The sequence below is a fragment of the Lampetra planeri genome, chromosome 15, assembly GCF_965212315.1.
Source record: "Lampetra planeri chromosome 15, kcLamPlan1.2.h2, whole genome shotgun sequence".
NCBI lineage: Eukaryota > Metazoa > Chordata > Hyperoartia > Petromyzontiformes > Petromyzontidae > Lampetra > Lampetra planeri.
This window is the reverse complement of record NC_136121.1, coordinates 13846-252330: the sequence shown is the minus strand read 5'-3', so window position 1 is coordinate 252330 and position 238485 is coordinate 13846. Positions and strand designations below refer to the sequence as shown.

Below are 238485 nucleotides of genomic sequence, written 5' to 3'. Positions count from 1 at the left end.
CATTTGCATATGGAAGTTGTTGTGAAACTCTTCAAAGTTAATTTCCCAGCAATTGCAATGTGGCCGCACAAACAAGCAAAATGCTTGCAGCCAATAAGTAGCTGGGGCAGGGCCAAGGGGAATTTGAACTGTGACTTTCAAACAGCAGTGGATGCTGATGGCCACCTCATCGCCGTCATGATAGATATCTCCACCGCCGGATGAAGCCCTCACCGCATCCATCATTTTGGCCTATGTGTGCCGAGGCTGCTCTGTGGCCACAGGATTCCCCCTGATTCAGGAATAGCCGTGTGTACGATTCCATAGCTTCCGCTGCATGCTTTGCTTTGTGCTTAACTGCCACCACAGGCCAATCGCATTGAACCTTTTGCCAATGGCGGGAACATTATTCACCATGTAACACGATTTTTGTCCCTGGGTAGTAAGTGTTATTTTCTAATTGCTTATGCCTCAAAAGTATAGAAAATGGATATTAGTCCCCGAAAACTTTGCTTTTGTGACCAGGACCATACGTGAAGGAATGACACAAATGCACACGTTTTCTCATTGAAAATAGATACATTTCAAAATATCACTGTCCTGGTCACAAAAGCAAAGTTTGTGGGAAATAATAGCCACTTTCTGTACTTTTGAGGCAAAAGCAATTGGAAAATAACACTTACTACCCAGGAACAACTTTTGTTTGTTACATATATAATCCTTGCTGATTACTGGCCTTAAGCCGCAAGCCCGGTTGGTCCCGTGAGGCTGAAGTAGGCGAAAATTTGGCCCATTTTCGGCACTTAGCAGCAGGCTGAAGGTGTCGGTAAACGTTCATGTCTCCCGACTGCCAGAATCGGACCGTTTCCACCTCTGTTTCCACGAGTGGCGAGTACGACCGTGGAGCTAAACGATCTGGAATCGCGGTCCGGGAGTCCAACAACAAGGCCACTAAAAATTCCAAACAAAGCAAAACATTTGATGAATAAAAATAATATTTGGCCACACTAAAGACAAAACAAAGCTGCAGGAACAACGCAAATTTCATCTAGAAAAGACACACAACCAACCTATTCACAGGACACACCCAAACACCATTCGACTGCGACGGTGTGTCTGAAGATACACAACTCAGAAAATAACTCCAATTATTAAGACACGCACGGAGAGCAAAGCACTCACTTGTCTTTCCTAGAAACATTGGGTGAAAATAAATGGATGACCTCTCTGCCCGAAGCAAATGTCATATTGCTCACAACATTGCAGACTAGACTGGGCATGCCATTCCAGAACATCTTGTCCATTAGGGGAGCAGGGTGACGACTTGAGCTCGGATTATTTGAGCCAGACTTTTGCGCTTGTTCCAGTGTTTACTTCTTCTCTGCTATGGCCTGATTTACACATGAGATAGTGGGAACAGCTTGTTTCTCTGACCTTCAGAACAAAAATATTACACCATTGTTGTTATGATTTGTGACTGAAGTATTACATGTGTAATTATGAAAGTAATTTTCGTAATTATACTGTTAGATTTGTCTCCAGTTCAGGCATGCTCAAATATCAAATCGAGGGATACGAAATGCATTTACATGGGCGGGATCGATCCGTGTCGTTAATTCCACCTTCAAACCCAGCCTCAAAATGGCAAGCGCAATACACATGGTGTATGTAGTGCACGGCTGTGACAATCCAAAACATTGCACCTAAGTGGATTCTGTGGTGATTTCAAATTTGCGTTTATCCTCGGAGGCATTTCATGTGTACAAATGCGCATTACCTGGTATGACATGTGGATTAGAATTACAGAGACTATGGAGGAATATGAAACAAAGAACTGAAAATTGTGCAAACAAGCGTGAAGATTTACACACGTGGAATGACAGTGAGGGACATAAAGAGGAACACGTTGATTAGATAACATACACAGATTCACATCATGTTGAAACTCATAAAAAGTCGGCGAGTTTGGGCAGAGAATGGTCCTTTAAGGCAGTGGCTCTTAACCTGGGGTACACGCACCCCCTGGGAGTGCGAGATGCCCTTTCTGGGGGTGCGAGACATGACCAGATTAAGATCTAGAATGACCAAATTATTTGAGAAGGTAAATAATCGAAACACGAATTAAGCACGGGCACATAAGTACAACCACTTTGTTTAATCAAACCCTCCGTATTTATTAACATGAACCACTGCAAAAAAAAAAATGACAGGTGGTCGAGAGAAATCGTGGCAGACAAAGCAGTGAACACACCGGAGCGTGTGCACGCCACTTCGAAGCGATGCATCAGGACCGAGAGGGTTGGTGATGGCACCGAGGCCTCATCGAGCAGTGGACAGATTATGGCTAATGCTTTTTATGTCCTCTATTATCCTCCAATTCAATGGTTATTCCATTGTTCATATTTGTGATATCCGTTTAATTTCACTTCTCATGATGATTAACTCCCCTGCTTATAGTAAGATATCGCACAGCATTGCTTCAAGTTGTCGTTCCTTCATTAGTCACTTGTACATCTGTAGGGGTGTTGCGGGAGGACAAAAAACACAGAAGGGGTGGTTACGCCCGCACGCGTAAGGATGCCTACATCCACGTCCGCATTGGTTAGCCCTGGGGGGCTGTAACGGCGCTGTGATCCCCCACGGCCCCACCCCTCGGGGGGGAGTTGCTATATAAGGCGGAGAGCCGGTGGGCTCGGGGTTCAGTATTCAGCTTAACCAGTGAAGAGTGAATACCGGCTAGATAGGCCCTGGGACTCCCCTGGCTTGCTGTCCTTTTAAGGACCGACCAGGGCAAGCCAGTGGCGTGGTCCCGAGAGCCCAGAGCCGATGCTCTTGTAAAAGCCGGTCTGGTTGGCTAAGGGTGCCGAGATCCTAGCTTGGCCAGAGCTGGATCAGCTAGCCTCCCCTAGCTCTCGAGTGGAGGACCTGGGAGCAGGCTAGCCGGGCTAGTGTTAGTGGGGTTCTCCCTGTTAGATGGGTGAAGGGGCCGTTACCCCTTCAAGTGTTGTATATATTGGCCTGTGTTGAGTGTAAAGTTATAATAAATAAGTGTGCCTCCGACTACGTCGTCTACGTCTCCTTGAACTCACTACACATCCAACAGGAAATCAAATGTGTCGGTGTCCACTGAATCTCTCAACTCCTGGCACCTGAACTTCAGCTCATGTCTCTACACCGAGTGCCCTGGACTGCCACCGCCGGGCGTCGTTCCTCCTGGTGCAGCCCCAGCCGTGTCGAGAGCCGCCGTGCCGCTGCTGCACATTGACACCAGCAGCAGCGGCAGCAACAGCATCGTTCATCCTTCGCAGACTTTGAAGAGGCAAATAAAAGGACCCACACCTCTTTCTCCCGGCTTTATAGCGACACTGAGCTTGGCTCTGCGCCTCAAGTGTTTGGGCATCTATGTCCGTGAAATGTTGCGCACGTTATGAATTGCTTTATTTCGATTTAAAGCTTTCGTGACTGCTTGGATTCATATTCTTGGTTCTTTCGGTAAAGTCACGTAGAAGGGAAATAATAAAAATTAAACATAATAATATAATTGGTTTATTATTAATTAGTTGCTCAACTTTATACCTGCCACGGGAATTTGCATCAAGCCGGATGGATCGCTTTTCTCTCGTAGCCCCGGGTCAGATGAACTCCTTGACTCACGCTCAATTCCCGAATCATTCGCTGTGGCTCACTTTGTATTTAATCCAGCAGAATAATTTGCATTGGTCTTGGTTATTACCCTTAGATACACAAGATACTCTATATAATAAAACACTTGTACTTTTTGTGTTATATGTTTCGATTTATATCAGTGCTTTCATATGCATTTTTCTCCAGTAGAGGATACCTTTGTAAGCATGTTTTTGGTGGTTGTGAATTGAGATCTGTGTTGCGAGTTGCACAATATAATGATGACGACAGAGGTGGTGGTAGGATTGGTGACAAGACATGCATGTATGCATGCACACGAGTAACCTACAATACCAAGAGGGAGGATACAGCAGAGTTAATAAACTAATCTTTGTTGACGGTGGGTATATTTGTTGAAAAGGCACGGCACAGAGGCAGCATCATTTGCCTTGATCTATCTACTGTCGGATGAAGGCCTCCCCAAGCCATCACAATTTATCAAGAGCCCCGTACGGGTCCTGCACAAGGAATCAATTCCTTATTCCCTCTCCGCGGCGGATGTCCTCTTGGGTGCCGTTTCCCTCCTTTGGCGGCCACTCCGTCAGTAGTCTCGACCACAGGCCACCACCCCGCACAACGATGTGTTTAGTGAGGTTCCACTTTCTTTTCCTGAATTACAGATACACCTATTTTGTATATGTTCTCTTTGCCATGTGTTTCTCTTCCAGTCCCTCAGTGGTATTCCCAATCAGCATCTCGTCACACCTCTTTGCACACTTTCCTTCTTCTATTTCATTTGCTTTGTCAACGCAATTAATAAAAATATCACATGGCAATCAAACACTACCAGTCAAATCCTATCCTGAAAATACATTTATATTAATGATCCCTAACAATATGCATGTCTATTTCATATTCAAATTGTTATGGTGCTGCATTTACTGATCCGGTGATACAATGTAATCACGTTGCAGTTTTATATTACTGCAAGTGTATAAACTATCAAATACACGCCATCTGCTTCACTCGCACATGGTTGAAATTTGCCAAATCGTAAAGATGACCTGTGAATGACTCAATTTAGATCAGACATGGCAATGGCGCCCTTACTGTGAAACTACTGCAGCCTGAAACATAGCACCTCCGTTTTAGCCCTGTGCTATAAACTTGGCGCAAATACCAATATAAATTACTTTAAAATGAGAATAGTTTGATAAGTTACAGAAATATACTATAGTGATACGTAAAAATGCCATACTTTATATCTCAAGCATGCAGTTTAAAATAAAGGTGATGTTATATCCCTAGTTATTAAAATAGGTCGCCAAACAGATGTCTCATTTTGTCTAAAGGGAATGTACTGTAAGTTTGGCACAAGATCACAAACTTACACGGGTGTGGCTTTTCTGGAGATATGAGGCGGGCTTGCTCAGTGTTTGTTAAAGTATGGGAATTTTCCATAAAAACCTCACGTCTCGTATTCCTTGAAAAACGAGTTACAAGTAAGCGAATACAATAGTTGACCGATTTCAACATGGCTTCATTCATCCAAACATCTTATGAGTATATTTCATTTCTGTACATTTAATTGCTCAACCAGTTGCTGTTGTGATTTGATTGTTTGACTCCAAATCAGATGGTTGCAAGTTCAAATTCGTCAGGGGTCGAACAATCATGTTACTCCTCTTGATCGTGGAGGAATAAGCTGTCCTTGCTCGGAAGTCAATAATGAGATCACCTGCCACAGGCTTGTCTGAGGCAGGGACACTTGTTTGACCGGCTCTTGGCAGAGATGTATTGTACGAATGACTTATTTACCCAGGATGGGCTGCAGTGGACAAGAGGATGCATTTTGAGAGAGCTTAGACCAGGAGTTTCAGAGCTTACCGGTAGATGAAGCAGTGGTGATGGGCGCAGACTTAAATGGAAGAGTGGGAAGAGGTAAGGACGGACATGAAAGGAACCATGGAGGATGTGGATATGGCAGTAGGAATACGGGAGAGGATATTCTTCGAATGGCCCAGGCAAATGATCTTGCAGTGGTGAATCCCTACTTCCAGAAGCAGGAGGGACATCTGAAAACCTACCAGAGTGGAGAGGTGAACAGCCAGATAGATTTTTTATTTTGGTGAGGAGGAAGCACCTGAAAGGAGTGAAGAACTGCAAAGTAATCCCTGGAGAGTACGTGGCAGATTGCGTCGTGAAAGGAGTTAGGAAGAGAACGGTGAGACAAAATAACTGTAGTAGGGTAAAGTGGTGGCGACTAAACAATGAGAAAGAAAACTTCTGCAGGCAAGCTATGAAGAACTTAAAAAAGTCTAAGGCCAAGGAGCAGCGTGAATGAAATGTGGGAACAACTGGCGAGTTTTCATACTGAGAGCAGCAGGTAATCCAGTGGGAGGGAGTAAAGGAAGACAGATGCAACAGAAGGAAACATGGTGGTGGAGTGATGAAGTACAAAAGGCAACAGGAGAGAAAAAGGTCAAGTTTAAGAACAGGTAGAACACGAGAGAAAGACCATCTGGATGAATACCTGGCAGCGAAAAGAGAGGCAAAGTGATTGGTAGCAATGGCAAAAACAACCGCTTTTGCACAACTCTACTAGTAGCTTGACAACAAAAAAGACGAGAAGATGGTATACTGTTTGGCAAGAGCCAGAGAGAGAAAGACCATGGACATCGACCACGTGAATCTCGTTAAGAACAGTGAAGGACGAACAATCTTGAATGAGATAGAGGTTAAAGATAGATGGAAAGAGTACTTTGCAAAGTTGCTGAATTTGCAAAACCCACACAAAAGAATTGAAGTAGTTGCAGATACTATAGCCAAAGAAAAGGTGGTGGAGGCTCTGGTAAGCATGGGACATCATAAGGCAGTGGAGCCAGACGAGATTCCAATGTGTTTAAATGAATGGGAGAACGGTGTTGAAATACTGATGGGGCTGTTTTGTATAATCTGGATGGAGAAGGCAATGCCAGATGCATGGAGAGATAGTACATTGGTTCCCATTTTACTGGTAGGAACCACCTGGTTCCACCAGCCCACAGGGGATTATTGTGTCCGTCCGTCCATCCGTCGTGCATCTAAAAATGGGAGGGGTGGGGCTGGGTGGATAGGGCAGAGTGAGGAGGGGCTGGGTGGAGAGGGGCGGGTGGGGAGGGGCTAGGAGGGGAGGGTGGGGCTGGGTGGGGGGTGGGAGGGGTGGGGAGGGGCTGGTCACCCCGTGGTGCCCTTATAAAACTCAACGTTTAACCTACTCACGCCGGCTTGTGCCCGCCCTCACAGTCGGCCATATTTGCGGAATACACCACGCCGCCGTTGACCCTGGCCATTGACCGAGCAACCCAACGTTCCTACCAGCTCCCTCCGCAGGAATGTGAGGTACAAGAGTGTGGGAACGACAGATGAATATCATTGATGAGTCACACCATGAAACTTTGGGAAAGGATCATACAAAGGAGACTGAGGAAGCTGGTGGATATTGGCAAGAGCCAGTTTGGATTCAGACAGGGAAGGCCAACAATGGATACAATCTTTGCACGGGACGTGAATATATAATTAATTAATTTTGTACCTACCTGACTTTACCGAAAGAACCAGAGTATTTGATAAATTCTGTATTAAATTTGTTAAAGTATTATGTATGTGGGAATTTGATCATGGCCCATGCTACAGCGTTACCTAGTGCCGGGGATTGGGTGCCATTCCACAGACCTTAATTACAGCGAGTGATCCCATCTGGACTGTATAAAGGGTTAAATTGTATAGAATTAAATTGCATGCAATGTACAATTGCCTACCACCATGAATTTGTCACACGCCGCAAATTCCAGGCCTATGCAGTGTCTATGGCCAAGAAGCTTCCCAATTAATGAAAACTCCCTCTAACGCCCTTATTTCTGGTACTCCTTGTCGGTGACGAGGGTTCTGCTCAGCGTACTCAGCAAGGTCCTGGGTTCATTTCCCGACTTGGGCACCTATCTGCAGAGGTGTGGACTCGAGTCATGTGACTTGGACTCGAGTCAGACTCGAGTCATGAATTTGATGACTTGCGACTCGACTTGGACTTGCATAACAATGACTTTGTCCCACCTATGAGATGTGGACTCGAGTCATGTGACTTGGACTCGAGTCAGACTCGAGTCATGAATTTGATGACTTGCGACTCGACTTGGACTTGCATAACAATGACTTTGTCCCACCTCTGCCTATCTGTGTGGAGTTTGTATGCCACCCCGTTCCATATTGGTGACCTTCAGGTTTTCCTCCCATAGTGACTCATGCCAGACACACCGCCTGTGCCACACGCCTGTCACTGCACCGGATTCAACGTAAACACCTGAGTCACGCAGGCACCAGTCCGTGCAACTGCGAGGTGCAAGAACGGGGCTGCTTCACCGCACCTTACTTGTGGAGAGAGATCAAAGCTCACTGCTCTTATCTCAATAACAATAATTAAGCTTGCTGATGTCATCTACTCTTACATTTGTTTTTCTATGCGAGAATCACCCTGCGTCTATCGTCCATGCTGCCGTGCGTGACTCAAGGTCCCCGAAGTGCACTAGAGCAGACGTCCCTGCTGGGATGTCTCGCCCAGCACCACGGCCCCCAGCATGTGGACCCAGCCAGGGGCTCGAAGCCCCAACGACACCGCATCGCGTTCTGCATCTTCCTATCCTTTGTGATTTTTAAGATTAAGACGAGTAACATGACACATTCGTCCACATAACATTTGTGGATAGCATGATTACAACTTATCATCTACATGATTTTCTTATCCACCAAGTACTCCCATCTCATCATGGACTGGTTTCACTGGGCACATGCACACTGCAATTGTAAAACCTCTCTTTTAAATAAAATAGGCGAAGACTTAGCCTCTAAACGACCACTGCTGTCACTTTAAAACCAGCATGTGCGAACATAATGATGCAAACATTATTTCAGAAGATGATGCATCTAAACAGGCCTGAACAGGGCTGTTCCATTACCACACTCGCGTTAAAACCACATCTCCCCCAGTGTCTGCGTTCAAAGGTGTGGCAGGAAATCTTTGATTATTTATTTGTGTTCATACATTTTATTTTCACTCATACTGCACTGCAGCATTTCAATAAAAAAGACTGCGACAGGCATCTTTCAAACGTATTGACGTGTTTACATCTGATGATGTATGTTTGCCCTGTGTATTGAATGAAATCGAGCTTGACTATCTGATTTGAAGCACGTCTTGGTAGAGCCTTTAGAACTTCACGCGATGCAGCCTGTCAATCCACTGCTGAACAAAACCCTCCTACGACATCACTTTCATGATATGATATAAAATGTCACAATTTGGAGATTGCGAAACTGGTTATAGTATCATTTTGCCTTACTGTGTCACATGTTTATCGAGTTATGTTTGTGCTTCGAATTCTGCAGGAAAAGCTCCGTTATAAAATATCAGCTCCCTCAACAGGAGCCACGAACGCTGTACCATTAGCACCGCCATCTCCCAAACTTGTAATTCACATGCTGTCGTTTTACGTGAGGTGATTCCATAACCAAATCAGTTTGAACGATGATAATTGACTATTATCATAATTGACTATTAATTACTCAGATTTGTTTTACCAAAATACTAATTTAACGCGTACCAGCATTTTCTTTACATATACACATTTTTAACTTGAATTAGTATTTCATACACATTGTGTCAGGTAATAACACATTTTGTAAAGTTAAATGAGCAATGATAGTTGTAATATGACGATGTTTTAACAATCTACGTTGCTCGCAAATCTTGTACCGCAAGGTATATACCGTAGCATCGCCATCTTGCGGGAATCCTACGTGTCTAGTCATGGGGTTGTTGACCATACATCCCTACATTGGTCGCTGCAGTTTAGTGAAAGGGGCATCACAGTCTTTTCTGATATCACTCACCACTCATGTGGGAGGTGACGTAGGGAAAGAGGTCGAGGGAAATGAGAGAGGAAGGAGATGAGGGAGATAAGAGGGAGGAAGAAACGGAGAGGAGAGGGGCAGGGAGAGAATGAAAGGACATGAAATGGAGCGGAGGGAGAACAAAATGGAAAGAGGATGACGAGGGATCATGACAGGCAGTGAGAGAGAGCGGATTAGGGAGTGGCAAGAGAGATTAAGCTGGGAAAGGGCGATGTGGAAATAAGGAGAATGAGGATGGGGGGGGCGGGGGTAATGGGGTGGAGGGAAGTGAGTGAAGAGGATAAGGTGAACATTGTTTCTATCCTTGGTTCTTTTGGTAAAATCACGTAGAAGGGAAAAAACAATAAAATAAAATAAATGTTTTTTCCCTTCTACGTGACTTTACCGAAACAACCAAGAATATGAATCCCTGCCGTCATGAAAGTTTTAAATAGAAATGTTTCTATCCTCAGTGTTTTTTCATGACTAGGAAGCGCCGCATGGAATATTAACCCTCAGCCACGTCTGGGTTTGTGGGTAGTCATTTTGGGGATAACGAGATGGTGCGACTTTGCTTATCCAAGTGCATTCACTTTAGCGTGGGTGAGGAACTTCCCTGAACTACTCTCACACTTGGCAGTGTCATGATATGAACGCATTTCTCATTGTATAAAATTGTACATTATATTTCTTGTTTAAAAAATCTGGAGAATTGTACACAAAACCATCATTGTCAATGTTGTTTGAAAACCAATGTATGTTGGCAGAGGAACGATGCAAATACTATTTCAAAACATTCTGGTTCTACGTGCCTGAACAAGCAGGTACCACTTACTCTGAATTAAACTACCTTCTTTAGGCACGTCTGCAAAGGCGTGGCAGCAAATATATGGTTATTTATTTATTTATATTAATTTCCATTTGTTGTTTATACTGCACTGTAGCATTTCAAAAAGAGACGGGGACATAGATAATTTAAACGTCGTATTTTCACACCTAAAGATTGAGTTCACCTGCATATTTATTGAAATAAAACTTGCCCTGATTTACTATTGATTTAGTGTCTGGCTGACACCAAATGTAGATAATGACTTATAAAATAGCTTGTTTTATCCTGAAGTTGATCAAAATGCTCCGATTAGCACGATTGGCTACGTACGGTGTGAAAAAAGTTCAACATACATATTTCTCAAACTAAGCTACCTTTACAAATACACAGAAAACATTAATATGGAAGTGATACTAGATTCAGATAAAGTGAACTGGTATCATTAGAAACTGTTTAAATAAAAAAAATGTCCGTAACATTCAGTTCTTAAGATGCAGATGCATCATTTACAATTTTACATGCTATTTAAACCCAAATTATAATTGTAACAATTGTCATCTTCCAGAACCGTTGCCGATAGGTGATTAATGCACTGCGCGGTGCAAGTTCCACACGAAAATGTCTTCGGACATGACCTTGATACCACAATTTATGAGAATTTAGAAAAAGAACCTTAAAAAATCAGACAATGCATTGTTTTAATCTTAATTTCACGTACAGAATGTCGTAGAATTAAACATTAAGATAATAGACACGCCTCATTCACAATATTACTTCATAAAACGGGAAAACTAAAAATAACACATTGTATGAAGTATAAATAATGTTTTAAAATTACTGTAATTAAGCAACTAAAACTCAAAGGCAAAGAGCCACCGTGTACATTATCTGTATGTTTTCAATTATGATTGCAGCACATGTCCACGTAGTGCTAAACAGATTATGTCATGGTATTCTAGTACATTGGAATACTGTAAAATAATGTACAACTCTGAAATACACATTATATAGAGGTAAAATTTATGAAAAGGCTACCAATGATTCTTGGAAATGGCGCGACATGCATAGCAAAGCTGACTTTTTTACATTAACACCACACACAACAAACTGCTCTCATCTACGGGTTTAAGCGGTGACCTGTTTTCCTCTGTATTCACGGTGCACAACAGCTACCTATTACATAAAAAGGAATTCACAAATATCAACAATAACAATTAGATTTTTTTTAACCAAATCTACCTATATTCACTTATTTTTTTATTACTCTGAGCATCTATTCAACAAAAATACCATGTATATAGCTAAAGGAGGTCCTTGGAACAAATACTTACCTAATATAACCTAAAAGTGATTCATCAAAAACATTTCTAAAATGTTTTTTAAAAAATCATACACATCTTAGCACTAAAATATAAAATGTTACCATTATTTTGTTTGTCCACGAGAAGCCTTTGTCTAAAATTGTTTTCTGTTCTACATTTGAATTATTGTTGCGATTAGGCAAGTTAATGAGTCCCCATAATGTAAAGGTAACAGCCCTCTCAATATAACCTATTAATTATACAGATGGGTTATGTCTAATGGGCCCTGACGTGTGTAAGTAGGGATTCCACATATATGGTTTCCAGAGGCAGACTTTGCATCAGTAAACATTGATGACAGTGCTGTATTGATGAGCCCTCCTGAGGATGAAACCGGTTTGCATGTGTCTTTATTTCACTGCTGTCTGGTGGGGTGGCCATATTTTTTCAACTCTTTCAGTTGGTGGTCTAAATGACAAAATGGTCATGCTTTCACAGTTATTTTTGAGCTGGTGATCTGGACAAGGCTTTTGTATGCGCAATTCACATGTGTGCTGTGAGACCGAATTACTAATGTGTTTGCGACCTGTTTTTTTTCCTGCAGTGCAGGGCTCACTCCACTCCGTGTGGGCATCTAATCGTCGCCGAGTACTTGAGAGGAACTTTGTCTGCAGTTAACACTGCATCGACCATGGTGAAGATGGTTATTTCCTGAAAAAGAGAAAACAGTTATTGTAACATTTTACATGATCCTTACATGTTCATCTTATTTTAGGTTTTGGACATCAGATCATGAATAGGTTTCATTACCCAAATAGAATTAAACCTGTTAATAATTACATTTATCCCGATGTCGCACAATGTAACGCCTGCGTAATTTTTTTTTTTTAGTGGGAACCTTGAGGTGACAAGATCTGAAATCGCTGCAACCCTCAAAAGCGCGAAGATACCAGTCAGCAACATCAGTAAGGAGGAGCGCTTTGAGTTATCTCAATAAAAAAGAGGGAAGATATCATCATCCTCTCAGCCTACAAGACCAATGCCACGGCCATCATGGACAAAAACGCGTACAATAACAAAATTCAGAACCCATTTAATGATGGGAGCTACATAAAAATTAAAAGAGATCCCACCAACTGCCTCGTTACAAAAACGAACAGTATCATCACTGATTCAGCTTCACTAATTGAACAGACCAAACGGTTTTCCTTAAAATCTTCTGCTACTAGACCACCCAGACAATATGGCTTACCAAAAATCCATAAAGAAGGTACACCCCTTCATCCCATCGTCTCCACCATTGGCTCACCCACACACAAACTGGCCCGATATCTGTCTGAGACCTTGCAGGCATTCACTGGTAAGACCACCTCTTCTGTACTCAGCTCACCTGGTATCATCAATTAAAGACATCTCACTGTCCCCAGGTGATTTGCTTGTTAGTTTTGATGTAGTCTCATTGTTCACCAAAGTTCCTGTGTCCGATATCATTGCAATAATTGAAGATTTGGAACAACAAGGACTGAATGCTGATGTACCAGCCCTGGTGAAACACTGCCTCACCAATACATACTTCACCTGGAATGGAACATTCTACAAACAAATTCAAGGCACCCCAATGGATTCTCCCTTATCTCCGGTTGTGGTCAACATTTGCATGGCAAAATTTGAGACGGACGCCATCCAGGCATCCACTCTATGCCCGTCCTTGTGTAAGAGGTACATGGATGACACGTTCGTCATCTGCCCATATGGCCGACCGGCTCTGAAACAATTCCTCAACCACATCAATTCCATACACCCAGCAATCAAATTCACGATGGAGATAGAAAAGAATGGCATGCTACCTTTCTTGGATGTCTTCATCAAAAAGAGACCAGATGGCTCAATGAGCCACTGTCTACAGGAAAGTAACCCATACTGACGCCTACCTAAAATCTGATTCCCACCACCATTCATCTCAGAAGAATTGCCTCATCAAAACTCTACACCATAGAGTTCAATGTATCTCTGACCATGAACACCTGATCAGTGAACTCAAACACGTACACCAGGATCTCAAGGCGAATGGATATTCTGACCACACAATCCGCAAAGCCATCACCACAACCGTGAGGAAGGAGCCATCTGAAGATCCAATCAAAACCACCACCTTGCCTTACATAGCAGGGATAACCAAAAATATTTCCAAAATCTTGAACAAACACAAGATCCAGGTCCGATTTAACACAGTGCATAAAAAGTTACATATAGATTTTACACCTCCGATTAGCAGTTGACTACGAATGGTGCGAAAATCAGAGGTGTGGAACTAATAAGAGGTGCTATATAGCTCAGTGTGCTTTACCTGGTAAAATAAAAAGTTCCGTTTAATTGTTGCCATTCTATGGTCTATAGCACTGGTGAGATAAAGCCAAAAAATAGACTCATACTGGTATAGGCGAATCAGTTTCAAGGATAATACATAAATTACCAAAGCATATTAGTTTGCATGTTTTACCACAAGTATGTGTGGTTAATGCAGAGTTGATGTCTTGTAATAGGTGTCTCTTCGGTGTTTGAACATCTTAGTTTTTGTATTAATGCCAGAAAGGCTAAATTAAGCCATTCGTTTTTTACCAGCATTTGCAACTTAGAAACAAGGTTAGTGTATTTATATATTAACTAGCTTTACTACCTGGCTTCGCCCGGGACTTGGATTCACCATGCCCGGCCGCCTTTGTCCCCCCAGTGGCGATGTTCACACACCAAATCAATTACTCGTTAGAGGCTGAGTCGACCTAGGAGAGGCCCAGGACCGGTTCAAATAATCGCCACCGGTGGTGGCCGTGAGCGTGAGTGGTGGTGGCCATGAGCGGGAATCTAACTCGGGAAGCCGGGTTCGTAGCGCAGTGCGCGAATCGCTACGCAGTTGCTGCCCCCCCCACACACAAGATAAAGACAAAGATCCCCCGTGTAACCTGTGAGACTGTAGGGGGCAAGTGCTGTTAGCGAGCACCTATGAAGGCCGGCAAGGCACACGAGGCGGTGGGTGGCCAGCATCACGCCCGGCCGCCTTTGTCCCCCCAGTGGCGATGTTCACATAGCACACCAGCTACTCGTTTGAGGCTGAGTCGACCTAGGGGAGGCCCAGGACCGGTTCAAATAATTGTCACTGGTGGTGGCCGTGAGCAGGAATCGAACTTGGGTCGCTGGGTTCGTAGCACAGCGCGCTAACCACTACACTACAATGCGTTACGCTTCCGCACGCACGGGTCACGTGATAGATGTGACGTCACAGCTCACTTGCCGTGCAAAAAAAAGTCATTATTGAGCACCCCCGCCGCCCAAAAAAAAAAGTATATTTTTAGAATTTTTGCATGGTGTACAGTCCGGAAGTACGCTAAACATTTTGAACAGACACACATAATGACAAATTTCCCTTTTATATATATAGAGATATATGTGTAATGACAGTACGGGGTGATGTAGGGACAGTACGGCTCCCCGTAATGTGGGACCTAAGTGGTTGCTAATGATGATTGATGGGACAAGCGTTAACAGGATCAAGTGAGGGGAAGCACGGACCTAACGGTCGTAAATTGTAACAAGGGCAGAGTCAGACAGGGCCAGGTGCGGTGAGAGAGGGTTCGGGGAATAGGGGCGTGGCCGGGTCGTGAGGGGGATAAGAGCCGGCATTGCCGTCGCCGTCGTCACCTTAGAGCGGGTCGTCTTCATCATCCTGGAGTGTGCACCTTGTAGTCTTGGAAGGCTAGAGTTATGTTGTCTCAGAATACAGCTATCTCAGTTACCCAAGTGTATATAGTCACTCGCGGTTACTCGTTAAGTTATCAGTGAGTCGGCGGACTTCATTCATAATAAATTTACATATAACTGAACAAGACGGTGTCTCTGAGAGCTACATTACATATGCACGTGAAAGATGTTGCAAAATACTCTTTGGTTCTTTCGGGAAAGTCACGTAGATAGAAATGTTTTTCTATCATTTCTAACTACGTGACTTTACCGAAAGAACCAAAGAGTATGAATTCCTGCAGTCACAAAAGCTTTAAATCAGGATTGAACCGCCTCTACGGGTAGGATTTCCACACAACTCAGACATGACTTCAACCGAGATGGATGCAAATTTAGCAATCTTTGAAAGGATGTGTTCAACCAGGTAAAGTGTTAACTGGTGTGTTTGCTGACTCTCTGAGTTGCATTACATTTCTAAGTTTGCTAAGTCTGATCTTCTTTTCTCTCTCTCACCTCGTTCCCTCTTTGAATTTCACCCCCACTCTCTCGCCCCTTACGGCAGCCCCCCCCTCCCTTTCGGATCTATATAATGCCCCGTCACAACGGCTTGTTTCTCTTTCTCACCTGAAGACGATTGCTTGTTGCTGCGATCGAAATGTCGTGATCTATTATTTATTTTTCTATCTACGTGATTTTACCAAAAGAACCAAAGAGTATGAATTACTGCGGTCATGAAAGCTTTAAATCAAGATGTTGCTATATTTTAAGTACCGTGTATGCTTTCCAAAAAACTGAGGCAAATCGTCTACAACAATATCCAACTTGTCAGCAATACGCATGAAGAGAATCCTCACCTGTTGGATTGGCTGCTGCTCTGGTGACTTTGGTTCCCAAACAAGTGTCAATTTTGGCTGCCTTCCTTGTTTGGTGAAATGAAACGTTCGTAAGGGCAGAGCCTGTAAAAAAAAACGGCAAGTGTGTCAAATTCCAGGCTAAAATTAATTGCATCAAACCAGGTGGTTCTTCAAGACCTGAAGTTTTTCATGAAGAAACACACAACCAAATTGTTTTTAAGTTCAAAATTTAAATGGTCTTAGTTTGGAAAACAAAACTAAATAAAATATATACATTGAATCTATGACTAATTGCAGCCAAGTAGTGTCATGGCTACAATAAATGTGTGGAATTCCAAATTTGTATATATACTTGTGGTCTATACAACCAGCCACTCCATGCCCAAGCTGATTATGCTTGTTTGGATATTGGGTGCTAAATAGGTAACAAGCATGAACTACCAACGATAAGGGCTTCATATGGTACAGATGGACTGCAGATGAGTGGACTTGCGAATGATTGGTATCAGTGGAGTGAAGATCAGCCTCTGTAATGGGGCATGACTTGAGTGGTAAAGTATGGTCAAGGAACCCTCATGACCAACATGGCATGTGGATGACTTCATCCAGCAGTATATTTCCATGTCAGGGATTTGACTCTTCTAAGGATTACAATCAGGCCGATACAAATCAATTGTGAACAACCTCTATGGAGATGTTAACTACCTCGCCTAGTATACAGGAGGTGGTGGATTCGGTCTCGACCCTGATTCCTGTTTATTTGCAATTTGCATGTTCTCCCCGTGGTCGTGAAGATTTTCCTCTGGGTCCTCTGGGTTTTCCCTCCACATTTATAAACATGTGTTTAGAGTATTTGACTGCGATAGATTTCCACATAAGTCACTTTGTTGAGCTATCATTTATGGCCAAGTGGCTTCTGAAAAAGAGATATATAACCCAGTGGACCTTAACTGGTAAAATAAAAAGTTTAGTTTAATAAAAAAAATGCCCAAGATAAACAATATGGAACCCAAGGGTGGTCAATGGAAAACACGACACTGTATTTGCAAGGTCTATAACATAATTTCCTCTGGGTTCTCCAGGTTTTTCTCACCGCTAAAAACATATAATGTAACAGGTAATATTCAAAAATCCAAATGCTGAAACCTGCAAATTACACAATTGGGATGACACGTAGCAACATCGCCCCCCTACTGTGAAAGCTTGGCAGGAGCCTAGTGAAAAAAGGCTTTCCCGAGTAAACACGTGGAACAAAAAATATAATAATCTTTATATAACTGATACATTTCACACCACAAAGCATTCTATGTAAAATGTACACTTTGTCCTATGTGGTTTGGTTTGAGATGACCGCTTAACAAAATAAATATCGGTTGCAGTACACTATGGGCTGGGCTTGGTGGCATATTGGCTGTGACGAATGCACGTGCCACTGAGCCCGAGTGAGAATAAAATGAATCCTCACACCGTGACAGTGTGCTCCAAGCGACATTTTCACAAACAAGTAAAAGATCCCCGATCGTTCTGTACAAACCTGATTTGTTGCATGCGAGTGTCGGCCTAGCGGGGCAATTAGAAATGCTAGAAATAAAGACAACATTGGATCCAAAAAGGGTCCTTGAAAAACAAAAGTAAACTTTGCGAGGATGCCCCGATCCACAAGGAAAACTTTAATCCATAAACTATCGACTTACATTGCTCGTCATGCACTCTTTCTGGCAGTGTCATTTTATTTTGAGTGCATTCCTAAATTACCGCAAAACCCCATCTGTGTATGATTGTAGAGTTAATTGCTCTCAGATAGCAGGAAGAAATGCATACAAGCCAAACTAACACAAGCCGACATGGGCAGTTAATTTATTAGTCAAGAGATTACTTACATTGCAATAAACTCGCTTTTGAACACCAAATGTCAGTGATAAAACATCAAATGCCTGGTCCAGAACTCCCATAACCATGGCTTCTGTTTCCAAAGGACCGCTCTCCTGTAGAAGATACATTCCTTTAATTAAGATTTGCATCAAAAATTCAAACACGTATTACACAAACATAAGGCAAAGCAATTTCCTGCTCAAATGAGCCGAGCCAGTGGTGTACAGGATTAACTGCACGTATGGTAAATGTTATGTTGGGCAAACAGGACGAATGATCAGCACGAGACTAAAATAACATCAGAGAAATATTAAATTCTCCCAAATACAACTATCAGCAGTACCAGAACACGCATGCCAACAAGGACACTCAATTGATTTTGATAATATTGAAGTTTTGTACGAAACTAGCTACTACTGGTCAAGACTAATTAAATAATCTATCGAAATTGAAAGAAATCAAAATAACTTTTACCGTTTGGATAGCTACCGCCTTTGGTGCTGCGTAGAAGCGAATAATCAATTAATACATTATTTAAATGCATGCCTACAAAGGGTAGTGTACTTCAATGTTGGTAGGGCTATTTAAATAAACACAATAGACAGGAAGGACAAGTTCAAAGGGCTCGCATAATGTGCATCCATAATGTACTTTGCCTCAGTAATCCCCCCCCCCCCCCCCAAGAGCACAGAAGCGTGGTCACTACATCTACGCCTCTATTTCAGGAACGAAACAGGAAGACTTCTCCACAAATCTGGCTGTCGCCTGATGAAGCTAGTTGTAATTACTGGCGAAACGCCGTACTCCGATTGTAAATGTTGTGGCTTGGCTCTCCAAGACACCGGTGTGCTGTACTAGTGACGAATTGGCGTGTTCTGTTCACGTGACAACCCTTACTAGTTGGATGTCGGGTAGTGGCAGGTTTTAATGACACATTTATATATTTATGCGATCTAACCCAAAAACCTCTATTGTGGATGATATTGGTCACGAAAGCCTACGTGTTAAGAAGAAATGCGCACTGCCTCGATGCTCATTTGAGGAGGAAATCACTTTGAATTTTGATTTATAACATTTGGAAGTTGACTGCTATACACTGCATACGACCCAAACCATAAAATGTATGCGCTTGTAAGAATTAAATAATGCTTCAAAAACTGTACTGTAATCTTTAAAAATATAATTTCCAATTGTAAATGTATACCTCTGAAAAATGCAATACTTACACGGACAAAAACAGAAAAGAACATCTCTGAACTGAGCTCCTGGACTTTTTTTGAAGCCAGTTTCTTGTCATTACAGTGGCTCGCTTGTTTCTGCACCTCCTCCGCAGGCTGATGATTCACGACATCTCCACAACCTATAATCGTACGACATGCGCAATTCTGTTTGGTCATGTTGATATATAACACCCAAGTCACTAAAATGTTTTAAAAAATTGTAATTAGTACTGAAATTGTCTGCACATTATAGAAAATGTATTTCTACAATATAATGCCATTGGCCTAAAATGTAACATCATATATCACTGGTGACGACCTAATGACTGATGTAAATTCTCATGATGCTCTGGGATTGAAAGCTTAAATTTGGCATAAATATTGTCAAGTTATGTTATAACTATAAACATGTAAAGGCTTTATTTTAATTGTAGGCCCCACTATAACAAACTCCAAAAACATTTTTTTTTTTATTTTGAGTCCCCAATGACTGGGTGGGTGAGGGGGGGCACATTTTAAAACATTTCTCTTTTTAAGCCTTGGCCTCAAAGTTTTCACCTCCAAGCTGCTAGAAAATGGTTGCAGTGGCACATTTCAAGACGATGACACCAATTTCCCATTCACGCTTATATTTCGACTTAAAATATTAATAAAAATATTAATACAAACCTATTTTAAAGTGCTTCAAAGGCAGCAAAGCGTTATACAGTAACTCTTTAATATTCACGGGTTTTATAATAAAATTTTGCTCAAAAGCTTTAAGTATTAATATTTGAGGATTTAAAAATGTAATATTCGCACCATTCTCCAGGAATGTATCCCCCACACATATAAAGGGTTTACTTTAATGCAACATACACCGAGTGTGGAACATGTTTTATCCTGGAAAATTCGGTTATGTATGAAATTACTGATAACAAATATGCAACATTAACAGGCGGTGTATGGATAATTGCAAAGACCAGATGCACGTACCAATGGCTTGCGCCAACAGGCGATGTACAATCAGGTCAGCGTAGCGGCGGATCGGAGATGTGAAGTGCGTGTAGAGTGGCACGTTGAGGGCATAATGTCGGAAGAGAGCCTCATCCACCAGCACACCTGTGCAGAAATATACTGCCAGCTGCACAGACCACAGGGAGACAGAGAGCCAACCGTAAAATGCTTCCAAAGAAAATGCCAAATTATATTCACAAAATAAAATAGGTTAAGTATACATTTAACAAAATAGATGTCCAATTCTGAGGTTATTTGGGACTTGAATAACAAAAGTACAGGAAAACCTCGCCGGACGAGGGGGTTACATTCCCGGAAAATCCTGTGTTGGGCAAAAACGCGTTTGACAAATCTGAATCTTTCTGAGAATGATTATTATTTATCCTGGAGGAATCTTAAGAACCATGAAGCTTTTTTCACAGATGACCAGTAGGGGCACATCAGCAAGTTACAACAATAATTATAGATCATGGGAAATATAGGGTTGCCTTCCTCGGGTCCGAAATGACCACCCCCCCTTCCCCCTTTGTTTAGAAAATTCTACAACATTTCCGCCCTTGGTATTGTAATAAAGGAAACCGAGTCACTCTCCGTTTGTTGTGTGTGTGTGTACACTCTTTCCATGTCACCTCAACACAAAACACCATCACCATTGGTTTTGCCGCACCACGACACTCATGCCCAAATCTCGCTCCCAACACTGTTACTTGAATGTTAATGATTTGTCTTCTAGGCGTCTATATGACTAACGTCCTCAACGAGCGGACGGCTACATGCATGCGGCAATGTATGTGAGCATGGGCGTTATGCATGAGCTTGTTGAGGATGTGTTACATCATCACACAAAGAACATTCAGAAAAAAACATGGTCAATAAATCGTTCTCATAGTCAATTCATTCACATCAGTGTAGCTTTCAACGGACGTAGCGCTCACCTTTCACGAGCCTATCTGCACTATTTGTACTAAAGTCGTAACTTTTCTCAATTTTTTTTACTACAATCACCACCAATCATCTTGCGCTAAGGGGCCATGATTAAAGAGTGAGATGGCATGAGAGTGTCGGGGAGGGAAGATGGCGTCGATATTTTCATCCGCAGTCTCTACTGCACCGTACATTACGAGCGGAACACGCACTAGTTTTCAACGTGGAGATGAGAATCTTGGCAGCATCAAACCGCATATAGCCTCAACATACCCCCCAAGTGCCGGAGAACAGACCTCATTCAGTAAAATGTGTATGGCCGAAACATGCGTTTGATAAAACCGAGTCCAGCCAGGTTTTCCTGTATGCAAATATAAAAGTAGTTCTCGGGTTACGGAAGACCCGACTTACAGAAATTCGACTCTACGGAAATGCTTCCGTTAAGCAAGTAAAAAAATCTATATGCGGAAATGTTTGCATTAGTTACCCAAGCACAAATAGTGCAGCGTGGTGAGGTTGCCGGTGAATACTGTGCCGCTGTCACTGAGCCCAGGCTTCATCAGGATGAAGGTAAATGGAATTTTTTGTAGTGTTACACAATTATTTTCGTTTTGTTGCATTACGTAATTGTTCGTTTTCTATGCTTAGAACTATCTCTTAACCCCCATGTTTCTATTGTTCGTTTTCTTCATTTTAAGTTTATTTTATGACTTATTTACTGTGTGTATGTGTTTGTATGTGTGTGTATGTGTGCGTGTGTGTGTCTGAAGACGAGCCTACTCCACTTTTGTCTTTGTGTGCATGCGTGTGGCTGTGCATGCGGGCTATATTACCCAGCCAACGCAACCTTGCCTGCCAGAAGAGTTCACTGATCGGAATGTGTCCAAATCTTTCCTGCCTGGTTAAACCCAGGATGAATCGTAGGCATGCCAGCCTGAATGTTTCTAACCAGCGCAGATGTTCCATTAGAAGGGTCAATGTTTCACAAGCATAGAGAAGGGAGGGCATGACTGTGGCTGAGAAGACCCGAAAGCTTCGTGTGGAGTGACAGACCAGGTAGCTTCTACATAACATTGCGCAGCCGATGAAAAGATAATGCCGCCCGACTGATTCGGAGTGAGACCTCTGCTGTTAAACCGGAGCTGGTCATAAGCACACTGCCCAGGTATGGGACACTCTCTCCACAACTGCTCCATCACCAATGGGGAGCTGAGGGGGTGGAGAGTTTGGTTTGCACAAAATACCCAGGTAGGTGCTTAGTTTTGGTGGGGCTGATGATAAGACCCCACTTCTTCGTGGAACACTCCAGGTTCAGCAGCAGCGCCTCCAACTCCTCTGAGTGAGCAGCAATCACCAGATCATCAGCATGCATAACATGGTTGACCAATAGGGAGCAATCCCTCGACCACACCCAGGCATCGATCAGGCTCCCGTTGTATCTGTACCAGATGGAAATTCCTCTGGTACAACCATGGAAAGCTTCTTGAACTATGTGGTCAAAGATGATGATAAATAATGTGGGATCCAGAGGACATCCCTGTCACACCCCAAGGTGAACAGGAAATGGCTCTGACTCCTGGCCATGCAGCTTTACCCGGGACTTCCCACCATTATGAAAGTTCTTAATGATTGTGAGCAGAGAATCAGGGACTCCAAAAGCATGAAAAACTGCCCACAGCCATTGCCTGTTCATGGTATCATAGTCCTTGACCAGGTCAATAAAGCAGAGATGTAGGTCTTGTTGGAATCCCCTACACCTCTGCTGTAGCAGACGTACAAAGAACATGGCATCCATGAAGGACTGCCCTGGTTTTAAACCACATTGGGGTTCTCCTCAGCGTGCCTGGCAAGACAATGTTGAATAATCCTGACCAGGACATTTCCCAACACACTGAGAAGAGAGATGTTCCTCTTAAAGAGGGGGGACCACAAGGTCATCCTTCCAATCATACTGAACCCATCCTGTGGTCCAGACAGTAGTGATGCTGTCATGTAGGGCAGTTTGCACACAGATGCCATCCTCCCTCAGCATTTCGCATCGGAAATCGTCTCTGCCTGCCGCTTTTCCTGGTCTCCGACTTCGGATCACCCCTCGCACTTCCTCCACAGATGGCACCTCAGCCGACCATTTAGAAGGGGTGGCTACTTCTTCTAATATTTGAGGCAGGGTCGTCCCCGCCTTCCCCCATGATGTTGTCTGGGCTGAGGGAATGTCCCCCCCCCAAGATCTCACAAAAATGCTGTGCAACCCTGCAGACCTGTTCCTGGGGATGGGAGATCAGATTACCATTCTTTTCCTTAAGAATGGTGATAGGTGAGGCGCTGCAATTAACTTTGTGGATGGAATTAAATAGTGATTTGTGATTGTGGGCTACTGAGGCAGATTCCACCTCCTCAACAACCAGCACCCACCACTCATCCTTGTACGGCTCTCCGAATCTCCGAGCCAAGGCTGCGGTAAGCCTCCTCATTTGATGTTGTAGATGACGGGAGTGGGCCTGTCGTTTTCCCTCAACCAGCGGGAACACCTCCTCCTTCAGCCAGGGTCTCTGGGGAGGTCTGGACCATATACCCAATGCAGCCGTTGCAGCTGCATGAGCCACAGTCCTGAACCTCACCCATTTCCCCTCAGCATCAGGAGGGGGCACGATGCTAACCCCATCTGCAAGCGATGTTGAAATGCCTGCTTGCAACTATCCTCAACTAGCTGAGACCAGGCCACTGTGGGTTTGAATGGGGTCCTAGATGGACACCCACCAACGGAGTGGAAGAATGGCAGGCACATCTTACAGTGTATGTACAGCGATACGATACAAGTAGCAATAAAAAACGTACACAGCTCGATACAGTACTGAGAGAAAAAAAACGAGTAATCGGGTAAGAGAGGCACAACTATTTCTGGCTATGGGATTTTGTCTTGATTTTGGGGGGAAATTGTTCAGTTTCCGACATACCAAAAATTCAGGTTACGGAACATTCTCGGGAAACTAACCCTTTCGTAACCCGGGAACTGCCTGTACATAAAGTATGGCAGCTTGCTTAAATTCAGATTTTTTTTATCGTTTAAGGAGTAAAGACAAGATATGTTACGTTCATCTGGATGAATCTTTCTTAAAGATGTCTATGTCATATATGTGAATCAGTGTTGTGCTCTCTGAGGCCGGGTGAGATGTTATGGTCTTAGTTATTGCAAGCACATCGTGCTTTTAACTCTGAGTCAAATCATCAAAGAATAGCAGAGGATATCTTCAAAGAAAAAAACCCCTGCATTTTTACATCAATATCTATACATCAATATTGCCTACTCTGACTTCCAGGATGCCTAGATTTAGTTCTTGGCATACCTCAGTTATTATTATGATGCTTGTTTACCCGAAAAAGCTTAGCTGAGTCTGAACTCTTATTCAGGAGGGTTCTGTTATGTTTTTGTAGTAGGGGGTGGTGTTTACTACATGTTTCACAATTAAGTAATATGCAAATATTTGTTTAAATTTCGCAAACATTTCTTCGAATGCGATCATGGGATCTTTAACGTCCTATTTGAAGTATACAGCGCTTAAATTATAGTTAATATACTCAAATGAACAAGGTTGGCTTGCCGAAGTTAAACCCTGAACATCTGTATCAAGTGGAGAACGCGTTACCGCTGGGCCGTGCCACCCACTGCCTTAGTTGTTCTCTGCACACCGACTTCTTTCCCTTAAGAAACAGCAACATTGTGAGTCCGGTTTCTACATTTTATGTTTATGGTTCTACATTTCTATCTATTGTGTGGTTTGCGAGAGCTATATGACTGCTTCCCAGATGAATTACACTGTGGGTATCCTAACCTTAATGTGCCAAATTATCCTCGTACATTGCTCACTTATTTCTCTCAGATTCACTTCTTCATCTGAAGTTATTTAATTCTGTTCTATACTATATTTAAGGAGCTAAAATACATTAATTTCGACATATGAAACAGCATTGTTCCTTTGCAAGGGTAAACTGGGTTATGGTCTAAACATTTCTACATCCTGGCATCGCCAAATTCAAGCGAAAAAAAAAACTACCACCGTGTTATGGAATCTACGGGACACACGCAGTGGCAGCTGATCATTCAGGTGAGGCTGGGCCCCACTCGTGGAAAAGGAGAACTCTTAAAAAATATTAGCACACCAAGACGCTGCCATCGCACCACCACCTGCTGCGACTACACGGTTCAGGCAGGGGCTCGTGTGTCTACGCGCCTTGGGGTTTTCTGGGCAATGAAGTGGCACAGGCCTGGGCCATCTGCCTGCAGTGCCCTGCCACACATGCGTTTGTCAGTCACTAAACTTGTATACGGGACACTGAGAGGTGAACCCTGTCCATTAAATCTATAAACGGTTAATACTCACCGAGTCTTAAAGACTTGTGAGTTGAAATAAGGTGCTCAATTCCTATTGGCAGTCTGTCACGTGGAGAACTGATGCGTTGAGCGCACAATCTGATAGGAGGGTGGAGAAACACTCAAATCTGATTGGCGGAGAGATTAGTTTGTAAAAGCCCAGGAAAAGTTAAATGTAAATGAGGGGTTGGTTGGAGGACCATCAATAACACTGTGGTATTAAAATGACGAAATAAAATGCAGAAAGAAATAACAAAAATTATTCTATGGTCTCCAAAGAAGGGTCATTGCCCAAAACATCACCTCTGCTACACTAATAAGATAAGCACTGCCACCCACTCTGCCACCCTATCAATGTATTGTGCCACATCAATGTCAGAATCTGAATATTTATTTAATACTCGTGGGAAGCATCCGGCGTTGCCAGGGCGAAAAAGACACACACACATCAAACTGACATACACACATACATCGACCCACACACAAACACATCGACTTACACACACGTCAACTTACAAACGCACATAGACTCACGCAGACACACATTTTGATGTACACACACACAGACACACATGGACCCACACACACACATCGACTAACATACACATGGAACTACGCACGCACATATGGACTTGCACACACATCGACTAACACACAACATCGACTGACACACACATCGACTTAAACACACACCGCACACACACACATGAACGTACACAAACAAACACAGCGACTATCACACACACACATTGACTCGCACACACATTGACGCACACACATACGGACACACACAAAGACTCACACAGACACAACGCACACACATATGGACTCACACGCACACATGGACATAGACACACACACACTATAACTTTTTATATCGACTAAATAAAATTGTAAATAAACGTTTTCTCTTTACGCGACTTTAGCGAAAGAAGCAAGGGGGAGGGGAAATGCACGCGTGTATAATAAGTAATTAGGAGCGACTGCGAGGGTGTTCCACCATTTTGGTGGAAACATTTGCCGCGAGCAAGAGCGGCAAATTAATGAAAGTCAACAAATACAAAATGAACCAAACCTACCTGTAACTATGAGCAGATGCGCACTAATCAAGCGGAATTGACATAACGTCACTGCTCAACCCCCGTACTTAGGGGGCAAGTGTAAATATGATAGAATGAAGATGTAATTGAGTATATTTATTGATTTTCCCCTGTGAAGTAAGCTACTTATGCCTCAAAAGTACAGAAATAAACTATTTTCATAAACACTGGTTCATCTCTGTCATTAAATCTAACCTACAAAAGGCAATTTGTAATGAGTAAACCGTCATGGTAATAAATGTTTGAAGGGAGCTGTAAATCTGTGTTACCTTGCACAATTCCCCCCTCAACCACACCGAACGCGTGTGACTTTGTAGGGGCCCTCCCCCCCCACCGAACGCGTGTCAGTTGGTAGAGTCGAGCATGTGCTATGTAATAAATAAATGAAAACAGCACTAAATCGCTAATTAAACTATTTTAAAGGTGAAGCACTCGAGCTCGGAATAGCGCTGGCTCAGCACGGGGCTTATGGCGTGGTACCTGGCCACTTTTTTAAAACAAAAACCCCATGGTTTGCGAGCAAGTTTCGGCCACACACAAACAATGACATTTATAGGTAAGATAAGACTAGCAGGAAGTACCCGGTGTTGCCCGGGAAAAAAAGACACACACACATCAACTTACACATACATCGACCCACACACATGGAAACACATCGACTTACACACAACACATATGGACTCACGCACACACAATCGACTCACACACACACATGGACCTACACACACACACAAAGAAATGGACTTACACACTCACATTGAGCCACGCAGACACATTGACTAACACACACACATCGACTGACATACACATATTGACTCACAAACATCGACTCTCACACACACACACATCGACGCAGACACGCACATCGACTCGCACGCACACATGGACTTAAGAAACACACATTATTATTCATGAATTTACCAACTTAATTTATAAAAATTAGTTGTCTACACACACACACACATTGACTGACATACACATATAGACTAACGCACACACATATCGACTTGCACACACACACACGGACGTACACACACACTAACATCGTCGCAGACACGGAAATGGACTCGCACGCACACAAGGACTTAGACACAATCATTATTATATTATTATTAACCAAGGTAATTTTAAATATTAGTTGTCTACACACAAACATTATTTTAATATATCCAAGGTGAAAATTTAAATAATTATTGAAATAATAGTTTTAATAATAGGTTTCTATCTACATGAGTTTAGCGAAAGCAAGAAAATTGCACTTAAATAATATTGCCATGGTGAGGCCTAGTCTCAGGCAGAGCCCCCAGCCTCGCCGAGATTGCCCAACCGGCCAAGGTGGCACCTTGGCAGGCTGGGGGCTGCGCCGCTACCCGCCCCCACCACCCACAATCTCACCGCCAGCTCTGCAGTATTATCTATGGCCTATACCAGTAGCATCTACCGACTCTATAGTAGTAACTGCAAACATCGGGGTGGGGGGGGGGAGAAGAGGATATCACACTATGAAGAATTTACCTCAGCGTTTTGGGTATTTTTATTGCATGTTTAACGCGAAAGAAAATTTCCCCCTCACCACCACCGAATGCATGTGACTTGGTAGGGGCCCTCCCCCCCACCAAACGCGTGTGAGATGGTATGGGCGAGCGTGCGCTATTTAATAAATAAACGAAAACAGCACTAAATCGCTAAATAGAGTACTTTAAAGTTGACGAATGGGAAAACGGAATAGCGCTGGCTCACCACGGGGCTTACGGCGTGGTACCAGGCTACTTTTTTCAACGTATACCCCACGGTTTTCGAGCCAAATCATTCGCAAGTGTGCGTCCATACACACACAGACAGACAGACAAAAAATAACATTCATATATAAGAATAATACTGTCCAGTAGGAGCAGGTCAGAACGTATTGATACGCACCAGCTGCCGAGTACACCAATATTGAACAGTACTAAACATCCGTATGTACAATGTGTGAATGTGAGTGTGACCTGCATAGGCTTGGAGCACATCTGGGTAAGAACTTCTCTCCTCGGAGCAGCAAGCCTGTCCCCTGCCAGACTTTCGTTCAAACTGACCTGAGGAGGGGGGGGGGGGTTTGTTCCAAAAATCACACCACCGTAAATATGACTAAACTATGTGTTAAAAGTATTGCAATGTTCAAATACACCAAACATTGGTGTCCATTTGAAAATACTGTACTAGAAGAATGCAGCCACAACATTTATCCCAAGCTAAACTCAGTATATTTAATTTGATCGTCTAATTGCATTGGGTCATCTGCTTGGGTTTTCTTCCTGTATTTTCATTATGACGTTTGCTTACCAAGGAAAGCTTTGCTGCTCTCACTCTGTTTTAGAAGGGTCCTGTGAGGTTTGCGCAGTAGGGGGAGATGTTGCTATATGTAATTCCAATTGAGCAATTTGCAGGATATTTTTCAGCATTGGGATATTTGGCCAACAGTTGCATTGTATTTTTGTTTGTATTGAGCATTAATGTTTTACTTCCTTTGTTTGTGACCATCAGTCCATTCCTCCCAGCCTGCCAGCAAAAATATTATTATATTGAGCGCTGTCTCTCTCCACATGTCTCTTGCATTTTCTGAACCATATCGCAATATATCTTATTTTATTGCTTTGTCTCCGTTACTATCGGTGTTGGCATTCCTCTGTCCCTTCTCCTCCATTCACTGTATCTCACCCATTTCCCTCCGCCTATCTCTCTCTGTTTCTCTCTCACCCTCACTCTCCTTATTCCCACCTCTCCCTTTCCCAGCTCAATTTCTCTTGCCGCTCCCTAATCCTCTCTCCCACTGCTTGTCACGTTCCCTCGCTGTCCCCTTTCTCATTTACTTTTCTTTCCTCTCCTTTTCATGACCTTTCACTCTCTCCCTGCCCCTCTCCTTTCTGTCCTTTCCTCCCTCCTATATCTCCCTCCACCAGATTTCATGTGCTTCATAGAAAGGCACTTTTGTCAATGTAATTTATAATGACATGCAATTTAAAGTTAATCCAAGAGATTTGTAAGTATTCTGTGTAATATGAGGAAATCCACTTTGCATTGAATAATAGTGCTCGAGTTGTATACATTGAGACTCCCTGCTGAGCTGAAGTCAAGCTGGAGGCCCAGCTCTGTGCAGAATTCGCGCAGGGCCTGGATGAGGTTACTTTGTGGAGGAGGGTGGCGCCGTAGCAGCGCTTGTTTTGGGAACGCTCCGTAAATCTTGTGAGCTACTGCCATGTTGGCGAGCAGCATGAATTCCTCCACAAGCCTAGAGTGAAAAGTGAACACGTATTATGTCGTTCCCATGTATTGCATTTCCCCACATCTAAAATACGATTCTGGCCCTCAAACATAGGTGACATGCAGAGGAATAAATAAAAGTATGGAAGGTAAGGGAAAGTAAGTTGGAAGCAAAAGACAGAACATGCAAAAACGCATTGCCAATTTAATTTCGAACCAAATTTTTTTTTTATTTCTGAAACATGTTAGAGGTATCACAGTGGAATGGGTAACCAAGAATCGTCAACTGAGGGGAAACTTAAAAGCCAGAAATGTCTCATTGTGACCTCGCATGGGAAATGGGATGTGCAGAGCTTGACTGAGCCACAGCTGAGGAATTTTGCGAGAGGAAGTGATGGTAACGGTGTGGCATATATAAACCGTCCTTGGCCTTTAAGGAAAATTGGTCTTGAACATTAAAATCAACCCAAAATCTTGATTACAGTTTAATGAACTATATATACTTGGAAATACAAATTTCCCAAAAATGGTAATTTGTGAAAAAAAGATTGTTTAGTCTTAAAATTATATGTGCAGGAAATTAATTAAAATCCTAATGATATGCTATTATAACAACTTATCCAGCCTCTCTCAGTCCAATTAATGTGTACAAGTTGTGATAACAGTTGATAGATATAATATCCAAATCCATGTTTAAATGCATTTTAAAGCAATCGTTTGTTACAAAAAAGACTAAATATATGTCTGTTATCTGCATAATCTTTCTAAATAATGGTGACATTCAGCAAACACTTACTTGTTGCTGTCTCTGTAACTATACACATAACATCCTTGAGGCATTCCCGTGTTGCGATCCAAGGTGAAGGATAATTTAACCTAAAAAATAAAATGTATTGTCAGTCATTTTTTTACCTGAAAAAAACACAAATCCTCGCAAGTAGTTTGGCAAACTTAAGAGAAGGGAAAGACGAGTGGTGGCACACCAAGGGTTTCAAAATATGCTCTGCTAATTTGTATATCTAATTACTTGGGTGTCATATACAGACATCTTTCCATAATACAGGTTTTCTGATTTAGATAACGTAAATAAATGTGTCATTAAACCCGCCACCACCCGACAGCCAATTTAGTAAGGTTTGTCATGTAAACAGAACAACCCAATTTGTTACTAGTACAGCACACCGGTGTGTTGGAGAGCAAAGCCACAACATTTACAATCTGAGTACGACGTTTCGCCATTAATTACAACCAGCTTAATCAGGTTACAGCCAGATTTGTGGATAAATCCTCCTATTTCGTTCCTTAAATAGAGGGGTAGATGTGATGGTATCACTTGTGAGCCGTTCAAGACCAAAGCCTACGTGTTAAACTGACGGACATCTTAACAGACTAGAATATTCAAGACATAAGTCAAGACGATGGCAAGTGATGTGTTACATAGAAAATATATTTCTGATTTGATAAACCAAATATTTCAGGTTGTAATATTGTTCAAAAGTAGTCTTAAGATGTCACATATTCAATGGCATATTATATATAACCTTTAATGGCCCGGCTCCTGGGCCTCACCAGCACAGGGCTCCAATGGCTCCGTCTGACCCTAGGCCTCATCAGCCAGCCATCTGTACCCAACCTCTTTGGCCCCAGTTTTCCACAAACCAATTTCTAACGTCCGACTGCTGCCCTGGAGCTCACTGGTCTCAGGTCACCTCTCTCATCTTCTCCCTTGTGGCTTGGCTCTCATTCCCCCCCCTTCTTCCGCACTCCTCTTTCTAACCCTCCTTCGTCAGTGTTGTCTTCACTCGAATACTTCACATTGAGATGCTGCTGCTTTTAAAAACATAATAAAAATAAACGACAATGTTTACATAGACACTGGATTTGGAAATTTCAAGTAATTGTCACCTGATTCAAGCACAGGGCTCCATCCTGAAAGCGCTGTTTTCGCAGCTCCTGTGCAATGGAATGCAAATCTTGTACAGCGCGCTTAACGTCACTCAGCTGGTGTCGCCCTGAGATAGGCGGGCACTCTCCATCACTTGGCACCCACCCTGGGTCATCGATCATGTTTTGAGCATGGTCGTAGCTCAGCTTTACACACGAACGTATCACGGTCCGGCCAAACCACTCATCGATAATCTGAAAAGAGAAATCCACAGAAATTATACTGATGACTCGGTTGCTTTAAACACGCAATTGATCACACAAAGTGCAATGTTCCTGCTTCATTCTACTTACACAAGAACTGGTAAGAGATAACAATGGGGTTTCCATCAAGGATGAGTTTAATGTACTAGAGAGCACAGGCAAGGTTGGGTGGTGGGTGCCATTAGGTTGGGTAGAGAATGGAATTCCCCATGGCTAGATCTTTGTAGAATGCTTGCATGTGACATCAACAGTGTGGGGCGTTTAGAAGCAAGCTCTTTTGGCAGTTGAGAGAGACTGTTGTAGTTGTTCTTACTGTTGCTGAAAGGCTGTGTTTATTATTTGCTCCTGATGTTGTTGAATAAAGACGTATTTATTTTTACGAGACCATCCCAAGGGTGATCGCCATAGATTACATGATTAGTAAGGTGCTGAGGAAGAAAAAAGAGACAACAATATGAAGAATGGCATTTGAGGGGTGATGCGGATAGGCCTTGCGAAGACAGGCATCAAAACGGTTGCACAGCAGGTGTATTCTGCATTCATTCGGTGCTGCCAGTCTCATTAATTTTCTCATTATTTTAAATTTACTATTCACATCCCTAGAGAAACTAAATTATGACAGAAGATGCCATTGGTTTGTCCGGCTCTCATCTGACAGCTGGACACCTCTGTCTAACGATACTTCTCAGAGGGTGGATGGCACCATCTAGTGAGCACGGTGCTGTGATGGCACAGTGCACCCAAGATAAAAGTTACACCGTCGTGTGCTCTTGACAAAATTGATTACACACACACAGAGGACTTGAAAACATAAAACAAACAAGTCAGCAGCACCTTCCCTTGTGGCGACAGGGTCCAAATCACAGAGAAGGCCAAGCGGTCCTGGTCAGGGTTCAGGCTGCACAGCTCCTCACACAGCAAGCGGGGCAGCATTGGGATAACCTGTGACAATACAAAAATATTATTTATCACCGACCAACTTCTCATTCAATTTGCAATGTAAGTATAAACGTGCATCATGTCTATTCTCCTATAATGCGGTAGCTGTGTTTCTGAAAAACACCGCGTTATGGAAAAATGCGTTATAATAAATAATATATAATATAGGGTAAAACACAGTCCACAATAACACATGAGATGCGTACGTAGGCTGAACAAAGACTGAGGCTCGTGGGTAGCATGTAGAAGCATTCAGCAGCATCCCACCTTGCGCGATGCCACCCTGAGGTCGCTGTACAACCGCTTCTTTCTACTGGTGTGGCGTATTTCTCTTCACTCAATCGCGTTATATCCAATTTACATCCACGTTATAAAAAATGTGTTCCCTAATACATTAATCGCGTTATATACAATTCACGTTATAAAACGACACGTTTTAGCAGAACAGACTGTACACAAATTCTCCCCTTACCACCCCAAAACTTTTCCCACTAACTTTTGTTCCTCTTCACTCACCTTCCCTTCCCCTTACACAAAGTCCGTACTCCCATTCGAAGTCCCTACGCTAGTGGCGTGGCGAGCCCATTCCTCTCCCTCAGCCCGTGTGAGCGCTTCATTTCAGGCTTCTGCCCAACCTAATTTCTGTGCCCTCTTTTCTTTTTATTGCTCGTGCTTCATACAGGGGTCTTGTAAAAAACAAAACCGACAATGTTGCTCATAGTATAGTTGTAATATTCAGTCGTGTCAATATGTAAGGATTAAATTAAATGTTACGCCAATGATATATGCAACAGACTGCTTGTCTCAAAATTGGATAGAGTGAAACCGCGTTCTATCTAATGTCTCACTTGACAAACATCATTAAAATTTTCACTGAATAGGAGCTCCCTCCCAATGTTTTCTTCCAAACAGCTCTGACCACTCACTATACCTACAACCCACCTCTCATTTGGGAGATGAGTGGGGTGAGATGTGCAAGACAAGTGGAGAGAGGGCTGGGGATGCATGGAGAGGTGGAGAAGGGCGCAGCGAGGGAGATGTGGAGTGGGAAAAATAGAGACGGTGCCAAGGGGTCCACTCGTCGGGTCGGAGGGATGGCACGCGGTGTTCACACGAGGTGGAGTGATCACACGTGGTGTTCACACGAGGTGGAGTGATCACACGTGGTGTTCACACGAGGTGGAGTGATCACACACGGTGTTCACACGAGGTGGAGTGTTCACACACGGTGTTCACACGAGGTGGAGTGATCACACGCAGTGTTCACACGAGGTGGAGTGTTCACACACGGTGTTCACACGAGGTGGAGTGATCACACACGGTGTTCACACGAGGTGGAGTGATCACACACGGTGTTCACACGAGGTGGAGTGTTCACACACGGTGTTCACACGAGGTGGAGTGATCACACACGGTGTTCACACGAGGTGGAGTGTTCACACACGGTGTTCACACGAGGTGGAGTGATCACACACGGTGTTCACACGAGGTGGAGTGATCACACGGTGTTCACACGAGGTGGAGTGATCACACACGGTGTTCACACGGGGTGGAGTGATCACACGTGGTGTTCACACGAGGTGGAGTGATCACACACGGTGTTCACACGAGGTGGAGTGTTCACACACGGTGTTCACACGAGGTGGAGTGATCACACACGGTGTTCACACGAGGTGGAGTGATCACACACAGTGTTCACACGAGGTGGAGTGATCACACACAGTGTTCACACGAGGTGGAGTGATCACACGTGGTGTTCACACGGGGTGGAGTGTTCACACGGGGTGGAGTGGTCACACACAGTGTTCACACGAGGTGGAGTGATCACACGTGGTGTTCACACGGGGTGGAGTGTTCACACGGGGTGGAGTGGTCACACACAGTGTTCACACGAGGTGGAGTGATCACACGCGGTGTTCACATGGGGTGGAGTGATCACACACAGTGTTCACACGAGGTGGAGTGATCACACGTGGTGTTCACACGGGGTGGAGTGTTCACACGGGGTGGAGTGATCACACGCAGTGTTCACACGGGGTGGAGTGATCACACGCGGTGTTCACACGGGGTGGAGTGTTCACACGGGGTGGAGTGATCACACACAGTGTTCACACGAGGTGGAGTGATCACACGCGGTGTTCACACGGGGTGGAGTGTTCACACGGGGTGGAGTGGTCATACGCGGTGTTCACACGGGGTGGAGTGGTCACATGCAGTGTTCACACGGGGTGGAGTGATCACACGCGGTGGAGTGTTCACACGGGGTGGAGTGGTCATACGCGGTGTTCAAACGGGGTGGAGTGGTCATACGCGGTGTTCACACGGGGTGGAGTGGTCACACGTGGTGTTCACACAGGGTGGAGTGATCACACAGGGTGGAGTGGTCACACGGGGTGGAGTGGTCACACACGGTGTTCACACGGGGTGGAGTGATCACACAGGGTCGAGTGGTCACACAGGGTGGAGTGGTCACACACAGTGTTCACACGGGGTGGAGTGATCACACGCAAGACAAGTGGAGAGAGAGCTGGGGATGCATGGAGAGGTGGAGAAGGACGCAGCGAGGGAGATGTGGAGTGGGAAAAGTAGAGACGGTGTCAAGGGGTCCACTCGTCGGGTCGGAGGGATGGCACATGGTGTTCACACGAGGTGGAGTGATCATACGGGGTGGAGTGATCACACGCAGTGTTCACACGAGGTGATCACACGCGGTGTTCACACGCGGTGGAGTGATCACACGCGGTGTTCACATGAGGTGTTCACATGAGGTGGAGTGGTCACACGAGGTGGAGTGATCACACGCAGTGTTCACACGGGGTGGAGTGATCACACGCAGTGTTCACACGGGGTGGAGTGATCACACGCAGTGTTCACATGAGGTGGAGTGATCACACGCGGTGTTCACATGAGGTGGAGTGATCACACGCAGTGTTCACATGAGGTGGAGTGATCACACGCAGTGTTCACATGAGGTGGAGTGATCACACGCAGTGTTCACATGAGGTGGAGTGATCACACGCAGTGTTCACATGAGGTGGAGTGATCACACGCAGTGTTCACATGAGGTGGAGTGATCACACGCGGTGTTCACATGAGGTGGAGTGATCACACGCAGTGTTCACATGAGGTGGAGTGATCACACGCAGTGTTCACATGAGGTGGAGTGATCACACGCAGTGTTCACATGAGGTGGAGTGATCACACGCAGTGTTCACATGAGGTGGAGTGATCACACGCAGTGTTCACACGGGGTGGAGTGATCACACGCAGTGTTCACATGAGGTGGAGTGATCACACGCGGTGTTCACATGAGGTGGAGTGATCACACGCAGTGTTCACATGAGGTGGAGTGATCACACGCAGTGTTCACATGAGGTGGAGTGATCACACGCGGTGTTCACATGAGGTGGAGTGATCACACACGGTGTTCACATGAGGTGGAGTGATCACACGCAGTGTTCACACGGGGTGGAGTCGTCACACGCGGTGTTCACACGGGGTGGAGTGGTCACACGCAGTGTTCACATGAGGTGGAGTGATCACACGCAGTGTTCACATGAGGTGGAGTGATCACACGCAGTGTTCACACGGGGTGGAGTGATCACACGGTGTTCACATGAGGTGGAGTGATCACACGCAGTGTTCACACGGGGTGGAGTGGTCACACGCAGTGTTCACACGGGGTGGAGTGGTCACACGCAGTGTTCACATGAGGTGGAGTGATCACACGCAGTGTTCACATGAGGTGGAGTGATCACACGCGGTGTTCACACGGGGTGGAGTGATCACACGCAGTGTTCACACGAGGTGGAGTGTTCACACGCAGTGTTCACACGGGGTGGAGTGTTCACACGCAGTGTTCACACGGGGTGGAGTGATCACACGCAGTGTTCACACGGGGTGGAGTGGTCACACGCAGTGTTCACACGAGGTGGAGTGTTCACACGCAGTGTTCACACGGGGTGGAGTGATCACACGCAGTGTTCACACGGGGTGGAGTGGTCACACACAGTGTTCACACGAGGTGGAGTGGTCACACACAGTGTTCACACGGGGTGGAGTGATGACACACGGTGTTCACACGGGGTGGAGTGGTCACACACAGTGTTCACACGAGGTGGAGTGGTCACACACGGTGTTCACACGGGGTGGAGTGGTCACACACAGTGTTCACACGGGGTGGAGTGGTCACACACAGTGTTCACACGGGGTGGAGTGGTCACACGAGGTGGAGTGATGACACACGGTGTTCACACGGGGTGGAGTGGTCACACACAGTGTTCACACGGGGTGGAGTGGTCACACGAGGTGGAGTGATGACACACGGTGTTCACACGGGGTGGAGTGATGACACACGTGGTGTTCACACGAGGTGGAGTGATCACACGTGGTGTTCACACGAGGTGGAGTGATCACACGTGGTGTTCACACGAGGTGGAGTGATCACACGCGGTGTTCACACGGGGTGGAGTGGTCACACGCGGTGTTCACACGGGGTGGAGTGGTCACACGCGGTGTTCACACGAGGTGGAGTGGTCACACGCGGTGTTCACACGAGGTGGAGTGGTCACACACAGTGTTCACACGAGGTGGAGTGGTCACACACAGTGTTCACACGAGGTGGAGTGTTCACACGAGGTGGAGTGTTCACACGAGGTGGAGTGGTCACACACAGTGTTCACACGAGGTGGAGTGGTCACACGCGGTGTTCACACGAGGTGGAGTGGTCACACACAGTGTTCACACGAGGTGGAGTGTTCACACGAGGTGGAGTGTTCACACGGGGTGGAGTGATCACATGAGGTGGAGTGTTCACACGGGGTGGAGTGTTCACACGGGGTGGAGTGATCACATGAGGTGGAGTGTTCACACGAGGTGGAGTGTTCACACGGGGTGGAGTGGTCACACGCAGTGTTCACACGAGGTGGAGTGTTCACACGGGGTGGAGTGTTCACACGCGGTGTTCACACGGGGTGGAGTGGTCACACACGGTGTTCACACGAGGTGGAGTGGTCACACACAGTGTTCACACGGGGTGGAGTGATCACACGAGGTGTTCACACGGGGTGGAGTGTTCACACGCAGTGTTCACACGGGGTGGAGTGATCACACGAGGTGTTCACACGGGGTGGAGTGTTCACACGGGGTGGAGTGTTCACATGAGGTGGAGTGATCACACGCAGTGTTCACACGGGGTGGAGTGATCACACGAGGTGTTCACACGGGGTGGAGTGATCACACGAGGTGGAGTGATCACACGCGGTGTTCACACGAGGTGTTCACACAGGGTGGAGTGTTCACACGGGATGGAGTGTTCACACGGGGTGGAGTGATCACACGGGGTGGAGTGATCACACACGGTGTTCACACCGGGTATTCACACACGGCGCAGACAGTATTCACACATGGCGGACTGTTCACATGCGCTGTTCTAGAACCTTCTGGACGAGGTAGACGGAGGTGGCTCGATCGGCTGCCATCAAGTCCAAGGCCGTGCCTTCTTTCACAAAGAAGCTCACGTCCGCAATGTGGACTCCCACCCTTAGGTGACCTGCATGAAACACAAGGATTCACATCCCACTACGGCCGGGTGGCAGTGCTGTGGTAAGATTTGTGCTTTACAGTATGAGGGCTCTGGGTTATATTACCGACTCAGGCACTTTACTGTGTGCAGTTTATATGTTTTCCCCGTTTCCTCCGGATTCTGTGGTTTCCTCCCATAGCTAAAAAAATGTAAATTGTAACTGGTCTTGGCCAAACAACCCAATGCGAAAACATTACCTGCAATTGACTCAAATGGGATTACACACAGAAACATCATACGCTTACTAAAATAACGACAAACCCCCCTCTCTTTGGTGTGGTAGATAAGAAAAGTTAACAATGGGAGTCATCTGCAGTAGCTGCTAAAGGGGTCTCTGTACAGAGTGGGGTTGCGGTACCACCATGATGAAAAGGCAGAGGAGCCTCCTGTAAGCCAATGGTAACCACAAGATGACAGTGGAACCCTTAGTAATTACAGCGACAGCAGAGTAGAGATTGAGCCTCCAGGACATCAGGGACATCAACAATATGAGAAGAGCTCGTACTGGCCGGTAATCCACCAGTTAAACACCACGAAACGCATGGTTCCCAACCATTCTGGACCTATGCACCACTGATAAGCCTGACAAAATTTTCATGGACCATTGTGCACCAATAACATATAAAAATAAATTACATGAAAGATTTAAAATGCAATTTCAGAACTCTAAAAAGTAACTTTCTGTTGATTTATCGAAATCATTGGGCAATGGGTAGTAAGAAAATGGTGTTTTGTAATAAAAGCAAATGGTGGAATAAACAGTTTTCACATGATATTGTATATTCCCAAGGAATGAGCAAAATAAATCAACTGTGAATTAATTTAGTCATAAAATCTATTGAAAATGAAATTGCACGTTAATTTCAATCTTCATAAATTTGCCCTTCATGAAGTTGTTTTAATGGATGTGTCTTGAATGAATGAATTAATGATGAAGCCCTAAAGAAAATCTGTGGAGACACATGGAATTAACAGCCATTCCATAAACTTCAACGGAATGTTAAGCTGTCATTTATGAAATATCAGCCTGCAGAATGTTCGAGGATGTTCTAAAAATAACAATGGGAATACAGCTTAAGAAACATGACAATCACATGGAAATAACAGAATATATATGATTACTTAAAAGGAATTTTTTAAAATTAATGATGAAATGAGAAAACCAATATTTCAGATGTGTGACCCGCCCTGACAGCTGATCGTGCAGAGATGAAAAAGCGAGAGGATGGTGCCCGAGACCCCCGGTGAGGTAATGTGCATTTCCACCCACACCAGCAGTGTGCACAAAACTCTACCCCCCTGCAGATGGCCGTGGGGGAGCATACACGGAGCCATAGGAGCAGCCAGCCAGCTGGCTCAGCGGCAGAGCGAGCGGCTCGATATCGGAAGGATGCGAGCTCAAATCCTGGATAGGAGGTTGACTCAGCCCATCATCTCTCCACGATCAATAAAGTAGATACCACTTTTTGGGGAAGTCAACAGTGGTCATCCTATGGAAAGGCTTGTCCCTGACATAATTACGTGGAGTTTGCGCTACTACCTCAGGGCTGCAAACAGGAGATGAGCACTACCTTAAAGCTCATTTGAAAAGGAAATCGGTTTTCAGAAGAGGTGTCAACACAATAGATAGAAAGTATTATTTTTCACAAAGTGGTTGTTGCCTAAAACATTAAACGTATTGGAACTGTTGCAGATGCTAAGATTGTTTGATTTCATTAAAAAAATTGTATTGGTGCATGGTGGTCCATGAAGGATGTTTGAGGGTTGACAGTGACAGGTTGGGGGACACCTGCCAAATATTGTTACTAAATTAAAAACAAAAGCCAAATTGTACTTCAAACAAAAAGATTATAAGAGTTTCCCACATTTACAAGCGTTTACCATTTGGAAGACGTTCGCAAGAGAGGGCATCATCCAGATCACGGGCAGTCGCTGGGTCAATGGAGAATATACACAGTTCTCTAACCAGGGTGAGACAACTCAGTACAGTTAGGATGTGCATACACATCCATGTTTATACGTCTATACCAAAGAATATATTCAAAAGTAAAAGTAATGTAAAAAAAACTAAAATATGATTGTTAATAAATTATTGGGTTAGATCACATAATGATCTGACCAAGTCGTCAATGTTATTGTCTCCTTTTTCAGCAAATCTGTGTTAGTAATTTCTGTAAAAATTTGTATGCTTCTGTAGTGACTGGGAATGTCACCGTGTGGTGCCGGAGGTATACTGTTGTGTGTACACCCCGGACACGGGGTGTAATACCAGCCCTAGTGGGGGCTTGGGTGAGCGCTGGTTAAGCGCGGTGGCACCACGCACACACAGCATGCGGTGCGGGCTCCTGTTGAGATAGCGAGAGAGTGTCAGCCAGCTAGGGTTACGTTGGGGGCATAATACTCTTGCTGACCTGGGGACACGTGACCGGATGACACTGGAGGGGGGCCACCGATGGAGGGGGCCAATGGGTGGTCACATGGTCCGAGAATAACTCTCGAGAGCCTTCGGGCAAGGGCGAGAGAGATCGAGGTGGGTGGGGCGAGAGGCGGAGCCCGCCCCAGCCCGGCCCGATATAAGGGGGGCTCTGGGAGGGGCTCGGAGTACGGACTGTTGGAGAGGCAGGAGATCCACGTCAAGCTTGAAGAAGCCTCCAGCCACGCGGTCCAGGACCCAGCTTGTGGTCCGGACCCGGGATAGTGGAAACTTGTCTAGTTCCGCCGTAGCGTGGTTAGTTGGGTGGTCACCACCCAAGAGTATGTTGTGTTAATAGCCCTGGAGTATGTTGTGTTAATGGTTAATGAAAGTGTTGCTCCCTAAGACGTCTGCGACTCAGTTGGACTCACTACACTTCCATATCTCCAATCCAATTTGTTAAGGACATCTTCCAATGTTTCTGTTAATAGCCTGAGTGGGAACGTACCTTCTAGCCTGACCTCTTATTATTTATTTTGTCTTCCTAGCTCGGTGTAACCTCGGTGTAAGCTGTGCCATCTATAAATGGTTTAGATCATTTGTATAATTTTATTATGGCCTTGGATTTTGAGCTTGAATGACTGCTTCAGTGTCAATTGAATACCATTCCTTTTCATCGTCTACAACGTTCAGGCATAATGGTTTGCTATTAACTTGTTTTTATTTTTCTAGATCCTGATCTTATGTTAGATCGTATAAAAGACCTGTCTGCAAATATAACTGAAACACATGGTCAGTTGGCCACTGAATTGTCCATAATTTGGTTTCCCATGACCTTCAAGAGCAATTTACATGTGCGATAAAAGGGTAATGTATCCTGGAGTAGGAATTGGTTTGCTGTAGATATCTGCATAACACTCCTTGGGTGTTTTGTGCCTGTCTATTCACTCTTAACCACATGGAGACACTGGTATTCATAAACAAATGGTTGAAGTGGACATACAGTTCTACCTGAAAACTGTGATCATAAGTTTTGTGAAAGGTATTACCTATCCCTACATTTATTGCCGTTTGCTGTGCATGCTTGCATGCAGAATGTGCATATCTCTAATCAATGCCAGGAAGCGAGTCAAGCAATTTGAAAACTTTCAAATACATTTTACTGATGAGCCTTCGAGCAGAAGAGCAAGAAGGCAAGTGACCTCCACCATTTTGGATAGGAAATGTTTCAGAACAGCACGAGGTGGTGGCAGGACAGATGTCGGCAGAGAACTCCATGGCAACCTGGACTAACTGCAATAGTAAGTTCAGCAATAATGACATGAAGAAGTGATGTCCTCATGCCAAATCATCAGGTAGGGTGTCTAATGTCACCGTATTGAGGATAACATAGCAGTGTATTTGGTACATTCATCAGAGTAAACATCTCTGCATTGGGAACGAACCCCCATTTGTACAATGTAATTTTTTTACGTTTCGTTTTTCCTTTTGTCACGTTTTCACTTAATAACAATGCCTAAAAGTAAGTCGGTGTTGTAACACAACACAGCCTTACCAGTTGAACAGAGCACATGATAATCCTGTAACATTTCCGTGTGTGGGGGTGTCGGGAACTGTGAACAGGCTGTTGGAACACCTGAGGTCCTTTCTCCTGGCCAGCTCCTCTGCTGAGATGGTCCAGGGCAGATTTTGTGGAAGATTTTGAAGAGTTTCATCAGGGAACTCGGAGAAATCAATGCCATATTCGATGAGCATCCCCTCCGTCTCGGGTTCTATATCACCAGCCTCGCCCAGACTCTTTGCCAGAGATCTGTCACACAAACAATAGGGAACGTGCATGCTTGGCTCGTCGGGTAAGTGACTGGACAATATTTGGCATGAGTAGTAAAACAGTGACATTATACAATGCAACACAAGCAATAAGTAACGACACCAAGTCAATAATGGGCCTGATAAATTAATTGGTATTTTATATGTGGCATATTATGCTCTGATAATAAATACATTGCCTTTGAAACTGGTCTATACCAGTGACAGCCTTCTTTAGGGCATAGTCTCACCAGTGTTAGCCCAGAGAATGCCAAAAGGCAAACAGTACAACAACAATGCACTTTCAGGGCATTTATAGCTTGGGGTGAGCAGCTACAAAATGGAACCTTTTTTGCCAGTATCAAAAGGTTTTACCCTTTCTGCAATATAACACGTCTTAAGATTTTCAAACACCAAATAGAAACCTTTTGCAAGAAACAAAAGCATTTTTTGTTTGTATGTTCACCACAAGTACATGCAGACATGATTCATTGCAAAAGGTTTCTATTTGGTGTTTGAACATCTTAACACCTGTTTTATTACCAAAAAGAATAAAACCTATTCGTATTTTTTTATATTCTTCATAGAGCAATAAAATAGATATATATTCAAGTAAACATTCTGATAACCCATAATAGAGATATTTTGGGTTAGATCGCATAAATATAAATGTGCCGTTTGTCAAGTAGACAAAATGTGCCAATTAGTTACGAGTTCGTCACACCAGTGTGTTGGAGAGTAAACCCACATTTACAACTCGAGTATGACTTTTGCCGGTAATTACAACCAGCCTCATCAGACAACAGCCACAACTGTGATAAAATCCTCCTGTTTCGGTAATTCACTTTTTAGTAATTTTTGTAATTTGTGCATCTATTCATATCTTAAATTGTACACACACTTTTGATTTAAAGCTTTCGTGACTGCAGGGATTCATATTCTTGGTTCTTTTGGTAAAGTCCCGTAGAAGAAATCCACAGCAAAAAAAATTGCTGTGGATTTCACACCTGATAATGATTGCTTGTGTTGCAGTCGAAACGTCGTGAGAATTTTTTTAAAATATGTTTTTAATTTTATTATTTCCCTTCTACGTGACTTTACTGAAAGATGGAGTCATGTTTACTGAAAGAACCAAGAATATGTACACATACTGTGATTACCCGCATCGCATGCAATGCTACCGTTTTTGGCTTTGTTGCTCTAGTGCAGAATATCACCCCAAAACATTTTAGCATGCAGCAGATAAGTGTTTGTATGTTTTGAGCATACCCTCGTGGAATCTTGGTATCCTCGGGCCATTCTGTTATGCGGGCCACAAACAAGGTGTTCACAAAGTCACCAGGTCGGGCCAGGAATTCGGGCGGGCACTCAGACTGGGGAATGTGAATCCTGGGCACGCGGTGGTCAAGGGGGGAAAAGAGGATGAAGGGGCCGGGGCCTTTAGGTGATGCCACTGTGCCTTGGCCGCAGCTCGGGGCCCGGAGATGGCCTGTGGCTGCCCTTGAGTGTTTCTTCTCCAGAATGTAAACCACCTGCAAAGAAGGAAAGACGCATTCACGGTGCAGTCTCGTCATAATCGCATCTGCGGTATTATCTGACATGGATAAATTCATTGCCTTGTATTGTCATCGTGGAAAGTTGAGGATTTGGAATTCTAGTCAAATCAAAGTGTTCATCTCTACTGGTGGCCCAGATCCACCAGTGCACATGTAAATTATACCAGCCAATCATAAATATGTAATCCCTGTTCATTGTTGTACTAATATATAAAATAAAAACATACGTTACATGTTGAAATGGAGAAGTTGTAACATCGGAAGTGAATTCTTACACCAGGATATTGACTCCACCACCAAGGAAGAAATTAATATTTTTTAAAGGTCCTCTATTTATATAGCTTGATATTACTCAGGTTTCCACAAAGAAAGTGGCATCGAAAACTCATTTCTTGAGAACTGCTTTTGTATTTAGTTTGTTGTCCTTCCCCGACACCTCCGATTAATGCGGTTGGCTACGTACGGTGTGAAAGAAGTTAAAAATACATACATTGTCAGACATTTGTACAACATAAAACTAAATGATAATTTACAGCCCTTTGTCAATTCACTGCTGTATAAAGGCCTCCCAATGCCATGTTGATCATGGGGATTGTTGGACCTTACTTCACAATGCTGGTCAAGAATCAAACTCATGTTGTCAGGTTCACAGCTACCAATCCACAACAACCACTATTCGCCACTAAGTGGCGGTGACGTGACCACGACACTTGTGCTAGGCTAGGTGCACCTTGAGGCCACGTGAAGTGTCGAATGCCCACTGGCAGGACGTCACGGGGCAGACCCAGGTGCCACGGGTCAACTGACTGAGATGACTGACTGATGCACCACCTGTGTCCCCGACTGTGCCAACTTGCTGTGCTTTAGCCACTCGGCGCTCCGCTCGTTGTTGTGAGCGTCGCTCCTCTGACCTCCGTTGTTGTTGGAGGGCGACTGCCTCCAACTGCCCAGCAGCATCTTTCACGAGCCTCCTCCACAGAGGCCGATCTTGACACCGCTGGTACAAGTCATGTACCACATGACTCCATCTCTTCTCTAGACCGTGCCGTGCCCGTTTAGCCCCCTCTATCCGGCCAAACAAAAGCTATTTAGGCATACGGTGACTGGGCATGCGGGCTACCTGACCCAGCTAATGCAGCCTTGCCTGCCGGAGGAGCTCACCGATGGGACTTTGCCCAAATCTTTCAAAGATTTGTGAGCTCCTCACACAATTCAGCCTGGTTAAACCCAGGATGGATCGTAGGCAGGCCAGCCTATATGTTTCTAATCGGCGAAGATGCTCCATTTGGGGGGTCCACGTTTCGCAAGCATAGAGAAGGGAGGGAATTACTGTGGCCGAGAAGACTTGAAGCTTCGTGCGGAGCGACAGACCAGGTAGCTTCCACACAGCGTTATGCAACCGATGAAAAGATAATGTCGCTCGACTGATTCTGAGTGAGACCTCTGCTGTCAAACTGGAGCCGGTCATGAGCACACTGCCCAGGTATGGGAAACTCTCCACTCTCTCCACAACCGATTGGGAGTTGTGGGGGTGGAGTGCCCGATGGTACAAAATACCCAGGCAGGTGCTTAGTTTTGGTGGGGCTGATGGAAAGGCCCCACCCTCTTAGTGTCACGCTCCAGTTTCAGCAGCAGCGCCTCCAACTCCTCCTCTGAGTGAGCGTCAATTACCAGATTATCGGCATACATCACATGGTTGACCAATAGGGAGCCATCCCTTGACTGCACCCGGGCATCGATCAGCCTCCCATTGTATCTGTACCAGATGGAAATTCCTCTGGTACAGCCATCAAAGGCTTCACGAACTACGTGGTCAAAAAGATGCTAAATGTTGGAACCAGAGGACATCCCTGTCGCACCCCAAGGTGAACAGGGAATGGCTCCGACTCCCAGCCACGTAGTTTTACCCGGGCCTGCTCACCATCATGAAGGTCCTTAATGATCGTGGGCAGAGGGTCAGGGACTCCGAAAGCACAAAGAACAACCCAGAGCCCAGGCCTACTGATGGTATCATAGGCCTTGACCAGGTCAATACAGCAGAGATGTAGGTCTGGTTGGAATTCCCTACACCTCTGCTGTAGCAAACGGACAGAGAATATGGCATCTGTGCAGGACCGCCCTTTCCTGAAACCACATTTAGGCTCTGCAAGCCTCTCCTCAGCGTGCCTGGCAAGGAAATGTGGAATAATCCTTGCCAGGACCTTTCCCGGCACACTGAGGAGTGAGATGCCCCTGTAGTTGTTACAGTCTGTGCGGTCCCCCTTCAAAGAGGGGGACCACAAGGGATCCTTCCAACCCTGCGGAACCCGTCCAGTGGTCCAGACTATTGTTATGATGTCATGAAGGGCAGTCTGTGCACAAACGCCACCCTCCCTCAGCATTTCGCTTGAGAGATCATCTCTGCCTGGTGCCTTTCCTGGTCTCAGACTCTGGATCACCTTCAGTACTTCCTCAACAGATGGCACTCAGTCAGCCACTAACAGGGGATGACTTCTTCCTCCAATATTTGAGGCACCGCAGCCTCAGCAGGGTCATCCCCACTTTGTCCCACGATGTTTTCCATGTCAAGGAATTTCCCCTCCCCTAGGACCTCAGAAATGCTCAGCAAATCTGCAAACCTGTTCCTGAGGGTCGAAGATTGGATCACCGTTTTTCCCCCTTATAATGGTAATAGGTGTGGCGCTGCTGGTTACTGTTTTGATGGAGTTAAATAGGGATTTGTGATCGCGGGCCATTGAGGAAGACTCCATCTCCTCAGCAACCCGAGACCACCACATATCTTTGCAGTGCCTCACGGCTCTCCGAACCTTCGAGCGAAGGCTGTGGTAAGCCTCCTCATTCTCTGACATGGGATGCTGCAGACGATTAGAGTGGGCCAATCGCTTTTTCTCAGCCAACTTGAACACCACCTCTGTCAGCCAGGGTCTCTGGGGAGGTCTGGACCACGTACCCAAAGCAGTCATTGCAGCTTCCTGAGTCACAGTCCTAAACCTTACCCATTTACCCTCGACATCTGGAGGAGTGGGGGACGATGCCAACCCCAGCCACATGCGATGATGAAATTCTAGCTTGCAACTTTCATCAGCTAGCTGAGACCAGGCCACCTTAGATTTGAATGGGGTCCTGGGTGTACACCCACTACCGGAGTGGAAGAATGGGAGGCACATCTTACAGATGACAAGTCGATGGTCAGAGGGCAGATCAGCTCCACGGTAGGTCCTGGTGTCAAGGACATGGGCCCGCATCTGCTGTTCCGTCACTATGTAGTCCAGCAGATATTCTTGCTTGGACCCGGCATGCATCCATGATGTTGTGTGGATGCGCTGATGCTGGAACAGCGTATTGGTAATTAAAAGCCCATGGGCTGCACAAAAATCTAGCAGCCTCCTACCATTGTTATTGAGCTGATCTGGCCCATGCCTTCCAATCACTCCAGACCAAGTGCCAGCATCATGACCAACTCGGGCATTGAAGTCACCCAACAAGATGACTCTATTCCGAGGGGCCACTTTAGATAGCACCTGTGACAGGAGGTCATAGAAGGCATCTGACTCATCGGCCTTGCCTGCATCCCTCCACGGATGTTCGTCTTCGGTGGGGGCATAAGTAACCACGACCACCACTCCTCGCCTCCGGTTGATTAGAAGGCGAGCCCAAAGTAGCCTGGGGCTAACAGCTTCCAATACTTCACTGCCACACTCCCACACCCCCTTCATTATTTTGTTCAGAAGAAGAACCCCTCCCTGTTGTTTGGTAGTCTCCTGCCCCGAGTCGAAGACTGTCCACCCCTCACTGTGGCAGGAGCCAGAGCCGGTCCATGGTAGGACCAATACCTACCATGTTTAAACACGGTAGGACCAATACCTCGGCCGTGGCTGATCATTGTTTTAATGCTGTGGGCACACACGAAATTGATTTTTCAAAGACGAAGGTACACTGCAAACCCACTGGCTATCAGCAAAGATTCGTTCATGAAGCCATCCAGATCTATAAACACGGACACAATTTCAACCGAGAAGATGGGTACAAACTGAGCAATCATTGGAAGGATGTTATGAACCAGTTTAATTCATAACTGGCTGTGATGTTTCCATCCTACCTACCGATGTTAGTAGTTATTTTCACCTCTCTAGTGTTACATTAACAGGTTAAATGTCTTTACATTAACAGGTTAAACGTCTTACTAACACAGCCACCGTTTCGTTTTCCTCTGTGGCGGTGGCTCTATGATCTTAAATTAACATGCAAACCTCTCACAATACAATAGCCACCTCCACAGCTTCGTCGTCGTGGAGGTAGCTCTCCGATTTACCCGATCTTACATTTACATGCAAATGTCATCACTAGCCCCACCCACTTCGCTTATGGCCCTTGGGCTACACCCATCTCAAACCTTTATAACATCCTGCCTCAGCAGCTCTCCCGCTATTTTTTCACCTGGTGATGATTGCTTGTCTTGCGATCGAAACGTTGTGATATTTTTTATGATTTTTTTTTTCTATCTATGTGGCTTTACCAAAAGACCCAATGAATATTAATTCCTGCAGTCGCGAAAGCTTTAAGTCAAGAAATAATGAATCTCAGTAAATGTGAATGGATGGATTCTCAAATAAAAAGGTGAAGAGATGAAGAGGATGTTTTATGCATAACAGCTACAAACACCCTAGTGCTGTAGATCCGACATAGGACACAAAGTGAATGTGCAATGCAGGGAAGCACCTTTGCAGTCTTCTGCAGGCAGTTATCAGGCAGTGGGGTATGGCTCCTCGTAACGCTCATCACTGCAGCTCCGCAATGTGGACAAAAGCAACAGGAGTCAATTAAAATTGCTTTAAGAAGGCCGTTACAAACAATAAGACTTCATCTCTGATATTTTGACGAAAACATGTAAAGCATAAAGCCTTTAATAGAATCCATTTTACATTGCTAGATAATTACTTCTCCAAGAATGTGTAGGCCTTTTAGGCAGTGCTGCCCCTGTTAGGGAGTCAACACCTATCACCATAATCATCATCAGCCATGGCCAGTCCACTCCTGGATGGAGGCCTCCCAAAGCCGCTATCACCTCTCACAATCCTGTGACGTAACAAACCACCTTGCGCCTGAACACAAACTGATTTATTGCTCCATCTTTTAATTTAACACCCTGGCTGTCATCCACACAATGTGTCTAAAGCACCCAAAGAGCCAAATAACTACAACAGCTTCAATGTTGTGACACGACTATCCAGTTCAGATAGAGCCCACTTCATGAGTGTTCATTGATTCCACTTATCCACAATCCAAATACACATCTGGGACTCTGTACACTGTTACCCCTGTAACACTTTGATCAGATAACATCACCCACATTCTATACCATTGAGAAGGGTTCCAGAGTTGTGCTGACATGGCGCCTCACCCCCCCAACCCACCCTCAAACCAAGCTGGTGCGTATCCCGTGTAAATGCAAGAGAGGAGGGTGATACAAGAGTGAGGGAGACAGAGGACGGGAGTGAGATAGAGGAGAGAGGTGAGGGAGGAATGGAGAGGGGCTGGGAGGGTGAAAAAGGGCATGAAACATAAAGGAAAGAGTAAAATGGTAAGAAGACAGTGAGGGAATGTGAGAAGCAGTGGGAGAGAGAATTAGCGACAGGCAAGGGAGAGGTGGGAATTAGGAGAGCGAGGGTGAGAGAGAAACAAGGAGTGAGATCGGGGGAGGGAAGTGGGTGAGAGGGTGGATGAAGGATACAAAAGGCGGGAGAAGCAAAATAGTGCACAGAGGAATAGAGAAAATAGATAAAAAGAGCCAGAGACAGAAATCTAGAAATATTGCAATGTAGAGTTTAAAGAAGTTGAGAGCAGGATAGAGAGACAGGGCTCTATGCCAGCATAAATGTTTTGCAAGTGGCTGGGAGGGACGGATAAGCGGTCGGCATCCAAAGGACGTGCGCGTTGATAGTTTAAAAAAACCTTATATTTGCAGAGACAGATATGTGAAGGAGGCATATTATCAGCTTAATTATTTAGAAGACAACTGCTCTTTAACAAAAAATGTTGCTGGAATGTATAATGGGTTGTTTTCACACTTTTTGCTGCCAATCACCCTTTGCTGCAGCATGGGCTTTTGTATTCAATTCAATTGCGACTGTGGGATATATTAGACTGAAGGCTATGATCCCCTTCCTGTAGTTGAAACATCTTTTTTTTATTATAATTGCGTAAACGAGTATTAATGGAGTTGAACAAACATCCCAGTATAGGATCATTGAGCTTGGGAAATTGTTGGCACTGGATCTGGCTGCCTTGCAAATCGATTCTCTGACCTACAATTTGCATGAATGACACTAAACATAAACATTACTATTATTAGTATTTAAATATAGGCTGTTGTTCCTTAATGTGTTGTCACAACATGCACTGCATATGCAGAATTCATTGTGTACATGTGTTTATGAAATGTATACAAATTTACCCTGTTTATCAGAAACAGCGAGCTTTTCCACTGAAGCTAAAACCTTGCAACGTTGCTCATCGTGACTTTCAGCACCATCGATTCCTCTGAGTTCCGCACAGCTCCCGGTAGCTGCCATATCTAAGGCAGGCCCAAGCAACGATGGATTTGAAATATTCTCCATATCCGGGACATCAAATGCCCTTGTGACCTTCTGAAAAAAAGACATCATAATAATGAACACAATTTCTAATGTGCACATATTTCAGAATTTGATGCATTATTTTGAATCAGAACTTGAAGGCACAGCCATCAGATTTTTTAGAATTATCCAACGTAGGTCATAATAATAATTTAGATTTGACAGGCGCATTACATCCTTAGATCCATCCCAATGCGCCGTGTACGTAAAGCAGGAAATAAACAAAACCAGGGAAAGTGGCCAGATCTAGGGGTAATGTCAATTTAAAGAGGTGAGTTTTCCAGACAGACTTAAATAGCGCAAACAACTTTGAATGTCTTATTACCAAAGGCAAAGCATTTCATAGTCTAGGAGCTGCACTGGCAAAAGCATGATCATCCCAGGAACAAAGCCGTGACTTCGGAGTACTTGAAAAAGATGACACGAAGATCTCAGGGACCTCGTTGGAGAGTAATAACGGATCAGTTCTTGAAATATTGTGGGGATAATCAATTGAGAGCCCTGTAGGTCAGCAGCTGGATCTTATAGTCCATTCAATACTTGACTGGTAGCCAATGTAGAGACAAGAGAGCAGGTGTGATGTGCTCTCGAAACGGTGTGAACATAAGTTCTCTAGCAGCTGCATTATGAACAAGCTGGAGTTTACCCAGCACCTTACTCGGAAGGAGCTGGAGTCAAGCTGAAGCCAGAGAGTAAAACCTCTCCAAGCCAGACTGAGGACAACCATTCCAGTTACGGGGAATGTCTGGCAGAATTAAATCAATTCATTCATGCAATGTTATATTTAAACGATAATTACAGGTATTAAACACCGAACATATTTAAACAACACTCAGTACCTGCTTAACAATTAACTAAATATTTGTAGTTTTGAAGCTTTCGTGACTGCAGGAATCCATACTCTTTGGTTCTTTCGGTAAAGTCACGAAGATAGAAAAAATTATAGATCACGACGTTTCGATCGCCACACAAGCAATCGTCTTCAGGTGGGAGAGAGAAACAGGCTGCTGAAACAAGTCCTTATATATAGAGCCGAGAGGGTGAGAGGGAGGTGCTTGCCGCATCGGGCAAGAGGGTGGGGGCTAGAGATTGTGCCTAAGCGATTCGGAAATCCAAAAATGGGAACCGAGATGGGGGGAAAGGGGGGGGGTTGTGGTTGATGCACCTCCACAACGACGAAGAGCTGAGGAGGTGGCCATTGTATTGTGAGAGATTAGCATGTCAATGTAAACGAACCAACGCAACGGTGGCTGTGCTAGTGAGATGTCCAGCTCGTTAGAAAACGAGGGAAACAAAACGAGGGACAACACCACATCGAGGGAAGGAGAGAGAGACACACACCGAGAGGCACACCCACACACAGAGACACACACAACAACAACCGCCATTCGCCACTAAGTGGCGGTGACGTCACCACAACGCTTGTGCCAGGCCACAAAGATCAAAGATCCCCCGTATAGCCTTAACAGACTGTAGGGGCAAGTGCTGTTAGCGAGCACCTATGAAGGCCGGAACGATACACGAGGGGGTGGGTGGCCAGCACCACGCCCGATCGCCTTTGTCTCCCTAGCGGCGATGTTTACACACCGCACCAGGTACTCATTTGAGGCCGAGTCGACCTAGGGGAGGCCCAGGACCGGTTCAGATAATCGTCACTGGTGTTTGCCGTGAGCGGGAATCGAACCCGGGTCGCCAGGTTCGTAGTGCAGCGCGCTAACCGCTACACTACCGCTCCCCACCAGGCCACACACACAGACACACACACACAGAGAGAGGCACACACAGAGACACACACAAAGACACAGAGAGAGACACACCTAGAGAGACACACACAGAGACACGCAGAAAGACACACCCACACACACAAATTCCTCGAGGACCCTGAGGCGAGCAAGGAATATTGTGGCCGACTCCTCCCACCCTGGACACTCTCTGTTCCAGCTACTCCCCTCCGGCAGAAGGCTGCGGCCCATCAGGACCAAAACCTCACGCCACAAAAACAGTTTCTTCCCATCCGCTGCTGGCCTCTTCAACAAGGCCAAGGGCTCACACTGACTTTAACACTTTATTTGCACAATGACATCTTGCCATATTTGCACTATGTTACCCTATTTGTATTTTTATATTGTATATTATAGCTATTTTATATTTTGTTTTATTAAATTTTCTTACATACTTTAGCCCCTTTGTATTAGTTAGACTTTACCTTTAGTATACCTTTAGTATAGTTAGACTTGTACACCACTTATTTAAGATTCAAGATTCCTATATGTTGAATGTATGCACCTTCCTGCCAAAGTAAATTCCTTGTCCGTGCAAACTTTCATGGCGAATAAAACCCTTTCTGATTCTGATAGAGAGACACGCACACACAAAGTGGCACAGAGAGAGACACACACATACACACAAAGAGACATAAGAGAGAGGGACATACAGGGAGACTCTCAATTTCGATAGATTCTCTAATTAGTCTTGACCAGTAGTAACTAGTTTTGCACAGAACTTCAACATTAGTAAAATCAATTGAGTGTCCTTGTTGGCACGCGTGTTCTGCCACTACCGACAGTAGCATTTGGGAGTACTTAATATTTATTTGGTGTTCTTTTACTCTCCTGCTGATCATTCATCCTGTTTGCCCAACATAGCATTGGTCTCAAAAACATACTGTATGTTTTAATAAGAGTACTCCAGAAGCAGTATTGAAGAGATTAAGCGAGTACCTTCCATTGTTCTCTTGGGTAAATGTGAACCACCACCACGTCACCATTCAGAGCTCGGTTCCTGTTCTCCATCCCATCCACAAAGATGTCACCGGTTCCATCCTAAAAACAATGTCGGTAAAATTTCACTTTGCAACTCGGTCTCCTGATGCAGTATACAAATAACTTCCACAAACAACATTTTGGGGGCTAATGCAGGAACTTTCTCGCCGTGTCCCCCGCGAGTACCCAGCCACATCCAGTGAAACAAAGCTGCAGTCAGCAGGCAAATCTTTGTGATGCCAGCTGACACGTGACTACAGTTACACTTCTCGCCCAGGCACAGGTTCCTGGGCTGTGCGGATAGCACTCCGTATACTTCAGCTCACTGTCCCAGGACTATTGGCAAATAAATATTTCTTGATTTTTTTAATCAGCCATTGTACACAATACTAAAATAAATTGTCTGCAGGAAGACCCATATTTCAGATGATGAGGCAGGGCGTTCCCAGCTACAGGTTTCCTTCGCTTTATGCGGCAGTAGATGAGTTGCCAAAAAAAAATTACGCGCAGAGCGAAACCGCACGACAACGCAGCCTGCCGAGTAGCGCATAGAGCACACACAGTATTGTCCCATGTCCGACTGCATATCCGAATTATTTCCCCAAATTCTGGAGAAGGGCCAAGCGCCATTGCACTCTTGAAGTCAGGGAGGGGACATGAATGTCCTCGATAGTTATGGGCCCATCTTCTTTTTGAGTGTGTTTCTTAAGCTTCTGGAGTGATCGGTGCTGAAAGGTATCTCACCTACTGTCAATAACATCTTGAGCACTTGGCACTAACATTTATTGACCATGGTTTCCTCTGACATTCCAAAACAGGTGCAGTGTTTCTGGACCACACAGAAGCATGTAATACAGTTTGGCACCACAAACTGCTGTAAAAGCTGTCACAAGTCCTGCCATGCTCAGAAGGGTACATCACCGAGCTTCTCAAATGTTGCTGCTTCCAAGTGCACATGAAGAACATGTTGAGCTACTTGGAGATGCAAAAGAATGGACGATCTCAGGAGTCCGTTCTTGCCCCAACACAATTCAATATTTATGTAATGCGAGCGTAAACGGCCTCGCGGATATGACGTAACAGGTGGGAGGAGTTGGGTCACGTGGGGAGAGGGAGTGCTTTTAAGGGCAGGAACCGGAAGAGCGAGAGGAGAGTGTGGGAATAAAGACAGGAGGCCATGCAGGGCAGGAGGTGGGAAGTGGCGTGATCGCCACAGGTCGGGACTCGGCATGGTTGGCCAGCGGTGTCCGGGCACGGAGGAGACCAGGGGAGCCAGCAGCGGGGCTGCATAGAGAGCAGCCGTGGGGCTGCAGGTCGGAGGCGGAGAGGCTGAGTGGAAAGCCAGCAGCGGGGCTGTATTGGGAGCCCGCAGCAAGTCTGCGGGAGCGGCGGCAGCAGTGGGGCTGCCGAGCGGGAGACGGAGGAGACTCTGAGCGAGACGCCGTGCGGGCAAAGTTGTAAGAACCACAATAAAGGACAACGGAGACAGACCCAGTGCAAGAGTCCTTTATTACATTTACATCAACGACCTACCAATTACAATGTCATGACGAATTGTGTATGCAGATAACATCGTCGCAACACCAAGCTTTAGACTTTGGCAGCCTTGAAGTTACATTGAACAGTGACCTGGCCATGGTAGCTGACTGAAAAAAATTGTAGTGTGTTATTACATAGGCGCACACACTATTGTTAAGGCAACGCGGTTAATATACAACCTCACTAATCACCGAGTTCTACAATAAAGTGTGGCTAGACTGTTCCTAGACTGTTCGCTATCTGTGTGCGAGTTAGCTGAACGAACGGGCCAGCTAGCACATACGCTGCCTGACCCACGATCCCCAGCGAAGACTCTACAGCGAACGAGGAGCGAAGACCGAAGACCGACGGCCCCTTGAGTTTATTCCCATAAACGAGCCCCGAATTCCCCGAACACGCTCCCCATTTATCCCTTGGCCTCGGCCCCACCCCTTGCTGTATCAAGGATGGCGCCCTGACTTCCGGCTACGTGTCCTTAACTCCTCCAATCGAGACACCGCTTCAGGTCACTTGCCCTTGACTCCTCCAATCGAGGCCCACTTCCGGTCACGTGCCCTTAGCTAGTCCAATCGAGGCCCGCTTCCGGTCACGTGCCCTTAGCTCGTCCAATCGAGGCACCCGGCGCTCCTCCAGCACTGTGGCTGTATTCACGACACTACAAAATGATGACTTCAGGTCAAGTAGAAGATGGTTTGCAGTATATGTGACCTCTATAACACCAGCCACCTTTGAGCTCAAAGTATAGTCTGAATGGTCAGCTGCTCAAGCACAACCCAGAGCCCATCCTTCCTTGGAGTGATGCCCAACAGGGGTCTGACATAGTGTCAACACCTTGAGAAGACAACCAGTAGGTTGCACTGATGGAATTGTCTACTGGCTCAGCTGGCTGGCTCGTGGGGCGCTGGCATTGCGACACTATGTATGGTGGGCCTTCCCTTGTGCCACACTGTGGCAAAATATTGTGCACCTGTATGAACTTGATCAGCTGAACGTCACAGTGAGAACCACCTCTGGAGCAATGTAGGCCGCTGTCGGTAGCCTAAAAGAGGCCTAGAAATAGGGTTTCGTTCCACCAAGTGGGGCACTACCTACTTTTTTTATATTTAACATCAGAAATATATAGAGATTCCTTAGGAAAAAGTTCTCCGCACACAACCTTGCAGTTTTTGAGAAAAATGATGCTAAAGGTGCCCATTTTGAAAAAAAGGGAAACCATAGGGAATTTTGCACTTTCAAACCTGTTTATCATATAAACCCAAAAATGCAGAATTACCACTTGAAGTACAAAACAAACCAGTTTAAAATGTGTGATATACCTGAAGTTGCTATCTATGCACAGTAAACATGATAAGATTATCAAGAAAACTTCTACTGTAGCATTAACATCCCAATTACTTCTCATTATGTTGTTCCAATTCAAAGGTAATATTTGAGGTAAAATCTGAATAACAAATAAAATTAAGCCAAAATATAATATATATTAAAAAAACACTTTTCAAAATAACACATTTAATGGTGAATTGTCAATTCGCATACACGAGCAGTAACTGCACTACATGTACATATTCACAGGAATTATTATTGTAAACAAGATTTAATTTTAATTGATTTATATTAAATATATATGTCCTATATTAATTTTATTATCATATACACATCACTAAATATCAAGATCACTGTCCTCACTATCAGATTCACATGAAACAATATCCTCAGTTAATCTCACATTGTCACAATGAACACATTTACATAGGTCAGTGCAGGCCAGGCCAGCCTTGTGGCATGAGCACCTTCCACCTGTACAAGTACCAGACTTACACCCACAGTAGAGTGACCCCAAAATCTGTTGAGGAGCTGGATCTTTAGTCATCCATGATATGATGAGATCACCATCCTTAAATTTTGATTTAAAGCTTTCGTGACTGCAGGGATTCATCTTCTTGGTTCTTTCGGTAAAGTCACGTAGAAGTGACTTTACCGAAAGAACCAAGAAGATGAATCACCATCCTTGACAATCCATCCAAAGCCGTCTGGACTGGGAGCATTTATAAAAGGATCCAATGCTCTCCTGTGGATTGCAGCTTGGTAGTTAGCACGCTTGAAGTGCTCTGTAAGTGCATCCTTTTGTAGTAACGCTTACGACTCGTTGACACCGGAGTTGGAGGCACACTTGTTTATTTGAATACCAACTTTGTGACATACACAATTGAGGGGGTATCGGCCCCCTCACCCGTCTATCTGAGGACACACCTCTAGGCTAACCTTAGCCTGCCTCTGAGTCCTCCACTAATGGGCTAGGGGAGGCTATCTTGGCCCGACACTGGTCAGTCGGGCCCGGTACCCAGAGTCCAGACCAGCACTGGCTCTGGCTCTGGTACCACGCCACTGGCTCGAGCCTGCGTGGTCCTGATAAGGACGGCGTACCAGGGGGAGTCCAGGGCTCTATCTCAGACGTCTTCCTCCTCCTCTTCTTTAGCTAAACATCACTCCCGAGCCTCCCGATACATTCCCCTTTTATACACCCCCCCTCCCTGAGGGGTGGGGCCCCGGGGGATCGTAACGTCCGAAGCGCGGACGTCGTAGAGGGCACCTGCCCGTGCACTGACGTAGCCCCGCCCACTGTGCTTGTTTACCATAGGCTGCCATGCATAACGGGCTCTCTGTAACAGCCCTACATCACTCCCCCCCACATAGCATGCAGCCGTCCCGGCTGCCAACATACAAAAATTTGACAATAAAGGTGCCTTCACCCCCTCACGTGTGCCTCACTATTTTTTGAACCATAACAGGAACCAGAACAAGACACAACAACAAGATGAGAACCAACCCGTCGCACCCCCCCGAATAAATACGAATTCCGTAAAAAAAACAGCTTATATACAACCAGCAGGGAACCCACCCCGCACACACAACAAACGGTGAACCCAACATATGTACATCCGAGGAGCGGGAAACACACCATCCACACAACACCCAATAAACACAACAGCTATGTACACATTTTCCGGCCTCACAACAGTTTGCGCATTTTAGCGCGCGTCCTTGCAGCGGGCCCCTCACACGGGGTAACCCCGCGTGGCGGACCATCAGGTGGCGACTGTCCGTCTTGAGGTGAGCATTCCTCTGACTCCGCGTGACCCTCGGCATCCGCAGGAGGGGTGATCGGGCGTGAGCCCGTCACTCCTGATGCTCCTGAAGGTGGCACAGCCGGCAAGGCATTAGGTGAGAGCGACGGAGACGGACCCAGCAAGTCGGCCGACCCCCCACATGTTTGGCCACGCGCGTGTGAAGTGGGGTTGTGTACCGCAGCGAAGGGTTTTAATCTGGAGGGGTGCACGAACCATCGCCGCTTCCCCCACTTGATGCGCACGCACTGCGGACGTAACACCTCCACCACTTCCACAGGGCCCCGCCACGGCCGCACCAGTTTAGAGGAGGTTGCCAGTGGCACCTGGGGGCAGTGCAACCATGCCTTGTCCCCCGGCTTCCACTGCAGCATGTGCGCTCGACTCAATCTGAGGCGCTCATTTGCCTTCTGACGGAGGTCAGAGTTTTGCATTGCAGCATCCCGTGCCTCGGTCAATTTGTCCAGATTAAATTTAACGTGGTCAGCCAGATTAGTTTTTCCCTGCGGCACAGGGATCCGCAACTGGGCACGAACAGGCGGGTCTGGTTCTCGGCCGTACATGAGGTAAAAGGGAGAAAACCCCGTAGCCGCATGGGGTGCCATCCGGTACGCCGCCAAGACCCCCTGAATTTGTAGGTCCCAATCCGTTTGCGAGTCCGAAACTTGTTGTGATAACATGGACGAGATGGTGCGATGCAAACGTTCGACCATCCCGTCAGTTTGTGGGTGATATGGGGAGGTCCGAATTTTCTTTGTGCCCAGGAGATCGCAGACTTGTCTGAGTAGTTTACCGGAAAAATTTCTGCCCTGGTCGGTCAGCAGCCTCTCCGGAGCACCTTTGTCCAGGACATAACCCTGAACAAAGGCCTCCACGATGGCTGCTGCCGACTGGTTGGCCAGAGGCCAGGCCATAGGCCAGCATGTAAAATACTCGACACCCGTCAACAAATATCTATTCCCTCTGGGGGTGGCGGGGAATGGTCCCAAAATGTCCAGAGCGACCAGCTCGTTTATCCTGGACACTTTGATCGATTGCAAGGGCGGGTTAGACTCCCGTGCCGGCGGTTTGCGTTATGCACATTGAGGGCACGATCCCAACAAATCCCCAACATCCCTCGTCATGCCAGGCCAGTAAAAATCAAGTTGCAGCAAGGCGAGAGTCTTTTGGGTCCCCAGGTGTAGGAGGCGCTCATGAGCGGCCCATACCACCCTACCCCGCAACCCAGTAGGGACAACCAGCCGATGTCGACGTGACTTCCCGTCCCAATGCATTAGCAGACCTTGGCACATTTCCCATGCGTCGGAAGCACCTCTTTTTCCCCCCGCCGCACCGCCAACGCGACGTCGCCACCCGAGGAGGGAGACATCCTCCATCTGGAGGCGCCCCCATTCAATGACGGGCAACCCCAACAGGGAATCTTTGCCCTGTTGTTCGATCGAATTAGGAACCATTGCATCGTCGTCGTTGGCGGCCGCCAAGACAGGTACCGATGTGTCCCCTGGAGGCCTGCAACGTCCAGACCCCAGGAGGCATGCACACTCGGAGGTGGTTGGCAAGCGTGATAGAGCGTCCGCGTTGGTGTGGCGAACACCCTTACGGTATGTGGTTTGGAAATCGTAATCCTGGAGGACCTCCAACCATCGGGACAATTGTCCCGATGGCTGTTGAACCCTCAGGGCGTACTGCAGTGCCGCATGATCTGTGCGGACGGTGAAATGCCGACCGTACAGATATGGGCGATACTGTTGGACGAAATGGACAATTGCCAACAGTTCCCTACGGGTGACACAATACCGTTGCTCCGCTGGAGACAACACCCGACTGCCGTACGTAACCACACGTTCCACGCCGTCAACCACCTGGGAGAGCACGCCCCCAATACCCGTGTTGCTCGCATCGGTGTCGAGCAAGAACGGTTTTGAAAAATCAGGGTAAATCAGGGGAGGAGCGTTTACCAAAGCGTCCCGAAGGGAGCAAAAAGCAGCTTCCTCCTCCTGACCCCAGCAGAACCGAACCCCTTTAGATGTCAAAGCATGTAGGGGTTTGGCGATAGTCGCAAAATTAGCGACGAAGCGTCTATAATACGACGCAAACCCAATAAAACTCCTAACCTCTCCCACTGAGGTGGGAGTCGGCCAGGAGCTAACACACTGCGTTTTGGCGGGATCGGTAGAAATACCTGAGCGCCCCACGATGTGCCCCAAATAACGCACCGACTCGCGTAACAAATGGCATTTTTGGGGCTTAAATTTCAAATTAGCAGCCCGCATCTTTAGGAAAACTGCCCGCAACCTCTGGAGATGTTCCTCAAAAGTTTTGCCAAAGACAATGACGTCATCCAAATAAATCAGGCACGATTCCCATTGCAATCCAGCCAAAACCAATTCCATCAACCGCTGGAAAGTTGCCGGCGCTGAGTGTAAGCCCATCGGCAACCGGTTGAATTGAAACAGGCCGTGCGGAGTACGGAAAGCAGTTTTAGGCTTTGAATCATCGTCCAGAGGAAGCTGCCAGAATCCCGAAAGTAAGTCCAATGTGGAGAAGAATCGCGCTCCCGCCAAGGCGTCAAGCGATTCGTCCATCCGTGGGAGCGGGTATGCGTCGGCAACCGTAATTTTATTAAGGCGCCGAAAGTCAACGCAAAACCGCAACGAACCGTCCTGCTTCTTAACCAGGACGATCGGCGCTCCCCAAGGGCTGTTGGAGGGAGAAATGATGTCGGCGGCTAGCATGTCATCAACAGCCGATTTGACATGGTCCTTTTCGGCGGGACTCAACCGAAAAGGATTCTGGCGTATTGGCGCGCTGTCACCCGTATCAATATGGTGACGCAGCAGATGAGTGCAGCCCAAATCGTATTTATCCCGACTGAAAACGTCGGAAAATTCCCTCAGTAGTGTCTTAAGACGTTGGCGCTCTAAATTTGACAGGTCCGTCGATCCCGCGCAAAGCGCCTCGAGCCACCCTTCATCGCTGTCCGAATGTGGTCGCGGTGCAGGGACAGCGCCGACATGACTCGCGACGGGTTCCTCACAGGGCACCGGCGTTGCGTGAGCAAGCACGGTCCCCTGTGGGACCACCACCGTCTGCGAGCCCACATTGAGGACCGCGATGAAGGGTTCTCCTTCCCCTCTCACTATGGTCTGGGCCGGGAGTAAATTAGGTCCACTGACCCCGGCCCTAGACGGTCCCAGCAGAACCCCTTAAGCCCCAATGCCCTTAGCGAAGGGCCGCCGAAGTTTCAAAGGAATTAACATTTGCGCCCCCGGAGGAACGCGCACCGTTCTATCTACGAACGCCGGCACCGTCGCGAACGCCGTCCGGCTCGTAGCGGGGGATGGCAGAAACGCCATGCGTCGGCCCGATGGGAGCTCAATGCATCCCTGGTCGATTAATATCCTAATCGGCATTTTGGCCAGGAAATCCGTCCCCAGCAGGCACGGAACCGCCAGCGAGGAGGAAACAAAAATCGGCCCAGATAATTTAATATCCCCGACACAAATCTGGGCTCGAATTTGTCCGATGATGCCAAGTGAACCCCCGTTAGCAGCAAAGAATGGTACATTAACAGGCATCAAAGGACGGCTCTGGGCAGGGAGAATGTTATAAATCAACTCCGAAATAATGGTCGCCGATGCCCCTGTATCGACCAGGATGCGCACCTCGACCCCATCGATGTGACCCACAACGGCCGACGACCCCGATGACGCGGCTACAACCCGATGGGCCAACACGGACCACTGGCTGGGTTCAATGTGAGTACCCAGAGCAGTGCGTGTTGGTGCCATGGTACGCGATATTTGCCCCCCCTTCGCTGCGGTGTTCGAGTGTGTGACGGGCGTGTGCGTGGGCCAAACATGAGGGGTGCCGCGACTCGCCGGATTATGATGGTGGAGCTTGTGACGAGGGCCGGCGTCCCGTTGAGGTGTCGTCCCGCGCTGCCGAGGAGAGCGGCACCCCGAGGCGACGTGGCCCCGGATGCCGCAGTTATAACAGCGTGGAAGCGCTGGTGGCGACGATGGACGTTGTAGACGGCTTGAACCGGCCCGGTCCTCCCGCGCTCCCGCTCCGTGCTGCCGTCGATGGTTGATGGCGCAAACCTCTTCCGCCGGGAGGGTGGCCGCAGCGACGGCGCGCCCGCTCGCCGCCTTGCTGGCCTTCCGTCGTTGAGAGGACAGGTTTGCGTGGAGGAGACGGGCCGCTTGGAGGGAGCACATTTCTGCATCGTCCTGTGCGACAATGACGATGTCTAAGTCGTCCGCCAGCAAAAGTATCTTTTCTGTCACCATGGCGTCGATCCCCTCGTCGTCCATTCGTGGAAAGGCTTCCTTTGCCAGCGCCAGGAGGCTTGTACGGTACGCCAGGGGCGACTCCTTCGTCCCCCGCTGGCGATCGTAAAAGAGTTGACGACAGTCCGATGGTGGCCCATACACAGCGGACAGCACTTGCATCGCCTTCCGCAGCGTGGAACGCCTCTCCTTCGTTGCCGATGTTAGTGTGGCGAGGGCGTCGCTGTCGAGGAGTGCTGGCAGTGCTCGGAGAGCCTCGGCGTCTGTCCACTGTGCCATCTCCTGGTGAGCGAGGAAGCGCCGCTGGAAGCCGCCCCAGTCGCCCTCCTCGCCCACAAATTCTTTGAGCGGCGGCAGTCGCTGATGTAAGGCAGCGGCTGCAGAGGACGATCGCGCTCCCTCGTCTCCCTCACTCGACTCAGCGTCGGCCCGAAGCAGCGATGGCATCGCCGGTCGCACCCGTGGTGACGCGGCAGGCACTGTACTCCCGCCGTTGGACGCGATGCTTAGAGCGGCCACGCCCTCAACAGCAGCTGCGGCGATGGCGGGAGTTTCAAAATGTTGCTCCGTTGAAATGGCGGGAAGGCGCTGTGGTCGTTGGCTGCTGTCGCCTCGTGGCGGTCCCGCAGCCCCCAGCCACGTGATGTTGTCGAGCATGGCGGCTGCGGCGTACAGCAGCTCGGCCAGCTTCGCGTGCGCCTGCCTCAGCCCCTCCGTCGACGGCTCCCCTTCCTCCAGCTGCTGTGGCGTGGATGCACCCAGCCCCGGCTGCTCGATGGCATCTTCAGCCATCTCGGGCCCTCCAACTGCAGCGGTGTCCTCCGCCCCTGGTACTCCGACTCGAGTCGTCCGGCGTGTATCCATGTTCGTACTTTGTTTCACTTCTGACGCCAGATGTAGTAACGCTTACGACTCGTTGACACCGGAGTTGGAGGCACACTTGTTTATTTGAATACCAACTTTGTGACATACACAATTGAGGGGGTATCGGCCCCCTCACCCGTCTATCTGAGGACACACCTCTAGGCTAACCTTAGCCTGCCTCTGAGTCCTCCACTAATGGGCTAGGGGAGGCTATCTTGGCCCGACACTGGTCAGTCGGGCCCGGTACCCAGAGTCCAGACCAGCACTGGCTCTGGTACCACGCCACTGGCTCGAGCCTGCGCGGTCCTGATAAGGACGGCGTACCAGGGGGAGTCCAGGGCTCTATCTCAGACGTCTTCCTCCTCCTCTTCTTTAGCTAAACATCACTCCCGAGCCTCCCGATACATTCCCCTTTTATACACCCCCCTCCCTGAGGGGTGGGGCCCCGGGGGATCGTAACGTCCGAAGCGCGGACGTCGTAGAGGGCACCTGCCCGTGCACTGACGTAGCCCCGCCCACTGTGCTTGTTTACCATAGGCTGCCATGCATAACGGGCTCTCTGTAACAGCCCTACACTTTGTTGGAGGTAATGCCTGTTCGGAAGAGGCCTGTACACAGAACCTATTGTATCTGGCCAAATTAACATCTGATACCTTTTCTCCATACAGCTCACACACAAAACGTTCTATGGTCACAAATGTGGTGCTGTCCATTTCAAATTGCCTCCCAAGAGCAACAAACGCGCTGATGTACTCTGCATTTCCAGACACTATATTTAGTGGTTTCTTTTTCCTTTCCCATAAAAGGAACTAGTTGAGTCACAGCCAGTGAATGTGTGTAGTCCTATCAGTGCCTCTGTTAGTGAAGGACCCAAAGCAGAACCAATAGCCTGGAGATCTAACATTCTTTGCCTGTCTTTTGTTCCTGTCAGAAAGTACATCTTTGCTGAGGGAAGCTTAGCCATTATTGAAAGTGAAATGATAGCAACATCAGTGTCAGGACTCTGGATGATTATCTTATTATAAAGTTAACTCCAGGCATGTTTTGCATGAAGTAGGAGCCTCGTGTCAGCTTCTTCATGGTCACAAGTCAAAGATTCTACATCTTTGACAGACATAATGCCATCTTTAAGAGTGAGTTGATGACATACATTTCTGTGTGCCACAAAGATAGCTATGTCTTTTCCAGCTGCTTGTAAAGGCACAGTTCTCCATGTCTCAAAGAGAAAGTCTGTCAAGGCTTCTTTATTTTCACCACTGGCTAGAAACTTGGTCCACTGACTTGGAGTCTTCTGCTTGATGCTGTATATTTGCAGTAATTGTTGTCCAGCAACAGCACGTCTTGATCGTTCAGCATTTTGATGCTCACTGCCGGGTAGCGATAAATGACAAAATCGACCCTTGGAGAACTGAACTTTCTACCCATCTTAATCATAAGTTGAAGAAGATCGTCAGCAAGCTCACTGAATGTGTCTGGTATATTCTTGAGACTCCTGATCAATGCCATGCCATCTATCAGTAGAGCACCATTATCACCAACAGTCTTGTTCACATGACAGTCCTTGTTCTTTGATTATAAACAAGCTAGAAGAGCAGCCTTATTTGTTTTGGCTAATGAACCATCAGTGCTTGCTAGCGGGGATGAGATATTGCCAAGTGAATGTCAGAATCTCTTTCAAGTTTACAGACAGGGATTGACTTATCACTAACAGTCGTGCAAAGAGTCTCCTGTCATTTTTTAGAATGACTTGATTTCCATCTTTTGTCTTGGATGATTTCTTCATTTGATCCCCAAACGTAGTGAGCTTCAAGGACTTTATTGGAGAGAAGAAGTCTGTTTTTGATGACTGGACTCGATCTTAGATGAAAAATTTCAGAGCTGTTTCACCTTTATCACAAGCACTTTGTATGTCATCTCTGACAGTTTTTGTAGCAACAACACCAGAGCTAATACATACAAGATCTTCATGAGGCAGCAAGGGATTGATCATAGACTCAACCACTGAAACCAAAGATATAACAGCAGCATTGTCTTTTGCAATTCTTGTTGCATCCAACTCTTTATGACCCCTCTCTTCATGTTGCATTCCAGCCATCATTTCACACTGCCTTGTGATTGCAGAACGTTCAGGATGAGACAGTATCCATCGCTGGACGGCACCTCTGTTCAATGTTATCCCAGTTATGCCGCCTTTGGTCTTTGAATCACGGTTGCAGGTTTGTTCTATTGCTTGGTCACAAGCTATGGATGAGAACCTGTTAGCATCCTTACGCTGTACTGTCCAGTTTCCTTTTGCAGTAACTTCTTCATAGCAGTGTGGATGAGTCTTTGGAAGATTGATCATCTCGACCCAATATGCTGATAGGTACCTTGCATAATTTTGGCGGTCATATGCAAAATACCATGCCAGCATACGTCTCACTGTTGCTAAGTGAAGGCTCCAGTCAGAGCATTAGATAGGACATGTATATTTAAAGCCCTACCTTCTATAGAGAAATAATTTGATTATGGAATTACATTGCATTCACACGCAATATGTAAATGTAATTGGAGTGACCCCACAGATTTGTGAACAAACATTTTTTTGTACCTACCTATATGTTTTTCAGTTTTGCTGAGAAATCTTGTGTAATCTCGATAGCAGGATTTGTGGTATCAGACCTCAATTGCAATGCAGTCTTTCCCACGAATGTGTGTCAGAATGCTCTCATCTGATTTTATTTGAGCTGCCTCACGAAGAAGTCCTATATTAAAGATATGAAGAATAAATTATAAACCCAGTTGGCAATATATTAACTTGCATAACATTCAATTCAAGTGAGTAAACATACCTGTGTTAATCGAGCTTGATCGCCGCTATCAGATGAAGCTGCGCTGCTTAAGTCCTCCTCCATGTTTACATGTGCGTAGTGATATTGGCTTGATTTTGGCTCTGACCTACTTACATTTTCGATGCTGATTGGTTGAAAATCGAGCTCAACAGTTTTATATGTCTCAATACGCAGTCAATATAGTGCGCCAATAAATTACACTTTTCTCATTAACTGCAGGATAATGCGTGGAGAACTTTTTGCTTGGATACCTTTTATTAACGTTGAACATATTGAGCAAAAGAAAAAGTAGTGCCCCGTTTGTCGGAACGAAACTGAACGATACAGCTCACGTACAGCGGCCTAATGGGGATAACCCCACTAACGTGGCTGCCAGTTTTAAACCATATCCCACCCACCGAACATCTGCCGCCAAGCCAAGTAAGATGCTAGATGAGCTCCACGCTGACATCTTCAAACATCGGCCTGTGCATGTGAAGTCCCAATGCTCTGTGTGGGTGTTACCACAGCCCCTAGACTAGAGGATGTGGGAAGTCGGCGCTTCCTGGGTGAGGAATAGAGACACGTGGATGCGCCTAACAAAGATCGGGTCTATTTAAGTTCCTGGCTTCAACCTCCCAAGGCATAAGTGGGTTTAGTTTAACTGATTCCGCTTTGATCAAAGCTAAGAAAGTATTACGAGTTAGAATATATATCAATGTAAACAATTTTCACAAAATATCTTTGGATATCCTTTGCATGTTTACACAAAGTAATATGATCTATATTGATACTTCAGCTACATAAGAAGGTAATGTATTAATTTGCATAATACAAAAATTATTATCTGTAATATTTCAACTTACTAAAATTATTATAAATCTAATCAAACATGGTTAGATTAACCATGATAAATTTTAAACAAAAGGAACAATATTAACCCAGATGCCTTTTACAGGCATTATAACAATGCAATACCATTTCAGCAGACTTTAAATAAACTCAACCTTACCAGTGAAGGAACAAATGCCTCTTGATATTTTCTGGGATTTATTCGCAAAGGTCCCTACAAAACAGACACACAACAAGGTCGCAAGTATAAACAACTACACAGAGAGCACCTGGAAACGTAGGCTGCCCATGCCCTGCTAGTCATGAAGTACAGGTAGCAAATAAATAATTTTATATATATAAAATTCCCTTACATTTGTAACCAAAACCCAAGACAAAGCTACTGTAATGGACTTCACAATAAAGTAAAGGTTCACTATGAGCACGGTTGTAGAAATTTATGATACAACAATTAAAAGGTACCTGAATCAACTCCTTGCGCTTCAGCCCAGCTGAGACCTCACTATCTGACAGATAATGCTCGAACACACCATGGTTTTTCTTGCCAGGCGTGTGCTGGTGATTGTGTACTCTTGGCTCCTTTCCTGAATAACAAATGAAGCCAATATAAATAACAGTGCACATTTCCTGCACATAATCGAGTTGCATTCTTCAATCCTGCAAAACACTCTATGATGTTAAACCATAATACTACCTTAAATGGAAAATATATCAGACAACGTTCCTGGCAATGGCCCTTCGTCACAGCACATAGAGGCCAGAGATTCAGTGACCCCTCAATGTGCTGTGATTTGGGACCATTGCCCAAAATGTTACCATTAATGCATCCTTTTCTGGCAACGTTGTCATTGACAAATGTGCTGAGCCTTTTTGTTAATTGTGCACCACTGCCAATTCAGCATACCTGTCAACCCACAGTTTACCCGTATTCTTGTACAGGGAAATTGAGTAAAAATAAACAATTTTTCAGAAATGTTTTTGTGTTTCTCCCTTGTGATGGGACTTTATAGGATGAATGTTGAAATGTATAAGGGGACGGGGGTGACCAATAAGGTCTGAATTGGTCTGGAATAAGGTAGGCACTAATAAGGGGTTGACAGGTATGACTTCAGCATCACAAAACAACATAACTTTGTTGTCTCTGCTTTGAAATGCAATTTCATATAAGTGAGCCGTGAAATGAATCCAGTTATCCTACGAAATATGTATAAGCAGTCATATGCATTAAAAACGATCAAGCACAGTTTAATGTAGCAGTCAGCGGCCACGTGACCCTACACAGCTAAAGCATGTTGCATGTGCAACAAATCTCGAACATTTATAGAGTTGTGCATTGCAAAGCCATATCAAACGTCATTCTCAGTGCTGTAGTCCATGTTAACCCCCTCACCGCCATTTATTTTTCAACTGCATCACCCTGCAGCCAGCTGCTGTTTTGGCATTCATGGTATGGGTGAAAGTGGGGGTGGCCCAGTTTGATTTATGATATACATTTGTGGAATAAATGAGGCATGACCTTGGTCCTAAGTGCTATATTTTTATTTTCCAATTACAGTATACAGTATTTGGGACCCAGCGACGCCTTCCTGTGGCCAGTCCAGATTTTCACTTGACGTAGATGTTCTTTGTTTACGGATCACACACATTTCTGCTGCCACCTAGTGATTAAACATGGAAATTAAAAAATAATGGGCATAAAAACAGCAATTTTTGCATGCTCCGAAATTTCGTTGTGTAAAAGGCGGAGTATCTGTGCGAGTATCTGTACCTATTATTACATGGGAATAAAAAATATTCGTAATTTGAATTTCCATGTCACAACCAGAGCAACAGTGACCCAGGTTACCTGCAAATATTACTATCCTGGTCTCTTGAGTTTCCCCCGGGGAAAACTATTAAAAATGAAATTTGAAAGTCAGGATTTTCCATTTTTCTAAACCTTATGTACTAGTGTCTATGATGTGTTCATACAATTTATATTGAATGAAAAAGATAACAAATTTAAGATTGTGTTGAATTGATTTAATCAATTACATTTCTGCATTGATGTGAATACAAAAAATGCACTGTTTATAACCTGGAAGGACAGGTCGTGTTCACTCACTTTCACAAATTTGCACTGTGAGAGCAAAAGTCATCAAAGTGAAACTGCACCGAATTCAAATTAAAAGTGATTCTGCTTCTTTATTTCAATTTCTGTTCGATATCCAAAAAATATTAAATATTGTCACACAAATTAACTGAATAGATAATTTATTACTCTGCAATGGTGTGAAAAACTAATAGATAAAATGATAGAAATACAAAAAAGCGGCGCACTTGGCTTTTTTCAAAAGCAGCGCTGGTATATTCTTGGAGAAAATGTATTATTCTTGTGACAAACTAATAATTAGTTACAATTTTAATAAACCTTTAATGAAAAACTATTTTATTGCATGAAAATCCACGTAACCTAGCCAGCGTTACACACAGTAGTGTCAGGTATTAGGGACAGATCAGCAAAACTCTACGTATAATATTCTTTGGGTATTTCGGTAGTCACATAGATAGGTTGAAATAGATACAAATTAAATAAAAAATGCGACGTTTCGATCACAACACAAGCGATTGTCATCAGGAAGAAGAAAGAGGGGGAAGCTGCTGAGGCAGACTGTTTTAAAGGTTTAAAATGGGTGTAGACCAAAGGTCATAAAGACGTGGGCAGGGCTAGTGATGTTAATGTGAGAAATTAGCATGTTAATGTAAGATCGCAGAGCCTCCGCCACGTCGAGGTCGGCGCGCGGAGGTGGCTGTGTTGGTGTGAGAATTTATTTTTTAACCTGTTAATGTAAAATCGGAGAGTCGAAGCCACGGGGAAAATAAAAACTAACATCGGAAGGTGACAGGATGAGAACATCACAGCCAGTTATGACTTAAACTGGTTGACGACGTCCTTTCAATGATTGCTGAGTTTGTACCCATCCTCTCGGTTGAAATTGTCTGTGTCTGTATATGTGGATGACTTCATGAATTAATCGTTGTTGATAGCCAGTGGGCTTGCAAAGTACCTTCGTCTTAGAGAAATCAATTTAGTGTGAGCCAACCGCATTAAAACAATGATCAGCCACAGACGACGTGTTGGTCCTACCGTGTTTCAAATCTGCCTTATGTTCACGAACACGGTCCAAGACATGTCGCTTAGTTTCCCCAATGTAACTACTGCCACAGACACAGCTTATAGTAGTAGGTTTTTACCCTTTTAAATTGGTACATAACTGACACCTTTATTCAAGGCATCATGTTTGCAATAACCACAACACAAGTAGTCAAAAAAGCAAACAAAAAGAAGCAACTCTGATAATGATAATATGCACTGTCCTTGAAGTTGATTGGTCCACACCCGAGACGGCTTTCTTTAGAGCCTAGTCCCCATTGGTGTTGGACCAGATGACACCAGAAGGCGTACAACTCAAACACAGTGCAATATCAGAGCATTGAGAGCTCGGGGTAAGCATTTACACTATGAGATCTCTTTTACCAGTGGCAAAATATAGTAGTAGGTTTTTACCCTTTTAAACTGGTACAAAACTGACACCTTTATTCAAGGCATCATGTTTGCAATAACCACAACACAAGTAGTCAAAAAAGCAAACAAAAAGAAGCAACTCTGATAATGATAATAATATGCACTGTCCTTGAAGTTGATTGGTCCACACCCGAGACGGCTTTCTTTAGAGCCTAGTCCCCATTGGTGTTGGACCAGATGACACCAGAAGGCGTACAACTCAAACACAGTGCAATATCAGAGTATTGAGAGCTCGGGGTAAGCATTCACACTATGAGATCTCTTTTCCCAGTGGCAAAATATAGTAGTAGGTTTTTACCCTTTTAAACTGGTACAAAACTGACACCTTTATTCAAGGCATCATGTTTGCAATAACCACAAGTAGTCAAAAAAGCAAACAACAAGTATAACCCGTAAAAACAAAGTTTTTCACTATAAATCCTTTATATGCGTGGCGGCTAGAGTCCTCTCGTCCTCTGGCTTGAGATGGCTGCCACCTATGGGTCAGATGATTGCATGGCAGCATTAAGTAATTGGTAATTAAATATAATATTTTTGTCCTAAAAAGTGTAAAATTTAGGAAAAAAAATTTCACGAACATTAATTGTCATGCACAACGAGTCTGTGTGGAAAATGTCAGCTCGATTGGATCACGGGAAGTGGGTTAAAAAACGACCGAAAAATTTGCACGGTCCTAAGCAAGCAAGCAAGTGAACTTAATATAAAGGATTTAAAAAGAAGCAACTCTGATAATGATAATAATATGCACTGTCCTTGAAGTTGATTGGTCCACACCTGAGACGGCTTTCTTTAGAGCCTAGTCCCCATTGGTGTTGGACCAGATGACACCAGAAGGCGTATAACTCAAACACAGTGCAATATCAGAGTATTGAGAGCTCGGGGTAAACATTTACACTATGAGATCTCTTTTACCAGTGGCAAAATATAGTAGTAGGTTTTTACCCTTTTAAACTGGTACAAAACTGACATCTTTATTTCAAGGACAGTGCATATTATTATCATTATCATAGTTGCTTCTTTTTGTTTGCTTTTTTGACTACTTGTGTTGTGGTTATTGCAAACATGATGCCTTGAATAAAGGTGTCAGTTTTGTACCAGTTTAAAAGGGTGAAAACCTACTGCTATATTTTGCCACTGGTAAAAGAGATCTCATAGTGTAAATGCTTACCCCGAGCTCTCAATACTCTGATATTGCACTGTGTTTGAGTTGTACGCCTTCTGGTGTCATCTGGTCCAACACCAATGGGGACTAGGCTCTAAAGAAAGCCGTCTCGGGTGTGGACCAATCAACTTCAAGGACAGTGCATATTATTATCATTATCAGAGTTGCTTCTTTTTGTTTGCTTTTTTGACTACTTGTGTTGTGGTTATTGCAAACATGATGCCTTGAATAAAGGTGTCAGTTTTGTACCAGTTTAAAAGGGTAAAAACCTACTACTATATTTTGCCACTGGTAAAAGAGATCTCATATTGTAGACACAGCTTAGTTTATAGACGCCAGAGTATTCAGGGATCCTATCCTTCACAGATGGGATCTACCAGTTTAAGTCATAACTGGCTGTGATGTTCTCATCCTGTCATCTTCCAATGTTCGTTTTATTTTCCCCGTGGCTTTCGCTCTCCGATTTTACTTTAACAGGTAAAAAAAATGTCACACCAACACAGCCACCTCCGCGCGCCGACCTCGACGTGGCGGTGGCTCTGCGATCTTACATTAACATGCTAATCTCTCACATAACACAGCCATCTCCGTGCCCTTGTCGTGGAGGCCGCTCACCGATCTTACATTAACATGCTAATTTCTCAGATTAACATCACTAGCCCTGCCCACGTCGTTTATGACCCTTGGGCTACACCCATTTTAAACCCTTAAAACAGTCTGCCTCAGCAGCTTTCCCCCTCTTTCTTCCTCCGGATTATTATCGCTTGTGTTGTGATCGAAACGTCGTAGTTTTTTGTTTATTTAAATTTTATTTAAATTTTAACCTATCAATGTGACTTTACCGAAAGACTCAAAGAATATGAATTCCTGCAGTCACGAAAGCTTTAAGTCCAGATCTATGTACAATGTGGATAATGTGAAGATGAAGATGTTAGGAATACATGATCCCTGACCAAATAAATCTCTCCTATTGGAAACTACAAAAACGTGTTAAATCATATGCAGGCTGACATGGATGTAATCAGATTGGATCATGTAAGGAGCTCAGATATCCTGCAACAATCTGGACAGTTGCATCGGTGAGCTCCTTCGCAGCGGGTCTCTTTAAGGACTGCTACTTTAAAAAAAAAAATTATTAGGGACCACCATCTCATATTCACATGCATTGCGGCTTTTTAAATATTGAGTTCTTTTTCGATTTAAAGCTTTCGTGACTGCAAGGATTCATCTTCTTGGTTCTTTCGGTAAAGTCACATAGAATGGAATAAAATAAAAATAAAACATTATAAAATAATTCTCACGACGTTTCGGCCACAACGCAAGCAGCCGTCCTCAGGTGAAGAACAGGTCTGTCAGGTGAAGAACAGGTCTGTCGAGACGAGACAGAGTCGTCTCGACAGACCTGTTCTTCACCTGAGGACGGCTGCTTGCGTTGTGGCCGAAACGTCGTGAGAATTATTTAATGTTTTATTTTTATTATTTTATTATTTCCATTCTATGTGACTTTACCGAAAGAACCAAGAAGATTGAGTTCTTTATTGAATTCGAATAAAATGGCTCGTTATTTTGGTTGCAGACCCCTGAGCTAGGTCATGTAGCCCACGTGCCCAGACACCACGTGCCCAGACACCACGTGCCCAGACACCACGTGCCCAGACACCACGTGCCCAGACACCACGTGCCCAGACACCACGTGCCCAGACACCACGTGCCCAGACACCACGTGCCCAGACACCACGTGCCCAGACACCACGTGCATCTTCTGTTGGAATGAGGGGCAAAACAGATGCAGCATGCGCTAGAGAAGAGATGGGATGATGTGGTACTGGAAGATTTGGAGCTGGTTGGACGTGTGATGACTGGTACCAGTGCGGTGTCAAGATTAACCTCTGTGGAGGAGGTTCATGAAGGACAAAACTAAGGCGTTGGAGGCAGTCGCCCTATAACGACAATGGAGGGCAGAGGACTGATGCTCACAACAGAAAGCTGAATGCTGTGCAACTAAAATGGCATTACATATTTTAAATAATTAAAGTATGGTTAAAAACAATGCTATTCAAGCAGCGATGATGTCACATGAAAATGCACATGGATTCAGGGAAGCCAGAACAGAGAAGTTGCAAGACAGGGCGGTTATGATAATCATGTTGACCGCAACGTATGCCTGGATTACCTTGCAGTGAGGATCTCTTTTTGCGTGTTTGCTGGTAGTTGGCAGCCATAGCTTGTTAGATGTGTAGAAACCCTCTTGGCCGTTTCTGTTTATCTTCCTTCTGCTCTAATAGAAAAGATAAAACATCAAAGTCAAAATGTACATTATCTTTATAAATAAATGACACTGTAGAAAACATAAAACACATTCAATGATATGAAAATAGTAAGTTAAGCATCAAAGAGCATTCAATGAAATGCTATTAAAGACCATTTAATAAAAAGTTACTGATACAGTAAAGCTGTCAGGATATGACGATCCCAAGCTTTTCTGGTACGCTATGAAGACTCTTGATGACAAAACTGTTGACTATGGAGTACTGCCTAAGCTATCAATTGCTGGTAAATGCCTCTTACCTGATATGTCATAAATGGTCCAATTACTATTTTATCTCAGTAGGCCGTAACTTTAACTCGAACAAACCTTGCCCTACTCCTGATATGCAGCCTCCTGGCCTTCTGCATTTACCAACCTTGCATCAGGAATACAAATTCCTCCCCGATTCGGATGTGTTTAAACTCTTCTGCTGTCGGTGCAGATTAACTTCCAGCTATTGGCCTCCGTCTTGTGGCAAACAAAAGTTTTAAACCCATAGCCCTCAGAGAAAGCCAGTTCCCCAAGAATAGAAAACTGCTTTTGTTTGCCGTCTGCACAAATGGGATGCCAAGGTGCTGGCTGCGGGGTCCACTTTCTGTCCCCCCTCCTTCCCCCCCCCACTTCTTTCTCCCCCCCTACTGCCGAGTCCTATATAACATCGTGCCACGGCAGATCTCTCGCCTACTTCAGCAGTTTTTTCTTGCTGTGGTTGTCCCACCTGATGACGATAGCTTGTGTTGCGATCGAAACGTCGTGATCTATTATTTTTCTAATCTGCTCTATCCCAAACAATCTGGCTTTCGCAAGAATTACAGCACTACTTCGGTGGTGCTTCATACTCCTTGTCTTCAGCGGTGTTCTTCCTGCACCTCAGGTTTTTGGCACTGTCGATAATGACATCCTACACAGTTGATTAGAATGCCTAAACTTTTCCAACTTGACAATAAGTTGGGTCCATAGTAACCTAACCGTTTTCAGCTTGTTCCTCTAAACAATTAATCTGATAAAACCTCAATCTGAAAGGGTTTTCCTCAAGGCTCTATCCTGGGCCCCATTTTGTTCTCACTCAAAGTTAACTACCTAGCTCAATCGTTAATCCACTTGGGTTATAAATCAATTTGCTGATAACAAGCCTCATCGTCTCTCACAAATATCTGGATGATCTTTACTACAAATTTCAACAGGATTTTCAGTCCCTACAATAACAATTGGCTGCCCTTAGACCTGCCATAAATGCAAATACAATTTAATAGTTTTTTGAGTAAATAGTGTCTCTGGGCTTTCAGCAAATTGAACTCTTTGAAAATGTGCAATATCTGAGTGTTATCCTAGATTCCAAAATCTCTTTCCATGATCATATAGAACATGCTTCTAAGAAAAATTGGTTTCCTCTGCAAGATCTGAGATCTTTACACGATCCACATGGTTACATCCATACCAACCTGCCTATGATTATTGCCACATTTTTTGTATTTCCAAATGGAAGATATTTATATGATCATTGGTTTTTTACCCTTCTATCTGGCAACAAAACTGACACCTTTTTTACAAGGAGTCATGTTTACATAGACCACAATACCTGCAGTCATAATGCAAACAAAAAACATAACTCTGATAATGTGCACTGTCCTTGAAGTTGAGTGGACCAATCAAGTTCAAGGACAGTGCACATTATCAGAGTTATGTTTTTTGTTTGCATTATGACTGCAGGTATTGTGGTCTATGTAAACATGACTCCTTGTAAAAAAGGTGTCAGTTTTGTTGCCAGATAGAAGGGTAAAAAAACAATTATCATGTGTTTTACTGGCAATTGAGGTTCCAATGGTGTAAATGCTTACCCCGAGCTCGCATACTCTGATGGTGCATTGTCTTTGAGTTGTGTGCCTTTTGGCGTCATCTGGTCCAACCCATGTGAGACTAGGCTCTAAAGAAAGCTGTCTCGGGTGTGGACCAATCAAGTTCAAGGACAGTGCACATTATCAGAGTTATGTTTTTTGTTTGCATGATGACTGCAGGTATTGTGGTCTATGTAAACATGACTCCTTGTAAAAAAGGTGTCAGTTTTGTTGCCAGATAGAAGGGTAAAAAAACAATTATCATATTTTTTACTGGCAAATGAGGTTCCAATGGTGATATTTATTTGGTCAGGGATCATATGTATTCCGAACATCATCATGTACACATTATCTACATATATAAATATAAACTCCAGACGTTCAAGTTTAAATTTTATTTCTTCTTCATAAACAGACATTGTATTACCCTCAGTTTTAGAATGGACATCGTCAAAGCTACAATTCTCCCTATTTTGACGGCTGTCTTGACATCTCCAGACTGGCCTCAGAGATTTCTGAAATGCGTGGTCCCCCTGTAACATTCAGCCGTTCTTCGTTTTGCACTGATGCCCCTTACAGAAAACACCACGGAACTCTAAACGCAAATCTAACGCCCCTTAATTGAGACAGTCATTGGGTATCATTCATCCTCAAAATACTCCAAAACAAATCAGTTAATTACCTCTGTAACCACCTTTCACTCCAGTCCCCATCACCTTGCCTTAGAATCCCCTCTCTACTTCACCTTCATGTACCTAGATTGAAAACCAGCAATGGTGGGAAATCACCTCGCGGTGTCACCCCTCCAATTTGGAATGAACTCCCTTTGTGGTGTCGGATTAAATCCCTCTTTCCCTCCCTGGCATTTAATGTATCCCATGATTTCTTGCACGTGGTTAGCAAACCCCACGCGATTTGACGTTATATTTCCGTGTCACCTGCCAGTGTTATTTGGGTGGTACATGGCTTGAATGTTGTTTTCCACAAATGTGTTTGCTACTCAGCGTCTGCAATGTTCTGATTTCTATACTGCTATAGCTTCCTTTTTTCACCAAGGTCCTCTGTTTGTCATTCTTTGTACAACAGTTTAAGGCTGAAGGTGTCTTACCCGTGTAAACTAATAAAATCTATCGATTAATGTTATTATGAAAAAGCGGTCTGTCTGACGTCACAGCATGTGGGCTATTGAATCTTTCTCTCGCAGTCAGGCCGAGACTCGTGACCTGACCTCCTGTCACCTCCGCAGCTGCTGAGGTGCACATCCCAGGATATGCATGCGTGCACACAAACATGCTGCGGGTGCTACATGTGGAGCATGGTTTGATCACTTATGTATGCATCCGCAATTGACATAACTCCACGAATTAAAAACGAAATTAAGGATTGAAATGTAGGATTAACGATTGTTTTTAAGACATTTTTACATATCCTGACTCTTCATCAATCAGACGCATTGAGCTGGCTCTGAATCCACCAAAATCACGTCACGTATACAATCTCTCATCGAATGCGTTCAGAAATCTCATATTTTGAAGACTCAAGGCACGCCAGCAATCGAATATGTCACTGACCCTCGTGGTCACACAAAGACGCCTTGGGCTGGCGGCGCTGTAACATGGCGCTTGACCCAATTTGGAAGGTGGCCGAGGTTAAATGACTCGGAGTTCACTCAGCCCATCATCCTTTCAGGCGTTAGTAAAGAGAGTAACCACTTTCTGCAAAGTATTTCTCTCACAGCACATAAAGGTAATATATACATGTTTATATGGCGTATATCAATGTAAACATATGCAATATACTCATGCCGTGCACTTGTTCTGTGTACGCTGTAGGCCTCACGTCTCGAGGACAATGACATCAAACGGTGTAGTAATTTTACGCGGGTATAGTGATGTTTTGGTGAGACGCGTGTCTAGAATATTGGGGTGGTATTTAATTTTATGGCCCTGGCAAGAGCGCCCAGTTGTGTAACGCGACTTGCACCAATGGCGTCATCCCTTTGCCCAAGGCGACCACAAGCAGTTATCATTGCCGCGTGGAGCAGATTTAATGTTGAATACGTCTCCATGTGTGTGTTAGTGATTGAGGGGTGAGTCTCGTCGTGAATGAGTGGTGAATCTCGTAGTGAATGAGTGGCGAGTGGTGATTCTCGTAGTGAATGAGTGGTGAGTGAATGAGTAGTGAATCTCGTAGTGAATGAGTGGTGAGTGAATGAGCCAGAGGTGTGGACTCGAGTCATGTGACTTGGACTCGAGTCAGACTCGAGTCATGAATTTGATGACTTGCGACTCGACTTGGACTTGCATAACAATGACTTTGTCCCACCTATGAGATGTGGACTCGAGTCATGTGACTTGGACTCGAGTCAGACTCGAGTCATGAATTTGATGACTTGCGACTCGACTTGGACTTGCATAACAATGACTTTGTCCCACCTCTGGAATGAGCGGTGAGTGAATGAGTGGAGAGTGAATACGTGGCGAGTGAATGAGTGGTGAGTATCGTAGTGAATGAGTGGTGAATCTCGTAGTGAATGAGTGGCGAGTGGTGAGTGAATGAGTGGTGAGTGAATGAGTGGTGAATCTCGTAGTGAATGAGTGGCGAGTGGTGAGTCTCGTAGTGAATGAGTGAATGAGTGGTGAGTCTCGTAGTGAATGAGTGAATGAGTGGTGAATCTCGTAGTGAATGAGTGGTGAGTCTCGTAGTGAATGAGTGGCGATCCTCGCCGATTAGCGAGGGATGAGACTCGCTATGCGCGGTGGTCAGTCTCGACGTGAGTGGTTGTGAGTATCGCTGAGCAGTGTGAGGGGTGAGCGTCGCTCTGAGCGAATGAGTGGTGAGCATCGCTGGGTGGCTGGTGAGTGTCGCGGTGAGTCGTGAGTGGTGCGGGGAGCCTCTCCTCGCCTCTCTCGCTTCTCCTCACCGCGCCGCGCAGTTCGCCTCAGCAGCCCGGGCCCTGTTCGAGGCGTCCGCACGCAGCGCCGCCGAATTCTTGCGAGAGTGGGGGCGCGTTACGTGACGTGCGGAGGGGGAGGGCGGGCGCTTGCAGACGTCATCAGGGCGGATGAAGAGAGGCCGCCATCTTACCTCGGGAGGGAGGAGCGAAGTCCTCTCAATAACCGGCAGTCCCCGGGTTACGGAAGGGTTAGGTTCCACAGAAAATATTTGCATATTAATGAATTGTGAAACACGTAGTAAACACCACCCCCTACTACAAAAACTTAACAGGACCCTCCTGAATAAGAGTTCAGCCTCAGCGAAGCTTTTTCGGGTAAACAAGCATCATAATAATAATAACTAAGGTATGCCAAGAACTAGGCATCCTGGAAGTTAGAGTATTGATGTATAGATATTGATGTAAAAATTCAGGGGTTTTCTTTTTTCCTTTGAAGATATCCTGTGCTATTCTTTGATGATTTTACTCAGAGATAAATGCACGATGTGCTTGCAATAACTAAGACCATAACATCTCACCTGGCCTCAGAGCACAACACTGATTCACATATATGACATAAACATCTTTAAGAAAGATTCATCCAGATAAACGTAACATATCTTTACTCCTTAAACGATAAAAAAATCGTAATTTAAGCAAGCTGCCATACTTTATGTACAGGCAGTTCACCGGGTTACGGAAGGGTTAGTTACCCGAGAATGATCCGTAACCGGTATTTTCAGTATGTTGGAAACTTAACAATGTCCCCCCAAAATCAAGGTAAAATCCCATAACCGAAAATAGTTGTGCCTCCCCTACCATTTTTCTCAGTACTCCATCGCGCTCTTATCCGTTTTCTATGGCTACCTGTATCGTATCACTGTTCATATGCTCTGGACTTCATATGATTAGGGGCCGTCCATAAATGACGTCACGCGATTTTTGACGATTTTTGACCCCCCCCCCCCACCTTCGTCACTTCGTCACACGGCGTCACAAAAAGTCAGACCCCCCATCAAATATGACGTCACACAGCTCTGCCCCCCCCCCCCCCCCCAAATTTAAACATGCTTCAAATCGCTTTAAACTATTGTCATTGTAGTGCGTATTTAATCTGGCGCTGCACTCTGATGTTGTAGGAGAAACCATTTATTAAGTAGAACGTGTTGTCTATATTTATTTAAAGCTGGGCATTTTGATGTGACGTCACATTTATCACCCCCCCCCCCCTCGTCACACATCGTCACAAATGTCTGACCTCCCCCCCCCAGGTGCGTGACGTCATTTATGGACGGCCCATTATTTCATTTGATCGAATATCTACCCTAACACTACCCATTATTAAACTAATGGAACTGTATCCAATAGATGATTTTAATATTGATTGTGAACAGAAAGTAGTCAATTCCGAATGTGAACACGCACACAAAGATAAAGGTGGAGTAGGCTCGTCTACACACACATAAGCACACATACAAACAACAACAACCGCCATTCGCCACTAAGTGGCGGTGACGTCACCACGACGCTTGTGCCAGGCCATGTGCACCTTGAGGCCACGTGAAGTGTCGAACGCCCGCTGGCAGGAGGTCACGGGGCAGACCCAGGTGCCACGGGTCGACTGACCGAGATGACCGAGATGACTGGCTGATGCACCACCTGTGCCCCCTACTGTGCCAACTTGCTGTGCTTTAGCCACCCGGCGCTCCGCTCGTTGTTGTGAGCGTCGCTCCTCCGCCCTCCGTTGTTGTTGGAGGGCGACTGCCTCCAACTGCCCAGTAGCGTCCTTCACGAGCCTCCTCCACTGAGGCCGATCTTGACACCGCTGGTACCAGTCATCGGCAAGTCCACTCAGCTCCACGTCCTCCTGTACCACATCACTCCATCTCTTCTCTAGCCCGTGCCGCGCCCGTTTAGCCCCCTCGATCCGGCCGAACAAAAGCTGTTTAGGCATGCGGTGGCTGGGCATGCGGGCTACATGACCCAGCCAACGCAGCCTTGCCTGCCGGAGGAGCTCACTGATGGGACTTTGCCCAGATCTTTCAAGGACTTGTGAGCTCCTCACACAATCCAGCCTGGTTAAACCCAGGATGGATCGTAGGCAGGCCAGCCTAAATGTTTCCAACCGGCGAAGATGCTCCACTAGGGGGGTCCACGTTTCGCAAGCATAGAGAAGGGAGGGAATGACCGTGGCCGAGAAGACCTGAAGCTTCGTGCGGAGCGACAGACATACAAACACACACATACACACACACACATACACACACATACAAAGTTTTCCCCCGTGTAGCCTTGACCAGACTGTTGGGGCAAGTGCTGTTAGCGAGCACCTACGAAGGCCTAAATAGTACACGAGGGGGTGGGTGGCAAGCGCTGCTCCGACCGCCTTTGTCGCCCGAGTGGCCACATTTACACACTGCACCAGGTACTCATTTGAGGCTGAGTCGACCTAGAGGAAGCCCAGGACCGGTTCAGATAATCGTCGCTGGTGTTGGCCGTGAGCGGGAATCGAACCTGTGTCACTGGGTTCGTAGCGCAGTGCGCTAACTATCGCTCCCCAAACAGGAAGAATCATCCACCTGGATTCCTCGCCATCACCACAACCTGCCTCGCCAAATAATTATCAATGGTAATACAAAAAAACTACTTTGTTCTTTATAATGTTTTATTGTATTTGTTATTAAACATTTACCTCCCCACCCTCCCATGTTCACTCGCCTTTTGAAATATTGAGTTTTTTTATTGAATTCAAAACAAATGGCTCTTCTTATTTTGGTTACCGACCTCCGGGCTAGGTCATGTAGCCCACATGCCCAGACACCACATGCCCAGCATCTTCTGCTGGAATGCGCTAGAGAAGAGATGGGATGATGTGGTACTCGAGGATTTGGAGCTGGTTGGACGTGTCGATGACTGGTACCAGTGCAGTGTCAAGATTGGCCTCTGTGGAGAAGGTTCGTGAAGGACAAAACTAAGCAGTTGGAGACAGTCGCCCTCCAACAACAATGGAGGGCAGATGACTAACGCTCGAAACAGAAATCTGAGTGCTGTGCAACTAACATGGCATTACATATTTTAGATAATTTAAAAGGGTTCAAAATGATGCTATTCAAGCAGCGCTACTGTCGCACAAAAATGCACATGGATTCACGGAAAGCAGAACAGAGGAGTTGCTATAGATTCATATGAATCCCCATGAGACAGGGAGGTTATGATAATCATGTTGACCGCAACGCATGCCTGTGTAGGGTACTGTACATAGCAATCGTCATAGTGGGGTCAGTGGAGATGGGTGGAAACAGGTGCAGGATACTGTACGAGGGAAGGTTCGAGAAGGGAAGTAGAAGACAGTCTGCTGGAAGAATCTACTTGGGGAAAGTGCTTGAAGTTACCAGGGCGTGGCCGAGCGGGTATATAAGGGGAAGCGAGGACCGTGATCAGGACACTGGCTCGGGAACTGAAAGACGACTGCAGGTGGACGACATCAGGCGGAGACCCCACTGCAACAGCCCCGAAACGCCCGCGCATCTCCCTTATATCTCAACACGAGGCCATGCCCCCCTTCTCGATCATTCTCGCAGACTCTGGATGCTCCCTCTACCGGCAGACTCTCCCGTCCTCTTCTGTCAGCTGACCACGCTCCCTTCTCGAACATTCCCGTAGCCACTAGTCCCTTCATAAATCACAACTGTCATTACCTCCCGTGGCCACTAGTGCACTCGTACCGTAGGCTGACTTCCCTGTCATTACCTCCAGTGGCCACTAGTCCTCTCTCACACCACATGCAGGCTCTATTATCATTACATCACCCCCCCCCCCCCCCTTCTTAAAAATATAGCTGTCCCGACTAATACCAAGACTTAAAAAAATGCAACAATTAGGGCAGAATGGCAACCCACATTCACGTGGAAAAGAACCCATCACTCGACCATAGAAGCCAAAAAAAACACAACATGACGAGTGAGTGGTGGAAGCCACTTCACGAGAACAACAGCAACCGAACTGGAGTACACACAAAAAAAATGCTTGACCTTAGGAGTTGACAGTCCACCTCGTGGCTTGAAGAGCCGCAATCGCAGCCGCAAAGCTCTCGGCCGCACGTGGCGGAGACCTGTGGGCCTCTGAAAATCAGAGGGTCACATTCTGTGGGCGGTACAACACATCTCCTGGGTTGCACAACCATCCCGGATGACTACCCTGGCACGTTGGACACACCAGACCCCGGCCACATAGGACATGGAGATCAGATGTCTGGGCGGGGATGGACGTATGGTTTGAGACGTGATGGTGGACAAACCAATTGCGACGCCCCACCTGTACTCACACGCACTAAAACCAATTAACTTCCACAATCTTGACCGGTCCCGACCATGGCGGTGCTACTTAGGCGATGTCTGCAGCGGCACCTGCGGACAATGCAGCCATGCTCTGTCACCGATACTCGTCTGGACGTAACCTCCCACAGTACGATTACATCCTGCATTTGTTTCCTCGAAGCCGCACCCGGTTAAATGGTATGGGGGGCCTGTGCTCCCACTCACACATCAAAGAGGAAAAAAATGAACTAGCACTCGACAACGCGTTCAACAAATCATCCACACTCGTACTCAGCATGCACCAGCCACCGCCTGTTTACATGTTCCTTCTCCACCCGGACATATCCGATATGAGTTCTGGCGAACAGGGCTGTGTCTCCCATATCAATATGGTGCAGCAATAGAGAAGTACGACCGATGTCGCACTTGCTGTTACCGAACACATCTGAATTTGCAGCAACAACGACTTCAATTCGCCCCAAACTTGATTTGAAGCTTTCATGACTGCAGGAATTCAAATCACCCCATTGTACCTTAGGCACGTTACATCTGACCAGGCTCTCTCCTCCATCGCTTCCGCGATATCCGTCGCCACCTCCACGCAACACGCGGGATCCCACCTCCATCGCTTCCGCGATATCCATTGCCACCGCCTCGCAACACGCGGGTTCTCACCTGGGCCAACACAATACCCGCTGAGACCACAGCCATCCCTCCACCCACACTCAACACCTGCAGGAACGGCTCCCGGCCCCCTCCTAGGGTCGTCTGTGCACCTGCCAGTGCAAGCTCACGGGCCACACTGTTGGACGACATCAGAAGAACCGCCGCATCTGGGTCGGCCGAATGCAACCACTCACAGTAAAGCAAGGGAACCAACATTTGTATGCCCGGCGGGATCTCTACGGACTCCCTCACCAAGGCCTGAATCGTGACGTTGCATCCGCCTCCCTTCCAACAGGATCCAAGAAAAATAACCGCTGCCCCGACAGCATCTCTTCACACTTCTGATCCGTCAATTTCTGAGGGCATTCTATTCGAAAAGTCGATCTCCCACAAGCATGGAATAGCCCGTGTTTTTTAAATGACAAGCCCTGTCACCGCAATCCCCCCAATCCTTCGAAACCCGTCGCTCACCTGCGACCGACACAACCGACGCAACTGACACAACCGACACAACCGATACAACTAACGCAACCAACACAACCCAAGCAACCAACACAACTGACGCAACCGACAAAGGATGCAAGGTGATAATGGAGCCTAGGGGACATGACCACCTAGATGTGTGAGGTGACGCTTCAGGCCAGGTGTCTATAGTGTCCTGACGTGCCTGCTGTCATTATGGAGTGGCCGCCGGTGGGAATACAGACGCTGACGACGCCACCGCTGTCCGGGTGTCGCTCCGACATCCCCGCGCGATGTGTCCCGGCCGACCGCACCTGAAGCAGGCGATGGTGGGCCCCTGCTGCGGAGCGGTCACCTCCCACCTTGGTCCCTAACCTTGAGGCCATCGCAAAGTCTCCCCCCAGCGTCAAACACACCGTGTATCGCCGCCGTCACCTCCTTCCCCAATCTCTGGATGCTCCTCCATTGGCGTCACCGCACTCCCCATTGACCGGACTGTCGAGACCTCACCCGACATGAGATCACCCAACCATGCCACCACACAAGGCCGTCGGTGCATCCCCTCATGCGCCTGCAGGCATCAGGGCACCCACAGGGAAGTCTGCGCCTCCTCCTTCACAATTGGCAACACGACTCCCATCTCCTGCGCCAGAATCCAGCGCCGTCTCGTTCAGCCGTGGGTATGCTACCTGGCCCAGTGCCATCAATGCGCTGTGATAAGCGAAGGGTGTCTCGGCCTCCCCCCGCTTTCATTGCAGGAACTTTAGAAGTGGCCCTTCAAGACAAGACAATTACCAAGGGTGAAGTATGTCTAAAAACCTCAGGAAGAAGAACCCACCTGTAGCGTCTTGCGACGACGATGAGGCGGAGACCCAGGACCTACCGACCCCGGGATATGTGGTCTCGGTCACAGACGCCACGGCAGGGGAAATTGCTGCTCCAGAGGTGGGCGGTGCGGTGGCAGTACCTCCGCCCTTAAGGGTCGACGACGGCTGGAAAAGGGTGGAGGAGCAGCTTGACTCGCTGCGGGGCGTACTTTTCCAACTGGTCTCACTCGTCACGGCGTCCACGGTGGTGTGGCGTCCGCTTGAATCGTCCCCAGGAAGCGGCGATCGGGGGTTCAAGGCAGCGAATCCGATGGATTCCCTGGCTGAGGTGATGTCCGCCATTGCTCACGCGGAGGGGACGTCCGCCATTGCGCGCGCGGAGTCGCTCACGCAGCGGGACGCCGCCATCTTGGACAGTGCGGCGAAGGTGGGTTCGGAGCCTGCAATTTCCGACGAGCTGCATGCTGGGAAGGGTGCGGCGGCTGCTGCTGTCGTGTGGAGCAGTGCTGATTGCGGCCGTCGACTTCCACCATTAAGGAATTAATTGCGGCCGGCGGCGACTGGAACGCCTTCACCTGGATACTCGAAGCGGTGTTCCGATCGGTCCACTGGACGGAGGAGGAAGTGCTGGTCGCTCTACCGACCGTGTTAGATGACGACGCTCTGGCAGTCTTCAGGTCTATTCCTCCGGAAAAGAGATCAACATTACAAAATGCGTATGCTGAGATGGCGAAAGTTTATGAGCCACCTTCCGACACATGGAGGAAGTTTATGCAGCATAAGCGGGGTAGTTCAGAATTCTCCCCTTGCCTACCACAGTACTTTGATGGCGTTGGCTGTGCCCGCCTACCCCGATGTGAAACAAGAGGCCCTCGACTTGCTTGTCATGGACCGTATGCTGGCACTGGCAAGGAATATGGGAGTAGTTCTACCTGCGTGCGACCACGAGATGCAATAGCCCCGATGGGCTGCTGGATGTCTTCATGCACACGGGAATCTGCAGCGGCGGTCGCAGATGGCGGCATGGACGGGTGACCCTAGTCGTGACGGGGAACCACAGGGTTGGTCACCAGCTAAAGTTATCAGCATTCCTCCTGGGGACGAGTGATCTAGCAACTACAGCTTACCGATGAGATCGACAACGGGGCGATGCTGCTCATCACCAGGGGTCCGAAGGACCACGTCCCCATGAAGACCAGGGAGCACAAAGGCTGGCTGTCACCTGCTTCCGATGCAGCCGGCTGGGTCACTTCGCGAGGGAATTCCGGAGTCGTCCTCGTTATCCATCTTCGGCTGCTGCTCCAACTCCTGCTGCCCCTCCGACGGCTCATCCTCCAAACCCACTGGCGAGTCGGTACACATCGGACACATGGCCCATTTTTATACCTCATGCATCTCAGGTCACGGTACCCCTTCGTTCGCACCTGGATTCGGTTGTTAACTCCGGCCATTCGGCTTCGGTTACACGGAATGGGCCCAATTCGCTCACACAATGGAAGAAATTGGCGCATCATGTGTCGCTGCGGGATCCTCGACGGTACCCATTTCAATACAGGAAGTGAGCGTTCGCATCTTGATGGACACGGGGGCTTCCTGTTACTTAAATACGGCTGGTCGTTGATGCTTGTGTTTTGATCTCTAGGCCGTTAGCGGTGCCCTGTTTGTTGGGTACTGATCTTATTCGACGTATGCCCGTTAAGATCCTGGTCGATCAGGGTTGTTTGGAGATGCCTTCTGGTCGCAAATTGTGGTTTTTGCCCGCCCCAATTGCAGCGTTCGGCACCGCGCGCTGCAGTTCAGGCCCTCGTTGATATCAAGGTGGAGATTACGCCAGGATCCCAGATGCTTGTGCCGTTACGCTATTGTAAGGGGAGCAGATGCGTTGATTTGAAGGCCGGGGTCCTTCTGACCCCGTCTAATACCGCGACCCGAGGTCTGGCACTTGCTGGCGCAAAGACAATCATTCACTCCGAGCAAGCCCCGTTCTTACAGGTAATCAACGGGGGACGCTGTGATAGTTCCCGCTGGTATGGTGTTGGCTCATGCCACCACCGTGTTTTCGGACCATGACGAGGTTGAGCCACGGCGGTTGGTGGGAGCAGCTCATCCTTGCCATGTGATGGATGAGCAATGGGTTGCTGCGTTGTGTGGGGAGAATGCGTCCTTGTCCTCCGACTAATAGATTGCGTTCCCTTCTAATTTGATCTGGGTCGTACAACCCTGTTATCCCACCATATTGATACGGGTGATACCAGCCCTATTCGGCAAAACTCACACCGGTTGAGCCCGGTGGAGAAAGAACGCGTGCAACGGGCAGTCAATGACATGCTGGCTGCCGATATTATCTCCCTGTCTAATAGCTCTTGGGCCGCGTCTGTTGTGCATGTCAAAAAGAAGGATGGTAAGCTCAAATTCTGCGTCGATTTCCGCAAGTTGAATAAAGTTTGGGTGGCGACGCAAATCCACTTCTGTGCATGGATGACTCTCTAGATGCCTTGTCCAGTGCGCAATATGGGCTGAATTAGACCAGGCCTGGCTCCATTGCCCCCAGGTTCCCTTTGCAACATCCCTAAAACTGCTCAGACCCTGGAGGGGGCCGGTCGAGGTCGTCCGGGTGGTTCGCCCCCAATGTCTCAAAGTCCAATGGGGAAGGCGGTCTTGGCACGTCCACCTGTCGCGTCTGAAACCCTACATCGTGCCGTGCACTTTCACCTCATCTTCACGTCGCGGGGGCCGTAGGTGTGATGTGTCCCACGAGCTGGGGTGTACACCTGCGGAACCTAACCCTGAGATGAGCCTTCTTGTCCCACCCTGAGATGCTGCGGGGTTGAGGCCTTCACGGCCATCGACATTGGCTGCCCCCGACGTCGAGCACCCACCCGCTGTGGACATGCGTTGCCCTTGCGGGCTGTTCCCTACGCAGAACCAGTTTCTGCCGAGCCGCCACGGAGACCTTGTGGCTCGTACGATGGTCCTGTTGCGTTAAAGGCACACATACTTATTGTTGCGTTCGATGTTCTTAAAAAAAATAAGAGGGGAGGCTGGCAGCCAAGATGGTTGAGTGCTACGAAGGGGGGGGGGGGGTAATGTAGTGGGTATTGTGAGCATTACACGCGGTTACCACTACTTACCTGGTGTAGCATCAGCCATGGGTCAACAGGGGGCAACGGCGAGTACGGCCTGTATCAAGTAACGCCGTTAGGCCAGGGAACCCAGATGACGGTTGGGAACTGGAGGTATACACCCCAGACCCCCAGTGGGGGCTGGAGGATTACGCAATAGTTCAGGTCCCTCCAGAAGGTTGCAAAGAGTAGGCATGGCCAGGAATGGAATGACCCTGGGAGCTGTATATAAGTTTTGGCAGTCGTTGTCAAGCTGAAGACTGAAGAGCCGGCTTAGACTAGAACCCTAGGAAACCCCAGACCCGACGTCCTTCTAAGAGCCGGGACCGAGTAGGCCAGTGGCCGGGGCCCGAGGACTTTGGCTGGGTCGGGTCAACTAGCCTCCCCTAGGTCGCACTAGCTATGAGGGTTGATTTATATAGGAGAAGTGGTCCCAGTGATTAGGACATGCTCGCCCAGAGGCTATACCTCCCCAGGGTATCGGGTGGAAGGGGTCGATACCCCTTTGTGTCAACGACCTTGTGTTACCATTATAGTTGTTACAAATAAACGTGTTGCCTCCAGAGAAGACTGAGTCTCCATCATTACCACTACAATAAGATTTATCCCGCATGCTTCCACGGGATTTTCACGGTTTTTCCTTATGTATGGGCGGGAAAACGTACCCCCTATTGATGCCCAATTGGGTGCACCAATTGCTAACGCTAAGTCTAAACTGCCGGAACACGTCCGCGATTCCTTACGATGTATTTCTGACGCACGGGAGGCGGCTAAAATCAACACCACCAAGACACAAACGCGCAGATCTGGCCATGAGGTGTCGTGGTCTGTCGGCAACAGGGCTTGGTTACATTGCCCTGAAGTACCCGTTGGCACCTCCCCTAAGCTGCATAAGCCCTGGCATGGACCTGTGGAGGTGGTCATAATCAAACGTCCACAATGTGTGCGTATCCGGGTGGGTCGCCGTCGTTGGTTCGTCCACCCCTCGCGGTTGAAGCTGTTTGTTCCTCCTCGGCTTGCCCTTCATCTCCACAAATTGGACTGCCGAAGTCTGACGTGTCTGACAAACCTGGGGCGGTGCAGTTACGTGATGATCGCCCGACGGACTCTGTTTCACCGCCCACAATATCTGAGCCCCTCACTGCCAACATGAATTGCGACCCCGCCTGGGCCGACCCTGCTGCGAATGAGCCCTCTGCTCAGCCATCGCTTATCCTGCCACCCGGCGTGCCGACCAAAGAAGAGTAGGAGGTAGTTTCTGTCGCCGGTCCGGCGTCGTGGACTCGCTCCAAGACGCTTAGATTTTGTTGAAATCACCACACGTTGTTCTTACATCCTTGTGTTACTGCATTCGTTCGTTTTAATCTATTGTTAATGGTTATATGTTGTTATGGGCCCTCAGCCTTTTGGATGCAACCCCTCTGCACGCACACCACACGCTCCCCGTGCTTGCGTCTTCTTATTACTTATATTGGTTTCACCTCTAGCCGGGTCGGCTAATCTTTTCATTACGGGGGGGGGGGGGGGGGGGATGTAATGAGAGAGCGCCATCCAGGGGGTGCCAGAGGGTAATGGGTACAGGCACCATTACGTAATCAGCATCCAATCCTAAGGGAGGATAATATCTGGGCCAGAGAGGACAGGCAGAGTCGCAAAGAAAGGTTCGGGAACCATCGGAAAGGTTCCACGGGGGGGCGTGGCTAGAGGTGGAGCTCAGCTCCGCCGGAAAGGATATAAGGCAGATCGGGGGAGGACTCGGGGTCGATGTGGGAAGCTTGGAGTCCGGACCGCGTCGCTGCTCATCCCCTCCTCACCACGGGCCACGTGGCGGATCCTCCAAAGGAGCTCACCTCTTTTTCCGGCACCCTGTCAGTCAGCGGCGAGGCCGGGAGAGCGGAGTGAGCCTCGTGGGTGCTCGGAGAGGGATGCCTCGTCTACGGTGATGTGAAGAGGGAAATTACCCGGAGAGGGAAAGAGCGGGGCTGTACTGTACTACCGTTAACTAAAGAAGCACTCTGACAGCATCGTTGTGGAAGTCATTTATTACACATATATACAACTTAACCCCCCATTTATAGCATTGCATCTGTAGTGACTGGCAGCATCACTACTGCATGTATATGTAATAATCCTTCTTGAGACGGCTTCGGAATCAGTCCTTTTTATTTCCACTTCCACAATTACACTTTACTCACACACTCTCCGTTGCTGGCAGACAACGGAGAGAGGGCAGACTTCACACCAAGTCCCCACCGCGCACGTGGCACCCAGAGCCCCCGTAAGCACGTGACCCTGCTCTTGTCGTTCCCAAGTCTGCTCTTGATCGTTCTCTCTCTCTTAATCCCTTCGTCACGTGGTACCCCCCAACCAATCCTCCATAGACAGCATTGACCGTTACCGATGGTTCCCTGTCAATCCCGGGACCACGCCTCTGATCCGGCTCCCCATTAGCTGGGGCCCCGAATGGCCAGGCCAATCACCCCTGCTGACATGCCGAGATCACGCCGAGGCCATGCTCCCTGGCTCATCCCTTATTGGCTACAAAGCAGGACCGGCAAGCCAATCCCCACGTGAACCCTCTATGGCTGTTATTACATCACCCCCCCCCCCCCCCCCCCCCCGGTGAAAAAATTTAGCCGTCTCGGCCGCATGGTTCCGCACACATCCCGTGGACGTGTGCGGAACCATGCGGTATGCCGCTAAGACGCCTGGTATGTGCAGGTCCCAATCGGTTTGCTTTTCACTGACCGTGTGACAAAGCATAGCCGAGAGGGTACGGTTGAATCGTTCCACCATACCATCTGTTTGTGGATGGTTTGGGGAGGTGCAAACGTTCTTTGTACCCAGCGCGTCACAAACTTCCCTAAGCAATTTAGAGGAGAAATTCCGCCCTTGATCTGTGAGCAGCCTCTCAGGTGCCCCCTTGTCCATGACATACCCGTTCAAGAAAGTGTCGGTGATGGACGCTGCCGTTTGGTCGGGTAGAGGCCAGGCCATCGAGAAAAATATTCCACCCCGACCAGAAGGTATTTATTCCCCTAGCCGACGGGGGAAACGGGCCCAGAATGTCGAGAGCAACTAATTCGTTGATACGGGACACTTCAACGGTGGTACATAGTGGTTCCGAGGCGGCTTCCTCTTTGCACAATCATGGCATGAGCGGACAAAGTCATTGACGTCTGCCGTCATACCGGCCCAGAAAAAATCCTTTTGCATCGCGGCCAAAGTCTTTTGGACGCCGAGGTGCATCAACTTATCAGTGTGCAGAGCACGGAGCAGGTCGTAACGAAGCGAAGTAGGCACTACCAAGCGTGGTCGGTCAGACAACCCGTCGGTACACATTAACAATCCCGACTTGCCTCGGAACATCTGCCACTTCCATCCCGCCAATTGAGATTTTTGTTTCCCTACCAATTTCCGTAGCGGAGACAGCGAGGCATCGGCCTCCTGCTCACGCAACCAGACCGCGTGCGGCAGCCGCAAGGTATCATCGGTGTCCACCGACACCTGCTGGTCGTCCTCCTTCGCTTTCGCCCCTGCGTCGTCCTCATTCACTATCGCCCCCATAACCGGGCAGGGCGAGGTGGGCGGTGCCGCACAGCGGTGCGTGCCCGTCAGGCAAGTGCACGGAGGAACGGGCGGCAGCCTTGAGAGCGCATCAGCGTTCGCGTGACGGGCCCCCTTTCGGTATGTAATATCGAAGGAAAATTCCTGTAACGACTCCAACCACCGAGCCAGTTGGCCTGACGGCTGATCCAATTTCAAGGAGTATTGCAAAGCCGCATGATCAGTGCGAACCAGGAATTTCCGTCCATACAGATACGGCCGGTACAATCGAACAAAATGGACAATTGCCAAAAGTTCCCGCCTTGTCACGCAATATCGCGTTTCTGCAGGGGATAGAACCCTGCTGCCGTACGCCACCACTTGCTCAACCCCGTCCTTACGTTGCGACAAAACGGCCCCAATGCCGATATCACTAGCATCCGTATCAAGGATGAACGGCTGTGAGAAGTCTGGGTAATCTAGCGTAGGCGCCGTGGCGAGGTGGTCCCGAAGTGCCCTAAAATAACTTTCTTCCTCCGCTCCCCATTTAAATCTTTGATTTTTGCCAGTTAGAACGTGTAATGGTTTTGCCAACGTCGCAAAGTTCTTAACGAAGCGGCGATAATAGTAAGCGAATCCAATAAATCACCGAACATCACCCACTGAAGTGGGTGTGGGCCACTCTCGTACACATTTGGTTTTCAAAGGGTCAGTGGACACGCCGTCTGAACTGACAATATGACCCAAGTAACGGACGGAGTGTTGCAGAAGGTGGCATTTCTTAGGTTTAAACTTAAGGTCAGCCGCGCACATTCTTTGAAAAACTGTCTCTAGGCGTTGGAGGTGTTCCTCGAACGTGCGGCTGAAGACAATTATATCGTCTAGATATATGAGGCACGTTTCCCACTGTAGTCCAGCCAACACCAATTCCATGAGCCGCTGAAACGTCACCGGAGCCGCATTCAAGCCCATAGGCAACCGATTAAATTCAAAAAGACCTTGCGGCGTGCGGAATGCCGTTTTGGCTTTCGACTCGTCATCGAGGGGAAGCTGCCAGAAGCCCGAGGACAGGTCAAGGGTGGAAAAGAATTTAGCACCCGATAAAGCATCCAACGAGTCATCCATCCTCGGTAAGGGGTACGCGTCCGCCACCGAAATTTTGTTCAACCGGTGGAAACAACGCAAAACCGCGTACCACCATCTTTTTTCTTAACCAGAATGACGGGCGCGCCCCAAGGGCTGTTGGACGGCGAAATAATATCCGCCGCCAGCAATTCATCTACTGCTCCGCGCACGTGTTCCCTTTCCGCCGGGCTCATGCGATGAGGGTGCATACAGATGGGAGGTGCCGCACCGGTGTCAATATGGTGCGACAAAAGCGACGTGCGGCCGAGGTCCAAATCATTTCTGCTGAAAACATCAGCGTACCGTAGCAATAGTGAACGCAAGGCATTCCTTTGTTCATTCGACAAGGAAGAATTCTCTCCGCATAAATCTGCGATCCAGCATTCTTGTGAACGATCGTGCGGAGGCCCACCCGCGGGCATCCGGGCGCGCGGCGTTTTGTCACAAGAGGCGAAATCGGTAGTGGCGTGAGCCAGCACCGATCCCTCTGGAACAACAACGCGGTCAGGTCCCCCATTCAACACCTGTATGAAAGGTGCCTGACTTGGTCGCACGATCGTTTGTGCCGCTGCTAAAGAAAAAGATTTAGATACCGAATTTGATGGGGATAATAGCACGCCCTTCGCATCCCTTCCCATTTGAAGGGGTTTTCGGTAACGCAGCGGAATGAGCATTTGCGCTCCCGACGGAACCTCCACCGTAGCAGCAACTACGGCAGTAACTGCGTTACCTGTAGGCGCATTGACCAGCATGGAAGGCAGAAACGCCATCCTACGACACCCCGGCATTTCCAAACAGTCCTTGTCGACCCGTATTCTCAGCGGCATCCGGCGCAGGAAATCAGTACCAAGCAAGCATGGAACAGCTAGCGAGCGAGAGATTAACACAGGTCCTGCGGCGGTAATATTTCCGATAGCGATGCTGACCACAGATACCCATGCTTCCCCCATTTGCGGCAACACACGCATCATTAACCCTGCGTATCCGCGACGTAGGAATGGACAACAAATGAAAAATAACATCTGAAATGATGGTAGCAGACGCGCCCGTGTCTACCAAGATACGGACGTCAACGCCGTCGATGGTACCCCGTACCGTCGACGAGCCCGACGCCGCAGCCACAACCCTGCGAGCCAATTTCTTCCACTGTGTAGCAGAGCGTGTAAATGGAGCAGGAGAAGTAAAATTATCCTTAGGAGTGTAAGAATGAGTGCGAGTGGATGAGTGATGTGACAAGACCTGCCGGGTGTCCGATTTGTGCCGACTCGCCCGAGGTTGTTGCAGCTCCGCAGCAGGTGGAGGAGATGGAGGTCCCCTTGGCGGAAGAGGCGACAGCAGAGGCCAGCAGCGGCAGTCACGGGCGAAATGGCCCCGTCTGCCGCACTTGAAACACGCGGCCGTCGTCGGCCGGCGGTCGGACGACCCGGCCCTTGCACGTGGACGGGCCGTGTAGTCGCCACGCTGGTCGCGCAGCCGCCGTTCCGGAATCCTATGCGGAACAGCAGCAGCCAGCATGTCGTCGTCGCCCGAGTCGTCGGAGCAGTGGACAACCAGCCGCGGAGACCACCCCAAAGGCGGCCCGTCAATTTCGGGTTTCCCCGTCCACGCCGCCATTTGGTCCCAACGCTTGATATTAAACTTAGCGTCCAGGCAGCGCGCCACCCATCGCGATGTAAGCGGTTCGTGGCCGCACACTGGTAGAGAAATGTTGAGCTCCTGAGACAACTCCAGCATACGGGAAAGGATGAGAGGATCCAAATGATTGGCCGTCGCGTCGGGGTAGGCAGCCATGGCCAGCGCCATCAACGCCCCCCGATAAGCCAATGGCGACTCCTCCGATGCTCGGCGACGCGACATAAATTTTCTGGTGGCTGACGTCGGTGGGTCATAAAATTCCGCCATCTCTGCGAACGCATCCCGCAGTGTCTTCTTCTTGGACGCCGGGATGGAGCGGAAGATCCCCAGAGAAACATCATCAAGCAGTGTAGGTAGCGCTCCCAGCGCTTCATCCTCCGTCCAGTTCACGGATCTAAAAGCTGACTCGAAGCGCCACGTAAAAGCACTCCAATCGCCCCCGGCGATAAATTCTTTAATTTGTGGAAGGCGATGTCCGCGGTGGCAAACGCGCGCCGCGGGCGTCTCCGACTGCCGTTCCCGCTCTCCACCCGTTGCAGGCAAAATGGCGTCCGGCGGCCGCGTGGCGGTAGGCGAGCCCAAAATGGCGGCCGACGGCTCCGGCGCAGCCGCCCCACCCAAAACGACGGCGTCCTCCCGCGTGGCAGGAGCAATGGCGGACTCAGATTCCTTTGCAGGACCCCTTCCTGTGGCGTCCAGCTGATCGGCGATCTGGCGACCCACGGCTGGTGAGGACGCCACCGCGGTCACCAGGCTTAGCAGAATGGCGCGTAATGACTCGATCTGCTCCGCCATCAGCCGCCATTCGTCTTTTGTTCCTGCGGTGGTCGCATCTTCCCCCGGTCGACGCTGAGAGGCGTCGAGGAGAGTATTATCAGCAGGCGGCAGAGGGGCTGTAGCTCCCAACAGCTCATCTTCATCCGTCTCGACCTCTTCCTCCGATGGCGGCACGGGCAGGTTCTTTTTTCTGGGGTGTTTGGACATCTTGACGATCGTCCAAACAGTCGCAGAAGCACTTCTGACACCAATGTAATAATCCTTCTTGAGACGGCTTCGGAATCAGTCCTTTTTATTTCCACTTCCACAATTACACTTTACTCACACACTCTCCGTTTCTGGCAGACAACGGAGAGAGGGCAGACTTCACACCAAGTCCCCACCGCGCACGTGGCACCCAGAGCCCCCGTACGCGCGTGACCCTGCTCTTGTCGTTCCCAAGTCTGCTCTCGATCGTTCTCTCTTTCTCTCTCTTAATCCCTTCGTCACGTGGTACCCCCCAGCCAATCCTCCATAGACAGCATTGACCATTCCCGATGGTACCCTGTCAATCCCGGGACCACGCCTCTGATCCGGCTCCCCATTAGCTGGGGCCCCGAATGGCCAGGCCAATCACCCCTGCTGACATGCCGAGATCACGCCGAGGCCATGCTCCCTGGCTCATCCCTTATTGGCTATAAAGCAGGACCGGCAAGCCAATCCCCACGTGAACCCTCTATGGCTGTTATTCAGAGGTGTGGACTCGAGTCATGTGACTTGGACTCGAGTCAGACTCGAGTCATGAATTTGATGACTTGCGACTCGACTTGGACTTGCATAACAATGACTTTGTCCCACCTCTGCTGTTATTACATATACACACATGCATACGTGTGACCTCATTATACGGGGGAGCATCACTACCCCACGGGTCTACACACACATGCATGACACCATCCCGTCTGAAGGCGGGAATTACGTCAGGGCTGGTTGAGCCGGGGCCCCGGGGGGCACGTGGGCAGCCAGGGGGCTTCAAGAGGGTTCTCGAAGGAGGGCGTGACCGGGGTGGAGCCCGGGCACTCCGAGGCCTATATAAGCAGCCTCATCTCTATGTTCGGGGCTGTTCGTGTCAAGTATGGAAGAGGCATCGTGAGGGCATCCCAAGAGTCAAGCCACCAGTCAGCGGACCAGCCAGGAGCCCTCCTGGCTGAGTCGCCCTAGAGTATCCCAGAGTCTGTATGTATAGAGTGCTGGTGTGTGTGAGACAGAATAGGTCGGTGGTTACCACCCTATGTTAAGTGTAACGTGTTGGTGTTGATAAATAGTGTTGCCTCCCAAGAAGTAGTGTGCGCCTAATTGAGCCCATTTCACATCTATGGCAACATAGGGTCTGAAAAATCACGATCTGATTTACGATGGGGTTTCCAGGAATGCATTGTGTCGTAAATGCAGAGACCGCCTGCAGCACTCTTTCAGTTTGATGAACATACAATTCTCGAAAAACTGAGATTTTGTAGTTTTACGGCAGTCTTCAAATATATTGTTCCCTGACTTCCAAGACTTTACGTGCTTGGACAACTTAAGAGGGTTAGTTTCTATGCTTCAAAGCCCGTGGCATTTACAGTGGTTGTGATTTCAAATTCTACTTTCAGCTAAACAATCTCAATATTCCGTTCAGTTTTCTGCTCTAAACGGTGTTGGATACAATTGTAATCCGTGAAGCTAAATGGTGGTTTTCATTTATAGCTACTGTTAGCTATTGTTTTTTTTTACAAATCCTTCCAGATTCAAATACCGAAACACAAAAATTAAAGCTCAGAAGCACAAAGAAAAACTTTGGCACGGGCGAATGAAATTGAAGAAGAACCTAAAGCAATGCTGCATATAGGTTGGCAATTTGGCAACGGAGAAGTAATGAGCCAATATGAACGTTAAATCCGGTTGGAAGAAATACATCGATATAAAAACGATGGGCAGACAAAAGCAGATCATGTGAGCAAATAATCTGCTAAACGTCGATCAATCCAATTGCAACAAATGCGTTGTTCCATGCAACATCATCCAATGAATCAAACAGAACTGCAGAGTCAAGCTCCATTCCAAAAAGATTATCAAGCCTAAGCAAACTCGAGATTTTAATGAAACGGAAGAGCATAGTCATGGTCAGTTGGAGCAAGTGTGCCAATCCATGGCACAACGTTGAATAAAATGAACAAAAGAGCGGTATCAAGCCCAGTTGCAAGACATCGACAAACAATGACAAGTGGCACAAACAAGAAAAGACCCAGAGAGCTCAAGCTACTTTGAATGCTGCAAAAGCCAATGGTAACTATTGGATATAATTATCTTCGCCTTCAGAGGGTACAATCGAAGCCCGAAGGCCCCCACGCCCTCCACAAGATCTAGCACTTTCCCCCCACGTGCAGGATTATCTTCTATATACAGTACAGTCAAGCCTTGTCATTCACTATTTTTTTTGCGAAATTATATTCTTCGTTATTTTATACCGTAGCTGTATAGGATGCCAGTTTAACTTTCGCGCCTTTTCCCTTGGACTATTCGTGACCCCGCACCATTGGGGAGGGGTATTTTTTATAGCAGTGGATTGTGGCCCATGTGCCACCGTACACTATTTACTTGTGCACACAAATACATTATTGGTGTTACAAGCGAACTGGAAAACGGCCTTGTAACTCTGTCGATAGCTGTGTCCTTGTCTCCTCCTTTCTGTACCCTTGTCTGTCCCTTTATACATCCCATTCTGTCGCTATCTGTGTATATATGTGTCTATCTCCCTCTCTATCTGCTTCTCGTCTCTGTTTCTCTATCTCTACCTGGGCCCTTGTTTTCTTGTCTCTACCACATGCTATTTTCTCTCTCCCCCGGTCATATGCCTCATATCTCTTTGATTCCGCCGAGCCCTGCCATTCTCTCGTCCTTTCGCTCTCTCTTGCTGTATTTCGTACCCCCAAAACTGCATCTCCCATTGGTCACAATCACGCGTAAATCCTGACATTCGCAGCGCTTCCGTGGTTTGCTAAACCCCCATAAATCGCCTTTAATCCGCAAATGTGCACTACGTTGGCGAGATGTTAAATACCTCACATGGTTTTTCGCAGGTCGTGGGTTTGATCCCGACCCTGACACCTGTATATTTAGAGTTTGCATGTTCTCCCCTTGGTCACGTGGGTTTTTCTCCAGTTCCTACGATTTTTAAATCCTTTATATTAAGTTCGCTTGCTTGCTTAGGACCGTGCAAATCTTTCGGTCGTTTTTAACCCACTTCCCGTGATCCAATCGAGCTGACATTTTGCACACAGACTCGTTGTGCGTGACAACGCATTTTCGTGAAAAAAACATTTTCCAAAATGTTACACTGTTTAGAAAAAAATTAATAAAGATTTAATTACCAATTGTTTAATGCTGCCAGACAATCATCTGACCCATAGGTGGCAGCCATCTCAAGCCAGAGGACGAGAAGACTCGAGCCGCCCCGATGCCACGCATATAAAGGATTTATAGTGAAAAACTTTGTTTTTACGGGTTAATTTTTTCCCTCCACATTTAGAAACATGTGTTTAGAGTATTTCGCTCCCGCTATAAATTTCCACGTGATAAGCCACTTAATTGAGCTATTGTTTGTGATGGCCAGGTCGCTTCTGAAAAAGAGCTATATAGCTCAATGGGCCTCACCTGGTAAAACATAAAAAAATATTTACAGAGTGCTCCCAGAAGCGTTGAATAATGCCTAAAATCCATGACAAAAGATCCTTTAATATCGTGGTTTGACCTATCATGGGCAACCTCTTTGAAAACCAATTTAACTATCGCAGGATTAGTTTTTGCCTTTCGTGGGTACAATAAGTACCGTATCATTGGCCCGGCTGCCTTTATCTGCATAGTGGTGACATTTACACATCGCACCAGTTATTATTTTAAGGCTGAGTCGACCTAGGGGAAGACTATGACCGGTTCAGATAATCGTCATTGGTGTTGGCCGTGAGCAGGAGTCGAACTCAGGCCGCTAAGTTCATAGCGCGGTGCGCTAACCGCTATACCACCATTCCCTTCAAGCATCAGACAAAGACCTCCCGTATAGCCTTAACATACTTTATGGGGCAAGTACTAAGAGGGGGTGGGTCGGCAGCACCACATCTGGCCGCCTTTGTCTCCCCAGTGGCGGTGCTTAAACATCGCACCAGCATTTGAAGCTGAGTCGATCTAGGGGAGGCCCAGGACAGATTCAGAAAATCGTCACTGGTGTTGGGCATGAGCGGGAATCGAATTCGAGTGGCCGGATTCGCAGCGTCCTTACCGTAGCGGTACCGTTCCCCGCTCGTGGACAAACACACACCCGCTTTGAATTATCATCATCATCGGTAACTACTTATATTACTCTTCATTGTCGAGGAGTGTTTTTTTTATAGAGTTGTTACATGTTTATTTTAATTACTTTGTTTTTGGTTTATTTGGGATACAGCGCATATCTTATTTCAATTATTTTTGGTTGCCGTGTACCTAACCCGATTATTTAGGTAAGCATTAAGTATTGAATATCGCGGTTTTGGTTTTCGTGGCACTTTCCAAGAACATAACCCACGAGATATTCAATCGTCTCCTGTAATTGGATATGAGTTGTCACTTAACTCGTTATATTTCCACACACAGCGTTAATCTCTTTAAGATTTGTTTCAAAACGACTATAAATGTCAGTACTGTCACGTACTTATTAACGTTAAAATCATCCTCACAATGCCCTGGCAGGGTTCTCAAGGGCAGGAGGCGTTGCACTGACCGGGTTTGTTTGCTCATTGGATGAGTCAATATTGGAGCAGCACAACCAGTCCAGCATTGCTTCACAAACACCATGGGAGAACGCAGGGCCGCACTCAAACATGTTTTTTGTACAAATGTCATTTTTTTGTTGAATCTGCATCTTGGTGTCGCTGGTAAGCAATGCATTTTAAGATTCATAATCAATGTTATCATGTAAGCGATTAATGTATTCTTGCACAGTGTGTCATTGGTATATATATATTTTATGTAATAGTCATTGGTATGCGCTGTGTCTTAAAGCGATGTGACTGTCGCGATTCACCGCGATGAATGTAACAAAATATATATTTAAACATGAAATTAGACAGTACCTCATGTTTTTAAATTGGCGTAAATGCATGACGAAAAATGTGAGCAGTTGTCAATTTTAATTACCACAGACTAATACTATTCGTAGATTATATCGGGAGTGTTGAATGTATGTATGTTGAAGGACAACAAACTAAACATAATAACATGCACAGCAACTTCTTTCACATTTAGTGGCAAATGTATCTTAAACTCAAAGCATGCAAGCATATAGGGTCACGACCATAATTGTACCACAACAATGTTTTAGAGACATTGGAATCTTTTATTTTAGTTATCTTTGTCGACTTACACCTATTTTTGAAGATTGAGAATCAAATTCTGTCTACATTAATAGACTCCGATCTCGATTATCTTGGCGATATTCAAATAAAAGGAGAAATGTATACATAGTGGGCACACACTGCAGAAAATGTATCCTCAATCTTCAAGTTTCACAAACTAAATATTCAGACAATGTGCCTCCCTCCTTTCCTTATCTGTCCATCCACGTAAAACCTACGTTTTTACACATCCCTTTAATCACACGGTCTTCTGGGAGTAAATTTTCAGCAACAATATTTTAATCCAAGCAAAGTCTGGACCAGTTCAACATTCAGTGTTTTATCAGCCAAGTGCTGATGGAATGTGTTTAAATATTTGATTTATTTTATGTGGTGAGACATATGGGAAGGAGACAAATGGACCGCTTATTTTGTTACATTCGTTATAACCACGCCAATTATGCTTTTCTGTTCAGTATTTACACAAACAAGGTTGGCTGATTTCAATTATACAACTATCACAACTTTTATCAGAGCCTGCCAATCATAACGTGAACATGTCAAGATTCGTCCATGAAGCCATCCAGATATATAAACACAGACACAATTTCAACCGAGAAAATGGGTACAAACTGAGCAATCATTGGAAGGACGTTATTAACCAGTTTAGGTCATAACTGGCTGTGTTGTTCCCTTCCTACCTACCTATGTTAGCAGTTATTTTCGACTCTCTGAGTTGCATTCACTAACACAGCCACCATTATCTGTGTTAGTAAATGGCGGCTTGCCATCCATTTCCACCTCCATGTGGCAATGTTCCTTTCCGAGCTCTCTCTCGCTTACATTTACAAGCAAATTTCTTACATTGACATGCTAATCTCTCACAATACAATGGCCACCCCCACAACTTCGTTGATCAAGATGTATCCTGTCTTACATTTACATGCAAATTTAATCTCTAGCCCCGCCCACTGACCCTTGGGCTACACCCATCTCAAACCTTTATAACTCCCTGCCTTAGCAGCGCTTCCGCCATATATTTTTTCCTGCTTCAGCAGCTCTCACCTGATGACGATTGCTTGTGTTGCGATCGAAACGTCGTGATATTGCGATTATATTTATTATTTTTCTATGTGGCTTTACCGAAAGACCCAAAGAATATGTTATAGTCATGTTATGGCAAATGCCTTAATTATCTTGATATTTTACATGCTTACCTCACTTATGTCCACATTTATTGTAACTGGTGCTTACCCAGTAAACATGCCAATGTTTGAACGAACGTTTGGTTGTAGTTTGATCCTTTGGACTGACGTTGGCCCAGTGTTCCATTATACATGTTTAGTGAGTACTTGTGCATTGAAGTCTCCTATAAGTGGAACATCATGCTTGGCTAATGTATTTGAGACACGCTGCTTTCTCTCATAAATTGTCTCTTTAACATCATCTTATTCAACCTTACTGCTATGTTTTGAGATACAGTGTGTAGCCTCTGTTGTTTTATTGATCAAAAGGCACAATCTCTTATAATCGTGGCCCTCACTCTTTCGCATATGATGAGGTTTGTTTGCACTCGTGATGTATAAGCAGTTATTAATGTGTTGTGTTTCAGCACAGTTATGCAACTTGGATGTAAAAATCAAAGGGGGAGATGTCATTCTTCCGGGTAACCCGATTCCAGGAAGCATACTGCATTATGTCTGCCCTGATGGGGCATATCCGTATCCTGTTGCATGGAGAGTGTGTCAGAGGGATGGCAGCTGGACACCACTACTCAGTGACTCTCGAGAACATTCAAGATTAGCTAGTTGTAACCGTAAGTATTGACTCACACAGGATATAGTGAAAATAGCATGTCGCCAACAAACATATAGGCCACAAATAATTCATGCGAGCCATGTTCACACCTGAATGGCCATATCATGTTTGTGAGAGTCAATCATGATGCGCCGTGTGGTCATTTCACCTGCATTGTGAATAGCCACTGAGCTACAGCCCTGTGGTCATACCGAAATTGTCTTTCTGCTTCTTCCCTCATACTGTGTTCCACCATGAAATTACCTCCCTTTGTTAATTTTCTCGCAGCTCTCATAAACGTTCTAAATTAAAGAATGTACGTATGTTGAACTTCTTTCGCATCGTACATAGTCAACCGTGCTAATCGGAGGTGCGAAGCGTTTTAAGTCATATCTGTTCCAACACTGACAGTGATGTTTGTGTCAATGCATTTTCCATTGTAAACGATTACCGGTTTCTGACTTTCGGAATTGTTGATCGATTCTGAAATGGGTTACTGGTTTGCGGTTACATAATCATTCCTCTACAAGCTGAATTATAACATACGTGTTTTATTGCAACGCAGCAAGAATATACAATTGAATAAAAAATGTATTACGTTTATTTCTTAGTAAATTTTCACAATTTTAGGAGACATAGCCACTTTGTAAACTACTTATCTGCATAGCCTCCTCTCAACTAACAGCTCCATCCTTGGTCATCAATGCATGATGACCATGCACTTTAACCTTCAACAATGCGATTCAACCACGACGATGCTTGTAGAGCTGAAGGGAGTTTACAATAAATCACAAACACCTTGTGAAAGACTCAACGCACAAGATCCCTGGGTTTGATCGTCCACGAAGCTCATTGTCCACCCTACATCGCATCAACACAAACCATGGCAGATGTAGAAACCTAAATCACAAATGGAAAATTAAAACTCTGCAGTGTGTGACTGTGGTCGTCCAGAACAGATCATACAACATACAATGACACAATGTCAAATCCACAAATACGATGGAGACATCACAGCGATACACTCTGCTGCTCCTGACACGGTTATCTGGCTTGACCACCTGCATGTGAAGTTGTAGTTGTTTCTCTGCATCTACATCAGCCATACAACCCGGTTGGCGGCATGAACCTCGTGGCAATCCATTATTGAGGAAATGGGGTGAGCTAGCTTTGTCGCTCATATGGACACACATTCGCCTATTGCTTAGCATCATCAATATCAGGCGTATTGCTTCGAGGCAAAGAATCGTTCTTGCAAGCTTCAACGTCAATCTCTTAATCCAGACTATGTTGTAGGCTGATGACAATTCTATTAATGGCCTAAATGTGCATCGCAAGGATCAAAACTTTGTCACAGCACCTGCATCCAGGCCAGACTCGCGTTTGTTCTTCAGGGATCACTGACTCGACAAGAGGCTGATTCTTCGGAGGATGATGCATTCCAGACATTTATAGGTCATGCACATGAGTGATATTAGCCTATAGCTTCCTGGATAATTGATTGGCTTGCGTGGTTTTGGAATTGCAAAGGCCATCGCCTCCCACCATGCTTTTTGGATGCATCCGGTTTTCATTGTTTTCGTCTACTACATGTTTGTCAGCCATTGGAACCCCCCAGGGCCTAATTGATGGAGGAATTTTAGGGGGATACCATCTCTGCCAGCAGCCTTGCCTTTCTTCATTTCAGCCAGACCCTTCCTCACTTTATGTACTGATGAAACAGGTGAAGCTCATCCTATAGAAGAGTTGAGGACAAACGAATCACAAAGTATATTATGCTAGTTATATTTCTATTGAAATGAGATTAACCCATAAATTAACCCAGGAATGCATCACTGTTAATCAGGATATATTCAAAAGAGCACATTTATTGGTATATGTATTTATGTATTCATTTTTTATTAGCTCCAATTGTATATAAAGTGCTGTCGCCAACTTTTATCCACTTTACCTTTCAATGGGCTATGAGGAAGGGCCATTGCAGGAAACCTCACCTATTATTTACTTTTTTTGTTAAATCATTGAGTTTGTATTTTATCTACATGTAGTCTGCCAAGTACATTTTTAAAACAATATGACTCAACCACACAAATCAATACCATACAGCACGAGTGGCATCCATTTCAGTGAAGTCCTTTAAAAAGTTTATTTCCTTGAATTTTAAAACAATTAACAAATTACAAAGTAATTGTAATGAATTTCGATTTAAAGCTTTCGTGACTGCAGGGATTCATCTTCTTGGTTCTTTCGGTAAAGTCACGTAGAAGGGAAGTAATAAAATAATAAAAATAAAACATACTAAAATAAAATAATTCTGCCATGGCTGAGGTGTTTGTCCTACCGTGTTTCAGGTCTGCTTTATGTTCACGGATGCGGTCCGAGACATGTCGTTTGGTTTCCCCAATGTAACTGCTACCACAGAGGCAACTTAGTTTGTAGACGCCAGGGTACTGTATGTCTGGAACCACATCTTTTACAGACGGGACCAGATCACGGATTTTATGTACTGTGTTGAATCGGACCTGGATCTTGTGTTTAATCAGGATTTTGGAGATCTTTTTTGTGACCCCAGCAATGTAGGGTAAGGTGATGGTCTTGAAAGGCTCCTCAACAGGATCCTTCTTGATGGTTGGAGTGATGGCTTTGCGGATTGTGTAGTCGGAGTAACCATTAGCCTTAAGAGCTTGGCGTACGTGTTTGAGTTCACTGGCAATGTGTTCCTGGTCGGAGATGCATTGGGCTCTATGGTATAGAGTCTTGATGAGGGAATTCTTCTGGGATGGATGGTGGTGGGAATCCGGTTTTAGGTAAGCATCCGTATGGGTGGCTTTCCTGTAGACAGAGTGGCTCATTGAACCATCAGGTCTCCTTTTAATTAGGACATCCAAAAAGGGTAGCTTGCCATCTTTTTCGACTTCCATGGTGAATCTGATGGCTGGGTGTGGCTAATTGAACCATCAGGTCTCCTTTTAATTAGGACATCTTCAGGCTCAGCTAATCGAGTCTCTCACCTTTCTGAAGAGATGCCGCGACTCTAAGGTAATACCAAACGCATTTACACTAACATCTGCTGCATCTTAGCGTTTTTGAGGGTTGCAGAGATTTCAGATCTTGCTACGTCTGCAGCGATGTGACTCAGGCCCTTGAGAGCTACATCTACTCGACCAATTATATCATTAACTGGTATGTGTCTAGGTGTGACTGCAAAGTTTAGTCCTTTAGCTAAAACGGATTTCAGACCTTCAGAAATAGAACTGTTACTGCTATTAATTACGACTTTGTTAACATCTAGCTTTTCAATGTGTGGGTCCGGTCTCTTGTTTGAGAGGCGGTTGAATTTGGAAATCAAGTTGTCCTTACATTTAGTCGACATAGCGGCAGCTGAAGAGGCAGTCATTTTATCTACATGTTCCCAATCCGATGTGGACATTGTTGCACTCAAAGATAAGTGTGATTTGTAGAGTGTCTTGTCTAACTGATCTAGTTCGGTGCGCGTAAGTCTGATTTTCTCTGAGATAAGAGCTAAGCTAGTTCTAGACAGAATTCGTTTCGCATTAGAAGAAGTTACAGCAGCAGATGTTAGTGTAAATGCGTTTGGTATTACCTTAGAGTCGCGGCATCTCTTCAGAAAGGTGAGAGACTCGATTAGCTGAGCCTGAAGATGTCCTAATTAAAAGGAGACCTGATGGTTCAATTAGCCACACCCAGCCATCAGATTCACCATGGAAGTCGAAAAAGATGGCAAGCTACCCTTTTTGGATGTCCTAATTAAAAGGAGACCTGATGGTTCAATGAGCCACTCTGTCTACAGGAAAGCCACCCATACGGATGCTTACCTAAAACCGGATTCCCACCACCATCCATCCTAGAAGAATTCCCTCCTCAAGACTCTATACCATAGAGCCCAATGCATCTCCGACCAGGAACACATTGCCAGTGAACTCAAACACGTACGCCAAGCTCTTAAGGCTAATGGTTACTCCGACTACACAATCCGCAAAGCCATCACTCCAACCATCAAGAAGGATCCTGTTGAGGAGCCTTTCAAGACCATCACCTTACCCTACATTGCTGGGGTCACAAAAAAGATCTCCAAAATCTTGATTAAACACAAGATCCAGGTCCGATTCAACACAGTACATAAAATCCGTGATCTGGTCCCGTCTGTAAAAGATGTGGTTCCAGACATACAGTACCCTGGCGTCTACAAACTAAGTTGCCTCTGTGGTAGCAGTTACATTGGGGAAACCAAACGACATGTCTCGGACCGCATCCGTGAACATAAAGCAGACCTGAAACACGGTAGGACAAACACCTCAGCCGTGGCAGATCACTGTTACAACTCAGTGGGCTCACATGACATTAACTTCTCCAAGACAGAGGTTCTCTGCAAGCCATCTGGCTATCATGAGAGATTCGTTCATGAGGCGATCCACATATACAAACACAGAGACAATTTCAACCGAGAAGATGGATTCTGGCTTAGCAATCATTGGAAGGACGTAATAAACCATTTCGGATCTTAACTGATTGTGTTCACGTTTACGGTGACTTTCAGACCGCGTTCCACTCATTGGCATTGTATTCTCTGCAGGGAATGGATTCTTTGCTCCGCTGCAAGTTTTCCCCCCACGACTCACCCATTGACACGACGGTCAATGATACAGTGTATAATAACAAATAGTATAACATTTATATGCTTAATACAATGTACAAAGTAATATATAGTATCGTAATTGTATAGTAAACATATAGCAGTGTGATACACATTAAGGTGGGTAGAATAATACATAGTGTTATATTAAAATGTATATAGCAATACAGTATATAATTTAATGTTGGGTTTGTCTATGGCAGTATATAGTACGGTGTATGCTCGTGTGATGTAAGAGAATAAAGTTTAGATGGAAGCATATTATATAATTTTTACGACGTAGAATTGGAATGTATTACTTGCTGTTAGTAACTCAGCTTATTGTAGAGTATAGTAAGTATACTGATGATGCTATGCAGTTTATACTTTAGTTTTTAATGTAGTTTATACTTTAGTTTTCTACGTGGTTGCTTAGTAACTGCAGCTACATACTATTAACATTCCTTTCCTTTGTTAATGCTACTCCCTGCACCCCCCCTTGGTGCTGCTGATCCTGCATAATGTATGGGCATAATATGACTTTGAAACCCCCCCACCCACCTCCTACGCATTTGCCATGAATATGCTAAATTCCTTTTGATATGCACATTCTTTTGTTAAGGCGCTCTTCTTTCACCTCCAACCCAGCTCATATATAAGCTCCTAGCTTGGCAGTGTCTCATTCTTCACCTGAAGACGGCTGCTTGCGTTGTAGCCGAAACGTCGTGAGAATTATTTTATTTTATTATGTTTTATTTTTATTATTTTATTACTTCCCTTCTACGTGACTTTACCGAAAGAACCAAGAAGATAATTGTAATGACTCATGCTGCAGCAGTTTGGTGATGTCATGGTGGATACTCACGCGCAAAGTCCGCTCAACCAGTCCCCTCAACCAGTCCACTCCATTTTCAAGTTCACCACCTGATGAAGCTCACAGCAGTTTGAGCGAAATGTTGTTTGTTTATGTTAAATTTAGTGATGAAAAGTCTGAAGTCACCGTTGAGCTGTATTTGTCAGAATTACTTTGCACTGCTATGTATTAATTTACGTTGAACTTCTTTCGCATTGTACGTAGCCAACCATGCTAATCGGCGGTGTATTTGTAACTCTGACAATCTTGTCAGGTGGTGCAGGGTTTGTTATACAAATGTTGGCATAAAACTGCAACCCAAAAAACAAATATTAATCAAGTTTAGTCTATTTGTTTAGCCAGGCGATAACTCAAGAGGCAAGGGGAGTCTCACTGGCAAAAATGATCTGGACACTTAGGCAGATACTTGAACACTTTACACTTTCACATAAAGACTTCTCGAAGTAAAACTTCTAATACTATCACCACTAACGCTTGGGAATATATTAGAGAAAAAACTCAACACCTTCATCAATAACACTGTGGCCTCAAAAATAACAATATTTAATAGGCAATTTTCCATATAATGGCCCTTCATATCATATAAAAGCAATGTGATGTCAATATGGGCCATTGCCCAAAAGGTCACATAATTGTTTCCTTACTGCCAACGCAGTATCTCCAAATAATTGTAATTTTAATGAGACATAGTGATATTTCGATTTAAAGCTTTCGTGACTGCAGGGATTCATCTTCTTGGTTCTTTCGGTAAAGTCACGTAGAATGAAAATAATAAAATAATAAAAATAAAACATAATAAAATAATTCTCATGACGTTTCGGCCACAACGGAAGCAGCCGTCTTCAGGTGGAGAACAGGTCTGTCAAGTAGACAAAGTCTGAATGGCACGCCCTAGGCTTGGAGCGACTATTTATGCTGGGATGGAGGGGCGAAGAGCGTCTTGACAAAATAATTTGCATATAAAGAGGAATTTAGCATATTTATGGGAAATGCAGATATGCGATTAATACTACTTGTGAAATGCGTAGGAGGTTTGGCGAGGGGTTTAAAGTCAATATGCCCATGCATTATGTAGGATTAGCAGTATCAAAGGGAGGGAGTAAGGTTAGAATTAATAAAGGGAAGGAATGTTAATAATATGGCGCCGCAGCAACTAATATGCTTATAGACTATACATTGTAATATTACACTATGTTTTATTCTACCCACCCAACTGTATACCACACTGCTATATATTCACTATAAAATTACGATACTATATATTACCTCATACATTGTATTAAACATTACACTTTAATACTATTTATTATTATACAATATGCTATACACTATAACATTAACCGTCGCGTGAAAGGTACTAAGAGGAAGCAATGGACCTGGTTTTCACCTGAAGACGGCTGCTTGCGTTGTGGCCGAAACGTCATGAGAATTATTTTATTATGTTTTATTTTTATTATTTTATTATTTTCCTTCTACGTGACTTTACCGAAAGAACCAAGAAGAAGACATAGTGATAGTTTGGCTTCAAGAGTCCTTGAACTCTGTTGACTAGTTTTCTCACTTCTTGAGCAAAACTTTTTTTGTACCATACGTAGCCAACCTGTGCTAATGTGAGGTGCGGAAACTGAGATGAAGATAGTGCCTCATACAATATCCTGACAAGCCAAGTCGTAACGAGCTAGGGAAACTCAAGACCATATACAGGATCTCCATACCATGTTGAGATACACACCACACCACACCGATGACAAATGACACTTGTAAATTATATTTCTACATATAGACGTGGATTAACTTTTAAAAATGTCAAATGGATACAAGACAGCATGCATTTTCTGAATTTGTCTTTAAAAAACTAAGAATTTCGTTTGTAATTTACTATGAAACGATCTCTTATCTCACACAGCTATGACGTGTGTGCAACCTCTGGAGTTTGAAAACGGTGAATTCTACCCCAGAAAGTCAGTCTACAAGGTTGGAGATAAAATACAGTTCTCCTGCTACAGCGGGTTCAGAGTGTATGGCTCCTCGTTTTTATCCTGCCAGCCGAACGGGAAATGGAATGGTTCACTGCCAATATGTGACGATGATGGTACGTACACTAGCACAATAATCATGTGGCTGCAAAGTCAAAAGGTACATTGCAAGTTATGGTAAATAATTTCAGTTTGAATTACAAAACGTTACATTATGTATTGAAAGTCTTTCACATGATGTTTGGAATTCGTGTTATTGGATGTATTTATCTTATCCAAGACATTGTAAATATATTCACCTGTGTTGGAAAAAATGGTGTGCCATGTAAATGGCGTGCATATAATACTAACGGTCACCATTAAGTAGACTGAAACTGTTGATTTATGTTATTTTATGCTTTGTATGTTTGAGCCAATTTTAGAGAAAAAATTTGATTTCTAGATCATTATTTCAAACGTTTTAATAAATAATTTTGTATAAATAATGTCAAAAATGTGTTGGCTTTTAAAAAATGTAATTGGGATGAATCACTCCACTCCTGATGTAGTTCTTAACATGTGAGACAGTGTGTGACAGTGGCGAATAGGAAATTGAGGTTGTACTAGCGTGAGATGCCAGCTGTTGGGGAGGGGTCACTTCAGTGCCACGGACTCGGTACGTGTGTTGGCAGTGCTGGTGTAATGTTCTTGAAGGGAGACGGAGTCTTCGTAGAGGCAACACGTTTTATTATACCAAACAGTTTACACTTAAACCCTAACACAAAGGGGTAACGGCCCCTTTCACCCACAACCTGGGGAGGTACAGCCTCCGGGCTATCGTACCTACAACTCTGTCTACTCTAGCCCTCCGGCTAGCTAGACCTAGGGAAGGCTGACCCACCGCTGGCCCGGTGGGTCCTTGACCACTGGCCCGTCCGGACCTGGCCCTTAGAAGGACATCAGGCTGAGGGAACCTCAGGGTCCTAGCCTCTCGACCACTGGCACCGCACTGAGCCCCGGCCCTTAGAAGGACGTCGGCGGCTTGGGGTCCAGGGTCTTCTTCTCCAGGCGGCTTCTGGCTTCGGCTTGAGACGGAATGCCTCGCGCTCTCAGGGACCTGCCTTATATAAACTTTCTCCCTGAGGGGCAGGGTTCTGGGGGATCGTAACTTCTGCCAGCCCCCTCCCCTCAGAGGGGTTCCAACCGCCGTTGGCCCGACCGGTCCGGACCGGTTTCTACCCCTCCCGCTGGCAGTGGCGCGTGTGTGTTAATCATGACCACCACACTGGTATGGGGTTACTGGTGTGGAGGCCGACGCCCGCTTCCCGGCTCCTTGTGAGCGGGCGGGGCACGCCGTCCACCCCCTCCACTCCCCCCTCCTCTTCGTCGGCCGCCTTTCGCCGGGCCCCCGCCAATCGGGTGATTGCCCCCCCCCCGCGCCAGCGCCCTCTCCGAGGGACATAGCTAATTAGCTGGCTCACCACCGCCGGGGGTTATCTTGCACACGCCCACGTACACCACCACAAAAGCGAACGTGGTGGCGTGCATACGCGCACCCCTGCACGCGCATATTTCCCACACACGCGCGCGTAAACACGCACGAGCATTGCTGAGCGGGTTTAAGTCTACCTAAGTCTACCCCTCCTCCGCGTGCACGTGCGCGCCCCTGCAGGTGCTTGTTTTACACAAAGGCTAGCACTAAAGAAAACGGCGGTATTAATATGCGTGCACACCTCTGGGTGGCTAAGCCCTAATCTGCTGCACACCAAGGCTAGCGCTAAAGGGCTGCGCATAATTTGCATGCACACCACGCCGTTAATGCTATTTTTGCTGCGTAACACGTGCGAGCGTCGGCGAGCGGGTTTAACGCACCCCGCTCCCACGCTAATACTCACGCGGCACGACTGCTCGGATGCGGGCATGTCGGTGCGTGCCTCGCACACACGCTCAAATTACTGACACCACGCCGAGGTTCTACCCACACACACAGAAATCACACTGCACCGATACTCTGAACTAAAGTTTATTAGCGGAGGGGGAATATTTTGCAAGAAGGGCTTAGACTCACTGCCTACGAACCCAGTCACTTAGGCGTCCTTCCACGTACCTCGAAGCTGGACTCACAGCGTCGCATGGACATTGTGAGAGTCAGAGGACAGGTGAAAACTTTACCTCTCAATGCCTCGTGGCAGCACTCACTGGCATCACACGGAGGCTGCGAGTGGCTCGAGAAGGCAGGATGGCAGGGAGTGGGTCTTGACGGCCTCGAGGTTGTAGACAACTGACTGAAATCGTCCTGGGCCGGTCTTTTTATTCTCTTAACTTCAAAGGCCCAGGGTCCCATTGTACGACGCGGCCAATCGTGCGCTTACCTGCGGTTACCGCCTCCCCCCGCCCCCCATATGCCGCCCTCCGTCCCTCCCCGAGTACTGCACGTTGGCTGCTGTAGCACGGCGGGCGGCGGCGACCCCTCGTTGCCCCTTTGTCTGGAAGGGCTCCCGCGCTTTTGCCTACTTAATATGCCATCCTCGGTCCCATTTCGAGTGCTGCGCTGCGGCGGCTGTGGCCGGCAGGTGGCGGCGACCACCCATTGGCCCTTTGTCTCTTGTGTCTTCTTGCTAAAAGTTCCATCCTCCTTTCTCCCCTCCGAGTTGTACCTCATTGCAGTTGGCCCAGGGAACCTTCGCTTTCGGCGCCCATACTATTTTAAGCCAATTTAGGGGCACCGCAATGTAACCTGTTCTGTGAGGGTCGGCCAATCTCCTGGCATCGGGAAACCGTGGGACTTTCCCTCTAGGGGTCCTTCGTATTAAAACCCGATGTGCCAGGCAATCCCCTGCCAGGACATTACATGGGTGCGCTGCGTGCGGGTGTGTGATTAGTGCGGGGGCAAGGAGGGAATCGCGGAACTTGCAGAGTTGCTCCACGGTCGTGGCACCACACTGGCATAGCACTGAAAACATGCGGAATTTGAATATTTTGAAGGTACTTTCAAGCAATGTTATAATCCTGTAAATGTGTGACATTAATCTGCTTCAGCATAAGGCTTTGAGAAATTTTCCAAATGTGTGAGTCTCGTTCCAATTTGTGACAATGTATAGCTCTGATGTAATGGAACATAAATTTACGATGACAGTGTATTTTTTTTATTCATATTTTTCAGCGGCATTTTGTCATAACCCAGGTATTCCTTTTGGATCACGCAAGTCTGGTAAAGATTACAACTTAGAGGGTGTGGTGACCTACACATGTCCGGCAAATCTCATTCCTTCAGGAACTTTTAAAAGGGTATGTCTGTCAAACCACCAGTGGTCTGGGAAAGAACCGTCATGTGAAAGTAAGTGCACAGAACTATACAATCCTGCGTATCATTGATAAGCATTTGATCTTTTGGAAGTACTCGAATATTTTGGGTCTCACAGGCCCTCCTGGGCTTGGGGGCCTTCGGGCTTAAATTGCAATGTATGAAGGCTAAGCAATAATATCATTGGCTCCTGCAGCATTCACAATAGCTTGAGCTCTCTGGGTTTTTTTATGTTTGTGCCCATTTGTCATTGCTTGTCGATGTCTTTAAACTCGACTTGATGCTGCTCTTCTGCTGTATTTCTTCATCGTTCCATGGATTGTCGCACTTCCTCCAACTGACCATGACTCTGCTCTTCCGTTTCATTACAATGTTGACTCTTTGTGGCTTGACTCTGCAGTTCTGTTTCATTCCTTGGAAAGTGTTGCATGTGTAGTGACTCAGATCGGAGGCAGTAATAACTGGAGGCACTTTTTTTTTTATTAAACAAGCACCATCGGGATAATACACACCCTTTGTGGATGCACACTATTATTATTTAGTCAGTCTATTGTCGGCGGCACTACTTAGTTAGAACAGTTAGTAGGCTTCTTCTTCTTGGTTTTTTCGGTAAAGTCACGTAGAAGGGAAGTAATAAAATAATAAAAATAAAACATAATAAAATTATTCTCACGACGTTTCGGCCACAACGCAAGCAGCCGTCCACAGGTGAAAACCAGGTCCGTCGAGTCACCTGAGGACGGCTGCTTGCGTTGTGGCCGAAACGTCGTGAGAATAATTTTATTATGTTTTGTTTTTATTATTTTATTACTTCCCTTCTACGTGACTTTACCGAAAGAACCAAGAAGATGAATCCCTGCAGTCACGAAAGCTTTAAATCAAAATTTACTTAGTAGGCTGTCTGACTAACAGCGCCCTGGGATGGTGAAGATGGAGACGACGACGAGAAGATGGTGACGACGAGGAGATGGTGATGACAATGATCTTGAACAGCACGATGGGGATCCCACTTCCAGCAACAGCCCCGAGGTCCCGCTCAGGGCCCCCTCTTATACTCCTAGCGTGGCCTTGCTCCGCCCCGGCCACGCCCCCTTTCTAGAATCTACTAGTGGGTTCCCGTGGTTTCCCGATGGACCCCTTCTGTGACCTTTCCCCTAGATGTCCCCCTCTCGTATATATTGTGGCCTGCTGACGTGAGTACTGCCATACCCCGCAGTTCCCCTTTTCCGCCAGGAACCAGCGCTATGCCACTACACATGGAACAACGCATTTGTTGCAATCAGATTGATCGACGTTCAGCAGATTAATTGCTCACATGATCTGCTTTTGTCTGCCCATCTTTTTTCCATTGACGTATTTGTTCCAACCAGATTTGACGTTTAGATTGGCTCTCATTACTTATCTGTTACCACATTGCCAAGCTATATGCAGCCTTGCTTCATGTTCTCCTTCAGGTTCATTCGCCCGTGCCAAGGCTTTTGTTTGTTCTTCTGAGCTTTTATTCTTGTGTTTGGGCATTTGAAGGAGTGGCTAAGAGTATCTGTAAATGACAACCACCGATTCGATGTAACTGATTACAATTGTATCCAATACAGTTTCGAGTATAAAACTGAACTGAATATTGAAATTGTTAAGCTGAAATTTTCATTTGAAATCACAACCACTGTAAATGCCACTGGTTTGAAGTGTAGAAGCTGCCTGTTTTTATTTGTCCAAGCACGTAAAGTTTGAAGATCACCGTAAAACTCTAAAATATCCGTAAAATGCCAAGATTGCTGGAAAATACCTAAATTGCTGGAATTGTATGTTAATTAAACTGAAAGAGTACTACAGGCAGTCTCCGCGTTTACGACACAAAAACGTTCATGAAGACGGGATAGACACCCAATTTTACATAAAAAAGGCAAATTTATTTATTTATTATTAACTATCCTTAATGCTATATGTTATAAAACTGTTTCATAGTGCTATAAATGGATAGGCCAAAAGTGCTGTGTTACAGTGCAGTACTGTACATTAATTGTTTACTGAAATTTACACAAATCAATTTTATAAATGTGTAGTGTCAGCGGAGTGGGAGACAAGGTTTTCAGGAGTACCTTCTTTAAAAACACCTTCACAGGTTTACAGGTTAGCCCTCACTCTCTAGTCGTCTTGCCTAGCCTTAACACAACCCTGACCGTGTAACATCGATGGTGCCAGCCGAGACAGCCAACAACTATCCGGCCGTGCAATATCACGTTCCCAATCTTACTCCTTAGAACAAGTTTAATTAAACATTTGGCTAGCTATTAGTCTCCCTGAAAATGTTCCACACAATACAGAAGCTCAACACTTCAGTGAGACACTATAAGTATGAACACCTAGTATACAACAAAATATCTTAAATAATCAATGACTTATTGCACCTCACGGAGCCCTTAATTCGACATCCCCACCACCCAAACACACCTGCTCCCTCCACAAGAGTTAAGACTATTTAAGACTTCCTGTAAACCTCAACGTTTCCAGAAGGCCAAGTTCCAGAGAATATTATCTCACTGCTTTCTTCTCAAGATGACAGGGCGAGAATGGGCATCTTTTGCCAGCACACCCTTATCTCCACTTTTCTGCCTGAACGACCCTGGCTTTGTCCCCTTGGCTAGCGATAGTAGGATAGGCAAATCTTGGGCAACTTTCTCCAATGTGTCAATTGTCTGGCAAGGTTGGGCCATGTGTCTGCAAAGAAAATCAGAAAAGGCAACTGCTAGGAGAATATTTTGGAAAAAATTCAGATAAATATGAGATGTGAATTATGTCCTTACGATTTACAGAACATAGCCCTTGTAGCCATTGCTATCTAATTACTCTCATGGTGGTCTTGTCCATCTTTAGTGATGGTGAAGTGGGATTAATTTACGTCTGTTTGTAGGCAGATACAGCTTTGATACTGCAGAGGATATTGAGGAAGCTCTGAACAATACCATGCTTTCACTACTTCATCGCCAAGGTACTGTTCCTGAGTATAAACATGTATAGAGTTTTGTGAATCCACTGGTGAATGAGGACCTCTCTAAATTATGGTGGACATGGAGGTTGTGTAATGTATGCTGGTCTGGATGAACACTAGTCAAAGTTGAATAGAGATTTATTCGCATTTATCACATGCCTCCTCACCTTCTGAATTAAAAGATTTTGAGAGCTGCTTTCAGAATCGAGTTACGTAATACACAGATGCCAATATCTCGGGAAATGAGATTATATATTTCATCCAAATAGTTGTTTTTTATGTAGGAAATCGTAATATCAGTCGGTACTGTAGATCAGTACTCTACAGTTAAGGCTCATGATTACGATATTGAAGAGGGGTTGTGATTACGTTTTATAACCAGGGAGTTGAATTTAACAAAAACTAGAACCATAAAATGGAATTAACCCAAGATTTAGCAAACCATAACTGAAAACTGAACCGATATAAATAATATATTTATCTTTTCAATCTAAAGTTTATAAAACATTATGTTACTGTGAATAGCTCCTGGTACTTATCTTGTTATACTCTTCATGCCATCTCAGAGCTTCATGTGCAAATTATTGATTATTTTTCAGGTAACACTGAAGAAAAACTCAATGTTTATCTCCTGATTGATGCATCTCAAAGTGTGGGAAAAGACAATTTTCAACTTGGCGTGGGTTTCCTGATGAATCTAATTCTAAAGGTATCGAACTTTGTTTTTACCTAAAATTTTCGTGACTGCAGGAATTCATATTTTTGGTTCTTTCGGTAAAGTCACTCACTCTGGAGTCCTTATAAGCAGCTGCATTTGGAAGCTTGCCCCCTCTTTTCTCTCCCCATGAAGAAGACCGCTTGTTTTGAGGTCGAAACGTCGTGGGTTTTTTGCTTTTAATTTAGATTTTTGTTTTCTATCTACGTGACTTTACCGAAAGAACCAAGAATCTATTTTCGTTTACTTTCAGAACTGGCGTGATTATTGTGGGGGATCTGTAATTTGTCTGATTTTGTATGCACGTGTTTGTGACGGCTGTCATTCATGTTCATGTGGTGTATGCTCATGACCTGAGTTCATGCTGATGCTCATTTTGAGGACAGAAGAGAGCATGCTGCTGAACTTGGAGCTTCGTAATGAAGACATGGGGCCCAACTATCAGCCACACTAAAACAAAATAAATGCCTGAGCACTTTTCCTCATTAAACACTCCCCTCGGCTCTCCCTGAATTTCGGGGTGGTTGTCGACAGAGTGCAGGAGTTTCTATACAGAGTTTAACGTGTGGTTGGACAGTTGGCGTCCACATATATTCTCACACTTTGGATATTGGGTAGAAAAATATATAATGTTCACAAGCACTGCATCTACACCGACTTCACTTAGTCCTCCTCACCATTCTCTTTATTGTCTTTGTAATGAGTGGTCTCCGACACGGTAAGTAACTTCGGTTGTTTATTCAATCAAATCTCGGTACAGCCACGTGTCTCCGTCTCTTCCTTTTTGCGAACATCCACTCTTCGTGTGGTTACGCTGCCCCGCGCCACGTGGCGCTCACCCGCTTTCCAACGCACCGCTAGCTGACGGTGCGCTAAGGAGCGGCTGGGCGGCTGGAGTACGAGCCGCCATGTGGTTGATGGAGATGGCGGGGCAGCAGCGGCGGGCTCCTCTTCAGTCTTCAGCACCGACCTCTTGCGTTGCTCTGTGTCCTGCTTTTATCCCCCTACCCCGGGACTAAGCCCCGCCTCTGGCCACACCCCTCCTGGAACCTTCCAGAGGCTTCCCTGGTGGAACCCCACTATGGATAAGCATGGACTGTATAATTAATATGTATATGCCCCCCTGATAATCCAGGCGATGGTGCTCTCATTACATCTTGATACAGTCTGTCTCTGGATTAACTTGAACTCTATTCAGGGCTTATCCTCGACCTGGAACTTTCGTTATCTCCCATCATTTGAGAACTCTTCAGGACCTCTTTCCTATCTTCAGTGCAACATTTTTCTAATCTACAACATCAACTTAAATCATATTTCCCATCAAATGAAAACTCTATACTCTCTAATCAATGGAATGTGGTTCCGAATGCTGCAGCAATATTCCTGAGCAACCGACGAAATTCACTTTTATTAAAACGTTGATATTAATTTGAACCACTATATGGCAGTCTAGCACAAGGCAAGTTTAACTTAAAACATAGGTTCACATAGTCAACACAATGAGATTCCTATTTGTGTTTGGGTTCGGCCACATGGTGGTATTTGCATGCCAGAATTCTTGTCGTCAACCCTCCACCACCCAATGAGATCGTCGCGCTGACACAAATATATTGTCCACACGTTGCCAACGCGTTGATCACATTCTGATCGACAAAGCTGCTCCTCACCGGTGGCTTGAGACGTTCCATGACTGAATTCAACATTGACACACGGCGACCTTTCACTTCAAGCGCTCTGAGCTTAACGTCTGCTTTGATCAAACGTCAGATGTTTATGAATTATTCAATGAGACATTCAAGCATTCATCACGTTGAACACTAATGACTGCAACTCTTCTCTAAATCTTATTCTCATATGAACGTTCAAAAATGGTGCTGGCTAACCCCTCAACCAGGACCGAAAATGAGATCATATCACCTCGATTCTCAGATTCCTCCAAGGCAGGCATGTCCAAAGTCCGGCCCGCCGGCCAATCACGGCCCGCGGGCAGATTTCATACGGCCTGCAGCTTCGGTCTTATAATGTGTTATTTATGGCTCGCCAGCTCTGTCAGAATAAATACATCATAAAACTCATGGAAATTTAAGGTATTCTATACAGTTTGTTTAATGTTATCTGACTGAATGAAAGGCAGAATTGTGTTTTTAGAGTTGTTCCCGTCTGCCTGAGTGGCTTATATTTGGTTACATTGTCATTTGAAAAATAAAGGTTATTGTGACAATGAAAATTGTTTTATAACAGTGTGTATTTCCACGTAACTTTTGTGGTTAAAACAATGTCAAAAGGAACTATTGGCCCCCTTGCATCTTCACTTTATCAAATGTGGCCCTCTTTGCAAAAAGGTTGGACACCCCTGCTCCAAGGGCTCTTAATCCAGCCCCAGATAAACTGCAGTGTTACTGCCCTCACATTTTCCAGATTCTCCATGGATTCAATCCTAACTACCTCACTCATCTTATTTACTTTACTCTTGTTTATGTGCTCTCAGCAACCTTGGCCTTCTGTAAAATCTCTCCAAAAACTGGCACTTCCTGGGAGATTACTCCTCCTCCGTAGCTGTCCCCGAGTCTTGAACTTATTTTCTCTGGCCGTCTATACAGTTCATTGTAGCCACATACTACTTTCTATTTCCTTTATATTATTAACCATTCCATCTTTACAAATTAGAATTTCATATATGTGAAGTGATGCACTCAAGAGACACTAGGAGTAGGAGGCACTCTATTTATTATAGCCTTTACAGGGTACAAAGGGTAATTACACTTTCAGTCAGGACAGCTAACAGACTGCCTGACTGACAACGCCGAGAAGATGAAGACGGTGACGAAGACTCCAGCAGCACAATGGGATTCCACTACTAGCCACAGCCCCGAGCCTTCGCTCGGGGTCCCCTTTTATCCTCCTAGCGTGGCCTCGCTCCGCCCCGGCCATGCCCTCCTTCTAGAACCTACTCGTGGGTTCCCGGGCTTACCTCACGTGCCCCCTCTATCACCTTTCCCCTGCATCCCTCTTTCTGGCTTATCACGTGACCTGCTGACAGACAGGGCTGCTGTAACTGCAGACCCCCTTCTCTGCCAGCAACCCGTGCTATGCTACGTAGTGACCCTTTCCATGTCACTACATATGTAACCACTCTACCTCCACACACTCCTCAGTTGTGAAGTTAATGCGTTTTTATGTTACGTTTTTGACATACAGTTGAAGGGAGAGTATTTATGAATTGGAATTAAGTTTCGTTTGGTTTTTGTAAATTTCTGGGCACCTTAATGGGACATATGATGACCGCATACAGCAGTGCAGCAAGTGGGTTGTTGACTTGTCTGTGTTAGAATATTCGTGCTATCCCCTTGCAGTGGTAAGTTTTCTTGAGGTGTTCTGGTTTCCTCTCAATCACTTAACAAGTAATCAGCCAACTCAGTGTGCACAGACTGCTATGAAAAAAATATTGCTGATACTTCTCTGATAATCATGTTATATTTACAGATGTATTTTGAGCATTTATTGGCATTTTACTTGACACATTTCCCATACTAACTGATTTTTGGGTAAACAGTGTATTATTCAGCATTAGGGCCCAAAATCTAAAAGCAGCAATAATATACCTCTAAATGAAAGTTAAATACACTGATATTTAAAATTGCTAAATATTGTTTTTCATTGTGACTTAAAGGCACGTGTTTGTGTTATAGATGTCAAATTATGCGATACAAGCAAAATATGCCATTGTGGTATTTGCGTCTCAAGCAAAGACAAAACTTGCATTGACTGAAAAAACAAATCAAGATCCAAAGGCTGTCATTAACATTCTGAAAGAGCTGAGCTACAGTGGTGAGTATCCATGCCCATGTAGGGGTGTCAGGGGAAGGATTCCCACCAATAGGGGGGTTAGTGGGAGGGGTGATCGAGGAGATATAAGGAGAGAACGGGCGGGAAGAGGGGGCCTTTGGCGGGAACGATATTGGGACGGCTGGGGACAGGTGTGGATGAAAGAAAAGGATTAAAGGACGAGACCCCTGCAATCTTGTGTCGGCTCTCCTTTACACCCATATTGAAACATGTTGTGCAAGCCTTTATTAATTCAGCCAGCCAGAGTTTTGGCCAGTGCTTTACTCACAGTCAGAAGATCGCAAGTTGAAATCCAGTTCGAGTTGAAGGTAGACACTCGGAGTTATCCGAGTGGTTCCCTTCAACTCGAACTGAATTTCAATTGAAAATTAGCACCATTCTGTGGCCCAGTCAATGTGACTATGCAATTATACATGTTGAGGGATTCCAATTTGCATTAGCATGACAACACTTGGAGCAATTCATGTTGCAGCAAAATAGAAGCTGAGCTTGTGAGAAATAGTTGCAGAAACACAATTATCTGACATTCCTGCATTATTCTCACCAATATTATTTAGCTCCCGATGTCCCTCTAGTGCTGGTGTTTACACACTTAACAAAGGTACTAATTTAAGGCTGAGTTAACCTAGGGAAGGCCCGGGACCAGTTCAGATGCTCGCCACTGATGTTAGCCATGAACAGGATTCGAACTTGGTTACTCGGATCGCTGGGTTTGTAGGGAAATGCGCTTACCACGACACCACCTCTCCCCACACAAAGACCCCCGTGTAGCCTGAACAGACCGTTGGGGCAAGTGCTGTTAGCGAGCACCTGTGAAGGCTGGCACGGCACACGAGGGGGTGCGTGGCCAGCACCATGCCCGGCCGCTTTTGTCTCCCGAGCGGTGATGTTTACATTGTACTAGGTATTTATTTGAGGCTGAGTCGACCTAAGGGAGGCCCAGGACCGGTTCAGATCATCGTTACTCGTGTTGGCTTTAAGCGGGAATTGAACCCGGGTCGCCAGATGCGTAGCGCAGCTTGCTAACCGCTACACACACACATCAAGTAATTCCTTGTTTAATGCAGTAGATGGGTTTCTTAAAAGTGCCGCGTTAAGCAAGGAATTACTGTTACTAAATTATATTTGCACAAAAAAACCCATCGTATACCAGGACAAAGAAGTGAGATGAGGGTACGCTGCCACATACTGTATCACTCCACGTAATGCACCAATTGCTCAGCTGCGCTGTAATACGATAAAAGCTGACTGAAATAAAAATAGGCATTGATTTCATGTTATGGATTCTGTTCAATGTTTATTGGACTGTACAGATAAAGTGCTAGAAGCCATGCGTTGAGATAATTGTAAACATGTGGCCGGAAGGCACAGTAATCATTATTCAATAAAAGACACGTGTTATCGTAAAGTGGGAGGAGGACTGTCCGATAGGGGCGGGGCCGAGCGAGCATATAAGGGGGAGCAAGGCCCGCGGTCGGCGCACTTGCTCGGGGACTAATCGATGGCCAGAGGTGGACGACATCGGAGCTGTCTGTTCAAGAAACAACTTGGTGGAAACTATCGGGGCTGAAGATAGTAATCACGAGTGTGGCGGTTGTTACACTCGGAACTGTAAATAAATTCAGTTAGAAATACATCTCTACTTCTACAAAAATGGATGCATCCATGCCTCCAAGGATCTTCTTGACAAATTGACATGTGTCCGAATTGACGGGGCAGAATCGATGTTATGGATCATAATTCGCGATCCATAACATGCCCACTTTTACTTCATGTCAGCTTTTATCATATTACAGCGCAGCTCAAAATATTTCGCTATCGACCACTCAGAAACCGCATTAGAATGATCATGTTCTGCATTGTAACATGCGTGTTCTGCGTTGTACAAACAGCGTTCTCGAATGGAAGAATTGCAAGGACTTACTGTACACACATACACCACGTAATACAAAACCAATAACCGCCGTTTGCCAATTAAATGGCAGCGTGTGTATGTGTTAACAGTCCACGATGACATTTCGCATAAAAAGTTGATACAAATGCATGTTTTATTCAGCAATACATCAGCAGCATAGCTCATGCCTTGGTAAGTGTTATTCTGCTTTAGAATATAATCAGGTTACAGAATTAATTTATGTTGTGAAAAAATGTTTTTTTACGTCTTTGAAAACTTATAAAAGTCAGTATAATAACGAATAAAGTAGATTTACACAAAATATACAAATCAAAACAGTTCAAAGAGATAATGAAGTGGTATTTAGTAAATTTGATAGAGTAAACGTATATTTCTATATTCTTCAGAATTTGAAGAAAGCCCTGGTACCAATACTGGAGAAGCACTTCTGCAAGTGGTGGCATTAATCAATTCATACAAACAACAACAACAACGCCTTCCAATACCGTGGAATCAAAATAAACATATCTCATTTATTGTCACAGACGGTATGTTAAACATGCGATGGTGAGTTACATGATGAATCATTCCCATTTCCTGAATGTTTCTACTTTTATCATTTACATGTTTTGGTTGAAAATTCATCCTTGATACAATATACATTTCTCCACGATGGATTATTAAATAATTGTTCTTGCATTTTCCCGATATACAGGCAGTCCTCGACTTACCAACACCCGCACTTGCGAACCAGCTTCCATGAAATACTTTTTTTATTTAACGTCGAATTAAAACGTTAACTCGTGTTTGCATACTGAACCGCGGAACTATTTGTTCAGCGGAGCGATCCACTGTGAAATGTTAGGGGCCGTCCATAAATGACATCACGCACCTGGGGGGGGGGGTTAGACATTTGTGACGATGTGTGACGGGGGGGGGAGAAATGTGACGTCACATCAAAATGGGCAACTTTAAATAAATATAGACAACACGTTCTACTTAATTAAATATACTTTTTAATAAATGTTTTTCCTACAACATCAGAGTGCAGCGCCACATTAAATATGCACTACAATGACAATAGTTTAAAGCGATTTGAAGCATGTTTTCTTTTTTGGGGGGGGGAGGCAAAGCTTTGTGACGTCATATTTGAGGGGGGGTCTGACTTTTTGTGACGCCGTGTGACGAGGGGGGGGGTTAAAAATCGTCCAAAATCGCGTGACGCCATTTATGGACGGACCCTTATGAGTTAGTCTTTCGCTGGGAGTGAGAGTGTATGTGTCTGCGCACGCGCACGTGTGTGTGAAAGTGAGTGGGTGAAAGGGAGTGTGCGTACGTGTGCGTATGTGCCTCCGTGTATGTTTGTGAGGAGCGGTAGTGAAATGATGGCGCCCTATCAACCCGGTGACCCGAGTTCGATTCCCGCTCATTACTGACACCAGTAACTATTATCTAAATTGGTCCTGGGCCTCCCCGAGGTCGACTTAGCTCAAATGAGTACCTGGTGCGGTGAGTAAACATCGCTACTGGGGAGTCAAAGATGGCCCGGTGTGGTCCGAGCCACCCACCCCCTCGTGTGCCGGCTTTTATAGGCGCTGCTTGCTAACACTACTTGCCCCAACAGTCTGTTAAGGGTACACGGGGGATCGTCGGTGTGTGCGTCTTTGTCTTTGTGTGCGTCTTTGTCTTTGTGTGCTTGCGCACGCGTGTCGTCGTGGGTGTGTGCACAATTGTGGGGACTCATTACACCCCTTCCAACAAGCAATCCAGCATCGGACGTAAAGGTAAGTAAAACTTATACAGGTTTTTATTTCTATTTATGTCACTTTATTTTACTATAATATATATTACACTATTAAATGCACATTTTCAATATCTATTATTTATGAGTTTAACAATGTTTCCCTTTGTTGAACTGTAACACATACCGCATTTAAATACAGTACATTATTGTATACCGACTTACGAACCATTCGGCTTATGAATGGGTCTCAGGAACTGAACTCGTTCGTAAGTTGAGGACTGCCCGTATTCCACCTTGTTAGGTTTGGACATTTTATCAAACCTTAATACATGCTCTTTGTTTTTTTCGGTAAAATCACGTAGGTAAAAAATAAAATAAATTAAACTAGATTAAATCATGACGTTTCGGGCGCAACACAAACGTCCTTCTTCAGGTGGGGACAACGTAGAGAAAGCACAACCGCATGCCCCAACATGGAGGCATAAGCTGCCACCATAGCGACATGCGACTTTTTGCTGCACATATTGTGGCCATGCTGTGTCCCTGCTTTTTTCACTCCAACACTCACACATTTCCACACATTGTTTCCACTTCTCTCTCTTTAACACATACGCTTTTGCGACCAATATCATCCATAATATAGATTTTTTTGGGTTAGATCGCGTAAATATAAATGTGTCGTTAAACCCGCCACCACCCGACACAGTCAATTAATAAGGTTTGTCACATGAACAGAACATGCCAATTCACTACTAGTATAGCATACTGGTGTGTTGGAGAGCAAATTCACAACATTTACAATCTAGGTACGATGTTTCGCCAGTAATTACAACTAGCTTCATCAGGCGATAGCCAGATTTGTGGAGAAATCCTGTTTCGTTCCTTAAATAGAGGGATAGATGTGATTACGTCACTTGTGAGCCCTTCACGTGCGAAGGGGGGGGGGGTTAATGATTGCATATAAATTACAATGGATAACCATTGCCAGTTGGGTTATTCATATGGTAAGGTAGATTATGCCTGCAAATTATGCATACCTATTCTTGTACCTCATGTCGTTTGTGTGCAATAAAATAGTACATGTTATTGTCTGAGTACAGGTATAGTGATATTAAATGGATCACTACGGCGTGTAGCGCCAAGTGGCGTGAAACAGGTGCAGAAGCTAACACACCATGCAGTACCATGCAGTGGGTCACTAGGGGCATGGTATTGGGTGCTAGCAGGAGTAGGGGATTGCAGCCTCCACCAGCGCCGCAGGGAATCATCACAGAGTACGCCACTGTAAGAGTGTGGTGGGGGGCGGTTGACTGGTAGGGGTTATCTGTGGACAAGTAATATGGGCCAAAGGTGAATGAGGTTTGCACGGGGGGGGGGGAGTAGCTGAGCACGTCTGGAGAGTTCTCGATAGAGGTGTGGTTGAAGGTGGAGCCAGAGAGGGAACAGGTGCGGTATAGCCTGGAACCGTTGGGAAGTTTCTATACGTAGGGCGTGGCCGAGGGTGGAGCCAGGCCACGCCGAGAGGGATAAAAGAGACACCCTGATCACATATCTGGGATGTTTAGTGTTAAGAGTAACCCAAGAGCTACGTCTACATCTTCGTCCCCGTCTTCGACATCGTGGGCAGGCAGCACGTGGCTGCGCTGTCCCTATTATAGATTGTCCCGTAACAAGAGTGAGAAAAGGTGTGTTGTAGTCCTATGCATAACAAGAGTGAGAATATGTGTATTTAGACCCGTGTGTAATGGTATTGCCTCCTAAATAGTGTCTCAGAATGACTCACTAAATAAGTAATTGCTATTTATGCATAGTGACCTGTATAGGCATACATTTAAACAATGTACTATTTGATAATTGTTTTTTTACCCTTTTATCTGGCAACAAAACTGACACCTTTTTTTACAAGGAGTCATGGTTGCATAGACCGCAATACCTGCAGTAGGAATGCAAACCAAAAACATAACTCTGATATTGTTCGATTTAAAGCTTTCGTGACTGCAGGGATTTATCTTCTTGCTTCTTTCGGTAAAGTCACGTAGAAGGGAAATAATAAAATAATAAAAATAAAACATAATAAAATAATTCTCACACATAGTAAAAAAAGGTGTCAGTTTTGTTGCCAGATAAAAGGGTAAAATCCAATTATCAAATAATACGTTGTTTAAATGTATGCCTATACAGGTCACTATAATAAAAATAAAACATAATAAAATAATTCTCACAGATAGTGAGAATTATTGTATTTATTTTTATTATTTTATTATTTCCCTTCTACATGACTTTACCGAAAGAACCAAGAAGATAACTCTGATAATGTATGCACTGTCCTTGAAATTGATTGGTCCACACCCGAGACAGCTTTCTTTAGAGCTTAGTCTCACATGGTGTTGGACCAGTCTATGCAAACATGACTCCTTGTAAAAAAAAGGTGTCAGTTTTGTTGGCAGATAAAAGGGTAAAAAAACAATTATCATATTGCTACTGGCAAATGAGGTTCCAATGGTGAATGTATTATTTGATTAGAAGCTTTCGTGAATGCAGGAATTACTCTTTGGTTCTTTCGGTAAAGTCACGTAGAAAGAAAATAAATTAAATATTAGAATACGATGTTTCGATTTTAACACAAGCAGTCATCAGGTAGAACTCAATTTGAGAGAGAGACAAAACACAGACACGGAGACACGCAGAGACCCAATGACTCTGTATCGTGGCCTTAAATAGAGAGAGTGGGGTGGGGGGCAGGGAGAGAGATGGGTCTGCTGGAGCAGAGAAATTAGCATGCCAATGAGAGAGCTGTGTGGAACTCCACCCTGTGGCGGCCGGGGGAGAGAAAGAGCGAATGGACCTATGAGAGCCTGGTCATTTTTTAGAGAGAGAAATAGGCAGTTTGAGAAAACAAACTTAACATACAGTTAATGCATAGCCTGGTTGATTACATTCTCCAAAGATTTCTAAATTAGAGCTGTGTGGAAAACCACTCTGAAGCGGTCGGGGGAGAGAAATTAGCATGTCAATGAGAGAGCTGTGTGGACATCCACCCCGCGGCGGCAGGGGGAGAGAAAGATCCAGCAAAACTGGTAAATTTTTAGAGAGAGTTGTGTGGAAATCCACCCTGAAGCGGCCGGGGGAGAGAAAGAGCGAATGGACCTATGAGAGCCTGGTATTTTTTTAGAGAGAGAAATAGGCAGGTTGAGAAAACAAACTAAGAAAATTTGGGAAATGTAATGCAATGCAACGTAATCAACAAGGCTATGCGTTAACTGTGTTAGCCAACTCTGCGTTGCATTGCATTCCATATGCATTACATATTTCTCACTCCCTACATCTCCAGACCTCTCCACATGATGATGCGCTCATTATACATTATACAGTTTTGCTGATCTGTGCCTAACACCTGACACTCTGTACGCTGTGTGTAGCGTTGGGTAGGCTTACGTGGATTTTCATGCAATTTATTTAAAAAAAATTAGTTTTCATGAAAGGCTTATTAAAATTGTCACTAATTATTTGTTTGTCACAAGAAAAATAATTTTCTCCAAAATTATACCAGCGCCAAGTGTGCCCCTGTTTTTGGATTGTATCTTTTCGTCTTACACATCGTTACAGACCCACTGAAGGATTGTAACCTTATCATGTTGGTGGGTTTTTGTGTTCAAAGCTATGTCGCCTGCAGTCTTGTACTCCTGGTAAGGTCTCCCTTGGCGAACAAGTCTGGGAGGAGGTTCCATACAAATAACGGTCCAAGAAAAGCCCCTCGTGAATGGTTAAATGCAAAAATCAAAGAACATTGTCCAAACCAGGCCTGGGGGTAATGTTCTTTGGCAAGTGACCCACGTAACCCGGTTGGGCCCAGCCCGAAATGGATACGTGGTGCCGTGCTGTGGGCCCACCATCTGTAAGATGAAGGGTGAGGGGTGGGTGTGATGCCAGTATGGCAGGGAGAGGGATGGTCTCAGACAAACTGGACCTTGGTGATGAACACTAGCTATTGGGACGTGGAATTTCATGTCACTGGCAGGGGGGGGACCCAGAGCTGGTGGAGGAGGTGGAAAGGTACCGATTATATATCGTCAGTCTCACCTCCACACACAGCATTGGCACTGGAATGAAACTTCTCGATCGGGGGTGGTCTCCTATTCCCCAGTAAACCCTGGTGAGAGGCCCGGGCGGTTGTGGGGATACTCACAAGCCCCCGGCTGAGTGCTGTTCAGTTGGAGTTTGTCCCAGTGGATGAGAGGGTCACCTCAATGAGACTTCGGGTCTCAGAAAGGAAAACTCTGACTATTGTCTGTACTGCAGGGATTCATCTTCTTGCTTCTTTCGGTAAAGTCACGTAGAAGGGAAATAATAAAATAATAAAAATAAAACATAATAAAATAATTCTCACAGATAGTAAAAAAAGGTGTCAGTTTTGTTGCCAGATAAAAGGGTAAAATCCAATTATCAAATAATACGTTGTTTAAATGTATGCACAAAACAGCAGTTCAGTATTCAGCCTTCTTGTTGACGGTGGGTGCAGGACTCGAAAGAGTGCCGCCTACCGACTCCATAGTCTTACTCGTTCACGTGGGGAATTATGGAGATACCTGGAGAGGTGTGATGGGGAGGAATGCCCCCCCTGATCTGAACCTGAATGGTGAGATGTTATTTAATTTCTGCGCTAGTCACAGAATATCAATAACAAACACTATGTTCGAACATAAGGATGCTCGTAAGTGTACTTTGGTACCAGAGCACCGAGGGCCAAGGGTCAATGATTGACTTTATAGTTGTATCATCGGACCTAAGGCCGTATGTTCTGGACACTTGGGTGAAGAGAGGGCCAGAGCGGTCATCTGATCACCACCTGGTGATAAGTTGAGGCACTGACCAGATAAACGTGAAAACATCTGGCGGAAGACCTAGTGCAGAAAAAATTCAACTTCCACCTCCGGGAAAACTTCTCCTGCACTTTAGGGAAGATTATGGACATTGAGTCCGAGTGGATGATATTTAGGACCTCGATTGTGCATGCAGCTGCGTAAATATGTGGCCTGAAGGCAGTTGGTGCCTCTCATGGCAGCAAACCTAGGACCCACTGGTGGACACCGGTGGTGAGGGAAGCTGTCAAGGGGAAGAAGGAGGCTTTCCAAGTTATGCTGGGAAAAAAGTCTCCCGACTCAATTGAAAAGTACTGGCTTGTCAAGAGGGCAGCAGCTGCAGCAGTTGCGGAAGCGACAGCCCGGGCATAGGAGGAGTTTGGAGAGGCCATAAAGGGGGATTACGGGCAGCCTCAAATATGTTCTGGCAAACTATCCAATGCCTGAGGAGGGATTGACGGGACGTGGCCTAGGCTGTTTTCAGTAAGGGTAGCATAGCATTGGTGGAAATGCCTTCCTTTCAGGAGGCAGCCCTGGTAACAGCTGGGGGAGTCAGATCCATCACGATTGCTGAAGTTGCTGCGGTGGTCGAGGCCCTTCATAGCGGCAACGCTGCTTGGGTGGACGAGATTTGCCCAGAGTTCAAAGCGCTGGACAGTGTAGGAGTGTCGTAGTTAACACACCTCTTCAATTGTCAATGGAAGGTGGGTACAGTACATCTGGACTGGCAAATTGAGGTCGTGGTTCCCATTTTAAAAAAGGGGACCAGAGGGTGTGCTCCAACTACAGACAAATCACACACCTCATCGTCCCAGGTAAAGCCTATTCCAGTGCTGGAGAAGAGACTTTGCCTGGTGGTTGAGCCTCAGATTCAGGAGGAACAATGCGGTTTTCGTCATGGTCGTGGAACAATGGACCAGCTCTTTTCCCTCTCACAGATATGTGAGGGGTCATGGGAGTGTGCTTCTCCAGTCTACCTCTGCATTGTAGATTTCGAGAAAGCATATGATCATGTTCCCAGCATTGTCTTGTGGGAGGTACTGCAGCAGTATGATGTACCGGTGACGCTTTTGTGAGCTATCCGGTCCCTCTAAAGCTGTGTCCGTATTCTTGCTCTCCACTTTTGTTTGTGATTTTCATGGACAGGATATCAAGGCGCAGCCGAGGAATAGAGAGTATCCAGTACAGGGGCATGAAGGTGGCGTCGCTGCTTTTGCAGATGACGTCCTCTTTGCCTTGTCAGTCTGTGATGTCCAGCGTGCACTTGAATGGTTTGATGCCGAGTGTGAAGCGGCTGGGATGAGGATCAGCACCTCCAAATGTAAGGTCTTGGTTCATTCCCGTGAGATGGTAGATTGTTTTGTCCAGGTGAGGAGGGAAGAGCTGCCTTTAGTGGAGGAGTTTAAGTACCTCGGGGTCTCTTTTGCGAGTGATGGTAAGTGGGAACGGGAGATCGACTGGCGGATCAGTGCAGTGTCATCAATGTTGCGGGAACTGTTCTGTTCCATGGTAGTGAAGCAGGAGCTGAGTTCTCGAACAAAACTCTCGGTTTACAGGTCGGTCTACATTTCCACCCTCATCTATAGTCATGAGCTTTGGGAACTGACCGAAAGGATGAGATGACGGGTACAAGGGGCCGAAATTAGGTTTTTCCACAGAGCTGCTGGGCTCACCATCCGTGATCGGGTGAGGAGCTCGGTAAACTGGAAAGCCTCAAAGTCAAGCTGCTGCTGCTCTAGATTGAGAGAAGCCAGTTGACGTGGTTTGGGCACCTGGTAAGGATGCCCCCTGTTGTATCTGTCGGATTATGACATTTTTATAAAAAAAAAATTAATAACATTTGGAAAAATGCGTAATTCGCAGAAATTATGCTAATGTTTGTAATTATATGCATAAATTACGATAATCACGGGGATACTCGTATTAATTTATGCGAATGATTGCGATTATGTTAATGTCCGCAGTTATGATAATTAGGCTTAGCCTATCAATCAGGATAAAACGATTATCTTTGATTAAACATTTATTGATTATCTTAGTGTGTTTATGTTATGTTAGGTCTCCAAATTCATATCTCAACGCAGGATACAGTTCTTATAAATAAGAGTTTTGCATGGACTTGGAAAGAAACACTCAACCACTTTGTGTTAAGAAATTTAAATTCTAAACAAACATATGACACTCTAATATGCAAATGCGAAAGCATACGTCAATAGAATCATCGGCAAGATTATGCAATTAACGAAAATAAATGACTAAAACACTTCTTGTTCATGTAACTCGATGGGCAGCAACTGCTTTTCACGATCAGTTGATATTGAACGCACCACCTTGAAATGGCAACCCTTTTCGAAACACAAAGATAATTTTTTGAAATAGTTTTATTCGTGTGCGTGTTGTGTGTGCGTTGTATTGTTCCCTTGATAATTATTGTTTTAAGCAGAGGCAGGGCGCTGTGTCGGAGCTTGTGGGGTGGGGGAGGGGTATACAACCAGCTCTTCAGAGGTTCCCTCTCGCTTGGGCGTGGCCGCAGCGAACCCGTCGCCGGCTTTCTCTCTCCGCAGCTAGATTGAGCGGCGTTGGCACGATGTCCTCGAAGAGGCTCGGTTGCTTGGCGCTTGATGGCGCCCGGGTGGTGCTTGGCGGCGCTTGGTGGCACTTCGGCGCTGGCACTCGTACTCTGTAGCTCTGACGGCACGGCGGTACTCGTTCACTTGTGCGCTGGCAGGCTGGCACCTGTGCTCGGGCACTCTCTCTCTCCACTGCTAGATGAGTGGTGTCGGCACGACACTCGCCGTCGTGGTGCGCGATGATTCCGTCGTTGGATAGCACGCAGCTCCTCCACTGCGGGATGACGAGTCGGTTCTCAGCGGGTGCTCGCTTGATCGATACTTGGCGATTTCCGCCCTTTTCTCCAGGTTGATTGCTTGTTGTCGCTCTGACGATGAACGATGCTCTCGTTCGTTGCTGGGTTGACGTTGGGTGTCTTTGTTGGCTCGAGAATGATAACTGGAATCTCCGTCAGTTTCACTCGCACCTCGGCGGCTCGGTGTAGCGATTATTCTTAGGTGGTACAGACCTCGGCTTGGCTTAGCACGTCGCTACTCAGCGAGCATCGCCATTCTGGGTGATGAGAGAGCTCCTCCGTTGGAGGTGATGAGCTGAGCTTCGATGAGCTCCGACGATCTCCGATGGTCTCCGATCGTCTCCGATGGTCGTGTCTGATATATATCTGGAAAAACCACTCAGCTTCTGCGATGTCTTCAAAGGACCGGACATCCTTTGTGGTTTCGGCTGCGTCCGTGTGTGTGCGATTTATTAGAGGAATAAAGTTCTTCAAGCGAAGCAGCTGTCCGTAATAATTAACCTGGAAAGAGGGGGGGGGGGGATCTTTCTCACGAAACGGCGTCACAGATGAGTCATCAGACTAAAACCAGACTGACGATTCGTGTTCGCACCGAGAATTACATAATCATAATCAACGTTTTTGGGTTTAGATTATGAATAATATTGGTCGCGAAAGCCTACGCGTTAAACAAGTTATATAATCCCTTCCCTCGCTCTGGGTGTTATCCTGTCTCACACAGCTTTAAGTTGTTCGTTTTTTGTTTGTAAGTTAACATGAGACTCACTTTACTGCTTATAGTATTATTGTAATTTGATTGTAAGTGATTCAAGGTATGTTGTAGCCGTGTTCACAATATTTCCATCGTGGTGTGATTTCTTTATGGGGAGATGTTATTTGCTTGTGTGTGCAAATTTTGCTATCCGTGCTGCGGGAAGACAAAGGCGGTCGGGGCTCCCTCCACAGAGCACACTGTAATCCTGCACCCCGGCTTGTGCGTATGTCTTTAATTAGAGTGAGGATGAGGATAGATAATGTTTGCTTAATCTTCGTGGCTAAGTTGGTAACTTTGTTTAACTAATATGGCTCAAAACCCGTCTGTTTGCTTTCCATGTTGCCAATTTTTGAACTTTTAACCGTTACAAAAAAAATAATTATATATGTCTCGTGGCGCCTACTGCCTGTATTGTGGGGGCCTTTTGAAGTAGAGGTGACTGTTTTAACCCCATTTGCGATTTCCACCCCTCTCTCTCTGTGTATACGGGGAGGGTTTATGACCATTAATGGTTCATCTTCTGCCCTCTGGCCTTTTGTTGCTAGCGTGTCTGAGCAGCTGCTCGCAGAGGTGGGGAAATGGGTGTTTGCGCTTCCGAGTGACTATGTGAACCAAAAACAAATATTGGCCGAATTATTCTTAATATTAATTTTTGGAAAAAGGGGCATATACACAACACTCCCAATAGACTCCACTTGGAAATTACCAGGCACGTACCACTGGGTGAAGACCCCGGGGCTGGCCCAGGACACGCTGGCGGAACTATCTCGCTCGGCTGGCCTGGGAACACCTGGAAATTCCCCAGGGAGAGCTCGAGTCTGTCGCCAGGGAAAGGGAGGTCTGAACCGCCCTGCTCAACTTGCTGCCACTGTGACCCTCACCAGGACAAGCAGATTAAGAAACGAACACCATTACAGTATAATAAGTAATGAGTATTCTATTCAGTTAATTTGTGTGTGACAGTTTTTTTGTTGGACATCGAACATAAATTTAAATAAAGAAGCAGAATCACTTTTAATTTCAACTCAACAGATCTCGTTCCACACAGGAGATGTGTGGCCTGAGATCTGATTTATTTTCCTCGCACTGATAGTGAAATTTGTGAAAATGAGTGAACACGACCTCTCCCCGTCCGATCAATAATAAATAGTGTAACTTTTTTTAAATTTACATAAATTCAGAATCCAGTAAGTTATTGTACCTGAGCGCAAATCCATTTTGGTAAAAGGAACTTTTGATTGAAACATTTCGTTTACTTTCTTTCTGATAGAAAGGTAACTCAAACAGCTCTTATAATGCTACGATAAAGGTGATTTACAATTGTAATTCTTTTCCAGGTTTGCAATAAATTACTCTCAGAAAGAGTACATTACATTCGGCACATCACATACGTAATTTAGATTCCATTCAGATGAATGCAGAATAGTCTGCAGATGAAATAAGACGTCGATTAAACACAGAGATGGCACAATCGACATAGTCAAGAAACACTGGATTGCTTACGACGTGAATATACCCGTCATATGATGGCCAATTACACGAGTTAATGCTGTTCACGTGGAGCAGATGTGTGGACTGAGATCTGTGAGATGTATGACTGAGGGAAGCAGAGAGAGGCTCAGCAGAGATGTATTGAGAGAGGAGCAAACATGGCACGATAGGGGTATGGAGTGAAAAATAAGCTTTGAAGAGATAAGTATAGAGCATTGGATAGGTGGTGAGAGGGAAATAGAAGAGAAGGAACACATTCCTGCGGAGGGAGCTGGTAGGAACGTTGGGTTGCTCGGTCAATGGCCAGGATCAATGGCGGCGTGGTGTATTCCGCAAATATGGCCGACTGTGAGGGCGGGCACAAGCCGGCGTGAGTAGGTTAAACGTTGAGTTTTATAAGGGCACTACGAGATGACCAGCCCCTCCCCACCCAACCCCTCCCACCCCCACCCAGCCCCTCCCCACCCAGCCCCTCCCCACCCAGCTCCTCCCCACCCTCCCCTCTCCACCCAGCCCCACCCTACCATTTTTGGATGCACGACGGACAGACGGACACAATAATCCCCTATGGGCTGGTGTAACCAGGAGGTTCCTACCAGTATAAACTGGCAGCATGAATGACATGCTGCCTATGGCAGGCTCATGCTACAACATTTTGGAAAGTTTCGACAACTGACATCTCCGATGTTTATTATCCATTCTATCTCTTAGGCATCTATATTTACATACAAAGGATAAGTGCCAATTACCCAAAACGTCGTCTATTATATAAGGCCACAGTGTTATTGACTGTGTGAAGATTTTTGTTTGTTAATTATGAGGTTGTGTGACATTGGGGGCTGATGCCAAGCGAGAGAAGCGAGCTGGTAATATTGAAGTCACAGTTTCGAATCTGGCTATACCAACATTTCCAATTGTGCCATTGTCCGTTGTGTTGTTTGTTTTTGTTTTCCATGGAATTTACAGAAGTTTACTTCAAATGCGTTTTACTCCCTGCTATCCAGAAAGCAAAAAAATATTTAGCCTATAACATGAAGATGTATATACATATAAAATGCTCAATACATTAGTGTGTAATAATTGTCAGTTATGCAATAATAGTCACCCAATGTATGTAGTTTTGATGCTTTAAAAAATGTCACGTTGTACTTTTAAGGCCGCTCCAATATGGGACCACCTCCCAAGATTGTTATGAATGAGAAGTTTGCGGACATTCCCATGGGTAAGAGATTGTAGATGACATGAACCACATCTCTGGCAAGCAGGTAGAGTATCGGTAACAATAATGAGTCTTGATCATTGTGCGCTGGCATAATGACCCAACAATGGGGAAACAAATGCCATCTCATAATCAACGTTTTTGGGTTTAGATCGCGTTATTTATAAATGTGTCGTAACCCTCCACCACCCGACACGGCCAATCAGTAAAAATGTGTCACGTTGACAAAAGACAAATAGTTCACTGCTTTAGCCCACCGGTGTTTTGAAGCCACAACATTTACAATTTGAGTACGACGTTTCGCTGGTAATTGCATCCAGCATCATCGGGCAATTCGCCAGAATGGTGAGGCTCTCCTGTGTCTCCCGTTCTTATATAGAGCAGCATCAGGGTGACGTCATCATTAACTCATTAACTCATCAGGTGCAAAGATTCAAGGTGGGAGTGATTGTAATTATATACTAGATTAGTAATCAGGCTATTGTTACGATGCGAGTTGTAGATTAGTAATCATTTGGAATGTGTTTTATTGTGATTATGCTACATTAGTAATCCGTTAGTGGTTGTTTCCCTTATAATTCCTTATATATAATTCCTTATATATAATATAATATATAATTCCTTATAAGGGAAACAACCACTAACGGATTACTAATGTAGCATAATCACAATAAAACACATTCCAAATGATTACTAATCTACAACTCGCATCGTAACAATAGCCTGATTACTAATCTAGTATATAATTACAATCACTCCCACCTTGAATCTTTGCACCTGATGAGTTAATGAGTTAATGATGACGTCACCCTGATGCTGCTCTATATAAGAACGGGAGACACAGGAGAGCCTCACCATTCTGGCGAATTGCCCGATGATGCTGGATGCAATTACCAGCGAAACGTCGTACTCAAATTGTAAATGTTGTGGCTTCAACACACCGGTGGGCTAAAGCAGTGAACTATTTGTCTTTTGTCAACGTGACACATTTTTACTGATTGGCCGTGTCGGGTGGTGGGGGGTTACGACACATTTATAAATAACGCGATCTAAACCCAAAAACGTTGATTATGAATAACATTGGTCGCGAAAGCCTACGTGTCAAATGCCATCTATACATTTTATTTTAATGCTTTCACTAATTTAATATGATTGAAACTATAAAATAACAAATGTAACAAAATAATGTTATATTAACCAAATTAAATATCGAGCGCCAAAAGGCGTCCTCTGGTCGAGCACCAATTGGGTCGAGGCTCAAAAGAAAGCAGTCCCTTGGTGTGGACCAATCAGTTTCAAGGACAATGCATATATTATCATAGTGTGTTTTTGTTTGCATTTGACTGCAAGTATTGTGGTTAATGCAGACGTGAATCCTTGTAATAAGGTTTCAGTTTTGCTGCCAGAAAAAAGGGGAAAACCCCTATTATTATATTTTGGTACTGGTGTAGAGGTGTTACGGAGGGCAAACAAACACACTGGGCGTGGTTATGCCCGTACGCCGAGAGGTGCTTACATCCAGGTCCGCACCGTTTAGCCTGGGGGGCTAACACGGCGCTGGGATCCCCCACCCCTCAGTGGGGGAGTTGCTATATAAGGCGGGGAGCCGGAGGGCTCGGGGTTCAGTGTTCAGCCTTAACCAGAGAAGCAAGAAGACCTGCTAGATAGGCCCTGGGACTCCCCTGGATCGCTGTCCTTCTCAGGACCGACCAGGGCAAGCCAGTGGCGTGGCCCCAAGAGCCCAGAGCCGATGCTCTTGTAAGAGCCGGTCTGGGGACTCAGGGTGCCGTAATCCCAGCTTAACCAGAGCTGGGTTAGCTAGCCTCCCCTAGCCCTGTAGTGGAGGACCTAGGAGTAAGGCTAGCTGTGACATAGAGTGTTGATCTCCCTGTTAGACGGGTGAAGGGGCCGATACCCCTTCGAGTGTTGTACATCTCGGCCTGTTATGTACTTGTGCTTAATAAATAAGTGTGCCTCCAACTACGTCGTCCAAGTCTCCTGGAACCTACTACACTGGCAAAGGTCTACTGATGTGGAGAAGTGTTGAATATGCCATTTATATGTGTTCATATAATCCAAACTGTTATACACATTCCTTTTAAAACAGTATTTTTACGACTTGTATCACAAACAAAATCTATTTCACAAATCTTCTCTATGCACTAAATTCAATTTGAGAAATTGTATCAATTAAATGTTATTGTGCGACCTCTGTGTGCCGCTTTAATTCCCGGTACCATAAATGGCTAACATTAGCATGGTTGGTTACGTATGGTGCAGAAGAATCTCAACATACATCCATACTAAGTTTATTATAACTATCTATGGTAGCCATCTTCTCGTAGTAGCTCACATCACTCTAATATCTTCTCTAATTTATATATCACAAGGGCAACTATGTATTTTCTTTCTAACTATTTGCACTTATATCAGCTATTATCTCACTACCAGCCTTTTGCTCATCCAAGGAAAGGTGTATTTCAGTAAATCTGAAACTTGCAAGCGAAAAGCAGACCGCGACGTGATATTCATTGCATCAATTCGTGTGCAATTTGTAAGGCCACGGTGACACAGACCTATTTCATTTAAAGGTTATAATCCCTTGTTCATCATGTCCTTTTTACTTCTGTCTCAATAGCGTTACGGAGATTGCGTGACGTGAGGGTTCTGCCTTTGTAGTGAGGGTTGCACGTTGATGCTGAGGGGGGAGGAGGCGCCTCGCCCCCCCCATGTGGAGTGATGTCACCCGATAATTAATATTAATGGCGGGGGATGTCCATTTGGAAGACGTCACCTCTTTATGATTATTAATGTGGGGGGGCTGTTCGACATGGGAGTGACGTTACCTGCTCATTATTTTTAATGAGGGGGGGGTGCTACATGTGGAGTGACGTCACCCGCTCATGATTATTAATGAGGGGAGGGGGGTCCATGTGGAGGACATCACCTATTCATGAGTATTAATGAGGGGGGCTGGCCGACTTGGAGTGACGTCATGCGCGGGGACACACAGACATTCTTGGCTCATTATAGTCGTAAATATTTCTGTCACGAACATAATTATACAAAATTAAAACTATCGAAATGTAAAGCAGTTTGTATTCTTGTTATGGTACATGTAATGTACACATGCTACGAATTACAGATGTCTGGTGTCATTCTTTACTAACATTGTCATCTTCTAGATATTTACACGTTTGGAATTGGAAATGTCTACAAGGAAGAGCTCGTGTCAATTGCTTCCCAGAAGAAGGGTGAACGGCATTCATTTATGTTGCTGAATTACAGAGAGCTTCAGAAAATTGGGATTGTTAATACAGGTTTGTTACTATTGACACCATCAGAATTCATCATTTGGCATGTTTACTTTTATAAAGTGCTCATACATTAATACATACTGCACATATACATGTGTAGTGAGCGACTTCCGAGACACGTCGTGTAGATGGCTTCTTATTTATTCTCACACTTTAAGCACAACACTGGGCGATACATCTACGTAACGTTCTACGTAGCTACACATAGCCGACCCTTCTACAGAACCCGATCGTCGGCGTCCAACTACACAGCTGTCTGACTAGCGCAGTGACGGCAACGATGAGGGCCTTGCAGAAGATCGGCCACGTGGCCGGACGATGAAGAGAGATGATGGCGAGCGGCGACGGTCCCCCTTATATACGCCCCAGCGTGGCCAAGCCCCACCTCCGGCCATGCCCCCTTCCAGAACCTTCAAGCAGGCTCCCGGAGCTTCCCAACTAACCCCGCCTCTCACCTTTACCCCAGATATGCCCACCTCATAACTAGGCATTACGTAATATACCCATAACCGCGATTACCTCTTCAGGCCGACAGGTGGCACCCTGTCATTACATCACCCCCCCCATGTTTAAAAGATAGCCGTCCCAGCTAATAATAATAACAAAACACACGCAAGGCAGAAAAAAAATTCCACCATGAACTGGAATAACAAACCCAACAAAATACTTTTTTAATAAGACAGAACGATTCGCAATGAAAAGGTAGGGACTCAATCAGCAGCATAGGAAGGTAAGAGAGACAAAAAGAGGACCGCGTGGCTAGAGGCTTCTTCTCCCCGACGTGGATCTTCGAACACCAACACTTGAAGAACCCCGAGCTCCTCACGGAGCTCTCGTTATATGCTCCCGTGCTGAGGCTGGATCCGCCCTTAGCCCCGCCCACCTTCCAGGCTCCTCGAGCCCCTTCTCGGATGTTCCCGAGAGCTCTCCGGGACCACGTGACCGCCCCTCGGCCCCCGTCCACAAGTGGCCCCCCTCCAGAATCGTCCGGTCAAGTGACAACAGGTCAGCCAGAGTATCATGCCCCAGAGTAACCCTGGCTGGCTGACGCTCGCTCTCGCTCCCTCACTGGGAGCCGGCACCGCACACTGCTCACGGTGCCTTCGCGCTAACCCGTGCTCACCAAACTACCGCTAGTGTTAGTACTGCAGCCCGCAACCCGGGCTGCTCGCAATAACATTACCGGCCGTGACTTCACAAATCCCGGCACCACACAGTGACAAGTATAGTCACTACACCTGTATATAGCTAGTTCAATTTTAATGTGCAATTTTATTGAGGGACTGTGTGTTGTCTTGCTGTGGTCTGGGACTGTTTTGTTGTTTTACTGCCTTGCTCAAGCTTGCATTTATTGATGGGAAATCGGCAGGAATTGATGTACTTTTGTAATTTGTACTATATATTTTTTTAAATTAGCGACTTGCTTAACTTTCCTATACTTTGCATTCCTCTAGGTTTTGTATTGTAACTTTCTAACCCACCCCTACTGGATATCTGTGAAAACAATCTTCATAGCTCATCTTATTATTCCAGTATAAATAAAGATTCCGATTACTGGGTGCCATTCTATTAGGGCTGGTGTGGCTGCCTGATCAAGGACAATGGCCTTCCAGCAAGATGGGAATCGCTCTTTGGTTCTTTCGGTTAAGTCACGTCTAAAAATAAAATAATAAATTAAAATAATAGCGACGTTTCGATTGCAACACAAGCAATCATCATCAGGCATAAAAGAAATAGCAATAAAAATCTAACTAGAAAACTATAGACAGACATACAAGCAGACAGACATCACAAGGACACACAGAGAGAGGACACATATCGGCACAGAGAGAGGGGTCGTTTCTGTGACGGTCCCTTAAATATAGAGAGGGGGGGCGGGGACGGAGAGAGGGAGGGGGCAGAGAAAATTAGCATATCAATGAGTGGACGGCAACGTGTTGCTGCTGCGCAAGTAAGATGACGACCTGGCACGGCACACAAGCTTGAAAATTAGGAGAAAGGCACACTAAAATTAAATAACCTCGCAAAATATCGAAATGTGATGTAATGCAACACAGAGAGTCGGTCAACACACAATTAACGCATAGCCTGGTTGATTACGTATTTCAAAGATTGCTAAGTTAGAATTTAAGTGTGAAAATTCCAAAAGAGAGGACACAGGCAGAGAGAACAAATAGCCAGAGAGAGAAAAAAGATAAGCTTAAAACTTCCCCGTAGAAGTGGTTCAATCTTAATTTTGGAGCTTTCGTGCCTGATGATGATTGCTTGTGTTGCAATCGAAACGTCGCTATTATTTTAATTTATTATTTTATTTTTAGACGTGACTTAACCGAAAGAACCAAAGAATAATTCCTGCAGTCACGAAAGCTCCAAAATTAAGATGGGAATCGCTGTCTGGGGGCCCTGACCACAGGACAGTGTCATTTCCTGTGGTAGTTTCACCAGCACCGAGTCACTGTGCCTCCTAGGGTCCCAAGATGATAATTTCTGCCCTCTAAAGTTTTTTCAGAGGAGGAATATTGCACCAATTTGGAAAAACGTTCTCATGTTCTATGTACCAACCCGCAATGGTTTGCACAGCCTCAGGCTTCTTGTCTTGTTCACCATAATACGATCCACAGCTGGCTGGAAAATATCCAGTGGCGAAATGTGAAGGCACACGTCGTGGTGAGACTCGTGACTCCTAAATACTCTGCACTGATGAAATGCAGAGCTATGCCTTGAAATTTGTTACAATGGTGTAACAAATCAGTGTGTACATTACATTGGCATGAACTCAAATAAGTGCTCATTCCATTTAGACTCAAATGTAACCATGCAGTGTCTTTAAAGTGCAACGTGTTAATATACTTCTTTTTTTACAGATAAAACATTATACTACAAATGTGGTATTGCAACATATCATGAACTCTTCAGGTTATCTCGGATCTTTAATGGAAAAGCCACAAATATTACAGAATGGCCCTGGCATGTCCGAATACAAATAGGAGAGGTAAGTTGACAGTGCAAAGACCTTCATTGAAACGAAGTAAAATAATGGTGAAATATAACAGAATTATTATATGGATATCACCACTTCATATAATGCATTAACTAGATTGGTGATAGATAGTACATTCAAACTGGAGGAAATGTCAGAAAGCAAACAGAACAAGTTGTCTGAAACCACAAAAGATTTATGGAGGAAAAAGAGAGCTAGAAAAAGAGACTGGCTAAATAAATTTGTAGATTGATTAGGAGAGGAATAAAAATACATCTGAAAGTACAACAAAACAAATATTATTGACTGATAAAAAGGCGTTACCCTTTCTCACGAAAAGTGTTAGGAAGTTAAAACACCAACAGACGCCAATAATGTCCGCATTAACCACATACTTGTGGGAAAAAGCAGAAGATACCTCTGGTTGAGCAGTTATAGCTATTAATTAAATGGTATTTGCATTGTCTTTGTACTGCTCACCTTTTGGCGGTCTTTGATGTAGGACTTGTGATACATTGCAATAGAAGAGACTATTTCTGGTGCAAGCCAATCAGTTTCAAGGACAGTGCATATATGATCAAGGCAGATTGTTTTTTTAACCACAAGCATATGGTAAAGTATGCAAACAATGCCTTGTATTATTGTCTATTTGGTGTTTGAACATCCTAACACCTGTATGTATTTATTCTAGAAAAGGTCAACCTTTTTTTCATGCAATATCTTGATACTGGCAAAATGGTCCCACACCTACAACAACGATTGATGATGTCATAGCAAGCAATGAGAGCAGCAACAAAGAGGTTTATTATTAGCAATTGCAAATGGCTGCCATTCGAAAGAAAAATGGAATAACTCAGAGATATAATATTAAACTTAGGGCAGGGATTTGATGCATATCTCTAGCAGAATAATGCACATAGCCCAGGAAATAGACCCTATCTGCCAGGTGGAGCTTCCAGGTATAACGCTTGAAGCCAACTCTGCCCTTCGCCACACAGAAGATGGGCAAGCTTTTAGACCAGATGGTATAAATGTGGATGTCATCAAAGAAGCGAGACTAACTGATGGGACTAATACTTATAATCTGTTACATTCTATGTAAGCATTCAACTCGTCTGAACTAATTCGGTTTCAAAGAGAATGGTGCTATGGGTGTGTGTGTGTTTTTTTTTAAATATCATTTCCACAATTATTCTACAAGTCCAAAAGCTTTCCCTTTTCCATACCACAAATGGTGATGTGTCTCACTTGAGGTGATATCTTGAACATAATTTACTGAAAAAAAATAATACCGAACAAGATGATTAACTTATTTTAATACTATGGTGCTTCTAAACTTGTCACCACTCTCATTTATATTCTTAATATATGTATACTTTTTTAGCATCATTCCTGTGGAGGAACCATCATTTCACCTCATTGGATAATGACAGCAGCACACTGTTTTTCAATGATTCCTCCTGATGGGGATATCTCTCGACGAGTGAGCGTCTTCATAGGTAATGTGAATATTTCATTTTGAATGCACTTATATCTTGACAGTTCATTTTTATAAGCTGCTCAGAGATTCTGTATTATTTAATGTGAGGTGAAGGTGTTGTTTAACATGTAGACTTTCGAGACCAATATTCATAATAAAGGTTTTTGTGTTGGATTGCGTAAATATAAATGTGTCGTTTCCCAACCACAACCGACAGCCAATTAGTAAGGTTTGTCATGTCAAAAAACGTGCCAATTAGCGATTACTTCAACGCATAGTTATTATGGCGAGTAAATCCACAAAATGTACAATTGAGACCGACGTTTCACTGGTGATTACAACCAGCTTTATTAGGCAATTTACCAGAATTGTGAAGATGTCTTCCTGCTTCCAGTCTTAAAAGAGCAAGATGATGCCATCACTGTGATCCTATCAGGTGTGAAGATCGGAGTGGGGTTGACTGTAATCATATAAATTATAATGGATATGTTAATGTGAAATATGCAGTACATATTGCCAGATGGGTTAATCACAGTTGTTGAATATATTATGCATTGAATAGGCATGTAATTGAAAGGTGTATTACTTAATAATACACTTCCAAGCAGCATTAAGCCTATAGCTGTCAAAACGGATAAAAATATTTACTTAAAGCTTTCGTGACTGCAGGAATTCATATTCTTTGGGTCTTTCGGTAAAGTCACGTAGATATGTTATAAGAAAATAACAAAAAACTACGACGTTTCGATCGCAACACAAGCGGTCTTCATCAGGAAAAGATGACTGCTTGTGTTGCGATCGAAACGTAGTTTTTTTTGTTATTTTCTTTGAACCTATCTACGTGAGTTTACCGAAAGACCCAAAGAATACGGATGAAAAATAATGTTTTATTTCTCTCAATTTCAATAGATTATTGGCCAGTAATAATTAGTTTTGCACAACATATCAACGTTATCAAAATACATTGATGATGATTGCTTGTGTTGCAATCGAAAAGTCGTGAGGATTTTATTGATTTATTTTTATTATTTTATTATTTCCCTTCTACGTGACTTTACCGAAAGAACCAAGAATATGAATACATTGAATGTCTTTGTTGGCAAGCATGTTCTGCAACTGCCAAAAGTTGTGTTATGAGTATTTAATATTTAGTTGGTGTTCTTTTAGCCTTATGCTAAAAATTTGTCGCGTCTGACCAACATCATGGGTCACAGGATAAACTAATCCGGTACACACCTTCTGTTGATAGATTCCATCATATTTTTTTAGTACCAGATACCAGTTTTTGTATTTTATGTATCATGCCGAATCTCGGATTTCGATTTTCCAAAACTCTAGCGAGTTAATTAGTTACTCTTCCAATCTACAGTATTTTTTATCGTTTTAATTACATGCTACATTTCAACATTTGTGCTATGTCGACTAAATGTAAGGACAACTTGGTTTCCAAATTCAACCGCCTCTCAAACAAGAAACCGGACCCACACATTGAAAAGCTAGATGTTAACAAAGTCGTAATTAATCGCAGTAACAGTCCTATTTCTGAAGGTTTGAAATCCGTTTAAGCTAAAGGACTAAACTTTGCAGTCACACCTAGACACATACCAGTTAATGATATAATTGCTCGAGTAGATGTAGCTCTCAAGGGCTTGAGTCACATCGCTGCAGACGTAGCAAGATCGGAAATCTCTGTAACCCTCAAAAACGCTAAGATGCCAGCTAGCAACATCAGCAAAGATGAGCGTTTTGAATTAGCTCAATTAAAAAAGAGGGATGACATTGTCATCCTCTCAGCCGACAAAGGCAATGCCACTGTCATCATGGACAAAATAGAATACAACAACAAAATTCAAGAACTACTCAACGATGGCAGCTATACAAAAATAAAAAGAGACCCCACCAACAGCCTCGTCTCCAAAACCAACAACATCATTTCTGCTTCAACCGCATTAATTGATCAGACCAAACAGTTCTCGTTGAAACCTTCTGCAGCCAGGCCACCAAGATTGTACGGCTTGCCAAAGATACATAAAGAAGATACACCTCTTCGTCCCATTGTCTCTACTATCAACTCCCCCACTTACAAACTGGCTCGTTTTTTGTCCGAAATCCTACGGCCTTTCACTGGAAAAACCACCTCTGCAGTACTAAACTCTACTGACCTGGTATCAACAATCAAGGGGATTGCCCTGTCCCCAGACGACCTGCTTGTCAGTTTTGATGTGGTTTCCTTGTTCACCAAGGTGCCTGTGCCTGACACCATCGCAATCATTGAAGACTTGGTTCATCAAGGACTGAATGCTGGGGTACCCCCCCTGGTGAGACACTGCTTAACCAATACATACTTCACCTGGAATGGAACCTTCTACAAGCAAATTGAGGGCACCCCAATGGGCTCCCCCTTATCTCCGGTTGTAGCCAACATCTTCATGGAGAAATTTGAGACGGACGCCATCCAGACTGCCACTCTACGCCCGACCTTATGGAAGAGGTACGTAGACGACACTTTTGTCATCTGGCCACATGGCCGGCCTGCTCTAGACCAATTTCTCGACCACATCAATTCCATACACCCAGCCATCAGATTCACCATGGAAGTCGAAAATGATGGCAAGCTATCCCTTTTTGGATGTCCTAATCAAAAGGAGACCTGATGGTTCAATGAGCCACTCTGTCTACAGGAAAGCCACCCACACGGATGCTTATCTAAAACCGGATTCCCACCACCATCCATCCCAGAATTCCCTCATCAAGACTCTATATCATAGAGCCCAATGCATCTCCGACCATGAACACATTTCCAGTGAACTCAAACACGTACGCCAAGCTCTTAAGGCTAATGGTTACTCCGACTACACAATCCGCAAAGCCATCACTCCAACCATCAAGAAGGATCCTGTTGAGGAGCCTTTCAAGACCATCACCTTACCCTACATTGCTGGGGTCACAAAAAAGATCTCCAAAATCCTGATTAAACACAAGATCCAGGTCCGATTCAACACAGTACATAAAATCCGTGATCTGGTACCGTCTGTAAAAGATGTGGTTCCAGACATACAGTACCCTGGTGTCTACAAACTAAGTTGCCTCTGTGGTAGCAGTTACATTGGGGAAACCAAACGACATGTCTCGGACCGCATCCGTGAACATAAAGCTGACCTGAAACACGGTAGGACAAACACCTCAGCCGTGGAAGATCACTGTTACAACTCAGTGGGCTCACATGACATTGACTTCTCCAAGACAGAGGTTCTCTGCAAGCCATCTGGCTATCATGAGAGATTCGTTCATGAGGCGATCCACATTTACAAACACAGAGACAATTTTAACCGAGAAGATGGATTCTGGCTTAGCAATCACTGGAAGGACGTAATAAACCATTTTGATACACATTAGGGTGGGTAGAATAATACATAGTGTTATATTAAAAATGTATAAGGTATAGGGTGGTTTATAGCAATACAGTATGTAATTTAATGTTGGTTTTGCCTATGGAAGTATATAGTACGGTATAGACGCGTGTGATGTAAGAGAATAAAGTTTAGATGGAAGCATATTATATAATTTTTTACAACGTAGAATTTTTTTTATGTATTACTTACTGTTAGTAACTCAGCTTATTGTAGAGTATAGTAAGTTTACTGATGATGCTATGTAGTTTATACTTTAGTTTGTTATGCAGTTTATACTGTAGTTTTTTACGTGGTTGTTTAGTAACTACAGCTACATACTATTAACATTCCTTTCCTTTGTTAATGCTCCCCCCCTCCCCCCCCCTTTGATGCTGCTAATCCTGCATAATGCACGGGCATAGTATTGATTTGGAACCCCCCCCCCTTCCACCTCCTACGCATTTTCCATATGCTGAATTCCTCTTGATATGCAAATTATTTTGTTTAGGCGCTCTTCTTCCCACCTCCCCCCCTCTAACCCAGCTTAAATATACGCTCCAAGCTTGGGGTGTTTCATTCTTCGCCTGAGGACGGCTGCTTGCGTTGTGGCCGAAACGTCGTGAGAATTGTTTTATTATGTTTTATTTTTATTATTTTATTACTTCCCTTCTACGTGACTTTACCGAAAGAACCAAGAAGATGAATCCCTGCAGTCACGAAAGCTTTAAATCGAAATTTAACCGCCTCTACGGGGAGGGTTTCCACATAACTTTGAGATCCTTCAACAAGCTCCGGGACAAGAAGGCTCAGCTAATCGAGTCTCTCACCTTTCTGAAGAGATGCCGCGACTCTAAGGTAATACCGAACGCATTTACACTAACATCTGCTGCTGTAACTTCTTCTAATGCGAAACGAATTCTGTCTAGAACTAGCTTAGCTCTTATCTCAGAGAAAATCAGACTTACGCGCACCGAACTAGATCAGTTAGACAAGACACTCTACAAATCACACTTATCTTTGAGTGCAACAATGTCCACATCGGATTGGGAACATGTGGAAAAAATGACTGCCTCTTCAGCTGCCGCTATGTCGACTAAATGTAAGGACAACTTGGTTTCCAAATTCAACCGCCTCTCAAACAAGAAACCGGACCCACACATTGAAAAGCTAGATGTTAACAAAGTCGTAATTAATCGCAGTAACAGTCCTATTTCTGAAGGTTTGAAATCCGTTTTAGCTAAAGGACTAAACTTTGCAGTCACACCTAGACACATACCAGTTAATGATATAATTGCTCGAGTAGATGTAGCTCTCAAGGGCTTGAGTCACATCGCTGCAGACGTAGCAAGATCGGAAATCTCTGTAACCCTCAAAAACGCTAAGATGCCAGCTAGCAACATCAGCAAAGATGAGCGTTTTGAATTAGCTCAATTAAAAAAAGAGGGATGACATTGTCATCCTCTCAGCCGACAAAGGCAATGCCACTGTCATCATGGACAAAATAGAATACAACAACAAAATTCAAGAACTACTCAACGATGGCAGCTATACAAAAATAAAAAGAGACCCCACCAACAGCCTCGTCTCCAAAACCAACAACATCATTTCTGCTTCAACCGCATTAATTGATCAGACCAAACAGTTCTCGTTGAAACCTTCTGCAGCCAGGCCACCAAGATTGTACGGCTTGCCAAAGATACATAAAGAAGATACACCTCTTCGTCCCATTGTCTCTACTATCAACTCCCCCACTTACAAACTGGCTCGTTTTTTGTCCGAAATCCTACGGCCTTTCACTGGAAAAACCACCTCTGCAGTACTAAACTCTACTGACCTGGTATCAACAATCAAGGGGATTGCCCTGTCCCCAGACGACCTGCTTGTCAGTTTTGATGTGGTTTCCTTGTTCACCAAGGTGCCTGTGCCTGACACCATCGCAATCATTGAAGACTTGGTTCATCAAGGACTGAATGCTGGGGTACCCCCCCTGGTGAGACACTGCTTAACCAATACATACTTCACCTGGAATGGAACCTTCTACAAGCAAATTGAGGGCACCCCAATGGGCTCCCCCTTATCTCCGGTTGTAGCCAACATCTTCATGGAGAAATTTGAGACGGACGCCATCCAGACTGCCATTCTACGCCCGACCTTATGGAAGAGGTACGTAGACGACACTTTTGTCATCTGGCCACATGGCCGGCCTGCTCTAGACCAATTTCTCGACCACATCAATTCCATACACCCAGCCATCAGATTCACCATGGAAGTCGAAAATGATGGCAAGCTACCCTTTTTGGATGTCCTAATCAAAAGGAGACCTGATGGTTCAATGAGCCACTCTGTCTACAGGAAAGCCACCCACACGGATGCTTATCTAAAACCGGATTCCCACCACCATCCATCCCAGAAGAATTCCCTCATCAAGACTCTATATCATAGAGCCCAATGCATCTCCGACCATGAACACATTTCCAGTGAACTCAAACACGTACGCCAAGCTCTTAAGGCTAATGGTTACTCCGACTACACAATCCGCAAAGCCATCACTCCAACCATCAAGAAGGATCCTGTTGAGGAGCCTTTCAAGACCATCACCTTACCCTACATTGCTGGGGTCACAAAAAAGATCTCCAAAATCCTGATTAAACACAAGATCCAGGTCCGATTCAACACAGTACATAAAATCCGTTATCTGGTACCGTCTGTAAAAGATGTGCTTCCAGACATACAGTACCCTGGTGTCTACAAACTAAGTTGCCTCTGTGGTAGCAGTTACATTGGGGAAACCAAACGACATGTCTCGGACCGCATCCGTGAACATAAAGCTGACCTGAAACACGGTAGGACAAACACCTCAGCCGTGGCAGATCACTGTTACAACTCAGTGGGCTCAAATGACATTGACTTCTCCAAGACAGAGGTTCTCTGCAAGCCATCTGGCTATCATGAGAGATTCGTTCATGAGGCGATCCACATTTACAAACACAGAGACAATTTTAACCGAGAAGATGGATTCTGGCTTAGCAATCACTGGAAGGACGTAATAAACCATTTTGATACACATTAGGGTGGGTAGAATAATACATAGTGTTATATTAAAAATGTATAAGGTATAGGGTGGTTTATAGCAATACAGTATGTAATTTAATGTTGGTTTTGCCTATGGAAGTATATAGTACGGTATAGACGCGTGTGATGTAAGAGAATAAAGTTTAGATGGAAGCATATTATATAATTTTTTACAACGTAGAATTTTTTTTATGTATTACTTACTGTTAGTAACTCAGCTTATTGTAGAGTATAGTAAGTTTACTGATGATGCTATGTAGTTTATACTTTAGTTTGTTATGCAGTTTATACTGTAGTTTTTTACGTGGTTGTTTAGTAACTACAGCTACATACTATTAACATTCCTTTCCTTTGTTAATGCTCCCCCCCCTCCCCCCCCCCCCTTTGATGCTGCTAATCCTGCATAATGCACGGGCATAGTATTGATTTGGAACCCCCCCCCCGCCCACCTCCTACGCATTTTCCATATGCTGAATTCCTCTTGATATGTAAATTATTTTGTTTAGGCGCTCTTCTTCCCACCTCCCCCCCTCTAACCCAGCTTAAATATACGCTCCAAGCTTGGGGTGTTTCATTCTTCGCCTGAGGACGGCTGCTTGCGTTGTGGCCGAAACGTCGTGAGAATTGTTTTATTATGTTTTATTTTTATTATTTTATTACTTCCCTTCTACGTGACTTTACCGAAAGAACCAAGAAGATGAATCCCTGCAGTCACGAAAGCTTTAAATCGAAATCATGCTCTGATCTTTACCCATCTGGACTACCGTAATTTTCTTCTCCTTGGTCTTCCTGCGTACGCTATCACTCCCCTCCAAAAATGCTTACACACAGGTTATTTTCAATCTCCCATTTTATTTTCACACTTTGCCTCTCATCCTTCCATTCCACTGGCTTCCTGTTTACTACACCGCTGTCATTTCAAATAACTGATGCTTGTCTTTAAATATGTCCATTGCCTTGACCTACCTCATTTTGCCTCTCATTTCCTTCCATGTCCCCTCTCATCCTCTTCATTCCCAATCTTCTCTATCTCTCTCTCTGTCCCTCCTCCCCGTGCCCGATCTCGTTTTTTATCCTCGCTCCTTGCACCGCTACACTGGAATAAACTTTCTCTGTATATTAAGCAGTCCCCTCCTTAACCTCCTTTCATTCCTATCTGAAAGCTCACCTCTTCTCCATTGCCCATTTCCTTCCTCTTCCCTCCTCTCACCCTCCCACTCCATCCCGTCTCTCACCTGCTCTTTCTTGACCCTATGTGCCCTCTGTTATGGCCAATCATTCCCCGATCATTGCACGTGCCTGCCATCTAAATCACTCTATTTTTGTTACCACTTTTAATCTAAGTAAACCACCATGAAATAAGGTGCTCTATAAAATAAGATAATATGAACTAAGGTTGAATCATCCAACATTGAATATATTGGTTACCAAGGACCACCTATTCCCATGCTATTACTCTGTAGCTTCTGTTCCCTTGTCCACAGCCCTCACATGCAGAGAAAGGGCCTGCATTCTTGGAGTCTCAGAGTCACTTCATCTGCTGGTACACTCCATGAAGGAATTCGAAGTTGAGTCATCATATCACCTCTGTAGCCATGAGTCTTCCTGTGGACCCACATGCCTCAGAGCCCTCTGTCCAAGGCCACATGATTGAATCGGAGGTTGCCCATGTCAGCCCCGTGTGTTTGGCTGTCACTGGAAACCAAATCACCACTCCACCACTAATGCAATGATTTCACGTTCACAACACTCATTACCACCAGCACCCCCATCATCATCACCACGGCCACTTTCATCACACCTACGATCATATCTACTTAACCATCACTGATTACAACCACCACCGTCACCTTAGAAACCACTGCTACAAGAACACCTATCATTAGCAGCACCATCAAACACCTCCACGAGCAGCACCGCTTATAATAGGTGTTGAAGGAGTTTGTGGCCTGATGTCGAATTCTGATATAACAGAGATTATGCTTTTGGGACCTCAAAATAAATTAAATAACACGGAAGGGTGGCGTAGTGGTAACACACCTCATAGCAAAAAATGCTTGGGAAACGATTCCTGACTCGGGCGCCTTTCTGCGTAGAGTTTTTATGTTCTCCCCCTGTTCTGTATGGGTTTGTTCCAACAGCAAAAAAAACCAATGCAACTAAATATCCCAATGCCTGTAAATTGCACTACTCAAATAGCATGACAGCAACATTGACCCCGAGTGTAAAAACTTGGTGGGACCTTCTTGAAAAGGAGTATGGAGCCTCAGTGAGGCTTTCCTGGGTAAATAAACACTAAAAATATCCCTGTGATTTCTCCTGTAACTGGAAGGCTGAGATGAGAAGTACAGGTGCTATTATCAAGTAACATTTTCCTTTAAGCAACATATCAGGAATGTCACTCAGATATCTGAGGACATTTGCCCTGAGACTGTGGCATGATAGCATTAGTCATTACACTTTAACACGAGATCATGTCCCTGTTCTGTCGCATGAACGTGTAGTGACATCGGGGATATCACTGTATGGTGCCGGCCTGGAAGGGACTTGCCGTTTGATGTTCCTACATCGTGGACAGCACCGTGTGTAATACCAGCCCTAGCGGGGCTTGGCGAGCACTGGGATAGTGTGGGCACCACGCACAGTGTATGGTGGGGGCTGCCCCGAGGGGGAGGGGGTGAGTGTCAGCCCAGGGGCAGGGTTGCCCCGTAGACACGTGATCCGGAATGTCCATACAGGGGGCCCCAGGTGGGGGGACTGGTGGGTGATCACGTGTCCGGAGAGAGCTCTTGAGAAGGATCGAGAGGGAATGAGAATGTTCAGGAATACGGCCAGGGCCGAGGGCGGAGCGGCCCTGACTGGAGAGTTCAAGTTCAAGTTAATTTATTAGGTATACCCCTGTGAGCCATTCGGCTCTTGAATCGGGTGCAACTGCAACAAACAAAAAACATGAACAAAAAAACATCTTAAAGTGAATATGTGACTGAGTGCAAACAGAAAATCCAAGAAAAGACAGCAAAACATTGCAGAAAAAACACCGTACACCAACGCTGTTTGCAAAAATCTCAGTGAGATGCAAGTCAAACAACCAACAACAACCACAAGACAACTTAGATTAAGGCCATCAGTCTAACTCTGTACTACAACAAACAAACATGGCTAAACCAATACACTTTTCGAAATCACCAAAATAAAGCCATGAAAGTAATGAAACAGTGATCATAGGAACTGTGACGGAATTTTCACAATAAATGGCATAAACAACCAAAACCCTGCAGCCATAGCTGGCTGCATGAGTCACTCCACAACAGCAGGAGCATTAATCGGAGTATTATAATTTTTCAATGCACCTTTAAGATCAGCACACTAAATCAAAACACAGGTCATACTTTGTAGCAATCATCCAGAGCGAAACATTTTATTTTAGGCCACAGAGGGATAGAAGGGGGTCCCCTGAGAGGGACCTGGGTCGCTGCATTCTACAGGGTGGAAGCCCAACATCTACAAGCAGGAAGCTCTACATCTCAAGCTGAAGCTCTCTGTCCCAGGCAACCATGTGGTCGGAATACCCGAGTGAGGGATCTACCCTTCGTAGCAGTAATTCACTGTTGTCTGGTAAAGGGGCAGTTACCCCTTTGTGTTACGGTGTTACAAATAAAAGTGTTTCCTCTAAAAGGAACAACGTCCGCGACTCAGTTGGACACATTACAACTGATGTCGGAAGTGGCCAACACGCTAGTTACTCAACTAAGCTGTAGACTATGTGTACATGTCGCGGACCAAGTACCTGGACGTCAGTCGATGAGGACGAGGACTTCGTGCAGCTTGCAGGAGGATGCGGGCAAGACGCTATCAGCAGAGCCGGGTGCCGTCTGGGCGCTCGATGCTTCGCCGTCGGCGGTGGTGACCCTCCAGGAGGCGCACGAGTGTCTCGCGGAACTCCTCAACACGGCGACTTCGCTCTTGGCGGAGTTGAGCCTTGCAGTCTCGCCGGGGACGGAAGGAGCATCAAGACCGCTCGTGAATGGCGACTCTGCCGCTATTTCACGACAGGCGGGTAATTCGGTGGCGCAACCCGCGCGATCGGCCGCCATTTTACCCTTGTAGCATTTCTTGCCATCCCGCCGCTGGAAAGATCCACCCTTACGCAGGCCTTCGATCAACTGGCATCCATCTACGGGCCTCCGGCAGACGCGCGCCACAAAGTCGCCAAGTGCGTCCGAGCCTAGCAATTTTTGCATTGGGACGGGGCGCTGGCGACTTGTGCTGTGTCCCGCACGAAGCCGGGGCCACCGCATACTGTGAGGCCCCTTATGGAAGGCACGTCGACTCGGAAAGGTGGCGAGCAGGGTGATGGTGGGACGTGGCGGACGGACAAGCGGGGGCGGTCGAGGTCGTCTTCTCGTTCCAGAGGCGGCCGTGTTACCTGCTACCAGTGCGGCCTGTTGGGCGATGTGGTTTTGGGCTGCCGCGTCCCACGTCGGCGCCTTCCGGCATCACCACCATCCTGCTCTCCTCCACGATCTGAGGTGAGTCGTGACGCACTCCACACTCGACCCCGGGCCTCACTTCACTCATCTAGGCAATTTGGTTCGCGGCCCGATCGTGCGTCAGTAGGGGAAAGTCCTACGTGTAATCGCGAGGTGCGTCAGCTCCGACCGGGTCAGTGGTCGGAGCTGGCCCATCGAGTTGTGGCTGCCACCGAGGGTTCGTCTACGGTGCTTGGGTTGGGTCTATCGAGGATGTAGAGATAAGGATGCTGATCGACACGGGTGCATCGGCAACTATCATTACAGTCCAGATTTTTTACATTCTGCCCCCTAAGTGTCGGATTCTCGATCTTGTCGATGCACTGTGTGTCGCTGCTGACGGCGGCTCGTTGGGTATCATCGTTCTGATCATGGACGGGGTACGCATTGCCGATGTTAGCTTGTCGGGACACATTTTTGTTTCCACATCCCTGACTGTTCAATGTTTACTTGGAACTGATTTCCTTGGCAGGATGCCATTGGAAATCTTCATTGACCGCGGCTGTTTGGAATTGCCATCCGGATGCCGTGTGGCATTTTTGCCTTCCCCTACCCAGTTGTGTGCGGCTAACGCTACGTTGCGTATGTCTGCGCGCCGAACGGGGGAGATCCCGCCCGGCACACGAACGTCTGTTACCCTCCGTTTGAGGGAGCCGTTCGGTTTGGGCACTGCGAGGTACCGAGGTATAGCTCGGACATTGGTGTCCGACGACCAGGAACCCAGGTTAAAAATGCTGGGTTGGACACCACGGTCATTCAGGAAAGTACGGGGTTGGCTCATGCGGCTCCGGCACTTCCGGTAGGGGGCGTTGTCGGGAATGCGAGTGCGGAGCCTTGCACGCGACAATCCCGGGATGTGGTTAGTTGCTATGCTGTCCGCCCCTCTCGCCTTGAACTGGTCATCTTGCCGCGCAAATTCATCTCATCTCCATATCGCTGGGGCTGAGTGTCGAGTGTGTCCGCGACCCGCGGCGAGTGGCCACTGTGGTTGCTCTCGGGCGGAGCGATTCTGTCCCGTCCCCAGCCGCGGTACACCTGGCGTCCCCTGAAAGGTTGCGCATGCCAGTTTCGCGGGCTTCGAGGGGGGTGGACCCTCCGGCCTGGCCGGCTGCTCTTCGTGACGAGCCGGGTCTAGCGAAACATTGACACATTCCCTGCGAGTCCCCCAGTGGTGCGTGCCTGCCTCCCCTGTGGGGGGGGGGGGGGGCCGTGGCACTCTGGTTGACCTTGTAGACACGTGATCCGGAATGTGTCCGGAGATAACTCTTGAGAAGGATCGAGAGGGAACAAGAATATTCAGGAAGGCGGGCAGGGCCGAGGACGGAGCGGCCCCGACCGGAGAGGGATATAAGGTGGGTACCTGAGAGGGACTGGGGTCGCTGCATTCTACAGGCTGGAAGCTCAACATCTACAAGTGGGAAGCCCTACATCTCAAGCTGAAACTCTCCATCCCACGAGGCAGCCACGTGGTCGGAAGACCCGAGTGAGGGATCGACCCTTCATAGCAGTAACTTGCTGTCGTCTGGTAAAGGGGCAGTTACCCCTTTGTGTTACGGTGTTACGGTGTTACAAATAAAAGTGTTGCCTCTAAAAGGAACAACGTCTGCGACTCAGTTGGACCCACTACAAAAGCATTAACATCTACAGTGTGGTATAAGGGCATTCATACCCACATCGTGTTATAGCAAAATTGGCCCCTCCACTGGAATGAGAGCATTAGTCCCTACACTTTAGCATTAGCTGCCACGATCTGTAAGGAAGCCTCCCTTTCGGGTTATTTTAAAAGTAATATTGAAAACATTTTTAAATATCGTACAGTGTTCACTTTTATTACAAGTATATTTTCTGATGTATTTCCCATTCTCAATATTTTTATGCTGACTGATTGCTATTATTCTTTCTCATGTAATTCTTTAGAATCGTTTTTGTTAATACATTTTTATGCTCAGCGCTTTGACTTGATCCTTTTGTCAAAGGCACTGTACACAATAGAAACTCATAAATGTCATGACATTAAATAAAGTCAACCGAATAAAAAAAAAGATATTGATAGATTTTTACAAAATTAGTTGCTTCTTTTCAATTATCCCTCTATCGATGTGAAAAACTCTTAATATGTATTATCTCTTTGGATTAATCTTCTTTAAACTAGACAAGAGCATCTTTAGATTTATGTCATGGAATGTATGTATTTTAACCCTTTGCCATTGCGATGATGTACATGTACACTGATGATGTACATGTACATCATCAATTTTCTTCCGATTCGGTTCCATACGTGTACGTCATTGGAACGTGTACATCATCACTCCGGAAACTGGAAGAAAAACTGTTAAAATTACTTTATAAATACCGAGGCTCCCACAAGGCCATGTGGGAGGGCGTGTGGCACAGTTTGGCGCCAGCTATTATAGAGTACCGTTGTGTTGCTACAGTTCTCTGGGTTCAGCACAGCGTCTTTAAAAACGGCGCTATACCTTTAAATAAAATGAACGGTAACCACTTGCACGTTCTGAGATTCAGTGGTGAACGCGACCCACCCAGACGTTTGGAACAGAATAGGGTTAATGAGGTAATATAGCGCATTAAATATCGCTCCATCTTGTGTCTGACATGCTTTATTTAACCATTTGAGAGAAACTTGAGATTCAATATATATTCAAATGTCCTCTAATTAGTCAGATTCCATTGAAAGTAATATTTTTATACAGGCGCCCTTTGTGTAATGAAGAAAGCTAATTGACATTCACATTCTATGTTCTATGGCTTTTATGCAACACTGCAAATTTTACTCAGTCGCATGATCTATTTATATTGAAAACCTTTATGCCTCATGAGTTTATCAGACCTACTGTTTAATGTTGATGTACATTTTCAGTTTCTTATTATTTATCCTATAAATGTGTTTGGCAAAGTTTTATAAGGATGTTACAGGTTGTGTCCATGTTTAGAAAATACAATTGGTGTTTGAATGGTATTGAGTAATGCATATATTATTATTGTGAATACATCTTACTCATTTGTTTTAGGTTCACATTTACCATCTGGTGGAGAACACAGAAGTGTGAAGCGAGTGTTGATACATGACAAATATAATGAACGGGCTATGCAACGAGAATTGCCAGGATCTGAGTTTTATGATTATGATATAGCCATCTTGGAACTTCATCATCATTTGACATTTGGAGATACAAAACAGTGAGTAAAACAATAACATGTCATTGGCGTAAAGACACATTAAATAAATAAATAAGGCCACAATAAAGACTCACTGAGACAAAGCGGACGCTACATCTGACCCCATTCTGAGAAAAACAAAGATGCTCTGAGGTTTTGATGGACTTCCCACCATAATTTACCAGAATTCACGTTAAAACTCACAAAATGAATGTGTTGGACTGGGTCAGCATATCCACTCTATACTCTCTTAATGTCATGCCCTCAATAGTGATGCTTTTCTGCTATTGGCGGGATGGATGTTGTTTAAATAATTAGTTTCTACCCTAATGCCACCAAATCTCCACCAAGTGGTGCACGATCTGGGCATTTTTATATCATGTGAGGGAATGCAAGGGTGTGCGGGACTCTGTGTCACAGTCAACAACCAGAAGCAAAGACAACAGAAAAGTAAAGAAGCAAACGAAACTCAAAAGGCAAATGATCTGACTCAAACTCGACACCTCACTCTATCTCTGTGCGTGTATGTGCATATGTTTGGGTGTGTGTATGTGTGCAGTAGTGTAGCCGTGAGGGCACTGCGCTACGAACCCGGTAACCCGAGTTCAACTAACAGCTAAACACCAGCCTTCGTAGGTGCTCGCCAACAGCACTTGCCCCAACAATCTGTTAAGGCTATATGGGGGATTTTTTTGTCTTTGTTTGCATGTGTGCATGCTACTAAGAGTTGGGGCCTTACCATCAGTCCTACAAAAAACAAAGTACCTGCATGAGTATTTTATGTCATCGAATGCTCCCCTCCCTCCCCTCCCCATGAGCAATGGGGCAGTTGTGGAGAGAGTGGAGAAGTGTGCTTATGACCAGCCCCGGTTTGGCAGCCGAAGTCTTACTCCGAATCAGCCGAGTGGCATATTTTCATCAGCTGCGTAATGTTGCGTGTGAGCTACCTGGTCTATCACTCTAGACGAAGCTGCAGGTCTTCTCGGCCACTGTTATGCCCTCCCTTCTCTGTGCCTATAGAACGTGCATCCCTCTGAAGGGAAATCTGCACCAGTTTGAAACATTCAGGCGAGACTGCCCACAATCCATCCTGGATTTAGCCAGACTGGATTGTGTAAGGAGCTCACAGATTCTGTAGACGGATTTTCATCAGCGTGTTCTTCTGGAAAACGAGCCAGCGTTGGATGGATCATGTAGCATGCCCAACCTTCGCATGCCGAATCAGCATCTGTTTGGCCAGATGGATGGGGCTGAATGGATGCTGCATGGGCTAGAGAAGAAATGCACTGATGTGCTACGGAAGGATATGGAGGTAATTTAATTGCTGATGACTGGTACCAATGGTGTCGAGATTGGACTCTGTGGAGAGAGTTGTGAAGGACGCTACTGGGCAGTTTGAAGGCAGTCACCCTCCAGCAACAAGGGGGAGCGGAGGAGCAATGCTCAGAACAACGAGCAGAGCACTGGGCGATTAAAACAAAGCAAGTTTGCACAGTGGGGAGCACAGTAAGTGCACATGCCAGTCATCTCGGTCAGTCAACCAATGGCACCTAGGTCTGTTCCGTGACCTGCCGGCTAGCCTTTAACACTCATAAGTGCACCTAGCACTGCACATATGCCATGGTGACGTTAGCACCACTTAATGGCAAATGTATATGCCTATGTGTGTGGGGAATGGTAGCATATGTTTAGCTCACTGCACTATTTACCCTGTAACCAATTTCATTCCTCGTCATGGCCAACATCAGTGACACATATCTGAAACGGTCCTGTGCTTCCTTTATGTCGACCCAGGCCTAAATGAGTACCGGTTCAATGTTTAAAGATCACCATCCCCCAGTCCAAGTTATGGAACCAGGGCAATGAGTTTGCGTTTAGTGGACAGCTAACAAGGTGAAGTATGGTGGTGTCTCACCTCTGGGCCGCTATGGTCGCTGTGCAGGCCTGTTAGGAACCCTGATGACACCTAGCTGACAGGGCTCTGGCACAAGTCCGACAACGGCAGAATATGTGGAAGTGGATACCTGTATCCTCAATGGCTGTGGACATTGGGCAATAGTGGTGTCTCTAGCATCTCAGGCGGAATAAACTTCTCTTTGGGTCAACAAATGGTTATCTTTTACTGCGCTCTGAATGGTGCAGAGTATTTTTGGTAACCCAAACATGCAAAATTACGAGCAGGCAATTCTAGGATGACTTGCATAGCTGAAAGCCCCCGCTGCAGAAGGTTATGCCATGATGGAGTTGCCAACAAGGACACCAAAGAATGTCAAGCCAGACCTGCTCACCATGTATGTTGAACTTTGCACTGTACGTAGCCAGCCATGGTAATTGGAGGTGCGGAGAAAGGACAACAAACTAAACACAAAAAGCAGTTCTAAAGAGAAGAGTTTTCAATCATGATTTAAAAGTGCATAGCTCCAGTGGATGCCTAATATTGGAAGCAGCAGCATTCCTGATGGCAGCAGAACTGCATCTGAAAAAACACAATTCAGTGGCTATCTTTGTTCAGTGGCCAGCCAAAAGCCCCTGCGAGGATAACCAGTGTACATGATGGTTTATGCTCCTGAGATCAGCAAGGTATTGTGTTTTTTTTGTGGCAAGCACTTTGTATGGAATAAGTACGACCTCAATGTAATTGTTTGGCAACCGAAAGCCAATGCAGTTCGGCGAGCACTGGACGGACATGGTCGGATCTTGCAGTACCTGTCAGGACACATGCCAGGACACATGCCAGATAATGTTATACATGCTGCAGCTTGGTAATATTATTTTCCAAGACGTCCATAGAGTAGTGAGTTGCAATAATTGAGCATTGTCGATACTACACTACATGCAACCGTATTGGCTATGGCACGACTTAATAGTGGTCGAATGTGCTGTCGAGGACTGATATGAAAATTGCAGGATCTGACTATATTTTGCACTTGGTGATCAAACAACATATTCTGGTCAGGTATGGTGTCAAGGTTATTTATATGAGTAGAAAACTGAATCCTGGAGTCTGTTACTGCCAAACCTGATCCTCCCACAAGTGTTTTTGCCTGAGCCTGAGGGTCAGGCAGGATTTCATTTCGTGAAAACCACATGTGCACCGCTCGTGTGCAATCTTTAAGGTTACCAAGGATCTCTATATATAACTTTGATTTCACTGCGGTGTACAATTATGTATCATCAGCATATTGATGGAACTTGATGTCATATGATGAGATGACTTCGGCGATCGGAGAGATATATGTTGAAAGTAGGAAGGACCCAAGGATGGACCCCAATGCCTTGCCAACTAGGCACAGGAAAGGCGATGACTTCGTCACCCAGCTTGATGAACTTTGATCGACCATGTAGGTATGACTCAATCTACCCTAGTGCCATGCCCAATACACCGAACCATGGCCTTAGCCACCCGATGAGTATCTCATGGTTGACGGTGTAGAAAACAGCTGAGAGATGGAGACCAACCAACACTGGGGTGCACCAGTCATCCATGATCTTGTAGATGTCATCAGTGAGTTTTAGTACAGCGGCCTCAGTGCTGTGGAACTCCCGGTACACCAACTACAAAGGGTTGAATCTGCCTTACGCAGTTATGTGGGGAATTAACCGCTTATGCCACAGGTGCTCTATGACCTTTGAAATTGTACTCAGGTTTAAGATTGGACAATAGTGTTTAGGGTCACGATGGCTCAAGCCAACTTTTTTCAGGAGTTGTGTTACCTGCACCATTTTAAACCAGTCTGAGAAACAGCCCTCGTCGATCAAAAGATTTGCCATGTGGAGAATCACCAGTGTAAACACGCCCGAGTATGATTTGAAAATCTACATGTGGATGTAGTCAAATGGCAATCTCTTATTTTGCAGCCATGCGATGAAGATCTACATCTCTGCCACCGATGTTGGTGCCAGGGTCTTTAGTTTTGCATTGGTTCCAGGTTGATCAAACTCAGATGCAGACCGGGATAATAAGTTGCCTTCAAGTTAGAAACTGCCTTCAAGTTAGAAACTGCCATGCTGATCATCACTATTTTATTGGTGAAGAACGTTGCAAGTGCTGTGCAACGACCTTGTGAACTAGGTGATGGCTGGTTGGAGTGCAGCAGACCCTTCACAACGTACCAGAGAGCATGGAGGTGCAGAGCATAGAACAATGTATAATGAGTCCAACTGAGTCGCAGACGTTATCTTGGGAGCAACACTATTTATTACGTAACTTTAACACAACATCACAGAATCTACACTCGGGCCTCAAATGCCCATCTAACCACGCTACAGCAGAACTAGACACGGTTCACTATCCCGGCCTGGACCACAAGCTGGTTCCCGGACCGTGTGGCTAGAGGCTTCTGCCCGACGTGGATCTTCTTCACACCAACACACGAAGAACCCCGAGCTCCTCACAGGCCCCCATTATATCCCCCTGGGCTGGGGCTGGCTCCACCCTTCGCCCTGCCCACCTTCCAGATCTCTCGAGCTCTTTCTCGAAGACTCCTGAGAGCTCTTTTAGATCACGTGACCGCCCAGCGGCCCCGTCCACCAGTGGCCCCCCTCCAATATCATCCAGTCACGTGTCAGCAGGTCAACTAGCGTATCATGCCCCAACGTAACCCTGGCTGGCTGACGCTCCCTCTCGCTCCCTCACCGGGAGCCCGCAACGCACACCGTACGTGGTGCCTCCGCGCTGACCAGCGCTCACCCAAGCCCCGCTAGGGCTGGTATGACGCCCAGTAAGCGGGCTATACATAATGTCATCACATTATCCACCATGGCTTCGTAAGCCCGGCACCACACAGTGACAATCACAGTCACTACATCACCCCCCCCCCCTCCGTAGTTTCCAGCCGTCCCGGCTGCCAACTCCCCCCCCAAGTAAGCAACCGACATATAATCATACAGAACATAACCACAAGTGCGCTCAAACAAACATAACAACGTAATAAATTACACGCGGGAAAAAAAAACGAACCAATAATCGTGCCATACGAGATCCCCACAATCAACATCTCCCACCCACAACGTGTAACAATGCCCGTGAGCTCGGTGGCGAGCAGAATCAGCCAAATACCCGCCACGACGCACGCGTGCGCAACAGCCCATGACGGTGTGGGAGTGTGCAATGCGCGGGGATCACGCGAATCGAGTCTTTGAACGAGTCCGTGACGCCGGTCCTCCAGACAGGTTGGGGGCGAGTGTCCTGGGAGGGCCGGGAGGAACAAGAAATCGACCCGACGAAGCCTGATACTCACGAAGAGCAGTAGGCCAGGTCATCGGGTCCTCGGCGCTCCGAGCACGTGAGGCTGACACGAGCGGCCGCGTGCGAGGCATCAGTCGCGAGGTGCCTAGGGGCAGAACTGAAACACTCTCCTGAGGACCTACGACGGCAGACGCACGCCCCAGGTCGTCGGGCACACCCGACACTCGGCCCCTTCGATATGGAGATGAGACAAACTCACACGATGTGATAAACGGCTTAGGGCAAGAGGGGTGCATATACCAGCTCCGCTTACCAAACCGAACCTGGACACACTGCGGCCGCACAACCTGAACCACATCAACCAGCCCTCTCCAAGGTCGCAGCAATTTAGGAGATGTGCCCACTGGCACCTGTCCTCCGGCGAACAATCGCACAGGGAGACACGGGCACCTTTGAGCCGCTCGTTGGCCAGCTGCCTGGCCCGAGAGTTAATACTGGCAGCTTCCCGCGCTTCGTAAAGTTTTCCGATTGTCAACCGAATCGAGTCAAAAATTTTGGACACATTCGAGGCAGGTGTGGCCTGTAATTGGGGCGGGCGCGGCCTGTAATTGGGCATCGATGGGAGGATCATACTCTCTCCCATACATCAAAAAAAAGGAAGAGTAGCCGGTGGACGTGTGAGGGGTCATCCTATAAGCAGCAAGAACCGCAAAAATATGCAAATCCCAATTGACCTGTGACTCGCTGACCAAGTGACTCAACATGGAGGTCAGAGTCCGGTGTAGGCGTTTGACCATGCCATCCGTTTGCGGGTGGTACAGCGACGTGCGTACCTTTTTTGTCCCCAGCAGATCGCAAACCTCACGCAGCAGCTTGGAGGAAATTTTTTTGCCCTGATCGTCAAGAGGCGCTCAGGGGCACCCTTATCCAGAACATAGACATTAAGGAACGCCTCGGTGATGGCCACAGCCGATTGATTAGGGAGCGGCCAAGCCATAGGCCAGCGTGAGAAATACTCAAAGCCCACAAGTAAGTATTTGTTTCCAAGCGCGGAAGCGGGAAATGGCCCGAGAATATCGAGGGCAACAATTTAATTTACCCGTGACACCTGGATGGATTGCATTGGAGGACAACAGGATCTCGCCAGCGGCTTCCGCCGGGCACATTGCATGCAGCCTTTAAGTAGATCCTCAACATCGGAGGCCATGGCCGGCCAATAAAAATCCAATTTAAGAGCGGCCAGCGTCTTCTGCACTCCGAGGTGCAACAGCCGTTTATGCACAGCCCATACAACCTTGCCACGCAGGGCGGTAGGGACAACAATAGCATACCAGCGCAATCCTCCGTCCCAGTACGAGCAATCCTCCCCGCAGCACAAACCAGTTAACACCCCGTGGAGCCGTACCATCGGCGGTCTCCCTGACACGCTGGCGCAACTTAAGGAGGGACGTGTCCTCCGCTTGCCGGCATCCCCATGCCTCATAGTCCAGCCTCAAAGTTGCATCCCGTGCAACAAGGACGTCGCCCGTGCAACAAGGACGTCGCCCGTCCCCCCCATCACGTCCGTGGCTGACCCACCGAGAGGGGAGTGGGAGGTCGAGCCGGTCGGTCGACAACGACCCGAATCAGAAAAACAAGCGCACTCTCCGGGCGCTGGCAATCGCGATAGGGCAGCGGCGTTCATATGGCGAGAACCCTTACGATATGTGACATTGAATGAAAAATCCTGCAGGATTTCAAGCCAGCGTGACAATTGACCGGAGGGCTGGTCCACATGCAGCACGTATTGGAGCGCCACGTGATCGGAGCGCACTTTGAAGTGTCGCCCGTACAAGTATGGCCAATATTGTTGTACAAAAACCTCAATGGCCAACAGTTCCCGGCGCGTTACGCAGTACCGCTGCTCAGCCAGCGACAACACCCTGCTGCCATACGCAACTTGGGATAACACCGCACCAATACCGGTATTACTGGCATCTGTATCCAAAATGAATGGCAACGACAAGTCGGGATAACGCAGGGGAGGGGCGTTAACCAGCCCATCGCGAATAGAGCGGAACGCAGCCTTCTCCTCCCCCCAATTACATTTTTCGGCCTTTGCTGTCAGGGTGTGGAGAGGTTTAGCTATAGACACGAACCCAGCGACAAATTGGCGATAATAAGAGGCAAATCCGATAAAACTGCGCACCTCGCTGGCTGAGGTGGGGGTCGGTCACGTCCAAACGCAAGCAGTTTTCTCAGGGTCCGTTGCAATACCCGATTTGCTGACTATGTGGCCCAAATATCAAACAGATTTTTGAAGCAGATGACATTTTTGGGGCTTGAATTTTAAGTCGGCCGCACGCATCTTAATAAAAACAACCCGCAGGCGATCCAAATGCTCATCGAACGTGCGGCCGAAAACGATGACGTCATCCAAGTAGATTAGGCACGAATCCCACTGAAGGCCCACCAAAACCAATTCCATCAACCTCTAAAAAGTGGCCGGCACGGAATGGAGCCCCATCAGGAGCCATTTAAACTCGAACAACCCTTGCAGTGTTCGAAAAGCCATCTTGGGCCTTGAGGCCTCGTCAAGCGGCAACTGCCAAAAACCCAACAAAAGGTCAAGGGTGGTAAAGAACCACGTGCCCGCCAGAGCATCCAACGAATCGTCCATATGAGGCAGGGGGTATGCATCCGCGACAGAAACTTTGTTAAGTTTTCGGAAATCGACACAAAAAGGCAGACTGTAGTTTTGCTTCTTAATAAGGACGATCGGAGCACCCCACGGACTGGTGGACGGCGAAATGATATCCGCGGCCAACATTTCATCTACCGCCGCACAGACATGTTCCTTTTCGGCTGGACTCAGGCGGTAAAGGATTCTGCCGAATGGGGGCGGCATTCCCCGTGTCAATGATGGCTCAACAGAGACGTGCGACCTATATAAAATTTACTTTTACTAAAAATGTCCGAAAACTCCCGCAGGAGCGCTCTCAGCTTCCCCATTTGCCCCCCGGATAAATCGCCGCATTCCAAGCACAGCTTGTCCATCCATGCCTCATCCACAAGCGGAGGTCCGCGAGACCGAACGCTGACCCCGACATTCCCCACGACATCCGTCTCCGAACACGACGGAGACGTGTGAGCAATCACAGAACCTTCCCAGGAAACCTGTGTCTGAGCCACTACGAGCGACATCCCCTGACTAAGCTTATTCGAGGGACCCAACACAATACCGTCCCCCACAGTGCGCACATCGAGTGGTTTAGGCAATCGAAGGGCACCAACATTTGTGCGCCTGGTGGAATCCGCACCATTCGGCACGCAAGTACTTGCACTATATCATTAGCAGAATACATACGGGTTGGAAATAGAAGAAATGCCATACGCCGTCCCGACGACAATTCCAAACAGCCCTGGTCGATACAAATCATCAGCGGCATTTTGCCGAGAAAATCAGTCCCCAGCAAGCACGGGACAGCCAGGGCCGTAGATACCAAAACATGGCCCGACAATGAGACATTGACAATGCGCAACACAATGGAAATCCGACCGATTATTCCCAACGATCCGCCGTTGGCGGCGAAACATGGAGCATCCACTGGCTCCAAAACCCGACACCGGGGGGGCAAAATGTTGTAAATTAGTTTGGAAATAATGGTTGAAGAGGCGCCGGTGTCAACAAGCATGCGAACTTCAACCCCCTCAACGAACCCAAGCACGGCCGATGACCCCGCGGTCGCTGCGACCAAGCGATGAGCCAGCTCCGACCACTGATCTGGTCGGAGCGGCCGCGCGTCGCGAACATGCACTGACTCCCCCCAAAACCGCGCGCGACCCCGACGCAAATCGGACCGCCCCGATGGGTGAAGTGAACCCCGGGGCCGAGTGTGAGGCGCGCCATGATTCGCCTTAGAGAGCAGGGAGTCGTAGGACGGCGGACGTCCCGGGGCCCGCCGTCGAGGAACCCTGCAGCCCGATTGGACGTGCCCTGGCAGGTCGCAGTTGTAGCAGGTGACCCATCTCCCACTGGACTGGGATGAAGCAGACCTCACCCGCCGCCAGTCGTCCCGCTGCCGATCTCCATCACCCCAATGATCATCGCTCCGCTGATGCATCGAGCATGCGAAACCAGGCTCCTCGTCCGCGTGGGCCTCGGGCTCCACGTTTTCCGTGCCACCAACACCCTGTCACATTGAAGGATTTGCTGCGCCTGAATGAACCTGGCGATCTTGAGCGAAGACACCTACCTGTCCTCGGCGGGAAGCACAGTATGGAGATCCTTGGCGAGTCCCAACATCTTCTCGAGGACCAAGGCGTCAAGGCCATCGTGACCCATTTTCGGGAACGCGGCCTTCGCTAGCACCAAAAGCACACTTCTGAAGGCGAGAGCTGACTCACCATCCCTTTTCTGCCTCACGGCGAACCTCTGACGGGTGTTCAGCGGAGGCTCGAACAGCGGGATGGCGAGGAAAGCCGCCAAAGCATCATCGTTGAGGGCAGCGGGCAGTGCCTTCAGTGCGTCCACCTACGACCATCCCATCAAGTCAGCATTCGTGAGAAATCGCCGCTAAAATGCCACCCAATCACCGCTGGCAGCAACAAGGGTAGCCGACGGCGGAGCGACTGGACGTCGATCGACGGAGACGTCCCCACTTCAAACTTGGCGGGCTCAGCGCTCCCCGCCGGCGGCAAAATGGCGGCCGAGTCGCCGCGTCCGGACAGCTCCACCGCCCCCTCCTTCGCCGTCGAGGGTAGGGACCGCATCTCGACGAGGAAGAAGAACGCAGCTTGGAGGTCAGCAAGACGGCCGTGCGCGTCCCTGACGAGCTCCTCCAATGAAGGAGAGGCGCTCCGCGCCCCGACTGCACCCTGCTCTGCGAGCAGCGTCTCCGCTCCTTCCTCGGCGGCCGTGGGCAGAATCAACTCCTCTTCGTCGTCCGACGCAAGTGCACGAACTCTGCGATGCGTAGACATGACTCGTCTACCGCTAGCTACAGTCTAGCAAGTTGGCCACTTCCGACACCAGTTGTACTGAGTACAACTGATTCGCAGACATTATCTTGGGAGCAACACTATTTATTACGTAACTTTAACACATCACACAATCTATACTCGGGTCTTGAATGCCCATCTAACCATGCTACGGCAGAACTAGACACGGTTCGCTATCCCGGCCCGGACCACAAGCTGGGTCCCGGACCGCGTGGCTTTTTCTCCCTGACGTGGATCTTCTTCACACCAACACACGAAGAACCCCGAACTCCTCACGGGCCCCCATTATATCCCCCTGGGCTGGGGCTGGCTCCGCCCTTCGCCCCGCCCACCTTCCAGATTTCTCGAGCTCTTTCTCGAAGACTCCTGAGAGCTCTTTTAGAGCACGTGACCGCCCAGCGGCCCCGTCCACCAGTTGCCCCCCTCCAATATCATCCAGTCACATGTCAGCAGGTCAACTAGCGTATCATGCCCCAACGTAACCCTGGCTGTTTGACGCTCCCTCTCGCTCCCTCACCGGGAGCCCGCACCGCACACCGTACGTGGTGCCTCCGCGCTGACCAGCGCTCACCCAAGCCCCGCTAGGGCTGGTATGACACCCCGTAAGCGGGCTATACATCATGTCATCACATTATCCACCATGGCTTCGTAAGCCCGGCAACACACACTGACAATCACAGTCACTACAAATGTACGAGACTCAATAATGATTCAGTTGAAAACCGAGTACCCCCCTTGCTTCACCTAACATGGTTCTGATAAATAAATATCTGAGGAAAAAACATGAATAATGTAAGCATATTAAGCACAATGAATGATACAGTCTAAGGCCAGTAGGGGGTTTTCACACAAAAAGGACTTACAATTCAATGGAAAACTTGGCCTTGTCTTTCACTGATGAGCTGTGTCATCCGGGGGGTGGGGGGGGGCAGTGAGGCTACTGCAGTGATTACGTTTTTTTCAAGCTCAATTTGTTTCTCTGCTTTGTCTTGATCTGGGTCATTGCAGCAAAAGATGCTTCGTACAGGTAGGTTGATCCAAGAGGGAGCAGCTGATTCAAAGCATTCTTCTCTAAATCAGAGTATTCCTGAACTAAAACTGTGAAAGTGTTGAGCCATCAAACCTCATCTGCAGGCCACGGGTCTGAGGACACTTCCAAAAGTGTTTCCTGAGACTTGCAGAAATGTAACTTTTGTTGTTTTCTGGCAAAATAAATGGATTTCGCACCCAGTACAACCCAGGAGATCTCTACTTAATGTAAGCGCAGTATGACTTGAAATCCCAAGTCAAGTTGGCCAAATGTCCCTATATTATTGGCTTAATTTGAGCTCTCTCAAACTGCTCATTGGAAGGGAAGCAAGTAAAATCCCCAGCTGCACATATCCTCTTCCAGAATTCTGTTTTCTTGATGAAAGTACCAACGTCATACAAATGTGGAATATGAGTAGCGTTCCTTTGCCGGGGCAGATTCAGCTTATTGAATACATCTGCAAGATAGGTTAGTTCTGCTAGCCATTCAGTGTTTTCGTGCATGGTGGCGAATGGAGATTTATGCTCTGACAGAAAGGTATTCTCCCTCTCGACAGCCATCGAATCTTTTTGTGAAGCAATAGTTGCTTGTGTTCAGATCCCATGTTTTCGCACGGTTTGAAAAACATTCAAACATTTAGTGGTCTTGACTTAATGAAGTTTATTACTTTAACAGCATCATTTAATACTGCATGCAACTCAGAACTAATTCTTTCGAGGCCAATGCTTCCCTACGTATGATGCAGTGGGTCCACTGCACATCAGGATTTTCTTTCCTAATCCGTGTTATGAGTCCTTTCATCTACACAGTCATTGACACAGCTGCGTTGGTACAACCATAGGTGCAGAAATTTTAGTTCAAACCATGTTCAGAGAAAAAGTGGTCAACACCGTTAAAAATGTCCTCCAGTTGTATTCCTCTTTAAGCTCTTGCAAAAGAGTATATGCTCACAAATATCGTCAATGTCCCTGAATCGTACAAATGCAACCAGCTGTGCCTCCCCACTGATATCTGTAAACTCGTCGAGTGGGAGTTTACATGAGGCAAATTGTGGCACCAACAGAACACTTATTCCAAATGTAGTGATACACTCAGAGACACTTGGAGTAGGAGGCACTCTTTATTATAGCCTTCACAGGATACAAAGGGTAACTACATTTTCAGTCAGGACAGCTAACAGACTGCCTGACTGCCAACGCCGAGAAGGTGAAGACGGTGGCGAAGACTCCAGCAGCCTGACGGGATTCCACTCCAAGCAACAGCCCCGAGCCTTCGCTCGGGGTCCCCTTTTATCCTCTTAGCTTGGTCTTGCTCCGCCCCAGGCCACGCCCCCCTTCTAGAACCTACTCGCGGGTTCCCAGATTACCTCACGTGCCTCCTCTATCACCTTTGCCATACATCTCTCTCTCTGGCTTAACACATGCCCTGCTGACACAGGGCTGAAGCAACTACAGATCCGCTTTTCTGCCAGCAACTGGCGCCATGCTCCGTAGTGACCCATTCCATATCACTACATAAGTATTTAAACAATATATGCACCGATCATGCAAGGAGTACATGTGTAAAGCTTTGTACCTTGGTTATATTCAACTATTGGTACTAACAGTGATTTAATACACAAAACAATTGTTTGGTCCTCTAGGCACTATACTTGTGTATACGTTAACATGTGTAGTGAGTTCATCGGAGTCGCAGACGTATTCTTGGAGGCAGCACATTTATTTAACACCAACACATGGGGTAACTGCCCCTTCACAGAATAACAACCTATGGTGGTGACCACCAGGCTAACTACACTAATTACAACGTAAATATCTTCTTGGTTCTTTCGGTAAAGTCACGTAGAAGGAAAATAATAAAATAATAAAAATAAAGCATAATAAAATAATTATCACGACTCTGCCTTCTCGACAGACCTGTTCTCCACCTGAAAACGTCGTGAGAATTATTTTATTATGTTTTATTTTTATTATTTTCCTTCTACGTGACTTTACCGAAAGAACCAAGAAGATTAATCCTTGTAGTCACGAAAGCTTTAAATACAACGTAACTAGTTACAACAGACCAGGACCAACAGCTCAGGTCCAGGTCCACATGTCGGAGACTTGTAGGACGTAGACGAAGGTTTCTTCAGGATGAACAACAGCACCGGTCCCTCTGGGGGACCCGGCTTATATCCTCTGTGACGTGGCTGGCTCCACCCTTGGCCACGACCACCTTCCAGAATCCTCGAGAAAGATCTCGACCCTGACGCGTGACCACCCCTAGCCCCCACTTGGGGCCCTTGTGTGGACTTAACCGGTCACGTGTCCTCTGGGGTCAACCAGAGTGCCACAGCCCGTAGTAACCCCATTTTCATGGCCGGCACTCCCGCACCCTATCCTGTAGGGGCCAGCACTGCACGCCAAGCGTGGTGCCATCCAGCGCTTTCGATCAGCGCTCACCGAGCCCCTCTAGAGCCGGTACTGTACCCACATCCTAGTGGTGTCCGCGATGTCAATACACGTGTAATAACATGTGTGACTTGTGAACTCAATGCACATTTTCTTTACATGTTTGTCTTACATAGGCCTGTTTGCTTACCATGCACAAAAGATTCAGCTGAAATATTAAAATTAGAAGGAACCGTTTGGAAAGACTGGGAAGAGTTTTGCCACAAACACAGTAAGTATTACTATGCGTCTTTCACATTTGATCACCGTAACCTGCAATATCCCTGATCGCAGCTGTTGCTGGAGCATAGACTGAACGTGCAGTTTTTGAGAGCCTTATTTTAAGCTGGGCAACACTTTCCAATGAATCCTCGAACCCTACAACTCCATGTCTGATTCCCAGAGAGATTAAAAATCCTAATGTTCTAAAATTACCGGATTTTCCCGCATATAGCCCGCATACGCATATAACCCGCAGACGCATATAACCCGCAGACGCATATACCCCGAAAAAATTGCGTTTTGTGTAAAACAAATTTCAGATAGCCCACACCTCCATATACCCCGCATGCATTCATATCTTTAACGTCGTTACCGCAGTTTAATTCCATCATATTAATACAAAGTTTACATTTGTAATACATTCCACTATCAATTGTTAACATTAAAATCATAACGTGCTCAAAGAAAACAAACTAACCGGAAACGAGTGAACTTAAAACAGTAAATAAGTAACAAAAGTAAATATCCAATAAATAATACATAACTGGTAGATAAGTAAATAAGCATACTGTTAGGCTTACCAGCATTCGACCTCATCATATTACAGCTACTGAACCGGTAGTTGCCCCTGTACAGTTTTAGCACTGGTAGATTGCGCACGGCGCAGACAATAGCAGCGCAACGGTAACGCCATTGCCTCCTGGCAACTAAGCATTGGAAGTTTGAAACAAAGCTCATGGTCGATACTGTACAGAGCTCAGCCAATAGCAGCGGCCTAAGGGACTCAGAAATTATGATTCCGCGTCTGGTAAACGCTTGTTAAGGCCCTTCCCATTGTGCAATCCATAGCATTAGCTTAAACTTTCGCACCCCCCTACAGTCATTACGTTAAACAAAGTTTGCCCACTTCAAATATTGTCGTTTCATTGTACAAACAATTTGAATCATTTAAAACGTGATAACATGTGCAATCTTTGTGTGAGTGGTTTATTCTGCCACCATCATGGGTGATGAAATCAAACTTGTAAGTATCTTAGGAATGAGCTGCATGCTGCACTGCCATTGGGCGAAAGATACGTGGGTATACTTCACCATGCCGGTCGGTGTGGGTTTGTGAAAATAATCGCCCAATATGGAAACTCTGGCCACTTGGAACTAAGACAGGGGGATATAGCACCTCAAATATTACATCATTATTGAACTGTGATTATGACTAACAGTTATAACTTACTATATAATAATTGCTGCTATTGACAACACTGCGGGATTTGTCATGACTGTTGACTGCTAGTGATTGTAACCACTAGGTTCGCCATTGATATGTACACTGCATTGTGCATGTAGAATTCTACCGTTGAATTGATATTCAGTGTTTGCTTCAAGTATGTGCATTAAACGCGTATTTGTAGATGCACTGTGAAATGTGGTTGTGCTGTGCAGTATTGCATTGCGGTAAACATGCTAAAATCGAAATGTGGTGTCATGTAATGTTACGGATCATATTAATGTTTTTTAGCTGCTCAACAAATATTGACTGAAAACGGAGAAGGAATCATTACAGGGTTTGGCATGGTTAATGCAACTGCAATACCTACACAACTTCAACAGGCCACCATTCAACTTAAAGTAAGGAATACACATCCTCTAAATCATAATAACCGCAAACTGAGAATGCATCCATGTGCTTTTATTTTTTTCATTATTGGAATAAAAATAAAAATGTATTGTCATAAATGAGTAAAAATGTGTGAAATATATTTTCACTTAAACATTATCATACATTATTTCCCAGTATTTTTTCGTGTTAAATATAAATGCCGCAGGTACATGTAACAGAGTGTGTATTGAAAGAGGTCGCCTTGTATCAAACATGCCAAATCTAGTGTTTTGTGGTTTTACTTTTAATAATCATACTTCAGCATAAACTCTCTTTGCTCAGGACAACTCTGCTTGTTTAGAAGAATTTGTGAAATTCCATAGACCTTTCAGCGCAGATACACTCAAAACATTTATAACAAAGAATATGCTGTGTGCTGGTGGTACTGGAGCTGATGCCTGTAAAGGTATGGATTCATGTGCAGTGTCATTTTTCATACATTTAGTGAATAAACAAATCCGAGAGAGAGAGGGTCACAGCAAACCCAGCTACTGTATTCCCCAATTCATTAACTTCAATTCTGTCTCCAGATGTCTAAGTTTTGATTATTCATATAGAATTATTAAGATTTTATGTAGAAATTGGTTCACCGATTTAAGGTTTACATAAAAAAATTAAAAAAATAACGTGAATGTTCAATTAGCGGAGTTTAACTAAATGAGACGTAGGGGGCGCAGAGAGCAGACTCACCTGCACAGAGACTGTCATGAGATAATATAAAATTTCATGTGTAGCCCTTGCTATGAATTCACTGCTGAAGCCACACCTTTTGCCCATCTAGAGTTTTACCATACTTCATGATGGTCAATGCAGGTTGGTTAAGGGATGCTCACGACTGGTTAAGATATCACCTCATCACTACTGTTAGTCGTGGCATAGTGCATGAACCACGGTGCCACCACATTGCATATGCATGTTTGTCTTCTTTGATACGCAAACAATGTACGTTTGGAAAATCGGGAGCATTTAGCCCATGTTAAAAGCCATGGTGATACATTTGATGAGACGTTTAAAAAAATTGTCACGTTGTTAAAAAGGCATATCTTTTTGGAATGTTGTGTATTTAATGAGCCATTTTGTTCATTGTCAAACTTCACCAAACGCTTAGCATAAGGTCAGGATGGAAGAAAAGCGAAATAATGCTGGGCTGGAGATTTACAGCTCGTGAGCTGCAGATTCTGAGATTGCCCGTATGGCTTCACGGTGAGGTATCCAAGCTGATGGCAGCATTTAGGAATGAGGGTACTCTTTGCCGAATGTGTCAATGTGAAATGAGGTGGTTGTAATAGAAGTTATAGATGAGTATAACAGCTCTGGCAATATTTGGTTTTACTCCACTCTAGCGTGCTATATTCAATCACACAAGGGTAGGAATTTGCTTTGCAACATAAATCGAGTTTTGCAATTCAGTATCCTTCATATTCATCTGCAAGGTGTTAAACACCAAGTATACTCGCTTATTTTTCCATCATTATCTTTGCACACGTCATGCTCTAGTATTGGTGATGTTTTTAGCAAGCAAATTCATATTTTATTTTACCTGCTAGGCGATTCTGGAGGACCATTTATCGTGAAAAGATCGGAGCGTTGGATTCAGGTTCGACTGCTGTTTATTGTCTTTGAGACTTTCAAATCGAGAGCAATACGCATAAAACCAATTTGTCATTCATTTGTCATGTTTTAGGATACGTTATTCATATTGAGACAGAATATCTATGTTGTAGTCCATTAAAACTACGAGTGATCTTCACATTCATTTCTATGTATCATTTTTATAAAGTTACTGTAACTGTTTGACGTTTTGTGCCTTTAGGCATCTGCTCTGCAACTGTAATTTTTTTTTATTTCATCCAAGTCTTTTCTTACAGATTGGTGTTGTAAGCTGGGGAGTTACTCCAATCTGTGGTGGTGGACAAAGGAATGGCTTATACACAAATGTTGTACAGATGATGCAGTGGATTAAATCACATGTCTATGATATCGATTTTAGAGCAAATGGGCAAGTTTTATAACACCAAATAGTAACTTATCTGGTGTGGACCAATCAGTTTCAAAGACGATGCATATATTATCAGACTACGTTTTTTGTTTGCATTTTGACCACAATTATTGTGGTTAATGCAGACATGATTCCTTATAAAAGGTTTCAGTTTGGTGTTTTAACATCTTAACACCTGTTTTGTTGCCAGAAAAAAAGGGGAAACCCTATTCTCAGTAACTGATCATTATCTTAAACCAACAGAGTAACCTCAACTCATAAAAAATTAACCCGTAAAAACTAAGTTTTTCACTATAAATCCTTTATATGCGTGGCGGCTAGAGTCCTCTCGTCCTCTGGCTTGAGATGGCTGCCACCTATGGGTCAGATGATTGCCTTCCACCATTAAGCAATTGGTAATTAAATATAATTTTTAAAATCCTAAAAAGTGTAAAATTTAGGAAAAAAAAATTTCACGAAAATAAATTGTCACACACAACGAGTCTGTGTGCAAAATGTCAGCTCGATTGGATCACGGGAAGTGGGTTAAAAAACGACCGAAAGATTTGCACGGTCGTAAGCGCGCAAGCAAGTGAACTTAATATAAAGGATTTAAAAATAGACTGTAATACAAGGACTACTGTATATTCATTTCAATGTTTACTCTGAAATGAAAGCCTTACCATGTGTTAAAGTGTTGTCCTTATATATGTATTGCTGTTTTTTTCCACTTTTCCCTCTGAATGAGAGAAGTTATTAAGTTAGCTGCTCAACAGTGATGGTTGTTATGTGTCATTAAAACTGCTGATTTACGCACTAACCTTGCATCACTGGCAAATATTTCAATCACAGTCATCAAATGTGAAATTAAGATTGTGTAGGAAGAGTGTATAAATGCATGTTGAAACTGTTATGATGAAGGGAAATTTAATTGCGATTTAATCACGGATGATACAATTTACATATTGCAATGTTGGCAGGAAATAATGGCCAAAAGCTGTGTTTTTCAGAATTATAGCCCCCAACTATCGAGTGTGGATTGGGAAATCTGGGAGTTTGAGTTTTACATCCTGAACAGATTACTATCAGCAGGTTTGGCTTTGTTGGTTTTTTAGTGCTCTGCCTCCCCATGTGAAGGGCTGTGGTCATTTTTGGAAGCGCACTGGCATTACCAGCCACTCTGCGTCTCAGATGAGATTATGTTGTGGTCTTTGAGAGATATTTAAGCACTGACTGCAAACCCTTATTTTTGCTGGGAGGTCATGCCAGAATAAATTTCAGCCATTCTCAATCTACCAGTGGATCTAGGCCACCCCGCACCATGTTATTCAAGGTCAGTGCTGGTTAGTGAAAAGGGGGAGGGCAGGACCAGTTCTCGTATATTTCCACTGATAGCCATGGCCAGGAATCAAACTTGAGTCACCGGATTATTAGCATAGCGCACTAACCAATGGACAACCGCTCTATGCTTTTCACTCATATATGATTATATAAAGCGTATGATTATGGCTGTGGCTCATTATGTATATATATCTGTGCGGACAGCGGCTCTGTCATTTCTGATCAAGCCCTGTGAGGCGTTGCCAGGGTTGTGCATCTGTGATGTCGTGGATGTAATGCTCTGGATGCAAATTTGTGGGTGTGTAGCTGTGGGTGTTCTGATATTGGTGATGCTGTGGATGGCAAGTTTGTGTGTGAGGTTGGTGTGATGATGTGTGTGTAATGGTGTGCTTGTGTAAAGGAGGTCCACACTTTTGTTCCTTGAGGGGTACTTGTCCAACAGTCTTTAACACCGCACTGCACTATTTTCTTTCTACTCCATTCCACCATACGTTGCTTTTCTTTGTTATTGACATCCTCACTTCACACCCCTTACATATATACTCTCCCTCTCTCTCGAACCTTCTAGAAGCTCCTCGAACCTCTGTCCAAGTTTCCCCATCTTTTCTTTCCTGCTCTTTTCCATTTGAATTCCCAGGCTAATCCCCTGACCCCTACATGTTCTCACGCTTCCCAGAGTGGCTGTCGGAGCAGCTAATCAGGGTTCCTGACCTTGCATGTTGCCGGCCCAGTCCTCTGATCCGTCATGCATCGCCAGCGCCGGTAACACTTCCTTTGACCCTTCCCCCGGTTTATTTACAGTTAATTTTGAGGACCTCTCAGCCTCCCTTACATCGCCTCCCCTCCCTTTCTGAGGAGAAGCCATCAGCTTAATCTATGTTATTCAAGTGCACCCTTACAGAACAGTAGTTGTGATGAGTGAATATTTTGAGCGTTACAAATTAGCATTATTATTAATGGCAAAAAAAAACAAAAGAATATACATAAATAACAATAAAAGAACACAAGTGATTATGGCATGAGTACATTTAACGGGACACCGAGAGTACGCAGTCATGTAGATGTGGTATGTGGAATGGCTGAAGGCCACCCCACAGGCTGTTGAACCAATGGCCTCCGCGCGCAGGACAATGACTTTTGGTTGCCTTTGGCATAGGTGTTCGTGGACGCATCCGCCATGGAAGCTGTCACTAGGTATCCGTCAGGTAGATGAACATGCTTGGGAGCATGGCGGTGAGGTGTGGAAAGCTGTAAGCCCCAGAATACTGTGGAATCGCCTCCCCATCAATTGGAAGTAAGGAATTATGGTAGTGGTGGTTGCGTATACCCCCACTGAAAATAAACATCAGTGGAGGGATGCAGGCAAGGCCGATGAGTTGGATGCCTTCTATGACGCCCTGTCACAGGTGCTAGCTAAAGTAGCCCCTCGGAATAGTCATCCTCTTGAGTGATGTCTCGGCCTTGCTATGCGCTGCGTTGTACCACTATCCGAGTAGTTAACCTCGAATTCAATAAACCTCCAGAGCTAGGGTGAACGTCCGACTCCAACGTATTTAATGAATAGAACGAGGTAAAACTAATGCAAAAACACAGCCCAAAATACAGCATCTGTTAATACAAGTGTAGTGACTGTGAATGTCACTGTGTGGTGCCGGGCTTGCGAAGCCAAGGCGGATAATATGTTGTCATTATGTGCAGCCCGGTTACTGGGCGAAGTACCAGCCCTAGCGGGGCTTGGGTGAGCGCTGGTCAGCGCGGAGGGACCACGTACAGTGTGCGGTGTGGGCTCCAGTGAGGGAGCGAGAGGGAATGTCAGCCAGCCAGGGTTATTTTGGGGCATGATACGCTGGTCGACCTGCTGACACGTGACTGGATGATATTGGAGGGTGGCCACCGGTGGGTGGGGTCCATTGGGTGGTCACGTGGTAAAAAGGAGCTATCGGGAGCCTTCGGGAAAGAGCTCGAGAGATCTAGAAGGTGGGCGGGGCGAGCGGCGGAGCCAGCCCCAGCCCAGGCCGATATAATGGGGGCCCCGTGAGGGGCTCAGGGTTCTTCAGGTTGTAGGTTAAAAAGATCCACGTCGGGTTGAAGAAGCCTCTAGCCACGCGGTTCGGAACACAGCTCGTGGTCGGGACCGGGATAGCGAACCATGTCTAGTTCTGCCATAGTGTGGTTAGATGGGCATTCAACACCCAAGTGGAGGTGACATTATGTTGTGTTGAGTTGGTGAAATAAAGTGTTGCTCCGAAGACAACGTCTGTGACTCAGTTGGACTCACTAAAACTGGTATCGAAAGTGGCCAACTTGCTAAGCTGTAGCTAGCGGTAGGCAAGTCATGTCTACACGTCGCAGAGTTCGCGCAGTCGGGGCGCGTGGCGCCTCACCTGGGGATGGCGAGTCGGCTCTCGCCTACCGAAGTGCGCTCTTGGCGCCGGCGAAGGCCGCGTTCCCAAAAATGGACCACGACGGCCTTAATGCCTTGGTCCTCGAGAAGATGCTGGGACTCGCCAAAGACCTCCATACTGTGCTCCCCGCTGAGGACGGTGAGGTGTTTTCACTCAAGATCGCCAGGTGCATACAGGCACAGCAGACCCTGCAATGTGACAGGGTGTTGGTGGCGTGCTCTGCGTCTTTTGCGGAGCCCGGGGCCCATGCGGACGAGCAGCCGGCTCCTTCGTGCTTGCTGCGGCGGGCGAGGTCTACATCATCCCAGTCCAGCAGTGGACAGGTCGCCTGTTACATCTGCGGCCTACCGGGGCACGTCCAATCGAGCTGCCGGGTTCCTCGACAGCGGCCCCTGGGATGTCCGCCTTCCTAAGACTCCCTGCTTCCTAAGGCGAATCGTGGCGCACCCCACATTCCGCCCCAGGGTTCACTTCACCCATCGGAGGGGTCCGATTTGCGTCGGGGTCACGTGCGGTTTCGGGGGGAGTCAGTGCATGTTCGCAATGCGCGGCCGCTCTGACCGGATCAGTGGTTGGAGCTGGCACATCGAGTAGTTGCGGCGGCCGCGGGGTCGTCGGCTGTGCATGGGTTTATTGAGCGGGTTAAAATTTGCATGCTAGTTGACACCGGCGCATCTTCAACCATTATTTCCGACCTCATTTACAATATTTTGTCCCCCGTTGGATCCTGTGTTTCGCCGCCAACGGCGGATCGTTGGGGATAATCGGTTGGATAACTGTTGAGTTGCGCATTGCCGATGTCACATTGTCGGGCCATGTTTTAGTTTCTACGGCCCTGGCTGTTCCGTGCTTACTGGCGACTGATTTTCTCGGCAAAATGCCCTTGAAGATTTTTATCGACCAGGTCTGTTTGAAATTGCCGTCGGGACGGTGTATGGCATTTCTCCCATCTCCGACCCGCATGTGTTCTGCTAATGCCACGGTGCAAGCACTTGTGTGCCAAACTGTGCGGATTCCGCCCGGCGCACAAATATCGGTGCCCCTTCAATTGCGTAAACCGCTCAATGCGCGCGCTGTGGGGGACGGTATTGTGTTGGGTCCCTCAAATAAGCTTAGTCAGGGGATGTCACTCGTAGCGGCTCAGACGCTGGTCTCCCGGGACCAGGCACCATTTATACAAGTCCTTATTGCTGGGTCGGACACGACGGTCATTCCGGAGGGTTCCGTGATTGCACATGCATCTCTGGCGTGTCTGGAAGCGGATGTCATGGACAATGTCGGGGTCGGCGTTTGGGCTCACGGACCTCGGGATGTGGATGAGGGCTGGATCGATAGACTGTGCTCTGAATGTGGCGATTTATCCGCGGGACAAATGGGGTAGCTGAGATTGCTCCTGCGGGAGTTTTCGGACATTTTTAGTAAAAGTAAATTTGATATCGGTCGCATGTCCCTTTTGAGCCACCATATTGACACGAGAAATGCCGCACCCATTCGGCAGAATCCTTACCGCCTGAGCCCGGCCGAAAAGAAACACGTTAGGGTGGCGGTTGATGAGATGTTGGCCGCAGATATCATCTCGCCATCCACCAGTCCATGGGGTGCTCCGATCGTACTTGTTAAGAAGCACGACGGCAGTTTGCGCAAGCTTAACAAGGTTTCTGTTGCAGATGCATACCCCTTGCCTCGTATGGACGATTCGGCAGGCACGCGGTTCTTTTCCACTCTTGACCTTCTGTCGGGCTCTTGCAAGCTGCCGCTTGACAAGGCTTCAAGGCCCAAAACGGATTTTAGAAGACCACAAGGGTTGTTTGAGTTTAACAGGCTTCCGATGGGGCTCCACTCCGCGCCGGCCACCTTTCAGCGTTTGATGGAGTTGGTTTTAGCGGGCCTCCAGTGGGATTCGTGCCTAATATATTTGGACGACGCCATTGTTTTCGGTTGCACGTTCGATGAGCATTTGGATTGCGGGTTGTTTTCGTTAAGATATGTGCGGCCGACCTGAAATTCAAGCCCCAAAAATCGGTTCGACACTTTAGCCATATTGTCAGCAAATCGGGAATCGTGATAGACCCGGAGAAAACTGCTTGCGTTCGGACGTGGCTGACCCCCACCTCGGCCAACTTGTCGCGGGGTTCGCATCTATTGCAAAACCTCTCCACGCATTGACAGCTAATGGCCAACAACTTCATTGGGGGTAAGAGGATGAAGCTGCGTTCCGCTCTATTCATGATGGGCTGGTTAACGCCCCTCCCCTGCGTTATCCCGTCTTTTTGTTGCCATTCGTGTTGGACACGGATGCAAGTAATACCAGCATTGGTGCAGTGTTATCCAAAGTTGTAAATGGCGTGGAGCACGTGGTCGCGTATGACAGCAAGGTGCTGTCTCCGGCCGAGCAGCGGTACTGCGTAACGCGCCGGGAGCTATTGGGTATTTGTCCACCAATATTGGCCGTACTTGTACGGGAAACATTTCAAAGTGCGCTCCGATCACGTGGCGCTCCAGTATGCACTGTGCGTGGATCAACCCTCTGGTCAATTGGCACTCTGGCTCGAAATCCTGCATGATTTTAATTCAAAGTTAGGTATCATAAGGGTTCTCCGCCATACGAACGTCGATGCCCTTTCGTGATTGCCAGCGGGCGGGGAGTGTGCTTGTTTTTCGGGTTCCGGTCGTTGTCGACCGGACGGGCTCGACCTCCCCCTCCCCTCTCATTGCATCTGCCGTGGACACGATGGGAGGGACGGGCGACATCCCTGCCGCACGGGATGCGATTTTGGGGTTGGACTACGAGATGTGGGGACGCCGGCAAGTGGAGGACGCGTCCCTCCTTAAGTTGCGCCGGCATGTCAGGGAGACCACCGATGGCACGGCTCCGCGAGGTGTCGCCTCGTTTGTCCTGCGGGGCAGGCTGCTCATGTATTGGGACAGAGGATTGCGCCGTTATGCTATTTTTGTCCCTACCGCCCTGCGTGGCGAGGTTGTATGGGCTGTGCATACACACTCACCATCACTCACACACAAGCCCACACACTGACAACAAAGCAGCCACTATTCGCCACTACGTGGCAGTGAAGTCACCACAATTAAGGTGCCTTGGGTTGACTGGTGTGCCAGGCTAGGCACAGGAGGAGGTTACGGGAAAAAACCCAGGTGCTATGGAATGACTTCTGTGCCAGGAGAGGTGCAGGAGGTTATGGGACAGACCCATGTCCCATGGGTTGACTGCTGTGCCAGGTTAGGTGCAGATCACAGGACAAACCCAAGTGCTATGGTAGACAGACAACTGGCAGAAGCACCACGACTACCAGAACACAACCTCACAGAACCACCACTCAACCGCACAACCACACAGAACCACAACCACCTCCCAGGTGATGGAAGTCGGCAGTCCAATTGGGCAGCAGCCAAGGTCAAATGTCGGAGTGCAGCCAGACAATTCCTGAGCCTTGAACCGTCACCACCCAGAGAAAGGGTCAGGGAGGGAGACACAGGGAGAGAGAGGAGACACGGGAAGAAAGAGGTGGGAGATAGGGGGAGGTAGAAACAAGGGGAGAGAGGGGAGGGATACACGGGGAGGAGGTGAGAGGTAGGAGGAGAGTGTGTGGAATGACTGCAAGGCAAGGTTTTGTGACCCACATAGCACAGGGGCGACAGTGCCGGCTGGAGCCATCGCTGTTGGAACCGCATGGGCAGGGGACCCAGAAGGTGTCCTCCATCCCACCATCTGCGCCAGTAGAACCACCACAACCAACAACCATAACTAAAGCCACAACTAGAACCACAAATTCAACCACGAACATAACCACAACTAGAACCACAACTAGAACCACAAATTCATCCACAACTAGAACCACAGATATAACCACAACTGTAACCAAAACCATCAACTACAATTATAACCACACCCACAACTATCCCCATAATATGAAACCACAATTCTAAGCGCGAAAACTACGGACACAACTATAACCACAACCATAATATAATCACAACTATAACCATAACATAACCACTACAACTATAACCACACCTCCGGTTAGCACAAGTGGCTACGTACGGTGCGAAAGAAGTTCAACACCTACAAAGACAAAATAAAAAAATCTCCCGTACAGCATTTAACAGACTGTCGGGGCAAGTGCTGTTAGCGAGCACCTATGGAGGCCGGCAGTGTGGCACACAAGCGGGTGGGTGGAAAGCCCCATACCCGACCGTCTTTGTCTCCTGAGTGGCGATGTTTATTACACACAGCAACAGGTACTCATTTGAGGCAGAGTCGACGTAGGGGAGGCCCTGGACTGGTTCAGATGATCGTCACTGGTGTTGGCCGTGAGCGGGAATCGAACTTGTGTCCACGGGTTTGTAGCGCGGCGTCTTGACCGCGACTCTACCGCTCCCTACACATACATAAACGACCATGACAGCCAACATAACCACCTTCATCACAAATATAACCACAAAAACATAACATAACCATCACAACTTTGACCACAACAACCACCAACAACAATCACAATTATAACCACAAGCATAACCACAACAACCATAACATAACCACCATAGCTATAACTACAACCACCACAACCTCAACTATAACTATATCCATGACCACCGCAACCACCATGTACACAACTATTGCCACAAAAAATATAACCCCCACAACTATAATATCCACAACCTACACAACCACACTTAACCATAACCAAAAGCACTATAACCAACATAACCACCTAAACCACAACTAAAAACTCAACCACCACAACCATAACAAGCAACAAAACCACCACAACAACCACATTGATCCTGCTACTCTCACACCACCGACACAACCACTGTGTCAATGCTCTATGTGTCTGTGTGTCTCCGTGTGTCTCCGCGTGTCACTGTGTGGGTGAGTCGATGGGTGAGAGTGGTGAGTTGGTGGGTGGGTGGGTGTGTGGGCGATGTAATGGAACCTGCACCTCTGCCGCACGTGGTGGGGTAAAGGGTGGGTACGCTCACCTTGCTCCAACACGTGTAGATCAGCGTGGAAGAAGAGACCAAATACCCTATTTAGCGGCCTCTAGTGGAGGCCCATTCCGCCAGCAGGCGATTGGCCTCCACAATAAATCATTCCGTGCAGAGATGAAGCAAAGTCTCCTTGACTCATCCCATCAGCCGTACGGCCGTCTGGGAGTGCCTCTCATCAGCAGCAATGGCTCAACTCGAGCGCCACTCTGGGCCGGTTTCCACCTTCAGTGCCTCATCAGCAGCAGCAGAAGAGCCGGGCTCTGCTTGAACCGATGCCGCGAGCCCAGCAGCTGTTTAGAAGCTTGCGGCTGTAGGCCGCCTTTGTCTCTCCCCCACCACTGCTGAGGTGTCCACACCATGCGAGGTTCTCACTTTCAGGCTGAGTCGACCCTGAGGAGGCCCAGACAGCGAACCGTTTCAGAAGTTGGCGCCACTCGCCCCGGCGGAAGCGGAAGTAGAAGCGGGGGAGGGGGTATGGGGGGAGGGGGCTGGAGGGGGGAGGAGTTGAGAGATAGTGACGTCATGTAGGGCGTGGTTTCCTGGCGAAAGGCGGCGGTAGAGGTGCGGAGAGCAGCAGCAGCCGCGAGTGGAGATCAGCTGAGGAGTGGATCCCCGCTGTGGGTTAGTGGTGGTGATGTGTTAGTGGTGGGGTTGTTAGTGGTGTTAGTGGTGGTGGGGTTGTTAGTGGTGGTGTTAGTAGTGGTGGGGTTGTTAGTGGTGTTAGTGGTGGTGGGGTTTTTAGTCGTGTTAGTAGTGGTCTGTTTTCGTGGAGGTGTTAGTGGAGGGAGGGGGGTATGGGGGGGAAGGTGCTGAGGAGGAGCTCCGGACTGTTACGTCACGGAGGGCGTGGTTTCCTGGCCCAGCCCCCCACGTGCCTCTGGCAGTTTGGGCGAAAGGCGGCGATCGAGAGGCGCGGAGAGACGACATCGTCCAGCAGCTTAAGCCATCGGAGCGAGACTCGACGAGGTGAGGATTATGTGAGGGTGTGAGTCTGTGTCGTGGGTTCGCGGTGAGGGTGTGAGTCCGTGTCGTGGGTTCGCGGTGAGGGTGTCAGTCTGTGTTGATGTGGGTTCATGGTGAAGATGTGAGTCAGTCTTGGTTCTTTCGGTAAAGTCACGTAGAAGGGAAGTAATAAAAGAATAAAAATAAAACATAATAAAATACAATTCTCACGACGTTTCGGCCACAACGCAAGCAGCCGTCCTCAGGTGAAGACCAGGTCTGTCGGGGAGACAGCGTCTGAATGAAACACCACCACGCTTGGAGCGTATATTTAAGCTGGGTTGGAAGGGGGGAAGGGCGCCTTGACAAAATAATTTGCATATCAAGAGGAATTTAGCATATTTATGGGAAATGTGATTAGTACTACTTGTCAAATGCGTAGGTGGGCGGGGGGTTTTCAAAGTCATTATGCCCGTGCATTATTCAGGATTAGCAGCATCAAAGGGAGGGGATAGGGGTAGCATTGATAAAGGGAAGGAATGTTAATAGTATGTAGCTGTAGTAACTAAACAACCACGTAAAAAACTAAAGTATAAACTACATAGTATCATCAGTACACTAAATATATTTTTATTATTTTATTACTTCCCTTCTACGTGACTTTACCGAAAGATCCAAGAAGATGAATCCCTGCAGTCACGAAAGCTTTAATTCGAAATGTGAGTCAGTGTTGATGATGTGGGTTCATGGTGAAGATGTGAGTCTGTGTTGGTGACGTGGATTCGTGCCGATTGTGGGTTATTGCTGATGATGTGGTTTCATGTTGAGTGTATGAGTCCGTATTGATGATACGAGTCCATGATATTTACATAGGTTCATGGTCATGAAGTGAGTCCATGTTGTTTCTGTGGATTCGTGGTGATGGTGTGAGTCCGTGCTGATGATGTGAGTTCGTGTTGATGTGAGTCCGTATTGATGAGGCAAGCCCATGTTATTCATCTGGGTTTATGGTGATGTATGTTGAACTTCTTTCTCACAGTACATAGCCAACCGTGCTGATCAGAGTCGGTGTTGATGATGTGAGTCCGTGCTGTGACCTGATTCGTGTTGTGACATGGGAACCAGTTACGTCACACACCCTCAACTCTGCGTGACCCTCTCCTCTCTCCCCTGCTCTCCACGCAGAGACCCGGACGACGCCAGGAACGACGTGAGCTCTGTACACAACGCTGCTCTGCAAGTCGCTGCCATTGAGGTAAGTGTGGGTCCCTCGACTCGCGCGGTGAAGTATGAGGTGAACGTGTGTTCTCCACTCTCCATCCATGTGCCTGTTGCCTAGCTGTCTACCTGGGTGTGCATCTGCTTGCCTACCTGTGTGTATGTGTGTGTTTCTATCAGAATGTCTTTCTGAGATCCTGTCTGTGTACCTGGCTGTCTATCTATGTGTAATGCAGGCGTAAACGGCCTCGCGGATATGACGTCATGGGGGGGAGGAGTTAGGTCACGTGTGAGAGAGGGGTGAGGTCTTAAGGGAGAGATACCGGAAGAGACGGGAGAGTGTGGGAGATAGAGTTAGAGTGAGGCCACGCAGGGCGGAGGTCGAGGAGTGGCGAGATCGCCACACACATGCAGAGTAAGACTTGGCACCGTCAGCCAGCGGTGACCAAGCGCGGAGGAACGACGGGCAGCGGTGGAGCTGCAGTGAGGGCAGCCGGAGGACTGCACAGGGGATCTGCAGCGGAGCTGCAGAGGTGTGGAGGCTACGGGAGCGAGGGCAGCTACGGAGCTGCCAAGGGGAGAGCTCTGAGCAAGGGCCGTGTGGGACAAGTGTAAGAACCCGAATAAAGGACAACGGAGACAGACCCAGGATCGAGTCCTTTATTACACTGGTGTCAGAAGTGAAACGGCATGTCAAAACAGCTCAGAAAAAAGATTATTCCTGCGCCATAATCTGCATCATCATCCGACGACGACGACCTTTCTCAGGCGGTGGACTTGCCTGCGATGGAGGAGGAGATCCGTGCAGGGACGAGTACGGGTCCGGGAGTCCAAGATGTCGCCGCGTCGGTGGACCCGTCTGCGCCGAAGGACGCGGATTGGCGATGGAGGCAGATGGCGGCGCAGCTGGAGACACTGAAAATCGTGCTCGCGCAATTGTGCGAGCTCGTCACGCCGAGGACGGCGTTGGGGAGAGCCGATGGAGGTCCGCAGGTCGCTGCCTTGCTCCCGCTGTCGGCGCCATTGGCCACGCGGCAAGACGACGCCATCTTGGGCGTGGCAGGAGAAGAACGGCGGGAAGCCGCCATTTTGTGCTCTCCGCGGCGAGAGGCCGCCATTTTGAACACGTTGCGATGCGACGCCATTTTGAATATGCCGCCCGGTGAGTCATCGGCTGAGGACGGCGCAACAAGGAGTCGCAGTCGTCATCTCACGACCGTTAAAGAATTCTCCATCGGGGGCGATTGGAGTGCTTTCGCCTGCAGATTTTTGGCGGCGGTACGCTCAGCAAGGTGGACGGACGCTGAGGCATTGGAGGTTTTACCGACTCTTCTCGATGACGAGTCGGTGAGATTCTTCCGTTCTATAAAGGCCGAGAAGAAGAAAACATTGAGGGGTTTTCGACGAGATGGCAGATGCATATGAGCCACCGGATGATGCTCATCGCCGGTTTGTTCAACGTCAGCGAGCACCCGAAGAGTCGCCGGTGGCATACAGGGGTGCGGTGTTGGAGTTGGCCATGGCTGCATACCCGGAGACGGAGCCTGACCTGCTCGAACCTCTCATCTTGGGTAAGATGCTCGAGCTGTCCCGGGATTTGGGGATTCCTATGCCGGTGTGTGGCCACGAAAAGCTCACATCCCGGGCGGCCGCTAAATGTCTTGATGCCCAGTTCAACCTGCGCCGTTGGAAGCAAGTCACGGCGTGGACGGGGGGCCCATCGTCGAAGGAGGTGCCGCGGGTTGGGATCCCAAGAAGGCGGTGTACGTTCCAGACGGGGGGGGCCCGCAGGAGCTGACAGCCGCCTCTGCTCAGTGGTCGGCCCGCAGTACGCCGGGGCCGCGATCTGCGCCGCCGCCACGGGAGCGTCGGAACGGGGTGCCTGCGGCGCGGCGCAATAACATCGACTGCTTCCGCTGCGGCCGTAAAGGCCATTACGCCAGGGACTGCTGGGCCCGCGTCCCGGGTCCGCCCCAGCAGGAGGCCTCGTCAGCGGACGTGCCACGGAAGGATCCTCCAGGACAGGCAAGTCGGTGCGCACCAGACACCCGGCAAGGCTTGACACCTCACTCATCACCGTTGTCGTGCGATCCGGGTGTTGTTAATAACGGGGGGAGGCCATCGACTGGGCCACGTCGCTCGGTAACGCAGTGGCGTAAATTGGCATGGCGGGTCGTCGCGGCCGCTACTGGTTCGTCCACTGTACCTGGTTCTATACAAGGGGTGGACGTACGTGTTTTAGTGGATTCCGGGGCGTCCGCGACCATTATATCGGATGTCATTTTCCATCTGTTGAACATCCCACCTGAGGCCGTGCGTCCGGTTTACGATTCCTGCGTCGCTGCCAACGGGGGTAGCATGGGCATTATGGGCCAGGTGGACGCTACAATATCTATCGGGGGAGTGTCGGCCTCGGGAATTGTGTTAATTTCGAGGTCCCTCGCGGTTCCTTGTTTGTTGGGAACTGACTTCCTGGCCAAGATGCCCATTCTAATTCGAATTAATCAAAACTGCATTGAATTACCGGGTGGGCGAAAAATTACATTTCTACCGTCGCCCTGGGGGCGACCTGCTCCGGTCGCTCAGGTGCAGGCGCTGTCCGAGGTATCTGTTGATATTCCACCTGGCTCACAGATGCTTATCCCCTTGCGATATCGGAAGCCTGTACCTGGTCGTCAGGGTGCAATTGGGGTTTTGTTGTCGCCGTCCGCCACTATAATGGGCGGAGCGGCGCTCGTTGGGGCGCAAACTAGTGTCCGGCCTGACCAGCAGCCGTTTCTGCAGGTGCTTAATGCAAGTACCGAAAATGTGTGTGTGCCGGCTGGTACGGTTGTGGCACATGCCACTACGGCGTTTACGGCACAGGATCATCTGGGCAGCCAGGTCGTGGTTGGTGGTGTTTCAGGTCCTGGTGCCGCAGATAATCGCTGGATCGCCGAATTGTGTGGGGAAAATTCTTCCCTTTCCGGTGAACAACGTTGTGCGCTTCGTAAATTATTATTGAGTTATTCTGATGTGTTTAGCTCCGACGATTTGGACTTGGGACGCACCTCGTTGCTTTACCATCATATTGACACAGGGGACGCTGCCCGTATTCGGTTAAACTCGCATCGGATGAGTCCGGCGGAGCGAGATCAGGTTCGAGGGGCAGTGGATGACATGTTGGCTGCGGACATAATATCTCCATCTAACAGCCATATGGGTGCGCCTGTTGTTTTGGTTAAAAAGAAGGATGGCAAATTGCGATTTTGTGTCGACTTTCGAAAATTGAATGAAGTGTCTGTGGCAGATGCGTACCCCCTGCCGCGTATGGACGACTCCCTCGATGCCTTGTCGGGGGCGAAGTTCTTTTCAACGCTAGATCTCTCTTCGGGATTCTGGCAGCTTCCCCTTGACGAGCCCTCGCGGGAGAAGACTGCTTTCCGTACGCCGCAGGGGTTATTCCAATTTAATTGTCTTCCGATGGGGCTGAATGCTGCCCCTGCCACATTTCAAAGGTTGATGGAGTTGGTGTTAACGGGGTTGCAGTGGGAGACATGTCTGATATATTTAGATGATATTATCGTCTTCAGCCGCACATTTGATGAGCATTTACTGCGGTTGGAGGCGGTGTTCGCCAGGATGCGTTCCGCAAATTTGAAATTTAAGCCTAAGAAATGTCACCTACTGCAACGGTCCGTGCGCTATTTGGGGCATATCATAAGTGCGGACGGGGTGGCCACGGATCCGGACAAGACAGCATGCGTCCGTGACTGGCAAACCCCGGCCACGGTGGGGGATGTACGTCGGTTTTTGGGGTTTGCCTCATACTATCGGAGGTTTGTTCCGGATTTCGCGACGATCGCGAGGCCCTTGCACCTCCTTACGGGTAAAGGAAGGAAATTTGCTTGGGGACCGCCGGAAGAGGCGGCGTTTCAGGGCCTGCGCGATCGACTGGCTACGGCACCGACGTTAGATTATCCTGATTTCGATCACCCCTTCATTCTGGATACGGATGCGAGTGACACGGGCATTGGGGCCGTGTTGTCTCAGTCAAAAGGTGGTGTGGAACGCGTGGTGGCGTATGGTAGCCGGGTTTTGTCTCCCGCAGAAACTCGCTACCGCGTCACACGCAGGGAACTTTTGGCTATTGTTTTCTTTCTCCGCCAATTTCGACTGTATCTCTACGGTCGTTCGTTTATTGTACGCACGGATCATGCGGCCTTGCAGTATGCTCTCAAGATGGACCAACCATCCGGCCAGTTGGCGCGGTGGTTGGACACGCTGCAAGAATTTTCCTTCCAAATTCACCATCGGAAGGGGGTGCGTCACGCGAATGCGGACGCGCTTTATAGGTTGCCGCAGCGATCCCCTTGTGCGTGCGCGTCGGGGACGCATAGATGTGCGCCGATTCAGCAACCTCCTCAGCCTGTTGCGTTGGCGGTCGACGTGCCTGAAGCTCCAAAGGAGCCGGGACCGGCTGATGGGATTCTGAATCTTCCAAGGGCTGTGTGGATTCGGGAACAAATGTTTGATGGTTCATTGGTCTCGTTACGGAATCGGACTGCGATGAAGAGTGGGGGACTGGGTACGGGGGGTATGCCGGAAACCGCTCTCCGCGATGGTCTGCTGATGTGGAGGGAAGGGTTACAGGAACGCTGGCGTCTGGTTGTACCGGCATCCTTGCGGTACGAGTTGATTAGGACTCTGCATGGGGACACGCTTTTACATCTGGGGGTGCAGAAGACCCTATTGACGCTACAGCGAGACTATTTTTGGCACGGCATGACAACGGATGTCGTCGGTCACGTTCGCGCGTGTCCCGATTGTGCCCGGCGAAAACCACCTAAACAACCATATGTGCCGCCCATACAGTCTATTCAGGTGTCTAGAGTTAACGAATTGGTGGCGTTGGACATTTTGGGACCCTTCCCGCCATCCGCTAAGGGAAATAAATACTTGCTAGTTGGGGTGGAGTACCTCTCCCGCTGGCCGATGGCCTGGCCTTTGCCTGACCAGTCAGCGGCGTCTATCACAGACGCCTTTCTATTCGGGTACGTTATGGACAAGGGGGCGCCGGAGAGGCTCCTCACAGACCAAGGCCAGAATTTTTCTTCTAAATTGTTGGGGGAGGTGTGCGCGGCTCTTGGAACTAAAAAGATACGGACATCTCCCTACCACCCGCAAACGGATGGTATGGTCGAACGGCTAAATCGGACTTTGTCCGCCATGTTGTGTCACACCGTGAGTGAAAAACAATCGGATTGGGATTTGCATATCCCTGGGGTACTTTTGGCATACCGAATGACGCCGCATGCGGCTACAGGATATTCGCCGTTTTTCCTTATGTACGGTCGCGAGAACGTGCCGCCAATGGATGTGCAGTTGGGAACTGGAGTGAGGGGACCTGCTAAGCCTCTTCCTGATTACATTCGGGATACCGTTCGCCGGGTTACTGAGGCACGGGAGGGGGCCCGCATGGCTACTGCCAAAGCCCAGGCCCGGAACGAGCGGTGTGCTCGACGCTCGAAGGGGGAGTGCCCCTGGAAGGTGGGGGACATGGCCTGGCTCCATTGCCCGCAGGTGCGGCCAGGTACCTCTCCTAAATTACACAAACCATGGCAAGGGCCGGTTCGCCTCATCGAGGTTCCCAACCCACAGTCTGCGCGTGTTCGGTTTGGATCTCGGCGTTGGTTCGTTCACACGTCGCGCTTGAAACCATATGTGGCCCCTCGAAACGATGCGTCATCTCCCGATGTTGCCTTGCCGGGGTCTGTGGCTGCCGACTGACCCTTGCCTGTGCCTGTTGACCTTGCAAGAGCGCCTGTTGTGCCTTTTACAGACAAGCCGGCCGTGACATTGCTGGAGACAGGAGACTCTGCTCGGGGTGTGCCTACCACGGCTGCGGGGACTCCGAGCCCCGCCGCCCTTCCGACCCCGTCGCAGACACGATCGCGACGCACCCCCGACGCTGGGCCTTCAGGGACACGGGACCGGGACGTTGACGGGCCTCCAATAGCGACAGGAGGACTTCATCCTGTCGCTCCTAAAACCCCGTCACGTTCCCGGTCTGCAGGAGGGCCGCCGCCCGTCCGGGACGGACCGGCGACCCGAACGCGCTCAAAGTCCCTTACATTTCGTTGAATTTTACTGTTGTGTTTTGTTGTTGTTGTTATATTTATTGTATGCTTCGTTGTCCTTGAATGTGTGATGGTTGTGTTCGCTCGCATTACTTGTCTCGTTATTGTTCAGCCGAGGTCGGCTGGATTTTCTCTACGGGGGAGGGTGGTGTAATGCGGGCGTAAACGGCCTCGCGGATATGACGTCATGGGGGGGAGGAGTTAGGTCACGTGTGAGAGAGGGGTGAGGTCTTAAGGGAGAGATACCGGAAGAGACGGGAGAGTGTGGGAGATAGAGTTAGAGTGAGGCCACGCAGGGCGGAGGTCGAGGAGTGGCGAGATCGCCACACACACGCAGAGTAAGACTTGGCACCGTCGGCCAGCGGTGACCAAGCGCAGAGGAATGACGGGCAGCGGTGGAGCTGCAGTGAGGGCAGCCGGAGGACTGCACAGGGGATCTGCAGCGGAGCTGCAGAGGTGTGGAGGCTACGGGAGCGAGGGCAGCTACGGAGCTGCCAAGGGGAGAGCTCTGAGCGAGGGCCGTGTGGGACAAGTGTAAGAACCCGAATAAAGGACAACGGAGACAGACCCAGGATCGAGTCCTTTATTACATATGTATAAACATTTACAGCATTCTTATCTATCCACTGTTGGTTGAAGGCCTCCCTCCTCAAGCCACTGGCACCTCTCACAATCTAGCGATGGAATAATCTGGCCAGCGTATGCTCTGCATTCTATGATACTATTTCATAGCTCCATCTCGATGGCGGACGTTTTCTCAGATGCGTTCCTGCCACTCCGTTATTGTCTGTCACTTCGTTATTATTCTTCAGGATCAACCAATCAACCATCACCATCCCTTCTGGCCGTGGCGTGTCCTGGCCCAGCCCCACTCAGTTTTATTAACATTTTGAATGATCCCATTAACCTGTGTGTCTTCCAATCCACGTGTTCCTCTTTCTGTCTCAATGTAAATCCAGGTGTGGCATCTTGATATCAGACAAACATCCCAATGCTGAGATTTCACATCAGAATCAGAATCTTTATTTAGACTATAAGAATCCAATGACCTACGAAGCTTGTTTTCACAGATGTCCAGTATGGGAGGGTCAGCAAGTTACAACAGCAAACAATATAAAATAGGAGTGCAAAGTAGAAAAATGGAAAGCAAGTCAGTAACTTTGAATCAATAATTAATTATACAAGTCTTATTTATCAATATTGGGAAACCATATTCTTTGGGTCTTTCGGTAAAGTCACGTAGATAGGTTCAAATTAAAAATAAATAAACAAAAAATGACGACGTTTTAATCATAACACAAGCGATTGTCATCAGGAGGAAAACAGAGGGGGAAAGCTGCTCAAAGCAGACTGTTTTAAAGGTTTAAAATGGGTGTAGCCACGTACCGTCGGCTCTGCGATCTTACATTAACATGCTAATCTCTCACATTAACATAGTCACCTCAGCGTGCTCGTCGTGGAGGCCACTCTCCGATCTTACATTAACATGCTAATTTCTCATATTAACATCACTAGCCCCGCCCACTTCGTTTATGACCCTTGGGCTTGCACCCATTTTGAACTTTTAAAGAAGTCTGTTTTAGCAGCTTTCCTCCTCTGTTTTCTTCCTGATGACGATCGCTTGTGTTGTGATCAAAACCTCACGTTTTTTCTTTTAATTTGAACCTATCTACGTGACTTTACGGAAAGACCCAAAGATTATGAATTCCTGCAGTCACGAAAGCTTTAAGTCAAGATTTAATATTGGGAAAGGCAGCAAAAACAACAACAAAGCAGTCCTCAACCACACCAATATATCACATAGCCCATCAATAAACTTGCACATTAACTTTGAACTATCAGCAGGACCCTCCTGAATGTGGAGCCCAGATATCATCGGTGCTTGCTCAGTACTCACCTACTGCACTTAACTCAACACATTGTTGAATCCTATGTGGGGAACCTTTGTCTTTGTGTAGATGAGCAACGCTGAAGGTGGAAGCAATGGCGGGTCTTGCGACACTGTGGTTACTGCCTCCATCCGGAGATCACCCAAAGGTAATAATAGTCATGTGAGACGTAACAGTGGCCATGTTGCAGGGGTGATGTCATGTCGACTATGTTGCATGGATGATGTCAAGGTGGCCATGTTGCATGAGGAACATCATGGTGGCCATGTTGCATGGGGGGGATATGTATTTTTCTGCTGATTAGCAGCTGAATGACTGGTACAGTGAGAGTGATAATGTAGAGCCTAGCAGTCGCTCTTTTGGAAGCTAGAGTTTGGAGTTAACTAGAACTCCCATATTTACTTTGATCTCTTTTCTCACATGATGATTACAATAATTGTTCAATCCTAGTCTGCCAGACTTTCTACAAACTGATGATTATCTATGCACTGGCCTCAGTACTGTAACAACAAAAACACATCAATAGCCACATAGGCCAGTATGGCATCAGAACTTTACGTGGCAGGGTGGAAGCATAACGGCAACACTCGTGTCTCACAGCAGGAAGGTCCTGGGTTTGATTCCTGATTAGAGCACCTTCCTGTGTGTAGTTTCTATATTCTTCCCCAGTTCTGAAGAACGTGAGGGAGTGAGAGTGTGTGTGAGTGTGTGTGTGGGCATATGGGTATCCCGGTTTCATCCCATCGCTACAAAAATAACCACACAATGTATTGGCCAAAACATTCCAATCCTGAAATATTTACCTGACAAATTCCTCAACTTAGGATCACACATATCAGCACCAGCACTGCTCCCATTCTGCAAAAGATCTGCAGGAACCTCCTGAAAAGGAGTCTTGAGACTGAGTGAGGTTGTCCTATATAAAACGCGCTTCGATGATAAAATATCACGTACAGTTCTTCTTGGTTCTTTCGGTAAAGTCACGTAGAAGGGAAATAATAAAATAATAAAAATACAACATAATAAAATACAACTATCACGATGTTTCGGTCACAACGCAAGCAGCCGTCCTCAGGTGAAGAACAGGTCAGTCGGAAAGACGCTGTCTTTTTATTATTTCCCTTCTACGTGACTTTACCGAAAGAACCAAGAAGATGAATCCCTGCAGTCACGAAAGCTTTAAATCGAAATCACTTACAGTTATTGTTTTTCTCATGTCCGCAGAAATCCTGGGTCTTATTGGCCCTCAACTAACTCGCCGAGAGAAGGCAGAACTTGCCGCCATGAAAGACATCTGGTACTATACGTTCCACAACGATTCCCGGGGCACCAATAACTATGGCTACGACGACGAAAAGCATAATTACATTCTGGTGAGACTCACAACAAAACACCTACTTGGGGCGGTCACATAACCCAGCAGTAGCAGGGTTCGTGGTTTCTTGTTATTACACCTGAAGTAGCAACCAGGGCGGCTGCCCTGATTGCTACTTCAGGCCTCATTATCATCTTCATCATACACAGCATCATCACGCGCAGTATCTTCACACAGTATAATCACTCACTGCGTGATGACGTGCAGTGTCCTTGCACACAGCATTATCAGACACAGTATGGTCTTCCAACCAAGCATGAAAATTCCCAGCATGACAGAGCTCTCTCTCCTACCAACACACACACATGCTTCAGTTCGTCACAACTGTGAATCAGGTTATTAAATTGTACCCGCGACATTCCTGTCCAACCGAGCACTGAATTAACAGGGGGGGGTGAATGAGTGTTGATGATGGAGTTGGTGCCCTCACCCCTGACCTCTGTTTGATTGTCGCTCAGGACCCACATGTGCACCTCAACTACCGTTATGAGGTGCTCAAAACAATTGTGGTGGGAGGTCAAGGCCAGGTCATCGAGTGTCGTGACCACAAGACAAATAACATCGTGGTCGTGAAGATGTTGGTCACACCCTTAAGGTAAGACTCCACAGAGGCACCGTAATGAGGCCATGTGGAAGTGAAACTCATGCCTCACAGCGAGAAGTGGGCCTGGGTTCGACTCCTGAATTGGGCGCCCTCCCGTGTAGAGTTTGTATGTTCTCCATCTCTTCTGCATTGGTTCCCTCTGCGTTCTCCAGTTTCTCGTGGCGAGATTTTAACTCCCTCGCCTGGTATGCAGGAGGTCGTGGGTTCAATGACACCTATATATTTGTAGTGATCTCCCCATGGCAGCATGGATTTTCTTCGGGTCCTCCGGTTTTTTACTCCACATTTAGAAACATGCGTTTAGAGTATTTGGCTGCTATAACGTGATAAGCCACTTGGTGAAGCTATCATCTGTGGCCATGTCGCCTCGAGAAAAAAGCTATATAGGTCAGTGGGCCTTACCTGGTGAAATTTAAAATTGTTTTGTTTAACCGTTTTAGTTTCTTCCTCAAGCTTAAAAACACATACAGTGTAACTGGTATTGGACCAAACATCCCAATACTGAAAAATCACCTCCACATTACTCAACTACTGTGATTATAAATAACATTGGCGCCAACTGTGCAACTACTGCAGACTCTGTCAGTGAAACATAGCGCCTTCCTTAGTTGTGCTCGCCTAGCAATATCAGACCCACATTCAGAGCCATGGCTCAGCTCTAGCTCAGCCTCGAACTCTCAGTCTTAGGCTCTGGCTTGAGTCACTTGGCTGCTATTAAATATGCTTGAGCAGCTCAGCCATAGCTCGGCACAGGTTCAGCTCCTACAAAATCCTGAGCATTCCTTGGACCACGCTCGGAGCTGGCTCAAGTTAATCACAGTCACACATCAGGGAATTACTCTATTCAGGGAGCACCCCAAACCCCCTTTTCTCCCTAGCTAATTTTATCCTCTTCCCAAACCTTTCTGGAACTTTCCATGTTTCTCTAACACCAATCCCTCTTAATTTGTTCAGTCTCTCCCAATTTAATCCCCTTATTTGCATTAAATTTCCTCTGACGACCAATCTTTGCAGCGGCTTTTGGCTAGCCTTTGAACAAAGAGGGTCACTGCATCTCACGCTTTCAGATGCACTTCTGTGGCCGTCTGGAACGCTCTTCCTTCCGATATTAGAAAGTCACTGAAACTATGTACTTTTAAATCTAAATTGAAAACAAATTTCTTTAGAACTGCTGTTCGTCTTAAGTTTGTTGTCCTTCCCACGCATCTCCGATTACCATGGTTGGCTATGTACAGTGCAAATGAAGTTCAGCATACATATGTACAATCCTATTTGAATGGCTCTCTACCTTCAAATCCGATTGTGTGCCATATGTCGGCCACTTTTCCCGTGATAGCTCCTCGGTAATGAAAGTTGAGCACTTCAAACTCACAAAGCCGTTAGACCCAGTGAATGTATATGTATTTATTTATTTCCGAATAGGCGTTACTTCGGGGCATCCTTTACACAAGTCTAAGTGATTAACTTGTGGACTTCCTCTGTGCAGCTCCACGGATGAAATATTGGAGATGGTGTTGTATATGTTGGGTGTGAAAATTTTGATGTGTTGTATGCGTGCGTGGGTGAAATTATTATGTTGTATATGTGGGTTATGAATATTCAGTGAAAATAATAATAATCAAATGAAATTTGGTTATTTGTATAATTATCCGGAAATATGTTAATCATGTAGTTATGCACATTTAATTATGCCAATTCGAGAGGTAATTGTAGTAATTATGCGAGTGGGAGTAATTATGATAATGCCAGTCGTTATGATAACCAGACCCCGCCTCGGTGACGAGGGTGGGTTATCGATCGGAATAAGGCAATTAATCGTATGCAGTTATGCAGGTGTGGTGTAAGTATGCAAGATTAACTTAGATTAACTCGGCATCGTTGTCTAGGTTCGTCTCATTCTCGCTTATCTTTAGGTCCCCGGTTCGCCCCGTTATCGCTTTAACATTTACTGAGTATGTATTAGTGTGTTTATTAAGGTCACCAAGTTCAGATCTCAACGCAGAAGCAGATCTTATGCATAGACTTCAGGAAAGAATCACACAACCACTTCTGTATTAATTAATTTATTACTAATTCAACCTCAACTATGATATAGTATGCGAACTCTCAATCCCGGAACGTCAACACGGCATCAATACAGTATCATCAATGATTGTCTGATTTCACTTGACAACGGCACATGGATCCCGCGTAACGCGATGGTTGTTAGTGAGAGAGAGTCGTTAAAACATGCAAATACTATGCTAAGAAAACCTTAACGTTAATGAATGAAAGATACTTGAAAGATTATACGGCGATAAAAACACAATCAAGACAGTTATTATTCTTAAAGGCACCAATCTCAACAGATACATCGGCAGGTTATCTGACAGCAGAATGGCTCGGAGTAAAGGCCTGCGACGGCTCTCCTTTTCCGAAGATCGTTATCTTATCAAGTTTACTAATTGGGGACCAGATCACCTGTTAAGGATCTGGTGGGCCACCACTCCCCACGTGAGCGTTGCTCGGCGGAAGGAGGTGCCAAGAATCAATTCGTATTGATGGATCTGTTGGGAATTTATGCGATTAAGAGTACAGCCCACTAAATATTAAAGATAAAATTACGAATACTCTTATAAACGACGGATGGCCATCACTCGGTCTCGAGTGTTTTCTTCACAGCCACGGATGGCTTATGGGTTCGAGTGGGTTTGAGTGGTAAGAGTTGTCTTCAATAGTCAGTGTTCGGAGTCGGTTCTTTATGTCAAACAGACGCCTGGGGGTCGTGTGGTGAGGGGGCGGTGCGCGTCATACGTATTAGTCGCTCCTCTGTCGCCATGGGGAATTGGTTGGATGCCTGTTGATACGCTGTCGTAGTTCGGAACCCGGTCGGTAGGTGGCGCCCACAGCTCGCTCGCAGCGTCGTCGCCAAACCGCGATTCTCGCGGCAGCAGGGAAACCGACTCGGCAGAGGTTGAGCTGTCAAGCGGGTCTTGCCCGCCTGCAGAGGAGATGGGGAGCCGCTTGAGTCGAGCCCCGAGAGCCGTCTGAACTCGGCTGAGTCCCAGAAGCTGAAGAGTCGAGCCGACCCGTTAGTCGCAGCTCGCCCTTGAGTCGACCCGCTCGGTCGAGCTGAAGATGAGTCGAGCCGACCCGCTGGTCGAGCTCGGCTGGTGAGTTGACCCTTCTGGTCGAACTCGGCTGGTGAGTTGACCCTTCTGGTCGAACTCGGCTGATGAGTCGAGCCGACCCTTCCGGTCGAGCTCGCTCATGAGTCGACCCGTTGGTCGCACTCGTGATGAGTTGACTCTCCTGGTCGAACTGGTTTCCAATGCTCAGAGTCCTTTCTTTTATGCCGAAAAATCCCTTTGGACCCTGCCCACAAGGCGGGGTTTCTTTTGATTTACTGTGTCAGGATCTGTCCGTGTGTAGGTGTGTTCATGTGTGTGTCCGTACGTCCGTGTGTCCTTGTGTGCATCACCCACGGTATATTCCGTGGTCATATTCCCTCCATAAAATCCACGAGCAAACAGTCAGGTGTTACAATTGCCTCGAGGTCGTCTCTCGGTCTGGGTGCGATTTATCTCTTGGTTGGCCTTCTTCATGAACCAAAACACAGACGTTACAAACCGTCTCACAGGCATCTTTGTCCGTGTTGCACCACCTGGAGGGAGGGGCACTCTCCCTGACCTCACTGACGCACGAAGAAATGATTAAAAGTTTTAACATTTGTCCCTTACCATTTCCCAGTTATGATTCTGTATTTAACCTAAGGTCTGTCATTTCCCATCGTGGTGCTTGACTCAAGTGGAGGTGTTTCCCCGAGCGTATACACACTCATATCCCGCGCTGCGGGGATACAAAGACGACCGGGATCTCCCTTTCTCTCCGACCCTGGATTTAACATCGCTCTTTTATTATGTATTTTATTTCGACCTGGTGGTGATTTATCCCGTTATGCTTCGGGTCGAGCCTACCCTGTTGTTAAGTTCCGACTTTAACGTGACTTTAATAGCAATACAGAATAATTGAGCTTTTTGACTTAACTAGGCAAACATGAACTCCCGGCGGCCCCCGCAGCCTCGCCGTTCAGCTGAGCCTGCAACCTTGAGAGAGAGACAACACTCTTATTCGTCTCACTGTGGTCATCCAACCTTCTTCTCTGGGAGGGTGATTAATTCCAGGACAAGGCCCCCTCACGTTCAGACGTGCAGTGGTTGTTAATCAGCCCCCTCTCCTGTGTACACAACCTTGAGCTGGGCTTATCTTGGCTACCTCAGCTGCAGAGAACAAGGCGTGTTTCTCCTCTCTGTGTGCACGTGTTCCAATTAGCTCGAAATCCCTAACACACAATCAGTGATGACCCCCGGCCTTCTGTGGCCGTGATCCAGACAAAGGCGCCTCTGCTTCCTTTCATTGCATTCGAGTCGACACTGTTCCATTATTCGCCCATGTGCTGAGGTCATAGATGGTTGGGCTTTTTGCTTTAACTGTCTGGCTGACTCTCCCACTGTCTCTGCCCTTGCAGGTGACACGTGCCCGTTTATCAGGCCTTATCTATCCCTGAAGCAAGGTTGCAATTCTGCCATCTTAGCCCTCCTCCCGTTCATTACTACAACACCTGGTGTTTTGCAGTTTGCTGCGCTTTGGTGTGTTTTCATTCATTATATATCAATGATGGAAGAAGGCTAGAATACAACATTCCGCCCTTTTAAAAATGGCCAGTGGTCAAATGGCCACGGGTTATTTTTAAAAAAATGTATACCCTTCTTCCATCATGACCATCAATTGTCCTCAAGTTTTGCTGCTATTTCCTTACAACGCGCGCGTACGTGTCACAACTTACATGGTTATATGTGACAAAAAAACATTCTAAAGGAAGGTAAAACGATAAGGGAGGGAGAAATTATTCTATTGACTACGTGTTATAGGAGATATCGTTAAAAGATAGTTTCTACGGTTATTCTTGGGTGGCATCATCAGGCCTTGTTATTGCTCAATCTCGTGTTCCTGAGCTTGAATGGTAGGTGGCTTGTGCCTGCGATTAGTCTTTTAAGTTCGGTCTTTATTTTGGCCACATGGTATGTTAAGGTTAGAATAGCCAGGACTAGTATGATTATCCCTGTTGCCCCTGTGATTCCCATCCCCATCCGTTGATTTCGCTGATATCCAGCCTCTTTGGTCGCCCAAGTAAGATCTGTTATGTTAATCTCTGATTCGCTGAGGGATAATTTCACCATGTGGAATTCTTTACTGTTCAACAAGTTGGACAGAGTGCTGCTTATCTCAAACTTGTGGCCTCGGAATGTGTCTACTATTTCTACCTCCGCTTGGTGTAGGCTTTTGTCTAGGTTATATAATACCTTGTCCCCTATGCGTACGAATGTTCCTCTTGGTATTGTGACCAGTGCGACGTGGCTTGGAATCGGAACTTCCATGGTGATGGAGTGTTGATCGGTAGAAACAATTGCCGTATCTAGAGGGGTGCTAATCAACCACTGGGCATTAGCTATCATGGCCACTGTTCCGGTTTGTTCTTTGGGTTTACTTAGCTTCAACTTGCAAGTTTCCTTAGAGCTTAGGTTTGACAGACCACACATTATTTCTGCTGTATTGGTCAGAAATGGTTCCCCTGGGCAGAGCCAATGAACCTCTTTCATTATTTGACACAGGTTTAGGTCAGGCACCAGGTACTTAAGGGGGCCTTCTTCCTGGTAGGCCACCACTACGGGAGTTTCCATCTTGGAGTAAATGTCGTTATTCCATGTACCCACGTTCAATACTGTCCGCAATCGAAATACATTTCCGGGTTTGACCAGGGGTAAATTTAGCAAAAATGCCAGCTGTCTAGTTTGGGGGTCCACATGTATGGGTGTGGCTGTACCCATGTTGAAGGCAATTTGTACTTGAGTTGGACTGATTGTTTCCGGGGATGCTGCTTGTAGCACATCTTTTATCAGTGTTGGAGTTACCAGATATGACGGAATTTGTCCTTGTATAAGATCACTGATGCTGCCGCTGGTGCTACGCAACAAGTCTTGGATCACCCACTGAATTGGCTCTCGAATACTCTCTTCTTCGTATAGATCTCGGATTGCAGAACTCAATTCTTGGAATGTTAAGTTAATCATGATAGAATGTAGGTTTACGAGAACCACGGTGTCTCGGAGGGTGGATCCCATTTCGACCAGATTCTTTTGTTGGTGTTGTATTTGCTGCTGGATCTGATGCATATCGAGCTGTAAATTCTCGATACCTTGCGTGAGGTGTCCAATCTTTACGGCGTTGGATATGGATACTCCTAGTGTGATTAAGGAGCTAAAACCGGATAGTATTCCAAAGACCCCTCCCAGGCCGATAGACCTCTTGGAACGTGTTAGGTTGACAGTGGTGGGGGGAAGTATCATGGTTCTTTGTAATTGCTTCAGGATCGTTCCGACATTCTGTTCACTGTATCTTAGGAAGTCATAATACCATATTCGGGTTGCTTGGGTAGCTTGGGGTGGTAACTTCCCGAAGTGCTTCTTTACCACCAAGGCAGGTTCCAAGGAGACATAGACTTGTTGGGTTACTATTTTCGTTTCGGTTACTAGGAAGCTGGAGGAGTCTCTCAGCATCACCCCGGATTCTGGTCCTGGCTTGATCAGCTCTTGGCTCCCTTCTAGCTTGGCAAGGTACGTTAGCAGGAGCGTGAGCAGGAGGGCTGCCATTTCCTGGAAAACATGTTACTCATTATTGTAGTGTGATATGCCCCTTAGTTTAGTTCCCCAGAGATTGGTGTTTATTCTGAGTTAATTTTTTTTATGTCCTAAGGTTAAGCGTTATTATGTTTCCACTTAAGCTTTCTGGAATTCGTACTCTTTAGTTTTTATTTTTATTTTGGAAGGTCGTGTAGGTAGGAAACATATAATAATAAAAATTATTGTTTGTTGGTTAATTATCTTTGTTAGGTTTCTACTTTTCGGTAAGGAAAACGTTAAGAAAACGCGAAGTTCCAACCGTTATTTATTCTGCCCTTTTCTGTATATCTCCAGATGTCTTGGGAGGCTAGTCCATACATCTTTTGTCCATTTGGATGTCCATGACCTCTTTGTGACCGAACTCTCAACATTTTAACCGCCCTCCATGTTTCATGGATTCCTGGTGTTCTTGTGAGGAGAAGTGAGTTGTTTTCATTAATTAATTAAAAAAAAGGTATATATATAAATTTAAAAATATTATTATATTTTTTTGAATTGTTCTTAATTAAAAGGATAGACACAACAATTCGCCCGTTTGAAAATTATCAGGGGTCGATTTGGCCACTGGCGAATTTCCAAACCAAGTAAATGCCCCTTTTTTTGCGTTATGAATCTATAAGCCGCCCTCACTCTCGGCGGTTATTTCTTACGACGCGCGCATATGTATCACAATCGTAACATGGTTACATTTGAAATAAGCAAAAGAAATAAACTTTAACATCGATATCACCAGTTACATGGTTCTCATCCCTCATAACTCCGACGGATATTAATTTTTTTTGTTTTTGCTAAATCCTGGGAAACGCTAGGTAGCGGTTTCGAACGCATTTTTGCGTTATTTTCCTCCTGTTACATCCTTGCAATCTTTTACCAAGTTCTGAGTGTCTGGTTTACCACTTATCACTTTGATCATTCGATCACGGTTTTCCGGTTCGTTTTTGTAATTTCCCCTCTCACTCTCTCGCGTCGTGGGAGTGTGGGGTGTAAAATTGTGCTGCACATAATCAGAATTCGCGCACACAACCAACTTCGGTATTCCGTCATCACTGGCATTCGCTCTCTCTGCGATTACATGCACATTTGCCGAGTCAGTGTGTCGATTTAATTCTGTCCCTCGTAATGTTGCCCTCTTTGTTTTTACGAGTGTGTTGGATTCCAACACCATTCCCGATACGTCATGGACATTCGTCTCCATTTTAGCACTCCGACCCACATACATTTTGGTTTCCCTTGGATATTTTCCATTCAAAGGCTCATGCCTGCGCTCCTCAGGGCGTGTCCCTGCTGTCGGTTTTTGTACTGTCCTCTTTGCGCCTGCTTCCTTTAACTGCTCGAGGGTATGCTGGAGGCTCTCGAGGTGTTCTTCCCATGAGGAGTCCTTGACCAGTATATCGTCGACATAGACGATGGTACCTCGCTCTTTTGCGTCGTCCATTGCCTTGTGTAGGAATATGTTAAAGTCCGCAGGTGAATTTGAGTATCCAAATGGACATCGGTTCCAAGTATACTGTATTCCATTGAATGTAAATGCCAACTTGTATTGATCCGCTTCTTTCACGGGCATGGTCCAGAAGCCATTTGATAGATCCATGGTGGTGAGAATTTTTGCGCCTTTTATTTGGTTGAGATTCTGGTCGATTTCTGCCATTGGCCATCGAGATAGGGGAACCGTTTTGTTGAGTTGCCTATAGTCGATGGTGAGTCGCCACTTGCCTGTGGGTTTCAATACAGGCCAAATCGGTGAGTTGTAGGTTGAGTTGCATTCTCGAATTATATTCTTCTTGAGTAGGTTCTCCAAGGTTTCTTGGATTGATTCGTAGGCAGCCAGTGGAATCTTGTATTGTTTCACATATACCGCTGGCGCTCCTTCCAGTGTGGGAATAGATACCACGTGTAGGTCGGTTTTGCCGCAATCATAGGGGTCTTCTGAGAACAGGAAGTGGTATTTGTGGAGCAGTTGACGAAGCTCATTTCGTTGAGTGTCGTTCTCGAGGGCGTCTGCTGCTTCAATTTGTTGTTCGATTTGTTCTTCTATTATGGAGACTCCTTGTCCTGGGTCTGGGTCCAAGGCCTTCGTGGTTTCGGGCGGCTCGGTTGAAAGTTCCTTTTGCGTTACTATCGGTTGAGTTGCCTTGGCTTCATCCGAGGGTAATACGCTCTTGCCCTTGTGTTTTCCTTCATCGGTTTGCAGTTCGTAGGTTTGGCCTCCAGGGGGCGGTATATACTCCATGAGGGGATGGTCATTTGGTGATACTGACTCTAAGTCGGCTTCCTTTCGGTCTTCTCTCAGTCTGTTAGTCATTAGCTGAGTGATTCGAATTCCTGCTGGGAGCTCGTCTTCGTTCCTGATTGTCGTTGATAGGACGTTGAGCTCTTGTGTTATCACTTGGATTCCCGTGGAGTCTCTCATAACGTCTTCATCTTCTGAGTCCCTTTGTTGCTCCGGCATTGATTGTGCCCAAATTTGTCGGGATTCAAGGTTCATAATGGGTTTCAGGCGATTCATTAGTTCTATCCCAATGATCAGCTCTTTTCCGGGGTTCCGTACGACATATAGGGGATGGTTCATGTTGATTTTGTTGAACGTCAACTTCGTCATAACTTTGCCCAATGGTCGCATGTGGGTCCCTTCACATCCTGAGTAGGTAAGTTTACTTGGCATCATCTGTAGTGTTTCATTCTTCCTCTGGAGGGCAGTCTGGAGTTCGTCAAATAATTCTCTGGATATCATGGATATTTCTGCTCCAGTATCACAAAGGCCCTGGCTGGTCAGGGTGTCTTGCAGTATTACTTCCACGTGGACTCGTCCGACTGGTCCTACGGGAATCAATTCCCCCAGATGGTACCCTTTTCCCTCTGGTACCACTTCGGTGATTGCTTCGGGGCTTCTTGTCTTCCCTACGTTCACTTGGGCTACCTTTGCACTGGGTGTGTCCTCCTCCTGTGTGGGTATAGTTGGTATTCTTCCCTTCGCTATTTGCATGGGAGTCTTCATACTCCCTAGGAGCTCTTTTTCCATCCTGATGTGGTGAGCATATCGATTCCTGTTAGCTAACGGTGGTCTATGCTCTATTGTTAGTGGAGGCGGCAGTAGGGGACGATATGGTGACTGGTTTGGTGGGCGTCGGCCTCCGCGGGGTAGGTATGGCCCGTCACTCGCTTTTCCTCCTCCATAATTCCAGCCTCCGCCCTCTTCTGCATTCCATGGTGGTGGCGGCTGTGAGTGCCAGGTTCTCCTGGCCTCGTTCCTCCCCCCACGTGGAACGCTATTCAGCGTGTTGTGGACGGGTGTTGATTCTATTGGGTTAGGCGCCCTCTCCTGGGGGAATTCATGTCCACCCCGTGTGGCGCTAATATTATTCCTTGGAGATTCGCTTCCCTCCAGATCGAGGCATTCTTTATCTCTGGTGACGATGTGGGTTTTGGCTATGCTAGTGGTTTTCCGTCCGTTCACCCAGGCCGTGTGGGCCTTGCTTTCAATCTGGCGTAGGGAGGCAGTCTCGGGGTCCAACATCATTCCTACTATTCTCACTATTTCAGGTCTCAATGATTGAAAGAACATCACTTTTAAGACTGTCTTATCTCCCTGGGCATTGTCCCCGTCCCCTGCGTAATATGCTTTCTTAAGGCGTAGGAGATAATCTCGTGGGTCTTCGTCTACACGCTGGGTCATCAACTTTGCCGCGTTCAATCCTTCGGATAGTGTGGAGTATTCCCCAAATCTCTTAACTACTGCTCGGCTCAATTGTTTAAAGTCACTCTTCACCCTATTTGGCAGGGAGGCTACCCATGGTCTGGCGGGTTCATGTAGGCTCCTTGATAATAAACATGCCTTTTCTGCTGATTTACCCAGACCCCGGATCTTAGCCTCCTGTTCTACCGTAGCTATGTAAGTGTGTATGTCCCTGTTCTTGTTATGTGGATCGAAGTAGGGAATTCTCACGAGTGCTTTGTCCATTAGTTTTAGTGTCTTACTGTTAAAAGTGCGTTGTTCGTCATCAGTGGTGTCGGTTCCTGAGGAGTGCTCACTTGAGCTACCCTTGTCTCCACTATCCCTGTTGTCATGTTTCCCGTGTCTGTGTCTCTTGTTTTCCTTATGTGGGTCTTGTGATTCGTGTTTGTGGGTTGGTGTGCGTGATCTCCTTGAGCGGTGTCTATGTGGTGAGTGTTTTTGTCCTTGACCTTCATGCTGCCTACTACGTGTGTGGTGCCTGCTAGGTGAGGTGTTGTATTTACGTTTGTCTCGTGCTTCATGGTTATCGGGATTCCTGTCTCTGTCATCTGTGGTGCGGGTGATTTTGCGTGGGTGATATTTACGTGTCATGCGTCCCTCTGGTGAACTCTCTCTGTTACCCCTGTCGTGTTGATAATGTTTACGTGAGGTGCGTCTCTCTGGTGAGCTGTGTCTGTCATCTGCATCATGTCGGTCATGTTTGCGTGAGGTGTGTCTCTCTGATGAGCGGTGTCTGTCATCTGCATCATGTCGGTCATGTTTGCGTGAGGTGTGTCTCTCTGGTGAGCTGTGTCTGTCATGTTTACGTGAGGTGCGTCTCTCTGGTGAGCTGTGTCTGTCATCTGCATCATGTCGGTCATGTTTGCGTGAGGTGTGTCTCTCTGGTGAGCTGTGTCTGTCATGTTTACGTGAGGTGCGTCTCTCTGGTGAGCTGTGTCTGTCATCTGCATCATGTCGGTCATGTTTGCGTGAGGTGTGTCTCTCTGGTGAGCTGTGTCTGTCATGTTTGCGTGAGGTGTGTCTCTCTGGTGAGCTGTGTCTGTCATCTGCATCATGTCGGTCATGTTTGCGTGAGGTGTGTCTCTCTGATGAGCGGTGTCTGTCATCTGCATCATGTCGGTCATATTTGCGTGAGGTGCGTTTCTCTGGTGAGCTGTCCCTGTCATCTGCATCATGTCGGTCATACTTGCGTAGCGTGCGTCTGCCTGGTGTGCTGTTTAGGTCATGTTTCCCGTCTTGCACCAGCTCCGCCCTTTTCCGCCCTATCATTACAGTGTATCCTGATGACTTAGGGTTAATTATTTGTCTCTCTCTAACGTTGGGGTGGTCGGCCTCATGTTTTCCCGTTTGTATTATTATTTCCTCTTCTCTCTCCTCGATTTGCGAGGGTGTTACTTCATCAAAATTGCTTTGCACAGTAGCCATACTCATTGTGGGATCTGGCCCTGGGCTACGTCCACGTGGCTCGGAGTGTGGTAAATTGTTACTCCCGTATGTGTTCTGTGTATCAGCGTCTGGGTGTTTCACTGGTGCATTTAGTGCGGATTCTTTCTCTCTCACGAGGGCGTGCAGATTCTTTACCTGCTCCATTAAGGACAGTTGTCTTTCCCTTTCAAATTTTTCCTCATTCTATAATCTTTCTCTGTCTGTCTGTGCGAGGAGATACGAGTCTACCCTCGCTATTTCTGCAATTTTTACGTCACGTTTGGCTTTGCCACATTTCATCACGTCCTTAAGTAGTTTCCTTCTGTGGGCCTTAACATCTTCTGTATGGCACCCCTCCCATATATCTCTCTGCTCCGTCTGCTGGCTAGCAGTCCGTCCAGTACGTTTTAACACAAATTCCCGATATTGTTTTTCCATAGATTCCATCTCCTCCTCAGAGGTCCACTCTGTATCAGTGTTATGCGTTGGTGTGTCAACCTCAGAATGCTGTGAATCCTGTGCCATCTCTATTACGTAGTGTGGTTAATAGACTTAAGAGTGTATCTTAATTCTAACATCTCATGTGCGGCGTGAGTTACTCTAGAATTCCCCTTCAGAGCACTTATAAACAATTGTATCACAGGATGCGTCAGTTCAACTCGAGCAAATAATCTCAGCCCAGCTGTCTTTGTTATACTCTGCTACTCTGGTATTTCCCTTCAGAGCGCGTTTTGTTTTGTTTTACGCCCGTTTACAATCACAAGGCAACGTTAGTTCACAACTCTTTGATTAACACAACAGTGATTCGTTCCTGAATTCATGCATAAACTGTCTGCGAGAGATCCCGGACAAGAGCCCCCATTATGTTGTATATGTTGGGTGTGAAAATTTTGATGTGTTGTATGCGTGCGTGGGTGAAATTATTATGTTGTATATGTGGGTTATGAATATTCAGTGAAAATAATAATAATCAAATGAAATTTGGTTATTTGTATAATTATCCGGAAATATGTTAATCATGTAGTTATGCACATTTAATTATGCCAATTCGAGAGGTAATTGTAGTAATTATGCGAGTGGGAGTAATTATGATAATGCCAGTCGTTATGATAACCAGACCCCGCCTCGGTGACGAGGGTGGGTTATCGATCGGAATAAGGCAATTAATCGTATGCAGTTATGCAGGTGTGGTGTAAGTATGCAAGATTAACTTAGATTAACTCGGCATCGTTGTCTAGGTTCGTCTCATTCTCGCTTATCTTTAGGTCCCCGGTTCGCCCCGTTATCGCTTTAACATTTACTGAGTATGTATTAGTGTGTTTATTAAGGTCACCAAGTTCAGATCTCAACGCAGAAGCAGATCTTATGCATAGACTTCAGGAAAGAATCACACAACCACTTCTGTATTAATTAATTTATTACTAATTCAACCTCAACTATGATATAGTATGCGAACTCTCAATCCCGGAACGTCAACACGGCATCAATACAGTATCATCAATGATTGTCTGATTTCACTTGACAACGGCACATGGATCCCGCGTAACGCGATGGTTGTTAGTGAGAGAGAGTCGTTAAAACATGCAAATACTATGCTAAGAAAACCTTAACGTTAATGAATGAAAGATACTTGAAAGATTATACGGCGATAAAAACACAATCAAGACAGTTATTATTCTTAAAGGCACCAATCTCAACAGATACATCGGCAGGTTATCTGACAGCAGAATGGCTCGGAGTAAAGGCCTGCGACGGCTCTCCTTTTCCGAAGATCGTTATCTTATCAAGTTTACTAATTGGGGACCAGATCACCTGTTAAGGATCTGGTGGGCCACCACTCCCCACGTGAGCGTTGCTCGGCGGAAGGAGGTGCCAAGAATCAATTCGTATTGATGGATCTGTTGGGAATTTATGCGATTAAGAGTACAGCCCACTAAATATTAAAGATAAAATTACGAATACTCTTATAAACGACGGATGGCCATCACTCGGTCTCGAGTGTTTTCTTCACAGCCACGGATGGCTTATGGGTTCGAGTGGGTTTGAGTGGTAAGAGTTGTCTTCAATAGTCAGTGTTCGGAGTCGGTTCTTTATGTCAAACAGACGCCTGGGGGTCGTGTGGTGAGGGGGCGGTGCGCGTCATACGTATTAGTCGCTCCTCTGTCGCCGTGGGGAATTGGTTGGATGCCTGTTGATACGCTGTCGTAGTTCGGAACCCGGTCGGTAGGTGGCGCCCACAGCTCGCTCGCAGCGTCGTCGCCAAACCGCGATTCTCGCGGCAGCAGGGAAACCGACTCGGCAGAGGTTGAGCTGTCAAGCGGGTCTTGCCCGCCTGCAGAGGAGATGGGGAGCCGCTTGAGTCGAGCCCCGAGAGCCGTCTGAACTCGGCTGAGTCCCAGAAGCTGAAGAGTCGAGCCGACCCGTTAGTCGCAGCTCGCCCTTGAGTCGACCCGCTCGGTCGAGCTGAAGATGAGTCGAGCCGACCCGCTGGTCGAGCTCGGCTGGTGAGTTGACCCTTCTGGTCGAACTCGGCTGGTGAGTTGACCCTTCTGGTCGAACTCGGCTGATGAGTCGAGCCGACCCTTCCGGTCGAGCTCGCTCATGAGTCGACCCGTTGGTCGCACTCGTGATGAGTTGACTCTCCTGGTCGAACTGGTTTCCAATGCTCAGAGTCCTTTCTTTTATGCCGAAAAATCCCTTTGGACCCTGCCCACAAGGCGGGGTTTCTTTTGATTTACTGTGTCAGGATCTGTCCGTGTGTAGGTGTGTTCATGTGTGTGTCCGTACGTCCGTGTGTCCTTGTGTGCATCACCCACGGTATATTCCGTGGTCATATTCCCTCCATAAAATCCACGAGCAAACAGTCAGGTGTTACAATTGCCTCGAGGTCGTCTCTCGGTCTGGGTGCGATTTATCTCTTGGTTGGCCTTCTTCATGAACCAAAACACAGACGTTACAAACCATCTCACAGGCATCTTTGTCCGTGTTGCACCACCTGGAGGGAGGGGCACTCTCCCTGACCTCACTGACGCACGAAGAAATTATTAAAAGTTTTAACATTTGTCCCTTACCATTTCCCAGTTATGATTCTGTATTTAACCTAAGGTCTGTCATTTCCCATCGTGGTGCTTGACTCAAGTAGAGGTGTTTCCCCGAGCGTATACACACTCATATCCCGCGCTGCGGGGATACAAAGACGGCCGGGATCTCCCTTTCTCTCCGACCCTGGATTTAACATCGCTCTTTTATTATGTATTTTATTTCGACCTGGTGGTGATTTATCCCGTTATGCTTCGGGTCGAGCCTACCCTGTTGTTAAGTTCCGACTTTAACGTGACTTTAATAGCAATACAGAATAATTGAGCTTTTTGACTTAACTAGGCAAACATGAACTCCCGGCGGCCCCCGCAGCCTCGCCGTTCAGCTGAGCCTGCAACCTTGAGAGAGAGACAACACTCTTATTCGTCTCACTGTGGTCATCCAACCTTCTTCTCTGGGAGGGTGATTAATTCCAGGACAAGGCCCCCTCACGTTCAGACGTGCAGTGGTTGTTAATCAGCCCCCTCTCCTGTGTACACAACCTTGAGCTGGGCTTATCTTGGCTACCTCAGCTGCAGAGAACAAGGCGTGTTTCTCCTCTCTGTGTGTACGTGTTCCAATTAGCTCGAAATCCCTAACACACAATCAGTGATGACCCCCGGCCTTCTGTGGCCGTGATCCAGACAAAGGCGCCTCTGCTTCCTTTCATTGCATTCGAGTCGACACTGTTCCATTATTCGCCCATGTGCTGAGGTCATAGATGGTTGGGCTTTTTGCTTTAACTGTCTGGCTGACTCTCCCACTGTCTCTGCCCTTGCAGGTGACACGTGCCCGTTTATCAGGCCTTATCTATCCCTGAAGCAAGGTTGCAATTCTGCCATCTTAGCCCTCCTCCCGTTCATTACTACAACACCTGGTGTTTTGCAGTTTGCTGCGCTTTGGTGTGTTTTCATTCATTATATATCAATGATGGAAGAAGGCTAGAATACAACAATGGGGCTCAAGAGGGCTATGGAACGTCAACGCAAGGACTATAACCAGGACTCCAATGTCGTCAAAGTCCTGGATGATTTCACTTTCAGAGGGCACTACTGCATCGTGCTGGAGCTGTTGAAGTAGGTACCACATGTTCCTCCATAGCGTGGTTACTTTTGACACTTGTGCCATCGACACATTGTAATACCGTGGCGCTGCCCTGTGTCTGCGAGGCTCAACCAGGACACACGTGGTTGCACTGGAGGCCCCTCCTCTTTTCTCTATCAACCCTTCCCCTGTTCACCTAGCCACACCCCATTCCATCAGCAGGGTGGTGACAGCGCAGTGGTGACGCTCATGCCTCTCGGCGAGAAGGGCCTTGGTTCGATTCTCAACTCGGGTGCTTTTCTGTTTAGTTTGTGTCTCCCCCCTGTTCTGGCGAATATGAGTAAGGGAGCGGTAGTGTAACAATTAGCACGCTGCACTAGAAACCGAGTCACCCAGGTTAAATTTCCACTCACGGCCAACACCAGTGACAATTATCTGAACCGGTCCTGGGCCTTCCCTAGGTCTCAGCCTCAAATAAGTAGGGATGTGCAAGATGCACGCACCCTCCTCCCATTCCCCAGCTAAGATCAGGTCTACCCCAATCACTATCACTACCCCTATCACTTACCCTTTCTGCTAGGACCAGGCTGTCTCCAACCCCTATCAATATCATTATCTCTATCACTACCCCTACAGCTACAAGCAGGCGTACCACAACCCCTCCTTAACCTGTCGCATGTTGTCCTGTCACCATAACCACACCACCACTTTTTACAACCCCACTCTTTATCTAAACCACAATCATGGCATGTACAATTTTTACAAATGCTGGAATAAGGTGCAATATAAATCGATATAATATACAAAATATAAGTGGGCAGATGTGCCATCTGATTTGGTTTATCAGCAAATACACCTAAACCCAAACAGGATTAATGATGAATAATAATATCGGTCATGAACGTGCATGGACAATAATATTATTGTCCTTATCAGAATGAGCATAGCATTGCAGGATGGTACTGACGCTACAAACGTCGTTGTTGTTGCTGCTGCCGCTGCCTCTCTCACAGGGAGAGTCTCCAGCAAGTGATTGAAGAAGCAGGGCTCCGGGGCTTGGAGATGGCGTTAATTAAAGCATACACCAGGGAAATCCTCACATTCCTGAAGCATATGAAGTTAAAGGAGGCCGTCCACGCAGCCATCAGGCCAGTAAGTGAACATGGTGTTCAATGCGTCTTTGGAGAAGAGTCGTGTTGTACCTCACAAGGTTCATGTGTTAGGCCTGTGTCTATTTGGAAGGAGGCAGGGTCACAGTAAAACTGGTGAAGATGATCCGGTATAAATTATGACTTTGGTGAAGAGGCATGTCTCTATTGGGGACTCACCACAGAGAAAACTGGCCACATTGATCACGGCGTTGGCCAAAACTTGGGAGACATGAACCGGAGCTAAAACGACAATTTTCAAAAAATATACCTAATGCGTATTTTGACCTGTTGGTTGCCCGTCAGCTTCGATTTTGCGAATGGAAAACTGAAAGGCAAATGCATGGTGGAAAGCATCACAGAATCCATGCACGTTGTCGATGATTTTTCGGGATTCATAAGCAGGCTCTCATACAGCTGTGCACTTCCTTCAGCTCTACTGTTGGAGCAACGGTTATCAGTTGTCGATAGCACCATCCCCTTTTACTTCGACAATATCTCAGTTATTAACACGCGTAAGCCACTAGCATCTCTCATCTTAACGAACTTGAAAGGGGCACCCCCAGTGATAGCTGTCAGAAAACAGCGATTGTCGCTGTGACTGACGCTTGGCAAGAGCGCGCCACCTCTTCTGATTCCCCTGTTTAATCTGTATTGTGGTACATGATCGATCCACTGCTGGTTGAATTCTATCAACATAACCTCTGTGTGTGAATCCCTTCTGCCTCTCTTCTAGAACAACATCATGGTCAAAGACACCGTGGCTGGCACCATTAGGGTCATGGATTTTAAGACCAGCTTTACTGTGGGAAGTCAACGTGAGTGACCTCATCTGCATGTGCCCAGCCACCGCATCCCCAAGCAGCTTTTGATCAGCCAGACAGATAGGGCTAAACGGGCATTGCACGGGCTAGAGAACATATTGACTGATGTGGTACAGAAGGATGTGGAGCTGATTGAACTTGCCAATGACTGGTACCAGCAGTGTCAAGATCAGCCTCTATGGAGGAGGCTTGTGAGGGACCCTGCTGGGTAGTTGGAGGCAGTTTCCCTCACAGCATTGAGCGGAGCACCGGGCAGCTTAAATGTAATGAGCTGGCACAGTGGAGAACACAGTTGGTGCATCTGCCAGTTATCTCAGTCAGTCAACCCATGGCACCTGGGTCTGTTCGGTGACCACCTACCAGAGGGCCTTCGACACTTCACGTCTTACAAGTACACCTAGCATGGCACAAGCACCATGTTGACGTCACTACCACTTCGTGGTGAATGGCGGATGTTGTAAATGTGCATACCCATGTCTGTCTGTGTATGTGTTTGAGTGTCTGCGTGTGTCCGTTGTGTATGGGGTCTATATCTGTCTTTGTGTGAGTGTCTGTGTGTGGGCATCTGTGTGTGGGCTTCTTTGTGTGCGTATCTATGTGACTGCATGTGTGATGATGATGCTGTTAAAGGCTAAGCGAGCACAGTGCATGTATTTTTTGTTGTTGTGATTGTGCAGCCAGACACGGTGATGCCCTGCCACACATAGCTCCGGAGATGTTGCTGGGCTATCATTTAACCTGCACTGCCGACATTTGGTCACTGGGCTGCATGGTAGCAGAGATGGCCACTGGAAAGCAATTATTCCAGCCCAACAACGAAGACGATTTTCTTCTGTCCTGCATGGAGGTATTTCGCACAATGTCCGCTCGTGGGTTAGGGGGGGCCGTATGGTGATTTGGCGAATTACAGCTGTTTGTGCTGTGTGCGTATTTACACGTGCGTGTGTGTGTACATGTGTATCTTGTACATGTGTGTACACGGTAGTTGTGGTGCCACAGCGACGGGGCCGCTCTGCCGAGCCAGGGAGCCGCCCGGCTTCCCCCACCGCACTGCCCCCCATCACCCCCCCACATAAGCACACACCCGCACGCATTTTCCCCCACCCATAGAGCTGGAAGGGGAGGTTACCTGGCCGACCGGTTTTTATCCGAGAAACCCTTATCGGGGTTAACTCTCACAGTTTCCGGCGATCAGGGAATTGGACGACCTCCCCCGTGCTACGTTGCGTCGCGGCGCTGCGACCAGCCTTAATATGGTGTGGTCGCGGCATGGGGCATTCGGCCACCGCGGTGGAGGCGCATTTTCCCCCCACACACACCCCCACGGGTCGACGAGACAGGCGGAGGAGGGAGGGGACAGCATGAATAGCAGGACCGCATGGGCTCTTGCGCATAGTCATGGAGGGTTGGGAACATTACGCTTGAGCGCGCAGGCCCCATTGTTAGGAAGGGTAAGGGAGTAATTAGGATGTACGCCGCCAACGCCGCTCACTGATTAGCATATCAAAAGCGCCCGGAACCGCCGTGCGCGGGCTCGAGGTGCACGAGCCCATTGTTCAGCGCAGCCTCCCTTTGAGGTAGGGAGGATAAATAGGGGGGCAAAAAGGGGAAATCGCTCTCTTCTCTCCAGGCCAGCGGACCAGCGGCGGCTCCAGCCAGCGACCCGGACGTCCGTGCGACGTATCGAGGTACCTCCGCGGGCGCCAAACAGTGAGTGGGGAGGTGAAGTAGGATAATAGCCGATAAATAGGGAATAGGTACCGGTTTAGTGGAATAGGCCAGCCTCGTCGACTCACTGATTCAACATCAATTCGCAGGTAGCATATAATAAATCATTAATAGCGAAGCGTGGTCTCGCGTGATCTTGTCGTGCAGTGTCGCGTGGGGAGCTGCGTGTGTGTGCGTGCGTCCACCCCGGGTGCGATACAGGTGCGCGATCATAACGCGAGTAGTCAGGGGTGAGTGTAGTGCTGCGGCTCGCCTTGAGGGAGCGCTACACAGAGCGGCGCGAGAGTGGGTGTCGCGTGTGTTCACTCCGTGTGTGATACAGGTGCGCGATCATAACGTGAGTTGAGTTGGAGTGCGCGGAGCGGCGTGTGTGTGGGAGTGCGCATACGTTCGTTACGTGTCGGATACGGATGCGCATTGGTAACGTGCCGCACAGGGCTATAGACGGGCACACGCTCGCAGTGTACGAGAGCTGTACGTAGCGATGTAAAGAGGGGGAGTGTGGCGTTCGATTGATGATGCTGTGCGCACGTATGCTCGCAGCGTGGGAGCGCGGCGCGAGGCTGTAACAGTAGGGGCGTCGCGTTCGAATGCCGGCGAAACTGTAGCGGGTAATAGGGAGGTGGGGTAACGTAAACGGAATAGGGGATGCAGGCGGGAGGGACCCCGGGGGCCAACGGCCCCCACATAGTGTAGCGGTTAACACGGTGCGCTACGAACCTGGAGACCCAAGTTCTATTCTGGCTCTCAGCCAACACGTGACGATTATCTGAACCGGTCGTGGGCCTCCCCTAGGTCGACTCAGACTCCAATGAGTACCTGGTGCAGTGTAAACATCACCACTAGGGAGAAAAAGGCGGCCAGGAGTGGTGTTGGCCACCCACCCCCCTCGTGTGGCGTGTCAGCCTTCAGAGGTGCTCCTCGCTAACATCACTTGCCCCAAGTCTGTTTAGGTTATACCGGGGATCTTTGTCTTGTACATGTGTGTACACGTGTTTGTCTTGTCTATGTGTGTGACCAAAAGTATGTTAAAGCTATATGGGGGATATTTGTCTTTGCCTTTGTGTATAGAATGTGTGGTGCAGTAGTTAGTGCACCGCGCTGTGCTACAAACCCCAGCAGAGACCCGAGTTTGATTCCCACTCATGGCCACTGCCACCACCAGCACCGGTGGCAGCAATTGATCCTCATGGTGGTACACCAGGGTACCAAATAATACAAAATGGCCGAGGCAATTAAATATTTTATTTCTGGGACACTTTTTTTTCCAGGGGTGTACTTAACTCCGCGACTGGGGTACCAATCAATGCGAAATCAGTGCTACTCCGCGATGTCGAAACACCAAATATTAGCATTAAAAAATCCGTTTTCGAAAAATTAAACTTTTAAGAGTGCATTGTGTACAGCTCGTTGAGATGAGTCGATTACCGCATCGCCGACCATCACCAGACTAAAAATTACTGCATCACGGACATTATGCGAGAGCCGGGGAACTATGGTACCCTGGGGTACCGCCCTGAGGTTCAATTATCAGAACTGGTCCCGAGGCCTCCTAGATCAACTCCCCTTCAAATAAGTACCTAGTTTGGTGTGTGACGTACCTGGGGCGATGTGATCAACCATGCCCTCGTGTGCCACAGTTCCAGCCTCAATACATGCTGCTACTTGCTTACAGCACTTGCCCCAACAGTCTACTAAGGCTTTATGATTGACCTCTGTCTTTGTCTGAACCGTGTGCAGAGGCTGGGTGTGCCCCCAAGAAACTTCATACATGCCGCTCCTTACGGATTGATATACTTTGGTAAGTTAAAAGGGGTGGCTTGGGGCTGTTATTGCGTAATTCCAACGGAGTGATGTGTTTTTTTTCTGAGTAGAAGGGTTGGTAGGTGGATGGGTAGATGGATGGGTAGGTGTGTGCGTGGGTGTGAGGGGGTGGCGGGGATAAGTTGCAAAACAACACCCTACCTCAAAGGTGGTGCTGGTCGGTAACGCTGTGGTAAGCAATGCCAAGGGAGGGAAGGTCAATTTCAACATGCAATTCCCCTCATGGGGCCTGTAGCCACCACTGAGGCCAATGGGTGCGAGAGGCTGGTAACCCCTCCACCTTAAATTTAATTACCACAGCCAGTCATCTCAATCAGTAAACCCATGGTACCGGAGTCTGTCCCATGACCTCCTGTCAGTGAGCTTTTGACACTTCAGGTGGCCTTAAAGTGCACATAGCCTGGTACAAGCGCCATGGTGATGTCACTGCCACTTAGTGGCAAATGGCGGTTATTGTTGTTGAGTAGGCCGTGGGGGGATGGTTAGGTGAGTGGGTTGGCGAGTGAGTGGGTGGGTGGATAGGTGGGTGAGTGATGTGGTTTGTAACTATGTATATCTCTCTCTTCCGCTGTGCATGGCCCCTGCAGGTGGTTGGAAGAAACCATACAGCCTGCCGGGGAGCTTCCCACTACACTCTGTGCTCAAGAGCCAGGACACGGAGTTTGTGGACTTTATCAGCCACTGCCTCCAGTAAGAACTGCCTCCTCTCCCTCTTCCCCCTGCTGCCCCCCACGAGGATTCCTCATCACTCAATCTCCTCCAAATTATTGGTGATCACTCTCCATCGATCACCAGCTCCACCCTCTCATTCTTACTCATCTCCTGGGTCCAGAGTTGGTGGACTGTGTCCATTGTTGCCTACAGTAGATACAGTAAGACAACCTCCCGCCTGCCCATTCCCCTCTCCCACGCCTCCCCACAAGGATTCTCAAAACAGTCACTCTCCTTCAAGTAATCGTTAGAGACACCCATAGGCCCCCATTTTTTTCTTCCTCTTCGTCTGATCCGAAAGTCCAAAATTTGAATCACAAAACTCTACATGTGGAGAATGAGGTACGTCTGGGTCACGTCGTCACCGCTGAGCCATATCACAAGAGGTGGAGCTGATGTGGTACAGGAGGATGTGGAACTGAGTGAACCTGCCGATGACCTGTACCAGCAGTGTCAAGATCGGTGTCTGTGGAGGCCCATGAAAGATGGGCAGTGGCAGGCTAAGTGCATTTTTAGGCTACTGAGGCAGTGGAGTACTCCCCGCTGCTGGTGAAAATTCCTTGACCTCGTGGAAGAAGGGAAGAAACGTAAATCCTTGAAACGTGCCTCTCACCACGTGTGCCCCCGCGTGCCTCTCAACAGATGGGATCCAAATCTTCGGATGACTCCCACTCAGGCGCTCGCACACAGTTGGCTTCAGGGCATGGCCGAGGTCCATGATCAAGGGGCAGCCACGGCCACAACCAGCACCACCATTACCACCGCTACCACCACCACCACTGCTAGCAGTGTGCAGGGCCTGATAGCGCTGAGATCCAGAGAAGAGGGCTCCGGAGAATACGATGCAAAGTCTGGAGCCGCTGAGCCACGGTAAGCAACTCTGCATGTGTCCTGTGTATGTGTTTATTATTTTTTATCATTATTACTATGCTTGTTTACCCAGAATGAACATCATTGAGTCTCAAGACAAAATATTCAAGAGGGCCCTGCCAAGTTTTATTCGCAGTAGGGAACAAAGTTGCTGTGTGTGATCCCAATTGAGTGCTTTAGAGGTCGATTTTGATCCAAGACCAGTGGTATTGTATTTGTGGGTTCAGTTTCGGGGAAGAAGCTGCTGAACCCAGAGGAAACCCATGCAGAACGGGGGGAGAACACAAGTGCATTCCAGCCTACCCCACGTGTACATTCATCTGTAGACCGATTTATTTTCCATAATTGGTTTGTGGGTGAGCCACATAACCATGCGGCCAAATCTTCACCATCTAACCCTTCATTCACCGTAAAATGCGTTGAGGTGCGAGATGTGATATGTAAGTGCCTCATTGCGTTGTAAAGCACTCTGAGATGCCATCGAAGTCAAGATGGGCAGCTTTATCTAACACGAATCACCATCAGATATTTTTACAACAATCGTGCATGGGTGATGCGGCCCAGCGGCAGCACTCTTGATGGTTATTACTGCCATGACAGGATGTCAATACATGATGCACCCTCTCCTTTGCAGTGGATGTTGAAGATCTCCCCTAAGTTCGTTCAAAACGAGTAGGCCGTTGTGTGCCAGGGGTCATATTTGCCCCAATTAGAATATATCATGAAAACAAAAAGAAATCATGACAAATGACTTAGTTGTATTTACAAAGCAACGCTGCCTGCTACTGTGACACTACAGCAGACTGAATGAGACACAGTGGCACATTCCTTCGTGATAATCTTGTCCCATCAGAATGACAGCTCTGACATGAAACGTACTCAATTTTTTTCATTGTTATTAAGCTCGGTTTAATCTGCCACACCAACGGGAGATGGGGAGGTGACTGCAATCTCTGTCATAGCAAAAGGTGGAGTCGTGTCGTGCGTGTGTCTTCACAGAGTGAAACCGGTGCAGCCCACCTCACTTGCCCAGACCTCTGAAGAGGAAACAGAGGTTGTGGTGGAAAATGAGGGAGACCAAAAGACTGAGGTGGAGGAGGAAGAGAAAACGGAGGAACAGGATCAGGAGACAGAGGAGGAGACAGAGGAGGAGATGGATAAGGGGGCAAATATGGTGGAGGAAGAGAAGATGGTGGTAGAGGAGATGATGGTGCAGGAGGTTGAGAAGTTAGAGAATGAGGTGACGGACGTGGAGGAGGAAGAGGAGACGGAGGAGACGGCGGAAGAGGAGCCGGAGGAGGAGGAGCCGGAGGAGACGGAGGAGCCGGATAAGGGGGGAAATATGGTAGTGGAGGAGATGATGGTGCAGGTGTTTGAGAAGTTGGAGGAGGAAAAGGAGATGAAGGAAATGAATAAGAAGCGAGGGTGCATGGCTCGTGTGGGGAGAGCAATACGCTCACTCCTCCGCCGCGTGCTACTGTGCGGTGGCCGGTCCACCCCACAGTAGGGGTGGTAGTGGTGGTGGTCGTACATTTGTGTAAACCACGAATGCTATCACCACACCACCCACCCTCCCCCCGTGATACACATTTTTAGTCTATTAGTGTAATATATTTTTAGTCTATTTCTGTATATATTTTGTTTATTGCTGTACATATTTCCTTGGATACAATGCATTTAATAAACCGTCCTAATTTATTCACATTTTTGTTCAGAGTTACATTATTGCTTTACTTGTGGTGTGGTCAATGGATATTGTTCGGTGGATCAAACCGAAACAAGGTTTTATTCGAAAATCTGTGGCTGCTGATTCTCTGGCTGGCTGGAGACTGCAAACTCACCCAGAAGCCGGGCCACAAGGACTTGGGCTCAGGGTTAGCGGCAGTAACAACCGACTTGCTTTAAATATTGCTCCAGAAGAACACCGTCATACTTTGGTTCTTCAGATGGTGCAGGTTTTAAAAAGACAACTGAATGTGTGCTGTCTTGTCTGAAGTATGGCAACAGTTTCCGACAATGCCTGTGCATACAGTGAACGTCATGACACATTCGTTTGAGCTTGGTGCAACAATTATTGACGATTGAGAAATGCAACATTTGTCATCATCGCGTTCAGTGATTAAGTAGAATATGCTGGCAAATATCTCCTTAATGTCGTACATGTTTTCCCAACTGTGAAAAATGTATGATTGAAAGTTGCCTCCATGTGCAGATGGTAATATTTCTGGTTCTGGTCCAACAGTGACCACTATTGGATGCTGCGTGTAAAAAACGTGTTATGGGAGCCAATAGTGGTTTGGATAACAAACATTGCATTGTTTCAATCCAGGAAATCACTGTATGGGTTTCTCAGTGTTGATAATGGTTTCAAAGGAACAGCACATCGCAACAGCGCATTCCAAATGGTGTCGAACGCACTGCCTGTAATCTGGTTAGTAAGGAACACGTTTGGTTTTAAATGGATACAACTCGACCTTCTGCCATATTCATCATTATGGACCCCGATTTGTAAGCAATAATCACGCAAACCTAGCACCTGATTTATTTGAGTCGCTAAGCTCACGAGCAACAGGGCTTTTGTGGCGAGGTTTTAATGTACCCCCGGTTAGCACGGTTGGCTATGTACGCTGCAAATGAAGTTGGAGAAGGCGAGGGCTCCTAAAATGACTGCAAGGCAAGGTTTTGTGACCCACATAGCACAGGGGCGACAGTGCCGGCTGGAGCCATCGCTGTTGGAACCGCATGGGCAGGGGACCCAGAAGGTGTCCTCCATCCCACCATCTGCACCAGTAGAACCACCACAACCAACAACCATAACTAAAACCACAACTAGAACCACAGTTATAACCACAACTGTAACCAAAACCAACAACTACAATTATAACCACACCCACAATTATCACCATAATATATAACCACAATTCTAAGTACTAAAACTATGGACACAACTATAACCACAACCATAATATAATCACAACTATAACCATAAAATAACCACTACAACTATAACCACACCTCCGGTTAGCACAAGTGGCTACGTACGGTGCGAAATAAGTTCAACACACCTACAAAGACAAAATAAAAAGATCTCCCGTACAGCATTTAACAGACTGTCGGGGCAAGTGCTGTTAGCGAGCACCTATGGAGGCCGGCAGTGTGCCACACAAGCGGGTGGGTGGAAAGCCCCATACCCGACCGTCTTTGTCTCCTGAGTGGCGATGTTTATTACACACAGCAACAGGTACTCATTTGAGGCAGAGTCGACGTAGGGGAGGCCCTGGACTGGTTCAGATGATCGTCACTGGTGTTGGCCGTGAGCGGGAATCGAACTTGTGTCCACGGGTTTGTAGCGCGGCGTGTTGACCGCGACTCTACCGCTCCCTACACATACATAAACGACCATGACAGCCAACATAACCACCTTCATCACAAATATAACCACAAAAACATAACATAACCATCACAACTTTGACCACAACAACCACCAACAACAATCACAATTAACCACAACCATAACCACAAAAACCATAACATAACCACCATAGCTATAACTACAACCACCACGACCTCAACTATAACAACTATATCCATGACCACCGCAACCACCACGTACACAACTATTGCCACAAAAAATATAACCCCCACAACTATAATATCCACCACCTACACAACCACACTTAACCATAACCAAAAGCACTATAACCAACATAACCACCTAAACCACAACTAAAACCTCAACTACCACAACCATAACAAGCAACAAAACCACCACAACAACCACATTGATCCTGCTACTCTCACACCACCGACACAACCACTGTGTCAAGGCTCTATGTCCCTGTGTGTCTCCGTGTGTCTCCGCGTGTCACTGTGTGGGTGAGTCGATGGGTTAGAGTGGTGAGTTGGTGGGTGGGTGAGTTGGTGGGTGGGTGAGTTGATGGGTGGGTGAGTTGGTGGGTGGGTGAGTTGGTGGGTGGGTGAGTTGGTGGGTGGGTGAGTTGGTGGGTGTGTGGGCGATGGAATGGAACCTGCACCTCTGCCGCACGTGGTGGGGTAAAGGGTGGGTACGCTCACCTTGCTCCAACACGTGTAGATCATTTTCGATTTAAAGCTTTCGTGACTGCAGGGATTCATCTTCTTGGTTCTTTCGGTAAAGTCACGTAGAAGGGAAGTAATAAAAGAATAAAAATAAAACACAATAAAATAATTCTCACGACGTTTCGGCCACAACGCAAGCAGCCGTCTTCAGGTCGCCTCGACGGACCTGGTTTTCACATGAAGACGGCTGCTTGCGTTGTGGCCGGAACGTCGTGAGAATTATTTTATTGTTTTATTTTTATTATTTTATTACTTACCTTCTACGTGACTTTACTGAAAGAACCAAGAAGACGTGTAGATCAGCGTGGAAGAAGAGACCAAATACCCTATTTAGCGGCCTCTAGTGGAGGCCCATTCCGCCAGCAGGCGATTGGCCTCCACAATAAATCATTCCGTGCAGAGATGAAGCAAAGTCTCCTTGACTCATCCCATCAGCCGTACGGCCGTCTGGGAGTGCCTCTCATCAGCAGCAATGGCTCAACTCGAGCGCCACTCTGGGCCGGTTTCCACCTTCAGTGCCTCATCAGCAGCAGCAGAAGAGCCGGGCTCTGCTTGAACCGATGCCGCGAGCCCAGCAGCTGTTTAGAAGCTTGCGGCTGTGGACCGCCTTTGTCTCTCCCCCACCACTGCTGAGGTGTCCACACCATGCGAGGTTCTCACCTTCAGGCTGAGTCGACCCTGAGGAGGCCCAGACAGCGAACCGTTTCAGAAGTTGGCGCCACTCGCCCCGGCAGAAGCGGGGGAGGGGGTATGGGGGGAGGGGGCTGGAGGGGGGAGGAGTTGAGAGATAGTGACGTCATGTAGGGCGTGGTTTCCTGGCCCCGCCCCCACTTGCCTCTGGCAGTTTGTGCGATAGGCGGCGGTAGAGGTGCAGAGAGCAGCAGCAGCCGCGAGTGGAGATCAGCTGAGGAGTGGATCCCCGCTGTGGATTAGTGGTGGTGTGTTAGTGGTGGTGTGTTAGTGGTGGTGTGTTCGTGGTGGTGTGTTCGTGGTGGTGGTGTGTTCGTGGTGGTGTGTTAGTGGTGGTGTGTTCGTGGTGGTGTTCGTGGTGGTGTGTTAGTGGTCGTGGGGTTGTTGTTAGTAGTGGTGTTCGTGGGGTTGTTGTTAGTGGTGGGGTTGTTAGTGGTGGTGGGGTTGTTAGTGGTGGTGTAAGTAGTGGTCTGTTTTCGTGGAGGTGTTAGTGGAGGGAGGGGGGCATAGGGGGGGGGGAATGTGCTGAGGGGGAGGAGCTCCGGACTGCGACGTCACGGAGGGCGTGGTTTCCTGGCCCCGCCCCCCACGTGCCTCTGGCAGTTTGGGCGAAAGGCGGCGATCGAGAGGCGCGGAGAGACGACATCGTCCAGCAGCTGAAGCCATCGGAGCGAGACTCGACGAGGTGAGGATTATGTGAGGGTGTGAGTCTGTGTCGTGGGTTCGCGGTGAGGGTGTGAGTACGTGTTGATGTGGGTTCATGGTGAAGATGTGAGTCAGTGTTGATGATGTGGGTTCATGGTGAAGATGTGAGTCAGTGTTGATGATGTGGGTTCATGGTGAAGATGTGAGTCTGTGTTGGTGACGTGGATTCGTGCCGATTGTGGGTTATTGCTGATGATGTGGTTTCATGTTGAGTGTATGAGTCCGTATTGATGATACGAGTCCATGATATTTACATAGGTTCATGGTCATGAAGTGAGTCCATGTTGTTTCTGTGGATTCGTGGTGATGTTCTGAGTCCGTGCTGATGATGTGAGTTCGTGTTGATGTGAGTCCGTATTGATGAGGCAAGCCCATGTTATTCATGTGGGTTTATGGTGATATATGTATGTATGTTGAACTTCTTTCGCACAGTACATAGCCAACCGTGCTGATCAGAGTCGGTGTTGATGATGTGAGTCCGTGCTGTGACCTGATTCGTGCTGTGACATGGGAACCAGTTACGTCACACACCCTCGACTCTGCATGACCCTCTCCTCTCTCCCCCGCTCTCCACGCAGACCCGGACGACGCGAGGAACGACGTGAGCTCTGTACACAACGCTGCTCTGCAAGTCGCTGCCATGGAAGTAAGTGTGGGTCCCTCGACTCGCGCGGTGAAGTATGAGGTGAACGTGTGTTCTCCACTCTCCATCCATGTGCCTGTTGCCTAGCTGTCTACATGGGTGTGCATCTGCTTGCCTACCCGTGTGTATGTGTGTGTTTCTATCAGAATGTATTTCTGAGATCCTGTCTGTGTACCTGCCTGTCTATGTATAAACATTTAGAGCAGTCTTATCTATCCACTGTTGGATGAAGGCCTTCCTCATCGAGCCACTGGCACCTCTCACAATCTAGCGATGGAATAATCTGGCCATCGCATGCTCTGCATTCTATGATACTATTTCATAGCTCCATCTCGATGGCGGACGTTTTCTCAGATGCGTTCCTGCCACTCCGTTATTGGCTGTCACTTCGTTATTATTCTTAACGATCAACCAATCAACCATCACCATCCCCCTTCTGACCGTGGCGTGTCCTGGCCCAGCCCCACTCAGTTTTCTTAACATTTTGAATGATCCCATTAACCTGTGTGTCTTCCAATCCACGTGTTCCTCTTTCTGTCTCAATGTAAATCCAAGTGTGGCATCTTGATATCAGACAAACATCCCAATGCTGAGATTTGACATCAGAATCAGAATCTTTATTTAGACTGTAAGAATCCAATGACCTACGAAGCTTGTTTTCACAGATGTCCAGTATGGGAGGGTCAGCAAGTTACAACAGCAAACAATATAAAATAGGAGTGCAAAATAGAAAAATGGAAAGCAAGTCAGTAACTTTCAATCAATAATTAATTATACAAGTCTTATTTATCAATATTGGGAAACCATATTCTTTAGGTCTTTCGGTAAAGTCACGTAGATAGGTTCAAATTAAAAATAAATTAACGAAAAATGACGACGTTTTAATCATAACACAAGCGATCGTCATCAGGAGGAAAACAGAGGGGGAAAACTGCTCAAAGCAGACTGTTTTAAAGGTTTAAAATGGGTGTAGCCACGTACCGTCGGCTCTGCGATCTTACATTAACATGCTAATCTCTCACATTAACATAGCCACCTCAGCGTGCTCGCCGTGGAGGCCACTCTCCGATCTTACATTAACATGCTAATTTCTCATATTAACATCACTAGCCCCGCCCACTTCGTTTATGACCCTTGGGCTTGCACCCATTTTGAACTTTTAAAGAAGTCTGCTTTTAGCAGCTTTCCCCCTCTGTTTTCTTCCTGATGACGATCGCTTGTGTTGTGATCGAAACGTCACGTTTTTTCTTTTAATTTGAACCTATCTACGTGACTTTACGGAAATACCCAAAGATTATGAATTCCTGCAGTCACGAAAGCTTTAAGTCAAGATTTAATATTGGGAAAAGCAGCAAAAACAACAACAAAGCAGTCCTCAGCCACACCAATATATCACATAGCCCATCAATAAACTTGCACATTAACTTTGAACTATCAGCAGGACCCTCCTGAATGTGGAGCCCAGATATCATCGGTGCTTGCTCAGTACTCACCTACTGCACTTAACACCTTGTTGAATCCTATGTGGGGAACCTTTGTCTTTGTGTAGATGAGCAACGCTGAAGGTGGAAGCAATGGCGGGTCTTGCGACACTGTGGTTACTGCCTCCATCCGGAGAAGATCACCCAAAGGTAATAATAGTCATGTGAGACGTAACAGTGGCCATGTTGCAGGGGTGATGTCATGTCGACTATGTTGCATGGATGATGTCAAGGTGGCCATGTTGCATGGGGGGGATATGTATTTTTCTTCTGATTAGCAGCTGAATGACTGGTACAGTGAGAGTGATAATGTAGAGCCTAGCAGTCGCTCTTTTGGAAGCTAGAGTTTGGAGTTAACTAGAACTCCAATATTTACTTTGATCTCTTTCTCACATGATGGTTACAATAATTGTTCAATCCTAGTCTGCCAGACTTTCTACAAACTGATGATTATCTATGCACTGGCCTCAGTACTGTAACAACAAAAACACATCAATAGCCACATAAGCCAGTGTGGCATCACAACTTTACGTGGCAGGGTGTAAGCATAACGGCAACACTCGTGTCTCACAGCAGGAAGGTCCTGGGTTTGATTCCTCATTCGAGCACCTTCCTGTGTGTAGTTTCTATATTCTTCCCCAGTTCTGAAGAACGTGAGGGAGTGAGAGTGTGTGTGAGTGTGTGTGGGCATATGGGTATCCCAGTTTCATCCCATCGCTACAAAAATAACCACACAATGTATTGGCCAAAACATTCCAATCCTGAAATATTTACCTGACAAATCCCTCAACTTAGGATCACACATATCAGCACCAGCATTGCTCCCATTCTGCAAAAGATCTGCAGGAACCTCCTGAAAAGGAGTCTTGAGACTGAGTGAGGCTGTCCTATATAAAACGCGCTTCGATGATAAAATATTACGTACAGTTCTTCTTCTTGGTTCTTTCGGTAAAGTCACGTAGAAGGGAAATAATAAAAATACAACATAATAAAATACAATTATCACGACGTTTCGGGCACAACGCAAGCAGCCGTCCTCAGGTGAAGAACAGGTCTGTCGGAAAGACGCTGTCTTTTTATTATTTTATTATTTCCCTTCTACGTGACTTTACCGAAAGAACCAAGAAGATGAATCCCTGCAGTCACGAAAGCTTTAAATCGAAATCACTTACAGTTATTGTTTTTCTCATGTCCGCAGAAATCCTGGGTCTTATTGGCCCTCAACTAACTCGCCGAGAGAAGGCAGAACTTGCCGCCATGAAAGACATCTGGTACTATACGTTCCACAACGATTCCCGGGGCACCAATAACTATGGCTACGACGACGAAGAGCATAATTACATTCTGGTGAGACTCACAACAAAACACCTAATTGGGGTGGTCACATAACCCAGCAGTAGCAGGGTTCGTGGTTTCTTGTTATTACACCTGAAGTAGCAACCAGGGCGGCTGCCCTGATTGCTACTTCAGGCCTCATTATCATCTTCATCATGCACAGCATCATCACACGCAGTATCTTCACACAGTATAATCACTCACTGCGTGATGACGTGCAGTGTCCTTGCACACAGCATTATCAGACACAGTATGGTCTTCCAACCAAACATGAAAATTCCCAGCATGACAGAGCTCTCTCTCCTACCAACACACACACACAATGAAAATGTATCATGCTTCAGTTCGTCACAACTGTGAATCAGGTTATTAAATTGTACCCGCGACATTCCTGTCCAACCGAGCACTGAATTAACAGGGGGGGTGAATGAGTGTTGATGATGGGAGTTGGTGCCCTCACCCCTGACCTCTGTTTGATTGTCGCTCAGGACCCACATGTGCACCTCAACTACCGTTATGAGGTGCTCAAGACAATTGTGGTGGGAGATCAAGGCCAGGTCATCGAGTGTCGTGACCACAAGACAAATAACATCGTGGTCGTGAAGATGTTGGTCACACCCTTAAGGTAAGACTCCACAGAGGCACCGTAATGAGGCCATGTGGAAGTGAAACTCGTGCCTCACAGCGAGAAGTGGGCCTGGGTTCGACTCCTGAATTGGGCGCCCTTCCGTGTAGAGTTAGTATGTTCGCCATCTCTTCTGCATTGGTTCCCTCCGCGTTCTCCAGTTTCTCGTGGCGAGATTTTAACTCCCTCGCCTGGTATGCAGGAGGTCGTGGGTTCAATGACACCTATATATTTGTAGTGATCTCCCCGTGGCAGCATGGATTTTCTTCGGGTCCTCCAGTTTTTTACTCTACATTTAGAAACATGCATTTAGAGTATTTGGCTGCTATAACGTGATAAGCCACTTGGTGAAGCTATCATCTATGGCCATGTCGCCTCTAGAAAATAGCTATATAGGTCAGTGGGCCTTACCTAGTAAAATTTAAAATAGTTTTGTTTAATGGTTTCAGTTTCTTCCTCAAGCTTAAAAAACACATACAGTGTAACTGGTATTGGACCAAACATCCCAATACTGAAAAATCACCTCCACATGACTCAACTACTGTGATTATAAATAACATTGGCGCCAACTGTGCAACTACTGCAGACTCTGTCAGTGAAACATAGCGCCTTCCTGAGTTGTGCTCGCCTTGCAATATGAGACCCACATTCAGAGCCATGGCTCAGCTCTAGCTCAGCCTCGAACTCTCAGTCTTAGGCTCTGGCTTGAGTCACTTGGCTGCTATTAAATATGCTTGAGCAGCTCAGCCATAGCTCGGCACAGGCTCAGCTCCTACAAAATCCTGAGCATTCCTTGGACCACGCTCGGAGCTGGCTCAAGTTAATCACAGTCACACATCAGGGAATTACTCTATTCAGGCAGCACCCCAAACCCCCTTTTCTCCCTAGCTAATTTTATCCTCTTCCCAAACCTTTCTGAAACTTTTCATGGTTCTCTACCACCAATCCCTCTTAATTTGTTCAGTCTCTCCCAATTTAATCCCCTTATTTGCATTAAGTTTTCTCTGACGACCAATCTTTGCAGTGGCTTTTGGCTAGCCTTTGAACAAAGAGGGTCACTGCATCTCACGCTTTCAGATGCACTTCTGTGGCCGTCTGGAACGCTCTTCCTTCCGATATTAGAAAGTCACTGAAACTATGTACTTTTAAATCTAAATTGAAAACAAATTTCTTTAGAACTGCTGTTCGTCTTAAGTTTGTTGTCCTTCCCACGCATCTCCGATTACCATGGTTGGCTATGTACAGTGCAAATGAAGTTCAGCATACATATGTACAATCCTATTTGAATGGCTCTCTACCTTCAAATCCGATTGTGTGCCATATGTCGGCCACTTTTCCCGTGATAGCTCCTCGGTAATGAAAGTTGAGCACTTCAAACTCACAAAGCCGTTAGACCCAGTGAATGTATATGTATTTATTTATTTCCGAATAGGCGTTACTTCGGGGCATCCTTTACACAAGTCTAAGTGATTAACTTGTGGATTTCCTCTGTGCAGCTCCACGGATGAAATATTGGAGATGGGGCTCAAGAGGGCTATGGAACGTCAACGCAAGGACTATAACCAGGACTCCAATGTCGTCAAAGTCCTGGATGATTTCACTTTCAGAGGGCACTACTGCATCGTGCTGGAGCTGTTGAAGTAGGTACCACATGTTCCTCCATAGCGTGGTTACTTTTGACACTTGTGCCATCGACACATTGTAATACCGTGGCGCTGCCCTGTGTCTGCGAGGCTCAACCAGGACACACGTGGTTGCACTGGAGGCCCCTCCTCTTTTCTCTATCAACCCTTCCCCTGTTCACCTCGCCACACCCCATTCCATCAGCAGGGTGGTGACAGCGCAGTGGTGACGCTCATGCCTCTCGGCGAGAAGGGCCTTGGTTCGATTCTCAACTCGGGTGCTTTTCTGTTTAGTTTGTGTCTCCCCCCCTGTTCTGGCGAATATGAGTAAGGGAGCGGTAGTGTAACAATTAGCACGCTGCACTAGAAACCGAGTCACCCAGGTTCAATTTCCACTCACGGCCAACACCAGTGACAATTATCTGAACCGGTCCTGGGCCTTCCCTAGGTCTCAGCCTCAAATAAGTAGGGATGTGCAAGATGCACGCACCCTCCTCCCATTCCCCAGCTAAGATCAGGTCTACCCCAATCACTATCACTACCCCAATCACTTACCCTTTCTGCTAGGACCAGGCTGTCTACAACCCCTATCAATATCATTATCTCTATCACTACCCCTACAGCTACAAGCAGGCGTACCACAACCCCTCCTTAACCTGTCGCATGTTGTCCTGTCACCATAACCACACCACCACTTTTTACAACCCCACTCTTTATCTAAACCACAATCATGGCATGTACAATTTTTACAAATGCTGGAATAAGGTGCAATATAAATCGATATAATATACAAAATATAAGTGGGCAGATGTGCCATCTGATTTGGTTTATCAGCAAATACACCTAAACCCAAACAGGATTAATGATGAATAATAATATCGGTCATGAACGTGCATGGACAATAATATTATTGTCCTTATCAGAATGAGCATAGCATTGCAGGATGGTACTGACGCTACAAACGTCGTTGTTGTTGCTGCTGCCGCTGCCTCTCTCACAGGGAGAGTCTCCAGCAAGTGATTGAAGAAGCAGGGCTCCGGGGCTTGGACATGGCGTTAATTAAAGCATACACCAGGGAAATCCTCACATTCCTGAAGCATATGGAGTTAAAGGAGGCCGTCCACGCAGCCATCAGGCCAGTAAGTGAACATGGTGTTCAATGCGCCTTTGGAGAAGAGTCGTGTTGTACCTCACAAGGTTCATGTGTTAGGCCTGTGTCTATTTGGAAGGAGGCAGGGTCACAGTAAAACTGGTGAAGATGATCCGGTAGAAATTATGACTTTGGTGAAGAGGCATGTCTATATTGGGGACTCACCACAGAGAAAACTGGCCACATTGATCATGGCGTTGGCCAAAACTTGGGAGACATGAACCGGAGCTAAAACGACAATTTTCAAAAAATATACCTAATGCATATTTTGACCTGTTGGTTGCCCGTCAGCTTCGATTTTGCGAATGGAAAACTGAAAGGCAAATGCATGGTGGAAAGCATCACAGAATCCATGCACGTTGTCTGATTTTTCGGGATTCATAAGCAGGCTCTCATACAGCTGTGCACTTCCTTCAGCTCTACTGTTGGAGCAACGGTGATCAGTTGTCGATAGCACCATCCCCTTTTACTTCGACAATATCTCAGTTATTAACACGCGTAAGCCACTCGCATCTCTCATCTTAACGAACTTGAAAGGGGCACCCCCAGTGATAGCTGTCAGAAAACAGTGATTGTCGCTGTGACTGACGCTTGGCAAGAGTGCGCCACCTCTTCTGATTCCCCTGTTTAATCTGTATTGTGGTACATGATCGATCCACTGCTGGTTGAATTATATCAACATAACCTCTGTGTGTGAATCCCTTCTGCCTCTCTTCTAGAACAACATCATGGTCAAAGACACCGTGGCTGGCACCATTAGGGTCATGGATTTTAAGACCAGCTTTACTGTGGGAAGTCAACGTGAGTGACCTCATCTGCGTGTGCCCAGCCACCGCATCCCCAAGCAGCTTTTGATCAGCCAGACAGATAGGGCTAAACGGGCATTGCACGGGCTAGAGAACATATTGACTGATGTGGTACAGAAGGATGTGGAGCTGATTGAACTTGCCAATGACTGGTACCAGCAGTGTCAAGATCAGCCTCTGGAGGAGGCTTGTGAGGGACCCTGCTGGGTAGTTGGAGGCAGTTTCCCTCACAGCATTGAGCGGAGCACCGGGCAGCTTAAATGTAATGAGGTGGCACAGTGGAGAACACAGTTGGTGCATCTGCCAGTTATCTCAGTCAGTCAACCCATGGCACCTGGGTCTGTTCGGTGACCACCTACCAGAGGGCCTTCGACACTTCACGTCTTACAAGTACACCTAGCATGGCACAAGCACCATGTTGACGTCACTACCACTTCGTGGTGAATGGCGGATGTTGTAAATGTGCATACCCATGTCTGTCTGTGTATGTGTTTGAGTGTCTGCGTGTGTCCGTTGTGTATGGGGTCTATGTCTGTCTTTGTGTGAGTGTCTGTGTGTGGGCATCTGTGTGTGGGCTTCTTTGTGTGCGTATCTATGTGACTGCATGTGTGATGATGATGCTGTTAAAGGCTAAGCGAGCACAGTGCATGTATTTTTTGTTGTTGTGATTGTGCAGCCAGACACGGTGATGCCCTGCCATACATAGCTCCGGAGATGTTGCTGGGCTATCATTTAACCTGCACTGCCGACATTTGGTCACTGGGCTGCATGGTAGCAGAGATGGCCACTGGAAAGCAATTATTCCAGCCCAACAACGAAGACGATTTTCTTCTGTCCTGCATGGAGGTATTTCGCACAATGTCCGCTCGTGGGTTAGGGGGGGCCGTATGGTGATTTGGCGAATTACAGCTGTTTGTGCTGTGTGCGTATTTACACGTGCGTGTGTGTGTACATGTGTATCTTGTACACGGTAGTGTAGCGGTTAACACGGTGCGCTACGAACCTGGAGACCCAAGTTCTATTCTGGCTCTCAGCCAACACGTGACGATTATCTGAACCGGTCGTGGGCCTCCTCGCTAACATCACTTGCCCCAAGTCTGTTTAGGTTATACCGGGGATCTTTGTCTTGTACATGTGTGTACACGTGTTTGTCTTGTCTATGTGTGTGACCAAAAGTATGTTAAAGCTATATGGGGGATATTTGTCTTTGCCTTTGTGTATAGAATGTGTGGTGCAGTAGTTAGTGCACCGCGCTGTGCTACAAACCCCAGCAGAGACCCGAGTTTGATTCCCACTCATGGCCACTGCCACCACCAGCACCGGTGGCAGCAATTGATCCTCATGGTGGTACACCAGGGTACCAAATAATACAAAATGGCCGAGGCAATTAAATATTTTATTTCTGGGACACTTTTTTTTCCAGGGGTGTACTTAACTCCGCGACTGGGGTACCAATCAATGCGAAATCAGTGCTACTCCGCGATGTCGAAACACCAAATATTAGCATTAAAAAATCCGTTTTCGAAAAATTAAACTTTTAAGAGTGCATTGTGTACAGCTCGTTGAGATGAGTCGATTACCGCATCGCCGACCATCACCAGACTAAAAATGACTGCATCACGGACATTATGCGAGAGCCGGGGAACTATGGTACCCTGGGGTACCGCCCTGAGGTTCAATTATCAGAACTGGTCCCGAGGCCTCCTAGATCAACTCCGCTTCAAATAAGTACCTAATTTGGTGTGTGACGTACCTGGGGCGATGTGATCAACCATGCCCTCGTGTGCCACAGTTCCAGCCTCAATACATGCTGCTACTTGCTTACAGCACTTGCCCCAACAGTCTACTAAGGCTTTATGATTGACCTCTGTCTTTGTCTGAACCGTGTGCAGAGGCTGGGTGTGCCCCCAAGAAACTTCATACATGCCGCTCCTTACGGATTGATATACTTTGGTAAGTTAAAAGGGGTGGCTTGGGGCTGTTATTGCGTAATTCCAACGGAGTGATGTGTTTTTTTTCTGAGTAGAAGGGTTGGTAGGTGGATGGGTAGATGGATGGGTAGGCGTGTGCGTGGGTGTGAGGGGGTGGCGGGGATAAGTTGCAAAACAACACCCTACCTCAAAGGTGGTGCTGGTCGGTAACGCTGTGGTAAGCAATGCCAAGGGAGGGAAGGTCAATTTCAACATGCAATTCCCCTCATGGGGCCTGTAGCCACCACTGAGGCCAATGGGTGCGAGAGGCTGGTAACCCCTCCACCTTCAATTTAATTACCACAGCCAGTCATCTCAATCAGTCAACCCATGGTACCGGAGTCTGTCCCATGACCTCCTGTCAGTGAGCTTTTGACACTTCAGGTGGCCTTAAAGTGCACATAGCCTGGTACAAGCGCCATGGTGATGTCACTGCCACTTAGTGGCAAATGGCGGTTATTGTTGTTGAGTAGGCCGTGGGGGGATGGTTAGGTGAGTGGGTTGGCGAGTGAGTGGGTGGGTGGATAGGTGGGTGGGTGATGTGGTTTGTAACTATGTATATCTCTCTCTTCCGCTGTGCATGGCCCCTGCAGGTGGTTGGAAGAAACCATACAGCCTGCCGGGGAGCTTCCCACTACACTCTGTGCTCAAGAGCCAGGACACGGAGTTTGTGGACTTTATCAGCCACTGCCTCCAGTAAGAACTGCCTCCTCTCCCTCTTCCCCCTGCTGCCCCCCACGAGGATTCCTCATCACTCAATCTCCTCCAAATTATTGGTGATCACTCTCCATCGATCACCAGCTCCACCCTCTCATTCTTACTCATCTCCTGGGTCCAGAGTTGGTGGACTGTGTCCATTGTTGCCTACAGTAGATACAGTAAGACAACCTCCCGCCTGCCCATTCCCCTCTCCCACGCCTCCCCACAAGGATTCTCAAAACAGTCACTCTCCTTCAAGTAATCGTTAGAGACACCCATAGGCCCCCATTTTTTTCTTCCTCTTCGTCTGATCCGAAAGTCCAAAATTTGAATCACAAAACTCTACATGTGGAGAATGTGGTACGTCTGGGTCACGTCGTCACCGCTGAGCCATATCACAAGAGGTGGAGCTGATGTGGTACAGGAGGATGTGGAACTGAGTGAACCTGCCGATGACCTGTACCAGCAGTGTCAAGATCGGTGTCTGTGGAGGCCCATGAAAGATGGGCAGTGGCAGGCTAAGTGCATTTTTAGGCTACTGGGCAGTGGAGTACTCCCCGCTGCTGGTGAAAATTCCTGGACCTCGTGGAAGAAGGGAAGAAACGTAAATCCTTGAAACGTGCCTCTCACCACGTGTGCCCCCGCGTGCCTCTCAACAGATGGGATCCAAATCTTCGGATGACTCCCACTCAGGCGCTCGCACACAGTTGGCTTCAGGGCATGGCCGAGGTCCATGATCAAGGGGCAGCCACGGCCACAACCAGCACCACCATTACCACCGCTACCACCACCACTGCTAGCAGTGTGCAGGGCCTGATAGCGCTGAGATCCAAAGAGGGCTCCGGAGAATACGATGCAAAGTCTGGAGCCGCTGAGCCACGGTAAGCAACTCTGCATGTGTCCTGTGTATGTGTTTATTATTTTTTTATCATTATTACTATGCTTGTTTACCCAGAATGAACATCATTGAGTCTCAAGACAAAATATTCAAGAGGGCCCTGCCAAGTTTTGTTCGCAGTAGGGAACAAAGTTGCTGTGTGTGATCCCAATTGAGTGCTTTAGAGGTCGATTTTGATCCAAGACCAGTGGTATTGTATTTGTGGGTTCAGTTTCGGGGAAGAAGCTGCTGAACCCAGAGGAAACCCATGCAGAATGGGGGGAGAACACAAGTGCATTCCAGCCTACCCCACGTGTACATTCATCTGTAGATCGATTTATTTTCCATAATTGGTTTGTGGGTGAGCCACATAACCATGCGGCCAAATCTTCACCATCTAACCCTTCATTCACCGTAAAGTGCGTTGAGGTGCGAGATGTGATATGTAAGTGCCTCATTGCGTTGTAAAGCACTCTGAGATGCCATCGAAGTCAAGATGGGCAGCTTTATCTAACACGAATCACCATCAGATATTTTTACAACAATCGTGCATGGGTGATGCGGCCCAGCGGCAGCACTCTTGATGGTTATTACTGCCATGACAGGATGTCAATACATGATGCACCCTCTCCTTTGCAGTGGATGTTGAAGATTTCCCCTAAGTTCGTTCAAAACGAGTAGGCCATTGTGTGCCAGGGGTCATATTTGCCCCAATTAGAATATATCATGAAAACAAAAAGAAATCATGACAAATAACTTAGTTGTATTTACAAAGCAACGCTGCCTGCTACTGTGACACTACAGCAGACTGAATGAGACACAGTGGCACATTCCTTCGTGATAATCTTGTCCCATCAGAATGACAGCTCTGACATGAAACGTACTCAATTTTTTTCATTGTTATTAAGCTCGGTTTAATCTGCCACACCAACGGGAGATGGGGAGGTGACTGCAATCTCTGTCATAGCAAAAGGTGGAGTCGTGTCGTGCGTGTGTCTTCACAGAGTGAAACCGGTGCAGCCCACCTCACTTGCCCAGACCTCTGAAGAGGAAACAGAGGTTGTGGTGGAAAATGAGGGAGACCAAAAGACTGAGGTGGAGGAGGAAGAGAAAACGGAGGAACAGGATCAGGAGACAGAGGAGGAGATGGATAAGGGGGCAAATATGGTGGAGGAAGAGAAGATGGTGGTGGAGGAGATGATGGTGCAGGAGGTTGAGAAGTTAGAGAATGAGGTGACGGACGTGGAGGAGGAAGAGGAGACGGAGGAGACGGCGGAAGAGGAGCCGGAGGAGGAGGAGCCGGAGGAGACGGAGGAGACGGAGGAGCCGGATAAGGGGGGAAATATGGTAGTGGAGGAGATGATGGTGCAGGTGTTTGAGAAGTTGGAGGAGGAAAAGGAGATGAAGGAAATGAATAAGAAGCGAGGGTGCATGGCTCGTGTGGGGAGAGCAATACGCTCACTCCTCCGCCGCGTGCTACTGTGCGGTGGCCGGTCCACCCCACAGTAGGGGTGGTAGTGGTGGTGGTCGTACATTTGTGTAAACCACGAATGCTATCACCACACCACCCACCCTCCCCCCGTGATACACATTTTTAGTCTATTAGTGTAAATATTTTTAGTCTATTTCTGTATATATTTTGTCTATTGCTGTACATATTTCCTTGGATACAATACATTTAATAAACCGTCTTAATTTATTCACATTTTTGTTCAGAGTTACATTATTGCTTTACTTGTGGTGTGGTCAATGGATATTGTTCGGTGGATCAAACCGAAACAAGGTTTTATTCGAAAATCTGTGGCTGCTGATTCTCTGGCTGGCTGGAGACTGCAAACTCACCCAGAAGCCAGGCCACAAGGACTTGGGCTCAGGGTTAGCGGCAGTAACAACCGACTTGCTTTAAATATTGCTCCAGAAGAACACCGTCATACTTTGGTTCTTCAGATGGTGCAGGCTTTAAAAAGACAACTGAATGTGTGCTGTCTTGTCTGAAGTATGGCAACAGTTTCCGACAATGCCTGTGCATACAGTGAACGTCATGACACATCCAGAATGGGTTCCTTTGAGCTTGGTGCAACAATTATTGACGAATGAGAAATGCAACATTTGTCATCATCGCGTACAGTGATTAAGTAGAATATGCTGGCAAATATCTCCTTAATGTCGTACATGTTTTCCCAACTGTGAAAAATGTATGATTGAAAGTTGCCTCCATGTGCAGATGGTAATATTTCTGGTTCTGGTCCAACAGTGACCACTATTGGATGCTGCGTCTAAAAAACGTGTTATGGAAGCCAATAGTGGTTTGGATAACAAACATTGCATTGTTTCAATCCAGGAAATCACTGTGTGGGTTTCTCAGTGTTGATAATGGTTTCAAAGCAACAGCACATCGCAACAGCGCATTCCAAATGGTGTCGAACGCACTGCCTGTAATCT

The 238485-nt window shown here is 46.7% G+C and overlaps 5 protein-coding genes and 2 long non-coding RNA genes across 16 annotated transcripts; 4 read left to right on the top strand and 3 right to left on the bottom strand.

Annotated features, from left to right (window-relative positions):
• Positions 1 to 11041: 11041 nt before the first annotated feature.
• On the bottom strand, positions 11042 to 79199 carry DIS3L2 (DIS3 like 3'-5' exoribonuclease 2). 6 transcript variants are annotated; one of them, XM_078600741.1, is made up of 21 exons: positions 79090 to 79199; positions 74197 to 74296; positions 67759 to 67880; positions 67457 to 67510; positions 53773 to 53874; positions 50872 to 51064; positions 49137 to 49204; positions 44131 to 44393; positions 42689 to 42862; positions 40521 to 40600; positions 38494 to 38606; positions 32951 to 33058; positions 31874 to 32107; positions 30765 to 30844; positions 29813 to 29996; positions 28717 to 28803; positions 20315 to 20462; positions 19346 to 19479; positions 18128 to 18232; positions 16248 to 16349; positions 11042 to 12369 (listed from the first exon to the last, which is right to left on the bottom strand). In XM_078600741.1, the coding sequence occupies exons 2-21, from the start codon at positions 74243 to 74245 to the stop codon at positions 12271 to 12273; spliced, it is 2499 nt and encodes an 832-aa protein (XP_078456867.1). In that variant the 5' UTR covers positions 74246 to 74296; positions 79090 to 79199; the 3' UTR covers positions 11042 to 12270. The 6 variants fall into 6 exon arrangements, with proteins under 6 accessions (XP_078456867.1, XP_078456870.1, XP_078456866.1 ...); XM_078600744.1 differs by having other exon boundaries at positions 49137 to 49198; XM_078600740.1 differs by having other exon boundaries at positions 74197 to 74301; positions 79090 to 79187.
• Positions 79200 to 100363: 21164 nt separating this feature from the next.
• On the top strand, positions 100364 to 176843 carry LOC144722564 (complement factor B-like). Of its 5 annotated transcripts, XM_078600734.1 has the most exons (18): positions 100364 to 100505; positions 102577 to 102780; positions 110175 to 110360; positions 113387 to 113560; positions 116439 to 116516; positions 117116 to 117225; positions 120921 to 121059; positions 123379 to 123519; positions 135842 to 135907; positions 139090 to 139224; positions 142086 to 142213; positions 143586 to 143700; positions 157704 to 157872; positions 171619 to 171713; positions 173220 to 173329; positions 173643 to 173766; positions 174908 to 174957; positions 175229 to 176843. In XM_078600734.1, the coding sequence occupies exons 1-18, from the start codon at positions 100424 to 100426 to the stop codon at positions 175370 to 175372; spliced, it is 2250 nt and encodes a 749-aa protein (XP_078456860.1). In that variant the 5' UTR covers positions 100364 to 100423; the 3' UTR covers positions 175373 to 176843. The 5 variants fall into 5 exon arrangements, with proteins under 5 accessions (XP_078456860.1, XP_078456861.1, XP_078456862.1 ...); XM_078600735.1 differs by lacking the exon at positions 135842 to 135907; XM_078600736.1 differs by lacking the exons at positions 157704 to 157872; positions 171619 to 171713; positions 173220 to 173329; ... (1 more) ...; positions 174908 to 174957; positions 175229 to 176843 and adding an exon at positions 151630 to 152809.
• A 16943-nt stretch (positions 176844 to 193786) lies between these two features.
• Positions 193787 to 202192, top strand: LOC144722559 (dual specificity tyrosine-phosphorylation-regulated kinase 2-like). The gene is made up of 3 exons (XM_078600732.1): positions 193787 to 194407; positions 195484 to 195632; positions 196093 to 202192. Exons 1-3 carry the CDS (start codon positions 194329 to 194331, stop codon positions 196231 to 196233), a joined length of 369 nt encoding a protein of 122 aa, XP_078456858.1. The 5' UTR covers positions 193787 to 194328; the 3' UTR covers positions 196234 to 202192.
• On the bottom strand, positions 201766 to 210984 carry LOC144722560 (uncharacterized). Its single transcript, XR_013586061.1, has 2 exons — positions 210261 to 210984; positions 201766 to 202930 (listed from the first exon to the last, which is right to left on the bottom strand). It is a non-coding gene; the product is annotated as an uncharacterized LOC144722560 (long non-coding RNA).
• Positions 210985 to 214929: 3945 nt separating this feature from the next.
• LOC144722561 (uncharacterized) lies at positions 214930 to 221041 on the top strand. The gene is made up of 5 exons (XM_078600733.1): positions 214930 to 215056; positions 217678 to 217738; positions 218349 to 218451; positions 219115 to 219342; positions 220342 to 221041. The coding sequence occupies exons 1-5, from the start codon at positions 214979 to 214981 to the stop codon at positions 220847 to 220849; spliced, it is 978 nt and encodes a 325-aa protein (XP_078456859.1). The 5' UTR covers positions 214930 to 214978; the 3' UTR covers positions 220850 to 221041.
• A 353-nt stretch (positions 221042 to 221394) lies between these two features.
• LOC144722562 (uncharacterized) lies at positions 221395 to 224180 on the bottom strand. The gene is made up of 2 exons (XR_013586062.1): positions 224101 to 224180; positions 221395 to 222723 (listed from the first exon to the last, which is right to left on the bottom strand). It is a non-coding gene; the product is annotated as an uncharacterized LOC144722562 (long non-coding RNA).
• Positions 224181 to 225417: 1237 nt separating this feature from the next.
• LOC144722558 (dual specificity tyrosine-phosphorylation-regulated kinase 4-like) lies at positions 225418 to 237748 on the top strand. The gene is made up of 12 exons (XM_078600731.1): positions 225418 to 225481; positions 227028 to 227109; positions 228158 to 228306; positions 228783 to 228919; positions 230416 to 230559; positions 231542 to 231680; positions 232411 to 232492; positions 233174 to 233343; positions 234390 to 234450; positions 235061 to 235163; positions 235826 to 236047; positions 237048 to 237748. The coding sequence occupies exons 1-12, from the start codon at positions 225476 to 225478 to the stop codon at positions 237550 to 237552; spliced, it is 1800 nt and encodes a 599-aa protein (XP_078456857.1). The 5' UTR covers positions 225418 to 225475; the 3' UTR covers positions 237553 to 237748.
• Positions 237749 to 238485: the final 737 nt, after the last annotated feature.

Bases quoted from the DNA above. Each gene is read 5' to 3' on its own strand.
- DIS3L2 (XM_078600741.1), bottom strand. From the start codon at position 74,245: ATGGCTGCCAACTACCAGCAAACACGCAAAAAGAGATCCTCACTGCAA. The intron at 33,059-38,493 runs GTTCTAGAACAG...GTATTGTCACAG, and splicing joins CCGTCTACCTCGTCCAGAAG to GTTATCCCAATGCTGCCCCG. The intron at 20,463-28,716 runs GTCACACTCACA...TGGTCTGTGCAG, and splicing joins TGTGCTCCAAGCCTATGCAG to CTGGCAGTATATTTCTGCAC.
- LOC144722564 (XM_078600734.1), top strand. From the start codon at position 100,424: ATGGGAGAACGCAGGGCCGCACTCAAACATGTTTTTTGTACAAATGTC. The intron at 143,701-157,703 runs GTAATGTGAATA...CATTTGTTTTAG, and splicing joins ACGAGTGAGCGTCTTCATAG to GTTCACATTTACCATCTGGT. The intron at 173,330-173,642 runs GTAAGGAATACA...CTCTTTGCTCAG, and splicing joins AGGCCACCATTCAACTTAAA to GACAACTCTGCTTGTTTAGA.
- LOC144722559 (XM_078600732.1), top strand. From the start codon at position 194,329: ATGAGCAACGCTGAAGGTGGAAGCAATGGCGGGTCTTGCGACACTGTG. The intron at 194,408-195,483 runs GTAATAATAGTC...TCATGTCCGCAG, and splicing joins CATCCGGAGATCACCCAAAG to AAATCCTGGGTCTTATTGGC. The intron at 195,633-196,092 runs GTGAGACTCACA...ATTGTCGCTCAG, and splicing joins AAAAGCATAATTACATTCTG to GACCCACATGTGCACCTCAA.
- LOC144722561 (XM_078600733.1), top strand. From the start codon at position 214,979: ATGGTAGCAGAGATGGCCACTGGAAAGCAATTATTCCAGCCCAACAAC. The intron at 217,739-218,348 runs GTAAGTTAAAAG...TGGCCCCTGCAG, and splicing joins TTACGGATTGATATACTTTG to GTGGTTGGAAGAAACCATAC. The intron at 219,343-220,341 runs GTAAGCAACTCT...GTGTCTTCACAG, and splicing joins TCTGGAGCCGCTGAGCCACG to AGTGAAACCGGTGCAGCCCA.
- LOC144722558 (XM_078600731.1), top strand. The intron at 232,493-233,173 runs GTGAGTGACCTC...GTGATTGTGCAG, and splicing joins CTTTACTGTGGGAAGTCAAC to CCAGACACGGTGATGCCCTG. The intron at 233,344-234,389 runs GTATTTCGCACA...AACCGTGTGCAG, and splicing joins TTCTTCTGTCCTGCATGGAG to AGGCTGGGTGTGCCCCCAAG.